This window comes from Oryctolagus cuniculus, chromosome 4, assembly GCF_964237555.1.
Source record: "Oryctolagus cuniculus chromosome 4, mOryCun1.1, whole genome shotgun sequence".
Taxonomy (NCBI): Eukaryota; Metazoa; Chordata; class Mammalia; order Lagomorpha; family Leporidae; genus Oryctolagus; species Oryctolagus cuniculus.
This window is the reverse complement of record NC_091435.1, coordinates 86,015,870-86,304,227: the sequence shown is the minus strand read 5'-3', so window position 1 is coordinate 86,304,227 and position 288,358 is coordinate 86,015,870. Positions and strand designations below refer to the sequence as shown.

Here is a 288,358-nt window from a genome sequence, read left to right as displayed (position 1 = left end):
TCTGTTCACACTATAATGGTTAATGGGCTGACTCAATAAAAAAGACCACAGATATTGGCATTTGGTGTTTGCAACAAAAATATCTAGATCTCTCTTTGTTACCCAGCTAGTGACTAGGCAATGCAGTCCTCTTAAGTTCATAATTTCCAATCTGTATTTTAGATTCTTATTATTATGTGTGTCACCAAGGATAAATAATCTATAATATGAAGAGCTCAAAGGATACAGAAAGAACTTAAAAAGGAGAAGCAAACCTTTAAAAAGCTGACTTCATATGCTCAAAGATATTTATTTTTTATTTGAAATATTTTTGAATCATAATGTCCTTATTAGAAACTAGATTTACACTATTTAACAAAATGCACAAGGATAATTTGCATGTGGAACTTACATAATGTACACTACAGTGTAGTATGATGTATTATACCATCTGTTAGAATCATATTACAATGTGATAGGAATAATGAAAAAATACAAGAAGTGGGGCTGGGGTTGTGGCACAGTGGGTTAAGCCACCATTGCAGTGTCGACATCCCATATTACAGCACTGGTTTAAGTTCCAGCTATTTTTCTATCACACCATCTCTCTGCTATTGTGCCTGAGAAGGCAGCAGATGATGGCTCAAGTAACTGGGCCTCTGCCACCCATGGGGGAACCTACATAGAGTTACTGTCTCTTGTCTTTGACCTGGTCAAGCTTTGGCTATTGTGGCCATTTGGGGAGTAAACCAGTGGATTGAATATCTCTTCCTCCATCTCTCTCTCTCTCTCTCTCTCTCTCTCTCTCTGTCATTCTGCCTTTCAAACACATTCATACATATACATGTAAGTCTTCTTTAAAAAGAAAATAAAGGAAGGGAAACGAATAGAGACTTATGGGGCAGATGGCAAACGGGAAAGGATGGCTATTTATATAGAGTGTAGTGAAAGGTGAAATCAGCAGCATAAAAATAGTATGTTAAGCTACAGAAGTAAATTAAACCACATAAGGAAGGAATGTGGACAGAAAAGAGATCTGATGGTTGAGTCCTGGCTACACTAACATTTAAGGTTGAACAGAGAAGCAGAGGAGATGAGAGGGGAGACTGCATCCAGGAATAGAAATGGAGACTCTATTTAAGGGATATAAAGAGTCTAAGAAAAGATTTTTAGGAATTAAAAATTGATATCAGAAATAAAAAATTCAGTAGAGAGTTGGGAGATAAAGTTAAGGAATCCTCTCAGAAAGAACAAAATGAAAGAAATACAGAATGGGGAGGATTCATGATCCAAATGACAGGAGTCCCAGAAAAAGAGAACCCAAAATGGAGGAGAGAAAATTAACCAACAAATATTACAAGGAAATAAGCCAGAGGGAAGGAGATTAATTTGCAGGTGGAAGGGATTTGATGAGTTCTCAGCATGAAATCTACATATCTATCATCTATCTATTATCTATCTATCTATCATCTATCTATCTATCTATCATCTATCTATCTCTCTATCCATCTATGTGTTCTTTATACATATCTTGGTATCTCCTTCTGGACACTTCCTATATGGCCAAGTGATTGACTGAGTTTCTTGTCAGAATACAGCTGCTCAGTAGTGTACCAGCTCTTATATTTGCTTCCTTTCTTCTTTCCCTACCTTTTGAGTTTTGGGATGAACCTCCAATAAAGCATGTACACATCATTGTTTTCCAGGAAACAGAGGCTAAGACACTGACTGAATCAAAAACGTTTTATGACAATTTTGGGGAACTGAAGACAGATGGGGGCTTCACGCAGAAGATAAAATTCTCATCTTGTAGGAAATTCACAGATAATAGTAAAGACAGAAAAATCATGAAATAACAATATAGCCACATGCTTATAATTTAGAAAAATAGAACTATGCACCAAAGGAAATCTCTAAAAATTTAAAAGTGGTTCCCTCTGGAGAGTAAGAATTGGTCCACAGGGAGATATTCAGGAAATCTATAGTTTTCATTATAAGCCTAGTAATATTAAACACTATGAATGTTAAAAACTTCTTAAGCATGAGAGAAAAATTCACAATATGTTGCAGTTTTATAATGTATTTTAAATGCAACATAATGTAAATGCAGGCCAGAAAACAGCATGCATTGAAATTCAATTGTATGTATATTTACATTTGTATAGAAAAATATGAACATTTATACCAAATTTTTAACAGTTATTGACTCTGCTTGATGAAATTTCCAATGCTGTTTGTTTCCTTCCTTAGAGAACTTTGAGTGTTTTCAGCAGTTTGCGTTATATTCATGGAGAAGTTGAGAAAAAGTTTTAGAAATCAATCAAATGGCTCAAATTTTTATTACAGCTCATAACGACAGAAATTTTTATTACATGTTTAAGATTATTTGTGAACTAAAATGTTCTCTAAAATGAAAGCATAATCTATAGCACTAACATGATATTGAATATGCTACATTGTATTAGTTATTTTTTTAGATGCGTGCATCTTGTCTCCCCAAAAATGATGTAAGTGGTATTGCAGACCATGACTCTGTGTTAGTCAACTTTCTTTCCCCTAAGTTCTTTCCAAAGTATTTGACAATAACAAGTGTCGCTCCCCCTCTTCATGGAGGAACGACACAGGACCCTGCGCTGTTCTTTCGTCTGCTCGGCCCTCCCCGGGTTTGCTGCTGGTTCTTCCCGGGTTGGCTACCATCCCTTCCACCTTCGTGGAAGGGCGGTTCCCCCTGCCACCTTCCCCACTTCCGCGGGGGAGCGGCACACCGCTGGCCGGCTCTCTCGGGGGCTGCACAGGTGTTCCTTCAGCTAGATGTTCCTCTTAGATGTTCCTGGTGCATGTTGTCTCTCTCCTCCTTTATAGTCCTCTTCCACCAATCCCAACTCTGCTACCCACACGCCGAGTACGCTGCTCTCCTCCAATCAGGAGCAGGTCCTGCTGTTTATTGGTTGAACTGGAGGCAGCTGTGTAGAAGCTGTTTCCTCCTCTCCCAGCGCCATATTGTGGGAGAGCAGATGCATAAAATAAGTCTTAATTCCAGTAACTTAGTCTAGTCCGAGTTGCTCCCCACAACAAGTATTCATATAGACACAGATATAGATATAGATGATACAGATATTGATATACACATATAGATAGATACACACATATATAAAGAAGAATGTGATCAAGATCATACTGAAAGTTAAATATATGCTTGTCGAGTTGAAGAACTATCAATGAAACAATGCCTTCTAAGAAAAAAAATGTGTAGGAGCTGGTGTTGTGGTGTAGCAGGTGAAGGATGGGGCATCAAATGCAGGCACTTGTTTGTGTCCCAGTTGCTCTACTTCCCACCCAGCACATTGCTAATGCACCTGGGAAGCACAGCAGAGGATGGCCCAAGTGTTTGGACATCTGTACCTACATAAGAGATCCGGATGAAGTTCCTGGCTCCTGGATTTGGCTTGGCACAGCCCTGGCTATTGTGGCCATGTGGGGTGTGAACCAGCAGATGAAAGAATCTATCTCTCCCTCTTGCTACACATGAATTATTTTCTCATAAGATGTATTATGCAAACTTTTTAGAGACATCTTTTATGCATGAATTGCAAATTATTTTGCAGCAAAATGAACGAGTTTTAATTCCATCTTCTATGAATTTTTGAAGTACACACACACACACACACACATACATGAGGAGTCTTCAGAGAATTCATGGGTAATATGTATTATGAAATATCCATGCATGGATTTCAAAATTTTTTTGTGCTAAAATAAACTTACCATTCAATTCCATTTTTCCAACAACATTTTGGAGTACCCTTGTAGGTACTTAATATATCCTGTCAATTCTCCCTCTCTCTCTGGAGGACCTTGACTAGTACAGTGTACATTAAATTAAGGTCAGTAGCTATTATCACTTTGTGACCCATGACCATTCACAGATCTTCAGCTGCAGCGTACTTGTCATTATCTTTGTAACTATATGAATTGCTCCAAATTTAACAAGCTCCAACTCCCTATAGTTTCAAGGATATCAGCACAGAAACAACTCTGCACAAACAAATGTTTTTCACAAGGAGATCCTGCTTTGATCCAGGTTTATATAGACAGCAGTATGGATGCTAGCAGAATGGAAAGTGCTGGCTTGTGGCCTCAACACACAAATGTTCATCAAGCATGTAATATATGAAAATATTACGTTAAATTTTGTGGGGAGAAATAAGATGAATAAGCACTTGTGTGTTTGTGAATCACCAAGACTAGGCATATAACACTCAATATTATGGTGAGTTATGCTGGGTTTATTTTTTTCAAGATAATTTCCTTAAAATCTCTTTCAGTGGAAATGATTGAGGCACAATTCGTGAGTGTAATTCTTATCTGTAAAGGAGAAAATTCTTTTTGTGAAAAGAGAAAAAAATGAGCACTAGTTTTGAGATTAATATTTACATATCATGGTCTTTTGATCACAATGGATTTTTATAATTATGAAAATGCTGTTCTAGTTTCTTCCATAGGCACATCACAATCATGAATAATCAAAGAAAAAAGGTATTTGTTTCACCAACAAAATATACTGACACATAAAAAATTTCAAACCTTTATTTTACCATTTAATGAGTTGATATCAATCATCTGAACTATCGGTAAATTCACACACTTATGTCTAATCAATTAAATTCCATTACAGACATATAGGCAATGGCTTCATTTTTCACGTCATGACATATTCTGCAGTCTGTGAGGTTCCTAGTCATAATAGACAATGTAGTCAAGTGGCGGCTAACGCTGTCATACTTAGTATTTTTCCTAGGAACTGAGTATTTGGTTCAAACAGATATAGACTAATAGAGAGTTGACTAAGTCTAATTAAAAGTAACAAGAAAAGAAACAACAAATGAGCAAATAAGATAGAAACCACATATAAAACAAAATGAAACAACATGAATATGTTATTTTGATTTTTCATTTGATTTCTTGTAGTTTTTCAATTAGAGTTGAAGTTTCTCTTTAACCCAAGGCTGAGTATGCAGTCAGAGCTCCAGTAAAGACATGTGATAGAATAAAAGGGAAAAATGAGCTAGGTTGGGCAAGTTCCATTTCCATGAGTAATGCTATTTCTATATCTGTTTTCCTTTTGCAATCAAATTATGGGCCATCACCACCCAAATGTAAACACGATGACAAATATTTAATTTGTTCTTCAAATTTTCAATTTTAATGCACATTTTATGTACAGAAAGGCAGTCAACAAAATAAAGTATCCCTGGCCAAAGTCATCTAGACATATTAAAGAAATGAATATCTTTTAACTACATTTTTAGCAAATGAAATTTTTCTTTAATAAGTAATATAACTCTTGACATTGCATGGTTCTCATTGAATCAAGCAATCTCATTAGCATTTATATTTCTATGAAATATATTGCTTGCACAAGGTATCTCAGTTTTCAATAGACTTGAACATGGACATAATTCATTTATATATAATTCTGTATACCGGTGTTTTCCATGCCTTTATACACACATGCACAAGTTTACATCTTTATATATCTATCATCTATCTGAATACATGCATAATATTTATATACATATACACATTTATGGAGAGAGAGATTACAAAAACAGGATCTCCATGATATTTAAAAATTCTTCAAAAGCTTTTTTGGGAAGTTATAATTAAAATAAGATTATTTTGGTGCAAAAAATTTTTGAAATCCACACAAAGGTTTTTCATACTATGCATTTTCCATGAACTTTTTGAAAACCTGTTAGAAAGAGCTAAAGATTCTTATTCACATTCTTTTGGAGGGTAAAGATTATTAGCAAAACACATCAATTACTGTATTCTTTCAACCCTGTTTTGTATTGGCTATTTCTTTTGTTTCTTTCCACTAATGTCACAAACCTGAAGTAATCTTCTCTCTTTTTCATTGTGAATGTCAAATTATCGCTACTATAGTGTTAGATTTGTATCCAAAAGTTATTGACCCTGGAAGAAACCCTTCATATTTCTATTTCTCCCAATACTTATGAACTGTAAACAATAGCTCATAACTTTCTGGGTTGTTATGAAGTTTGAATTAGTGCATGTAAGTGCTCTGTATTTCTCAAAAAAGTTCTGATGCAGTCAGAGATTTTACTATTAATCTTCACAGTAATAAATCAGCTTGACTAATTTGTAATCAGTAACAGTGTCTTGTAGGATATATATATAATATATATAGAGAGTGATATATATATAGTGATATATATAATATATAGAGTGATTATATGTATATATATGTATATATATAACCAACATTGTAAACAGTCTTGTGAGTACTTACCGTTCTTTGTTGTGTTGGATAATAAAGAATGTGTAGGCAAGTAGTGAAACCTTCTGATTTCTGATTTAGAATCCTAAATTTCTAGAATAGAATCTAGAAGATCATGTGTCTATGTATTGTACTAAGTGTATTTGGGTCTACAATGATAGGCAGAAGATTTTTAAAATTTTAATTCTACATATTTATGGTGTACAGTGTGGTAATTTGGTACATATATTCAATGAGTGATGCTCATATCAGGTTGTTTACCATTTCCATCTCCTTAAAGAATTAACATGTAATAATTATACTTACTTATAGGGTAGAGTGTGATACTTCAGTATATATGTACCATGTGTGCTACCCAAATCCAAATGATTAATATTTCTCTCTTTTCACTGCCCTGTGTTTGGAACCTTCCAGCTCTTCTATTGTATTTGTTCATAAAATATATAATAGGTTATTGTGAACTATAATCACTTCATGATACTGTAGAATCTGTAACTTACTTCTTCTATCTGGCTGTGTTTTGGTACTCAATATTTAACCTTTCTCTCTCCCCCTCCAACTTTTCTAAGTTGTAGTAATCACTCTTCTACACCCAGATCGACCTTGTTTATTTAATTTCCAAATCTGAGATAGAACATATGGTTTTTATCTTTCTGAGTCTGACTTATTTCACGTAATATGATATCCTTCAGTTGTATCTATTCTGCTGAAAATAATAGGATAAGATTCTTTATGGGTGAATAAGTATTCCATTATGTACGTACACCACATTTTCTTTTTTAAAAAAATTATTTATTTATTTGAAAGACAGAGTTACATAGAGAGGGAGACAGAGACAGAGACAGAGAGAGACAGAGAGAGATCTTCTATCCATTGGTTCACTCCCCAAATGGCTGCAATGACTGAAAATGAACAGATCTAGAGCCAAGGGCCAGAAGCTTCTTTTAGGTCTCCCGCATAGGTGCAGGGGCCCAAGGACCATCCTCCACTGCTTTCCCAGGCACATTAGCAGGGAGCTGGATTAGAAGCAGAGCTGCAGGGACATGAACTGGCGCCCAAAATGAGTGCTAGTGTAGCACGCGGTGATTTTACTGGCTGTGCCACAATATCAGCCCAGTATACCACATTTTCTTTAAAATTCTAGAGCAATACATTGACTTGTCAACTAACAAAAACAGATATTTAAAGGATTCAGGTAAGGAAAATGAGGGAGGTACTTTTAAAAGCTCATCAAAAGTAAAATTAAAAAGATAAGTTCACTTGGGTACAAAAAAATTTTGAACTCCATGCATAGTTTTACTATAACATGTACTTTTCATAAGCTTTTTGGAGACCCCTCATAGGAGCAAGGAATTGAAAATTGCAGTATCAGGCTAAGAAGTGAAAACAAGAAGCAAATTTCTTTTCTTACAGAAAGCCAACATTAGGAATCACAGACTATAATGTTAAAATCTAAGAAACTCTTGGTTTCCAGGACTGATTTCTGGGTCCTTAGATTTGGAGTCCAGCCTTGTGGTGCCATTAGGTTGGGTGCTCCTGGTTCTTCTGGACTCCTAGCTACTTAGGCTGGAGAAGTGTTCAGAGTTGTACTAGATCATAACTCTACCCCAAACTGCAAGATTTAGTCACAAAAGCACATCAAACATAGATTTCCATCTAGATGTTAAAGTCAATAGTAAGCTAATGCTAAGGCTAACTAGAGTAGCATATCTTAGGTGAGTAGCTTATTCCCATTTGGTCAGGACTCTCCTGAATTTAGCACACAAATTTCATGCTTGGGTGCTCCTGGTTCTTCTGGACTCCTAGCTACTTAGGCTGGAGAAGTGTTCAGAGTTGTACTAAATCATAACTCTACCCCAAACTGCAAGATTTAGTCACAAAAGCACATCAAACATAGATTTTCATCTAGATGTTAAAGTCAATAGTAAGCTAATGCTGAGGCTAACTAGAGTAGCATATCTTAGGTGAGTAGCTTATTCCCATTTGGTCAGGACTCTCCTGAATTTAGCACACAAATTTCATGCTTGGAAATCTCCTCAATTTAAGGAAAATGAACATAGCTGATCACTAATTGTCACTGAATGAATATCTGGATACAAGACAATCTGGAGAATTTTAAAATTTTTAGTTGTCAAATCTTTAGGAACTGAAATTTAGAAGTTTGACTTAGTGGAGAAACCATAATTTCTTAGTACTGTAAGGTTACAGATTGCATGTGTGATCATTCATCTGCACATTTGGGGTGGGAGCAGGTGTTTCCCTTCAGTGGAGGTCAGTGAGGAATCAAAACATTTTTGGCTAACAGTATAGATAACTGTACAGATAACTATAGATAACTATAAATAACCAGTGTAGATAACTGCTCAAAGTGGCATTGCAATCAAGATGTTAAGCGTTCTATATATTCTTATAGTGATGACTGAAGTAAAGACTCAGTTTTTGGGGCCGGCAGCATGACTCACTTGGTTAATCCTCCGCCTGTGGCACCGGCATCCCATATGGGCGCCGGGTTCTAGTCCTGGTTGCTCCTCTTCCAGTTCAGCTCTCTGCTGTGGCCTGGGAAGGCAGTGGAGGTTGGCCCAAGTGCTTGGGCTCCTGCACCCACATGGGAGACCAGGAGGAAGCACCTGGCTCCTAGCTTCGGATTGGCGCAGTGTGCCGGCCACAGTGGCCACTAGGGGAGTGAACCAATGGAAGACCTTTCTCTTCTGTCTCTCTCACTGTCTATAACTCTACCTGTCAAAAAAAAGACTTAGTTTTCTCCAATTTTTAGATTTCATAATTTAGACACTGAGGATGTTGTAGTCATTGAAGCAATCGCACCAATCAAGAACTTCAATAATTATTTTTGAAATATTTCATTATTTTTATGTGTAAAATTGACAGCTTTCTCAATCAACATCAATTATTGCATCTTACTCAAATTCATGAATACAAATATATACATCAACTGACAGAAACTAATGCACACAAGGAAATGTTAGTTTTATGCATATCTATGCTTATTCATATTTAAAAGAGAATATTAGATTGTATCTATACATATACCTATATGCCTATAGATTTTGTTTCTCTGGAGAACCATGACCAATACTGCATGTTGTATCAGTCTTTTAATTGATAGGACAACTATAGGTTATTTGTAAAATCCATTCACTTATTGTTGGTTCTGGGAGCCAAGATATATAAGGAATTGAACCCTACTCTCTTTCTTCTAACTATGTTTTGTTCCACCCTGCACAACTAGATTCAACCATAGTCTCCATCTATATGCCCAGGGGTGAACTTTTCCAAGGGAAACAGGATGTAGGCTGACATCTCCACTACTCAATCTTTGCATTCAAACTCATTTTTTCTTTTCTTTTTTTATTAAAGTACACATAACATGATGTTTACCATTTTAACCACTATTTGATATAATCATATTGTTGCACAACTACCACCACCATTAATTTCCAGAACCTTCTCTTCTTCCCCAACTTAAACTCTGTACCCATTAAACCATTGCTCCTTATTCTTCCCTCCCATCCATCCTTGGCAGCCACCAATGTTTTGTGTTTATTAATTTTTGTTATTATGAAGTTGACTACTCTAGGCACCTTAATATAAGTGGAACCATACTCTATTAGCCCTTTTATGACTGGTTTACTTAACTTACTATAATGTTTTTGCAATTCCTTCATGATGTGCTAGGTATCAGAATTTACTTTTTCAAGGCTGAATAATATTCCAATGCACATATATAACACATACAGCTAATCAATTCATCTAGTGATGGACATTAGAGTTGCTTCCAATTCTTCGCAATTGTGAATAATGTTACTATAAACAAGGGTACATGGATATTTATTTGATACTGTGCTTTCTTTCAATTTATTATGTGTATATTCAGAAATGTAATTTCTGGATTGGAGGGTCTCAATCATTTTTTATAAAAGTTAGAAATGGAAGCTTCATCAAACCTGGAATGTTGGAGCCTGCACAAGATGAGTGGTCTCCTGCTTTTCTCTGTCTCATTTATGACAGAATCTACTTTTCTTAGGAATGAGTAATGACCATCTTGTATACCACAATTTCAACTCTTCTCCTTCTTTATGTTCCTCAGCATTGATCCCATCTGCAGGCCCAGGCTCCTTTCAAGGACTATATTTTTACATTGAACTTTGTTGCATATTTATCTAAATTAGCAAAAGCAAATTGCAATCACTAGAAGAATCCAGAATTTAGAGCAAGAGCTGAAGAAACAAACATCCAGACAGAAAGTATGAAGCAAAATCAGCTTCAAGACATTTTTCAATGTATCAGAAGCTAATAAAATCGAAGGAAGATGAATTGGTGAAGTGAATAGACAAGTTGGTGGATGAAACAAGGTAAAGTTTGCAGGTAATCTAACCAGTTCACCAGCAGGAAAACTGTGTGTTTCAGGCTTGGTTCTGAGTAGATGCAAGTCTGCCCTTTGCATTGGTAATCAGGAATGTGCATGCTGTCTGGTTCAAGGTTATGCTACCTCTGTTGTCTTGACACATCCAAACCAATAAGTTAGAAAAAAATTTAGCCCAGGCTTATAATGCCTTGGGATTGTTTCCAGAAGCAAATGCCAAACCTCAACCCAGGCCACTTGAGATTCCTATTATCATGGATGTTGTTAAATAAAAAATGGCTGAGAGATTTAGAAATTAACAGAAGTATTTCAAGACTTGCAAAGAATGATGTTTTTTTTTTTTTACTGCATTGCTAAGTGGTTCGCATATGTTCCATACAAACAATTCTCTTAATTTAATGATGAACAAAATCATAACAAATTAATATAACAATTATATTATCTTTTTGTTCATGTTATGATGAAAATTAAACCAAAATTCGTGCTCAAAGCTACTAGCTAATTAGTTTATATATAAAATAACAGCAATAACTATTAGTACTGTTCTCAAATATACATCTATAATATACTATATATATAATATAGACACAGAATAATACTTTACAGAATTTATCATACTGTGAACTTTTGCAAAGGGGAAGTGAAGAAAGCATGCGAGAAGGGGAATGTTGGGACGGGATTGGTACTCTTAATGTTTCTGTGCCCTTTCATGCCTAAGGCCCTGATGTCTTCAACTAGGATTTGGGAGCAATGTCCTGGGCCTCTGCAAACTTCTCAATGTGTGGTCTCACTCTGGTATCCCTTATTAACCCTTTCTGCAATGCCAACTCTTCACTTAGGTTCTTCAATCAATTCTTCAGTTGGACTTTCTGTATGGACTTTGTTGTTGTTGTTGTTGTTGTTTTGGATATTCTTTTTCAGATGGCTCTGAGAGCTTTGATTTCGTCTCTGCAACCTCAGCTCCAAACACTAACTTCTAGGTATTGGTCAAGGACGAGAGGACAACATGAATAGGAGACTGATTACCTCCTTCTAACATTCTTAAAGTGATCTCACATATTTACAGAGTCATAGTAGTGTTTATCATGATCAATGGCTGCAAAAACAGTGAACTGAACTCACAACTTTATTACTACAGCTATAGCTGAGCAAAATAGATCACTCACGCACTTAAGAAACTGTACATAAGGAACTGAGATTTCTTTCTTACTTAAGTGCCATAGATGCTCACCCGAGTGAAAAGAATCTATGTTGTGGGGAGGGAAATAGCTAGGAACACCAGATGTTTGCTAATTATTTTCAAATAAAATTAACTAGATGGAGCTTTAAGCAAAGATAATCTTGGAGGGTAAAATAAATCTCATTCTTCCTTTGCCTTTATAATTATTGGTAATAAATCCATCTAAATACTCACCATTGCCTCTGTATCTGTTCCTACCTATAGAGTTCAAGCCTTACAGGACCCCTTCCTTTGGCCAAAGGATCATATTCAGCAACTCTGTAACTGGCTGTGGGTCAGCTGAAGAGTTATCCAGGCTTCATTTTCCCATCTCTCCTTCTTCTTTCCCTATGCAAGGGACTATTTCAAAACTTTGAGGAAAAATGGAATTATAAGAAATGTTTGGGGCTGGCATTTGGCCTGGCAGTTAAGACACCACATCCACTGTTGGAGTGCCTGACTTCAGTCCCCTCTGCTCTTCCGATTCCAGCTTCCTGTTAACACACATCCTGGGAGGCAGCACGTGATGGCTGGAGTAGGTAGACCCCTGACACCCAAACAAGAACATTGGAATGAGTTTCTGGCCCTGTCTTTTGGCCCAGCTGCAGTCATTTCAGGCATTTTGGGAGTGAACCAGCAGATGGAAGTTCTCTCTGCCTCTCTGTCTGAGAATTCATTCATTCTTTCATTTCAAAAGATTAATTTATTTTGGTGTAAAAAACTTTGAAATCTGTGCATAGTTTTTCACAATATACAATTTCCATGAGCTCTTTGAACCCCCACATGTACTGATTTCAAAAAAATTTGAAAATATGCTTATTTTAATTTCATTTCCAGAAACTTTTAAAAGTAGCCTTGTGTAACTGGTCCTCATCTTAGCCCACTCTTCCTGGCCTGCTATGTTTGACTTTGATGTAGGATGTGTTAGGACTCCCACCCCAAGCCTGGCAGTCACACCAGACAATGCATTCAGGAAGCTCAGGATTTTTAAAATCCAAGTACCCTCTATAAAAGAATTATGTAAGAACCAGCAATTTTGGTAAAAATGCACCTCTGCCTTTACTGGAATAGGACCTAATTTTGGAAAAGAATGGATCCTTTTCTTCACAGAGGAACTGATTCTAGAAAAGTAAAGAACCTGGACAAAACTAAAGCTGCAATTCAAATGACGCACATAGAAGAATGAGAGCTGCTCTGGACCTACAACAGATGGAGTGGAAGATGCAGACTTACTGGGAAATAATTTTATTCTTATTCTCAACAAAGTTAAGAAGAGTGTTATAAGTGAAAACAAGCAGCTGTAAAGAAGGATCCATTTGATATCAGGTAGAGTTTTATGGAAGACAAAATACTGTAACAGAATCAGTAATATGTAATGGGTACTTCTAAACATTTCATTTCTGTAATATTAAAGCAAATACAAGAATGTCTTCCATTTTTAAAAAATATTTTTTGAGAGGCAGAGTTACAGAGAGGGAGAGACAGAGAGAAAGGTCTTCCATCCATTGGTTCACTCCTCAAATGGCGGCAATGGCTGGAGTTGAACTGGTCCAAAGCCAGGAGCCAGGAGCTTCTTCCAGATCTCCCAAGTGGGTGTGAGAGCCCAAGATAGGACCATCTTCCACTGCTTTCCCATAAGCAGAGAGATGGATCAGAAGAAGAGCAGCCCAAATGGGATGCCAGCACTGCAGGCAGAAGCTTAGCCTACTCTGCCATAGTGCTAGCAGTTCACCTCTGACATAGCTTAGCTTGGCATAGAGTCCAAGGTATATAATATTTTCCAAGAGGACAAATACCATATGTTCTCCCTGATTTGTGATAACTAATAGAAAACCTGAAAGGTAATTTGTAGAAGTGAAACTAGCACTTCAAGATACAATGACTTTGAACAGACCTTGTCTTGACTACTGAGGAACAGTTTTGTTTTTTTTTTCCATATAATTTGTGGAATCTTTACTTAGTATACAGTTAATTTTATGTGTGTAAAGTTAATTGAAAATAGATCTGGGGGCCGGCGCTGCAGCTCACTAGGCTAATCCTCTGCCTTGAGGCGCCGGCACACCGGGTTCTAGTCCCAGTCGGGGTGCCGGATTCTGTCCCGGTTGCCCCTCTTCCAGGCCAGCTCTCTGCTGTGGCCAGGGAGTGCAGTGGAGGATGTCCCAAGTGCTTGGGCCCCACACCCCATGGGAGACCAGGAGAGGTACCTGGCTCCTGCCATCGGATCGGCGCGGTGCTCCAGTCGCAGCGTGCTGGCCGCGGCGGCCATTGGAGGGTGAACCAACGGCAAAGGAAGACCTTTCTCTCTATCTCTCTCTCTCTCTCACTGTCCACTCTGCCTGTCAAAAAAAAAAAAAAAAAGAAAAAAGAAAGAAAGAAAATAGATCTGGGGCAGTGGGTTAATGCCCTGGCCTGAAGCTCCGGCATCCCATATGGGCGCTGGTTCAAGTACTGGCTGCTCCACTTATGATTCAGCTCTCTACTATGGCCTGGGAAAGCAGTAGAGGGCCCCTGAACTCATGTGGGAGACCCAGATGAAGCTCCTGGCTCCTGGCTTAGGATCAGCCCATCTCCGGCTATTGCGACCAACTGGGGAGTGAACCATTGGATGGAAGACCTCTCTCTCTCGCTCTCCTCCCTCTCTCTCTGCCTCTCCTCTCTCTGTGTAACTCTGAATTTCAAATAAATCTTTTTTTTGGGGGGGGGGCAGGCAGAGCGGACAGTGAGAGAGAGACAGAGAGAAAGGTCTTCCTTTGCCGTTGGTTCACCCTCCAATGGCCGCCGCGGTCAGCACACCACACTGACCCGATGGCAGGAGCCAGGTACTTATCCTGGTCTCCCATGGGGTGCAGGGCCCAAGCACCTGGGCCATCCTCCACTGCACTCCCGGGCCACAGGAGAGCTGGCCTGGAAGAGGGGCAACCGGGACAGAATCCGAAGCCCCGACCGGGACTAGAACCCGGTGTGCCGGCGCCGCAAGGTGGAGGATGAGCCTAGTGAGCCGCGGCGCCAGCCCAAATAAATAAATAAATCTTAAAAAAAAAGAAAAAGAAAATAGATCTTAGTAACAAATGAGGATGGGAATAGGAGAGGGAGGGGGAGATACGGCGTGAGTATGGGTGTGAAGGCAGGTATGTTGGGAAGACTCACTATATTCCTGAAGTTGTATTTATGAAAAATAAATAAATAAATTGTTATACATTAAAAAAAATACTATTCCCACTGCTGCTTCCAGAGGTTTTGACATCTGTTAACTATTATTTAAATACATTTTTTGAGCTTTGCTGTTGTTTTATTCCTTTGTCACCAATGTTTTCTTTAAAAAAAAAAGATTTATTTTATTTATTCTAAGATAGAGTTACAGAGAGAGGTAGCGACACAGAGAGGGAAGGTCTTCCATCCGCTGGTTCACTCCCCGGATGGCTGCAATGACTGGAGCTGCACCAATCCGAAGCCAGGAGCCAGGAGCTTCATCTGGGTCTCCCACATAAGTGCAGGGTCCCAAGGACTTGGGCCATCTTCTACTGCTTTCCCAGGCCACAGCAGAGAGCTGGATCGGAGGAGGAGCAGCCGGGACTAGAACCAGCGCCCATATGGGATGCCAGCGCTTCAGGCCAGGGCTTTAACCCACGGCACCACAACGCTGGCCCCTCTGGTCATTTCTATTAGGAATTCTATGTGCTTGTTCTTTGTACTTGGTCATCCCTTTCTTTCTCCAAATTATGGAACTTTTCTGTGTTTATTCTCTACATCCTTACCAATACTTCTAAACTTTTGTTTTTTTGATAATAGCCAATAATACTGGAGTGAGGTGATATTTCATTGTGGTTTTGGTTTATATTTTTGTGATGATTAGTGATGTTGACCCTTCTTCCATGTACCTCTTGGCTGTATGCACATCTTTCTTCCAGAAATGTCAGTTTAGATCCTCTGCCCATTTTTAAATTGGAGTTTTATTATTATTTGCTGTTGAGTTGTTTGTGTTCCTTATATATTCTGATGATTATTTATTATTTATTATGTATGGCTGGTAAATATTTTCTACAGCTCTGCAGGCTGTCTCTTTGTTGATTGTTTCTTTCGCTGCACAAAAACTCTTTTGCTTGATGAAATTCTATTTGTTTATTTTTGTTTTTATTTTCTGCACTTCTTGAGTCTGATTCCAAACATCCTTGCCAATTCCAGTTTCCTGAATTGATTTCTTTATGCTTTATTCTATTAGTTTCAATACTTTTGGTTTCACATACAGGTCTTTATCTCATTTTGAGTTGTTTTTTGTTTATGGTTTTGTTGTTCTGCATGTGAATGTCCAGTTCAGCCAGTACAATTTGTTCCAATGCATGCCCTTTGCAACTTTGTCAAAGACATGTTGACTACAGATGCATGGATTTACTTCTAGGTTCTCCATTCTATTTCGTGGGTCTATGAATCTGTTTTTATGCCAATACCATGCTATTTTAATTACTGTGATTTGTAGATTATATTAATGCAACCCTGGAAAAGTAACAGAGTATTATGAATCTTCAGTAACATCACACACTGTGTCCACTACAGCTGGTTCCTCTCAATATCCCTTCCCCCTCCTTCCTGACCAATAAAATCCAAGGATTTTGTTTGTTTTAGTTTTTAGGGAGTACAGCAATCTACACAGCATTAAGCCATGGGTCATGAACGGCCTAAGCTAATTATGAAAATCCTATTCCTTGTTTTCCTAGAAGGATGGACCCTGTGACTGAGGTCTGGGCAGTGAGCCCCAAAGATAACATGAATGAAACTGCTGAGGAAGATTTTGCTTTCCTGGTGGAAGCAGATACTCATGAATGCAGGTGGTATGCACATGCTCACCCCTTTTTCTGCTTTGTGCCTCCCACAAATAGGCACAGATATGGTATTGTGCATATCTTCACAAAGCTGTGGCTTTAGAGCCTACTAGGATAGCAATTTAAGTGCACCTGAAGGTCTTCTGTCAAATAGTTTTAGCACATGCTGTGGGAATCGGACTCTCTGAGTTATACCAATGGTGAAGACCAGAGGGTTTTTTTTTTTTTTTTTTTTGTAGACCAGAGGGATGAAATACTCTGATTGGCTGGATCTGAACAATGTTCTGACCCGTAAAGTGTGTGGTTGATGTTAGACTTAATCAAACTTCATGAATTGAATGTGATGAGGAGGAGTGGTTGTCCAAAGTGAAATCAGAATATTGATGACAGAAGATGAATGAATTAATGCTAAACCAGCAAAATCAACAGCTAACACCACCCACACTCGCATACCTGCAGCTCCTCCTCCAGTTCTCAGCATGGCTATTTCCACTATGAAGTTTTCCTGGCCACCTCTACTGCCATCAGTTCTAGAACAATCGCCCCTATTGTTTTTTCCAATGCTGCCTCGTACTTTCCCTATAATGGCACTTTTATATTATGCTGTAATTGCTTGTTCTTCTTTTTATTCCTAATTAGACTACAAAGACTACTAAGGCAGGAATATTGATTATCTCATTTGCCATTGCATCTCTAGTGTCTAGCAGTCTGCCTAGCACATGAAAATTTATTTGATAAATATTTGACAAAGGAATGAAAATCCACTGCTAAATGCACATTTCTAAAGAGAATTGTAAATGAAAGTGCTTTTAAGCATGTGAACATGATAGGCACTAGAGAATGGACATGCTTGGTTGTCTTTACCATTCCCATACCCTTATTAATTTCTCCCCTTGAGGGAGGAAGTGTTGATACATCAGTCAGTATCTAGAACATTCCGTTCTGGCACTGTGGTGCAGTGGGTTAAGCTGTTGCTTATGACTGCAGCACCCTGTATTGGTACTGATTCTAGTTCCAGATGCTCTGCTTCCAATCCAGCTTCTTGATAATATGCCCGGGAAGGTGGCAGATAATGGCCCAAGTACTTGGGAGTTTGTCAGCCATGTGGGAGACCCACATGGAATTCCTGGCTTCTGGCTATGGTCTGGCCCAGCCCTGGCTGTTGTGGCCCGGCTGTTGGGAAGTGAACCAGCAGAGGGAAGATCTCTCTCTCTCCCTCTCTCTCTGTCACTCTTTCAAATAATAAATAAATAAATATTTTTTAAAAAGAATCTAGGATATTCATTGAGCTACCTGTTGTCAGTGTTCCTTAAAAAGTAGCAACTCTGACTATTGCACTCTCTCTTCTGTTTTCAGATATACACACAGTCTGCTTTTTTGATGTAGGCCTTGCCAGGTTTCTTTCTTCTTTCCCATCCCCTGGTATCTGAAATCAAATGGAGAGTTATGTCAGAGCTTGCCTTGCAGATCTCTATGCCTGAAAATGCACACTGATCCCAGAATGTAAAGTGAAGAAGGTAGGGACCTACAAGCCCTTTCTAAGCTCAAGTCTAGACTATGTGCTACAGCTTAGCTTATAAAATAGGTTTGACTGAGGAGTTATTGAGCACTCACATACCCACTAGGAAAGCAGCATTGTGTTTCTGACTTTCCAATGTTTTTTGTTTCTAGTGCGGTCTTCGGGGAAGCCCATAGGTACAAGTGGTCACAGAAGAATAGGATTTGGGCATTTTTCATTTGGGACCATAGGAGAATCACAAATCATACCCTAACCTCATATTATTTCTAAAAATCGCCAACTAACACAACACTTCTCACTGCCTCACACAACTCCTCAAACAGAATAAATGAGATCCTTCACTGAGCTTAAAACTCTAGAGAGGAGGGGCCTGGCCTGAAAAAGACATTGTCTAATTCTTATAGGGTGAATTCCTTAGTCTTGCTTTTATGCTGTTAGTGCCAAGTACAGTGTTCTGCATAAAAACCAGGAAATATAAAGAACATTGTTGAAATCATATGGCCTCTACAGAGATATAATGGATATGAGTAGAAGGATTCTACTATATTTTTAATTTATTGTATCCAAATTTTTGTACAAACTAAGTGAAACTTCATTAAGCAACCCCTGGGTACAGAAGCATTACAATTTCTAGCAGTCTAACAGCTGTCAATTGATTAGTTCAACAAATTCTCACTGAGAGCTTTCAGTGGACCAGGCCTTTGGTGGTTTCTGGGGATACAAAATGAATCAGCTAGGAGTCTAATCCTGGAGGAGCTAAGACTCCAGTGGAGGAGCAAGACAGTTCAATAGGGCATCACGTGATGTGAGGCTGGGGAGTAGACTCAGGTTTGCCTCTGCCAATGTTGCCTTGCTTCAGAAAATCTTACAAACCGTGTAAGGCCAATTCCCATGCAGCTTCGTCCAAGAATCTTTACCTGTTCTATTCAGACAAAACAAATCTGGTTCATGTCTCTGACCTTCCAGTTTATATGTTAACTAATATTTATGTTTCTCCCATCTGATTTTACATTCTTGAAGGAGAGTGTTGAATTTTCCCATTTGACCAGCACAATCTTTATTGTGTAGTAAAAACTGAAAGTTGACTGAATTGAAATAAACCTTATTCCATCAGATTAATTCTCATGGAATTTCTGAATACGTGGTTTCTCTGTAATGACACACAAAGGGCAGTACATACACTGTGTTTCTAACTGTATTAATTTTGAGTGAAAAATCATTTGCTTGTACTTTGAGAGTACACCAGGATTTTCTTTTTGATATCATTATAGTACCTGTAATTTTCATTGAAAATAAGGAAATAAAAAGACTTTTAGACATTATTTGTTAACCACTTAAAATTTAGAAAGAGAATGAAACTGCACAAAAGTGTTCAAATTGTCCTGTAACATTAATGCATGGAATTTTTTTTTTTACCTAGTATTGATTATCAATCGTACTTGGAGAAGTATACATGGTAGTTACAATACAGGAAAGCAAGGATGTGAGGAATAGGTATTGAGATCATATGAAATAAAGTTGGTGTCAAAGATAGGAACTGAGATTATGGAAGATAAAGCTGGAGATATGAGAGTAGGCGAGAATGTACAGACTTGAATGAGAGGAGGAAATTAGCACCAGATATAACAGAAGGACATTGCAAGTTCTGGGACAGAGACATAGGCGACTGTATTTATAGCATTTTCATCTCAACTGTCTGGGCATCAGTTTAAAGTGAGGGTTAGCATGAGACAATTCCATGAAGATTTCCAGAAGCTTTTATTTAAAAAAAATCCTGAATGTTCCAAAAAAAAAAAATGAGCAACTGATATTGTGGCACAGTGGGTTAAGTCACTGCCTGTGATGAGGGCATCCCATATGGGTACCAGCTGTTCCACTTCCAGTTCAGTTTCCCAGGGGCATTACCCTGGGAAAGCAGCAGAAAATGGCCCTAGTGCTTGGTCCCATGCCACCAATGTGGGAGAACTGGATGGAGTTCTAGGCTAGTGGCTTCAGCCTAGCCCAGTCCTGGCTACTACTGTGGCCATTTGGAGAGTGAACCAAAGAATGGAAGATTCTCTCTCTCTCTCTCTCTTTTGGCCTTTCAAGTAAATAAATAAATAAGTAAGTAAGTAAATAAAACTTTAAAAACAAATTAAATGGTAAAAATGGTTTAGGAAAACTCACAAAGAACAAACAGGAAGAGACCACAGAGACAGAAAATCCAATTAGGAGCAGCTGTGTTTGCTCCAGGAAGAGGAGATGAAAACAGAGACTAGGGTGGGAGGAGGAGAAGGGGCAGAAAGTGAGAATCAGCCAACTGAGGCTGCTTCATCTCCCAGGATGTTAGGTTGCCTCTGAATGTCTTCTCACTTACCAATGACTCATTTTGTTCTGAGTGTCCACTGCACTTCAGTTTTTATGTCTTATTACTGATTATGATAATAAGGGACTGATTTAGCAAGCTCACCATATGTTAGGGCCTTGAAAACAAACATAAATGACAAAGATGCTTCATCTTTGAAAAATTCTTTGTGATTTTAATTTTTCATACACTCATAAAATACACTGAAAGGGTTGGTGATTAAGATAATTTGGTGTTATTGTTTTTCACCAAACTCCTTTGGACTTCCAGCCTACACTGACTTGGAATATGCTATTCAGAGTGCTAAGGTAGGAAACACTTGTACTTTGCAGAAGTTTTTGCACAATGCCTGGAAACAATGTTCATATGTACCCCAGCCAAGGCTTTTAAAAAGTCTTTTGCAGAGAAAAGTGAGTTTGCAAAATAAAATATTACCTTAGGAAGTCAGCCTTACCTTCTAATGGAAGACAGGCAGTAGGAACTGGAATTTTCTTACAATATTTTGTAAACTTCACTTTTTAGTATTAGATCAAGCTAAGTCCTAGAAATGTCTAAAGGTTCATGTGAGGTAAAATTCTTTGGGTTTATTTTACTTTAGTCCATTCCTTGGTTTTCAGAAAACAAAAGAATGAAACACATAAATAAAAGAATATTCAAGACAACAATTAAAAACCCCAGCTGCATTCCATTTTGGAATGAAGATTTTAACAGAGACAAGCTATTAAAATCTGTTCTTCTAGTCTGTGTTGAGAAATAGAGTCTCTGGTTATTAAATCCAGAGCTGAAACTATTTTCAAATAATTATTGTTCTATTCTTCAAAGTCCACTGAAAACACACTTGAAGCATTAACACTTCTGTGGTAGCAGAAAGTGGAATTGATAATATTTAATGAAACATGACCCTGAACATATCTAAGCAGACAGTCTGTCTTTGCCATTGATGATTTCTGTATTACAACAATAATTTTCCCCCAGCAAATATCCTTTGTGTGGATTCGGAGGACATGTGTCCCACATTTTCCCTGAGTAGCTGGAGAGTCATTGGGAGCATATAGACTGGGGTATGGTGTAACTGTATCTATTGAATAATAGGTAAGTTCCCCCTTTCAAGGTACTCAGGGAGGCTGAGGGAGTTGATGGTCCCCATGTCATTTCACTGCCTACAGGATACATGATTGGTTACTCTTGGAGACAAACAGACCCCTTTCCTGGACCAGCTACATACAGGTTTTAGGGGCCAACACTCACCTGGGTTGACCTACAGCTCATTACATACTCAGTTTAAATCATACATCTACCAGTCACAGGACACAAAACATAAGATAACAGGAAAAAAGGGGGATACGGTAGCTAGATATTGGGAAACCGCCATCTATTTTCCAAGAAAACACTGAATATTCCTCTACTTTATGAGAATGTACATCCCCTTTCATTAATATAATACTATACCCAGTTTAGAGATGGGGCCACTCCCCTCCAAGTGAGATCACACTCTGTTGAGTATATACTTTAACTGTCTAAAAAGCATTTACTGCTTATTCCTGAATTCTTTCTCAAGAAAAAGTGAAGAACCTGATTACCAGGCATCACTCACTGTCCAGAGCAAATCCCACAATCCACTGCTAGGTCTTGTTTATTTCTTTTCCATTCCAAAGCTGGTACTTTCTTTTATTCCACTTTGCCTTATGTTTAATTTGGATTAAAAGTGTCCTAGGATCCATGAGAATTTGCTTTTCTGAAATCTGCTTATAAAAATCTTCAAGAACATAACTTTTCACTGATAAATAGTCCAGGTCTTGTTCCCTTTGACTTTATTGCCAGCTTTTCCTTTTCTTGAGTCTACTATATATATCTATAAAACTGGGAAACATTTAAGTAAACTTTCTTATAACTTCTTGCCAGCGCTCGTGGTCCCCCGTGTTGAATATTTGTATTTTCCTTTAAAGGACTATTTCACTGCACTTTGGTTTCGTATATTATCAGGCAGTTTTCTGTTGCTAATGCCACATTCCTACAGATTGGGTAAGTTATAAAGAACAACTTATTTATCTGGCTCACAGTGCTGGTTCAAGGTAAGGGCCTATGTCTAGTGATAGGCTCCCTGGCAGCATTCTGGGCAATCACATAGCACAAGACAGGGAGCAGGTGCAGCCCTTCCCTGGACTCTTTCCCACTTACAGAGCCACAAATTTTCCGTCACGCGGACATCAGCCCGATGTCCTTACCCAATCCTAGCTGCCTCCCCAAGGCCTCACCTCTAAGGTCCAAAGAGCTAATATGTTTCCGGCCTCCTTGACACCTCGTAATGAGGATTATACTTCAATGTGAGTTCCGGGAGGGAGCAAACCATATTCAAATCACAGCACCTACTCTATTTTTTTTTTAAATTTATTTAAGAGGTAGAGTTACAGACAGTGAGAGGGACAGAGAAAGCTCTTCCATGTGCTGCTTCACTCCCCAGAGGGCCACAATTGCCGAGCTGCTCCTATCTGAAGCCAGGAGTCAGGAGCTTCTTCCGGGTCTCCCACATGGGTGTGGGGTCCCAAGGACTTGAGCCATCTTCTACTGCTTTCCCAGGCCACAGCAGAGAGCTGGACTGGAAGAGGAGCAGTCGGGACTCAAACCGTCCCTCATATGGGATGCCAGCTCCGCAGGTGGAGGATTAACCTACTGCGCCACAGGCCGGCCCCAGCACCTACTCATTTTTTTTTAGAAAGCAAACGGGCATAAATTTTAGATTCTTAGATTTCAGTTACTGCATTCCACAGGTCTCAGGTGAACTTGACTTCTGTAATTCAATTTGATCTCATTGGGTGTTGCACAGTCTGCCTAAATAAAACAGGCACCCTATCCACACCGCTCCAGTTGGTTAAAATATTACCAACTCAGGTTTCTACTCTCCTCCTTCTTCAGGGGGTGGCTTTTGGAACCAGAGGAGATTTTTCTCTCCAGGAGAGGCAGAGGGAGTGAAGATGAGCTCATGGCCCCTGACAACATTTGTAGAGGATCTGCTTCTAACGCAGTCCATAGTCTGCCTTCTATGCCTGGGTTTGCATGCTGACTACTCTGGCAGGGAAAGAACATGGCTTCCTCCCTTGACTCCCTCATGCCCTGGGTTCTGGGTGATACTGAAAAGATTTCTGCTCCACCTTTCCCAGTGGTGAGCTCAATATCACACCCTTCTCCACTAAGTTTCTGCATTATGGTTTTTTGTTGTTGTTGTTGTGTGTTTTTTTTTTGTTTTTTTTTTGTTTTTTTTTTGTTTTTTTTTTTTTTTTTACAGGTGGAGTTAGACAGTGAGAGAGAGAGACAGAAAGAAAGATCTTCCTTTTCCGTTGGTTCACCTCCCAGTGGCCGCTGTGGCTGACGCACTGCGCCAATCTGAAGCCAGGAGCCAGGTGCTTCTCCTGGTCTCCCGTGCGGGTGCAGGGCCCAAGTACTTGGGCCATCCTCCACTGCACTCCCTGGCCACAGCAGAGAGCTGGACTGGAAGAGGAGCAACCAGGACAGAATCCAGCACCCAGACCAGGACTAGAACCCGGGGTGCTGGTGCTGCAGGTGGAGGATTAGCCTATTGAGCCATGGCGCTGGCCATGCTTTTTTTTTTCTTTCTTTTTTTTTTTAAAGATTGCTTTGGCGGGTACTGATTCTCACTGTCAGTAAATTCTCACATTTTATTTTTCGGCATGAAATTTTGGATCACTTTTTCTCAATTTGGGAATTGTCAGAAAAGTCAGAAGGGAACTGTCCTGGGGCCTCTTTTCTTTTCCTGTTCTTTATTTCTGTCGCCTAACTGCTCTCTCCCGGCCAGGTGATGCAAGCACCATAGCAAAAAGGAAAGCATTCTCAAACATTGTCAGCTGGAGGCTCTGAGAGAACCCAAATTTCGAAAGGGAATTTATTCTTGTGTCACCTGTTCACCGTTTCTAATTCCCAAATATTTAAGCACAGAATAATCTCAAATCTCTGCTACCAGAGGTAATATATATTTTAAATATATACAAGATAGGGAGTTCAACTTGATAATAACCTTTTATAAAATTCTCCGCCTCACAACAAAATCCTTGCCTGTTTAAAAGAAACCCCTCCCTCCCAAATTTGATGTCTGCTCTTGGAAACTTCTTTTTAATTCACTATAGGGGCCCAGATTCTCAAGGGTTCAAATGAGAGGGGTCATGGAGGAGACTCCTCTATGCTGAATAGGCTAATCAAAATGTATAATCCAGCTCCAATGGAAGTTATGCTGGGACAAAATCTGATTATTAACAGGTGCTGATGATGGAACAGGCATATCACAGGATTTAGTTAAGTGTCTTAAGAAGTCAAACACTTCTCTAGATGGAAATTGAGTTTTGGGTGCACTCTGGTTTAGTTAGGAGAAAACAAGTGCTGTTGTTTTGACGTTTAATTGTGTTCCACTTAAAAATGTCAACCCTGTGGAAGCATCTATCAAAAAACTATAACATCACTTTCATTGATCCAAAAACTAGATCATCACTTTGCATGGACGCCAGAGCAGACTTTACCTACAGAATGGTGAAAGGCTATTTGCACAAAAAGACACCGTAAATCCTCTTGGTGCTAATAGCATGCAATGAAAACTCTCTTCAGAAGAGAGATTTTGCACACAAAGAGCCCCAAGGGAAGAGATGGCAATAGAAACATCCATCAAGAAAGGAAAGGGTGTTTAGAAAATTGCTCTTCTGACTCCATCCATCATACTATCAGAGACTGCTGTGTTAATCCATTTACCACCACGGAGCATAAGCCCAAAGACAAAATGCAGAAATATTCCTTGGGGAAAGCTTTCAATGAAACTTCTGAGAGGCCAGTGTGGACAATGGGGATTTTTCCCCATGTCACATTCAGGGTACTGAGGGCAGGTCACACACCAATAAAACCGCTGCAGGTGGTTTTGCCACCGCGAATCATCTTTTAATTCTTTGGTCTAGGGAGCCTGTTTTTCTTCTCTCACTGTATAGGTTCTGAATTGTGAACACATGCTGTTGCTCACTCCCTGCCTTCTCAGTGGCATATGTGCTTGCTATTACCTTAAGGATTAGAAACAAAATAGAGACTTCTCCGTATGTTTCTACGGTTTATTAGCTCTCCATGTATGAAAGTAAGGGTGATAATTTGACATAGTGTAATAATTATAGAAAAATCCTTACAATATTACTTTTTAAAGTCCTTATAATTGCCCAAAGGATGAAAAACAAATTCCAAGTCCTTAATATGCTATTGAATGCTATCAGTTTCAATATTAATATCTTGATAACAGAAACAATTGCTTTTGTTTTTACAGGGCTTTTCTTGTTTTATAGTCCTTTTACACCTTTTATTGCATTTGATTCATTCATTTCAATGTTCTGAAAATTAAACTGAAAATTAAACTCTTCCCTGTTCTACCAATTAGTTGTTCTTTCCAATGATTGAAATTATAAGAAGGAAAGAGTGTTTAGGTACATTATCCTCTGGCTGTTCCAGTGGCGTCTTAGTCACATGTGAGACTGAGTGAGAGAGAAGGAAGCTATGCCTTAACGGGTGATCATGAGTGCAACAGCTGCTTGGAACACAAACTGCCTGGCCTATATTACACCATTAAAAAGGAGAGTATAGACAAGTGACTCATTTAAATATGAAATAGATTCCCAGAAAGGAACTTAGTCTTCAATCTCACCAAGAAATCTATATGCCACAAAAATCTATCTGTAACTATGCTCTGTTAACATAAAGGTTATCAAACTTTATGAATAGAAACTGAGTTTACTAGAAAATACAACACAGATATGAGAATGCCTAAAGTTTTATTATTTGGTGACTGCAAGAATTGTAAGGAACACACATTTTATGAGTTTGCAGTAACTACAAGGAGACTTTATAATGTTCATGTAAGTGAAATGAAAAGATAAAAATGCTTACTTTATTTTTCAACAAAAGCATCAACAAGTTCAAGACACATTAGTAGGTTATGACACCAGCCATTTAGTGTCTGTTCCTAGAAGATACTGGAAATTTAACCCTGTCAGTATTTTCTTTATTAATTTATGTTATTAAATATAGAAACATGAGTGCCCTTTAAAGTTTTTAAAATTAGGAAACAAAAGAAAGGCAGAAGAACCAAATTAGGACTGTGAGGAGGATGTATAAAGATTTCACATAAAAAATCCTCCAAAATGACCCTCGCTTGAGAAGAATGAACAGGAACATTGTGGTGGTGGAGAAGGATGGGACTCTGATGAAGATTTGCCGAGTGTTTTTCTGCTCACTTTGTATAGCTTTCTCAAAACATCCTTATGACAAGCAGTTAATGCTCTTCGACCCTGAACAAGTCAACAAGTAAAATGCCACCTTTAGCATCTCAAAAAAGCTGTTGCCATGACCTTAGCTCTTGACTACTGTTGCTTGGACTGAACCATTTGCACCTCTAGGTAGCCATTACTTTGATTGTGCCTTGTCTTCAGGAACATACTGGTAAAGCTGTGTCTCATTTCCTACTACAGTTTTTCAAAGAAATGCGTCAGAGCCTTGATCCTTCTTGTTTAAAATGTCCACTGAAAGCTCTTTTTTGCAGTTGATCTGGGTACAATCATTTTAACACCCATAAAGCTGAACCAACTGAGATGTCTATGGTATTGGCTACTGTTTCTGTTAATCTTTGGTGCTTTTTGATTAGGGAACAAACAAGATTAAATTTTTCCTCTCAGATGGATCTGGATGGCCTGCCACTGTGAGCTTTATCTTCAACTTTGTTCTTATCTCAACTTAAAACACATTATCCATTTATAAACTGCCAATTTCTTGGTGGGGAGGGGATTCTTCTCATGAACTTTTAATAAAGTGTTAATGATTTCACCATTCTTCTACCCACGTTTCATCATAAATCTGATTTTTCTGTATCAGTTTTAACAGAATCCATGTTGCTCAGATAGATGCTGTTTTTACAATTATGTAGTACCCATCTTAGTGCCTCAAATCGGATCCTGTTCAGACACATATAACAAGTTAGTATAACTTGTTTATTTTGATAAGGTAAATAAGTTTATTTTGATGCAAAAATTTTGAAATCCATGCAGTTTTCTTCATAATGCACATCTTCCATGAATCTTTTGAAGACCCCTTGTACATTTATAATAATTTACCTTTAAATGATCATAGCCTCATCTACCTATGTTGTGAGCAAAAGTGCCTACATCTTTGACTATGACTGGCTAACACACCAATTATTGTTGTTCCTGCAGACACTCAAGATCCTCAAACTCCACAGCTCAGAGCCTCTTATCATGTTTATATCCTCACATTAATTCATTCAGTTTTAAAGCATTTTTTCTAGGCACTATGTGGTACTGGGTGCTGTGGAAGAAAGAAATTGGAGCAGACTTTCTTAAAGTGGATTAAATATATAGTAGTTTAATTTATATAATACTAGGTAGAAAGTACTTTCAGGACTTTCATTTCCAGAAAACTGACCACTCAGATACCTGAATACCTTTCCTCAGCTGCCAAATCATACGAATAAAGTGGACCCAGATTTGTTGTGATTCTATTTTTCTGAAATGGAAAATAGAAAATCTCTTTATGAGAATGCATCTTTGATCTAAGATTCCCACAGACAAAATCCCAGGCCTGTAGTCAAGACTATCAAGCACTCACATAAAGCAAGGCAAGTCAAAGCCAGCAAAAAATAACAGACAATTGAATTAGAGTAATAGACATTTCAAATGTGTGATTAGTGGACTTAAACAGATTATATTATATTTACTATGCATAATACACAGGAATTTTAGGGGATTTGTTTATTTATTTATTTGAAAAGCAGAATGACAGAAAGAGGGGGAAGGAAAGAGGTCAATCTTCTATTTACTAATTCACTTCCCAAGTTCCCCCAACAGCTGGGGCTGGGCCAAACTGAAGCCAATATCCTGGAAATCCCATCCAGGACTTCAACAAGGATGCTAGGAATCCAAGTACTTGGGCCATCATCTGATGCCTTCCTAAATGCATTAGCAGAAAGCTTGTTCATAAGTAGAATAGGTAGGACTTAATAGGCCCTCCTATATTGGTTGTTGGTGTCTCCAATAGCAGCTGAAACTGCCATGCCAGGATGCTCACCCCCAGAAAGCAAAATTTGACTAAGGAAAAAGAGACTATAAAATTGATCTGGTGGACTTGGGAAAAAAAATGATCCTCTAGCAGTGAAAAAAAAAGCATATTTAAATTTAATCCATATATTACTAATAAGTATAAATCTTTGTGACTTAGGTAATGGTTTATTAGATATGACACCTAAAATTTAAGCAACCAAAGGAAAAATAAAGTAGATTTCATTAAGTTTGAAAGCCTGTTGTTCCTCTTCAACAGATGGTGCTGGCTCAGCTGGGTGGCCATATGCAGAAAAATGAAGTTTGTCTCCCACCCTATACCATTTACAAAAATTAATTAAAATGGATTAAATATCTAAATCTAAGAGCAAAAAACATAAAACTTTTGAAGAAAACATATGGATGCATTTCGTTATCTTTTGTTTGACAATGACCTCTCAGGTATGACAATGAAAATAGTGATAAAAAATTAAATAGACTTCATCAAAATGAAAAACTTTTGTGCTTTAAACAAACGCAATCAAGAAAGTAAAAAGACAACCTACATAATGTGAGCTAATATTTTCAAATAATATAAATAATAATTGTTTAGTAACTAGACTATATAAAGAAATCTTCCAATAAAAATGAACAAAACAATCTGATTTTAAAAGGGACAAAACATTTGAATTGATAGTTCTCCAAAGAAGACATGAAAAGATGCTCACATAATTAGTTGTTAGGAAAATGCAAATCAAACTCACAATGAAAACCACTTTATGACCAGTAGGATGGCAATAACAAATTTTTTAAAAGTAGAAAATTGAAAGTGTGTTGACAGGCTGTAGAGAAATTGGAATTCTCATATGCAGCTAATGGCGATGTACAATAATGCAACTGCTATGGAAAGCAAACTGATAGTTCCTCAAAAAGTTAAACATAGAGTTACCTTTTGACCCAGCAGTCCTGCTTCTAGGTATATACGCAAGACAATCAAAAACAAATGTCACACAAAAGCTTGCTCATAAGGGAGCCAGTGTTGTGGCATAGTGGGTTAGGTCACTAACTGTAGAGCCAGCATCCCCTAGGGCACTGGTTCAAGTTCCAGCTGCTCCACTTCCAATCCAGTTCTCTGCTATTGCACCTGGAAAATCAGCAAAGGATAGCCCAAATGCTTGAGCTTCTGCACCCAAATGGGAGATGAAGAAAAAGCTTCTGGCTCCTGGCTTTGGCCAGGCCCAACCTCAGCCATTTCTGCCATTTGGGGACCAAACCAACCGATAGAATACCTCTCTCTCTCTCTCTCTCTCTGTGTGTGTCCTCTCTCTCTCTCTCTTTGTAGCTCTGCCTTTCAAATAAATAAAAATATCTTGAAAAAAAAAACTTGCTCATGGATGTTCATGGCAATATTATTCATTATGGTTTGTACAGAGTAGAAACAACCGAAGTGTCTATCAACTGATGAGTGAAGAAGCCTAATGTGATCTATCCATGTAATTCAATATTATTCACCAATAAAAATGACTGGAATATTGATACAACATGGATGAATCTCAAATTCATTATGCTACATAAATAAGCCAGGCACAAAACATCCCGTGGTATGTGATATTGTGTATATGACATGCTCAGAGTAATCAAATAGAGAGACAGAAAGCAAACTAATGAGTAGCAGGATTTGGAGACTAGGAAAAGGAGATGGCTGCTGATGGGTAGTGGGCTTTTATGGGGGGTGATAAGAATGTTTTGGAATTAGTGATGATGGTTGTACAACTTTGTGAATATACTAAAAACACTTAGAAAGAGTGAATTTTATGATATGTTTTTTCACTTCTTAAAATCTTACATGTTTTTACTGCTTTAATATAAAGGAGAAAACAATCAGTAAAATGAAATATACAAAATGCTATTCAAAATTCTTCTCAGAGAGGAAAAGTACTTCATGACAGTGAGAATAAGCAATGTGGAAGAGAACAAGAAAGCTGATACCTTTCCAACTGGAGTTACAAAGCAAAGGCAGAGAGACAGTAGGAGGGAGTCACTATGGAAGGCATTAATGTTCAAAAACATTTCAAATGTGTTAAAACAGTTCTGGTTTCAGTGAACTGAACAAATCCTGAAGAGTTAAACTTAACAAAAATTCACAAATAGATACAATGTAGTGGTGCACAAAGACCAAAAGCAGAAATCAAAGCACATGTCCAGGGAAACCGGTTTTCTAAAGCCACTGAATGTGAACATGGCAGCTGGTTTCCCAAGAGAATACCAAAAATGGAGGCCAGAAGAGAGTGCAATAGTATCTTCAAGTTACAGGGAGAAAGTGACTCTCAATTCAGAACTATATACTTAGTAAAATATCTTCCAATAATAAAGGCAAAATAGAACACATTGAATATGTAAATAGCAGAATATATAAATAACAAATTCTCACTAAAAACCTTTCTAAAACATGAAAGTTTTGATATGCAAGAAGGAATAATGAGAAAATAAATAGCTAAATTGAATAAATCTAAATAAATCTCAACAGTGAAAAAAAGAGAATAGTAATGATGTCTAACTGTGGAGTTGCATAGATAGAACCGAAGTTCTATACAATAATAGCATAGGAGTTGGGAAGAGACTGATCAGTCTTAAATTCACCTGAGGTCCCTGCATTATTTATGGAGGAGAAAAAGATAATGATTAACTTTAGACTTTGCAAATGGAATTTTAAGAGTGAGCATAGCAATATAAAAATAGAAGGCAATAGATGGTATAAATTCCAATTGCTAGAGGGAAAAATGAAACAATGAAATAAGGCAGACCAAACCTCTGTATCAGCTGCAAAAAACTTAGTACCTTAAAGCCATGGTCATTGGTTATTTCTCATTACCTCATGAGTTAACCATGCAGTTCTGCTTATTTAGGTCAAAGTTTTGGTTTTGGATCAAATCTCTTATGCAATGTCACCAGGCACTTTGTCCCTCTGAGCTGGCTAGGCCAAGATGGCTTTATCCAGGACTTAACCCTGGTCCTTGTAGCCTCCCAGCTTTCAAAAATGGCAGCCTGATACTATTCACATGACAACTGGACAAGTTGAGTACAAAGGCTCCTGAGGCCTAGGTCTAGAGGCTGGCAAGCTTTTCCTAGAATGTTCCAGACTCTAAATATTTCAGACTTTGTAGGCCACACAGTTACAACCACTCAACTCTGCAGTTTCAGAAAGAAAAATTCATAGCCAATAGGAATGGATGATTATGCCCGTATTATAACAATTCTTGTTTACAGAAATAGACAGCAGGCTAGGTTTAGCCCATGGGCTATAGTTTGCTGACTCTTGGACTACCTAGATTTATTGGCCCGGTGGTGCAGGCATTTGGTACAGCAGTTAGGGCACGACTTTGGAAGCCCACACCCCATATGGGAGTGCCTGGTTTAAGTCCTGGCTACTTCATTCTAATCCAACTTCCTACACATCCTGGAAGTCAGCAGATAATGGCTCAAGTGCTTGGGTCTCTGCCTCAACATGGAAAACCCAGATGGAGCTCTGAGCTGCATTATATTAGGCCTGCTCCAGCCCTGGCACGTGGAAGGCAGCTACGTTCACCACTATACCACCAACGCGAGCCCTGGCATTTGGGGAGTGATCAGCAGATGGAATATATCTTTCTCTCTCTCTGATTTTCAGATAAATACATTTTTAAGAAAAAAAAGAAATGACACAGATTCTCTTTCACAGCTTATAGAGAAATGCAAAGTCTTCTTGTCAAAGGGATTCCAAACCAAGAATGGAAATAATTAAAACTCAATTTTGACAATCCACAATAATTTCAATTAATCAAAAATAAGTCAAGGGGGAAGAAATCTACAAACAACAAAAACAAGATAACATAAGGCAATATGAAGAAAATCAGACATTATTATTCATAAATTCACAATAAATGTGCAAGGATTCAGCTTTTAATATAAAGCTATAAAGCCAAAATTATTGGAAAGGTAATGATAAATTGTAAGATCAAGCATCATGGTTGGAGATTTCAACTCCTTATCCTCGGTAATTAATTAAGTAGATAGGAAGACATGGATCCCTCACAACTCTGCTATTCTACCCCTAGATACATATTCTTAAGCCATTCTTATGCACATATGGCAAAATTCTTGTACATAAAGTGAGTCATAGAAGTATTTTAATGATGTAAAAGATGAGAAATAACCAAAATTTTATTCTAAACGAGGATGGGCGCTGAAAATATTGATGCAGGCAGTAATAGCATCCTACCCAATAGAGAAGGAACCCAAGTACAGGGAGGAATCTCAGGAGCCAAGGGGCAGAATGCAAAACACATTGCAGAACAGCACATAATTTGATTCCATTGTTCAAAGCATGCAAAGTGACCCAATATATTTTTAGGAATAAATCCAGTTATGGTAAAACTATTAAGATAGTGTTACCTGTGCAAGTTAGGAATGGAAATGGATTGGGAAAGGTACAAAAAATACTGAAAATATGTCCTAAGGAAAGTGTCCATTTTGTGTTATCTCTTTCCACTATCAGTCAAGGAGGCTTCTCTGAGTTTTTTTTCTTCTCACCCATTACATCATCACATAACATATATTCATCTTAGTGGAGAGGATTGAGAGGTTAAGCAATCTGTTGGAGATGAAGCTGAATTCTCATGTGTTAAAATTTCTCTTCTACTTTGAAGTTGCAGTATACAAAGAGTAGAAATTGCATTTAATTTTATTAAGCAAAAAACTTCAAATAGCATTTTCAGTGATATTTAGTCAGAGTAGAATATAATGAGATTTTCTTCCTTTATTTGGATTTTATATCTGATTTCAATAAATGTGCATTTCAGATTTTTTTTATCAGTTAAAAGACTCTTCAAGCCAAATTCTGCAAACCATGTGTCATTATTTAGCCCACCAAGTAGCCTATGTTATTGCTAAATATATTCTTGTATGGGTGTTTTCCTTAACTTGATGTTACATCAGGTAGTCCACCTATGAAATCCTATTAATTCCAATGAAAAATTCTATGAACTCTTTCATAAATAGAAACAAGCCATGGGCAGTCCAGCTCTCTTTTCATTATTTATCTGGGAACCTATAATTCAGTGATCTTTATTGGGTGGGATGGGAAAAAGAGAAGGTTTTCCAATCTCTACTGAGATGTCTATGTGACCTCCAGGCCATCTATGTGATCACATATGTCTATGTGATCTCCAGATAGCCATCTCTGAAAATCAGAGGGGCAGGAAGCACTGTGCCTGGAGGTGACTGATTTCTTAGATGGCATGTAGCAAACCTGAGCTTCACTCCTCTCTTTGCTCTTTCTCTAGTTAAGCAGTGCTTACACAGCAGTAGACTCTGTGGCCTTGGCTCTTATCCTGATTTATTCTTGCCTATGGGACTTGATGACAGAGTTGAAATTCCATGGTTTGATTATCATCACCCTCTACCCAGGGCTTTCACCTTCCTACCACGTGATATTTCAGGCCACTCTTCTGCCTGACTCAGATCCCCTCACCAGATGGAGCAACTATGATGCCCTGCCAGGAAGGTTTACAAAGCATTGAGACAAAGTCTTTATTTTTTCACAGTTATTAAATTTCTGCTGGTGGTTAACAATGTTGTCTATGGAACAAGACTACTTGGGATCAAATCCCAGCTCTATCACTTATTAGCTGTGTGAACTGGGACAAGTTTCATTGTTTTTATTCCCTGGTTTTCTCATTGTAAAATGAAATAATAGAGTTGCTCACTTCAGAGGATTGTTGGAAAGGATTAAATTGATTAAAATATCCTAAGCATTTAGGACATGTCGAGAATATAGTAAATAATAAATGTTAACAATTCTTTCTATTGACTTATAAGGAGGGTTTGGAATGTTAAAGGGATTTTATATTGAGAGATCATGTACTAAATTTGTGAGAGCCTTACCATTAATACTAGAGAGGCAGTTCTCAAATTTGTGATCTCAAGACCCCTCAGAGTCTTAAAAATTATGGAACACCCAGGAACCTGTGCTTTTGTAACTTACACCTATTGACATTTAAATCAGTAGAGAGCAATTACCAAGTATCTTTAGTTTGTTTACAAGGACTATAACAACCCTCTCTCATGTGAATATAAATGACACCTTATGAAAAATTATTCTTTTACAAGATGAAAATAATTTTGCAAGGAGAGTGACATTACTGTATATTTTTGAACACCTCTTCTTGTCTGGCTTAACAGAAGGCAGCTGGATTCTCATATTTGCTTTGCATTGAATATGTTGCCATATCATGGTTTATAGCCTCTACGAAACACTGTATACTCATGACAGACTTCATATGAAAAATGAAAAGCAATGTGTTAATATTGGCCTGAAAAGAGTTTTGACCTTGTTGCAACCTTAAAAGGGTTTCAGGCAACTCTGTGGTCCACAGATCATGCTGTGAAATCCCTTGTGTTAGAACATGTTAAGAGTTGAAAAACAAACAGGTTTAAGAGTTGGGCTGATTGGTCTCCATCCTGGCTTTCGTCCTTTTCAGCGGAGACCTCAGGGGTGTTATGCTTGCCAGAGCCTTTCCTGGAACACTCGCCTTGCTGAAAGCAGGTGTTCCTTCTTATTGTGTAGCATTCTGTTGTCTCCTTTTCGTTACTTTCCTCAAAGTGTAACCATGGTTATTTTTCTATTGGTTTGTTAGCTGCCTATCTGACCAGTAGATCTCCCTGAGTCCCTGCCAGCTTTGCTTGCCTTCGTAATTCTTTGTAATTCTTTGACCCCTTTTAATACTTTGACCCCTTTTCTTCTATAGCTCATTTTCAGTCTATCAGCAAATCCTGTTAACTTTAACATCTAACTACAGCTATGCACCCCATAAAGACATGTTGCTCAGTGAAGGACTGCATATAAAATGAGGGTCCCATAAGATTAAGGAAGAGCTGAAAAATCCTGTTGCCTAGTGATGTTGCAGACATGCTGATGGCATTGCATAACACATTATTCATGTGGCACTGGTGACACTGGTGTAAACAAACCTACTGTGCTCCAGTTGAACGAAAGTATAGCAAATACAAGTATGTTCAACACACAATACTTGATTGTGACAGTAAGCAACTGTTTCTGTTTTATGTGCTTACTGTAGTATACTTCTTTCATTATTTTAGAGTGTAATTCTATTTCAGAAAAACTGTACTATAGAAAGTTATGCTGTGTTATGTCTCATACAACTTGCTTACCCATCTCTCTTGATTGCATCAAGAGGCCACATGGCGTGATAGACGTACACCATCAAGGTTTGAGTAAGTAGACTCTATGATGTTTGCAAGATGATAAAATGCCTAACAAGGCATTTCGTAGGACATATCCTCATGATTAAGTGACCTGTGACTGTATTCACAGAATCAGATCACCTCTTAACTCCTATGCCCTTCCACCCAGGTACAAGTGCCAGGGTCTTCAATAGACCTATCTGTTAAATGACCTTCTAAATGAACTACCCTTTCCCCCATTCCATCATTCAGAATCTATACTCAATAGTCAGAAAGATTATTTCAAAATATAAGTGAAAAATATTCACTCCTCTGCTTCCACCTTCCACTGGCTTTTACTTTGGTACTTTTGTGCTATTGAAATCTAGTCGGTGATTCCTTCTTTGCACCTGCCGTGATAAGCTCCATGTTGATCTTCAAACATGTCAAGCACAGTCAAGGGCTTTGTTTTCTTGTTTCAAACTTTATTTATTTAATTTTGTTGAATGGCAGAGAGCGAGAGACAGACAGACACACACACACACACACACACAGAGAGAGAGAGAGAGAGAGAGAGAGAGAGAGAAATAGGCTGAGACAGATTTTACATATGCTGATTCAGTCCCCAAATACCTGCGAAAGCCATCACCTGATGCCTCCCAGGTTGTGTATTAATAAGAAGCTAGAATTGGGGGTGGAGTCAAGACTCAAACCTCCACACTCTGATATGGAGTGTAGGTGTCTCACAATGTTTTAACTGCTACATCAAACATCCACTTACTAAAGTGCTTCACATCTGCTGTTCCCTCTAGCTGGAATGCCATTCCTCTGAAGGATTCGATTCCTCACTTCTTCCTTCTATCTTGAGTTTCAATGGTATCTCATTGGGAAGAGTTTATTCAGCTCATTTCTGTAAAATAGCAACTTACTGTCTGCCAAGCCTTTTCTCTACATTTCATAGGCTGACTGAGTTTTATCTCAAAAACTTAACAACATCCAACATGTTCTGTACGCTTTACCTCTCTCAAATGAATGTAAAGTTCCCAGCCACTGGGATTTTATTTTTCTTTTTTTTTGGTTCAATGCTGTATCCTCCATGAAAAAGGTTGTACCTAACACAGTTAGCAAGCCCTGTGTTGCATGAATGAATGTGTGTTGAAGAGCTGAATGAATGAAGAGGTCACTCAAATGAAGCTCTTTCTTCTTTAAAACAATGAGGGTAAAGCACAGCTATCTTGTGCTTGGGTTTTGGAATAGGAGTAAAAGGGGGCTGGCGCTGTGGTGCAGTGGGTTAACGCCCTGGCCTGAAGCGCCGGCGTCCCTTTTGCGTGCAGGTTCTAGTCCTGGCTGCTCCTCTTCCAATCCAGCTCTCTACTATGGCCTAGGATAGCACTAGAAGATGGCCCAAGTCCTTGGGACCCTGTACCTGCATGGGAGACCCGGAAGAAGTTCTGGCTTCTGGCTTCGGATCAGCACAGCTCTGGCCGTTGCAGCCATCTGGGGAGTGAACCAGCAGATGGAAGACCTCTCTCTGTCTTACCTCTCTCTGTAACTCCGTCTTTCAAATAAATAAAATAAATCTTTTAAAAAAAAAGGAGTAAAAGGCAAGTCACCTTCATGTCTGGATCAGAGGCTCCTCCTAATCTCTCCCCCAGCAACTTCCAGTGGTTTTTATTATCCAGGAATAGAAGAGCTTGTTCACTTATCTCTTCAACAGAGGATTATGTCTTGTTCACCTTCACATCACCACTGCAATGCAATGCCCTACCACATAGTAAATGCATGATCAGAGTTTGCAAAAAAAAGTCAAGAATGAACATTGAAACCAATGTTAAAACAATAGTGATTTGCAGTTCTGTGCAAATGTAGGATGGTATAAGTCTAGGGTGTTATTTTCTTTTCCCTCAAATCAGACCCAAACTGGGGAAATAGGAGATCCACCTTGAGCAAGAACAACAATAGCAGTGACATTTCTATTGATAGTGATACAGACAGGCATACAGGTTAAAACTGATTAGGTTTGTGACCTGGAAGACCACGCCTTCACCACGCCCCTGTGTGACCCCATGCCCCTACCTGGCCACACCTGTATGCCCACTGGCCAATCAGGCTAATTAACCACTCCCCTTTGAAAGTGGATTAAAAGCCTGGGACACAGTGTGCCTACCCCCTTTCCTTGGCCTCTTGCCAGTATGGGGCTGGCTGCAGCCCTGGCCTCCAGGGCTGGTGATCTTTGGGCCACCCCGCCTCATGCTTCGTGGCCTAGATTCTCCTCCATGTGGCTGGTTCCTGGCACTCGGTATGAACCCAGATTTACCTCTCCCCTTTAGACCGGGCCCTCACTCTCTTATGCATTTCTCTCATTGAATAAACGCTTAAAATGTACCATGCTGCCTCATTCATTTATGCCAGTATTAAGAATTCTTCTCTGAATATTTGGCAAGAACCCACATGGGCTTATTAATATTGGGAATTTATTAATAAGCACAAGGTGATATACAGCACCCTAAATTCCAGTTTCAATAGGGCCAAGGGTGATAAAAAATTTACTAATTTGAAATTATTTCATGATCCCAGGTGACATAGTAACACAGTAGCAATTGTCTCTTTTAGAAACAAATCATATTCTGCTTATTCTAATTTTTTTTTATAAATAAATCCTTGCAAATTAAACTCTACAGCAAAATGTATTGTTCTTAACAATATATATTCTTTCCTAATTGATTGAACTAGCTGTCTGACTTTCCTACTCTAGCCTGTGTAAACTGTCCATGAATACATTTTGGTGAATAAAATCTAATGGATCTAATGTAATATGATTTCATTGAGAAAAAACTAACACAAGCTCATGTAAGTTCCTTAGCCAACAGTTCCTAGCCTCTCAAATATAAGCCTATTTCAGGAAAGCCTTAGTCAGATTTGCTTTTATTCCTAAGAAAGGGACTTATTTTTTTTTTATTTTATTTTGTGATGAAAAACCTACTAATCGAGAAGAGAAAGTTCTTGTCTTAGTTATGTAACTTACCAGCCACATCACCATGGTTAAAGTACAGAGCCTTTCTGAGCTATCATTTCTTTTTTTTTTTTTTTTTTTTTTTTTTTTTGACTGGGAGAGTTAGACAGTAAGAGAGAGAGACAGAGAGAAAGGTCTTCCTTCCATTGGTTTACCCTCTAAATGGCCGCTACGGCCAGCACGCTGCGACGATCCGAAGCCAGGAGCCAGGTGCTCCCTCTAGGTTGCCCATGTGGGTGCAGGGGCCCAAGCACTTGGGCCATCTTCCACTGCCTTTCTGGGCCACAGCAGAGAGCTGGACTGGAAGAGGAGCAACCGGGACAGAATCCAGTGCCCCAACTGCGACTAGAACCCTGGGTGCCGGTGCTGCAGGCAGAGGATTAGCCAAGTGAGCCGCAGCACCGGCCTCTAAGCTATCATTTCTGCATCCAGAAATTGAAAAATTGAGACGGGACCTCTATAGCACTGTAGTTCACCTGTCTTTTTCCTCGGCACCTAGGAAAACGCCTGGTACAGAGAGGGTGCTGTTCAAAGAATGATACTCCATTCTGGAAACTATGGTCATCTCTTTTCTGCTTTTCCATGGAGTGTCCACTCTTAGCACAGAGGTGGAGATCAATACGTGTTCATTCAAAAAAAGATTTATTTTTAAAATGAAAATTTATACTGTTTGATAAAAAATGTCAAGGTAGTGCAGTTTAAATGGTGAGTAAAACATTTTTAAAAATATATTCTAAGATGAATGAATAGCTCAATGAAAATGGATCACTGTGACTTTCCTATTCCCAGTGTTCCTCCAAAATCCCAGTCCTGTGGGTCCTGATGTGCCACCTTCATAAAAGGATTTTTTTCACACAGAGAAAAAACAGGAGCATCCCCAAGAGATGTTGAATTAGAAAATCTCAGTGAAGTGAGGTCTTAGGCCACTCAGTGTTTCCCGATTCAATACCACAAATGCCAAATCAATAAGGAAGCACTCACACCAGCATTACAAGAAGACAATGTTTACGACAGGCCATTTCCCTCCAGGAGGAAATGCCACTTGTGCATTGGTGGAGCTCATTTGAGGTGCTCAGCCCAGCTAGAAATCTCCAGAGTCCTTTGGGTGGGCACAGCATAGCCCAGAGGGTTGTGACCAGAGATCCTCGTATACAGCAGCCCCGAGATTTTCACGAAGTGTGTTGAATTATTGATAGGACACAGGAGAGATCTGTGTATGTTAATCTTTCACTCAAACAGGTGCCTTAATGATCACCTGTCAACTTGCAGCTGTGAGGATAAATCAGGAGGAATTTGTGGGGACCGTAGCACAAAACCATTAATCTTGCTGGAAAAAGGATTCCTCTTGCAAGCTCTGTAGATAGAGCATGTCGTTTTCATAAAAGAGCACTTTGAAAATAAATAAATAAACTCTATTTCTGTGTATCCAATTATTCCTCATCATTCAAGGTCAACTATCCAGTTACTTTCCTCCTCAGAATCTCAGCTGATCCCTGCTAAAAATGAATTTTGTCCCCTTTTAGAAGTGTATCTTCCTCTTCTCACAGCATAGGACCATGTTTGCATCCTGATGTAGGCAGACAGATAGGATAAAATTGATTAGACTTGTGAGCTGGAAGACCACGCCTTCACCATGGCCCCATGTGACCTCATCCCCCTACCTGACCCCACTTTTGTGCCAGCCTGCCAATCATGCCACATAACCACACCCCTTTGGAAGTGGAACACGGTGGCCCAGCCCTTTTTTTCTTGCGGCCCTTTTCCCCCTTTTTTCTCTTTTGCCCTTTTCGATATTATGGACCTTGGTTGTCCTTGTTGCCCCGTGCTGTCAGGGCACGTGGCCATCGGGCCGCCTGCGAGTAATAGCTGCTCTTAACCAAAGGCTTGCTGCAGGTGGCTGTCAACCTGCTCTCTGCTCGGTGTGGCCCCAACTTAATTCCCGGACTTTCCTTTCTCCCTTGAAATCCTCACTCTCCTATGCATTTCTCTCACTGAATAAAAAGCTTAAGAACTTACCATGCTGCCTGGTTTATTTGAGCCACTATTCGGAATTCTTCTCTGAATTCATGGCAAGAACCCACAGGGCTTATTATATTTGGGAAATATTAATAAGGACATCAGTATCACTTCCACTATACTGAAAAGCAGGCACTGCTGTGACTATCAGTACCTCCTCAGTAGAATCCATGATGTTGGACAGGTAGCAAGTAATTGTAAAAAGTGTTGGTGGAATAAATGAATGAGGGAATGAAGCATTAATGAATAAAGAATTAAGTACCTCTTCCTCAGTTTAATAAACTTTATTTGATTCCATTTAGGAACTAACTTATATAGCAGTCCTGTGGTTCAGTATATGGAGTTAAACTTGGAAGTTGGGAAATAATTTTTCTTGCTCATTTACTAAAGGCTGGTAGAAGAAAACACCTCACTTCCCACATCTCTCTTAGAACTGTGAAACTGAAAGTGCCCATGAAGCTCTTTTGGTGCATTCCCTGAGACACACAGCGTAAGTTGTGAGTGGCGTTGTACCATCAAGGTCAAAGGAGAGCAGGCATCTGCTTCTTGACCATAACCTATGCAATACAAGTCAGAATAGCAGTTTTCTTGGTCAAGGATTGATTGGAAAGAGCTGCAAGGACACTGTCGTGTATAATAAATAGACACGCTCCATCTCCATCCACATGGTAGCAACTGGAATGTATACAGGTGTAAAACTCCCCCACTGTTATATACTGATTTGTTCATCGTACCGAGTATAATGTTTTACCTCAAACAAAAGGAAAAAAAGAAATGTAATATTTTAATCAAACTCACTAGTTCCTCATTCATCATCTTGTTACTTCTATTTCTTACATGTCTGTGATTTTCTAATTATGAAATAATGCATATTTAGTAAAAATTCCATCATGAACAGCAATGTAAAAAAACCTAGAAAATGAATATCTTTCAAAATATCATTCCTCTGAAAGAAAACATGGTTAAAAATTTATTATACCTAAGTGAAGTGTTTTACATGAAAAAGCAGCTCTTTTAAGAGCTTGGAAATGCTAAATGTTGTCACCTGGCTAATGATCTCAAGAAAACAAAGTGTGAAATGCTGTTATGTGAGATGGCACCAGCCCTGCTTTTTCTTTAAAAAAAAAAAAAAAAAAGATCCCCAAACAGACTCATGTTTATATCAACCAGCCTTATTAATAATTTTAGATATTAATAATATTAATAATCTATCAAGATAAGAAGTCTGAATATCAGCTCAAAATAGACCAAGTGACATGGTGTTTTTTTTTTTTTTTTTTTTGACAGGCAGAGTGGACAGTGAGAGAGAGAGACAGACAGAGAGAAAGGTCTTCCTTTGCCGTTGGTTCACCCTCCAATGGCCACCTCGGCAGGCGCGCTGTGGCCGGCGCACCGCGCTGATCCAATGGCAGGAGCCAGGTGCTTCTCCTGGTCTCCCATGGGGTGCAGGGCCCAAGCACTTGGGCCATCCTCCACTGCACTCCCGGGCCATAGCAGAGAGCTGGCCTGGAAGAGGGGCAACTGGGACAGAATCCGGCGCCCCAACTGGGACTAGAACTCTGTGTGCCAGCGCCGCAAGGCGGAAGATTAGCCTAGTGAGCCGTGGCGCCGGCCTTGATGTGTTTTGTGATGACCTTACAGTGCCAGCATCCCATATGGGTGTAGGTTTGAGTCCCAGCTGCTCTACTTCTGATCCATCTCTCTGATATGGCCTGGAAAAGCAGTAGAAGATGGCCCAAGTGCTTGGGCCCCTGTACCCGCATGGGAGACCCAGAAGAAGCTCTGGTCTCCTGGCTTCAGATCGGAGCAGCTCCAGCCATTGTGGCCAACTGGAGAGTGAACCAGTGGATGGAAGACCTCTCTCTCTCTCTCTCTGCCTCTCCTTCTCTCTATGTGTAACTCTGACTTTCAAATAAAAAAATAAGTCTTTTTTAAAAAAAGTAAGTAATGGAACGAGTTGAAAGTTGCATGCCACCTGGTTGGATGCAATGAGCAGCACAATTTCATATCCATGATCTTCTTGTGCAGGATGAACTACCACATGTCACTGTCAAGAAACATCAGAACAATCTAAACTGAGGGATATTCTGCTGTAAAATAACTAGTCTGTAAGCTTCAACAGATTCAAGGCCATGAAAGTGTTTCAAATAGAAATAAAGAGAAGTACATTGTATGACTCTGAACTGCTTCTTTTTTATATAAAGAATATTGTTGTAACTGGTGAGATTTGAATAGAGCCTGACAATGAAATTATAGCAATTTATGAATGTTAATTTTCTGAATTTCCATGAATACTGTACTGTCATCATGAAGGAGAGTTTTCTAATTTTTTTGGAACTATGATACATTAAATTCTTTAGGGGTTAAAAGGTGCCTTTATTTCAGCAAGTTATTCTCAAATAGTTCTGGGGAAGTTTGAGATTATTGCAAAAAGTTAAGAAGAAAAGTCCTACACCAATGCAATGATTTAAACAGTTCCTTCAGATACCATTTCTTCTTAAGGCAAATATATTCTACCTGAATCTGTTTTCTTTCTGTTCTTCTGCCTAAGATTATCTAGGAGTTTTTTTTTTGTGTGTGTATGTGTGTGTAAGAGAGCAATTTATATAACATCACAATTTTGAGGAAGGCTGGGGAATGATCAGATGATCCACTTACCTTCCTTGTAGCTTCTGATGGTTCCTTGGTCTCGGAGCCATTGTCTCATGTCTCCAGTTGCAGCTAATGTCTTTCTCTCTCTCGAGTTGGTCACAGAGTACTGATTCTCCCTAGTTGCTTCTTTGAAACTACTCTTGCCAGCATTGTAGACCTTCTTGTCTCTGCCATGCCTCTACCCAGCACTCTGCCATAGCAGTCTGGCCTTGCAATCCACTGTGGGATTCCCTTTCCCAATGCTATATGGCTCAGTGGCAAGCCACCTGTATCTCAAATGTATTATTTATGGGACCTCCCATTAGGAAGTCATGTATGTGCAAGTTGGGGCTGGTACTTTGGCACAGCAGGTTATACTGCAGCCTACAGTGCCAGCATTCCATATGGGTGCCAGTTAGGATCCCGGATGCTCCACTTCTGATCCAGCTTCCTGTTAATGCACCTGGGAATGCAGTGGAAGATGGCCCAAGTACTTGGGCCTTTCTATCCACATGGGAGACCTGGAAGAAGCTCCTGGCTCCTGGCTTTGGCTTGGCACAGTCCTGGTCATTGTGGCCATTTGGGGAGTTAACCAGCATATCGAGAATCTCTGTATCTTCTTTTCTCTCTCTCTCTGTAACTCTACCTTTCAAATAAATACTTAAATCTCTAAGAAAAAATGTGTGTTTACCTGAGCCTCGAGGGCCTAAGGACTGCTCCTGATCATCTACACGTGTTTAGCTTTTAGGTGGAAATAAAAATGTGTATTCTAAGTGAAGATTTTTTGATGCTAAGGAAAACTAAATGTCAAGGTCTATTTCTAACAAATTATGTTGCCCGAGTTATGTTGATATGCCTTGCACGGGGAGTTCAGACCCAAAGAACTGTTTCCAGAACCTTAAACAGGGGCTAGGGCGGAGTTTACTTTGCTCCTGAGCTGCTATAGCTCATCTAACGCAGCTTCCTCTCTGCAGTCTGATTGCTCTTCTGTCCTGTATACCTTCATTTCTCCTGCATCCCTCCGGGCTGGAAAGGGCAGTCTTTCCTCCAAATAACATCACTTGACATTCTCACTACTGCCAGAGGGCTAATCCTTCACAGTGGGCCAGAGTCTTCACCCATACAAGACAGATAGCCAAGTCTTGTTTTGGTGTAGAGTTCAGCTCCTGCCCCTGGGCAGTAAACTAGAGCTTGGTCTTTGATGTGGAAAGCAGCAAAGGGAGAGTATCAGTGAATCTACTGCCTTCCATATGTTTACTGTATGATTTTCTAATTCCTAGATGTGAAACTCTCCTTCGCTAGGACTTAGAGGAATCAATGACCTTAGTAGGGTCAGAGCCCAGATTGTATAAGATGTGTACTCTTGTCCCTGCACTATCAGGGACTTGTCCCTAGCAATGTCTGCAAGCTGGTCAACACTTCTGAGGTTTGGCTTTCCTATGGGTTGAATGGGAATTTTAAAGATAAAATTCAAAATTTGTAATAGTTTCCTACTTAAAAGGGTAACTAGTTTGAATAGACATATAAATGATACATGATAATTCAGTAAATATGAAACAGAGCCAGACAATGGGAGAATAGACTCTATTCCCTTCTCTGTCACCAACAAACTTTGTGACTTCAGATAACTCAGGTTCTAGGCCTTACTTTGATTGTGTGTCCAATGAAAATGATAATTTTCATCTGTATCTCCAAAGATACAACAGAACACAGAGATTTAAATGAAACTACAACTTAAAAAATTATTTAATTGCTATATAAGTTGAACCTTATTAAATTTACCAGATTTGTCTACATCATTCCCATGCTTAATGCATAACATTTTATTTGTTGATAAGAATTAAAAATAATCTAAACACCAATATTGAACTTACTGAGAAAAAAACCTATAAGAGCAACTCCATTCACAATAGCTTCCCCCAAAATACCTTCAAAAGACTACTATGAATAAAAATGTCAAAATTACTAGTGAAAGAAATTAAAGAGGATACAATAAAATGTAAAGGCCTCCTACATTCATAGATTGGAAGAATTACTAATTTAAAATATCTATATTACCTGAAGTGAATAACAGGTTGAATGCAATCAAAATACCAATGTCATTCTTCATAGAAATAGAAAAAAAAATCCTAAAATCTGTATGGAACAACAAAAGATCCCAGATAGCCAAATAATCTTGAACAAAAGAGCAAAGCTAGCTGCACTGTAATACCTGATTTCAAGACATAACGCAGAGTTATTGTAATCAAAACAGCATGAGTCTGGCATAAAAACAGAAATACAGAGCAGTGGAACAAAATAGAGAGCCCAGATATGAATTCACAAATTTACAGCCAACTCATTCTCAACAAACTTGCCAAAAACATACACTAAAGAAAAGACCATCCCTTCAATAAATGGTGCTGGGAAAATTTAATAGCCACATGCAAAAGACTGAAACTAAGTCCTCCTCCACTATCTCTTCTCCTATGCAAAAATCCACTCAAAATTGATCAGAGACCTAATAATAACATGTGAACGTATGAAATTACTATAGAAAATATAAAGGGGACACTAAAACATGCATATAGGCAATATTTTGGGGGACATAAGACCCAAAAACCCCAGGAAATAAAAGCAAAACTAGACACACAGGATTATACTAAACGAAGAAGATTCTGCACAGCAAAGGAAATGGTTAACTAGGTAAAGATACAACCAACAGAATGCTAGACAATGCTTGCCAACATTCATCTGACAAAGGATTGATTCTATAATATATAAGGAACTCAAGAAACTCAGCAACAACAAAAACCAAACATAAACAATTCTAGGGAAATGGACAAAGCATCTTTCTCAAAAAGTAGATATTTCTCAAAAGAAATACGGATGTTCAAAAAAAAAAAAAAAGAAAAAAAAAAGTGTTCAATATCACCAGCCATCAGGAAAATGCAAATCAAAACTACAATGAGACATCATCTTTACTCTAATTAGAATGACTATTATCAAAATGACAAAAAATGATAAATGTTGACAATTATGTGGAGAAAAGAGAATCTTTATACACTCTTGGTGGGAATGCAAATTAGTACAGCTATTATGGAGAACAATATGGAGATTCCATAAAAAACTAAAAATAGACCTACCATATGACCCAACTATCCCACTTCTGGGCATATATTCAAAGGAAATGAAATCAGCATGTGAAAGAGAGAGCTGCATTCCTGTGTTCATTGTAGCACTATTCACAATAGCCAAGATATAGAATCAACTTAGGTGTCCATCGATTGAGGAATGAAAGGAGACTACAGGATACAGACACACAACAGAATAGTATTATTCTGGCATTAAAGAAAGAGTACAGATTTAGCCTAGTAGGTAGGTAAGACGCCAATTGGAATTCCTTGGGTCCCCTATCTGAGTGCCTTTGTTCAGTACCCTGATCTGTTCTCAACTCCAGAACACAGTGCTGATGGCTCAAGGGGATTGGGTTCTTGCCACCCACATGGGAGACCTAGAATGAATTCTGGGGTCCTGGCTTTGACCCCCATGGGCATTTGGCAGGTGAACCAGTGGATGGGAGCACACTATCTCTGTCTGCTTTTCTGTCTTCAAATAATTTATAAAATGGGATGAATCCCTAATATCTTCAGCAAAGTAGATTGGATGGGAGATCACTGTTTTAAGTGAAATAAGTCAGACATAGAAAAAACAATTATAAAATCTCTATCACAATGTAAATATTAAAATGTTGATCTCCAGTATAATAGCAATTACTAGAGGCTGAGAAGAGGGACGGTAGTTAGCAGGAGGTTGAATAATGGGCATCAAAACCCAAAGAGGTAGGGAGTATAAGTTCTAATACTCCACGGATAGTAGGATAACTATAGATAAAAATAACATATCATATGCTATGTCAAGAACTGGAAGGGAGGAGCTGGCAGGCTCCAAGCATAAAGAAAAGAAAAGGAAATGGAAATGCTTATTGCCTGATTTGATCAGTTTACATTGTATGCATGTGTTGAAATACTGCATTGTACCCTACAAAAATATACAAGTATTATATGTTAATCCACATTTTTTAAAGGAAAGTTTTTTTTAATTAATTTATTTGACAGGTAGAGTTATAGACAGTGAGAGAGAAAGACAGAGAGAAAGGTCTTCCTTCCCTTCTGTTGGTTCACTCCCCAAATGGCCGCCAAGGTCAGTGCTGCGCCAATCTGAAGCCAGGAGCCAGGTGCTTCTTCCAGGTCTCCCATGCGGGTGCAGGGCCCAAGCACTTGGGCCATTCCTCCACTGCCTTCCCAGGCCACAGCAGAGAGCTGGACTGGAAAGAGGAGCAACTGGGACTAGAACCCGGCGCCCATATGGGATGCCGGCACTGCAGGCAGAGGATTAACCAAGTGAACCACAACGCTAGCCCCTTAATCCACATTTAAAAAAATTTGTTTTAAAGATTTTATTTATTAATTTGAGAGAGTTACAGAGAGAGGGAGAGACAGAGTCTTCCATCTGCCAGGAGCTTCCTCCAAGTCTCCACGTGGGTGAAGGAGCCCAAGCACCTGCGTCATCTTCTTCTGCTTTCCCATGTCATAGCAGAGAGATGGAATGGAAGAGGAGGAGCCGAGTCATGAACCAGCACCCATATGGGTTGCTGGCATGGCAGGCGGAGGTTTAGCTCACTACACCACAACACTGACTTCAAATCAACAATTTTAAAAGAAAGGTCCATTTGAGGAGTGAACCAACAGATGGCAGATCTCTCTGTCTCTGTCCCTCCTCTCTCTCTGTAACTCTGCTTTCAAATAAATAAATAAATCTTTAAAAAAGCAAAAGTAAAAGGTCCATATAATACATGATTAAAGACTCTGGGATAAAGTCAGTTCTTTAATGCAATCTTCAGTAGAGGTAAGAGTGGTATTCCAACTGAGTCTTTAATGCTGATTAAATAAAAGATGGCCTGTGAAGTAACAAGAAAAAATGATCAGACAGTAGTGTATGTTGGGAGAGGAAGGGGCAATGGAAGTAACTACTATAGAGAAATTTAAAGCAATATTGAACTAACCTGTCGTTAACGTGTGCTGGTGAGTGTTAACCATGTCAATGTTAGCGAATTACCTTCCCCTGCAGGGTGCACTGGAGCTGTGCCTCTCCCCTTGTTAGGTTGCTGGGCTCAGGAATAGAGGCAGAACTTCATTTCTGCAAGGAGAATCCTGGCTACAGGATGTTACTCTTCTTTACGCCCTCACATACCTCAACGAGCAAGACCTGACTGGCCTTCCCGAACAGGGCAGCTTCTAAGATTTCCATAGAAAAGAGCTGACAAAAGTAGGTGTGCTCTGCCACCCGGACCTGCAGTGTAACACAAAAAGATAAAACCAAGGGAGGCAAATATCTCCTGAAAATGTGAAAAACTGGCTTTGCTTGACTATGAAATAATATAAATCTCCTTCTATGTAGGTGACCATATTTTTTTATGACTTACTGTTGTTTCTATTTTTAGCTTTGATATATTTTCTTTATTGGCTTCTCACTAAGAAAACTATTCTTTTTGACTCCTCACAGTTAAACCAGCTAATGAATCATTTATAACTTGCATTAGCAGCCAAGTTCTAATGTTTATATCTAGATAGAATCTCTATGTCTTTTTTCAGTCACAGCTTATAGGAATTTTCACTGCTCTGGGATTTCTTTTAAAATCTCAGAATCTGAAAAATTCAAGTACAGAATCTAAACATGGAACTAAAAATTTTATTATAGGTAGTCATAACTACATTTTCAATAGTGTTTGTTGAAGGAAGAATATGTGTTTACAAGCTTATTGCCATTTCTTGTTTTTATTTCAGGCATTGTAGTTTTCATTTTGAGAGCTTGTTTACTCATTATATCCATCTTTCCTTTTAGTCTATAATAGCAGATTTTAGTATTTGTCTGCTATTTCCAACACCTTGGTTGTCTCAGGGTCTGTTTCTATCAACTCCCACCACTACCCACCACTTTCTGTGATAGGGTCATATCTTGGTTTAAAAAAAATAAACAGCAAGTAATTTTTTATTGTGTCCTTGATATTTAAAGACTTCATTTTGGAGAGTCTAGATTTTTTTTTTTTTCCTGGAAAGAGGGTTACATTTTGTTGGGGCATGCTGTAATTTACCTGCAGAGAGGCCATATCCCTTTGAGACTTTTTTTATTATTAACTCTGCTAGGCAGGGTCTCTGTGGTTCCTAGATTAGAGCCAGAGTCTGATCTGTCAAAAGAAAGTCTACCATGTTCAGCAATTCCTCTTCACTCAAGGGGTTTAGAACCCTGTGGCTCCTCATCTAATATGTGACTACCAGAAGCCTCCCTTGAGGAGTTTACTTTGGTTCTCGACAATGCAACAACTCTATTTTACCTGGTCTCACTCAACTTCCCACTTGTATTGATAGATTGTATTTAGCCAAGGACAAAAGGACCTCTTTGTAAATTTCCGAGCTCCTCCTCCTCTGTGCAACTCCTCCTTTCTGGGAGGACCTTGACTCCAAGTTCAGGTTGCACCTTCAGACTCTGAATCCTGCTTCTCAGCTGCATTGACTCAGTTGAGCTGACTCCCTGAACCCACCAGACAATGCCCCAGGCTAACAGCCACTCATCCTCAGACCACTTTAATGCGTTTTTTCTTCTCTTAGGGATCAGGCATGTTGTCCAGTGTCTAAACACAGTTATTTCATAGTTTACATCCTCTTTTGTATTTGTTAAAGTTGAATTTAGATCTGTCAGTAGCGGAAGTCCAACAATGATTTTTTTCCTTTTACTCTGTTTTCTGTGTACCCATAATTATAAAAACATATCTTATTGGTCTTTTAAAAAGTATTATCTGTAGCATTGTTTTCAAAAACTGTGTTCCATGAAACAGTGAAACGGCTCTGTGATAAAACAGCATGGGAAATGCATTTTTTCTTGATAGTAGGGCACTTCAGAGTGTTGAAAAGCTGATATGCATTGTAAATTTTCAAGGGACTATGTCGTCTCCATTTCAAATTCATCTGGCCACAGAATCTGTTTTTAACAGATTGTCTTGTAGAAGTAGTGAACAACTGATCACTTTTGGAAAATGGTGCTCTGTGATTACTATTATCAATGCTATTAAAAATGTTTATTTCTAATTAGAAAGCAAGCATGATTACAACTATTTAAAATTAATTTTTGGATGGAAATTATCATTAGCTTCTTCTTCTCTTTGATATACCTTTATCTCAAATTATGCTAAGAAATCCTCAAGAAATAGAGGTTTATGTGTAAATACGCATAGATTACCAATGCTAAGTTTGTAATTGGGCCTTATAAACATTCTATGCATAATAAAAAAAAAGATCTTTAAGGAGAGAAGAGCAACTTTACATTATGAAAACATGTATTTCACTTTTACTTTTTTCAAAAGAAAAAGGCATTTTTAGACATTATATAATAAAATCAGCATTTTATATTCTGTGAAGTTATCATCTGATCATGCTGTTTGATAAATGATGTGTCACTGAAGACATGAGAATGATGAGCCCCAGCAGCAGCAGCAGCTGAATCTCTCCTTTCCATTAATAATTAAATTATTTTAAGTGCTTCTTACAGAAAGAGCCTCCTCCTTCAAGCACTCACACAAGGCTCTGGGCCAGCTGGTTGATGGGTGTCGCCTTGCTGCCGCTTGTCTAGGATTGCCTAGAAACAGTAGTGAGGTGACAGATGTGAGGAGACTTGGCAGAGTCAGATTCAAGACCAAGGCACAACTTGGTTCTTCAATTAACCTCTGATGAGGTGATTTTGGAATTTCCTTTCAGCTCTGACATTCTACAAACCTTGCTGAATACAATGACATTGACTAAAAAGTGGTAAGCATGTCATTTTCATAAAGCATTACCTCCCTGGCTAGAAGTCACAATGAGGTTTTCTAAAAACAGTGGAAAATGTGGCTGTCAAGCCATCTAGTTTCATTTTAGCTATACACCTGTAAATAGAACAGTTTATACTCTCTGCCTTAAAGATTTAAAATTATTCCCCTAGTCATAATCAAAGGATCGTCTGTGAAAACTAACATTTTAATTTTTGTGAAGTGACAAAGGTGATGACTTTTCTCCTGAAACTTTATTCCAACTCAGTTTTCTGATAGGCAGGAGAGAGACTTTCTCCCCAGATACAATGAACTTTACAGAGAACCAGAATCTAAATCCCTAAATGAAACTAGGAAGAAAAAAACAGACATTGTGATTCCAGATGCTAACAAAGACACAGAGAGAAAAATCCAGTTGCTATGTTACTTCTCCTTAAACCAAGCTCAACACAAAGTGAGAAAGGATTTCCTGATATAGCTCAATGTTATTTTCAATAGCATTATCGGTTCAGATAAGAACAGAAAGGAAGAAACAAAGATCAAAGCCTTCATTTCCCTGGACCTCCAATGCTACTGTACTGTTTCTGTCTGTCTGAGCATTGTATTCAGACACCCAAAGGGATTCTCTGTGCCCTCGTCCTGCCCAGGGGCCAGGTGAATCTGGAGAGCTGCAAGTGTAGCTCCTGAGACTGAGCAACAGAGCTGTGCAGAGAAGGGCTGGAAGGTGGTCCAGACTGGAAGCTGGAGCTCACAGGTGGAACTGCAGCAGGAATTCTCAGAATGAGCAGAGACACTTCCGGTCTACAGCCAGGAAGATGAGGAACAGATTGGAAGGTGGAACATGAGGTAGATCAGTGCAAGTGGTTCAGAAAGGAAATAATAAGGAAGACCCTGGGACCCAATGCCCAATTTTATGTTACCCTGACTGGTTGTGAGGCTTAGGAGGAACCCACTAATCAAACTTTCCATTCCTTACACCTCAACTTTTAGTCTTGGAGGGGAGGTGGGAATGCAGTTATCTCTTGCTGGGTGATTGGCTTCAGCTTTCTGGTTTTGGTAACTTCAAGAGTGGAGTGCCAAGGGCACAGACTTCAGCAAAGACTGCCACTTATTAGTTTTGTGGTCTGAGGCATGTTGCCTAATGCCTCAGAATTTCAGTTTTCTCCTCTGTAAAATAAGGGTAATAAAAAGGAAAATAAATAAGGCAACCTTACCCTTAAGGTGATGATGATTATCAAGTGAATGAATATAAATAAAGCACTTAGTAGTTGGCACATCAAAGTTAAATACTGGAACGCCTACTATTTACATCCTACTTCCCCCTCAGCTTTGCCTGCCTCCAGTGCTAGCCAGTAGATACTAGCTACAGTACTAGACTGGAAGCTCCATAAGGGCATGGATCACAGCCCTCAGACATGGTTATGTCTCCACCCTAGAAGAGAGCCTGGCATACAGTAGGCACTCCATTAATATTTGTCAGATGCCTAAATTAAAAAAAAAAAAAAACTGAAAGAAGCTGATCAGAATTCTTGGACAGTGTGGCGGGGGAAGAGTGAGGGAAGGTTATGTAGCCACAAAACATTAGGGCGTTCCAAGGTGAAAGAGCTTAACCCTGCCTCATTTGGGCAGGGACTCTGACACATGCTTTAGACTCATGTGATTGCATAGGCATGATTATTAGCTTTCTGTGACTGTTTCTGTGCTTTGGTATAAGTCTCTTTTATGTGTGTGGGAGTGTAACATGTGTCCCTTTTTATTATTCTCACATCAACACTTTTAAACTCACGGTATTGGTAACCTCACTTCGCCATTTCTCCCACATGATTCCCTGAAGAAATCATTGCCTGAAGAAGCAGGCAAATCACTTCATCTGCTCTTCCACGATAGATAGGGTGTGTACTCAGACAATCGTTATCTCAACACCAACTTTCCACACAGAGTTCACGCACAGAGTTGAGTCCCTTTGGGGTAGAAGTAGGGGTTGCCTGAGGAGATACAGAGATCCCTAGAGGAACTATAGATGGAGGGAGGTGGGAAAGGGGTGGCTGGTCGCCATCACATTCCCATCCCATCTTGCATGTACTTATTATAATATATAGCAATTTTTATAAATTTTTTAAAGAGTTGTTCCCCACCATTATGTTGTAGACTCATTGATGACATGGACCTATTTTGTTCCAAGAGTCTAACATAGTCTTTGGCATACAGTAAAATCTTAAGCATTTTGCATGAATAGATGATACGAATACAAAAGGGAAGAGAGAAGAATATGTTTATTACATAGGCTCTACCAAAATGACTTATTTCTCCAACATGTCCCAAGGCTGACCCCAAATGTGGAGTCTGCTGTGGTTCTCTGACTGTCAGAGCCTCCTGATAGACTGGGGAGGGAGGTGGTGACATTCAGCCAGGGACTGAGGTCAGTGTAATAGAGACAGGCATCCAAACAGCTCACCAACTGGGAGCCAGAGTCAGTATCTAAATCTGGATTTGGAGAGAGTAGCTTGAAAAACAGTGGGCAGAAAACAAAGCTAGGTCTCTACATGAGCACATCTGTTCATGCTGTTGGGCTCTGTTTCTGGAGAACCTGGGTTAATGTTCTGGTGCAGCAGTGATTAGGTCAGCTACAGAGTGGTCTGCTGGATCAAGGAAGTGACTGGGATGTGGTCTCTACTTAGCTGGGTCGTGTTTTTGTTCGGAAGGCGGGTTCCTGGGCAGGTAGTTCACTATTTCCATGTATTGGCCAATGTTGAAAGCCATGGTCCATCTGCTTGTCAGCAAGGCCCCAGATGCTAAGCATCAAATATAGAATATAAAGAGACACAGTTAGTATGACTGAAAAAGGGAAAAGCTGGGGAGTCTGATGGAATAGATTGGGGCCATTCATGTCTCCAGGCAAAAATGCTTTAGTAGCTGTGACTGAGAAGTTTCCAAGATGTGCAAAGACAAATGGACTTCCTGCTCTCAAGGCTCTCGCATTAAAATAGAATGATTGCCTTGGGACAAGCACCCGATATTCTCAAGTCTACAAAGCCCACTGAAAAATTGGCAAAAAAAAAAAAAAATGTGGCTGACCACGTGCTGAGGCTGGTGACTGAAATGGAAGGATGCCTGGGTAGAGGAATCTCCCATCTAGGGAACCCAACAAAGACTCCTTTAAACAGGTGGAGTCAAAGCCAGCATCCAGATCATCCAGCCTGAGACTGACTTTGAAGCGGACAAGAGGAACCAGAACCAAAGGGGCTGTTACAATAGTGGACAGAAGGAATGAAGCAGGTGGGTTTGGAGGCTGCTTCACTACTGGAAGAGGATTTCTGGGGCTGCCTGGCACTGTGGCACAGCAGGTAAAGCTCTGCCTGCAGTTCTGGCATCCCTTATGGACACTGGTTCAAGTCCCTGCTGCTCCACTTTGATCCAGCTCCCTGACAAGAGCCTGGGAAAGCATTTGAAGATAGCCTAAGTGCTTGGTCCCTGTACCTGTGTGGGAGACCTGGAAGAAGTTCCTGGCTCCTGGCTTTGGATCAGCCCAGCTCTGTCCATTGTGACCATTTGGGGAGTGAACCAGCAGATGGATGATCTGTATGTGTATACACACACACACATACACACACACACATATATATATACACATACAGAGAGAGGTGAGTCTTTATGTGTGTGAAACAGTCTTCTTGATGGTATGATTGTTTTATTTCCATAACAATCAAACAGAGATTGACTCCAGAAGTATAACTCTGGGCCAAAATTTAAAATTTGTGGATTTGGTTTGATGTTCAAGCCCTGGCCAGGTTACAAAGAGATATGCTGAGGCTGGAAGAGTGACAATGCATGCTGTATGGTGGCAAACTTTTGTTAATCATCACTTGTCACCTGTGGTAACTTGGAAGGCAGAACCAATGTCTTCTAAATGTGTAGTTCCGGGGGAATAAGTAAGTGAAAGCCAGCACACCTGTGTATGCCTTGTATGCATTAGTGCGTTTAGGAAAGTATTCTAAATATAAAAGAAGCATCTATAAGGATTTGCTAGTTTGAAAGCAGAAGTAAAAGGTGATAGGCATCTACAAATCTGAGTCTGAAAAGCTAGGTGCTTCGGGACTCCAAGCATCTATACATGTAAACGTTTTCAGCAATAGATGTTCAATAAGGACTTATCAATTCAAAGAAAAACCAGTCCTGTACCACAGATCAGATTAATGACATTCCCTTCCTGCCCAAGTCTGTATTAGAGCTGATTCAGCATGCAGATAAATTCAGAGAGTTCAGCATAGGAGTAAGGCAGCAAGGAAATGCAGCAGATGTGAGCACTCTGTCTAGGAAATTACTTCAGGATGGTCATTGGCACATAGAGATGAGTGACAGCAAACAGATCTGAAGCCTACGGTGTTTTGGGAAATGCTTTCCCAAAAGAAACTACAGACTTGGAAAGTCTTCATTGACAAAACTTTTGAGCCTGCAACTTCACAGATGGCAGAACTAAGGTCAAGAGATTTAATAAACTAGGAAATTCCAAAACCAGTGCTGGAAGTTTTGGTCAGAGCAGTTAGGGAGGAGAAAGGAATAAAGGGCACCAAAACTGGAAAAGAGGAAGTAAATTATGCATGTTTGCAAATGACATGATGGTATACGTGGAAAAGCATACACGCTCCACCATATTGTGGGGAGCAAACCGGACTAGACTGTTACTGGAATTAAGACTTATTCTATGCATCTGCTCTCCCACAATATGGCGCTGGGAGAGAAGTAAACAGCTTCCGCACAGCTGCCTCCAGTTCAACCAATTAACTGTAGGACTTGCTCCTGATTGGAGAGCAGCGTACTCGGCGTGTGGGCAGCCGAGTTGGGATTGGCGGAGAAGGACTATAAAGGAGGAGAGAGACGGCATGCACCAGGAACATCTATGGGGAACATCTAAGGGAACCCGTGCAGCCCCCGAGAGAACCGGCCGGCGGTGTGCCGCTCCCCTGCGGAAGTGGGGAATGCGGCCAGGGGGAACTGCCCTTCCACGGAGGTGGAAGGGATAGTAGCCAACCCGGGAAGAACCAGCAGCAAACCCGGGGAGGGCCGAGCAGATGAAAGAACAGCGCAGGGTCCTGTGTCGTTCCTCCACGAAGAGGGGGAGCGACATAATGGTGCCGTGACTCGGATAGGAAACCTGACTCGGATTAGAAAACCTAGGACGGATAGGAAACTTAGGAGGGAAGAAACGGGAAGAACTGGGAAAATACCGGAGAGAGAGACTAGCAAACAGCCTAGGGAAAAGCCGGACGAAAAGGGTGCCGGAAGAAGCTATTGAAAGCCTAGGCATAGACTCGGATACGGACTACGGGGGGAAGCTGGGAGAAATCTCTAAGGGCGAAAGCGAAAGTGAAAGCTAGAACAAACAGACTCGGACGCGGACTGTGGGGAGAGGCCAGGAGAAATGAGGGAGGAGTATTGTTGGAAGAAAACTTAGGGAAACATACCGGGTAGAGAAAAATGTTAGGGAAATTGAAGCCGCGGGGGGCAGGCCGAGGCGGATACGAAAGCCACTTTGGGATTCTCAAGTTAGCCCGGGAATAGGGGGCGAAAAGTTGAAACTAGAAGCTGAGACGCAAGCCAGGTTGGGAGCCGTCTGATTAGCCCGGGGAGCAAAGGACGGGAAGCCAAACCGTGGGGCGGAGACGTACGCTGGGTTGAATTCGCCAGGCTAGCCCGGGGAACTTGGATTGAATGCTAGTGGTGGAGACGCAAGCTACGCTGTGTTACTCGCGGAAGCCGCCGCGTGCAGAGAGAGCACGGGGCGTGAATAGATAGGGAACGCTGGCGTAGGCCGTGGTTCAGACGCGAAAGGGTTAAGCGTGGAGACCGCGGAGCGCGCGAAGCCGAAGCCGAGCCGCGCAAAGCCGGGAAGCTGCGCAGATGAGAGAGGCGCGCGGGCTGAAGCGGCGCAGAGCCGGGAACCCGCCGGCGGGGCGAGGTGCCGGAAAGCCGCAGGGATAAGAGAAACAGAAGTTTGGAAGTGAAGTAAAAGAGAAATGGGAATGCTGGAAGATAGAAGTGAAATGGGAGAGGTAGGAATGCCCGGAGATAGAGAAATAGAGAAAAATAAGGCCTCCCCTCAACATGCCAATTAGAAGGCTTGGATTCGGTCTGCCTAATCAAGTGAGGCGATGAGCACCTGCGGGCAGCTAGCAGCTTATGCGCCGCAGGTCACCGAAGACAGGCACGAATTAACATCAGTAAGGCTTCCCCACAATACCGCAATTAGAAGGTTTGGATTCGGTCTGCCTGATTTAAGGCGGTAAGCGCCAGCAAAGCTCGACCAGAGTATGAGCCGCAGGTCACCGAAGACAGGCACGAATTAACATCAGTAAGGCCTCCCCACAAAAAGGCAATGAGAAGGCTTGGATTCGGTTTGCCTGATAGGTTTTGTAAACACCTGCAGGCAGTTCTAGCAGAGCAGAGCATGCGCTGCAGGGCACCGAACACAGGCACGCATCAGCGCCTAAAAACCTCCTCACAATGGCGAAGAGAGGACCCGGATTCGGTTTTCCTGATTGATAGGACTTGTAAGAGCCTGTGGCAACTCTAGCAAGTAGAGCAGAGTGTGTGCCGCGGGACACCGAAGACAGGCGCGTATCAACGCCAAAAATAAAAAGAAAGGGGGATCTGTGGGGAGCAAACCGGACTAGACTGTTACTGGAATTAAGACTTATTCTATGCATCTGCTCTCCCACAATATGGCGCTGGGAGAGAAGTAAACAGCTTCCGCACAGCTGCCTCCAGTTCAACCAATTAACTGTAGGACTTGCTCCTGATTGGAGAGCAGCGTACTCGGCGTGTGGGCAGCCGAGTTGGGATTGGCGGAGAAGGACTATAAAGGAGGAGAGAGACGGCATGCACCAGGAACATCTATGGGGAACATCTAAGGGAACCCGTGCAGCCCCCGAGAGAACCGGCCGGCGGTGTGCCGCTCCCCTGCGGAAGTGGGGAATGCGGCCAGGGGGAACTGCCCTTCCACGGAGGTGGAAGGGATAGTAGCCAACCCGGGAAGAACCAGCAGCAAACCCGGGGAGGGCCGAGCAGATGAAAGAACAGCGCAGGGTCCTGTGTCGTTCCTCCACGAAGAGGGGGAGCGACACCATATAGCTGTTAGAATTGAAAAACCAATTCAGTAAAGTTGCAATTTACAAAATAAGCATGCAAAAAACAGTAACTTTTTTATATGCTAACGATGAACTCACAGAAAGAGAAATCAAATAGCAAATCTCATTCACATTAGCCATAAAAATCAAATACTTAGAAATAAATTAAATCAAAGACATGAAAGATCTCTACAGTAAAAATGGTCAAATATTGTTGAAAGAAATCATCGATCAAGGGCATAAAAATGGAAAGATATTCCTTGCTTATGTATCAGAAGAACCAATATCATTAAAATGTCTGTACTACTTAAAGTAATCTATACAGTCATTTCAATCCCTGTCAAAATAACAATGACATTCTTTACAGAACTAGCAAAAAGCAATCCTAAAATTCATATGAGATCACAAAAGACCCAGAATAGTCAAAGCAATCCTGAAAAATCAAGCTGGCAGCATCACAACAACTGACTTCAAGGCGTACTACAATGATAAAGTTATTGAAATAGCGTGATACTGGCCTAAAAACTGATACATAGATCAATGAAGCAGAATAGAGAACCCAAAAATTAATCCTCATACATATATCCCACTGATTTTTGACAAAAATGTTCAGACCTTACAGTAGAGTAAGGATAGTCTCTTCAACAACGGTGCTGGCCAAGCTGCATCTATATATATAGAAGAATGAAATTAGATAGGGACTGGCACTTTGATGTAGTGGGTAACCTGTGGTGCCAGCATCCATATCGGCATAGGTTCAAGTTCTGGCTGCTCCACTTCCAATCCAGCTCCCTGTTAATGTACCTGGGCAAGCAGCGGAGGATGGCCCAAGTCCTTGGGACCCTGCGCTCACATGGGAGACCCAAAAGAAGCTCCTGACTCCTGACTTTGGACCAACCCAGCTCAGGTCATTGTAGCCATTTGGAAAGTGAACCAGTGGATGAAACATGTCTCTGACTCTCCTTCTATCTGTAACTCTGCCTTTCAAATAAATAAATTGTAAAAAAAAAAAAAAAAAAAAAGAATGTAATTAGATCCAAACCAAACCTCTTGCCATTTAGAAAAATGAACTCAAGAGAGGTTAAAGACCTAAATTTAAGATCTGAGACTGTGAAGTTGCTGATGTAAGGGAAACATTCTAAGACATTGGTGCAGGGTCTGACTTCTTGCATAAAATCCCCAAAGCACAGGCAACTAAAACAAGACTAAAGAAATGGGACTATATCAGAATCAAAAGCTTTTGTACGACCAAGGAAATACCCAATAGAAAGAAACATCCAACACAGTGGGAAAAAAATATTTGCAAGCCATCTATCTGACAAAGGATTAATACTTCAAGTATATCAGCAACTTAAAAAACTTAACAAGGGGTGTAAAAAATATTCAAATCTCAAACAGCCCTTGTCATTTCTTAAATACTTTTTGTTTAATTCATTACTTAGTGGAGGGTTAAGCTTATGATTATAAAATAAACTGAAAATATGTCATTGTAAATTATAAAAGAAAGCAAGGAGGAGGGAGGGTAGGAGCATGGGTGACTGGGAGGCTTGGGTGGGAAGTATCACTATGCTTCTAAATCTGTACATATGAAATATGTGAAATTTGTTCACCTTACATAACTTATTAAAAATGGGAAAAAAAAAACCTCAAAAACAAACAAACAAAAAGCCCAACCAATTCAACTGGGAAATGGGCAAAGGACTTTAATAGACAGTTCTCAAAAGAAGAAATACAAATGGCCAGCAAATGTATGAAAAAATGGTCAACTACACTACATTTCCCCAGGGAAATGCAAATCAAAATCACAATGAGATATCGTCTCACCCATGGCTGAAATCCGAAACACAAAGAATAACAAATACTGGTGAGGATGTGGGCAAAGGTGGACACTTACACACTGTTGGGAATGTAAGTTGGTGCAGCCATTGTGGAAAACAGTGTGAAGATTTGTTAAAAAACTAGAAATGCACTGGCCTATAATCCAGCAATCCCACTACCAGATTTATATCCAAAAGACTTGAACACAACGTGTCAAAGAGATACCTGCACCACATGTTCATAACAGCACTGTTCACGATAGCAGAAATTTGGAATAAACCAAGGTTTCCATCGTCAGATGAATAGATAAAGAAAATGTGGTGTATATACACAATGGAATATTTGCTTCAACCATGTTTTAAAGACTGGAAAACTAAGCCCACAGACGACTAAGTGATTTATCCAGCTTAAAATAGTCAAAGTGTGACAGATTCTGGACCAGAACAGCAGCCTCAATCTCCTGGTCCAGAGCTTTCTCTTACTTACTGATAATTTCCCACTTAATGTCTAGGTTGTGAATGTTGGCAAGCACTTTATCAAATGAAGCCAGGAGGTGTTGTGCTGCAATTCCAAATTCTAACACTGCAGAAAAGACTCAGAAGAGGTCACCTTAATGCTACGTTTGAAGACAGACAAATAGTGACCCTTAAATTCTTTAATGAATTGCCTCTTTTACACACATAGATCTTCTTCATGGTATTCTGAAGTGAAAAGTATTGTCTTGTCAAAATAAGGAATTCATCCTAGGAAGTGGGAAGTTAGCAATTGCAGAACCACACATAAGTAATAGTGTGTGAAGACTGCTGTCACTGATAATTATTCAATTAATTATATGGTTTGTTCATCACTCACTTTATATATATTTATTTAGTGGCTGTGAGGCCTCCAAAACATTATACTAAGATTGCTAGTAACACAAAGCAAAATATGGCCAGGTCTGCGCTCTGTGAGCTAGTTCTCAGTCTCTTAAGAACTAAGCGATGAATTCGGGACATGCTCAAGCTGACTTACCTCAAACAGTAGAGTTAGAAACATACCAGGGGATTCCAATTCAATCCCATCGAGGTGGCATGTACCAATGACATCTTACTAGTCCCAGTGATCAATTTCTGTTCACAATTGATCCTAATGATAGGACTAAGAACCAAAGGGATCACATAAACAAGAATAGTGTCTGCAAATACTAGCTGATAGAATCAAAAAGGGAGAGAATGGTCCAACATGGGAAGTGAGATACACAGCAGACCCATAGAATGGCAAATGTCCTAACAGCACTCTGGCCTCATAATTAGCCCTTAAGGCATGCGGATCCGGCTGAAATGCCCATGAGAGTATTTCAGGCATGGAAAGCCAAGACACTCTGGGGGAAAAAAAAAAACTAAATGAAAGATCTCCACGAGTGAGATCCCAGTGGAAAGAATGGGTCATCAAAGAAGGAGGTACCTTTCTCTGAAGGGAGGAGAGAACTTCCACTTTGACCATGGCCTTGTCTAAAAATGATCAGAGTCAGTGAACCCAGGGGGCTTCCACAGCCTTGGCAGCTCATGACAAGAGCCTAGGGTGATTATTGATGCCATAAACAAGAGTGTCAATTTGTTAAGTCAACAACAAGAGTCACTGTGCACTTACTACTCATGTAGGATCTTTGTCCTTAGTGTGCTGTACATTGAGATTTAATGCTATAACTAGTACTCAAACAGTATTTTTCACTTTATGTTTCTGTGCAGGAGCAAACTGTTGAAATCTTTACTTAATGTATGCTAAACTGATCTTCTGTATATAAAGAGAATCGAAAATGAATCTTGATGTGAATGGAAGGGGAGAGGGAGTGGGAAAGGGGAGGGTTGCAGGTTGGAGGGACGTTATGGGGGGAAGTTATTGTAATCCATATTCTGTACTTTGGAAATTTATATTCATTAAATAAAAGTTCAAAAAATCAAAAAAAAAAAGAACTAAGCAATGACATTAAGCAGTGTGTTTTGGTTTGGTAGAAGAAATCAGCACTCATACAGTTCTGGAGAAGAGGGTTGGATGGCACATTTTCTACCTGTGCCCATTTTCCCTCCCAGAAATATTTTATTTGAGGAATACAAAGCTCATACATTTCATAAGTACAACTTTAGGAACATGGTGATTCTTTCCATAGTACCCACCCTCCCAACCCTCCTCCTCCTCCTCCCTCTCCTACTCCCACTCCAGTCCTGGGATTTTCTTTGTTCTTTGTTGGGAGAGTCTTTATTAGTGATACGAGTTCTGTCTTGGTTATTGGTCTGTTTAGGTTTTCTCTGTCTTCATGGCTCAATTTAAATAGGTTGTATGTTTTCAGGAACCTATCCATTTCTTCTATGTTTCTCCATTTGTTGGCATAGAGCTCTTTGTATTAATTCCTGATGATTCTTTTATCACTGTGGTGTCTGTTTTACATTTCCATTTTCATATCTAACTTTATTGATTTGGATGTGCTCTCTCCTTTTTTTGGCTAGTTGACCAAATGATGTGTCAATTTTGCTTATTTATTCAAAAAACTAGATTTTCATTTTGCTGATCTTTTGTATTTTTTGTTTCCATTTTGTTGATTTATTCTCTGATTTTAATTATTTCTTTTCTCCTACTAGTTTTAGATTTGGTTTGCTGGTGTTTTTCTAGATTCTTTAGATGCATTGATAGCTCATTTTTTGGTGCCTTTCCAATTTCTTGATATAGGCACCAATTGTTGTAAACTTTCCTGTTAATACTGCTTTTCCTATATCCCATAAGTTTTCATGTGTTGTACTGGCATTTTCATTTGCTTATGGAAATTTTTTTATTTCTCTTTTGATTTCTTCTATGCACTGTTCATTCAGGAACATGTTATTCAGCCTCCATGTTTTTACATATGTTCTAAAGATTCCTGAGCTGTTGATTTCTAGCTTCATTCCATGTAGTCATAGAAGATGCATGGTTTGATTTTGATATTTTTGAATTTGCTGAGACTTGCTTTATAGCCTACGATGTGCTCAATCCTAGAGAAAGTTTCATGAACTTGTGAGTAGAATGTGTATTCTGCAATTGGAGGATGGAAAGTTCTGTATATATCTGTTAGGTCAATTTGGTCTGTCATGTCAATTAACTCTGTTATTTTCTTGCTGATTTTCTGTCTGATTGATCTATCCATTGCTGAAAGTGGGATATTGAAATCCTCCATTAGTATTGTTTTGGAGTCTATGTCCCCCTTGATATCAATTAACAGTTCTTTTAAATTGCCAGGTGCCCTGTAATTAGGTGCATATTCATTTATAATAGCTACAATTTCCTGATAAATTGATCTCTTAATCATTGCATAGTGCCCTTCTTAGTCTCTTTTAACAGTTTTTGTAATAAATTCTGATATTTTGTCTGATATTAGGAAGGTTTCTTTTTTGGTTTCCATTAGCATGGGATATCTTTTCCCATCCTTTCACTTACAGTCTGTGTGCATCCTTGTTGGTGAGATGCAGTTTTTTGTAGGCAGCAAATAGATGGGTTTTGTTTTTTAATCCATTCAGCCAGTCTGTCTTTTAACTGGAGAGTTGAGGCAATTTACATTCAAGGTGACTACTGATAGGTAACTACTTTGCCCTGCAATTGTCCCATAAATATTCCCATTGCTTACTTTGGATTTCCTCTGTACTTTTACTGGGAAATTTTCTGCCTTCACTTTCTTTCGCAGTGATGACCATTTCTGTGTTTCTGTGTGTAGCACGTCCTTAAGCATCTTTTTTAAGGCTAGATGGGTGGTGACAAATTCTTTCAATTTCTGTTTGTTATGGAAGGTCTCTATTTCACCTTCATTCATAAATGAGAAATTTCTTGGGTACTGTATTCTGATTTGACAGTTTTTTTCTCTTAAGGCTTGGAATATATCTCACCATTCTCTCCTAGCCTATAGGGTTTCTGATGAGAACTCAGCTATGAGTCTAATTGGAAATCCTCTGAAAGTAATCTGGCATTTCTCTCCTGCACATTTTAGACTCTTTTCTTTATGTTTTACTGTGGAGAGCTTGACTACAAAATGTAGTGGTGAAGATCTTTTCTGGTCTGTCTAGTAGGAGTTCCTGTACTTGGATGTTCCTTTCTTTCTCCAAATTAGAGAAGTTTTCTGTAATTATTTCACTAAAAATTCCTCTATTCCAGTCTCTCTTTCCATAACTTCAGCAACTCCTAAGACCTGGATGTTGGGTTGTTTGATAGTATCCCATAGATCTCCAACAGTATTTTTCAGTTTTCTAATTTCTTGTGTGTTTTTTTTTTTGGGGGGGGGGGTCTGGCTGTAAAATTTCCAAATATTTGTCTTCTAAGGAGGATATTCTTTCTTCTGCTTCTCCAAGTCTGTTGTTAAGGTTTTCCACTGCATTTTTTATTCGATCTATTGGATTCTTCATTTCTAAGATTTCATTTTGATTTCTCTTTAAGCTCTCAGTTTCATGAGAGAAATTTTCTTTCATGTCATGTACAGATTTCATTAGTTCATGGATTTGCTTCTGATTATTTCTAAGTAATCCTACGATCAATTTTTTGAATTTCATTTCTGGCATTTCTTTAATCTTTGGATCATCACATTCTAGTATTGAAGTGTTCTTTTGGGGGTGTCATGTTGTCTTCCTTATTCTTGTTTCTTGAATTGCTGTGTTTATTATTTGGTATTTATAGAAATACTTGTTGGTTTCTTTCTTTTTTTTGTTTTTGTTTTTTCCCTGAGATAGAGTTATCTTTGGACTATGCCTCAGTGGCTTAGTGTACTGTCCACACTTTCAGTGAATACCCAGAGTCATGTGCTATGTGTGGCCAAGGATCTCTGCCCATTGCTCCAGGGTGAAGGGAGTGTTGAAAATGACACCCAGGTTGGGCATGGAAAATATCTTTTTTTTCTTTTTTAATCAGAAGGGAGGAGGTTTGTTTTGCTCTGTTGGCATAGTCTCATGCTCACCTTCTCTCCTCAAAGGAGACTAGTCTTGTCCTTGTCCATTTTGTAACACAGCTTTATAGAGGTGTGATTGACATACAGTAAACCAGACATATTTAAAGTGAATGATTTACGTTTTGACATCCATAGATACACATGAAAGAACACTACAGTACAGATGATGAACTTATACATCACTGGCAAAATTTGCTGATGCCATTGGTAACCTTTTTCCTGTCCAATCTCCAGGAAAACACTGATCTAATTTCTGTCACTATGATCTAGGTAACATTTTATATGATTTTACGTAAATGAAATCAGGCTTCAATGTAAACAATTTTATTGTTGCTATTTGTTTTTTTGAAGATTTACTTTCTTTATTTGAAAGGCAGAGAGACAGAGAGAGAAAGAGATCTTCCATCTGCTGGTTTACTCCCCTAATTACTGCAACATCCAGGTCTGGGCCAAGGCAAAGCTAGGTGTTTGGAACTCCATCTGGGTCTCCCATATGGGTAGCAGGGACCCCATTACTTAGTCAATTTCCACTGATTTCTCAGGCACATTAGCAGGGAGCTGGATCAGATGCTGAGCAGTCAGGACTCAAATCCATGCTCTGATATGAGATGCCAGAATCTCAACAGCAGCTTATCATGTTGCACCCAAACTCCTGCCCCATATGTATAGTTTTTGTTTGGCTTTTTTTTCACCCAATAAAATCATTTTGAGATCCATCTATGACTGTTTTGTGTATCAATGGTTTGTTTCCTTTTATTGCCAAATAATGTTCCAAGAAATAAAATATACCATAATTTGTTTATCTGTCCATCTGTTGGAAATGTGAGTTCTTTCCAGGTTTTGACTACTGTATGCAATACTACAAACATTCATATACAAGTCTTCATTATATGATTGCAAACTTATACTTATCTTTAGTTAAATCTAGGGAGTAGAATGACAAGGTGATAGGATATGTGTGTGTTTAATTTTTTAAGACACCACCGCATTGTTTTTCAGGAAGGCAGAACCATTTTGGATCCTCACTTGATCTACATCTTGCCCATCACTGGATATGCTCATTCTCTTCTAATTCTGCCATCCTCAAAATGTCTGTATGAAGCCACTAATTTGCAGAGTAGCCATTTTTTGTAAAAACCTTGAACCACTACCCTCCCTCTTGTTCAGACATATATGCCTGAATGGACCATTGGAAAGAATTTGTCACTGGGGGCCAGCCCTAGCAAAACAGTCAGAGGAGAATGGCGGTCCTGAAACCACACAGTGCTGAGGCCTAAACTCATCTTGCTGCAGTTCTGTATAATGTACAGGGGATCCACCTGTTGCATTGTTGAAGCCTGAACTCCTCTGAGAACAGAAGAAACCTGGTTGAGGAGCTCTTCCCTCTAAGTGTCACACAGAAGGTGTTCTGCCCTGGTCACTTGGTAAGGATGATAGTGGAAATCTCTGTGGCTGAATTGTTCACATTCCACCAACACTGGTGGCAGTTTTCCAGCTCCACCGGGCCCTAGGTGCTGGCAGGGGTATTTGTGGGTGCTGAGGTACAGCTCCAAGTGATTCCACTTGAGAAATCTCAAGACTCACTCAGGCTGATTGAGTGGATGATTTCTAATCAGGACTTGATTGTGGAGACATTGAATATAGCCCTGAGATAACTGAGATGCAGTAAGGATTTGCTCTGCTTCTTGTTCTGATATTTCTAAATCAACACTCTAGTGGAAGGGGGTGGGAAGGCTAGCTCAAGACATGGGTGGAAATGCAGCTCCCTGTGGGTCACCTTCTGGCGGACCCGAAACTGGGAGGCCAGATCCAGGGCACCCATGGCACGCAGATCTGGGGCCACATAGTACCGCAAGTCTGGCCATCCTATCCCTGCCTTGCTGGGTGAGAGCAGACTTCCTGTGGCTTCTGACCCTATCTCTCTGTCTGTACCCTCTCTCTCCTCCATCTGGGTTGGTGCTTTCCCTGCGAGCCCAGCCATGGGAACGCAGGGCTCCAAAGCACCCACCCTGGTGTGTTGTTCTCACGAACTTCACTGGGGAAGGGCATGTCGTTTTCTTAGGCCCTGGTGCTGGAGTGTAAAGGCGGCAGCCACAACATGCTCAAAGCAAGCTGAGATCTCTGCCGGCAGAGGAGCCTAGTGTGGCAGTCGACCACGTGGAGTGAGGCTAGAGTCACCCTGTCCTGGGTAAGAAGAGCAGCTCACTCACACAAAAGACAAGCAAGCTTATTTTCTTTCTTTCTCTTTGCTTTTGTTTTGCTGGTAGCTTTCAAAAAGGAAGGCATGGGTTGTTTCTGGTTTTTGTTTTGTTTTGTTTTTTTTTTTTTTTTCACGGTTTCTGGCTTTAAGGACTTTGGTGTTGTTGCTAGTGCAATGTAATAAGAGAGATAAAACAGATTTACACGGAGGAAAACTCCTAAGGGTTCTAGATTGGTTGTAGTATGTTTCAAAGACAATTTATGTGCTTTTCTAAGGTTAAGTTTTTAACTAGTATCAGCAACTAAAAAAAAAAAAAAGTTCTAAAACATTTCTCCTTGTCCCTGGGCCTTATCATACAGGCTTTCAATTGCCAGTTTCAAGTTGGAAAACTGGTCTGCTTGCTTAGAAACATGTTAGTGTCAGGGAGGAGGAGCTTCAAACATGGAGGACATTCTACTTCCTGTCGTGGAGGGTGGGACTTCTGCCCCAAGATGGCGGCCCCCATGGCCCACCACATGCTACATGCCTGATTAATAGAGCAATGTATATTAAATCGTTTTTTTTCTTTATTTATTATTTCGCCTTTGGAGCAGATCCCACTTATTTGTTTGTTTTTTCATCTCTGGAGTGGCATTAAACCATATTTTTTAAATTTTCGTTTCCAGAGTGGATACCTCTCATCCCAGTTTGTTTTTTTTCATCTCTGGAGTGGCATTAAACCATATTTTTTATTTTCGTTTCCAGAGCGGATACCCCTCATTTCAGTTTGTTGTTTTTGCCTCCAGAGCAGGATTCTAACAGTATGAAATGGCATTTCTCAGACTGGGTGGTTTATATTTCCTTGCTATGATATATATGCAATAACTCTATAATAGACATAGTAGCACTGATGTCAGATTATTGGTTAAGGTAGATGATCAGAGATATAACTGGGCCAAAAGCTTAGCCCTATTTACCTCCTGTCTCCCCAGGTTACCAAGTAATTTAACTATGGGTAGTTCTACATCTGCTCCTTTGGAGACCCCTTGAAAGATCTACACTTAATAATTGGGAGACCCTTCAACTAGATGGGATTAAGGAATTATAGCTAATACAATGTATCCATGTAAAGTGCTTAAGGATAATCAAGCTCGTGAAGAGCTGTGTCTGTTTTTAATTTTCTCAGGTCCTACAGAGATACTGCAAAGCTCTATAGCTCTGCATGCATTCTTGTGGACTTACTTCTAAGGCTACAGTTTAAAATTTGCTATGGGACAAATCCCCTTGGGCTAGATGGTAATGGTAACATCTTAAGTTTGTTTTTTTTTTTTTGTTTTTGTTTTTTTTTTGTTTTTTTTTTTTTTTTTGACAGGCAGAGTGGACAGTGTGAGAGAGAGAGACAGAGAGAAAGGTCTTCCTTTGCTGTTGGTTCACCCCCCAATGGCCACCGTGGCCAGCGCGCGGCGGCCGGCGCACTACGCTGATCCGAAGCCAGGAGCCAGGTGCTTATCCTGGTCTCCCATGGGGTGCAGGGCCCAAGCACCTGGGCCATCCTCCACTGCACTCCCGGGCCACAGCAGAGAGGTGGCCTGGAAGAGGGGCAACTGGGACAGAATCTGGCACCCCGACCGGGACTAGAACCCGGTGTGCCGGTGCTGCAAGGCGGAGGATTAGCCTAGTGAGCCGCAGCTGGCCTAACATCTTAAGTTTTAAAGTGATCATATAAGTGGGATTAAGTGTTAAAGTGATTATGTCAATAGGATTAAGTGTTTATTACTACTAATAATAAAGTTAAAGAGGAGTAAATGCTCCAACATGGGAAGGAGTCCTTACAGCAGACTCATAGAGTGGCAATCACTTTAAATAGCACCCAGTGACCTCAGAATCAGCCCTAAAGGCATTCTGGTCTGGCTAGAAAGCCCACAAGAGCATTTGAGGCATGGAAAGCCAGGACACTCATGGATCACTGACATCACACGTAAGAGTGTTAACTGTCAAATTAACTTCCCATGTAGGATCTCTGTTCTTAAAAGAACTACAGTATTAACATTAATGGTAAAACATGATCCCAAAGATTTATTTTGTTCTATTGTGTGATATTATGCATCATAAGTTCTAGTTCTTTCTATGTGTCAAACTCCATTGCCTATATTCCTAGGTATTTCTTTAAAGTTTATTAAGTGCCTCACATGTGAACACTTGGAAACCATAAACAAGAGTGTCAATTTGTTAAGTCAACAACAGGAGTCACTGTGCACTTGTAGGATCTCTGTCCTCAATGTGTTGTACAATGTGAAGTAATGCTATAGCTAGTACTCAAACAGTACTTTACACTTTGTGTTTCTATGTGGGTTCAAACTGTTGAAATCTTTACTTAATATATACTAAATTGATCTCCTGTATATAAAGAGAATTGAAAATGAATCTTGATGTGAATGGAATGGGAGAGGGGGCGGGAGATGGAAGGGTTGTGGGTGGGAGGGAAGTTATGGGAGGGGAAAGGCCACTGTAATCCAAAAGCTGTACTTTGGAAATTTATATTTATTAAATAAAAGTTTAAAAAAACATTTTAAAAAACCTTGGAAACATGTCTCTCTGTAAAATTCTTATCTCATATGTTTTAACATAGGGTCAAATATTAAAGACAGCCGAGATTTCTGAGAATGGCAAAATTCTGTGGACTTTGGATTCCAAAATTTGGATTCCAAGCTTTTGCATGTAGCTTTAAAGATGCCCTGATGCAGTCTCCGTACTGAAAAGGGTAGCTGCAAAAGTTGTTCCGGAGAACTAAGGAGCTTCTAAATAAAGCTCCAGTATTGGGAACTGCTGATGACAGGATTCTATGGAATCTGGAGTCCAAGATTCGGATTCCAAGCTTTTGTCTATAGCTTTAAAGAGGCCCTGATGCAGACCCCATACTGAAAAGGGTAGCTGCAAAAGTTGCTATGGATTCCAGGATTTGGATTCTAAGTCTTGTGTTTGCTTAAAAGCTTCTGAAACAGACACTATGCTGGACAACGGAGCTGCAAAGGTGTTCCAAGGAATCAAGGAGTTTTTAACACAAAACTCAAATATTAGAAATTCCCGAGCAAGCCATTCAAAGAAGATCCTCTTCAGATCAGCTTCCGCGTAAATGAAAGGAACCTTACCAGGTGCTATTGAGCATGACTACCTTCATGAAATTAGGATTAAACTTCTACCTCTTAAGTCTTAACAGGTAAATGAGAAAGACATGCCTGACTGTTCCTATAAGCCAATCAGAAACCTTAAGTACTTCAAAGCAAAAAGGATAAGTAAAGCTTTCGCCTTTGTCTCCTTAAGGCAAACATGTTGTACCTGCCTTTCTTGATTATTTCTGGGAACTGTTATTGATGATAAAGCTACCTGATAATTTCTTCTATTTATAATTCTCTATCCTCGAGCTCATTGGGTTTATAATCTTCGTAAGGGTAGCCTATCACTACCCACTATCTGGGAATCTGTAAGATATGTTTTTTTCATCTAAAGGAGCACCCCACTTATAATCAGTTTTACTCCAGTTTTGCTTACAGTAATTAACAAACTTATATGTTTCCCGACTGGACTTCTGGGAGCAACTAACCATGCAGGGGACACAGACATTGGCAATGACCGAGACTGCTCCAGCTCACAAAGTAAATTTGTTAGGTAGGATAGGCAGAGACCTCCAGACCCTGGATAGGCAGGGCCTGCACCACGCCCCTCATAAGCAGGAAGCAGTTACAGAAGAGATGATTCGACGTCTATCAACTCCTCTTAGGATTAAGGGATGGCGTCTCTGAGGGGGGAATGAAGTAGGCAGGCATACAGGTTAAAATCGATTAGGTTTGTGAGCTGGAAGACCACACCTTCACCACACCCCTGTGTGACCTCACGCCCTACCTATACCTTCACCATGCCCCTGTGTGAGCTCATCCCCCTACCTGGCCACACCTGGGTGCCCACCAGGTTAATTAACCACTCCCCTTTGGAAGTGGGTTAAAAGCCTGGGACACGGTGTGTCCTGGCCCTTCTCTTTGGCCCTGGCCTCTTGCCAGGAGGGGGCTTGCTATAGCCCTGCACCTCCAGGGCATGTGGCCTTCAGGCCACCCACCCTAGGATTCCTGGCCTAGATGTTCCTCCACATGGCTGGTTCCTGGTGCTTGGTATGAACCTAGATTTACCTCTCTCTCTTAATAAAGCTCTCACTCTCCTATGCATCTTTCTCACTAAATAAAAGCTTAAAATGTACCATGCTGCCTCATTTATCCATGCCAATATTTAGAATTCTTCTCTAAATATTAGGCAAGAACCCTCTTGGGCATATTAATATTGGGGATTTATTAATAAACATATGGTGAAATCATATGCCACCCCAAATTCTAGTAGCCTATGTGGCACCCCAGATAGTACTTCTAGGGAACTTTAAGGGACCACATTTCTGTATAGATTTTAGGGGGTCATCTCTGATTTCAGTTCCATAGTCTGATGGGCAGGTGGGCATTCAGGTGAGATCAGTTAGAGACATGAGACCATAGAGGGAGCATGGTGAAGGCATAGTCTTCACAAATCTAATCAATTTTATTCTATCTGCCTGCCTACATACGTTGCCTTGAAATTTCTTCCACCAAACAGCGAACAACCTAGTCCATCATCTTTAAGTTCATCCTCCCATAAACTCTCTAGACAGGGATACAATGTAGACAGGTTTTTGCTATGAAATAATACGGGTGACCTTTAGGGAGAAAGTTAGAAATTAGCCTGTGTGTGTGAAGGGCCTAAGGAAAGCAAAGCTTCGGGGGTAATGGAACGGGAACATAACAATATCTAGCAGCCTGGGAATAACACCTGGGAATAACACTTGGAGGCAATACAGTACTTCATACTACAAATTCCTGCCCGTACACTTATAACTTTATGGGTGGTCCCTGCCTTCTCCTTGCCATGGAACTCTCCCTAGGAGAATCCTCTCTGCCCAGGCTGGATGGACCACTCTGCCTGATAAAGTTAGATAATAAAACCTTCACAGCCTTCCTCCAAGACAGACCCTGGAGTATTCTACCTTGCCTGGCAGAAGGAGGGCTACCCAATCTTCTAACACTGGGTAATAAAATCTTGGGAGGAATTTTATCTACTTGGCATCTAGCAAACTTTTTATTTTATCTAGGAGAAGTGGGAGGAGAAGGAAAAATGAAGACCTGTGTGGGGAGCAACTCGGACTAGACTAAGTTACTAGAATTAAGACTTATTCTATGCATCTGCTCTCCCACAATATGGCGCTGGGAGAGGAGTAAACAACTTCTACACAGCTGCCTCCAGTTCAACCAATAACTTGCAGGAGCTGATCCTGCTCCTGATTGGAGGAGAGCAGCGTACTCGGTGTGTGGGTAGCAGAGTTGGGGTTGGTGGAAGAGGACTATAAAGGAGGAGAGAGACAAAATGTACCAGGAACATCTAAGGGGAACATCCGGATAACATCTGAGCAGCCCCCGAGAGAGCCGGCCGGCGGTGTGCCACTCCCCCGCGGAAGTGGGGAAAGTGGCAGGGGGAGCTGCCCTTCCACGGAGGTGGAAGGGTCGGCAGCCAACCCGGGAAGAACCAGCAGCAAACCCGGGAAGGGCCGAGCAGACAAAAGAACAGCGCAGGGTCTAGTGTCGTTCCTCCACGAAGAGGGGGAGCGACAACCTGGACCCCATGCCCTTAGAAACTCCAGTATGAATGCAGACTGGGCTCTCAGTCCTTTACTGAGATCCCTACCTGGTCTGTCAGGTGTACTTCTCTTCATTAAGCTTTGCTACCTCACTTACCACTACTCTTTGTGTCATGTATGAATTCTTTCTTGCATGAAGACAAGAATACCTGAGCATTCAATAGCCAGTAACAAGCTTTAGTCCAATTCCCAATAGTGTTCTGGGTGAAACAGCAGTGAAGAAAGACAACCTTAGCTCTTTGTCTCATGTGAAAGAACTAACATGCAGAAAAGCAAGAGAGAAAAGCAAGGATTATTCAAGTCAGAAACCTCCTGCCAATGTGGCCCAGGGGTGGGGGACTCCAAGAGAAGTATATCCCCTGAACTGTGAGGGTCTCAGTCTTTTAAGCACACTTTAGGGGAAAATTAAAAGCAGAACAAGAGGTAACAATCAATAAGAAGGTGGGGACAAAGACCCATCAAAAGACCAGATTTGTAATCAGGTTTGCCACGTCTAGCTTGCTTAGGATAAAACAAAAGAGCAATGGGAAGAATGGGATAGGTGTCTTGTTCTTTCTTTTCTCATGATAAAACTAGAAACTCCCAAGGAATGGGATAGGTACTTTTGTCTTCTTTGGGGAGAAACATGCAGTAGATCCAGCACTTTGATCTTGAACTTTTTGGGGAAAGCAAGCATTTTACACCCTCTTAGAGGGACTCCCCTTTCTTCACTTCCACCAGGACCAATCTAATTGCCTATTGACTTCTCACAATAGGATTTTAATTTCCATATGAAACCTCATCAGCATGATATTTTCACTGGCATGCCGGTCTTCTGAGTTCTCAACAGAATTGCTCATAACTCTCAGTGGACAATATACTAAACTTTCTCTAGTCTGGTCTCACAAACTCCTCTAAACTTTCATAGTAAACCAACTCCAAAGTCTCCTCCACACCTCCAGGTGTAGTTAATAGAAATGACTTCACTTCTCAGTACCATTTTTCTACATTAGTCCACTATTTGTTATTTTAACTAAATTACTTGAGAAGAGCTTCTTGGGAAATAAAAGATTTATTTCAATGTATAGCTTGGTGGTAACAGTACAGGATTGGGTGGTCAATTATTCTGCTGGAATCTTGCCATGGCAAGTGTAGAAAAGCAATCACATAGCAAGCCAGGTAAAAGAGAGAAAGAAGTGTTAGGCAGAATTTGAACTAAAAAAACACCAATCCTTTTATGAGAACTGTAACAAAAGCATCTTTTCTTCCTTTCTTTTCACATTTTTGCCTTAACATAGAATTCTTCCCCTCCTTTCATATTTTAACTAACAAAAGTTAGCTACTAATCCTGTGCATTACCCATGACTATTCTTGTGAATAATATGTTCTCATAAGAATTTCAGGAGCATGGCAGAAATGGCAGAAATGGCAGAACCTTACACCCACCTAAGGAAGAAATCCGCAACCATCAACTGCAAACAGATAATCTCCATATCAAAGAAGCCTATATCTGAGTGATACCCCAGACATTTGCCTAATTATTGATTGAATGGACTCATTGCTTTTCTAATGTTCACTCTCCCTTGAAAAAGCTTTTGGAGGAGATACAAGATGGCTGAGTAGAGAGAAGACACACTGATTTTAGCCATGGGAAAATGCCAGAAAAACAAAGAAATGGCCATTTTCTGAGGGACAGTTGGAGAGGAGCCTTCAGTGGATTGGCTACAGAACACAATGGAGACTCCATGGACCAGTGAGGAAAGTGTACACAGCAGCCAGCAGCACGCTAACAGTGACTCCTGCAGTCAGTGGTTGGCAAGGCAACAGGATCTTTCCAGATCAACGCAAGAGGAGGCTGCTACAACTCCTTTGAAGGGCAATTTTGTCTGAGGGAGAACCCTGAAGCCCCCACTGTCTTTGAGTCAAGCCTGGGGAGCTGGCAGAAGGCAGAGCATCCACTTAACTCATGGTTACACCCCTCCCCTACCTCCATCAAAGCACCAGGGTCAGTTTGCTGAGGCAGAACTTCAAAGAACCTCTGTCCTTGAATTGCAGAAGGCTCACTCCAGGGAAAGGGCAGCTCCCAGGGCAGAGAATGGATCCTCTGCACCCTGTGAATTAGGAGACCTGAGACCTGTGACTGAGGGAGTCTTGCGACTGTGGGAGTTCTACAGAGGCTTTGGAACTGAGAAGGGCCTGGAGTGTGGCTGGTTTCTGTGTACTCGCTCAGTCCAAATCTGGAAGCTCAGAACTTCATGACTGGAGAGCCCTCATGAGGGCTCAGTGCTAACACTATGGAATGCATAGATGCTCTGAGTGGTTTGTACACCTGAGTGGGTAAGACTCTTGGGCATTGTGAGCTCAATCTAGGCAGTGAATCAACTGCTTCACCTTGGCACAAAGAATGGCTGAGGCTGTGAATCCATGAACCCTGGCTAGAATGCCATTGCCCCATCAAGCACATATCAATGGATATCTTTTGAAAGCCACAGGCATGACCGCAATCACAGAGGTACATTTCCAAGGACAGACAATTGATCAATAACCAAGGCTGAAATTGAAGCTATGTTAAAGAGTTCTATAGCAAAGAAAAATCCTGGAATAAATGGTGTCACTGCTGAATTCTATCAAGCTTTTAAAGTAGAATCAACCCAAATTCTCAAATTATGCAAATCAATTGAAATGGAAGGAATTCTCCCAAGGTCTTTCATTAACTTAATAGAAACTCTATTCATTAACTTAATTCCAAAACCGGAAAAAGACACAGCAAAAAAGAGAACTATAAATCAATATTCTTAATGAATATAGATGCAAAAATCCCCCCAAAATATTAGCTAATTGAATCCAACAGCACATCAAAAAGATCATCTAAATGGATTAAATTGGATTTATCCCAGGAATGCAGGGATGGTTTAACATATGCAAGTCAATAAATATGACACATCACATTAACAAAATGAAGAATAAAAATCATATTATCATCTCAATGGATGCATAAAAATAATTTGATAAAAGATAACAATTTTTTATAATATATATCTTTTAAAAATTGGGTATAAAAGGAACATACATCAACACAATCACGGTAATATATGAGAAACCCACAACCAGCATCATACTAAATGTGGAAAAACTGGAAGCACTTCCACTAAGATCTGGAACCAGAAAAAGAAGCCCATTCTCATCGTTACTATTCAATACAGTTCTGAAAGTTTTAGCCAGAGCATTTAAGAAAGAAGTGTAAGGGGTGCACTTGGAAAGTAGGAAGTCAAATTATCACTGTTTATAGGTGACATGATCCTTTACACAGGGAAAACAAAAGAATCCACTAAGAGATGATTGGAACTCAAAAGAGAATGCAACAAAGTTGCACTATATAAAATTAACACACAAAAATCAATAGCATTCATATAAACTAACAATGTCATGGCTGAGAAAGAACTCATAAGATCAGTCACACAACAATAGCTATAAAGAATTTAAATACCTTGGGATAAACTTAACCAAGGATGTGCAAGATTTCTACAATGAAAACTACCAAACATTAAAAAATGAAACAGAAAACACACACATAAAAAGGTGGAAAGATCTTTCATGTTTTTTGATTAGAAGAATATCATCAAAACGTCATTACTACCCAAAGCAATTTACAGATTCAATGTAATCCCAATCAAAATATCAAGGACATTCTTCTCAGATCTAGAAGAAATGATCTTAAGATTCATAAGGAAACACAAAAAACCTCAAATAGTCAAAGCAATTTTAAATAATAAAAACAAATCTGGAGGCATCACAGTATAATATTTCAAGAAACACTACAGGGTGGTTATAATCAATACATTCTGGTACTGGCACAGAAATAGACATGTGGACCAAAAGAACAGAATAGAAACCCCAGAAATTAATCCATCTACAATCAACTGATCACTGATACACAGCAAAAAAATCACTCCTTAGAGAAAGGGCAGTCTCTTCAATAAACAGTATTGGGAAAATTGTATCTCCACATTCAGAGGTATGAATCAAGACCCCTACATTATGCCTTATTTTAAAAAATCAACTTATGTTAGGTCAAAAATCTAAACCTAATGTCTTTTTTTTTTTTTTACTTTTTAGACTTTATTTCTCCTAGAATTGGAAGCCAGGGTCAGTCAAACAGTCCAGTCCGGAAGAGAGTTGTTCTCACCATGAAGGAGTGATGGCTGGGGCACCATGTCCCCAGGATAGAGGGCACTGGAGGGATGGATGGTTCTGGAACCCTTGGCCCCATGGAAAACATAGAGCAAAAATGTTCTCAGTAGGCTGGCGCTGCGGCTCACTAGGCTAATCCTCCGCCTGCAGCACCAGCATACCAGGTTCTAGTCCCGGTCGGGGTGCCGGATTCTGTCCCGGTTGCCCCTCTTCCAGGCCATCTCTCTGCTGTGGCCTGAGAAGGCAGTGGAGGATGGCCCAAGTGCTTGGGCTCTGCACCTGCATGGGAGACCAGGAGAAGCACCTGGCTCCTGGCTTCTGATCAGCGCAGTGTGCTGGCCGCAGCGGCTATTGGAGGGTGAACCAATGGTAAAGGAAGACCTTTCTCTCTGTCTCTCTCTCTCACTGTCCACTCTGCCTGTCAAAAAAAAATGTTCTCATTGGACAGCAGGGCACGGGGGAGTGAGCAGATGAGCCCTGTTCGGTGGATGACGGGCTTCCTTTATTACTCTAAACTTTGGACAGCTCTATCCTCAGAGTCCAAATCCCTTATCCTGGCCCCCGTCTCTCTCATCCTCGCTCCAGCCTGCTTCACCCCCTTTGTCACCTCAGAAACTGCTCATTCCTCAAAGCACCTCGAAGCATTGCCTCCCCATGCCTCCCAGCATCCTGTGTGGCAGCCCTCCCGTGGGCTCCCCCACTGTTCCTGTTTATTTGCATCTGAGTGCTGGGACTCTCCTCAACCGCTCTGTCTCCCTGGAACCCCTCTGAATCCCATCCCACCCCTTCCATCAGCCTGGGACAGACTGGAAGGTGGATCCATGAGCAGGAGGATGATGGGGACTGACGGGGTGGGTTATTTGTCCTGCAAATCAACAGCAAGGAAAGAAAATAAATATGCAGAGAAAAATGAAAGAGCGACAGGGGGCCACTGAGGTGGTGACTGTGAAGTGGCATTTAGTTGCCTGCAAGTCTAAAACAACTAAGACACTTATTTAAAAAAAAAAAAAAAAGATTGAACATAGTGCAACCCAAGAGCTTTGGGGAAAAAATGCACTTGTAGGGTTGGCTCCCATTAGCGAGAACCAACTCGGGCACCCAGGAGGCGTCTCAAATTCACTGTGACCCACAAATAACCGAGGTGGCCTCGCACCTGGCTGCTCCCCAGACGCCGTGGGCACCATGCCAGCTCTCGGGGAAGGCAGAGGCTCAGGAGCAGCAGCCCCTGCCCAGGGAGGCTCCAGCCCACGTTCAGCCTCTGTTCACGCCATTGCCCGCCACTCGGTCCCCAGCCCACAACCACAGAGCTGCCCTCTGCTGTCCCCTTCTGCTCCATCTCTCACGCCCTTCGCTGCCAGGCAGCCAGCAGCGCACACATGCAGGCCACGTGGGATCTCCTCTCTCCAGCTTGAAACCCTCCAGGGACTTCTGACACATGAGGAGTGGCCTCCAGCCTGGGCCTGGTGCACTCAGCTGGCCAGCCAGGATGGGGCAGGAGGCCGTGACTCACACCTGCCTGCCAGGCCAGGGCTCTGTAGACGCTCGAAGGACCAGGCGACAGAGCTGCGATGCAGGAAGTCTCTGTGGGGCAGCTCTGCTTGGCCAAGGCGACCATGCAGCTCCGGGCTTCCGTGTTTCCCTAAACCTAATGTCTTAAACCATCAAATTAATAGAGAAATACATAGGGGAAATGCTGCAAGACATTGGCATAGGCAAAGACTTCTTGGATAACACTCCAGAAGTACAGAAAATGAAAGCTAAAATAGATAAATGGGATTATTTCAAGCCAAGAAGCTTCTGCACAAGAAAGGAAATATTCAGCAAAGCTAGATGCACCTGAGAGAATGGGAGAAAATATTTGCTAATTATGCATCTGATTAAGGATTAATATCTGGACTATATAAGGAACTCAAGAAACTTAACATCCACTAAGCAAACAATCCAGTTAAGATATGGGTAAAGGAGATGAACAGACATTTTTCAAAGGAGGAAATACAATGGCTAATAAAACACAAGAGAAAATGCTCAGGCTCACTAGCCATCAGGGAAATGCAGATAAAAACCACAAGGAGGTATCCCTTTACCCCAGTTAGAATGGCTATCATCAAAAAATCAAAAAATAACTAGTATTTCTGAAGATGTGGGAAAAAGTACCCTAATACACTACTGGTGAGAATGTAAACTGGTACAACCATTATGGAAGACAGTATGGAGATTCCTCAGAAACCTAAAAATAGATCTACAATATGATCCAACCATCCCACTTCTGGGAATACATCTAAAGAAACTGAAATCAGCATATGAAAGAGTTACCTGTACCCCCAAATTTTTAGAAGCTGAACTCACAATAGCTAAGATATAGAATCAACCTAAATATCCATCAACTGATTACGGGATAAAGACAATCTGACATTTATGTACAATAGAGCACTACTCAGCCATAGCAAAGAATAAAATCCCGTCCTTTGTAACAAAATGGTTGCAGCTGGAGACAGTGAAGCTTAGTGAAATAAGCCAGACACAAAAAGATAAACATCATATGTTTTCTCTCAATTGTTGTAGCTAATAAATAGAATATAAAAATTTATTGTATATGAGTGATATTGATATCTTGGGGTTTTATTACTGTTTCTGGCCTTTGTTTATATTCCTGTGAGCAGTGGTCTTTCTACGTTTTACTTGTTGAACTCTTTACTTAGTGCAGCATTAAGCCTTTGACTAGAATACAAATTAAAAATGTTATTACAAAAATTTAAAAAGAAAGAAAGGAAAGTATCACTATATAGTTAGTATTGTATTTATGAACTACATGAAATCTGTCCTCTTTGTGTTAATAAATTAACAAAATAAAATTTAAAAAACTTTTGATGACTTTTTTTTGCAGAAATAGCACATTTATGATAGAGAGATCACTCTTTGCCCAAGACCACTACTCAAAATTAAACCTTTTCCCCTTATCAACTCTTTTTTTTTTTTTAATTTTTGACAGGCAGAGTGGACAGTGAGAGAGAGAGACAGAGAGAGAAAGGTCTTCCTTTGCCGTTGGTTCACCCTCCAATGGCTGCCGCTGCAGCCGGCGCACCGCGCTGATCCGATGGCAGGAGCCAGGATCCAGGTGCTTTTCCTGGTCTCCCATGGGGTGCAGGGCCCAAGCACCTGGGCCATCCTCCACTGCACTCCCTGGCCATAGCAGAGAGCTGGCCTGGAAGAGGGGCAACCGGGACAGAATCCGGCGCCCCGACCGGGACTAGAACCCGGTGTGCCGGCGCCGCAAGGTGGAGGATTAGCCTATTGAGCCATGGCGCCGGCTTATCCCCTTATCAACTCTTATCTCTGGTGAGTTGGCTGTCCAGTGGTGAGCAGGTAGAGCCTGATTTTTGTCTGGTAACAGAACCACCCTCCAAGGGTATACTCGTAAGTTCCTCAGGACCCCACTGGTCTTACCTCCTAAACACCATGACTAGGCCATGTTTCCATTCTTAGTCAATCAACCATTAATACTACCACATAGCTGCATGTGTTTTTGTGAGATGAATCTGACTTAACCCATAATATTCACATTGCTGAAGAGTCATCATCACCACCCATCCACAGAATTTATCATCTTGTAAAGCTGAAGTATCTGTATCCATTAAACAATAACTCCTTTTTCCCCTTCCCCCACCCTGTTCACCCCATTCTACTTTCTTTGTGAATTTTATTACTCTAAGTACCCATATAAGTGGAATCATACCATTTTTTCTTTGTTACTAACTTACTATATTTTCTTTGTCACTGACTTAGCATGAACCTCAAGTTTTAACAATACTGTAGTAGATGTCAGAATTTCCTTCCTTTTATGGCTGAATAATATTCCATTGTGCATTGCTGTGGGTTAAGCATCTTCCCTAGTGTTTGTGTATTGGAACTTTAATTGCTCAATATGGTGGTGTTGGGAAATAGTGGCTCTAGTGGAAGATCATGGAGACAGAATCCTCACGGATGGATAAGTGCCTTTCTCACGTGAGTTCTTGTTCCATGGAACTGTATCATTCATCACAAGAGTGAGTGTCGCTCCCCCTCTTCGTGGAGGAACGACACAGGACCCTGCGCTGTTCTTTCGTCTGCTCGGCCCTCCCCGGGTTTGCTGCTGGTTCTTCCCGGGTTGGCTACTATCCCTTCCACCTCCATGGAAGGGCGGTTCCCCCTGGCCGCATTCCCCACTTCCGCAGGGGAGCGGCACACCGCCGGCCGGTTCTCTCGGGGGCTGCACGGGTTCCCTTAGATGTTCCCCATAGATGTTCCTGGTGCATGCCGTCTCTCTCCTCCTTTATAGTCCTCCTCCGCCAATCCTAACTCGGCTGCCCACACGCCGAGTACGCTGCTCTCCTCCAATCAGGAGCAAGTCCTACAGTTTATTAGTTGAACTGGAGGCAGCTGTGCGGAAGCTGTTTACTTCTCTCCCAGCGCCATATTGTGGGAGAGCAGATGCATAGAATAAGTCTTAATTCGAGTAACAGTCTAGTCCGGATTGCTCCCCACAAGTGAGTATTATGAAGCAAGGCTATCTAACATCTGTGCCTCCTTCACCCACCCACTTTTGTTTCCCCAAGATTTATTTATTTATTTGAAAGTCAGAATTACACAGAGAGAGGAGAGGCAGAGAGAGAGAGAGAGGTCTTCCATCTGATGGTTCTCTCCCCAAATGGCCACGATGGCCGGAGCTGCGCCGATCCGAAGCCAGGAGCTAGGAGCTTCTTCCAGGTCTCCCATGTGGGTGTCAGGGGCCCAAGCACTTGGGCCATCTTCTACTGCTTTCCCAAGCCATAGCAGCTAGCTGGATTGGAAGCGGAGCAGCCAGGTCTTGAATCGGCACCCATATGGGATGCCAGTGCTCCAGGCCAGGGTGTTAACACACTGTGTCACAGTGCCAACCTCACCCACCCACTTTCTGTCCACTTTCTGCCATGAGCTGAAGCAGCAAGAGGCCTGGCCAGAAGCTGAGCAGCTCTTGGACTTCATCACCTCCTCAGCCATGGGCCAAATAAACCTGTTTTTCCCATAAATGTTTTGGTCATAGGTATTCTGTTATACCAACAATAAATACACTAAGACCTATGTGTTTACTCTGTTTTGTTTATCCATTAATTTGTGAATGGATACTATTTTGGCTATTGTGAATAATGCTACTATGAGCATAGATATACAAACAATCATCTGACTCCTTGTTTTAATTTTAATAGAGACAGAAAACAGATTCTACCAGCACGTAGAGAGGGACAAGGGCTCCAAGGAAGAATAATGCAATCACTGGGATCACCAGACAAGGTACCATCAGCCAAATGTCTGCACCACAGTGCACCTGCCTGAGCACTCTATCAACTTCCATAGGTAAAACACGGCACTCTGGCTCTGACATCTGAGCAGCTCCTTGGTATTTCTATGCAAAAATGATGATTCTGGAAATCACTCCTGGAATGACTCGTAGATTTTCACCTTATTTGCATATTTATCCACCTGGCAACTCCTTCTGGGACCCCTCCAGGCACTGCCTGGAGCTTTCTCTTTCACCTTTGTTTTTTTAAAAATTTATTTTATTTATTTGAAAGGCCTAGTTATGGTGACAGAGGGGGAGACAGTGAGAGAGTTCGTCCATCACTGGTTCACTCCCCAAATGGCTGCAACGGCTGGGGCTGGACCAGACTGAAGCCAGGAGACAGGAGCTTCTTCTGGGTCTGCCACTTGGGTGCAGGGCCCAAGCACTTGAGTCATCTTCTGCTGCTTTTCCAGGCGCCTTAGCAAGGAACTGGATAGAAAGTGGCATAGCTGAAACTTGAACCGGCGCCCATATGGGATGATGGCGGCACTGCAGGCAGTGGCTTAACCCACTGTGCCATAGCTCTGGACACCTCTCTTTCACTTTTGATTTTTCTTTTGCTTAACAGACATTTCACATTTGTCACAATTCCTCATCTGTCTGCCTAAATCTTCATGGATACGAGACAAAGAACCTAGTGGAGAGAAAAGAGTTGCAACATAAAAAAGCTGTAACATTTATAAAAATTTGACAGCACAGAAAAATCTACAAAAATTTCTTCTGGATGTATTTTCCAACTTGGAATTGTAGAATCATATGATGATTTTATTTCTGACTTTTTAAGGAACTGCCAAAAGAGTTATAGTTCGTTTTTATTTATTTATTTATTTATTTGACAGATAGAGTTAGACAGTGAAGGAGAGAGACAGAGAGAAAGGCCTTCCTTCTGTTGGTTTACCCCCCAAATGGCTGCTACAGCCGGCGCTGCACCTATCCGAAGCCAGGAGCCAGGGGCTTCCTCCTGGTCTCCCACATGAGTGCAGGGCCCAAGCACCTGGGCCATCCTCCACTGCCTTCCCAGGGCACAGCAGAGAGCTGGACTGGAAGAGGAGCAACAGGGACTAGAAACCGGCCCCCATATGGGATGCTGGTGCCGCAGGCAGAGTATTAACCAAGTGAGCCACGGCGCCGGCTCCAAGAGTTATAGTTCTTATTGTTACCATTTATAATTATTATTATTATTGTCATCCTCTAGCTATCACCCCCCCCCCCAAAAAAAAAAAAAAAGAAAAGAAGAAAGCTGGAGCACAATTACATTTCATTGTAGGAATTTTGCAAAAAATTCTCATGGCTCCAAACTGCAGTTCATAATTCAGCTCTGCATTACTTTGGTGTTTCCTTTCAGATTCTAGACCTGTCTGGTTTCCTTTTGTCCTAAAATGGGATGCCTTTGCTTCCCAAAGAACAACAAGTAACCAGTTGTGACTAATTCCCACGGGGGTTTGGCTAAAATGATTCCAGCTGAAACTTCACGTTGGTCTTTGTCCTAAAGAGTTTCAGCTGGTGTCCTGCAACAGGGACCTCTTTTCCCCTAAGGCCACCCCTACTGCCACTACCACTGAGAAACTACTGTCTTTTGCTCTATTATGCAGAATAATTCAATGCCAATTATCCCAGAACTAGCCTGAGGCCTTCCTACTTGTAACTAAAGGCTAACTAATATTTTTCATAAATGAAAAAGCAATATTTCTCTTAATATGAACTCTGCAGCTTCCCTAGAATAAAGAAGCATTTGAGGTCAGATTAAGAAACATTATGTTGCCTCCTTCTAACTGCAAAATAAACTATTTGATTGTTTTGGTGATCTTTAAAATAATTTGGAGAAATGATTCAATATTTTATTCTGTCTTTTAGAAATAAATTCAGAGTATAGAATATATAATTGATCTGTTCCAGAAAATGCAGCAAATCTACCACCAAATCAGAGTAAGGTAATACTTACATGGTCCATAGGCTAACATTTATTTGAATTTTCAGATTAAAAAATATTTAAGTTCTGTTTCTCTATTTCAGTAAAAAAAATATAAATAAAGCACAATAATGCAATCTGTTTTTCTTCTTGTATGTAATTCAGGGTAAAATTACAAGTAAAATATCTGAGGAAGTAAAAATGATTCCTTATACACAGAGTACTTCATTGCTATTACTATTCAATTACAACTAATGGAATAATAATATTTAATTAATACTCTTTAGTACATTATTTATACTTGGTAAAATACAGTATCCACCACTTTAATAAAAGAATGCTTTCCCTTTCACTTTTTTGCAAAAGATGACAGTATTTATAATGTACTGGTATTCATTTGGACACATTATGATCAACTGACTTTCTTCACACGTATTTTCATATGACCTTCTCTTGAGTATTTAGATGAATAATTTTAATTTTTGGTACTGCTCAAAAGCAATCAAAACACAATGTATTTTAAATACGCATTTTAATGAGATTTGCTTTAATAACTTATTCAATGTGAAATGAGTCTACATTTAATTCAGTTAGATAAATAGAAAATGTTTCAAAAAGATGTATTTATTCATTTGAAAGAAATACACAGAGAAAAGAGAGAAGAGGAGAAAGAGAGAGGGAGAGACGGAGAGATCTTCCATCCGCTCCCCTACTTCCCAGATGGTAGCAATGGCCAGGGTTGGGCCAGGCCAAAGCCAGGATCCAGAAGCCTCATCCCATGTGGGTAGTAGGGGACCAAGCATTTGAGTCATCCTCCACTGCTTTTCCCAGGCCAGTACTAGGGAGCTGGAACTTGAACTAGGACCCATATGGGATGCTGGTATTGCAAATTGCACCTTTATCCACAGTACCACAATGCCGCCGACCTCAATAGAAAGTAATTACTTGGATATCTGCACTAGAGAGGATAGTCAAGTACAGAAAAATCATTCTGGGTCTGGCATTGTGGCACAGCGGATTAAAGACATAGCTTGTGATGCCAGCATCTCATATGGGTGCCAGTTCTAGCCCCAGCTGCTTCTCTTCAGATTCAGCTCTCTCCTATGGCCTGGGAAAGCAAAAGATGGCCCAAGTCCTTGGGCCCTGCACCTGCATGGGAGAACTGGAAGAAACTCCTGGCTCCTGGCTTCAAATCAGCGCAGCTCTGGCCATTGTGGCCATCTGGGGAGTGAACCACTGGATGCAAGACCTCTCTCTATGTCTCTACCTCTCTCTGTAACTATCTTTCAAATAAATAAAACAAATCTTTAAAAAAATCATACCTAACCTAACTTACCTAAATGGAAATTTCATGTTGTTCTTTGAAGAATCAGACTGGATGAGACAGGGCTTATGAGGGGGCTTTACAATGCTGTAGAAAATGCATGTTATCTTTTTATTTCATTACTTCACAAAGTTTTTCAACCTGCCAGTATTATGAGGTGAGATGAAACAAACCAGTTCAAATCTTTGCCTTTTGTCCTGAGAAATTCTTGGCCTTCCCTAACCAATGGCTCTTATTGAATTGTTGATATTTGCAGTAGACTGTAAGTAGTCTCATTGGTGTCATATTCAAAACTGCATAAGTAAGCCTATGCAAGTAAGATATAGCTTACTTCAAAGTTACATATCTAATGGGAAAAATAATGCATTCCTTATTTTTTCTCCTAGCAGGGAGCTGCAACTCCCTGCAGGGCCTAAAAGAGAGATCTAACATGATTATTCAGGTTTAAATGTAGCAGAAACCTGCACATTCAACTATACCACTTGACAGCTAAAAGAGGTAAGAACACAACTGAACTTCTTAGTGTGTTAGACCCTCTGAGTGAGGATGCTAACACATCGAGAGGCACACCCCAGACTCAGAGTCCAGACCGGCTGATGCAAAAGCAAGAGGATTTATTCAGCGTCTGGGCAGATGGGCCTCCTGAACTCGGGAGTCCAGAGAGCGCGCCCAGCACAGAGCCACACGGTTTATATACCTGCAGCGACCAATCTGTGAGCTGATCATGTGAAAGGCATGCATCCTCTATCCAATCAGTGAGCTGATCATGTGAAAGGCATGCATCCTCTATCCAATCAGTGAGCTGATCATGTGAAAGGCATGTGTCCTCTATCCAATCAGTGAGCTGATCATGTGAAAGGCATGTGTCCTCTATCCAATCAGTGAGCTGATCATGTGAAAGGCATGTGTCCTCTATCCAATCAGTGAGCTGATCATGTGAAAGGCATGTGTCCTCTATCCAATCAGTGAGCTGATCATGTGAAAGGCATGCGTCCTCTATCCAATCAGCTACGGGATCACATGGGAGGCATGCCCCTCATCGCCATTTTGTTGTTTACTTCTTCAGCAGTTCCTTTCCCTGCCAGAGCCATCTTGTTCACCCTGAGGGGGACGACATCTCTCTCCCTTCGTTACCCTGGAGGGAGAGCAGCGTCTCGCTTCCCACACCGTTATCTGAGTATTAGGAGGCATACAAAATGGGTTAGGTCTTAGCACAGCCAGGCGCAAGTGTCTCAGCTAGCTAAGCATAGGGTCCCTTATTTTTATAGCTGCACCTAATTTTAGCTCTGGGGAAAAAGTTTAGGGCTATAATTTTAAAACTTTAATTTTATTTGGGGCAAAGGTGACTTCTTGTTTTTAATAGCGTTAGCTTAAGTCACTCCATCTCGGTTTGATTTTAAGGTTCTTCAAGTGGAGTTCTCAACTCTTTCTGCTCTGTAATAGATTTCTGCAGTAATACTGAATCAGATGATTTGATTGTGATTTAACTACTTCCTTGAAGAAGCTGGAAAGTTTTCAGCACACACACATGCACACACACACACAAAGGAATAAGAACATGCATACATCATGGAGCAACTAAACGTAAATTCAGGGGCCGGCGCCTTGGTGCAGTAGGTTCAAGTCCCGGCTGCTCCTCTTCTGATCCAGCTCTCTGCTATGGTCTGGGAAAGCAGTGGAAGATGGCCAAGTTCTTGGGCCCCTGCACCCACATGGGAGACTGGAAAGAAGCACCTGGCTCCTGGTTTCAGATCAGCATAGCTCTGGCCAACTGGGGAGTGAACCAACAGAAGGAAGAACTTTCTCTCTGTCTCTTCCTCTCACTGTCTATAACTCTACCTCTCAAATAAATAAATAAGTAAAATCTTTAAAAAATTTAAATTCAGGGGCCAGTGCCGTGGTGCAGTAGGTTAATCCTCCACCTGCGGTGCCGGCATCCCATATGGGTGCCAGATTCTGTCCTGGTTGTCCCTCTTCCAGTCCAGCTCTCTGCTGTGGCCTGGGAAGGCAGTGGAGGATGGCCCAAGTGCGTGGGCCCTGCACCCCATGGGAGACCAGGAGGAAGCACCTGGCTCCTGGCTTCGGATTGGCACAGCGCACCGGCTGTGGTGGCCGTTTGGGGGGTGTACCAATGGAAGGAAGACCTTTCTCTCTGTATCTCTCTCTCTCACTGTCTAACTCTGCCTGTCAAATAAAAAAAAATAAATTAAAAATAAATAAATAAATTTAAAAAATTAAATTCAGACTACAGTACTGGTGTAGATTTTTCTTTCCATCTAATTTTCAGAAATGTTGCAGCTCTTTTGAGTTACAATTTTTTCTCTCTACTGGTTCTTTGTCTCGTGTCTATGAAGATTTAGGGTCATGGACAAAGAAATGTGAGTAATGCTAAGAAAATTTATTAAGTGAAAGAGAAAGCGAAAATGAAAAGAAAGTTCCTGGCAGTGCCAGAGGGGTCCTAGAAGGGGTGGCTGAAAAAGAGAGGTCGCTTCTAGGAGTTTTTATGTTTTTAAATGGGGAACTTTATTTTTGTAGCTACAATGAGGAAAGACTCCAACATCAATCTTTTGCATGTGCTATCTAGTTGTGCCAGTATTATGTGTTGAAAAGATCCTGCCCCCATTGTACACTCTAGGGAGCTTTGTTAAAGATCAGTTGACTGTAGATGTGTGGGTTCATTTCTGAGTTCATAATACTGTGCCAGTGATCTATGTGTCCATCTTTGTGCTGGTACAGCAATATCTTCATTGCTGTTGTTTTGGTAGTACGTTTTGAGCTGAAGAAATGTAAATCCTCCTTTTTGGATTCTTTACAAATTCTATATTAATTTTAGAATGAGTTCATTAATATATCTATAAAGAAGTCAGATGGAATTGTGGTAGAGATTGCTTGAATTGTTAATCAGTTTGAGAGAGTACTGCCTTCTTAACAATGTTAAGTATTCCACGACCATGAGCTAGTTTTCCAGTTGTTTAGATTTTCTTTAATTACTTTTAACAAAGTTTTATTCAACAATGAAAATTAGAAATGTAATTTCCAGAGTGCTAACTTTACATTTCTTTTGCTAAGTATATTCTTAAGTATTTTATTCTTTTTATGCTATTATGAATTAAATGTTCATAATTTCATTTTCCAATTGTTCATTACATGCATATAAAATATAATTTATAGATAGATAGATAGATAGATAGATAGATAGATAGATTTTGTATCCGGAAAGTTTGTTAGACAGTTTCTTAGTTATAAAGTGTTAGTGAATTCTCCAGGATTTTTCTTTCTTTCTTTCTTTCTTTTTTTTTTTTTTTTTTTTTTGACAGGCAGAGTGGACAGTGAGAGAGAGAAACAGAGAGAAAGGTCTTCCTTTGCCGTTGGTTCACCCTCCAATGGCTGCCGCGGCCGGTGCACCGCGCTGATCCAATGGCAGGAGCCAGGTACTTCTCCTGGTCTCCCATGGGGTGCAGGGCCCAAGCACTTGGGCCATCCTCCACTGCACTCCCGGGCCACAGCAGAGAGCTGGCCTGGAAGAGGGGCAACCGGGACAGAATCCGGCGCCCCGACCGGGCCTAGAACCCCGGTGTGCCGGCACCGCAAGGCGGAGGATTAGCCCAGTGAGCCACGGCGCCGGCCTGAATTCTCCAGGATTTTTCATACACAAAATTATTTCACCTGTTAGAAGGGTCATTTCCTATTTTTGAATCAGGCTGCTGTTTATACTTTTCTTTCACAGCTGTCATAGTTACTAGAATCTTCAGCATAACACTGAATAGAAGCAGCAAGGAGTTACATTCTTGACTTATTCCTCATTTGTAAAGAAAGCATTTAGTCTGTCATCATTGTACATGATGTGAATTCCTCACACATGATATTTATCCAGTTGTGAAAGTTTGTAGTTTTATGCATTTTTTTAATCATGAAGGCAGTGTTGCATTTTATTAAACACTTTTACAGTGTCTATACAGATCATCATGTGTTTTTTCATGTGTTTGCTTTGGTTTGTTTTTAATGCTATTATTTCTAGATATTAAACCAACTTTGAATTTCTGGAATAAGTCTCACTTAGTAATGGCATGCAATTCTTTTTAAATGTTGCTGGATTTGGTATGTTAGTATTTTCTTGAGAACTTTTTCCTCTATATTCGCATGAGATACTGTTGTGTAGCTTTCCTTTTGTGTGGCCTTTTTAAAATTTGGGTATCAGAGTAATAATGGTCACATAAAATAAGTTAGAAAGTGTCCCTTCTCACTCTAATTTGTGAGGAATTGGTATTAATTCTTTGAATGTTTGGGTAGAATTCAGCAGTGGCTCCATTGGGCCTAAGCTTTTTCTGGTTTGTTTGGCCAACTAATCCAAACTCTTCAGGATGAATGTTTCTGTTGAGTCTATTTTAGTCATTGGTGTTGTTCTAGGTACACATATTTTTTGTCTAGCTATTTAATTTTTTATTGTACAATTACTCAGTATTCTTTCATAATCTATTTTGGGGGAGTAATGTCAGTTGATATATCCTCTCTTTCACTTCTGATTCTGGCAATTTGAGCTTTCTTTTTTTGTTCATCAGACTTGGTAAAAGTTTGTCGATTTTGTTCATCTTTTTAAAGGACTTTTGGTTTAATTTCTTTTATCTAGTATGTTCTCATTTTATGTTATCACTCTCCACTCTAATCCTTGTTATTTCATCTCTGCTTGTTTTATGTTTAATTAGCTCTTCCTTTACCTGTGTCTTAAGATGGAAGGCTAGGTTATTGATTTACAATAATAAATTTCATGGGAGTACTGCTTTAGTTACATACTATAAGCTTTAGTGTGTTATATCTTCATTTCCATCTTGATTTCTCTTTGGAATTTCTTTATTAACTCATTGGCTATTTAGGAATATGTTTAATCTTCATATTTGTGAGTTTCTTCCAATTTTCCTTTAGTGACTTAGTAAATTCGTTTCATTGTTTCATTGTTACAAAAGAATATGCTTTATTATTTATATTTTTTTAGGTTTATTGAGACTTTATTTCATAGTTTGACATGTGACTGGTCTTAGAGAAAGTTCCATGTGTACTTGAGATGAATAGATATTCTGTTGTTGAGTGAAAAAATTTGTAAATGGCTATTAGGAATAGTTTTGTTATAGTTTTTTTCTTTTTTATTTATTTATTTTTTTGACAGGCAGAGTGGACAGTGAGAGAGAGACAGAGAGGAAGGTCTTCCTTTTTTTTCCATTGGTTCACCCCCAATGGCCGCTGCAGCCGGCGCACCGCGCTGATCCAAAGCAAGGAGCCAGGTGCTTCCCCTGGTCTCCCATGTGGGTGCAGAGCCCAAGGACTTGGGTCATCCTCCACTGCACTCCCGGGCCAGAGCAGAGAGCTGGACAGGAAGAGGAGCGACGGGGACAGAATCCGGCGCCTCGACTGGGACCAGAACCCGGTGTGCCAGCGCCTATTGAGCCATGGCGCCAGCCTATAGTTCTTTTCAATGCTAATCTCTTGTCTAGGTTTATCTGTCATCTGTTATTAAAAATTGAGAATTGAAGTCTCCAACTCAGTTTTGAATTTTCTCTTTTTCCCTTCATTTCTGTTAGATTTTTTTAACTGGCATGCTCTGTTATAAGCTACATATATACTTGTTATAACTTCCTCTCAACTGATCCCTTTATTATTACCAAATATCTGTGTTTATCTTTAATAAACAGTACTTTGATGTGGGATGTGGATAACGACCACTAAGCCAAATGATCTCCCCTAAAATTGCTTTTTAAATCTACAGTAGAAGAAAACAGGAAAATATACATTATACTATATTTTGTAATTACACAATCACCTTTAGCAGCACTCATAGTTTTGTGTGTCTGTGTATATGTGTGTAGAATTGAATAAAGAATATCTGGAGGCATTTACTTTCATTGTATAAACTTCCTTAAGCAATTCTTGTGAGGAAGGAAGGTTTGATGGTAACAAGTTCAGTGCTGTTTTTCTAGGAAACTCTTTATATTGCTTTCACACTTTGAATGACAGCTTTGCCAGGTACAGGATTCCTGATTTACCATTTTTTCCTTAAGTAGTTTTATTAGCTGGGATGGGTGGGATTGTAAGGAGAAGAGGCACAGATTGGTGCCTCCTCACACGGGCCACCAAATGTACAGAAAAGCTGTGCAGAACAGAGAGGAGACAGAATACGGACTCGCAGTCAGACCAAGTTTATTCTGAGAAAATAAACTTGCAGAGGTTGATCAACTGCCAGCGTGTACACAGAATGAAAGAACACTTGGTAAAGGGCCCTTGGCAGGCTGGGCCTTTTTATAGCTTGGGTAGGCGGAGGTGAGCATCTCTATACGGGTTCTTCAGGTTTGGCCCTGTGGCTTCCAAACCTGGGGGAGGGGGGCAACACAAGAGGAGAATCTGAGCTGATCTCTTGAAGGAAGGCAGGGGAACCAGAACCTAAAATGACTGAGGCTTACGTCCTTGTTCCATCAGGGATAGGTTCTTGTCTAAACACAAGAAAGAATTCAGAAGTGCGACAGAGAGCAGTGGTAAGCAAGGTAGCAAGGTTTATTGGGGGTAGGGCATCCTTCACAGCAGATGGGACAGAATCCAAGAAAGAGCGTCCAGTCACTCAGTCTGCGGACAGCAAAGTTACAGGGTTTAATGGAGAGAATACACCTGGCAGGTCAGGCAGGCAGCTGAGAAAGTGATTGAGTTCTTCCCGCCATTTCTCTTTCTCCTCCTCCTCCTCCAGGACTAAGGGTTTGCTGAGTGTGAATTAGGTGAAATTTCTCCCAAGGGATTACTACTCAGTGCTCTCAGACTGGGCAGCCCATCCAGCAGTACCAGCCGCAGGAGCTTGATACCTCATTTGGTACAGAGGAGAGAGAATTCTCCTGGAGAGCTTGCCCTGGGGGAGGGCTGAGACCTGTGACGTTCTCAGGGTCTGGGCGGGACTTTGCAGTGTAAACTACTGGTTACCTCTGAGGCTGTTGCCTTCCTCTCCGAAGAAACTTCTGTTTTCCTCAGGCCCCTGTCATGCACATAGGCTGATTTCTAACTTCCTACCTAACATTTTCAGTATGTTATCCCACCACTGACCTCCGGGCTCCATTGTGGGTGCTGGGAACTTGGTTGCTAATCTTACTGGAGTCCACGTTCTAAGTGTCATGTCATTTTATTTTCTCTTGCTACTTTTAATATTTTTTCCTTGTCTGGCTTCCAGCACGTTTACAATGATGTTCTCCTTTGCCAATTGCTTTGCGCTTTGTACTACTTAGAATTATTTGAGCTTCCTAGATATATAGATTTAAAAAAAAAAAAATTTGGAAAGTTTTCAGTCATTTCTTGAAATTTTTTTCTTCTTATTCGTCTTTTCTTCTAGTATTCTCAGTATGTATATGTCGGTGTGTTTAATAGCACCCCACACCCCTCTAAGGCCCTGCTTACTTTTACTCATTCTTGTTTCTTCAGATTTTCATGTTTTTAAATCAATCTATCTTGAAATTCACAAATTCTTTCTTCCACCAGGTAGAATCTACTATTGAGCCTGAACCATGAACAACAAAGGATTTCCTTCCCCTTGTTTAACAACAACTTCTCATGACTTGTACATACCTGTTGCATAGTAACTTACAATCCCATAATTGTTGTTTTCGCAAATGAATCAGAAGAATTCTCTTTCAAGGACCCCTGATATAATTGGACAGAGCCCACTTCACCCAGCCTTGTAACTGGAGCCTGGGCAGATCAACTCAGATTGGTGGACAGAGTTACCTTATGATTGATTATCATGTTCAATAATACATTTCAGATGATATTTCAGGAGCCATCTTTGAACGTCCAATGCACATAAAGACAAGATTTGCCAAGGACCCTGCTCAGAGGACCCTCCCCGTCCCTTTACTCTGCACCTATCATGTTCTGTTGCTTTGTTTCACCGAGTTCTGCAACCTACCGCACTCAATAAATTCCCAAATGTTGTATGGAAAGATTGACATAGACCTCAAAGTGAGTTGCCCATTTCTCCTACTGGCCTGTAGTTAAAAAATAACTGTCCCCTTTCTCAGAAGGTAAATTCAGTGGTTTTATAACTAAGAGGGGTGCGTGAGCAGGGAGCCCTGGCCAGTAATGAGCCCCTCTGGTGAGTTTTTTATTTCTAATAATTTCTATGTCTTATTAACATAATCTTTTATAAAAAAAAAATCTGAAAGATAGAGTGACAGTGAGAGAGGGATTGATTTTCCATTCAATGGTTCATTCCCCAAATGCCCTCAACAGCTGTGGCTGAGCCAAGTCAAAGCCAAAGCCAGGAATTCCATTTAGGTCACCAGTAAGTTGCCTATCTGCTGCCTTCCTAGTTGCCTTTTCAGGAAGCTGGATCAGAAGCAGAGTAGCTGGAACTTGAACTGCCACTCCATTATTGGATGTGGGTGTCCCAGCAAAGGCTTAACCCACTGTACCACAACACCTGCCCCTAATGATGTATTCTATTTGATATGCTGTCATCACACCTTTCTTTACTCCTTTAATCTTGCTTCCCATTAGTACTGTGAACATATTTATGATGGCTACTTTGAAATTATTTTCTGTTAATCTAACATCCAGTTACTTTGATGGAAATTTCTGTTGCCTATTTTTGTTTTTCTCAGATATATGCATAGTATTTTCCTGTTTCTTTGTATGCCTTATACTTTTTCATGGAAATTGCACATTTTAGGTAATATACTGTAATTCTGAGCACTGTCCCATCATCTGAGGCTTGTTATGGTTATCTATTTACTTGTTTAGTGACTGCCTATATTAGTAAAATCTCAGGGGTGTAGGTTTGAACATGCCTGCAGTCATCTTGGAACGATAGTGATACTTTTAGGGGTGCTTCCGCTCTTCCCATGCTCACACTTAGCTGTCACTCTCCACTGACCACACCCAGCAGTCATTTGCCTACTGAGTGTTCTATTGTTTCCAGCAATGCTCTAGGCATAAATTCCTCTACAAATCACTAAAATCAAATTATGGTTCATTTGACAGAAGAGTTCCTAATATGTTCAATGTGTGTCCTTACCCCAGGAAGGTTCCTCACAGAGTTCTTGTTTCATGGTTCTCTCCTGCAAATGTCTGGCCTACAGTATAGCCTAGATCTTCAGCTATCTCCTTCCTGTGGTCTTTCACTCCAACATTTACTGTTCCTCAAAGTGCCTTTATGTTGAAACTTCTTTACATATGATTGCAAATGAAGTCAGTTATGGGGAAGAGACTAACAATCGTTTCTTGCTTGGTTTGTTTCCCCTGCCCCAGGCAAAAAAAAAAAAAAAAAATGAAAGGAAAAGAATATCTCAGAGCCAGGGCTCTGAACGTGCAGATGGGGCAATGACAGCTCTTCCTTGGCTGACATTTTTACTCACGGAGCCGAATACTGAGTGGAAGGGAAATTAGGTCAGCAGCTGGGGGTCCCCAGGCTTGCCATTCTTGGCATGAAACCAACACCTCCAACAGAAGGAAGGGCTTTCAGGGCTCCAGTCACTACAGATGCAGCACTCAAGCTGGAGTCTCACTTCCACTCCTGGAGTCAGGTGGAGCGAGGAAGGCCCCACTTTTGACCACATTTATTTGTGATTTCTCCTCAATAGCTGGTAGCTGGAGGCAGGATGACAACTAAAGCCCTGCTCCTCCCAAAAAGAAAGCCTTCCAGCTGGGAGTCGGGAAGAGAAGGAGCCGTGTCTTCCTAGGTGCAGCGGTCTAGAGTGGAGTCTCTACCTGGTTCTATGGGAAGGGTAGAAGAAAGGGATGGTTTTGTTCCAATACCACACACTCCGACTTTCTTACCTCTGGTTCATAGATTTCCTAAAGCGGATACTTCTTAGTTTGCTGTTGGCTTTTCTGATTGTTTCCCAGATGCATTAAAATTTTGTTTGAGCAAAATAACTCACACAGGCTTCACCAGCAAATAGGTCACCGGAGTGCCTGCCACTCTCACCAGAAGTCCATGTCCTCAAAACACTCTGCAGCAGAGGTATGTCAGGATGTCCTGAAACACACGACAATGACAAAGACCTCAGGAATGTGCTGGGGTTTAAATCTGATGATTTGCTTTAGACCCAAACAAGTGCCCGCTGAGGTTTATGGCCAGCAGCAGTCAATTTACAAGTCAAGTGCAATGTGGATGACTTGTGTGATTCATTATCATAGTACAGAAAGTAGTAGATTAGTACAGAAAATAACTTTGGCAGGCATTTAAGGAAGAACAAACCTCCTACAACGTACCTATCTTGGAGTGTACTGAAAACAAACAGTTTCTATCTTTCTCTTTGTTGGATTCCAATTCAGTTAACTTTGGAGTTTTTATTATGAATTTGTTTATTATTTAAATTCTATAAGATTTTTTATTCTTAGATTTTAAGCAATGATGAATTTGTTTATTATTTAAATTCTATAAGATTTTTTATTCTTAGATTTTAAGCAATGAAGAATATTATGATAAAATGGTCCTTTTCTCAAGCGATTGAGAGAACAATCCTAAATGTAAATGCATACAATAATAGAAATTTAAGTTGGTTAATTTTGGACTAATCATCTTAATTAGGGCTAGGAAAAGAATTGAATCTCCAACTTTGATTTTAACTGGTAACTTTGATTCTTTTTTTCGGCGCCGCGGCTCACTAGGCTAATCCTCCGCCTCGCGGCGCCGGCACACCGGGTTCTAGTCCCGGTCGGGGCGCCGGATTCTGTCCCGGTTGCCCTCTTCCAGGCCAGCTCTCTGCTGTGGCCAGGGAGTGCAGTGGAGGATGGCCCAAGTGCTTGGGCCCTGCACCCCATGGGAGACCAGGAGAAGTACCTGGCTCCTGCCATCGGATCAGTGCGGTGCTCTGGCCGCAGCGCACTGGCCACGGCAGCCATTGGAGGGTGAACCAATGGCAAAAAAAAGAAAACCTTTCTCTCTGTCTCTCTCTCTCACTGTCCACTCTGCCTGTCAAAAAAAAAAAAAAAGTGGGATAAAACTTCTTTTCTCTATTTCATTGAGAAGCTAAAAATGGGAATTGAATTAATTATGGAATTTCTCTGTAGTTGAGCTCCTAATCTACAGTGAAATGTCCACAAAACAGAGATGAATACAGAAAATTTCCAGGTGATCTTTGTATCAAATAGGATTTGTTCTGGTTGGACATAAAAGGAAAACTGAAACATCTACTTACATATTCAGGACTTACTCTTCTAATGTAAAAAGATAGAGTAGGCTGTTCAGCAGTGATATGAATACTCCAAAAATTATTAGGACCTCAGGCTCCATCCTTCCTTTTTGATATGACTGATTTCTCCCCTTGAGGTTACCTCATGGTCCATATAACCACTAGAGCTCCAGCCATTATGCCTGTATCTCACACGACAGAGATGAAAAAGCAGGAACAAAGGATTTGCCTCACAGTTGTATGAAATTCTTTTCTAGGGAATACCACAAAATTATTCTATGGTAATCTTTCCATTTTTACCTCATTACTTAAAACATTCCTATTTGGCCTTATAGAGCATTAAGGGAAGCAGGCAATTATAAGTTTTTGATGTATATATTGTCAGCTCAAATAAAGGCAGGAGCTTTTTTCTAAGAAATGGAGAAATAATTTTTGATGGACAGTGAGTCACTATATAATTTAATGAAATGGGGCCGGCGCCGCAGCTCACTAGGCTAATCCTCCACCTTGGGGCACTGGCACACCGGGTTCTAGTCCCGGTCGGGGCAACGGATTCTGTCCCAGGTGCCCTCTTCCAGGCCAGCTCTCTGTTGTGGCCAGGGAGTGCAGTGGAGGATGGCCCAAGTGCTTGGGCCCTGCACCCCATGGGAGACCAGGATAAGCACCTGGCTCCTGCCATCAGATCAGCGCAGTGCGCCGGCCGCAGCGCGCCGGCTGCAGCGGCCATTGGAGGGTGAACCAACGGCAAAGGAAGACCTTTCTATCTCTCTCTCTCACTGTCCACTCTGCCTGTCAAAAAAAAAATTAATGAAATGTGGCATAGTAGGTTAAGCCACTGCCTGTAGCACTAGCAACCCATAGAGGCTCTGATTCGAGTCCTGGCTGCTCCACTTCCAATACAGCTCCCTACTAATATGCCTGAAAAAGCAGTGGAAAATTACCTAAATGACTGGACCCTTGCACCCATGTGGGAGACCCAGAATAAGGTTCTGGCTCCTGGCTTCAGTCTGGAATAGCCCCTGCTGTTGCAACCATTATGGGAGTGAACCAGCAGAAGGATTTCTCTCTCTCTTTCTCCCCCTCTTTATATGTATAACTCTGTCTTTCAAATAAATAAAATAAATAATTTTTAAAAACATGATGGAAAACAGGTTATCATTCATATCTTTCTTTCTATCAACCTCAATTTATTGAAGTTGATTATAGAAAGAAATCATATAGATTAAATACATACATACATTTTTCATTTTTTAAAAAAATTTATTCATTTTATTTGAAAGTCAGAGTTTCACACAGAGGAGAGGCAGAGAGAGAGACAGAGAGAAAGGTCTTCCATCCATTGGTTCACTCCCCAATTGGCCACAATGGCCGGAGCTGCACTAATCTGAAGCCAGGAGCCAGGGGCTTCCTCCAGGTCTCCCACATGGGTTCAGGGCCCCAAGGACTTGGGCCGTCTTACACTGATTTCCCAGGCCATAGCAAGGAGCAGGATCATAAGTGGAGCAGCTGGGTCGAAAGCTGGTGCCCATATGGGATGCCAGCACTGCAGGCAATGGCCCTACCAGCTATGCCACAACACTGGCCCCTACATACATTTTTTAAACCTGAATAACTCTCTCAATTATAATGGAAATTTTAGCTGTTATTCAAATTGTGTGACTTAATTTTCCTCAACTGTAAAATGTGCTTGCTATGGGGAATAGATAGAAATAAATGAGGCAGAGATTTTTTTCCATAATTTCTTTCTGTAGCCCTGCACTTTAACTGTATACCTTTAAATGCCACCCCATACAGCCACTTTCCCATGATGCACCTGCATCTCTTCCAGAACTGGGAAGGAGAAGATGCCATGATGGACAGGTAGGTGTGAGCTGAGCTCCACCTGGAGATGCCATGAAGCACTCAGGAAATCTCCTGCACATTAAACCCTGCCCAGACTCTACCTCATGTTTATGTCCAGTTAGAGTACCACATCTTATCCCATAAAGGGGACTGCTGGACTATGGAGAGCCCTTCCTCTTGTCTTCTCTCATGTTCTCGCCTCATGGACCACTCTCTGCCCTTTTAAGGGAAGTATCTCTCTGTGATAGAATGAGAAGGCCATGCCAAGATGGCTGCTGGCAACAGAAACTGCCTGGCAACAGGCTGTGATTGGATGGCTTTGGAAACCATATGACAATGGAGCCTGACTGGCAACAGGCTGTGATTGGATGGCTTCAGAAACTGCCTGGCAACAGTTTGGTTGGTGATTGGTTAGGGCATAGACCACCCCATGACCAGATTGGCTACTTTGGCTATATAAGCTGCTTTAGCAACTGAAATAAATGAGTTTGAGGGCTTCTCACCTCTGGCCTGCTTTCACCCGACTCTCGGGGTCTGTGTGATGACTCCACACCTCTTGCCCCCACCACACTCCTCCTCTCACAACGAATCGACAGCAACATCTGGCATGCCAACATGACTGAGAGAGAGACAACATGTTGGACTGGTGTGGTCCCCTCCTTGATTTCGGCTACTTGGCCCTTGGTGTTTTGTGTGCTGTTTGGTTCTGTGAGGGTGAACACAGAACCCCCTCCTAAGCCCCTTTCCTTGTCCTTGTCCTTGGTCTGAGTGACTCCAGGTTAGGCACACACTGCCCAGAAGCATAACGCTGCTTCTCGGCTCCTCCTTTTACTTTCAGTTCGCCCAGCAAATTCACATAAGGGACTGATCATCCCAGAATTTGGAACCAAGTCATCTTCCCTCTCGAGAGAGGTGATGCTCCAGAGACACCGTGTGGGCATATAGCCTTGACCTAAAGAATCAAGGAAGTCGCCACTAAGCACAGGACATACGTCTGATCTGCTACACCACTGTCTGTTCGTCTAACATAGGGAACCCCCTGCATAATGCCATCAGCCGCTGAGGAGCTAGGAATTTGTTTTGTTATGGCAGCAGTGCTGTGCATGTCTTTCCTTTGGCTAGAGTTGGCATGGCACACCACTCTTAAACACTTACACATGGGAAAGATACTCCCCTCTCAGAAGCGCACACAGATTACCAAACATAATGAATCTGTGAGTGTTAAGAGCCTGTCACTCCAGGAGTCTGCCTCACACAACAGTTGATGACTTAGGGAGAAAGAACTCTGACAGTGAAAATGACATGACAGCAAACAATGTAGCAAACGATGTAGGAAACAATGCAGCAAGTGATGCAGAAAACAAGGTAGCAAACAATGTAGCAATGCCTAGTCAGCCACCCCCCAAATACTTGTGGGGTAAACACAGACCACCTCCAGGCAATAACCCACAAGAGGTCATCCCATCTACACCCTGTGAGGATCCCCACATTTGTGGCAGTTCTCAGGCACCCCAGCCTCTCAGGGCAGCTGCTAGACTCCATCCCACCCGCATGTTTGCCGTTAATGTTGAAGTGAACACAGAATTCAGGCCCTGGATTCCAACACCCGTAGAAAGGCTTCTGCTAACCAAGGGTCAAGGATATGCTTATGTCTTTCCAGAGAATGCAGGACAGCCCATTTGGGTATCAGCCAGAAACATCAAGCCTGCAACTGACAGTCAACCAGAACCAGCTGAACAAGACTGAGAGTCCGCCTTGTTAGCATATGCACCTGCCCTATCATCCTACCCTGAGAGACTGCCCATAGCCACATCCGCTACTGTTTTATACCCTACTAGCTCTGGTCAGCCACTCAAATGGCCCACAGCCTGTGTGCAGTCATGTCATTCCTGATTACCATTGTTTCTCATTCCTACCCCTATCTGAGCAAGCACTCCTGTGGTGTCCCATTTTGAGCGCTGGTTAGTCAATGATGGGTAAGATCCCCTGGGGGACAACCTAAGACAGGCACAGCTGCATATGAGATCACATGGAAACAGGGTCAACAATGGTATTGCCAAGAATTATGCCTCCCATTGCTCAAAAATAAATGAAAAGGGGGAAATGTAATGGAATGAGAAGGCCATGCCAAGATGGCCACTGGCAACAGAAACTGCCTGGCAGCAAGCTGTGATTGGATGGCTTCAGAAACTTCCTGGCAACAGGCTGTGATTGGTTAGTGCATAGACCACCCCTTGACCAGATTGGCTGCCTTGGCTATATAAGCTGCTATAGCAACTGAAATATATGAGTCTGAGGGCTGCTCACCTCTGGCCTGCTTTCACCTGACTCCCGGGGTCTGTGTGGTGACTCCGTGCCTCTTGCCCCCACCACGCTCCTCCTCTCAGAATGAATCCACAGCAACATCTCTCCTTGTGGGGTTATCAGCATTCATGCCTGAATGAATACTTACTCCATATGTTAAATAAATCCTGCTCTCATTTATGCAGTTATGCCTCTGCTTTGAATTCTGATCTTACATGGGGGTAAGGATTTGGAATAAAAATTGGAATGAAAACACATTCCTACAGCAGAACCTCCATCAAAGGACTGCCACTGGTTAACAGAATGTAGGAGAATTCCTGAGGATTGTGTAGCATGCTGTGACCACCTCATAAGAGTTAGCTGTTACTATGCTTCTCTAAACAGTTTTCTTTATCATTTACCCAGCAAAATTTTAGTGTCTTTAACCAAAATAATCTTATCATCCTACTCTAAGCAGATTAAGACTACATATTCTGTTACATGCCCAATGACATAACCACCTTATTGCATAAATTCTGTAACCAAGAATGTCTACAGGTTAATCATATCTCTAATAGGTACACAGATATTTCTAGGACATGAATTTTATTTACCTATAGGCAAATAAAATGCCCAACAGATCCTATGTGACTAAACTGAATGCTATTGTTTGGATGTGGTGTATCCTCTCCAAAACCCATGTGGAAATTGAATGCCCAAGGTAAGTGTGTTGTGAGGTGGTGCAACCCTGAAGAGGTGTTTGGGCCTCATGATCATCTTGCTCATCAGGGATTCGTGTACTATAACAGGGTTAGTACACCAATGGGACTGAGTGAGCTCTGGTTCTCAAGGACATACTGGCTTAGTTACTGCAAGAGTGTTTTGTTGGAAAGTGAGGCCACCCCTCATGTTTTCACTCTTTCACACTTGCTTTCTCTTCACTTTTCTCCCTTGACAGGAAGCACCAGAAGCCCTCACAAGAAGGCAGTGCTGTGCTCTTGGACTTCCCGGCTTTCAGAACTGTGAGCCAGAGGCTCAGGTATTCTGTGGCAGCAACATAAAGCATGCAATGATGCTGAGTATAGACATGTGATCTGACAAATGGATCATGTGAGGATCCAGCAGGCTAACCCCAAGACCTGGTGGAATTTTTATTTCCCTGGCAAATAGTTAAATCCAACCCTGCCAGTATTCTGCTACCCCAGTATTCAGCATTCATTTTTATGAGTGACCAACTTGGAATATTCCAACCTATCAAAATAACACATTGTGGATGAGCAGTTTCTGTCAACAATTTCCAACTGGGCTTTCTACATGTCCAATTCTTCCCTTCCTCATCATGGTCAACTATTGCCACTGTGGCTTTCTGCACCTCCAACACCACCGCCTCCCAGCAAGTACCTTCAAAGTGTCCTTGCCTGCTTCCCAAGTGGACTGAAATCCTACTTCAGAACCCACAATGCTGTCCTCCTGAAATAAAAGTCTTTTCTGCCTTGACTGTTCATCTCCATGCCTTCTTTGGACCAGGATCCTAACCTTAACAAATGGCACAGTGGTGACAAGTTGTCAATGTGCTTTGAAAGGGAACTAAGCAGGGAAGGTCCCAGGCTATCCGTGTTAGAGGCTGGTCTTTCACCTGGATAATATATGTCTCTGGTATTGGACTTGGTCTTCCTAAAGAAATTCCTGTATTTTTGCCTTTGTAATTAATTTGTTCTTCCTGAAGAGAACAACTGTGGGAAAGGCCAAGGGGCAGGGCAAGATGGCGTTATAGCAGCAGGATATTCTGATGCCCACTCAACATTGCTATTCAATAGAGTCCTAGAAGTTTTAGCCAGAGCCATTAGGCAAGAAAGAAATCAAAGGGATACAAATTGGGAAGGAGGAAGTCGAATTATCCCTATTTGCAGATGACATGATTCTATCTATCAGGGATCCAAAAGACTCCACTATAGAGACTACTGGAACTCATAGAAAAGTTTGGTAAAATAACAGGATACAAAGTCAATACACAGAAATCAACACCCTTTGTATACAGACTGAGAAAGAACTTCTGAGATCAATCCCATTCACAATAGCCACAAAAACAATCAAGTACCTTGAAATAAATTTAACCAAGGATGTCAAAGATCTCTACAATGAGAATTACAAAATGTTAAAGAAAGAAACAGAAGATACAAAAAATGTGGAAAAATCTGCCATGTTCATGGATTTGAAGAACGAATATCATCAAAATGTCCATTCTTTCTAAAGCAATGTACAGATTCAATGATATACCAATCAAAATACCAGACATTCTTCCCAGATCTAGAAAAATTGATGCTGAAATTCATATGGAGGAACAGGAGACCTCAAATAGCTAAAGCAATCTTATATAACCAAAACAAAGCTGGATGCATCACAATACTAGACTTCAGGACATACTACAGGAGAGTTATAATCAAAACAGCCTGGTACTGGTACAAAAATAGATGGATAGACCAATCGAATGGAGTAGAAACCCTGGAAATCAATCCAAACAACCAACTTATATTTGAAAAAGGAGCTAAAACTAATCCCTGGAGCAGGGACAGTCTCTTCAACAAATGGTGCTGGGAAGACTGGATTTCCACATGTAGAAGTAGGAAGCAAGACCCCTACCTTATACCCTACACAAAAATACACTCAACATGGATTAAAGATCTAAATCTACACCATGACATCATCAAATTAATTAAGAATGTTGGGGAAACCTGCAAGACATTGGCACAGGTGAAGAATTCCTGGAAAAGACCCCAGAGGCACAGGTAGTCAAAGCCAAAATGAACAAATAGGATTACCTCAAATTGAGAAGTTTCTGTACAGCAAAATAAACAGTCAGGAAAATGAATTGGTAACCGACAGAATGGGAAAAATTATTTGCAAACTACATAACCAATAAAGGATAATAGCCAGAATCTACAAAGAGATAAAGAAATTCCACAATATCAAAACAAACAACCCAGTTAAGAGATGGGCCAAGGACTTAAACAGACAGTTTTCAAAAGAGGAAATCCAAATGACCAACAGACACAAGAAAAAGTGTTCAGGATCTCTAGCCATCATGGATATGCAAATCAAAACCACAATGAGGTTTCATCTCACCCATTTGAGTGGCCCTAATACAGAAATCAACAAATAACAGATGCTGTAGAGGATGTGGGGAAAGGGTACCTTAACCCACTGTTGGTGGGAATGTAAACTGGTAAAGCCGCTATGGAAGACAATATGGAGATACCTCTAAAATCTGAATATAGAGCTACCATATGACCCAGTCATCCCACTCCTGAAAATTTACCCAAGGGAAATGAAATCAGTAAACAAAGAGCTATCTGAACCTCCATGTTTATTGCAGCTCAATTCACAATAGCTAAGACATGGAATCAGCTTAAATGCCCATCAACTGAAGACCAGATAAAGAAATTGTGGGATATGTGCACTATGGAATATTATACAGCAGTAAAAAGGGATGAAATCCAGTCATTTGCAACAAAATGGAGTATGCTGGAAAACTTCATACTTAGTGAAATAACCCAATCCCAAAGAGATAAATACCGTATGTTCTCCCTGATTGGTGAGAATTAATAGTGCTCCTAAAATGAAACTTATAGAACTGAAATTGACACTTTTAGAATCAATGACTTGAATAGTCCTTAACCTGACTGTTGAGGGACAGTTTATTATTGTTACTTTTATTTTGTATTTCCTTTTTTTCTCTGTTTTCTTTCTTTCTCTTTTCTCTTCTTCATACTATATGTTGAACTCTTTATGTAACAGAGTTAATTATATGTATATTAAGTCAATTGGAAAAAGATCCCAGTAAAAAATTAGAGGGAGAATAAGAGAAGGAGGAAATAGTCTATAGCTGTAAAGCAGTGTAGTTCTGCATACAGTGCTACAGACTTACTTCTAAGGGTACAGCCTGAAAACTTGTCATGGGACTCCAAACCCATTAAAATTGGTGTTATAAATACCATCTTAACTGTTAAAATGATTGTATTAAATATTAAAGTCAATATATAGACAGGTATAATTGTAAAAGTGATTACATAAATAACATAAAATGCCTGATAATAATAATAGACAGAATTAAAAAGGAAGGAAAGTCCAATATGGGAAGCAGTACACAACAGACTCCTAGAATGACATTCAGTGTAAATAACACTCTGACCTTAGAATCAACCCTTAAGGCTTCCTGGTCTGGCTGAAAGGCCTGTGAGAGCATTTCAGGCATGGAAAGCCATGACTCTGTGATAAAAAATATCCTACATGGAGGATCTCTGTGAGATCTCAGTGGAGAGAAAGGATCATCAAAGAAGGATATACTCTTCACTGAAGGGAGGAAGGAACGTCCACTTTGCTTATGGCCATGTCCAAATACCTATGCTGTCTATGGTCACAGAAGGCTTCCGTAGCTATTGGCATGGCAAGAGCCTTGGGTGACCACTGATGTCATAAGTAAGAGTGTTAATTGTTAAAATGACAACAGAAGTCATTGTGCACTTATTCCCTATGTAGGACCTTCATCCTTAATGAGTTGTTTTATGAGAATCTACTGCAAATCTTATTCTCAAACTGTACTCTATATGTTGTGTGTGTGCATGAGTGCAAACTGTTGAAATCTGTGTCTAACATGGAGTTAGTCCTCTGTATATAAAATCAAACTGGCCGGCGCTGCAGCTCAATAGGCCAATCCTCCGCCTGTGGCGCAGGCATCCCAGGTTCTAGTCCCGGTCGGGGTGCCAGATTCTGTCCCAGCTGCTCCTCTTCCAGTCCAGCTGTCTGCTGTGGCCCGGGAGTGCAGTGGAGGATGGCCCAAGTGCTTGGGCCCTGCACCCACATGGGAAACTAGGAGAAGCATTTGGCTCCTGGCTTCGGATCAGCATGGTGCGCCGGCCTTAGCACACCAGCCGCAGTGGTGATTGGGGGGTGAACCAATGGCAAAGGAAGACCTTTCTCTCTCTCTCTCTCTCTCTCTCTCTCTCTCACTGTCCACTCTGCCTGTCAAAAAAAAATCAAACTAAAAATGAACCATGATGAAGAAGGAGATGGGAGAGGGAAAGGGAGGTAGGATGGAAGTCAGGGTGGTGGGAGGGTGGATATGGGGCAAAGAACAACTATATTCGTAAATTTTTCTATGAAAAGCTGCATTTGTTAAATAAAAACTTAAAAATGAAATATATTTTGAAGAAAAAAAACAATTGTGGAAAGCCTAGGATATCCTTCAATAAGAGATAAACAACGTATTATACCCTTTCATCCTTCTGGTACTTTTCCTTTGGTAAAGTAATTTCAGATTCTCTGTAACTTCCGAATTTTATAAGAATCTAGTGAAGTTGGCAGGGCAGGGGTATGGACTGTTTCCTCTCCTTTGCACACAAAGAAATAGACTCAGTTCCTCCATGCATGGAGTCATATAGATTTCAAGCTGCCAAGCCAAGACCAGAATTCAGGACTTCTGACTACAAGCCGGTGCCTTTTCAGCTATGCCAGAGAGCAAATCAGCAGGGAGGCAGCTGAATAGCTTCTGAGTTGTTAGAGAGCTGAATTTGCCAGCAGCTTCTGGAACGGCCCTGATGACAGCAGGTGAGGTAGGGCAGCTGTTTTTATCAACTTACAATTTTTTGTTAGGAGCTTCCATAGATCATTCTTCATTTACTCTTGAGGACTAAGTGAAATGCCCCTCACTTTCACTCATATCTGAGGTCTCACAGGGATGAAGTCTCAGAGCAGGGAGAGCTAGCACTTGTGATTAGCAAAATTGCTCCCTGGTGAGAATGATAGGAAAGAGAGACAGAAAATAAAAGAAGGCAGGCTTGTTCATTTTTTTCCCATTTCTTTATGGTATACTGAACTATCTATCATACACCTGCAATCCTATACTAGGTATTAGGGACAAAAAAGTGACTAACAACCAGCTTTAACAGTGAGGTATTCACAATCTGTTGGCGGAGAGTGAAAAAGCATGTAGGATAAGCATTATTTTAGAAGTTACGAAGGCAGCTCAGTGAATAAAAGGAAGCAAATTCTGCTTCATTGTTGGAATGGTTTTAACTGGACCTTGCAATACAAGGAGGTTTTGCCATTGAAACAGGAGGCATAGAAGGCATTTGGACATGGAGACAAGATGCCATCTGTCATGGCCAGGAAATTTTAAATAGCCCAGTGTGGTCAGAACATATGGTGTAGGAATGACTGGAAGGAGAAGTGGGAGATGAAGTCTGAACACTGTAATGGGATCAGATGTCTGGGGCAGAGTGAAGGGCTGAGGAATTTACTCCAGGTGATAGAGAAGAGTTTAATCAAGGGAGTGACAGGATCGAATTTGTGTTAGGGCTGGCATGTGGCACGGCAGATAAAGACTCTGCCTGTGATGGCAACATCCCAGTGGGTGCCGGTTTGAAACCTGACTGTTCCACTTCTGATCCAGCTGCCCGCTGATGCACCTGGGAAAGCAGCTGAGGATGGCCCAAGTACTCGGGCCCTTGCACTCATGTGGGAGGCCCAGAAGCAGCTCCCAGCTCCTGGCTTCAGCTTGGCCCAGCCCTGGCTGTTGCAGCCATTTGGGGAGTGAACCAGTAGATGGAAGATCTTTGTCTCTTTTTCTTCCTTTCTCTGTGTAACTCTGTCTTTCAAATAAATAAGTAAATCTTAAAAACAAACAAACAACAACAACAACAAAACCTCTATGGAGGTCAAACTGGGATGGGTGGTGCTAAATGATGGGTAGAAGAAACTAATTCAGCAAAATAACGAATGCTTTGTGGGTAAGATTTTTTTTCTTGTATTTCCTTTTGCATAATGCTGTTTCTATTTTTATGTGTTTCTTCTTTCAGTAGTTTCCAAGCATTCAGGGATATTTGTGCTATTTCCAACCAGATCAGGAGTTACATCACGTGGTCACATGGATATGCCATAAGAGACTATGGGGGCTGGCGCCGCAGCTCAATAGGCTAATCCTCTGCCTGCGGCGCCAGCACACCGGGTTCTAGTCCCGGTCGGGGCGCCGGATTCTGTCCTGGTTGCTCCTCTTCCAGTCCAGCTCTCTGCTGTGGCCCGGGAGTGCAGTGGAGGATGGCCCAAGTGCTTGGGCCCTACACCTGCATGGGAGACCAGGAGAAGCACCTGGCTCCTGGCTTCAGATCAGCGTGGTGCGCCGGCGGCAGCGGCCATTGGGGGGTGAACCAATGGCAAAGGAAGACCTTTCTCTCTGTTTCTCTCTCTCCCTGTACAAGCTGCCTGTAAAAAATAAATAAATAAATAAATAAATAAATAAATAAAACAAAACAATAAAAAAGAGACTTTGTGAATGAGGTTGTGAACTGTGAGGAGAGTTCTGGGCACACAGCACTAAGTCCCTCACACAAGCACGGAGAAGCTGTCACAGGGCAGCCATGGGGCAGAGATGTGGCACTCTCAGGGTGTGAGACTCAGGGTGTGGACTCCCTCCCAGGCCACATTGTGTCAGATAACCTCTCTGTGCTTTGTACAAAGGAGCCTGGGCTGCTAAGCTGACTGCATTAGCTGGGTAAGAAGGCTACCGAAAACCCAAGGATTCTTGATGCTTCTTCTAACAATAAGCCACAAAGAATCACTATTCAAAGTTCAGCCTCAAGAAACTGGCTCCAGGCAGCCATGGAGAGAGCAAAGATTAGTTGTCTGCTTAAAAAAAAAAATTGGAGTGAGAGGCTGTTCCAGACAGGCCAGGAGTCACCCATTTAACTGGCTTTCAGGCTAAAATCTTGGTTTCCTGGATCTAGTTTCCTGGATTGAACGACTATTTTATAACTAAATTTTCCAGGCAGTTCAGTGAAGAGTCTAGTTGTACATTTTACATATAGACTAAGGCAGGGAGAAATGAGCAATTTTTTTCTATCTTTTGAAATAAATGTCATGCTACAATTTCTTGTTGATGGGTTTTGCAATTCTTTTTTTTTTTTTTTTTTACTTAGAAACAAAATATTTCTTTCCCCTATGCCCTTCAATCTATTTTGTTGAAGATTTGTTTTTCACATTTTCTTTCAAGTGTCTACTTACTGACAACATATCAGCTTTGGGTAGCAAAAGAAACAAACAAACAAAAACAAAACTAGCTAATGCAAAGTAGTCACTAGCATTCCTCTAAGTATTTATTTTTCATTAGTTTGTTTAATGATCATATCAGCCTAAAGAGCTAGGTCTTCATAGGAGAAGGTGGAAATGAAGAATGGGGTTGAGTAGCCTACCCATTGTCACATTGCTCCGCATGGAGTCAGACAACTGCTCCTTCCTACCTAGCAGGGAACGGGCTGCTCAAGAGTTCATCGTGACAAGTACATGAATTTGAGAACCATGTTATCTCAAGGGCAATGTGTTCACTTCTCATGAGCAAACTACCCTTTCTTTCTTGACTGTTTAGAAGAACTGAAAGCAGTTTTCTGCTAGATTGAAAAATTTGCCAATTTAATATTAAGATGAGCTCTATGTGACCTGGGGGTGAGAGACCTGTGCCCTTATCCCAGGCACAACGTATGTCAAAAGGTTTCACGATGGGGCTGGCGCTGTGGCGCAGTGGGTTAAAGCCCTGGCCTGAAGTGCCAGCATCCCATATGGGCACCGGCTGTAGTCCTGGCTGCTCCTCTTCCAATCCAGCTCTCTGCTGTGGCCTGGGAAAGCAGTAGAAGATGGCCTAGGTCCTTGGGCCCCTGCACCCACATGGGAGACATGGAGGAAGCTCCTGGCTCCTGGCTTAGGATCGGTGCAGCTCCGACCGTTGCGACTATCTAGGGAGTGAATGAGCAGATGGAAGACCTCTCTCTGTGTCTTAACCTCTCTCTGTAACTCTCTTTGAAATAAATAAATCTTTAAAAAAATTTCATGAGTTGTATTTCATGTTCCTCATCACAGAAGATCTGAATGCCTGGGCGTTCAAATGTCATTCATTTTAGAATGCACGCTTCACATGCCACCATCCATGCCGTTATAGATGTGAAAAGCTCTTCTTTCACTTCAAGTGGATATAGGAGAAAACAGTGCAGTGACATGACAACTGTATAATTACATAATGAAGGGCTCACCTGACAGTCTGGTAGTACAGGTGCCCTGTGTCAAAGCCAGGGCTCTCGCATTCTGATTCTGAGCCATTATTGCTGTTGGGTCAGAGAACTGGGGCCACAGATACCCAAGGCTTCAGATGGAAATGTAAGGAGGATTTCTATACTTCTCTCCTTACTCTGGAGTCCAACTCAGGTTACTCACCTCCTGGCCCACATGCCAACCATGGCATGCATGTCCTCACTCAGGGGTTAGTATGGTAAGCCATTGGAAGCATGGGGAAGACATGAAGATGGGAGTCTACTTGGGTCGTCTAAATCCTAATGTCCCTTCTAGATTCCTTTAAGAGAGGAGTCTTTTAGAGGAGAGGGGCTGGTGCTGTGTTTAAGCCTCTACCTGTGGCACCAGTATCCCATATGGGCACCGATTTGTATCCCAGCTGTTCCTCTTCTCATGCAGCTCTCTACTGTGGCCTGGAAAAGCGGTGGCTGATGGCCTGTGTGTTTGAGCCCTTGCACCAATGTGGGAGACCTGGAAGAAGCTACTGGCTTCTGTCTTCAGATCAGCCCAGCCCCAGCTATTGTGGCCATTTGAGGAGTGAACCAGCAATGGAAGATCGATCTCTCTCTGTCTTTCTCCCTCTCTGTCTATAAGTCTGACTCTTATATAAATTAATCTTTAAAAAAAGAAGTTAAAGGGCACTGCCACGGGCTATGACACCAATCCACCAAAAATCCTAAGCTTTAGGAAGTTGTTAAAAGGGGAAATAAATTCCTAACTAACATTCTGAGTGTCTCAATTCCAAATGTTATATAAAAATGTGGCCTTGGTTCTTTTGTAAAGCATAAATAAGGTTGTCAAACAAATAGGAAGGCAAGACCTATGGCGCCGCCCCTGCCCCTGGTGCCCACCAGGCCTTTGCTGCTCTCTTCGTGGAACCTTTCCTTTTCTCCTTCCATGCCACACTGGGGGATACAGGCCTTGGGTCATTTTTCTTCATCTGCCCACCTAGTTCTTCCTCTTGAGAGTCCCTTCCATTAATCGCCCGTAACTACAGAGTCACATAAGTAATATTTTCTACCTAATTATTTGAAAATGTTTTTGTTTAATATAATAGCTGTTAAATGGGAAAGAGGAGTCACATAGATGGCCATGTTTTCAATACATGAAGTGTGGTTTAAAAAAAAAAAAAAAAAAAAAAAAAAAAAAAAAAAAAACAAGGCACTGTGAAAGCTCTCTGGTGAGTGCCCTGGACCTCACAGGTTACTGAGCCTCTAATACACCAGATGATAGTGGGGTGGACACACTGTGGTACTGGATTGGCATGGTGGTTTTATCTATCATACTACCCCCAGCCTCCCATCTCCCTCTCCAAAGCCTAGAGAAAACAAACACTTTGCCAGTCTCTCTTGCAGATATGGATAGCCCTTGACCCAGTTCTAGTCAATCAAATATATAGGAAAATCTGCTGGAGGATTCTGGAAGAGGCATATGTCTGTCTGTTAAGAGAGAAGTATAGGAGGGAAAATGCTTTTTCCCTATGACTTCCTATTTTTGAAAGCATATGTGTGAAGGTATGTTGGTGGGAGCTGTAGCAACCACCTTGCTTCAAGGAGGAGAAGGACCAGGGAATTGGTCGAGACAGTGAAAGAGGGGCTTGATATCATTCACTCACTGGAGTATTCACTTAACAACTATTAATTGGTGCTTATTACACATCAGCCATTGTACTAATGTGGGATTATCTATGCACATAATAAACAATACCTCTGCATACAAGGAAGTTAACAATAAGCAATAATAATAAATGTAAGAAAGAACTTAGAGATCTAATTAAAAAGAATAGGCAGGGTAAGGGAGCTGGAGAGTGATGGTGTGATATTTTATATGGGTTGATAAGGGAAGGTCTAGCTGATAAAGTGACTTTTGACAGACCTAAAGGAAATGAGGGAGCAAGTCATGTGGATATTTGGGGGTGGGGGGAGAAGTAGGGACAGGAGCACTCTGGGAAGAGGGAAGGGCATTTGTAAAGGTCCAAAGGGAAAACATACTCAGCACATTCAATGGGGCAAGTGGAGGGAATCAGATGAGAAGGGTGACTGAGTCCAGATGTCTTAGAGAGCAAGAAGCTATGGTTAAGGTTTTTGTATTTTATTCTGAAGAATATAGCAACGCTTTAGAGGATTTATTTTAAATGTTCATTTTCATTTATTTGAAAGAACAACAGAGAGAGAGAGAGAGAGAGAGAGAGAGAGAGAGAGAGAGAGAGACCTTTTCATCCCCTAGCTTACTCTATAAATGTCTGCAACAGCCAGGGCTGGGCCAGGATGAAACCAGGAAACTGGAACTCCATCTTTGTCTCCTATGTGGGTGGCAAGAGCCCAAGCACTTGAGCCATCACCTCCTGCCTCCAAGGACTCATTAATAGGAAACTGGGTGAGCAGCAGAGGTGCTGGTCCAGGCACTCTGATACAGGATGCGGGCATCCCAAGAGGCAACTTAACCCACCACGCCACAATGCCAACCCCATCTTTACAAGATCTTGAGCAGTTGAGCAACATGGCACTTAATTTTAACAGAACTTTTCTGGATTCTGGATATGCAAAACGTTAAAGGACAGAAAGAGAGGAAACAGGGTGATAGGTTAGAACAATGTGACAAGAAATAACAGTGGCATGATAAAGTTACAAGTAATTGACATGGGGGAAAGGTTAGCTTCTAGGTGTATTTTGAAGGTCAGACCAGCAGGTCTGGGGTGGATTTCATCAGACTGTTCTAGCAAGGACAAAGCTTCAGATTTCTCAATCTATGAGAAAAATTAATCCCAACTGTTTAAGCCATTGTTGATATGGTGTTTTCCTACTTGCAACTGAAAGTATTATGAATATAACCAGAAGAAAAACCATTATTTCTTAATGTGTTTTTTCTGTTTTAGCAGTTTACCCAAATCATTAGAGTTTGGGATCATTATAAACCCTTGGACAGGGATATGTCTATATATGTCTACATAATTATGTCTGTAAAATTTACTAAAGCGTTAAACTCCATTAAAAATATTAGAGGGGCCGGCGCCGTGGCTCATTTGGCTAATCCTCCACCTGTGGCGCTGGCATCCCATATGGGTGCTGGCTTCTAATCCCAGCTGCTCCTCTTCCAGTCCAGCTCTCTGCTGTGGCCTGGGAAGGCAGTGGAGGATGGCCCAAGTGCTTGGGCCCCTGCACCCTCACGGGAGACCAGGAGGAAGCACCTGGCTCCTGGCTGCGGATTGGCGCAGCGCGCCGACCGTAGCAGCCTTTTGGGGGTGAACCAATGGAAGGAAGACCTTTCTTTCTGTCCCTCTCTCTCACTGTCTAACTTGACCTGTCAAATAAGTAGATTAGGATTCAGCCTATAATCTGAGTTCAGATTATAAAAATAATACAAAATAATCTACAATGAAGCCCTGGCTAATTTCCAATTATAGTTAGAAGTAGCCCAGTATTTTCACACGGGGTGGTACATCTTTCCTTGGTGCTTATCTGTCCTTGCCTACCATCTGGCATCCTTTTCCTGGAAAACCCAGTGTCCTGAGTGGAGGGGGCTGACTGGACTTTTCAGGGGTAAAAGCTCTGCCTCATTGGCTCTCAGAAATCAAAATGAAAGAGACGAGGATTGATGGGATTTTTCTATGGAGAACTGTATGAGAGAAAATTTGGGAAACCTGGCCCACAAAGAGACAGATAACCTAAAGCATTTCTTTTATGCAAAAGCAATCACAGTGACTAATCTGTTTATTCTGGAGAAAAGTATGGTGTGCCAGGTGCAAGAGTGAGTGAGCCTGGTATTAAACAAACGGTTTAAAAAAAACCAGATCCCTCTGAAAGCTCGCAATAGTTTCTTTAGAGCAATGCTATCCAACAAAGATATAATGATTGGCACATGTATATTTTATTTTTTTAAAGATTTATTTATTTGAAAGCAGAGTTACACAGAGAGAGGAGAGGCAGAGAGAGAGAGAGAGAGAGGTTTCTATCCACTGGTTCATTCCTCAATTGGCTGCAGGAGCTTCTTCTGCGTCTCCCACGCGGGTGCAGGGGCCCAAGGAGTTGGGTCCTCTTCTACTGCTTTCCCAGGCCATAGCAGAGAGCTGGGTCAGAAGTGGATTAGCCGGGACTAGAACTGGCACCCCTATGGGATGCCGGTGCTTCAGACCAGGGCGTTAACCCACTGTGCCACAGCACCAGCCCCACCACATTTATATTTTAAAATAATTTAGTGGGGCTGGCGCTCTGGGGTACTGGGTGAGGCCACCGCCTGTAATGCCAGCATCCCATATGAGTGCCAGTGCGAGACCCAGCTATCCACTTCTGATCCAGCTCTTTTATGGCCTGGCAAAGCAGTAGAAGATGGCTCAAGTCCTTGGGCCTGGGAACCTGCATGGGAGACCTGGGAGAATGGCTCCTGGGTTCAGATCAGCACAGCTCTGGTTGTTGGCAGCCAATTGGAGAGTGAACCAGTAGATGGAAGACCTCTCTTTCTCTCTCTGCCTCTCCTTTTCTCTCTGTATAACTCTGATTTTCATATAAACAAATAAATCTTTTTAAAAAGTAAAATGATTTAGCAGACATTGGCTCAAGTGCTTGTGTGGAATTCCTGGCTCTTGGCCTTTGCAGCCATTTGGGAACTGAAACATCAGATTTCTCTCTCTCTGTCTCTCTCTCTCTCTCTCTCTCTCTTCCCCTAACCACCCCATCCCCCAACATATCCAACCTCCTGTCACTCTGCCTTTTGAATAAATACATTTTTAAGTTCATTTTATGTAACTTAATATAATGAAATATTTCACCTGTGTCAGTAGCCATAATTCAAATGGCTATCATAGTGAACAGGGCATCTTTTTAAAAAATGAAAAGGATTTAAAGAGAAAACTTCTGTGAAGATAAAACACAAGTATTTTTAAGAATTCCTTAGTAATTTCCTTCCTTTTCAATGTGTTTCAACCAAAATGTACACCATTTCCATTTTGGAGTTTTTATTGCTATGTAGCATAGTTTTTACTTACAATTTGAGAATCAGTAACGAGCTCTAAGCATCTTGATGGTGTTGGACTGCTGCAGGTCTGACCTTTCCAAGTCAGACACATAACAATGGACACAGAAAGCCAGATGCCACTGCCATAGGCAACCTGGTGCAATGGCACCTGGGTTCTTTGCTCCCTGCTGTGGCGTAGGTTGCCTGTTTACCAGACAACCTGGTGCCCTCCACCTCAGATGCTTGGTTAGAGAATTGCAATTGTTTTGCTTATACCTTGCTTCCTTCCCAAAGGTTTAATGAGTTTCGAACTATTTGCTGAGTTTCAGTGCTATTGTATCCATTTATGTATGACATTAATGATTGAATAATTGGAACTCAATCAAAATGAAAAACAAGACAGTCAAGGCTCTTGCACTATTATGAGAAAAGCCCCCTGATCCCTGCTTTGCTTTGCTTTACTTTGTGTTCCTTGTAGTTCTTTCAGCGTCGGTTGCTCTGCCCTTCGGCTTCCTCATAGTCAATGGCTGGTCCACGACATTTCTAAGTAACTAAAATCTAGAAAAGCATATGAGAAAGAATCCAGGACTTGGCAATGAAGGGAAAATGAGCATAATGATAACTATCAAGACTGGTGAAAGGACAAAATGAAATTTTATGTGTGTGTGTTTAAAAAATTGAGCACTGCCTGAATACAGCTTTATTAATAGCATTGCTTACTAATTTTATTAGAATATCAGTCCTTTTAAAAGCTTTTTTATTTATTTGGAAAGCAGAATGACAGAGACAGAGAGGAGAGACACACAGAGAAAGAGAGAGAGAGAGAGAGAATAAGACAGAGATTTTCCATACACTGATTTACTCCCCAGAATGGCTGCATCAGCCAGGTCTGGGCCAGGCTGAAGCCTAGAGCCAGGAATCTATCATGGTCTCCTACATGGGTAGCAGGCTGCCAAATAGTTGCTCCATTTCTATTGCATTTCCAGGAAGTGCACTAGCAGGAAGCTGGATTGAAAGCAGAATAGCCAGGATTCAAACCAGCACTCTGAAATGATATGCTGGCATTGCAAGGGGTGGCTTAAAATGTTGTGCCACAATGCCAGTCCTAAATATCAGTCTTTGGTTGTATAAATACTTCAGAGGTGTAGGTAATTTTTCCCTCTAAAAACTATGGATATAGGCAAGGAGACAGCAAGGAGGAGCTGAGTTGCAGCACCTTCCTGCAGCCCTGCCAGTATTGCAGCCCCACCAGGACCCCACACACAGCCCCTCACACCACTTCTGTGCACTGGAAAACTATAGCTGCCAGTGTTACAACACCTAGGACTGGCACGGGCTTGAAGTGTCCAATATGGCTCTACCAGCAACGACATTGAGCTCATTATAATGTCATCATACTAAAATTATCATGGCCAACCTTCCTACTCCCATCATGCACCTGATGCCATGACACTTCCGAGATTTCAAAACAAGGAGCAAGGAAATGGGTCATACCCAGGCCCTTTCCCAAACTCCACCCTCTGAATTTTCAGTTGAGCTCCAGCCCACTCACCACTCCTCATGCCTCCAAATCATATAAAGGGATGGCCCTGAACCTTGTTGAACATAGATCTTTCTTGAGTGTGGGCTTTCACTTCGCATGTAAATAAATCCTGTCTCTCTGCCACCCACAACACTACTATGCTCTTTAATTTGCAGCCATTTACATCAGGAAACTCAAACATGAACACATTGAAATTCCCAGGAGTAATCACTTCAATAAAACTTGTGACATTCTCTCCGGACTCAAGAAATTTTGAAAATCTGAAGAGTTTTTAAAATGTAACTATGAATGAATGCAGACAAAGAAACACTGATGGCTATTCAAGTCTTTTGTAATTAGAAATGTAATTTAAGGACATTGTACTCTGAAACATACAAATATAATTAATAAATATTTTTTTCTCAGTAATGACACAGATTTCTGAAGTTTTCCATGATTCCTTTTAGCAGAGGGAAAGTAGCCCCATCTTTGCCTGTGTTGAGGAGCTGCCAGCAATCTGCAGCTTTTCACAGTATAGTAACCTCTGGTCGCTGCCTCAGCCCTACGATAAATACTGTAGACTGTGTGCGTGCACTTACAGAACTTCACAGGTTTCCATGGATACGTGAATTTCAGAGCTAAAGCACATTTACTATCGCTTTTCTTGTCACCAAGAGTCCTGTAAACACTTGAGCTTGAAGATTTTGTGCAGAAATTTAGCATTTTATACAGAACAAGTCAGAATTATATTTTTCCAAATGCATTGTATGATTTTCCCTTTGGGCAAAGTCCCTGAAATATTTTATATCTGTGGCCTCTTCTTAGGGATGTGCTTTTATTTATTAGACTCATAAAAGACAATCAAGGCTAAACTACACTGTCAGTATCACTTTTAAATGATAGATAGTTAGACTATGTAAATGTTACAATTAATAAATAAGGTGACTTGCTTGGAATTTAAAATGCAGAGAAGCAAACAGGGACAGCAGAAATAGGAATAGTAGGTTTCCATTCAGATCTTTTTCTTCCTAAATATAGTGAAATTTAAATGTCATTTCCAAGAATGTCCTTGTGTTATGTCTACTGACCAATCATAGTTTGAATTTATTCTTTGTTACTCGTATTAAGCTTTTGATTTTTCATTGTGTCTCTGACTGGTGCCATTAAAATCATTTTTTTCCTCCATCCAGCCCCTTAGATTGCCCCAAAGACTTGGCTCAGCCTAATTTATTTTGTGTTTGACAGATCATAATTGTCCATAGTTACGGGGCACAGTAGGATGTTTTCCTACATATATATATTCTGTAATAATCAAAACAAGATATTTAGCATATTTATCATCTTGCCTATTTATTATTTCTTTGTGGTGGAAACACTCAAAATCCTTTCTTCTGGCTACTTTGAAATACTCAATGCAATATTGCCAACCTACATTTCCTTTTTTCATCTGAAAGTAAGGCTCTGCTTTTGCTGTTTAAATCCTAGAAGAGGGAGTCTGGGTAGAGGAAAGAGCTCCCGACCAACAGGTCCGCCCTGGCTTCTTGCCCACGGGATGCAGAGCACCAGGCTCTCCTCTTCAGGCCTCACAGCAGCTCCCAGGACCTCCCAGCGGCTCACAGGTGTACTGCAAGAATTTAACCACAGCAAGGCATGAAAGTGCTCTGCTAATTATAAAACAGCCACAACAGTACTGTCTCTGCCTCTTGTCTACTAACATTCAGTGCCAATCGGGTTTGTCTGCATTTGTTAAAGAGACGAATAATGGCTTTCAGCCCCTAACAAGGTTGACGGTGGAGCCTGGCCTTCATTCCCTTGCCCATTTAACAACGAACATGACTAAACTCTGTCCCTGACGGTGATTTCAATATGCTTCAGCCCTCACAGCCCAGCGAGGCAGCCCCTGAGAGTGTGTCTCAATGGTGCCGCACGGTGCCGCACTTAACATGATCTCCAAAAGAACGGTTATTTGTGTGTCATCTGACATCCGCTCCCATCATGTACCCTCATGATCCTTGGGATTCAAAATTACTGATTCCTCACTCTGTCTCAAGGGCAACATTCATTCTCCGCTGGTCCCCCTGAGAATCCCATCCACCGCAGGATCCACTCTCTCTCTCCAATCTACAGAAATGAATGGCGGACTCGGGCTGCCCCAACGACAAAGCACTCTGTGTTTCTCCACTAAATTTCATTCCAGCATCCCGCTGAATTTACTCTGAACTGAATTTGCTCTGAACCACCTGGCAGGGATCTAGAAGTAAAATTACAAGATTTATTTCATTTTAATTCTATTACGAAGCATTTAATCATAAATACCCCCCCAATGAAAAGATCATTTATCATCCTGCCCTGACTGAATGACTCCTCAGTTCACATCCATGAATCCATAATGCAGGGATGATTAAGTGTCCGATTAGAAAAAACAGATTAACCTGGCAAACATAATAAATTCAGCTCATCAGCAGGATGACTTTATAAATGCTCACAGTAAGTCTGCTGTAGAAGACCATGAACAACTTCCTCCAGTGACGACTCCATTGAAGCAGCCAAGGAACACACAGCAAAGGCACGTTTAGAGTGTTCTCTAAACATGAAAAGAGTAGAGGGGCAGTAGGTTAATCCTCTGCCTGCGGCTCCGGCCAGCATCCCATCTGGGCGCCGGTTCTAGTCCCAGCTGCTCCTCTTCCAATCCAGCTTTCTGCTGAGGCCTAGGAAAGCAGCAGAGGATGGCCCAAGCCCCTGGGCCCCTGCACCCACAAGGGAGACCCGGAAGAAGCTCCTGACTCCTGGCTTCGGATCAGTGCAGCTCCAGCCGTTGCAGCCATTTGGGGAGTGAAGCAATGGAAGGAAGACCTTTCTCTCTGTCTCTCTCTCTCACTGTAACTCTACCTCTTAAGTAAATAAAATCAAGAAAGACAGCAAACAAGCAAGCAAGCAAGCAGAAAAAGCATGTGCTAGGGCCAGTATTGTGGCACAGAGGGTTAACCCACTGCCTGTGATGCCAGCACTCCCACATGAACCCTGGTTCCAGTCCTGGCTGCTCCAGCTCCCTGATAATGCACCTGAGAAAGCAGCACAAGATGACCCAGGTTCTTGGGTCCCTGCTACTCATATAGGAGATCCACATGAAGGTCCTGGCTCCTTACAGCCACCTGGGGAGTGAACTAGAGGATGAATGGAAGCTATCTCTCCACCTCTCCCTGTTTTTCCTCTCTGTAACTCCGCCTTTCAAATAAAGAGATAAATCTCAAAAGAAGGCAGAACAGCACTCTGAAGACGCTTTAAGTATTTAAGCATTCACTCGTTAGAAACAAAGCTGCAAGCTCTCAGATATTCTGATTTCCACTTTGCCAGAGGTTGTATCTATACCCCATATGCTTTCAGTGTCTTTGTACACCCTGTGTGTTTCCAAAGGTGCAAGGCGAGACCCAGTGCTTCAGAGCCTACAGATTCACCCTTAACCTTCACAATCCTACTTGATCCCTTTATAAAACCAGCTGCATATTTTCTTAAGTTTTCTTTTCTTAAATTCCACTGTGATAAAAACAAGTAAAATTAACGAGTGGTTTTCACCTTCAAACCAGTAGGAACAAATTCTTTTTGCTGAGCTTCTGTTTTCATCAGAGACAAAATCTAAGGGCTGACTACTTTGAAGGACAGTTCTATGCAGTGCTCCAAAAAGTTCAGGCCACAGTCTGCCAGGCCTTCCTTACTTAGCGGGGTAGTATTCCGGGCCTCTCTTTTTTAGCAGTGAGAAAAAGGATACTGTCCCTGCCCAGCTTATTTTTAAACTCCCATGGCTGTGTTCCTGGAGGCCTGAAAGAGACAGCCAGGCTATGATCTGTCACATGTACCCAAGTCCCGCTGAGTAAGGGACCTGCTCTGCTTGTCTGCTTGCAACCAGAACCGTTCCCAGGAGCAGGGCAGGGCAGGGCAGGGCAGGCGGGGAGGGCGATGGGCTGCCACAGTTGCGTCTTTCATGACTGCCCCATCCCATCCTGAGGCAGGTAAATTCCTCGCCAGCCTTGATGCTGGGAGGGCGCTTTCCGTTTGTGTGTTCTGTCTCCCTTCTCCTGGCTCTCAACTTGATCTTGAGCTGGGGGTGGTGGTGACAGGGAGGGGTCCACAGTCACTGTGTGTTTTCGCTGTCGGGGCGCTGGATCAGGCAGGCTCAGGAGCTCATAGAACAGCAGGGAGGTTTTAAAGCCACTCTGCTTAGGGCACTGGATCCCTTGGGGACTAAAGGCATTGGTGTAGGGCTGGAAGGTGCATGTTTCCAGCGCATGGGGACTGTGCATGCCTGATGAGTGGCTTTCCAAATTTCTGGGCCCAGCAAGATCGGTCATCTTAGTAACAACAGCCCCAGGTACCATAGGAGCTGGCTGCAGGCACGCCCCAGCGCCTGGAAGGGGGGTGGCCATGGAAATTTACCCTGGGGCTGCGCTCACTTCGACCGTTGGGTCAGTGCGCAGCTTCTTCCGTGGGCGTGCAGAGGGCTCGCGCAGCGCGATGCTCGCGGGTGTGCTGAGGCGAAGCTGGAGGTGAACGCCCTGGGCAGGCAGGCGAGCCAGAAGCCTGGGGCGTGCGCCGCAGCGTCCTGGCTCCTGGCCCGGCGCGTTGGCGCCGCGGCGCGCGACAGGGCTGGCGTTGCCTCTGAAGGAGGGCCCTGAACTGGGGTCAGCTCCTACTCCGGGCTGCGGATGGAGGAATCCCGCGGCCGCTAGCAGGAGGCTCCCCAGCTGCGAGGCCGGGGAGCCCCTAGAGGGATGCCCTGGCTGAGGAGTGAGGTGTGTGGGGCACTGGGAGGGAGGCCGGGCCGCTGTGTCTCAACTCGGTGCCCAAGGACAGAAGTTGGGAGGGTCAGAGGTCCTGAACGAATCTGCGCTCCTGTTGGGGCCTCAGTCAGCAGGGGGAGGAGAGTGACTGCCCCAAGGCACACAGCTGGGAAGTGGCGGAACTGGGACCCGGGACAACTGCTCCCAACGCAGCGACCATGAATAATAATACAAGCAATTATGATTAGATTAGCCTTTAGAACTAGGAATGATGATATTACTTTGGCATTCAGGACTTTAATATGACTCCTGGGCTGGAGAAACACAGCCACTTGTATCCTCAATAGGCTTAAGTTACTCATTTTTCATACATTATTAACTATTTGCTCAGTTACTTGTGCCAGGCACTCTACTGGAAACTCAAGTCCTGGAGAGAAACACGAACCAGCCATCCTCACCAGGCGGAACACCAGTCACTGGGGCCGGTGGAGACAGTGGGACGCACTGTGGCGTGGAACGTGCTCCGGATATGCTGGGGACCTGGGGGAGGAGGGGCACCTGACCCGGATCTACGAGTGGGTCGTTTTGGGGCTCTTGGAAATGAATTTCAGGTGGAATATCCAGTGTTAGAGCTCCAGGTGAGTGTGAAAAACAATGAATAGTTTGGTGTCCCTGGGCAGTAGGGGTGAATAAGAAGGCCAGGTCTATGGAGGGGGCGAGGTGCGGACACTTACCAGGATTCCAAGCCCAGCTAGACAGTGCTGTGGCTGATGGCGGTTGTTTTGATGGAAAAGGAAACCCTTAGATGGAGAATGAGAATGAGGGACCAAGGATCTGTGCAGCCCCGTAGGTCTGTGAATTAGCCAAGCTCTGGTGTTTTCTGGAAGCATCCCACTGCAGCAGAATTCTCCGTGGAAAGTGCAGCTGGAATGGGAAGAGTCCCATTCAAACTGGGAGACTTGCACCAGGGGTAGCCTGGGTGACCTGGGACCCTGTTTCCAGTGGCATTCTGGGGAGTAGTTGGTAAAAGCCTGCTGTTAGTATTTCTGGAGCACAGATGGCCTCTAGGACCTGAGCAGCAGTAAATCAACCTGTCCCTCTCTATTTATTTCTTCTGATGCACCCCTAGGGACTGATGTGGAACTATAGACACAGTATACCAAGATTACAGGCTTACCTTCCTCCCATTCTTTACTATAAACTATTCATACAAATCTATGCAAATAACTGTTACCATTTTCCCTTAAACACAACACATACAGTTTGTGATAGAGGACTTTATAAGTGCACTTTAATTGTTCTGTCATTTTTGGTAAATATAGTTGAAGTAAAACAAATCACATATGCAGATAGAATACAGTCATCAGCCTAGGGTATGAGTTTAGGCACCTTGCTTCTGTTTCTAACCCTACCTAACATGTCCTGGCAAGAGAGGGGCGGGACTTCCCCAGCAAGACTCCACTTCCCATGACTGTCTGGTTCTGCATATGCAGGTTGGAAGCTTCCTGTGTTGTTTGAAATATATGTCTGCCTGGTTTTGCAACTTCTCTTGTCTCATGGGTCTTTGAGAAGAAGGAAAGGAGGAAATGTCTTGTAGCAATTCCTTTGGTGAGTGATGTTAAGCAGTGTTATAAAGAAGGAACAGGAAGTCGGAGTAAAAACATAAACATGAAATGGAATTCTAGTTTTCTCAGCACCTTTGTGACTTAGGTCTGACCCTTAACTCATCTGTGGGTTTCCTCAGCTGTGACCCTAGTTCCCAGTGTTGACCAGTCTGAAGATATCCCTTCACCCCCAGAGCCCCTCCTGTGGCCCTTTGATGGTCACACCCACTCCCTCACAGCTAGGTGCTTCACCTCAGGCAACCACTGTTCCTAGATTTATAATTTGGTTATTTCAAGAGTGTTTTACAAATGGTATTTCTTTTCTTTCTTCATTCAGCCCAATGCCATGAAGATTCATTCTGGCTTTCGTATGGTTCAACAGCCTGTTCCTGTTTGTTCTTTAGTAATACTGCGTGATAGGCCTGCAACATCATGTACCCATGGAAGGTCATCCAGGTTTATTCCATTATGGACAATTATGAATAAAGCTGCTGTAAACATTTCCGTGAGGTGTTTTTGGGTGGACATAGCCTTTGTTTTTGTCATTCTCTGTGATCTATGCTTAGGAGTGCAATTACTGGATTGTATAGTGGTTACAGGATATATTTTTTAAGAAATTGCCAAACTGCTCTGAGAGTGTACCACAGTACAGTCCCACCACTAGTGAATGACTGATTCAGTTCCTGCATATGGTTGTCAGCATTTGGCGTTGTTGCTGTTTTTTTCTTTTAGGTGTTCTGATAGGTGTGTTGTGATGTTTCCTTATTGTCATTTGCATTTCCCTAGTGGCTAATGATGTTGACCATGGCTTCCTTGACATCTGTGTATCTTTGGTAAAATGTATCTTTGTATTCTTTGCCCATGTTCCATTTGTGCTCTTTGGGTTTTGTTTCTTTTTTGTTTTTAGTGTTGCATTTAGAGAATTCTTTATAGGTTAAAATGTTCTCTCTCAGCTCTGCAGCTTGTATGTATTCTCTTCTACTATGGAACTTGTCTTTTCATCTGCTTAACAGGACCATCAGCAGTACAAAAGTGTTTAATTGTCTTAATTTTATTTGAATTACACAAGTTCCATGTATTTCATATATACATATTTAGGAACAAAGTGACACTTCCCCCCCACCCTCCCTCCTGCTCAAGCTGCAACCCTTCTTCCTCCTCCTTCTCACATTCCCACTCTTAATTTTTACAAAGATCTGTTTTCAGTTTACCTAGTGATAGTATATCTAGCCCTACACTAAGTAAAATAGTTCAATAAATAGTATGAAGAGGAAAAAAAAAAACCAGAAAACAAAAAACAAAACAAAACAAAAAAACGCTGTTTCTCAACAGGACAGGGCTATAAACAATCATTGAATCTCAAAATGTCTATTTCACTCTAATACATTACATTTCAAGCTACTCTATAGTTACCTTGCATTAGAGAAAATGAATGATAGATGTCTTTTTTGGGACTGGCTTATTTAACTAAGTATAATGATTTCCAGTTGTGTTTATCTTGTTGCAAAAGACAGGATTGCATTTTTTTTTACAGCTGAGTAGTACTCCATAGTGTTTATATACCATAACTTCTTTATCCAGTCAACAGATGATGGACATCTGGATTGATTCCATATCTTAACTATTGTGAATTGTGCTGCAATGAACATGGGGATACAGATAACATTTCCATATATTGATTTCTTTTAATTTGGGTACATTCTCAAGAGTGAGATGGCTGGATTATATGGTAGATCTATATTCATATTTCTCAGGCATCCCCATACTGTCTTCACAGTGGCCGCACAAGTTTACATTCCCATCAACAGTGGATTAGGGTACCTTTTCCCCCACATCCTTGCCAGCAATTGCTGTTTGTTTATTTCTGTATGAGAGGCATTCTAACTGGAGTGAGGTGAAACCCCACTGTGGTTTTGATTTGCATTTCCCTGATGGCTAGTGATCCTGAGTATCTTCTCAAGTGTCTGTTGGCCATAAGAATTTCCTCTCTTGAAAAATGTCTGTTAAAGTCCTTTGCTCATTTTTTAGCTGGATTGTTCGTTTTGTTGTTGTTGAATTTCCTGAGCTCTTTGTAGATTCTGGATGTTAAGCCTTTATCAGTTGTGTAGTTTGCAAATATTTTCTCCCATTCTGTCAATTGCCTCTTAACTTTGCTGAGTGTTTCATTTGCAGTACAGAAGCTTTTCAGCTTGATGTAATCCCATTTGTGAATTTTGGCTTGGATTGCCTGTGCTTCTGGGGTCTTTTATAAGAAGTCTTTGCCTATGCCAATGTCTTGCTGAGATTCTCCAATGTTCTCTAGTAATTTTGTGGTATCAGGTCATAGGTTTAGATCTTTGGTCCATTTTGAGTGGATTTTTGTGTAAGGTATACGGTAGGGGTCTTGTTTCATACTTCTGTATGTGGAGAACCAGTTTCCCCAGCACCATTTTTTAAAAGATTTGTTTATTTATTTGACAGGCAGAGTTACACAGAGAGAGGAAAAGTAGAGAGAGAGAAAGGTCTTCCATTAGATGACTCACTCCCCAATTGGCTGCAGTGGTCGTAGCTATGCTGATTTGAAGCCAGAATCCAGGAGCTTCTTCCAGGTTTCCCAAGGACTTGGGTCATCTTCCACCACTTTCCCAGGCCACAGCAGAAAGCTGGATGGGAAGTGGAGCAGCCAGGACTCGAACCAGCGCCCATATGGGATGCCTGTGCTTCAGGCCAGGGCATTAACCCACTGCACCACAGCGCTGGCCCCTATTTTTTTTTTTTTTAATATTTATTTATTTATTTGAAAGAGTTAAAGAGAGAGAGAGAAAAGTGGTGGGGGGGTCTTCCATCCACTGGTTCACTCTCCAGTTGTCTGCAATGGTCAGAGCTGTGCTGATCTGAAGCCAGGAGCCAGGAGCTTCTTCTGGGTCTCCCATGCGGGTGCAGGGGCCCAAGAACTTGGGCCATCTTCTACTGCTTTCCCAGGCACAGCAGAGAGCTGGATCAGAAGTGGAGCAGCTGGGACATGAACTGGCGCCCATATGGGATGCTGGCACTGCAAGCAGCGGCTTTACCTGCTCAGTGTCGGCCCCAGCACCATTTGTTAAGGAGACTGTCCTTACTCTAATGATTGATTTTAGCTCCTTTGTCACAGATAAGTTGATTATAGATGTGTGGTCTGATTTCTAGAGTTTCTATTATGTTCCATTGGTCTACAAGTCTGTTTTTGTGCCAGTACCAGGTTGTTTTGATTATAATTGCCATGTAGTATGTTGTGAAATGAGGTATTGTGATGCCACCAGATTTACTTTTGTTGTATAAGATTGCTTTAGCTATTCAGGGTTCTTGTGTTTCCATATTAATTTTAGCATCAATTTTTCTAGATATCGGAAGAATGTCATTGGTATTTTCATTGTGATCACATTGAATCTGTAAACTTCTTTTGGTGGTGTGGACATTCTGATGATGTTGCTTTTTCCAATCCATGAAATATGGAAGATTTTTTCATTTTTTAATATCTTCTACTATTTCTTTCTTTAGTGTTTTGTGATTTTCAGCATAGAGATCTTTCATAGAGATCTTTGACATTCTGGGTTAAATTTATTCCAAACTATTTAATTCTTCTTGGAGGTATTGTGAATGGGATTGATTTTTTTTTTTTTTTGACAGGCAGAGTGGACAGTGAGAGAGAGAGAGACAGAGAGAAAGGTCTTCCTTTGCCGTTGGTTCACCCTCCAATGGCCGCCGCGGCCGGCGCGCTGCGGCCGGCGCACCGCGCTGATCCGATGGCAGGAGCCAGGAGCCAGGTGCTTTTCCTGGTCTCCCATGGGGTGCAGGGCCCAAGCACTTGGGCCATCCTCCACTGCACTCCCTGGCCACAGCAGAGGGCTGGCCTGGAAGAGGGGCAACTGGGACAGAATCTGGCGCCCCGACCGGGACTAGAACTCCGTGTGCCGGCGCTGCAAGGCGGAGGATTAACCTAATGAGCCATGGCGCCAGCCGGGATTGATCTTAAAAGTTCATTCTCAGCCATGACATTGTCTGAATACAATGGCCATTGATTTTTCTATGTTGATTTTATATCCTGCCACTTTACCAAACTCTTCTGTGAGTTACAGTAGTCTCTCAGTGAAGTATTTTGGATCCATTATATATAGAATCATGTCATCTGAAAATTGGGATTATTTAATTTCCTCCCATCCAATTTTTATCCCTTTAATTTTTATTTTCTTGCCTAATAGCTCTGGCTAAAACTTTCAGGACTATATTGAATAACAATGCTGAGAGTGGGCATTCTTGTTTGGTTCTGGATCTCAGCGCGAGTGCTTTCAACTTTTCTCCAGTCAATAGGATGCTGGCCGTGGGTTTGTCATAAATCGTCTTCATTGTATTCAGGAGTGTTCCTTCTGTACCAAACTTACTCAAGGTTTTCATCATGAAAGGATGTTGTATTTTATCAAATGCTTTTTCTGCATCTGTTGAGATAACCATATGGTTTTTATTCTTCAGTTTTTGTTATTGTGTTGTATCATATTGGTTGATTTTCAAATGTTAAAATATCCCTGCATTTCAGGGATAAATCCCACTTGATCTGGGTGAATGATATTTCTGATGTGTTGTTGGATTCAATTAGCTAATATTTCATTGAGGATTTTTGCATCTGTGTTCATCAGGGAAATTGGTATGTAGTTCTCTTTCTCTGTCGTTTTTTTCTTCTGGCTTAGGATTTAAGGTGATGCAGGCTTCATAGAAGGAATTTTGGAGGATTTCCTCTCTTTCAGTTGTTTTTTGTTTTGTTTTGTTTTTGTTTTTGGCAGGCAGAGTTAGACAGTGGAGAGAAAAAGAGAGAGAAAGGTCTTCCTTCCGTTGGTTTACCCCCCAAATGACCACCATGGCCGGCACACTCTGCTGATCTGAAGCCAGGAGCCAGGTGCTTCCTCCTGGTCTCCCATGCTGGTGCTGGGCCCACTGCCCTCCCGGGCCACAGCAGAGAGCTGAACTGAAAGAGGAGAAACCGGGACAGAATCCGGTGCCCCAACCAGGACTAAAACCCGGGGTGCTGGCGTTGCAGGCAGAGGATTAGCCTAGTGAGCCACTGCGCTGGCCACTTTCAGTTGTTTTAAATAGCTTGAGAAGAATTGGAATTAGTTCTTCCTAAATGTCTGGTAGAGTTCAGCAATGAAGCTGTCTGTTCTTGGGCTTTTCTTTGTTGGGAGGTCCTTTATTACTGATTCAATTTCCTTTTGGTTATTGATCTGTTTAGGTTTCCTGTGTTGTCATGACTCAATTTTGGTTGGTAGGTTATATGTGTCTAGGAATCTATCCATTTCTTCTAGGTTTCCCATTTTGTTGGCATACAGCTCTTTGTGGTAATTCCTGATGGTTCTTTTTGTTTCTGTGGTATCTGTTGTTGCATTTCTTTTTTCATCTCTTTTTATTGAGTTGGATCTTCTGTCTGCAGTACAAAAGTGTTTAATTTTGAGGTCCATTTATCAGCTTTTTCCTGTTATGGTTCTTACTTTTGGCACCAATCTATAAACTCTTTGTCTATCCTAGATCTTGTGAAGTTTCTCCTATGTTTTCCCTCTGTGTTTTACAGTTTCCATTTAGGTCTGTGATCTCTTCTGAAATAATTTTTGTGTAAAGCAGAAGATATACAGGAGATTTAGATAGAAGATTTGCATTTGTTATTTCAGCACCAATTGCTGAAAACCTTTTGTATAATAGGTAATTGGAACCCATCAAAACAAATTCCCTAATTCCATTTCCTTTATCTTGACAACACTGCAGGCCGAGAGGTAGGGTGGTGAACTAGAACTGGTTGGGTTTCATTCAAGCCATCTTCCTGGAAGTGCTGGGATTCCTGGGAGCATCAGTAGCAGCAGCAGAAGCAGCAGGCTGAGGGGCAGGTGGAGCTCTCACACTCTCCCTGATGCCACCCAGGGCAGTGTTGCTTTTTGTTATTGTGTCAGTCTGTTTTGTGGTTTGATACAAGGTCTCCCCAGCTAAAAGAAGCTGGGGGACCATTGGATTGGATAACATCTGAAAGGCCTTTTTGTACAAAACTGCCATGATTCTCAGTGTTTGGTGTCAGAACTCAGACAGCTATATGCCTGTAGGCTCCTCACTTAGCTTATTTTTTCTTTGAAGATTTATTTTTTACTTAATTGAAAAGCAGAGTGACAATGAGAGAGAAATAGAAAAACAGAGACAGTTCTTCCATCCACTGGTTTACTTCTCCTTCCATCCACTGGTTTACTTCTCCTTCCATCCTCTGATTCACTCCTCAAGTGGCCCAGGATAAGCCAAGCCAAAGCCAAGAGCCTGGAACTCCATCCAGGATACCAGCATCAGTGGCAAGGCACCAAGCACATGGGCCATCATCTTCTGCTTTCCCAGGCACATTAGCAGAGAGCTGGATCAGGAATGGAGCAGCTGGGACTCAAACTAGCCTCCAATATGAGATGCTGGCGTTGCTAGACCTGGCTTAATTTGCTGCCCCACAACTCTTAGCCCCCTCCCTTAGATTCTTGAGGGCTTACTCATATGAAATTCTTTTTCTCTTATCCTTTCAGCTGTTTTCATGAATATAATAATCTTGGTGAAATCAGTTAACTTACACTTCATAAATCAATTTGCAAACTGTGTGTCAGAAATTGAAAATGTGTTAACTATCATAAGACTTTGCAGCAGAATCACCCATCTCAGAATTATCCTGATTGGAAGCGAGGGTGAGGAACTGAAATCTACATGGACTGTGACCCAAATGTACCTTTCACAAAGAGCCACCTCATTCTTACCATCCACCTGTGTGGCTCTTGCCTGCCACAAAGTACTTACAACAGCTTTTCATTCACAAAGGGTTTCTTATAAAAGCTTTTTGAGATAAACAAGTCAGTCTTATATTCTTATGCTTGTTTTCCTAATGAGGAAACAGACTGTCTGAGTTACCAGCCCAAATTGAAAAGAACTAGCAAGTAGTAAGTAGAAGTCTGAGAGAAGGGCTTGCATCATTAACACTTTGCACTGCTATTCTTCATCTATATTTTTCTAATATAATGGTTTTGGTGGGTATTTTCCAAAAGCTGGTATGCTACTGTAGCATTTTATCTATAAAATGAGATAATAATATGATAGTCTCAGATCATTGTGAGGGTGTTTTTCAGTGAAATGGGGTTAAATGAGATAGTGCATTGGAAAAAAAAGTTACACCATGTGCTCCCTGTAAATGATGGTTCTCATTATAAACTTGGCTGAATTTGGGAATTCCAGTCAACAGCAGTGTATGTTTGCTGCTTCCTCTTCTTGGTCAATGTGTTTTTTTTTATATTATAGTGAATTATCTATTTTTCCTTTTAGTACCCATGGGGTTCAATTGTGAACTGCCGTATTGATGAGGCTCAGGCATATTTGAGAGAGTGGTTAGACTTGATTGTTTCCATAAAGTTGTTTTAGTAGTTATTTTTCAACAGATGGACAGCTCACATTTGGCCACATTTCTGTGGCAGTATGATGATTGAAGTTTCAACAGATGGTATACAAATACTTGGGAAAACACCCTTCCATTATTGAATGCTGCAAAAAAGATCTTTAGAGTGCCAGAAAAACCATAGTCTACATTCCAAGTCCTTAGCCTGAGCTATTATAATTATAACTTAAATGATTTGGAAGTTTATATTTCTGGCACTCAGAATTATTTTGTAATTGAGTGTTCAAATCTGTAGTAGAGTGAGATGAGAAGGAACACTGTTGTCAATTAGAGATTCAATGTCGACAAAGCATTAGATCTTGATTCCACTCATGACTAGATCTTGAGTCCACTCATGACAGACATACTTAACTCCCTCTTGCTGAGTCATTCTACTTTTAGGTCATACACAGAAAATGTAACTCTTCATATAAATCAACCCTCAGAGACTTAAATGTTCTTTCTGATAAGTATTGACTTAGCAGGGGAAAACAAAAAACTCACCAAACTTAGAACTTTCAGACATATTCATCAATGTGATGAACTCCCCAGCCTTTCTGTGCTCATGTCCCACTCCTGCTGTGGACCGCCTTGCACTGCTTCTGAAGTCAGGAAATGAGCAGTCAGACAGTAAGTGGGGCAGTAAAGGGAGTGATGGGACTCAGTGGTGGCATCTGTGGTGTGTAATATAACAAAGGGCATTTATCATTTGGTAGTGAATGGAAGCCAGAATCCCTACACTTACACAATCCACAACAAAGTTCTTAACAAGGAAGAAATATCCTATAACCTACATTACACCTGAATTTCTGGCCGGGCACCATCTGAGCCTGGAATATATCTTTTTATTTTCAGAGTTCTAATATCACAGAAAACCAGCATCCACATATGCCTCTGCTCCTTGATTTTTATGCTGCTAAATGAAAGGCTGAAAGGCTTCTAATCTTATCCTTTTGTTTCCTGACTTTCTCTTGCTCAGTACAAGCATAAACACTTTATCCTGTCTTTTCCTATAGTCATGGACCGAGTATTTACCTAGTAAAACAGATACCTGTTAAGTTCACATTTTTTCCCTTTCTAGTCCAAACAGGGCATATATTATATTTAACACTTTAGAAATTTTGTATAAGGTAAGTTAAATTTACCAAGAGAGAATGATAAAATGTTTGTGCCACTGGATTGTTGGGCATTGCCTAAAATCTCCATTACAATATGGCGCCTGGCAGATGTTCGAGGGGCGTGTCTACAGCTGCCATGGTTAAGCTATGTAAGATCAGACCACCTGCAGGGATAGGTCTGCTTTAGTTCTGGACATGTGGACAGTGCATGATCCCTATACTTTGCTTAAGATGCCCCTGTGCGTGGTCCACCCATGCCTGCATGACCTTTTCTCTGATTGGCTCCCCTACTGTGCATGTCCTTCTAAGCTTTATAAGCCTGTACACTTCTTCAATAAAGCGGTTCCTGCTTCGACAGAACTCACGGATGCTTGTTGTGTGTTCATCACCCATCGACCTTACCTTGTTGGGGAGTGCTTGCACTGCCCCTGCTGGTTAGGGGCTAGCACTGGGCTTGAGACCCCAACACTGGATTTCATCAGAATGAGAAGCAATGGCAGACAACTTCTTTCTCCATTTGTTACATGTGCTCACATGCTTCAGTGTTGGACTCAATTCAGCTAAAAAGACAGTGGTATGGGTCTGTATGCCTTTGCCTCTGGGGGATCCTTAAGCTGATTCTCTCTGGGCAAGTTCTATCAGCTAGAACTTCTTTGTGTCTGTCGTTGCAGATGGAGTTCAATGATTGCTTCAGTTTGACCTACCCTGGCAATCCCTACCCAGGGGACTTGATTGAAGTATTCCGTCCTGGCTATCAGCATTGGGCACTGTACTTAGGTGATGGTTATGTTATTAACATAGCACCTACAGGTAAGGATTGTTTCCAGTGGTTTCTGGAAACTTTTTAGTTTTCTTGGAATGAGGAGTCATGAATGAAATCATCAAACAAAAAGAAACAAAATGTTGCAGGTAGATAAACCCAGCATATCTAGGTTTAGGAAGGATATTTGAAGACCAAAGGCTAATAACACCAATTCTTGCTATGAAAAATACCACTGCAAATTACAGAAATAGATGTCAGAGTGCAGATGAGTGATGTGGAAAAAAGAAGTCAATGAAATGGGATGACAACAGCTGAGGATAGTGTGGTGGAGTTTGGAGGTACCGCAGTTGTAAATGAAGTGGTGAGGAAAATTTTATAAGAAGGCATTTGAAGAAAAGCAAGAAAGAGGTGAGGAAAGCACTCAGATGAGATCTGGGGAGAGTGCCCTGCAGCAAAGGGACAGCAAACACCAAAATCCCCACAAATAAGTGAGGATTATGAATTATGAACAGTTTGCATAAGAAGAAAAGAATCTCTATCTCTCTCTCATACACACACACACACACACACACAAACACAGATTTAATTCCAATATTCTAGTCATCTAGGAATTGTAAAATAAAACAGTTTTTGTCTTATTAGCAAAAGCTAAAATGTGATGTCAGTCAGGGTTATTGAGGATATAGTGAAAGGAATACAAAGATCTTATTGATGGAACTGTTGATGGATAAAGGTGTTCACAAAAATTATTTGACAGTGTATGCTAAGAGCCTTAAAAAGAGTTCATATGCTCTTATCCTGTATTTGTACTTCTAGCCTTCCATTCTGGGGATATATTTAAAGATGTAGATGGATACTTCTCTCTAAGGTATTCACATCTGTTCCATTTATAATGGTTTAAAAATAGACAATGGCTAATGCTGAATAAAGAATAATTAACTTATGATTTCACCACAGAATATTAGGAGTCTGTATTTAGATGAATTCTTTGGTTTCTTGTAACATAAAGCTGGACTTGGCTTAAACAAAAAGGCAAATTCATTGCTGTACTGATGGAAACTACATAAAGAGCAGAGGTGGTGCTGCCCTACAGATAACCTGTACTAGGGGTTTGAACACTATCTAGAAGCTCCATCACGTACCTGCATAAGATGTAACTTTACATTTTAAAATCCATATGAATGGTTTCAAGCATTGGGCTTTTATCCTAGAGATAGAAATTCAGTTTGGTTCTATTAACTATTGTGGTGTGCTTTCCAAGCAACTTTACTTCTCCAAACTTCCATTTCCTAATTTTGTCATTGGGCTAGTTAAAAAAAAAAAAAGTAATTCTAAATAGGATATATAAAGTTACTTCAAAAACATCCGTGGAAAATGTGTATTCTTGAAAAGCTATGCATAGATCCCAAAATTATTTTGCATTAAAGTAAACTTATCTTTTAATTCCATTTTCTGTGCACTTTTTGAAGTGTCCTCATACAAGCCCTAAGGACTTGCAACTTGCAAGAACCTTTAATGTGAGATATTAACTGGAAATATTACACCACTGAGAAGGAAAATAGGCAAAAGAGTAGTAGAAATGAAAGTTCACTTTTAGTCCCTAGAAAAGGAACCATTTCTCAACACTGTTTATGGAGATGCCTTTCCTCTTGTTGCTCACCTGGACATGCAGAGTTTAGCAGCTGCAGTGCAGGCCACGGGGAGGGCCCACGGTCTGGCATTAGACCTTTAAACTGAGTAATTACCTGTCTAGCCTCCAGTACTGGCAGTGGCAGACCAGTCTACACAGGTTTCTGGCAATGTAGGCAAATGCTTTCCAATAAAGGTAGCTGAGGTTGAGTGGCAGTGCACCAGGAATGGTTAACAGGTCATTGGGACATGGCATGGAGCTACATCTAGTGGACAGTGCTTAGCAGGTGAGCTTTGGTTTAGGACTTACTTTCTTAGCCAAAGGAGCTGGCTAAAGAAAAGCAGAACCTTACTCTATTAAGAATGTACTCTCTAGAATGCTATACACCAGTCAAAAACAATGAAATCTGGTCATTTGCAACAAAATGGAGGAATCTGGAACACATTATGCTGAGTGAAATAAGCCAGTCCCAAAGGGACAAATATCATATGTTCTCCCTGATCGGTGACAACTAACAGAGCACCAAAAAGGAAACCTGTTGAAGTGAAATGGACACTATGAGAAACGGTGACTTGATCACCCATAGCCCTGACTGTTGATGAACAAATTAATACTTTATCCCTTTTAGTATTGTTTTTGTTTGTTCTACTTAATACTATTGGTTGAATTCTGTAATTAATACACAATTATTCTTAAGTGTGGAAACTTAACTGAAAGTGATCTCTGTTAAATATAAGAGTGGGAATAAAAGAGGGAAGAGATGTACAATTTGGGACATGCTTAAGCTGACTTGCCCCAAATGATAGAGTTAGAAACGTGCTAGGGGATTCCAATTCAATCCCATCAAGGTGGCATGTACCAATGCCATCTTTTTTTTTTTTTTTTTTTTTTTTTTTTTTTTTTTTGCTATAAAATGGTCCTTTATTACAAGATAGCCTCCCAACATTGCCCTTGAGAGCAACACAGAATGGTTATTTTATTCAATAAGTATTTATTGATCATATGATTCTAGAAAGGCATTAAACAAGAGTCTAGTCTATGGACTTAGCAAATCACGGATAACTTTTCTTTTCTTTTTTTTTTTTTTTTTTTTTTTATCTTTTATTTAATGAATATAAATTTCCAAAGTACGTCTCATGGGTTACAATGGCTTTCCCCCCAACACCGTCCCTCCCACCCACAACCCTCCCCTTTCCCACTCCCTCTCCCCTTCCATTCACATCAAGATTCATTTTCGATTATCTTAGTATACAGAAGATCAGCTTAGTATACCTTAAGTAAGGATTTCAACAGTTTGTTCCCACACAGAAACATAAAGTGAAAAATAATAGATGATTTTTTTTTAAATGATGATGAAATCAGATCAGACCTATTGTCATGTTTAATCCCAGTGAGAGTCAAGTTGGGAATTGATAGTTTCTTTTTTTTTTTTTTTTTTTTAACAGAAGATCAGTTTAGTGTACATTAAGTAAAGATTTCAATCGTTTGCACCCCCATAGAAACACAAAGTGAAATATACTGTTTGAGTACTCGTTATAGCATTAAGCCTCAGTGTACAGCACGTTAAGGACAGAGATCCTACATGAGGAGTAAGTGCACAGTGACTCCTGTTGTTGACTTTACCAATTGACACTCCTGTTTATGGCATCAGTAATCTCCCTATGCACCAGTCATGAGTTTCCAAGGCTATGGAAGCCCCTTGAGTTCTCCGACTCTTATCTTGTTTACCAATGCCATCTTACTAGTCCAAGTGATCAATTTCTGTTCTCAATTGATCATAATGATAGGACCAAGAGTCAAAGGGAACACATAAACAAGACTAGTGTCTGCAAATACTAACTGATACAATAAAAAAGGGAGAACACTCCAACATGGGAAGCAGGATACACAGCAGACTCATAGAATGGCAGATGTCCTAAATAGCACTCTTGCCTCAGAATCAGCCCTTAAGGCATTTGAATCCAGCAGAAAAGCCCATGAGAGTATTTCAGGCATGGAAAGCCAAGACACTCTGGCAAAAAAACAAAACAAAACAAAACCTATATGAAAGATCTCTGCAAGTGAGAGCCCAGTGGAAAGAACAGGTCATCAAAGAAGGAGGTACCTTTCTCTGAAGGGAGGAAAGAACTTCCACTTTGACTATAGTCTTGTCTAAATATGATCAGAGTCGGTGAACTCAAAAGGCTTCCATAGCCTAGGCAAATCATGACTAGAGCCTAGGGTGATTACTGAAGCCATAAACAAGAGTGTCAGTTTGTTAAGTCAACAACAGGAGTCACTGTACACTTACTCCTCATGTAGGATCTCTGTTCTTAATGTGCTGTACATTGTGATTTAATACTATAACTAGTACTGAAACAGTATTTTTTCACTTTGTGTTTCTGTGTGGATGCAAACTGTTGAAATCTTTACTTAATATATACTAAACTAATCTTCTGTATATAAAGAGAATTGAAAATGAATCTTGATGTGAATGGAAGGGGAGAGGGAGTGGGAGAATGGAGGGTTGCAGGTGGGAAGGAGGCTATGGGTGGGGGAAGCCATTGTAATCTTTTTTTTTTTTTTTTTTTATTTTTGACAGGCAGAGTGGACAGTGAGAGAGAGAGAGACAGAGAGAAAGGTCTTCCTTTGCCGTTGGATCACCCTCCAATGGCCGCCGCTGCAGCCGGCGCACCGCACTGATCCGATGGCAGGAGCCAGGATCCAGGTGCTTTTCCTGGTCTCCCATGGGGTGCAGGGCCCAAGCACCTGGGCCATCCTCCACTGCACTCCCTGGCCATAGCAGAGAGCTGGCCTGGAAGAGGGGCAACCGGGACAGAATCCGGCGCCCCAACCGGGACTAGAACCCGGTGTGCCGGCGCCGCAAGGTGGAGGATTAGCCTATTGAGCCACGGCGCCGGCGCCATTGTAATCTATAAGCTGTACTTTGGAAATTTATATTCATTAAATAAAAGTTTAAAAAAATTTAAAAAGTGCCTGGAAAGTGAACACTGTGGGGGACAAAAAACACTTCAGCTCTTGGTTTGGCTGCTGTGACCTATTTCAATAAAATTACTATTTCTTTAAAAAAAAAAAAAGCAGAACTTTAGCATGACCTCAGCTGACTGATACCTTGAAGGTTGCAGAATATGTTCTTCTCACCAGTGCATGGAACTGTGTCTAGGATTGACCATATTCTAGGCCATAAAGCAAGTCTCAACAAATTCAAAAACATCAAAATCATACCATGCAAATTCTCAGACCATAATGGAATAAAGCTGGAAGTCAACACTCAGGAATCTCTAAAACACATGTAAAACATGGAGACTGAACAACATGCACCTGAACGAACAGTGGGTCATTGCAAAAAATCAGAAGAGAAATCAAAAAATTTCTGGGAACTAATGAAAACAAAAGTATAACATATCAAATTTATGGGATACAATAAAAGCAGTGTTAAGAGGAGAGTTTATAGCAATTGGTGCCTACATCAAGAAATTGGAAAGGCACCAAATAAATGAGATATCATTGCATCTGAAGGACTTATTAAAACAATAGCAAACCAAACTGAAAACTAATAGGAGAAAAGAAATAATTAAAATTAAATAAGAAATAAACAAAATTGAAACAAAAATAATACAAATTCTCAATGAAATGAAAAAATTAAAAAAAATTCAGACAACATAGGCCTGATACAAATTTTTGAAAAAATAAAATTGACACACCATAGGTCCAACTAACCAAAAAAAAGGAGACCCAAATCACTAAAATTAGAGATGAAAAAGAAATGGAACAACAGACATAACAGAAATGAAGAGAGTCATCAGAAATTATTACAAAGAGCTGTATGCCAACAAATTAGGAAACCTAGAGGAAATGGATACATCCCTGGACACATACAGCCTACCTATATTGAGCCTTGAAGATATAGAAAACCTAAAAAGACCAATAATCAAGACAGAAATTGAATCAGTATTAAAGACCTTCCTAACAATGAAAAGCCCAGGACTGGATAGCTCCACTGCTTAATTCTACCAGACATTTAAAGAAGAACTAACTCCAATTCTTCTCAAGCTATTCAAAACAATTGAAAGAGAGGGAATCCTCCAAATCTCCTTCTATGAAGCCAACATCACCTTAATCGCTAAACCTAAAAAAGATATAAAAGTGAAATAGAACTATAGACCAATTTCCCTGATGAACATAGAGGCAAAAATCCTCAACAAAATACTATCCAATCAAATCCAACAACACATCAGAATGATCATTCACCCAGACCAAGTGGAATTTATTCCTGGTATGTACGGAATTTTTAGCATTCCCAAATCAATCATTGTGATAGATCACATTAACAAACTGCAGAATAAAAACCATATAATTATCTCAGTAGATGCAGAGAAAGCATTTGATAAAATACAACAGCCATTCATGATGAAGACTTTAAACAAATTAGGTATAGAAGGAGCAGTCTTCAACATAATCAAGGCAATTTATGATAAACCCATGACCAGAATCCTACAGAATGGGGAAAAGTTGGAAGCATTCCCACTGAGATCTGGTAATAGACAAGGTTGCCCACTCTTAATATTGTCCTGAAAGTTTTAGCTAGAACCATTAGGCAAGAAAAAGAAATCAAATGGATACAAATTGGGAAGGACAACTTAAAACTATCCGTATTTGTAAATGACATTATACTATATATAGGGGATACAAAAAAAGACTCCGCTAAGAGACTATTGGAACTCATAGAAGAGTTTGGTAAAGTGGCATGGTATAAAATCAAAACACAATAATCTACAGCAATTTTATACACAGACAATTGCACAGTTGAGAAAGAACTTCTAAGATCAATCTTAGAAGTGCTAACAAAAAATGAAATACCTTGGAATAAATTTTACCAGAATGTCAAAGTTATCTTTGAGGAGAATTACAAAACATTAAAGAAATAAATAGGAGAAGACACAAAAAAATGGAAAAATCTTTAATGTTCATGGATTGGATAATCAATATCATTAAATGTTCATATTACTGAAAGTGATTTACAGATTGAAAATGATCCTAATTAAAATATTAAGGACATTTTTCTCAGATATAGAAAAAATGATGCTGAAATTCATATAGAGGCACAGGAGACCTCAAATAGCTAAAGCAAACTTATACCACAAAAATAAAGCCAGAGCCATCACAATACCAGATTTCAAGACATACTACAGGGAAGTTATAATCAAAATAGCCTGGTACTGGTACAGAAACAGATGGATAGACCAATGGAACAGAATAGAAACACCAGAAATCAACCCATGCATCTACAACCAACTTATCTTTGACAAAGTAGCTAAAACCAATTAAGGACAATCTCTTCAAGAAATGGTGCTGGGAGAACTGGATTTCTACATGCAGAAGTATGAAGCAAGGCTCCTACTTTACACATTACACAAAAATCCACTCAAAATGGATTAAAGACCTAAATCTATGAGCTGATACCATCAAATTATTAGAGACATTGGGGAAACCCTAAAAGACATTGGCATAGGTAAAGACTTCTCAAAAATGACCCCAGATACACAGGCACTCTAAGCCAAATTAACAAATGGGATTACTTCAAATTGAGAAGCTTTTGCACTGCAAAAGAAACACTCAGCAAAGTGAAGGGGCAACCAACAGAATGGGAGAAAATATTTGTAAGCTATGCAACTGAGAAAGAATTAATAACCAGAATATATAAAGAATCAAGAAACCCAACAACAACAAAACAAACAACCAACTTAAGAAATGGGCAGAGGACTTAAACAGGTTTTTTTCGAAAGAGGAAATACAAATGGCCAACAGACTAATGAAAATATGCTCAGAATCACTAGCTGTCAGGGAAATGCAAATCAAAATCACAGTCAAGTTTCACCTTGACCCTGTTAGATTGGCTTTCATACAGAAATCAATGAACAACAAATACTGGCAAGGATGTGGGGGAAAAGGTATCCTAATTCACTGTAGGTGGGAATGTAAACTGGTAAAGCCAATATGGAAGACAGAATGGAGATACCTCAGAAATCTGAATATAGACCTACCACATGACCCAGCCATCCCACTCCTGGGAATTTATCCAAGGGAAATGAAATTAGTATTTGATAGACTTTTCTGTACCCTCATGTTTATTGCAGCGCAGTTCACAATAGATAAGATATAGAATCAACCCAAATGCCCATCAACTGAAGACTGGATAAATACATTATGGGATATGTACACCGTGGGATACTACACAGTGGTAAAAAAAAATCCTGTCTTTGCAATAAGATGGATCAAACTGAACAACATTATACTTAGCGAAATAATCCAGTCCCCAAAGGACTAATACTATATGTTCTCCCTGACCTATGATAACTAAAAGGTAATCTATAGGTGTGAAATTAACACTTCAAGATGCAATGACTTTGAATAGTCTTTGTCTCAACTATTGAGGGACAATTATTTTTTTCATATGATCTGTTGAACTCTACTTAGTATAGAGTTAATTGTATGTGTATAAATTAATTGAAGATAGATCTTAGTAAAAAAATAAAATAGGAATAGGAGAAGGAGGAGGAAGAGGGGTGGGAGTCTGGGTGAGAGGGCAGCCACAGTGGGAAAATCACTATATTCCTAAAGTTGTATTTATGAAATGCATGAAGTTAAAGTTTTCTGAAAAAAAAAAAATTGAATGTGTGTATAGAGGTGTAAGTGGGGACTGTGGCTTAGGTGCTACAAGAATCCTACAAATAATAATGCACTATTTTTTTTTTACAGGCATAGTTAGACAGTGAGAGAGAGAGAGAGAGAGAGAGAGACAGACAGACAGACAGAGAGAAAGGTCTTCCTTTTTCCTTTGTTTCACTCCGCAAGTGGCCGCTATGGCTGGTGCATTGCGGCTGGCGCACTGCGCTGATCTGAAGCCAGGAGCCAGGTGCTTCCTCCTGGTCTCCCATGCGGGTGCAGGGCCCAAGGACCTGGGCCATCCTCCACTGCACTCCTGGGACACAGCAGAGAGCTGGACTGGAAGAGGAGCAACTGGGACAGAATCTGGCGCCCTGACCGGGACTAGAACCTGGGGTGCTGGCGCCGCAGGCAGAGGATTAACCTAGTAAGCCACGCCTCCAGCCCCATAATGCACTATTGCTAAGCACCAAGCTGTTACTTTGGAAGTGTTCAAAAGCTGAGAGAGAGCTTTGTAGAAAAATGGGCAATGATCTTATCTGTGGTATGTTAGGAACCTCCATTAAGATCCTAGTAATAGTGCCGACTAATCGGGAACGTGTTTCCTAAGAATAGGTGGAATATTCTCACCCAGTTTGTTCTAGGGGAAATCATGAACTTTCAAAAAGTTTTTCTTATATTCTCACTCATAATAAATATTGCAGCTAACTTGTGGGATGAGTGCTTAAGGCTGATAAGATGAAGTGCCTATTGGTTTGATGCTGCATTAGACAGAGCTAGGTCTAAATATCCAGGAATTTCCAAAACCTTTGAGTGGTATTGGCATTCACAGGTTTGGGTCATTGCTCCTTGCAAACCTGGGTTCTTCTTACAGATGGAGTTCCTGCATCCTTCGCAAGTGCCAAGTCCATGTTCAGCACAAAGGCTGTGGTGAAGATGCAGCTCTTGAAGGATGTGGTGGGAAATGACACCTATAGAATAAACAATAAGTATGATGAGATGTACTCCCCCCTCCCTGTGGATGAAGTCATGAAACGGTCAGAGTTTATTATCGGACAGGAAGTTGCTTATGATTTACTTGTCAACAACTGCGAACACTTTGTAACTTTGCTTCGCTATGGAGAAGGAATTTCTGAGCAGGTGAGTTTTCTTTAGGAGATACATAAAGCTTACTTCAGATCATGCAGCAAATTGATGATCAACAGAGACTTAAATTTGGATATTGTGAATTTTGAGCCAAAAGGATCTTGAAGTGGAATCAGTGCCATGGGGCTTTTTTTCAGTATTACTGCCTTTCACCCTTCCATTATTTTCCCACAATAAAACAATCTCAAATCAGTAACTTCATACAAGTTACTTCAAAAGTTCATGGAAAATTAAATTAAAGGAAAGAATAAGTTTATTTTGGTGTAAAAATATTTATGACATATTGCATAGAAGGGGTCTTCAAAAGGCTCATGGAAAATATATCACAGGAAACACTATGCATGCGTTTCAATATTTTTGTACCAAAATAAACTTATCTTTTAATCCATTATCCATAAACTTTTTTGAAGACCTTCGTATATTGCAAAACATGTTGACTTTTTCAAGTGGGAGTTCATTTGCCAGAAACATAAATGATTATTTTGAGACTCTTTTCCATTAGTGGACAGAAGCCAACTGATAATGTGTCTTGGTGGATTTGCAAATGCTTTCTATTTCCTTCTAATATTAATTTCAGTGAAATTTAGTACTTTTATATAGGTCCTATCATTCTTTAAACTCTCAGGTGACTTTCAATGGATTAACTGACTTAATTTTTAAAGTACCTGGTAATTTTGTCAATTACTACCATTATTAAGTAGTATAGCAAATTCCTGAATAATAGCATTCTTAATTCAGTTGCCCGTTCTCTACTTCTCAGCCCTGCCAAACAATTCCATCATTGGTATTTCAACCCAAAGTTGTATTAAAGTGGAGTGATATAAAAGGACAAATATATGAAACTATTATCAAGAGGAAGTCCTCTTCACCCAAAATACATATGGAAAGTTATTTAATAGATTTTAAACTACAGGGAGTTGTTACATATGAAAACTTAAAAAGCAAGAGTAAAACTTTGAAGAATAAGACTAGGAAAATTTTTTTAAGATTTATTTATTGATTTGAGAGGTAGAATTACAGACAATGAGAGGGAGAAACAGAGAGAGAGGTCTTCCATCTGATGGTTCACTCCCCAAATGGCCACAAGGGCCGGAGCTGCACCGATCCAAAGCCAGGAACCAGGAGCTTCTTCCCGGTCTCCCATGTGGATGCAGGGGCCCAAGGACTTGGGCCATCTTCCACTACTTTCCCAGGCCACAGCAGAGAGCTGGATGGGAAGAGGAGCAGCCGGGACTAGAACCAGTGCCCATATGGGATGCCGGCACTGCACGCAGAGGATTAACCTACTGCGCCATGGCACTGGCCCCGAGACTAGGAAATTTTAATAATACTTTAAACTCAAATTTATTCTACCTCCTAGTAAATTGTAATGGTGATTCTGTTATATAAACTTCTAAGAAATGAGGATACAGTTCTTTTTATGAAGACTTGGACAAATGGAAGATAAAACATAATGAAAGGATACATTTGTTTTCATTAGGAAATAATTTAATTGGAAATTTATGCTCATTAAGAAACACATTATCATAACAAATGATCTGTTCGTATGTAGCAATAAATTGCTTTTGAGCCAGAACACAGAGGACACATATAAATTCCTGTTCACCTCTGCATTGAAAACTAATGGTACAATCAGGAAATAGGTTTCATGCCTAGTCTTTTTTGTTAGAAATAAGGTTGTCTATTGCACTCAACAATTTTTATTTCTCTACTTATTAGAGTTTTGGAAATGGGCAACAGTTGGTCAAAAGGTGCATACTTCAGTTTTTCAAGATGACTAAGTTCTGGAGACCTGCTCTACATCACAGGTCTTATGACTGACAGTATTGTACTGCATACTTATAAACTTGCTAAGAAGGTAGATTTTTGAGTTTGGTGCTCTTGCCTCAAAAGAGGAAAAAACTATCTAACAAAACAAAACAACAAAAATCAACAAAGGACTGAATAAGCTTTTGGAGATGATGGATGACTTATGGCATTGATTGTGATAATTTCATATGTACTTACCTCCAAACACATTAAGTTGTACATATTAAATATCTGCAACTGCTTGTCAACCACGCCTCGATAAAGTCACTAAAAAACTTTCTTTTTTGAAAACCAGTTGCTAAAAGAAGGGGGGATGGATATTAGAAGCATTTTTTTTTTGGTTTGACTCTGAACTTTCAATTCATATCTTTTCATGTTTCATACTCAGACTCAAGACCCTCAAAAATAGTGACTCCACAACAAACAGCAGAACTTGTCTCCAGCAAGAGCTGATGAAGGTGATGCAGCAGCAGCCTTAAGAACCTGCTGCTGGGCTGAGCTGGAACCTCATCTTCACCATTTATTAGCTGTATTCTGTAGCTAATATAGAAGTTGCTAATATAGCAGTTGCTTCATCTAACTCTAAGGTTATTTTAAAGATTAAAAGAGAGGGCCAGCGCCACAGCTCAGGCTCAATAGGCTAATCCTCCGCCTGTTCTAGTCCTGGTCGGGTCGCCGGTTCTGTCCCGGTTGCCCCTCTACCAGTCCAGCTCTCTGCTGTGGCCCAGGAAGGCAGTGGAGGATGGCCCAAGTGCTTGGACCCTGCACCAGCATGGGAGACCAGGAGGAAGCACCTGGCTCCTGGCTTCAGATCTGCGCAGTGCGCCGGCCGCAGCAGCCATTGGAGGGTGAACCATCGGCAAAGGAAGACCTTTCTCTCTGTCTCTCTCTCTCACTGTCCACTCTGCCTGTCAAAAAAAAAAAAAAAAAAAAAAAGATTAAAAGAGAATCAAGATCTCTTAACACACAGTGTTGCATATATCTATCCCAATAAACAGCAGGCCTAGGATGGATATTATATTATGTTATTTTAGGAATTTTATAGATCTTTGTTGGCATAAAATCTCAATCTGACAGAAACTGTGTTACCTGAATTATTATCAACAATAACAATATCACTCCAAATTATAACTAGGATTAGATTAGTTTTTCTGGTACCCTTAATTTTACAGGACTTGAGCTTGCAAAAGTTTTCTCAGGGGGAGTGGCAGTGGGATAAAATTTATTTACATGATTAAAAATTATATATACATAGAAAGTATTAGAAGGATGGAAAGATTATGGCCCCATTCTTTCTTGTGCTTTTCTGTATTTTTAAAAAAGTTATCTCTTAGTGTTGTCTTTAGGTTTACAGAAAACTTGAGCTGAAAGTACAAAGAATTTTCTCTCTCTCTATGCACGTATAGCCTTCTCAGTGATCAATACCTCGTATTAGCGTGGCACGTTTGTTAAAACTGATGAACAAACACTGACACATCATCATCTGCCAGAGGTCATGGTTTGTGATGTTAGGGTTCACTCTGAGTTGTGTATTCTGTGAGTTTGCACGTTTATAATGGCATATATTCAACATTGAAGTATCCTAAGAGTTTCCTTGCCCTTTGTACCAACCACTCCTCCTTCTCTCTCCCCAGGCCTCTGAGAAACACTTGCTTTTTTTGTACTGTCTCCATAGTTTTGCCTTTTTCAGAATGTCCTGTAGTTGGAATCATAAATTATATATCATTAACAGAATACGGCCTTTTCACATTGGCTTCTTTCAGTTCATAATTTGCATCTGAGGTTTCTCTCTGTACGTCCATGGCTTGACAGTCAACCTTTCATCAACATGGGATAATAGTCCCTTGTGTTGAGCTACCACCGTTTGTCTGTGTACTCATTGAAGAGCATTTTATTTGCTTCTGATTCTTGGCCATTATGAATAAAGCTGTCATAAACATTTTTGGGAACATAAATTTTCAACTCCTTTGGGTAAACTGTGTGCAAGGAGTACGATTGCTGAATCATATGGTTAGATTATGTATAATTATGTGAGAAACTGAGAAACTGTCTTCCAACGTGGCTGCCACATTTTGCATTCCCACCAGCAGTGATTCCTGTTGCTCCACATCCTCACCGGTATTTGATGTGGTCAACAGTAGGACTTTAGTTGTCCTAACAGGCATGGTAATATCTATCTCTTAGATAGATCTCTTTGTTTTAATTTGCAGTTGCCCAACTATATATGATGTTGGCATCTTTCATGTGCCTATTTTTCATTTGCATATCATCTTTGGTGAAGTGTCTTGATATCTTTTGTCTATTTTTTAACTTTGTTGTTCATTCTTCTATTGTTTGTATATTTTGGATAATGGTACCTTATCAGATTTATCTCTTACAAAAGTTTTCTCCCAGTCTATGGCTTATCTTTTCTGTACTTTAATTTCTAAAAGCAGGTTTTAATGGTATAGTCCAAGCAAATTATTAACTTGTGTACTTTTTCCTAAGATGGACATACTCTTGAACAGGCCTAGATGAGCCAATCCTGAGTATGCCTGACTGCTTTGATGACTATGACCAAAGCCCTAGCATCCTAGGAAGGAGTGTTTGATAAACCCTGCAGTCATCTACGACCACACGACACTGATGTCTAGACACGGCTGCTTCAGAGTCAGCTGCTGCTTCATGGGGCATCCTCAGAAAGAGGCCTTTATTTTGACCCATGGACCAAAAGCCCTGTAAAGAATAATGTGTGTAGAGTTGGATTTGGTGATCTTATAATCCTGAATAAGTCTTAAAGTAGAAGATGCTGTGCACACTGCTTCAGCAGAAACATCATGAAATTTTACAATCTAACAGGTCAGATCCATTGTTTGTAACTTTTAATGATTGTTCCAATTACATGGGATTTTCACATCAAAAATGAGACTTGAAATAAATGGATGTTTGAGATTTGGGAATCATGCATGCATTGCCTGAAGTAGCTTTATTTTAATAGTATTTGCCCTGTAATCTCAAGGGATTCTGATTTGGAATGAGGCTGCCCATTCTCTGCCCAAGCCTCCTGGATTTCTGAGGTTTCTCTAACGTCGTTTGTTTCTAGAGGCTTACATCTAGCCAAGGCACACTTTCCACTGGATCCTGCAGATTTCCCAGAGCTGCAGCTTCCTGTCATTTGACACTTCTGCTTAAGGACACCAATTGCACCTCTGCGTTTTCATTGACCAGCCCCAGTTCTCTGCACCGTGTAATCTCCTAGCTCTCCATGCTGGTGACTCTGTACTGCAGTGCATCTGGATTCTTTCCTGGAAAACTGATTTCTAGGCAGTGATTAATTGAAAGTTATAAATAAAAGACAAGAAAGAATCAAATAAATAAAATTAAAAGCATTAGCAAGACTAAGAGTTGTTAGTTTTAGGGCTAGTCGTTTGCCAGGGCCATATTACCAGCACCTGGGACCTGCAGCAGAGGCGAGTCACTGTTACAGGCCTCACGCCTCAGGACTGCAGAGTGGTGGAGTGTAGGAGATACCTGCTGCAAGTACACGGAGCACTGAATACTCCAGATGCGTACCTTTTCCTGGCCCTGGCCCTGGCCCTGGCCTTACCTGCCTGTTCCCCATAGGGAACCTGCTGATAGGGAGGTGGCGTTTGCTGCATTAATGTGTGGGTAGCAGGCTCACTGGGAGCAAAAGATGAGCTGGGTCCGGCCTCCCAGCTCCTGGCCTGATGCCCAGAATCATTTGGGGAAAATCTTTTACTTTACTTGGAAGCTATGATTCTTAAGCCCCACAGCATAAATGTTGTTTTCTTAATGTCTAATGATTCCGAAGTGTCTGAACGTGGCCTCTGGGTCATAAAACTGCACTCAGACCCATGTGGATGGAAGTCAGTATTAGCTGAGTGCCATGAAACCATGAATATTCATGAGATCCTCTCATCAGGATGATGATTAATACCCTTAAAGCTATAAATGTCTGCACTCGTTTATGGACAATTGAGCTTGAGAGTAGTTGATTTTATTTTGTCTACATGAGAGATTAATTTTTGACATAATAGTTAACAGCAGTATTGACTTTTCTTAAAGTTTGTTTGTCAGCATAGAAATTATATCTAGCAAACAAGAGCTGACGAGTGTTTAGCTCGGGTCACACCCCAGAATTATCTCACTAACAGATATTGTTCAGACACACACGCACACACACAGAGTCACATACACACTACTTACCCTGGTATATACCCAACCAAAGTGTATGTTTAGGATGTAGGAGCTATGCAGTGGGAGAAAATGGATTGCAGAAGACTCAACCTATCTCTAAACATCTTGGTAGTATGACCTCTGGCAAATCTCTTATACTTCCCTAATTTTTGCAAAACAGGTATGGTACTGCCTCTCTTACCCATGTATCTTGATAATTAATGGGAGCCATATTCCTAGTGAGTAAATAAACTGTCAGATGCTTTAAGAGTATGATGAATATATAGCTTTGTGTACTATCTGGTATAATTATAAATTGATATCTTCATCTGTGTATTGAATTTTAATCTCGCATGGAACTTTAATTCATCCATTGTGCATTCAAATAGGTCTTCTGTTTAGGAAACAAGTTGAAGCTTCATTGAGGACACTGAGATGTCTTTAGAGTAAGATGTGTTTGTTTCTTGTTTCCTTACAGGCCAACCGAGCAATAAGTACCATTGGGTTTGTGACAGCTGCTGTTGGTGCCTTCTCCCTCCTGGGCTTGTTTTCAAAACGACAAAGACAAAAGTACTATTAACAATTGACTGAAGAGATATTGGAACCGAAGGAATTTATAAGAAAGAAAAAAAAAGACCCAGGGTGAATACTTATTTTCAATGCATCATTATTGTCCCAAATTCCAATGATGGATGGCAGGCTCTTTAATAAATCTCTTACTGACACTATCTTATCTTTGAGTCAAGGACATTTTTCCCCTACTAGCATAGATTCGCTATGGCAGCTGAACAAGAAGCAGTAGTCTTTTGAGTGAGCAGCAAAAGATCTTAACAAAATCACATCACATTTAATCTTCTACTGTAAATACTGTTTTCCTTCTCCCCGAGGGTGGCTACTTTGCCAGAGGGAGGGAGAACTGTTTATGTGTGGTTTTGAAAGCAATGTTAAGAGCCCTGAATTGTTAGGATTGACATCTAAATTCATATCCCTCTCTTTCTGTTGGAAAAGAAACTGGAAAATTCAGCGTTTTGTGAGGCAGTTTGAGGAATTCCGTTTTACATGCCCTTCAAGGGTGCAGCCCTGTCTCTCTGCACCTGTGGAGATGTGCGTAGGTGAGAAGTGGAGAGGCTATGTTGCAGCTTCAGATCCGAATCTGAAACTTACCTGGACACTACTTGCTTGTCAGGAGTATGGGAAAAGCAGGAGTAGGCTGTTATTTCTATAGAATCAAAATCTATAGAAAGAGAACTCTTATTCTTCTCTTTGGATTTTAAAGCATTTGCATCAGTTCTGACTCAAAATCGATGTTAATAACATTTCATAGGTTTGACCTTTTAACCTTGCAAAAAGATCATTAAATGTTGGCTCAGAGTCTGGCATCTAGGAAACAATATCCTATATTTTAAAAAGTTGACCACAAATCAGAAGCATCAGGATTTTATTTGTGCTTCTTTATTATGTGTTGAATTAAGCAAACACCTTCTTAATACTATTACAGTAGAAGTTTTGTAGGTGAGGAAGATTGGACTGCAGGTCTCAAAAGCATAGGATTACATCAAACATTATAACATGACTCCACAAACCACAGTACCAACCAATGGCATCTCTTTTGTAACATCATCAAAGCTGGGCATAAAATAAAAGGACCAGTAAATACTTACTGGGGAGGGTACAACGAAAGAACTAGAAATATGGTAGATAAAGTAGCTAAACAGAAGACTCAATAAAATTCTTGGGTCTATTAACTGGGTTTAGAGTTTATCCCAGGGCCAGAAATAGTCTAAAAGCAAACTGCAGAGCTAAGAATGTGAGTGTATTAGTCCCTCGGTACATATGGAATTGGTTTCAGTACCTCCTAAGGATTCTGCAAGCTGCATGTGTTCAAGTCCCTTATATAAAATGGCCTGGAATTTGCATGTAAACTACACACATCCCCCCATATAGTTTAAATCACTTTTAGATTACTTACGATCCCTCATGCAATGTAAATACCACGAAGCAGTCATTATAGTGTATTGTTTAGGAAATAAAGGCAAGGAAAAAAATTGTTCTCATTCTGTTACACACAGACAATTTACCCCCCAACATTGTGATGTGTAGCTGGGTGAATCCACTGAGGAGGACCCTGCAGGTGCACAGGGCTGGCTGGCAGACAGTAGGCGGAGCTGTGCGCTGGGGACAGGGCCGGAGGAGAGCCCCCCACCTGCCATCCTCCCCCCCCCCCCCATCAACACTGCCCCATTCTTAGGGCATCAACTCTATCCAGATAGTCCCTACGCTCAAAGTTGCTCCGCTCACCTTTCGGGAGGTGTGAGCGACTTTACCAGGGACCAAGATCCAAACACTACCCCTTTATATTTATTCCAAATCTGGATCTTTCTGCCTCTCCTGCTTTGCTTCCAAGTAATAGAAAAAAATGAGCCATTCTCTGAGTTGTCTAAGCGAGATGAGACTGGCAGCAGCATAATATGTTCTTTTCTCTCGAAGTGTGCTGAATTTTCAAAAAAGAAGAACTAAAGAGTGGAATGTGGGAGTGGCAGAATCACAATGCTGGCCAGTGGGAGAGGACTGGAATGAGGGGCCTGAATTCAGTCCTTTCTGGAGAACTCAGGGTGTTCTTGACCCTGAAGACAGCCCTGGCTTTGCTGGATGATGTCACAAATTCACCACGAAATTAAATTCTGGGTTCACTGGCACAGCACTTGTGCTGGAGGCCACAGCAGTTCTCGGGATGTCCGGCCACTGTGGCCACTCTGCAGCCGGGCAGCCTGTGTGTGTCATACTCATTGGGCTTTTCTCAGATTTGTTTTCCCCCAGAATTTTTAACGTTTCTCTGAACAGATTTTTAGCAATCAGGCATGGAGTTCAACATGATCTTATTAAAAAAAAGAAATAAAGATCATCACCTACCGCATACCTGAGAGATTGTTAGCAAAACTGGAGGAGAAAAGGTTGTACATTTATTGAAGATTTTTTTTTTTTGACAGGCAGAGTGGACAGTGAGAGAGAGAGAGACAGAGAGAAAAGTCTTCCTTTGCTGTTGGTTCACCCTCCAATGGCCGCTGCAGCCAGCGCGCTGTGGCTGGCGCACTGTGCTGATCCGAAGCCAGGAGCCAGGTACTTATCCTGGTCTCCCATGGGGTGCAGGGCCCAAGGACTTGGGCCATCCTCCACTGCACTCCCGGGCCACAGCAGAGAGCTGGCCTGGAAGAGGGGCAACCGGGACAGAATCCGGAACTAGAACCCGGTGTGCCGGCGCCGCAAGGCAGATTAGCCTATAGAGCCGCGGCGCCGGCCTATCGAAGATTTTTTTTAAAAAATTGTTTTATGCTATCTAAATACCATAGAGTATCCATTGAACCTTTTCATTCTAAAAGCCAAATTACTAAATACAGTAATGTCAGCTCAAGGAACCCGAGCTACCATATGTTTTCAGTTGACATATATTTCTTAATCATAAGCTGAAAATCTCACCTTATTTTTATCTTTAACATAGCTACTATGTTGGAAATCATCACTCAAAGACATGTGAACACAAGAAAAATGTAAACACAGAGTGTTTGTTTTTATAAGAATTTATATTTGTACTGTTGGCTTGTATAACAGTCTAAAATGCAATTTATAACTACATATTGCTAAAATGTTAAAAATGTTGTCAATCCTAAAGACCAGAATTTTAAACTCAAGAGCATCCTATATTGAAACCATATATTGCAGGCTTAGACACATAATTGGCACCCAGGGAAAGTGACTGGTTAAGTAATTGTCTTTGATCTGTTAAAGATTTGGTAAATTAGCAAAATTAGATTTATTATTACAAGGAAAGCCTAGGAGACAATTTTAAATATTCACAAGGAATAAATTTCCTCTCACAGTGAGTATGACATAGGCATTAAAGGTAAATGTGTGCAGAATGTCTTTGTAAATGCTATACCCATTTAAAATATATCTAATATTTAAAATATATCTAATACAATGGCTTGGATAATTAAAAGATCAAATAGAACTTCAGATTGCTTAGGAACCTGTGAATTGTCATGTAATGGATACTCACATAACAAGTACTTTCCTTAGTGAGCTTACTCTAATAGTCAAAGGTGAACAGTCTGAAGTTGATGTTAATTCCCATTTCTCCCTTAAAAGCTTATAAAAGAAGCAAAAAAGGGAGCTTTGTGACATTAGGTAAGTTGGGTACATAGATATCCTTCACACATCAATACAGAATGTAAGTAAGCTTGGGCCAACCTATTGGTAAAAGTTTCAAAGATCAGACATTTCACCTATTTTCTTTTCTTCTGCTGATATTCATACTATTAATTTCACTACCTTGAAATCTGTGCAGTTTAGATAGGATAATGCTATTCAATATGAATCAAGTTTATTAAAAATGATAATTTGAGAAATGCATTTTTCTCTCTTTCAATGGCAAATGATGCAGTCAAAATAAGTATATTGAGGGTCCTTTCTTGTAAGGCTGAATACATTGAAAAATGTACTTTAAATGCCCCAGTGGAGAAAGAAGAGAAATCACCAGCTGTCCACAATGTCTTAGATTTGGTGAAAAGAATTGATCCTGTTAAACATGTACGACGATAATTCTGACTACAATCTAGTCCAAAAGTGCTGCTCTGTGGTTGGGTCTCCCAAGCCGAGTTGTTTTTTTGGAACCTGTTCAGGGCTTGCATAGCCTCTGTTGATGTAGAATCCATTTTTGCCATCGCCTGAATAATCTGTCCTGTTTGTGGGAGGCCATGTAGAGTCTTCTGCCAGCTTTTTTTGCCAGGCTCTGTACTGACTTTTAGAGTGGAACCCAAATTCTTTCTTGATCAACAGCCAGAGCTCACGGTTTTGAAGAATAGCATCCTGCAAGATCAGTTGAGAAAAGCAATCAAAGCATCAGGCACGTCCCCCTGTGGGCAGGCCACCCCCTCCGCACCCTGCCTCCCCAAGCCTCGTGCTGGGACATGGTCTTTGCAGCCATCTTCTTCACTTCCTTGAAGTCTCTTCCTTCTTTCCCTTAAGAAGCAAAGGGGCACTGAGTTCGTGGAAATCTGCTGAAAGCTTACAGCCTTTTATTTCCACAGACTTCCAGCTAACTCCCGCCTTAATCATTCACTAGGAATTATTTCACTGCCTGACCAAAATTATAGCAATAATAAAATACCTAAAATCGAGAAGAAAACAAAAAGTGATTAGTTCTGCTACTTGCCACCTGTTACATAGAAGGTGTCAACTAAAGGTTTGTTGAGGGGCCGGCACTGTGGCACAGTGGGTTAACGCCCTGGCCTGAAGCGCCGGCATTCCGTATGGGTGCCAGTTCGAGTCCCGGCTGCTCCACTTCCTGTCCAGCTCTCTGCTATGGCCTGGGAAAGCAGTAGAGGATGGCCCAAGTCCTTAGGCCCCTGCACCTGCGTGGGAGACTGGCCTGGCTCCCGGCTTCAGATCGGCAAAGCTCCAGCCGTTGCGGCCATCTTGGGAGTGAACCAGCGGATGGAAGACCTCTCTCTCTCTGCCTCTCCTCTCTCTGTGTAACTCTGACTTTCAAATAAATACACAAATAAATCTTAAAAAAAAAAAGTTTGTTGAATGACTGGATGAACCCTAGCAACCAAGTGGTTTTCATTTGAAGTTTTCTGAGTTCTCTTTCCTTTGGCCACATGTTGAGTCCAGTTCCTGCACGTTAATAATACTAGCATTTTGCATTTGGCTTTGTTTACACTAGACTTTCTGTCAGTGACAATTTTGTATAATGATAGCCTTTCTAAAATATTTTATTTTCTGGTGGTGAGAACACTGCTGTGGTTTTTTTGATCATCGGTATCACTGTAGAGTGTTTCTTCTAAATACAAAGATCTGTAGAAAAGTTAGTCATATTTAGCCAGTGTAGTTAATTCTATAACGAAAATCTTCATGTGTGTTTTCTTTCTCCTTTTAGGTTATTTTTAAAAATGTATTCTCAAAAATGGAATTTCTGATTTAAAGAGTAAAGAAAGTTTAGCACTTACTTATATGTGATTTTTAAAAACTTGATAGCTTATTTTTTGAGATAATATAAATTTAATTTAAGTGAAAGGCTTAATGACTACTGAAGAGTTCAACAAATAAAAAGACCATAGTGTGAATGGAAAATAAGTAAAGATTATAAACAATAATCAAATGATAAGACATTCAACTTCACTCATATAAGGTAAATTTTAAAATAGTCCCCTAATCATTAATACTATTATAGTATATTAGATATTTTTATACATGCAAATATATGTATATACATATATACAACATATTTTTAAAAATGTGGTTGGTCCCTTTTTCCAAGGGACTTACTTCTATTATATGAATCTTTTTTTTTTTTTTTCAGCTATCCCCTTTAAAACCAGCAACTGGGAGTTTTCCTAGGTGTGTGAAGTCCTGTGGTGATACTGAGCAGATGAGAAATGCTCCAGGGGAAGACCTTAAAGGGCAGAAATTGATGAGAATAAGCAGTGGCTTCCCTTCTCTCTTAATTAGGGAAGCCTCCCAAAGGCAGTTTTTCATTCTAAAAGGTGTCATTGAATTTTAGAGTTGGAGATCACCTGGTCTCACCTCCCCTAGATTACTTAGAATATTAGAAAAGTACAACACAAAGTTTTCATGTGATGCAAGATTAGAGTTTAATTTCTCGTTTTGTATTTATGCAGAAGATACAAGTAGCATTCTATTCAAGTTTCAAAGAATTGTAAATCATTCTCCAAAAAATACCAACCAAAGGGAACACGTGCACTTTTTATAAACCCTGTCTAACTATCATTTGCGGGACCAAAGTGATTGCTCTAAAAACAAAACGAGCACTGTTGAGAATGCAAAGCTTTCTTTATCTTCCCAGAACAATTATCAGAATCGTACAGAAATTGCTTTACCTCCACAAAGAAGGCCACACAGAATTGGGTAAGGGCTGCCACCAAAATCAAAACCCTCCAAGAAGTTATGGTCGGAATGAACTGTTGAGAAGCAAGACCCGCATTATACTTTATCATCTGCTTTGATAAAAACATACAAAGCAAAATATACTTGGAATTCATTTTCTTTTCAAAAAAACTGATAGATAGATAGATAGATAGATAGATAGATAGATAGATATAATCTCCCAGGGAACAGAGGTGCAAGTGATTGAGATTAGGTTCATTATTTATTTTAACAAATGTACTTAAGCTCCAACTCTTAAGACTTTCTGAAAATCTCACCCACTCACCCTACTGCTTTTTAGAGGTTGAGGGCCACTAGTTGACCACAAATACACTCACTTAATAAGTATGAGAACCACAACTTCACGTGACTGCATCCGTAGCAAAAGGGTGGTCACAGAGCCCTTTTTCTGACCTTGCAGAATAGAATTTGGCTGGACAGTGAGGTGTGGGACTGAGCTCCTATAGGGACCAAAACCATAGGCCCTCCGCAGGGTCTAAGGCCCCCTCTAAATTCCCATCCATGTCTTGATATGGGTTGTTTCCAAGTTTGCCTCCCAAGGGGGAGGCTGCCTTAATCAGGGTTGTGCAATATAGCACATTGGATAGAGGTGGTGTTGGGAGAAGTGGGGTCGGGTCCTAGAGGAGGGCTTGCACTTCACCCTGTTCTGGGAGGGCTCTTCTCCAGCTCTTGGCCTGGAAGGCACCTGACTTGGAATTGCTTCCCTCTCGGTCTCTGATCTGCTTGAGAGCAGTGGCTGCGTCTTACTCATCTTTGTAATCCTAGTGCCAAGCACACTCTGGAGCTCCATAATATTCAGCAAAGGAATGGATGGTTTGGATTTTATTTACCAAGAGCTTCTCTCTCCATGTCCTTGTGCTCCCTCAGACAGTTTTCCTGCCATCACTTAATCAGTCTCAAATATCTTGCAGATAAACCCTCAGTAATTCCCTGTTGCTCTTGGCATCATATGTTACTGGCTGTCTTGTTCCATCCATGCTTTCGTTTGGTCTGCATCCTTGCCCCTCATTCCCTCATAGTCCACAGGACACTGCTTCAGTTTTTGCCCATCTTCTGGACCCCCTTGCTTTTGCTCTTTATCTCCAATATCCTATGTATTTTTTTGCATTTGCAAGACAAGAGCAGTGCTTTCAACCCTCTCAGCACTCAGGCAGTCCTCCCACTTTGGAAATCCTTGTCGCTTCCTTAGCAACATGTGGTCTATCTGTCTGGTTCCAGATCAGGTTGCATCTCTTCTCTGAAGCTGTCCATGACAGCCACAACCCACAGTGAGAAGTCCTCCTTCCTGTGTCCTTCCCAATTACACCTGTACACACTCTATTAAGCATGAATGCCTCAGGTGGCCACGTCATCGATACTGAAGTGGGGACACATCTTCACAGCAAAACGATAGCTGGCAGGTCAGGAGCCAATCTTCCGTTTTTCTTTATTTGCTTCACAACATTGAGTCCAGGAAAGAGTCTGATAAACTCTTTGTGAATTTACTGTTAACTCAGTATACCCTGGATCAAATGGCGTCCACTAATGTAAAGCTCCATACATCCGGGGCTGGCGCTGTGGAGTAGCAGGTTAAGCCTTCGCCTGAAATGCAGATATCCCATATGGATATTGTTTGAAACCTGGCTGCTCCACTTCTGATTCAGCTCCCTGCTAATGTACCTTGGAAAACAGAAGATGGCCCAAGTGCTTGGGCCCCTGCACCTGTGTGGGAGACCCAGAAGAAGCTATTGACTCTGGCCGTTGTGACCATTTGAGGAGTGAACCAGCAGATGGTAGACCTCTCTCTCTCTCTCTCTCTCTCTCTCTCTCTCTCTCTCCTTCTGCCTCTTGGTAACTCTGCCTTTCAAATAAATATTTCTCTAAAAAAACCTCCATACACTCAATGTCTGATAGAACATAATTGGCCTAAAAATCTACATTTTCTCTCCCTTCACAACTATGTTATAAAGGATTCCTACTGTATGTTAAAAATAAATAAACTAGGATAGTTAGAGTTATTATATCAGTGCATTAGTTTTATTGGATTTGTAAAATACAGTGGAATAAAAATATCCAAACATAACACTTCAGGTGTGAAAGAGATAGACACAATTGATAACACTAATACTTGTAATACAAAATATATGTGAGATACCTAATGTTATTTGCTTTTCTAATAAGGAGAAATAGCCTCACAATATTTAATATCCATAGAGAATATGGTAATAATTGGCTAGCAAATTACAATGCAAATATGGTCCAGGGAGCATATGAATCATGCCACATGTGCAAATAAGTAGCACTTACTTCCATTCCATGGTATATATCTTGAAAATTGGAAAACATGATGAAGATTGTGAGGCCCAATGCAGATATCAGCAGAAATGAAAATATATCTGAAGAAATACCAAACATTTTTAGATGTTAAAAGAATGTTTCATATAATTTGACACATACTGCAGAACCAATTATCTCTGTTGTACAAATACCAGATATATCTTCAGATGTTTGGATATATCCTCATGTGTTTTAAAATATGTTCTAATGCTTATAAGATAAAGATAATATCTTAAAATATTTCCTGTTATCTGTGTGTAGAAGACTGTTCATCAACTACAGTAACTACCTTAAAGGATTTATCTGAGGATTCCTGGGGCTGGGGACATGCTTCAGTGACCTGCTCATCTAAGCAGTCCTCAGAGAGGTCCTGGTACATCATCACCACATGGCTGGGGAGCCATGTGTATGTGGGGGTTGGAGAGTCAGCTCTCCTGGCGGCAGCTCTCTTCTCTATGAAGTCCAAGGATCTTCAGGTGACCTTCAAGGCCTTTCACAATCTGGCCCGTCAGCCGTGTTACACAGATCTCTGCCTTATGTGGAATTGACAAGTTAAACCTCCATGCCTTCCGCCTTCCACCAAGGCCTGACACCTCCCAACTGCTATTCTTGTATTCACAAAATGCCTATGTAGATGCTGCTCTTCCTGTCAAATCATACCGCAGACTTTCTCAACATCAAGAGCCCAGTCCAAGTCTCATTTTCTTTTCAAAAACCCTTTCATCACCCCTTAGGAGCTTAAATTTCACATGGTTTGTGGGATTACTTAAGAAAGGTCATCGATGGAGTGGGCGCTGTGGTGCAGTAGGTTAATCTTCCGCCTGTGACGCCAGCATCCCATATGGGCACTAGTTCTAGTCCGAGATGCTCCTCTTCCAATCCAGCTCTCTGCTGTGGCCTGGGAAAGCAGTGGAGGATGGCCCAAGTGCTTGGGCCCCTGCATCAACGTGGGAGACAGGGAAGAAACTCCTGTCTCCTAGCTTCGGATCAGCACAGCTCCGGCCATTGCGGCCATTTGGGGAGTAAACCAGCAGAAGGAAGACCTTTCTTTCTGTCTCTCTCAATGTCTGTAACTCTACCTCTCAAATAAATAAGTAAAATCTTTAAAAAACACAGAAAGAAAGCTCATGGGAAAAAATGGAATTAAAATATGTTTATTTTGCAAAACTATTTTGAAGTTCTTGCGTAGTTTCTTTATGATATGTATTTTCTTTGAACTTTTTAAAGATGCCTCTGCTTTGTATGGTCTCAATGTGTCTATCTGGGTCCAGCGTTGTGGTATAGCAGATTAAGCTTAAGCAAGTTGAACAGGTTGAGATAGAGATAGTGATAGAGATAGAGACATGGATGATGGAGATAGAGAGACAGAGAGCAAGAGAGAGAGAGAGAGAGAGAGAGAGCACTCCATCTACTGCTCCATTCCCCAGATGCCTGCAATAGGCAGGACTCAACCCAGGTTTCCCATGTGGTTGGCAGGAAGCCAATTACTTTAATTCCATAAATTTGTCATTTCTTCTAGAGTATAAAATTTGTTGGACACATATACCTTGTTAAGATTAAATCGTGATAGGGCTGGGTTGTGGCGCTTTAGGTTATGCAGCCACTTAACTATGTCAACATCCTAGAGTCCTGCCTCCTCCACTTCAGATCTGTCTCCCTACTAATGTTCTTGGGAAAGCAGCAGGAGATGGCCCGAGTGCTTGGACCCCTGTCACCAATGTGGACCTAGATAAGGTTCAAGACTCTTGGCTTTTGTCAAGCATGGATCAGGCCATTGCTGTCATTTGGAGAGTGAACCAGCAGATGAAAGATGTCTCTCCCTCTCTCCCTCACTCCCTCTCTCCCTCTCTCTCCTCTGCCTCTGTAATTCTGCCTTTCACCTAAATAAATGAATTTTTTTTAAAAAAAAGATTAAACCATGAAGAAATAGAATACTTAAACACACCAAAAATGAGTAACAGTATTAACCAGGAATAAAAAGTCTCCCATCAAAGAAAAGCCTAGGAACAGCTGGTTTCACTGATGAATTCTAACAAACATTTAAAGAATGTCTTCTTAAATAATTCCAAAAAAATGCAAGAGGAGAGAATTCTTCCCAATTCATTCTTTTTTAAAAAAAATATTTATTTATTTGAAAGGCAGAATTATGGAGAGGCATAGGCAGAAAGAGAGAGAGAGAAAGAGAGAGATAGGTCGGTCTTCCATCTGCTAGTTCATTCAAAAAATGGCCAAAACAGCCAGAGCTGAGCCAATCTGAAGCCAGGAGCCAGGAGTTTTTTCTGGGTCTCCCATGTGGGTGCAGGGGCCCAAGGACTTGTTCTACTGCTTTCCCAGGCCATAGCAGAGAGCTAGATCAGAAGTGGAGCAGGACTTGAACCAGCGCCCATAGGGGTTGCCTGCTCAGCAGATGGTGGCTTTACCAGATACGCCACAGCTCCAGCCCCCCGAATCATTCTATGAAACTAGTATTACCCTAATACCAGACAAGAACACATACACAAAGGAAAGTTACAGACTAGTGTCCTTGATGAACTTAGATGCAAGAATCTCAACAAAATACTAGCAAACCAAATCCAATAACATTAAAAATATCACCATGATCAAATGATCATGGGACACAAAGTCAGTTCAGCATATGCAAGTCAGTAAATGTGATTCACAGGAGGATAGAGGATTTCTCTGTCTCTGTCTCTGCCTTTCAAATAAATAAATCAATGCTCCTGATTAATAGGTATTTTCTTTGCATGATACAGCATACTTTGCACCAATACTCAATATCATATTTTTGAGTAAAATATATCAGAAATACTGTTATTAAGGAATAGAGCACTTTGTGCCACCACATTATCATTTAACTTTGTCCTAGAAACTGAATTATACGCTAAAATAGAAAATATGAAAAAGCATTTTAGCTATGACAAAGGAAAAGCATTATTACTTGCAGATGATAACAGTTATCTTTCTAAAACACTCAAGACTCAAGGGCTAATCACAAAGTTCAGAAAGGGTTCAGAATAGGGAATAAATGTAAAAATGTTCATGTATTATTGATAACTAATTAGAAAAAATAATAGGAAAAAGTAATTTGCAATAGAAGCAAAAATTATAAAATACATAGGATTAATTTCTTAAATATTTGTGAAGGTTCCATAATGGAGAAAACTGCAAATATTTACTAGGAGGCAAAAAAGAAGCATGACATTCTTCTAAAGGCAGACTATAAAATCTTCCCCAAATATCAAAGCCCCAAAGGAGAGTTTTTAAAATTCAACTTATTCTGAAAAAAAAAAAAAACAGAAAAGTGAGAAAATTTGAAAAATGAAGAGTAATGAGGATGCAATACTCTTGTCACTTATTAAATGAAATTTATTTAAAAGCTATAATTTTAAAATTATAATGATAGCTCATAAGTGGGCTGGTATATCAATGAAACATAAAAATAATCAGGAATCAAATAAATATATAACGTGTATACACATAACATATAAACTTATAATAAATGATAAAAATGATGTATGTAAGAAAATAATAAAAATGTGAATATAAGTATGATAAATTTTGCAGTATGTTCACTTGGGGAATGAATGAATGAAAGCAATATTAAAAATAAAAAAATGGGAAAGCTGGCTGACTAGATGTATATCCCTTACCACAAAATTACATTAGATTTTAAAAGATTTAAAAGAAACTTAAATAGTAAGTAATATTATATATTTATATATATAAGTATTATATATATACAAGTATTATATATATTTATTTATAATTTATAATACTTGTATATATAATATATATTATATATAAATATACATATTTATATATAATACTTGTATATATGAATATATATTATTTTATATATTTATAGTATATAATATATTTATATGTGTGTTTATATATTTATATATAATATATAATGTATATATAATATATATATAAAGGCAATGAGAAATAATATATAATATATATAAAGGCAATGAGAAAGAATCAAAAAGGAATAAATCACTCACACAAATAAATACATAAAAATAGTAATCCATTAGAAATATTAGATTTATAAGTGTAAATAGACAATTCACAGAAGAAATGGCGAAGAATATGAAAATATGTTTACCCTCCCTGGTGGTCAGAGAAATGTAAATTTAAACCAAATGAGGTACTATTTTTAAAAGATCTCACTAGATGCAATATTTTTACTTTTTTTTTTGCTTGATACCCCACGTAGGATATGCTGTTATGAAGTAAACCCTCTCCAAACAACTGATAGTAATAAAAGGCTGCATAAACCTTCTAGAAAATAATTGAAATTGTGTATCCAAAGCTTCAGTATTTTTTTTTCTGATTCTTTGCCTAACGGTGTTGATTGTTGTTATGGAGGTTTTGTGTTGTTTTGTTTTTTGTTTAGGTTTTGTCTTTACCCTACTTAAAGAATATAATGTGGAAGTAAATAAGAAGTTTTGAGCATCTGTTTTAAGTACTAGGCCTTTTCTGTACATTGTGCTAGGCCTTTTATATAAATTGTTTCAATTAGTTCTCCCCACAGCACTGGGAGGTATGCAGCACTCCCAGAGACAGAAAAAAATATATGGAAAAAAATAACATTTATATACTCACAGTTTGTATAGATGGGTTTTCGAAACGGCTTTCCCTTTGAAAAGATGAAAGCTACAGTGATGCAGTTGAGCGTGGTGATGGGCCACAATGTGGTACTCTCAAAACTCAGAATGGAGCCGGGAGTCAGGGTTGCATTTCCAGGCCAGTTTCTTTCCGAACTCCCATTTATTGAGAAATTACTTTGGTTAGCCAGAAAGCACTCACTACAAAAGAATCACCAGTATTTAGGAGACGAATTACTCCAAAGGACTTCAGCTTTCAACCCATCTGAGCCAATAACGAACAAGACACATTTTGGCCACTGTTGCAATGACAAAGCAGAAATAAAATTCAAAGTTCAAATTGTTCTTTGCCTAGCGGTTGGTCCATTTAGAGCAAGCAATCTGTCCTGACAGGGTTTGGGTGACAATTTCTCTAGAATTCCTTTCGATGTGAAATATGGAGGCACCATGTGAAATGAATGCACATGTCTGTGTGGTTTTCTCTGGCCGGGGTTAATGTACCTTCCACACTTGTATTCCGAGTTTGAATCTCCCCATTTCAATCTGCTATCCTCATACAGCCAAAGAATCTCCCTAAAGATCTGCCCACGACACTCCTTTTTATGGGGTGTTCATGACCTCACTTCACTGATAAATGAAGCGCAAGGTTTTCAGACTGGCCTACAACACCTTCGCTTTCTAGTCTTAGCTTACCTCTCTGGCCTTAGCTTTCACCAGTCCACCCATGCTCCCTATGCTGATAACATACAGGATTACACCCTGTCGCCCAAATGCCACAGCTTGAACACTTGCTGCTTTGGACATGGTATTCCCTGTGTCTGAGATAATATTCACTCTTCACTTATCATTGTATCTGAAATATCTGTACTTTCACTGGGAAATGAAACTGGTACACCATTGTTCCCTCTTGTGCAGCATTTAGCTCACTGTTCTTGCAATTATTTATTGATGCTTTTTTTTTGGTTTTGTCTTTTTGTTTTACTCAAATTTACAACACATCATTGACATCTAGCATAGTGAGGTCATATAACATTTTCTCAGAAAAGTAGTTGTTTAATATCTTAGCTTTTCCAATTCCACGTTTTTCTCATTTCTTTTTCAATAATCAAACCCACCAATTAGTTTCCATCAGCTTTCTTGTTCAGCATGGAACTTTTAAATAACTGATAACTGTTTGAATTCATTAATTCTTATTATCTTGAGCTTCCTGATTGCAAGATAAGTACTTTCCATATAGTATATGTGCAGTCAATGTTTGCTGAATGAGGCAATCAGTTTATCGCAAAGCCTTATCACACAAAGAGGGATGAACAGACTAAACAGTTTGAATTACAGAGTTTAAATTGCAAAGTATGTAGGCCAGGACAATTCTATTACAGGAAAGACAGTGGAGACCTAAGATAGAGCAGCTAGTTAGTGACACAGGCAAGCTACACAGAGCCCCTCATTTCCTGTCCACTTCTTTCTGGCTACACCATGCTGTCCTCTAGATTCATAGTGTACAGTATATGCACTCCAATTTTTGGGGAAAAATCTAGTTTTGAAACTAAATTGGGCGGGGCAAGATGGCGGAATAGGGAGGGAGCACATTGATAGTCCGGGAAAAGATAGTTCAATAAAAGTTGAGATTCTGTAGTTTCGGGGAAAAGTTAGTGAATAAATACTGCAGAGGAAACTCTTCCAGAACTAGTGAGACAAGGTGGACCTGTGAAGAGGGTGCGGACATCCACAGTGCCTGCACCAGCCAATGAGTCTATGCACCAGTGCTGGAAGCCGAGGTGAGACAGGGCGCAAGCCCAGCTCCGCTGCAACAGCCGGCGCCTCCCCTCCCCCAACCCACTCTGGGACAGACACTGAGACACGCAAGACTGAGTGGGGGTGGAAATAGAAAATGGAACAGAGTGTGTAGTGCCTGTGGAAAGAGTACGCAATTCAGGGGGACTAATTGAGGGTCTAAACAAGCGAGGATCCTTTGCTGCCTCCCCCTTTTCCCGAATCAGAGCTGCAGTGGGCGGGAAGCAGCCATTTTGTTTGTTTACATTCGGGCTTAAAGGAGAACTGCCTTTGCCTCCCCACTAATCTTCAGAGGCAGAGCCCAAAGGTGGAGTGGAGCGACACTACATTCCTCACGCAGGGGCGGACAGCAAGGGAGGGCAGCTCAAAGCCCTGACACCAGTCTACTCAAGTTACTAGAAAAAAAAAAAAAAAAAAAAAAAAAAAAAACTACCCAGACGGAATGCCAAAAAACAAAACAAGAACCCACAATAAGAATATGGAAGAACATATAAACTCACCAATGGAGCAGGCTAAACCAACCATAACAGAAGCTGAAGAAGAAGAATAATTTGAAGCCATGCCAGAAAAAGAATTCCGAAAATTAATAATCAGATTACTTAGAAATAATGAGAAACAGTGTCGAGAGCTGAACGAAAAACAAGCCCAAGGATTAGAGATCCTAAAGAGAAACCAGAACGAAATACTGGAAATGAAAAACTCAATTGACCACATAAAAAACACCGTGGAATCCCTTGGAAATCGAACAGATGAAATAGAAGACCGAATATCAGAATTCGAAGACAAACTTCCAGAAATAATACAGTCAGTTCAAACACAGGAAGAAGAAATTTAAAAATTAAAAAATATGGTCGGAGACCTACAAGATTCAATCAAACAGTGTAATGTTCGGATAATAGGAGTCCCTGAGGGGGTGGAAAGACAGATTGGATTGGAAGGTGTTCTCAATGAAATAATATCAGAAAACTTTAAACAAAGGCAGCTGGATAACAACAGACAAATGCAACAGATAGCCAGGACTCTGAACAGAGTAGACCAGAAGAGAAATTCACCACGACACATTGTGGCAACACTGAGCTCAGTGACACACAAAGAACAAATCCTAAAATGTTCCAGAGAAAAACGACAAATCACATTCAGGGGTAAGTTAATCAGACACACCCCAGACTTCTCATTGAAAATACTACAGGTAAGGAGAGAATGGCATGATATATTTCAAGTATTAAAAGACAAACAATGCCAACCTAGAATACTATACCCTGCAAAGCTATCATTTATGAATGAAGGGGAAATAAAGATCTTCCAAGACAAACAGAAACTGAAAGAATTTGTATCCACAAGTCCAACACTACAACACTTGCTCAAAGACGTGCTACACATAGAAATACAAAAACAAGAACTTCACTACAAAAAAAAAAAAAAAAGCGAATGTAGCCAGTTAGATTGGCTTACATACAGAAATCAACCAACAACAGATGCTGGCGAGGCTGTGGGGAAAAAGGGACACTGATCCACTGTTGGTGGGAATACAAACTGGTAAAGCCACTATGGAAGACAGTTTGGAGAGTCCTCAGAAACCTGAATATAGCATTACCATAGGACCCAGCCACCCCACTCCTTGGAATATACCCAAGTGAAATTAAAGGGGAGAAAAAAAGAGCCATTTGCACCTCAATATTTGTTGCAGCTCAATTCACAATAGCTAGGACATGGAATCAACCTAAACGTTCATCAACAGATGATTGGATAAAGAAACTATGGGATATGTACTCTATGGAACACTATACAGCAGTGAAAAACAATGAAATCCAGGCATTTACAACAAAATGGAAGAAGCTGGAAAACATCATGCTGAGTGAAATAAACCAGTCCAAAAGGGACAAATATCATATGTCCTCTCTGATCGATGGCAACTAAATGAGCATCTAAAATGATACCCATTGAAGTGAAATCGACACTATGAGAGACAATGACATGATCAGCCCTTATCTAGACTGTTGAGGAACAACTTACTATTTTATTCCTTTTAGTATTTGTTGTTGTTGTTGTTGTTGCTCTGTTTGTTCTACATAAGCCTACTGGTTGAACTCTGTAATCAATGTACAATCATTCTTAGGTGTTTAAAATTAACAGAAAAGTGATCTCTGTTAAACATAGGAGTGGGAATAAGAGAGGGAGGAGATATATAAATCGGCACATGCTCATTCGGACTTACCTCCAATGGTGGAACTAGAAATGTGCCAGGAGATTTCAGCTCAATCTTACCAAGGAGGCAGGTACCAATGCCAGTGCACTTGGTAAAGTGATAAGTATAAATACACAACCGATCAAAAAGATAGGGTAAATGTTGAAGAGATTTCACAAATAAGACCAGTGTAAGCAAACAATGAAGGATGGAATTAAAAGGGAGAGTATGATCCTGCGGGGGAAGCAGGTCACACAGCAGACTCATAGAATGGCAAATGCCCAAAGCGGCACTCCTGCCTCAGAATCAACCCTTAGGGCATTTGGATCTGGCTAAAAGGTCCATGAGAGTCTCACAGGCATGGGAAGCCATGACATGATGGCAAAAACAACCTAAATGAAAGATCCTGGTGAACAAGACCCCAGCAGAAGGAATAGCCCATCAAGGAGGAGGCGCCTTTCTCTGAAGGAAGGAACCTCCACTGTGATATGGCCTTGACTAAACAAGTTCAGAGTTGGTGAACTCCAGGGGCTTCCATAGCCTAGACAGCTCATAGCAAGAGTCTCGGGTGATTGCTGATGTCATAAATAAGAGTGCCAATTGTTAAATCAACAACAGGAGTCACTGAGTACAGGCTCCCCACGTAGGATCTCTGTCCTTAATGTGTTTTACTATGAAATTTAAAAACAGCACTACTAGTCGAACAGTGCCCTATACCTTGTGTGGTTGTGTGAGTGCAGCCTGTTGAAATCCTTGCTTAATATATACTAAGTTGATCTTCAGTATATGAAGGTAATTGAAAATGAAACTCGATGAAGGACAGGATGGGAGAGGGGATGGGAGAGGGGAGGGCCACGAGAGGGAGGGAGGTGGGGGGGGAACCACAATAATACAAAAGTTGCACTTTGTAAATTCACATTTATTAAATTAAAAAAACTATATAACAAACAAACAAAAAAAGAAAAAAAGAACTTAATACTTTACCCTTTTAGTATATTTTATGTTCTACTTAAAACTATTGGTTGAACTCTGTAATTAATACACAATTACTCTTAGGTGTTTAATTAATGCTATAACTAGTACTCAAATAGTATTTTACACTTTGTGTTTCTGTGTGGGTGCAAACTGTGGAAATCTTTACTTAATATATGCTAAATTGATCTTCTGTATATAAAGATAATTGAAAATTAATCTTGATGTAAATGGAAGGGGAGAGGGAGTGGGAGAGGGGAGCATTGTGGGTGGGAGGGAAGTTATGAGGGGGGAAGCTATTGTAATCCATAAGCTGTACTTTGGAAATTTATGTTCATAAAATAAAAATAAATAAATAAATAAAAGAAACTAAATTGGATTGCATATCCCAAGTAATACTTGCATTGGTGGATTTTGGATGAAACTGGCAATCTTAGACATCATTAGATAATTTTCAATCTGTGTCTCACTGATATCAGGGGTTCTGATACCTTCAGGATCAGAGTGGAGTGAGTGGGAGTTTGTACTTGACCTGTTTCAAAAGTAGCAGTTTTATTCCTGTCTTGTCTTTTATAGGGAGAGAGGATTCATCAGAAAAGGTAAAACGGAGGATCTATCATCCTCCTCATCTTTCCCTTAATTTATAGCTAAAGAAATTAAACCCCAGGGAAGTAAAGTTTTATCCTGAGTCTAGTGCTCTGATTCAATCAGAACAAAGATACCATCAACTTTTTAATTTTAACATTCATTTGCAAAACCCAAAATAATTTAAGCAAATCCCTCTTGACAATCTATATCAGGGACCAGAAAACTACAGCCTGTAGACCAAATCCCACTCATCCCCTGTTTTTATAAATAACATTTTGTGGGAGCACAGCCACATCACTTATTTACATAATGTCTGTGGTGGATTTTGCACTAAAACAGCAGAGTTGATTAGTTGCAAAAAGATAATCCAGCTCACATAGCCTAAAATATCTGCTATCTGGCCCTCTACATGAAATGTTTACAGATCCCAGGTCTCCATGCTATCCAGAGCACCAGGGAATACATTTATGCAATCACCAGCTGTTAGAGCTATATATCAGCAACAAATGTGACAGATCTTTTCCCGCCCACTCCACATGGCTCATACCAGCAGTCTACCCATTGACTGTGTTCTGTCCTATCATTTGTGTTCTGCAGTTTGGAGACAAAATATTTGTCAAAGTTTTAGGATGTATCTGCAAGCCAAGTTAGACAATGTCATTGAATACTCATTATATCACCTTCTGGAAAGAAAGTTAAGCAAGTGGACTCACCTGTATCGGTAGGCCTCACAATACCAGGGTTGCTGCTTCACACACAGAAATGCCGATATCTGCACTACGCAGCTGAAACAGGAATTCAAAAAGACAGAGAGCAGCAAAGGCGGGGAGAGGAGCTGTCCTGCTGGTCTATATGGAGCCAGCTTTGGGTAGGCATGAGTTGAACTCACTGAAAGATAAATGTAATGTTTCCTGTTAGTTTTACTATTGAGAATCAGAGGCTAGAATGCACATTATTTTGAGTCTTTCATTAGGATTCAGGTCTAGCAAACACAAACTGGAGGTTTACATCCATGCAAGCACATTGCCCAGTGTGTATTCAATTCTACTAGGCTTTATCTCTTCTGTGGTTTGATTTTACCTTCAGAAATGAGAAGTAATAGGATAAGTTTCTGTAGTTGAGACAGGTAATGTGGCACAGTGGATTAAGCATCTGATTGGGATGGGTGAATCCCGTACCAGAGTGCTGGTTCAAGTCCTGAGTGCTCAGCTTCTGATCCATCTTCCTGCCATTGCTGATGAGGGCCCAAATGCTTGGGCCCCTGCTACCCACACAGGAGATCTGGATGAAGCTCCTGGCTTTGGTCTGATCCAGTTCCAGCCATTGAAGCCATTTGAGGAGTAAACCAGCAAACGGAAAATTCTCTCTCTTTCTCTCTCTCTCTCTCTCTCTCTCTCTCTATTTATATATATACATACACACACACATATATACATATACGTGTACATATACATATTCATAGATGTATATATAGAGAGCTCCCCAATGCGGGAGATTCAGTTGGAGTTCTGGGCTTGGCTTCAGCCTGCCCCAGCTCTGCCTGGCTGTAGCAAGCATTTGGGAAGTGAACCAGAAGATGGAGAATATCTGTCTGTCTATCCCTCCCTATGTCTTTCAAGAAGATGAAAATAAATAAATGAACTTTTAAAAAATTTTCCATAGTTAATTTATTTACCATATAATATAGTGTAAATGTTTTCTCCACAACCATAAGAATCAAAAATCATGTGTAAAAGGGGAAGAGAATAAGTACTAATGCTCTCTCATAGCAATGATGGGGAAGTAGAGTGTTAGGAGAGAACAAGCAGGTAACTGGCCAGAAACATCTTCCCATACTAAATAATTTAAAAGGTATTCACTCTATTATTCATTCAACTTCAACGTGTCAGGCATGGATAGATGCTAGAGCTATGGCCTGTTGCTTCCCGGATGCATGAGTGAATGAGGGACTGTTGGTACCCCTTATATTTGTTTAGGAAAAGTAACTTACAAAAAAATCTTGCTGAAAATTAAGAGTGTCAATAAATATTTGTAGTTTTGATCCTAGGAATTTTTTTTTCATTTAAAGGTATTGGCAATGGGAATTGATAGAAAAGAATAAGTATTTTTCAAAAAAGACGACCTTATCCTGCTTAGAAGCAGCAAATTGATGAAACTGAAATGTGTTTTACATTTTAGAGCTGAGGAGGAAAAAGTGTGGAGAGTTCAGGAAGAATAAAATCACATTTAAGGGTTTATATCATAGCTGTTTGGGTTCTTGTCTTCATATCTGTTGCTGGTTCCCTCTTTCTACTTATCACTGATTTCTTGATATGAGGAATAAAGCACTTACATTTGTGTTCATGCGTGTAGAGGCTGGCTGGTGGGGAACAGATGTGCAGTTTGTGATCATGATAAAGGAGGCCTCTCATTTGTTTAAGGTGTGTTCTGGGGTTGTCAAGTGAATTCTCTATACCTGCATTTTCTCCTGAACACATGAGTGTGTGAGGACGTCTCAGTGACATCCAAAGACTTTTCAACTCGTTCTAAAGCTCTCTGACTTTCTAAGGCTTTTACTTTACCTGTTCAATCAATATTCCCCAGCAGGTGCTTGGCTAGAGCCTGAGGGGTGAGAAGGACTCCCAGCTGTCCTCAAACAGTTTGAAGTCCAGGAGAAGGTGCAGGATTAATCGTGCAATTAGGAATTTGGCCGTTTTTCCCCCAGGTCCTGAGATGTGTCCTCCAAATATTTGTGATTTCCTCAGTGATAGATGTGTCTTATCTCTGGAGGGCCTTGAGAGTTTATGCTGATGACTGATGCTGGGTCTAAAGAGAGTTGCTGTTCCCGTGATCACTCAGAAAGGGGGCCCGGCTGTGCTCCAAAGACCATCTGTGTGATGAGATGGCTGGGCCTTTGAGCCACCCAAACACCTGACCTCCAGAGAGGGGAAGGAGCTGGAACTGGAGCTCAACCTTGTGGCCAATGACTCAATCAATCACAGCTACAGCTAAAACCTCAATAAAAACTCCCAACACTGATGCTCAGTTAAACTTTCCTCACCTCTGTTAGGGTGAGAGTCCAGACTCCATAGAAGAAGGACAAAGGAAGTGTGATGTTTGGAACCCTGCCAGATCTTCTCCTGTGTGTCTCCCCCTTTGGCTGCTTCTGATTGTATCCCCTTGCTGTACTAAAACATTAGTAATACATGGAGCACCTTTCCAAGTTCTGTCATTGTGGCAGGAAATTGTTGATCCTGAATAGGTAATGGGAACGTCAAGACATTTCTCCAGCAGGTCAGAGACATAGGTGGGAAGACAACGCCCAAGTGTGTGGTTGGTGTCTAAGCCATGGGCAGTCTTGTGGATCCTGTGAAGTGTGACCTCACTGGAGACAGTTGCTGTCAGAAGTCACTGTTTGGGTACACAAAGAAGAGGCACACGATGTGGCCCATGACCAGGGACAACAAAAACGCAAAGAGACCATGCTCTGAGACCTCAGGGGACAGAGGCTGCCGTGCCCAGTGTTCTTCCTGCATGCCAGCATGTAAGACAGAATGTGGCCGTGTGGTTCACAAGGAAGCAGTAGGCAGGGGCGAGCCATGTAATAACTGCGTCTCCTCACATCTGGCTCTTACCTCGCTGGTCTTCTCTCTCACACATGCTCATTGCAGCCCTTGCCTTTCTTTTACACAGGAACTGTAGCTGATTGAACTATTGGCCTCAGCATGGTGGCCTATACTTTACTACCCTTTAATTTGAGGCTTCTCTGCATGACTTTGTCTGGCCAAAGAGATGTCAACAGAGAGTTCAAGTACACTTACATGGCCAAGCCTGCTCTCTGGCTCCAATCCCTCTGAGCCACAAAGAGAATATACTCAGTCTCTCCATTCAGTCTGCCCCAGAATGACAAAGCTGGAGCAGATGTGCATCAAATCGAGGCCACACCAAGATCAACTGCCCTACATTCTAAAGCCCAGTGGCTCTGCTGAGTTTACCTTGATGGGCTGAATAACAGTCAACCTAAAGACCCATGACTGGGGTGTATCATAGCTTGGTGTTTTGGAGGTGGGTGATTCTGCAGCATTACTGTGGCAATAACTTGATGATAGAGGGTTCTTTCTCAGAATACTTTGGCCATTTGCACATTAGAGACTGCTAAAATTTCTAACAGAGAATCCATAGAGCTAACTCATATAAAAATTTTTTAAAATGACTACCATTTAAGTCCCTTCGTTTATGCTAAGTGTTTTATAAATATTATCTATTTTCTTAAAAAGCAATACCAAACAGGTAAATTTGATATCTAAGAAACTGAAGTTCTGAGCAATAAAGTCCCTTGGTTGAAGACATACAGCTAACGAGTAACTCAATGATAACGTGAACTCCAAGTCTGTCTGTATAGCCTCATGTTCTCTACTTTACAGAATATTGTATGAGGATGAACCTTATAAATTAGAAGAATCAGATTAGGAACTCTGAAAGGCAAGCTTGGACTGTAGTACTTTTGATCAGCAGCCAAAAGAACTTTTCTGAATTGTCTAGGGTTTCCTTAAAAGTGATGATGATATATGCCATCGGATTGCAGACAGAGGAATGCACACTTGTGCTGTGCTGTACTTTATGCAGAATTAATCATTCTCTCCTCAGGGTTCCCATAGCACATTACTCATCATGCTGCTATTGTGCAAGGTGTCTCCTAGTAAATCTAGTTATTTACATAGACATTCAGCAGACTGTGAGCTCCCTGAGGAAGAAACCTTGTATCATTCCACTTTTTGTTCCTTAATAAACTTAGCCCAGGACATGCTATGTGAGAGGATGTGACAGTTCCAAACTCTATTCTCAAAGTATAGTTTTTAATTGTTTACCTTCATTTGGGTATCATCTAATTGTGTTTCACCTAAGTAGTAGTTACTTTTATTTCTTTTTAACCATCTGGTGCTTTCTTTTTCATGCTAATGTGATATTAATACAAACAGAATGGAAGGCAGGTGCTGTAAGTAATAATCAAATGGAAAGATGACCGTTTCACCCATATATGGTAAATTTTAAAGTAAACACATATCATTAAAATAACAGTAGTAAAACATTCTTAAGAATTGACAAAATTTGAGGCTGGCACTGTGGTGTAATAGGCTAAGGCTCTGCCTGTGGCGCCGGCATCCCATATGAGTGCTGGCTCATGTCCCAGCTGCCCTCCTCCATTCCAGCTCTCTATTTAAGGCCTGAGAAAGCAGTGGAAGAGGACCCAAGTGCTTGGGTCCCTGCACCTGTGGAGGAGACCTGGAAGAAGCTCCTGGCTCCTGGCTTTGGATTGGTCTGACTCCAGCCATTGTGGCCATTTCGGGAGTGAACCAGCAGATGGAAGACCTTTCTCTCTGTCTCTCCCTCTCTCGGTCTGTAGCTCTACCTCTCAAATAAATAAATAAATAAAATCTAAAGAAAAAAATGAATTGACAAAGTTTGACAAACTATGTTTATAGCAATACTGATACACACAGGCATGTCATTTATTTCTTGGTTTATTTCTTGATTTTTTATAAATTTTAGCTCTTACATATAAGGAAGAACAAATAGTATTTGTTTTTCTGTGTCTGGCTTATTTAACTCAACATATGTTCTCCAGTTGCATCCATTTTGCTGCATGTGGTATAATTTCATTCAGTTTTAATAGCTAAAATACACACACACACACACACACACACCCCACATTTTCTTCATCTATTCATCTAATGATTGCCACCTTGGTTGAGTCCATAGTTTGGCTATTGTGAAGAGTGTTGCTATGAACATGGGGGTGCAGGTATCTCTTTGATACAACATGTTCATCTTTTGGGTATATGCCCAGTAGTGGGATTGTTGGATCATATGGCAAGTGTTTTTCTAGGTTTTTATTTATTTTTATCTTTTTAGAAATCTCCATACTATTTTCCATATTGACTTCACTAGTTTACATGCCCAAGTAGTAGTTAATTTTATATTATGAACATTTTAAGACTTGTAAGTCAAACACTGGGAGTCTCGTGAATGCATATAATATACACACAAAATGATGAGTATTTATCATGAGACGTCTAAAGCATCTTCCATCTGATTCTCCAAGGGTACCAACACTTAAGCAAGGTTGGGAGCCACTGAAGCACTGATGGGGTTAATATATATATGCAATGAATGCATCCTACCCATACCTCTTTCTTGGGATACTGTAGCCTCCATATGATGAGGTGCTTGGCTTCATGGCACTGAATCATGTGACCAACCTTCATCACCAGGAATGATTGGCCTAGAGGTGTACATCTTGCCTAAGTCAAGTAAGTAAATTTCCTCTCCAAAAGATTGGCAAGCAGAACAATGAGAGGTTGAGAACATTAGGTGTGCAAGACAAGTAAAAAGGCTATGGAGACTCAGTACTAATGTCATCTTTTGGGATCATTTGCAAGGTAAGGGAGTAGAAGTTGTCAGATGAACACACTAAATAAAAAGAGACAAAGTGATAACTTGGAAATAAAAAGAGTAGCTTCCATTTTTGACCCTTAATATACCAACTCTCTTCAGGGCCAGAGCTTTGTTCACAGATTTTTTGTGGAATTATATTCCTTATTTTTAAAAACTCGATTCTTTCTTATCTGAAAGGCAGAGAGATACAGAGAGAGAGAGATCAACAGAGATCTCATTTATTGGTTCATTCCACAAATGCTTGCAATGGCTGAGATTGGACCAGGCTGAAGCACAGCCAGGAACTCAACCCAGTCTCCCACATGGTGGTAGTGACCCAATATCTGGAACCACTACTGACTGTTTCCTGAGGTATGTGTTATCAGGAATCTAGAGTTAGTAGCCAGAATCTAGAATAAAATCCTGGGACTCCCATGTGGGATGTGGGTATCAACTGCAGGTCAAACATCTGACCCCAAAATAATGTTCTTGAATACCTCCCTCCTAATTTCCTTGCTCTAGTTTGAGTGTACTTTGTTGAAGAGGACAGAGAAGTGACTGGAACAAACTTGCTTCAAAATGACTGATACACAGATTAGGGTCAAATTGGACTTCGATACAGTAATTTTCCTAATTTACTTCCTTATGAATTAATCTTTTATTTTTCTCCTTTAATTTCTCTTTGATACAGTACATCTTGTCTTATCAGCTGCCTTTGTATGTTGCCTTAAAATATTGTGGGAACAAGGAAAGCTATATATATATATATATATACACACACACACACACATATACACACTTACATACATACAGATATGTAAATTAGTTATATATATATATGTGAACAAGTTTATTAAATATGTGATGCTATTGTCTTTTCCAAGTACTAATTCAGGGTTAAGGCTTAAAGCTTTAAGCAGAGAACTTGGAGATATAAGGAGCCTTGCAAAGAGTAATTTTACATTGGTCATCCAATTGTTGATGACTCCTAGAATGCGGATCAATGGCCACAGTTCTCAGCCTGGCAGTCAAGTTTCTCTGTGATCTGGCCCAAGTCACCTTTTCTAATCATGGCTCCTGCTGTTTCTTTTCACATAGCCTACAGTGTGGTCAAATTGAAAACCTCATACCCTGTGTTTATCAGTGCTCTCTCTTTCTCATGCTGTTTCCTTCTACTGGAAAGGCTCTTCTCTTAGCAAAACATATTTGAAATGTTTCCATCTTCCTATTTCAACATGAATTCTACTTCTTCCACGGTATCATCCCCATTGTCTATCTCCTTTCTCTGCTGCTTTCTCTTCCTTGACCTCAGATTGTCAGAAACTATCACTCTTTTTTTCTGAACTGTGTTAGCATTTGCTATTTTCTGCCTCTCGCTTGCATCTTATTTATTCATGTTCATAAATCTCCCACTAAGCTCTAAACATAACTGATCAGACTGTTTAATGCCCCTAGATACCTGAATGCCTAACACACAGTAAGAGAAGAACACTGTGTAAGAGAATGATGATTGGAGCTTTTCCCATCCTCTGGGGAATTTGGGGGCCTCATGTCTGCATGCGAAGAATGGTAAATGCCAATTTTGTGTCAAGAGAAATGATTGTCATATCTCCACAGTATCTAGTAAGAGAGATCCACATTGGTCCTTCAACTATAACCATGCTCCCACTATGCCTATTATCTATGTCTAGACTCTTTAAGAGAAACATGCAGAAATCACCAAGAAATTCTGTTCAAGAATTGTTAGGGACAGCATGAACTGTGGTTTTCTTCTCAGCATCACCACAATCCAATGAGAGAGTCACAAGAACCACTCTAGGAGAGACTGGAAATGATTTTGAGAAGACACCGTGACCTTGCTCATCCCACCTCTATTGCAACAGCAGAATGAAGAAAGAGGGCAGCAGTGAGAGCAAGCTACACATCTACAGCCTGGCAGGTCAAGTGTGAAAACAATGGAAATTAACCAGACTAGGGCTATCCTCAAGGGAATCTGCCCAGTGGGGCAGTCTGTAGGCTTTATGGTAAGTACCATCAAGAGGAAGCTGCGGAAAGAAATCCTGAGGTTTGGGGTCGGTAGGGAAAGAGAAAGGAAGAGAAAACTGTTCATGTCAGGAGTGATCTAGAACAGACCAGTCCACAGAGAAATCTGAAGGACTCATCAATGAGTATCATGCAAATTTCCTGAATGTAGATGCCTGTTAGAGAACACCTGACAGGAGAGAGCTACAATACTTTCACTTAATTAAAAGCTCCTTTGCTCTTCATTCCCCAGAGCAAGTATGGAAAGCAGATCACACAAAGGAAGTAAAGACAAATTCATGACCTTCTCTCCCAGTGCTTGCTCCAAGCCATGGGTCGATCTTGATCCAGGAGAAGAAAAGCTTTGAATTGGCTGGGAATGTGAAATGGCTGTTTATAATATCTGGACTTTTCATATCTAAAAATGAGGTCATTTTAATGCCTGGAATTGAGCAGGAAATAATCTGCCCCTAGGATGCCCGAACTTACAGAGATGGAAAAGCAATAGAATGTTTGAAGGCAGAGGGTACAAAGCAAACAGAAATATCTGCTTCCTGCCTCTACTCTCATCTTCACCATTCTCCCCTGACTATAGCCCCTTTACAGAACTAGCTGCGTGACTGGTGAATAATAATTGGCTAACGTGCTGTCATTCTGATAGAACATTAAGCTTCTGATCAACCATGCATCTGAGACTGTTTTTTCTCCTAATGGCACTAATGGCCCTGCCATGTGTCATCCCAACCCTCCCACTGAGCCCACTGCAGGAGAAGGTGATGGCTTTCTCAGGGTGGCCAATCAGCATCGGGATAAACTGGCTATGGCTGCGGGAAAGAGTAAAGTACCCCATCACCTGGGACTCAAATCCATAACTAATATATGAAATTAAGTATGTAAAACCTCAAAACAACATGCTCAAGGTCATATAACAATTCTGACACACAACCAGCGCTATCACCCATGGTTATGGACATATAATAATACTTTATTGGAACACTTCCCAGTGCTCCCTTTCAAGTGCTCACCCACTTAGCCAGTCTCCTCAGAGGAGAAAGAGGAGAGGTACAGAGTGAGATCCTTCGTGTTGAAATGGGTGCCCTGCGCTCTGCTGTACACTTTACAAGCATTTTTATCTGATCTTGGCAACCCTAAAAGGACACTGCACATGAGGAACTTATTTTTAATTAGTGATAAATAATTTTCTAAAGGTCACAGAGTTCTGCAGTAGTGGAAGAGGTACATGATTTTTATCTCCATGTGGCTGTTCTTAAAACAGTTGACTATTCTTGGAACCTCCTAATGTTCCTTTTTCCTTAAGGCATCCTTCACGAGTAAATAATGCAAATTACTTGAAAACAGCCAACATTGTAGAAGAAATATCATTGATTCAAAATTATCCACTTATATCAATATAAACAACATGTAGAAAAACATTTAATGAGCTATAAATTCACATTTCAACCCTAAGAATCAAAATTGATATCATATCTCTGATACTGGTACATTTTGTCATTTGGTTGATATAATACATGATTCCAATACTTATTTCATGTTTTAAGATGATACATGAAATTCTCAAGGTTATTAATACCCTGCATTGCCTGATGTCTTATCTGTTATTTTTCACAGCACTTCCACTATTGAACAAAGAAAAAAAGAGATGACAATGCCATTCTTTTTCTTTGCTCTCTTTTGAGGCCATTGCCTTTCTCACTTATTAAGAGTTAGTATCAAGCACTGAGCTCCTTGATAGGAAATGCTTTATCAGTGTCATCTCAGAGGAAGGGAATGAGCAATAGCTGCTGTAAGCCACACCTTGCTTTCGTGAGAATTCTACTAGAATAAAATGCTGGCATTTGTTTTCACACGTCAAAAACCTGGCAAAAACCTGGTTTTGTGTCAATGTGAAGCATAGCTGAATAATGGAAAGTGACCTTTTAGTTTTTAAAAAAAAACTACCTTTCTAGATTTCTCATTCATTTATCTATGTACAAGACACAAACCTACAAAGAATTCAGAATACATATTTTGGGGCAAAGGGATAATTGTTATTAGGAAGACTTCAAGGATCTGCTCACCCTTGATACTACTTTCAAAAAGTTCAAAATAATGACATTTTAGTAATAAAGGTGACTCTTTCTCAGAGTACTTGTTCACATATTTCTAGAAGTCAATAGGTAAATACAAATAATACCATGCTCTGCTGAAGGGCTTACTTGTTAAGCAGACCATCAGAGTAATGGCTACATCTTGCATGAGATACTGATAATTCCCAAAGAGTTGCAGTTGCTGAAAAAGAAAAAAAAAAGTGAACATTTAGCATAGACTTTTTATCAAGCCCATGACTTTTTTAAGTAGTTAGAAGGCAACTGTTAATTTTCTTGCCCCTTCAGGAGAAAATAACTTACTGAAAATCATTTGCATCTTACTGAATAGAATATCATATAATGCCTTTCCAAATGTTCATTTAATTCCTTATTACCCGCAAGTGTCAGTATGTATGGAACCACCTCCATTTGGTGACGTTAATTTTGGCAGTGGTAGTCTCAACCTGGGCAGTTCTCAAAAGAGATATTAAAGCCTGAAAATTTCTTGGAGGTCTTCAAATAAAATTTGAAATCAAGGCCTTAATTAGCTCATCAGGTGTTGCTCTCCATCCTTACCCATGGATTGAAATCATACCATGTAACTGTACCTCAAAAGGTTCATAAAGAGATGGAATTAAAATTAAATTTAGGAGGTCAGCATTGTGGCACAGTGGGTTAGGATGACACCTATAATGCCGGCATCCCATATGGCTGCCAGTTCAAGTCCTGGCTATTCCACTTCCAATCCAGTTCCCTGATAATGTACCTGGAAAGGCAGCAGATATGCTTAGGCCCCTGCCACCCGCATGGGAGATCTGGATGAAGTTCCTGACTTTGGCCTGCTATGTCCCTGGTCACTGCAATCATTTGGGGAGTGAAACAGCAGATTGAAGATCTCTCTCTCTCTCTCTCTGTCTTTGAAGTAAATAAATCTTTTTTTCAAGATTGATTTTCAATTCTCTTTATATACAGAAAATCAGTTTAGTATATATTAAGTAAAGATTTCAACAGTTTGCACCCACACAGAAACACAAAGTGAAAAATACTGTTTGAGTACTAATTATAGCATTAAATCACAATGTACAGCACATTAAGGACAGGAGGAGTAAGTGCACAGTGACTCCTGTTGTTGACTTAACAAATTGACACTCTTGTTTATGGTGTCAGTAGTTTCCCTAGGATCTTGTCATGAGTTGCCAAGGCTATGGAAGCCTTTTGAGTTCACCGACTTCGATCTTATTCCGACAGGGTCATAGTCAAAGTGGAAGTTCTCTCCTCCCTTCAGAGAAAGGTACCTCCTTCTTTGATGACCTGTTCTTTCCACTTGGATCTCACTTGCAGAGATCTTTCATTTAAGCTATTTTTTTTTTTTTTGGTCAGAGTTTCTAGGCTTTCCATGCCTGAAATACTCCCATGGGCTTTTCAGCCAGATCCGAATGCCTTAAGGGCTGATTCTGAGGTCAGAGTGCTATTTAGGACATCTGCCATTCTATGAGTCTGCTGTATATCCCACTTCCCATGTTGGATCATTCTCTCCCTTTTTTATTCTATCAGTTAGTATTTGTAGACACTAGTCTTGTTTATGTGTTCCCTTTGACTCTTGGTCCTATCATTATGATCAATTGTGAACAGAAATTGATCACTTGGACTATTGAGATGGCATTGGTACATGCCACCTGGATGGGATTGAATTGGAATCCCCTGGTATGTTTCTAACTCTACCGTTTGGGGCAAGTCCGATTGAGCATGTCCCAAATTGTACATCTCTTCCTTCTCTTATTCCCACTCTTATATTTAACAGGGATCACTTTTCAGTTAAGTTTCAACACTTAAGAATAATTGCTTATTAATTATAGAATTCAACCAATAGTATTAAGTAGAACAAACAAAAACAATACTAAAAGGGATAAAGTATTAAGTTGTTCATCAACAGTCAGGGCAAGGGCTGATCAAGTCACCGTTTCTCATAGTGTCCATTTCACTTCAACAGGTTTCCTTTTTGGTGCTCATTCAGTTGTCACCAATCAGGGAGAACATATGATATTTGTCCCTTTGGGACTGGCTTATTTCACTCAGCATGATGTTTTCCAGATTCCTCCATTTTGTTGCAAATGACCAGATTTCATTATTTTTGACTGCTGTATAGTATTCTGTAGAGTACATGTCCCATAATTTCTTTATCCAGTCTACTGTTGATGGGCATTTGGGTTTATTCCAGGTCTTAGCTATTGTGAATTGAGCTGCAATAAACATTAAGGTGCAGACAGCTTTTTGTTTGCCAATTTAATTTTCTTTGGGTAAATTCCAAGGAGTGGTATGGCTGGGTTGTATGGTAGCGTTATATTCAGGTTTCTGAGGAATCTCCAGACTGATTTCCATAGTGGCTTGACCAGTTTGCATTCCCACCAACAGTGGGTTAGTGTCCCTTTTTCCCCACATCCTCGCCAGCATCTGTTGTTGGTAGATTTCTGTATGTGAGTCATTCTAACCGGGATGAGGTGAAACCTCATTGTGGTTTGATTTGCATTTCCCTGATTGCTAGTGATCTTGAACATTTTTTCATATGTCTGTTGGCCATTTGGATTTCCTCTTTTGAAAAGTGTCTATTGAGGTCCTTGGCCCATCTCTTAAGTGGGTTGTTTGAAGTAAATAAATCTTTACATACATATACATATACTCTATATATACATATACATATATACTATATATATATATATATATATATATAAAGAGAGAGAGATTTTGTTTCTTTTGGTGCAGAAAAATTTTGAAATCCATCATAGCTTTTTCATAATATACATATTCCAAGAACATTTTGAAGATCTCCTGTTTTGCATGGATTTCAGTGTGGGTTTTTTTTTTTTTTTTTGCACCAAATAAGCTTATCTTTTAATTCCATTTCCTTTAAACTTTTGGAGCATCCTCCTGATTCTCTTGGAGTTCATTCACTTTCACAAACTGAACAAGGGCTCTCTTTAGGTATGCCCATTGCAGCCTTTAGTCCGGTACCCCTGCCTTTCTAAGGCTTATGAAGACATAAAATTTCTTTTAAGTTACAGTTAAGAAATTGAAGCATTTAATTATAAAAGTCAAATCACTATTCTCTAAGAACTTGCCTTACAACACCTTTAGCAGCCAAGCCTGTGTATTTGCTTTGTATATTTTGATGGAATGCCAAACTGTAATTTTGTTCTGAGCACGTCACAGACCAGATTTATGCATGTGAAAAATATTCATATTGCTGGCCTCTTAGAGGATGAATCTAATGCCCAGAGGTAGTGGGCTCCGGCCTTTGGGGGACACACTTGTTTTGGTCTAAAGCATCAGAATGAATGACTCCCAAGTGGATTATGGTTCTAACTCCATCTGTGGAGACTTGGGAATTGGAGTTTTGCTTTGAAAGGCTGCAATCAATTCCTCCATGAACTCTCAATCTCCAATTCTTTCGCTGTCTTCTTTCCTTTCTTTCTCATATTCTTTCCCTTTCTTTCCCCCAGGTGCTGGAAGAGATGGAACAGTGAGAACTCCAGCAGCAGCCTTAATTTCCTTTTCACTCTGCAAGGAGTGTGCATGGAGCTATAGAAGGCTTTGAAAATAATTGACCAGCCCAATTTCTCATAGGCACATTTTGGCCAAGGGCAAGATCTAATTTGTTTTGTAGTTAGAGGAAGAACTTGAATCCAGGTTTCCTGTGACCAATCTGGTTTCCGCTTCTCCCCACTAGACTGCCCTTCAGCCCTCTGTGTGTAATCTTTCAAGCAGTAATCCACCAGCCCTCTCAAATATACCAGGGTAAAAGCCAAATAGCTCCCTTTCTGAAGTGTGCTTCTAGCCTGTTGAATAATTTTACTGAAGAGCAAGCTATAATTTTGGGATAATGGAGATGACTTTCTTTTTTTTTTTTCTTTCTTTCTTTCTTTTTTTTTTTTTTTTTTTGGACAGAGTGGATAGTGAGAGAGAGAGACAGAGAGAAAGGTCTTCCTTTTGCTGTTGGTTCACCTCACTGCGCTGATCCAAAGGCAGGAGCCAGGTACTTCTCCTGGTCTCCCATGGGGTGCAGGGCCCAAGTACTTGGGCCATTCTCTACTGCCTTCCCTGGCCACAGCAGAGAGCTGGCCTGGAAGAGAGGCAACCGGGAAAGAATCCGGCGCCCCGACTGGGACTAGAACCCGGTGTGCCGGCGCGGCTAGGTGGAGGATTAGCCTATTGAGCCGCGGTGCCGGCCTGGAGATGACGTTCAACCTATACATAATTCTTTTGTATAGCCATTCAATTTTTAAAAACTTACTAGTATTTCATTTAAAGAGTACTTTTTTTAGTTCAGAGAATTGCTAATCCCTTATTAATGACATGTCCAACTGTATAAATTCTGGGTAGGTTCAGAAGTACAACTTCTTATGGGAGATTTTTAGAATTCCAGTCTTTCAAAGCCAAATACAACAACTTCTCCTCCTTTTAATCTCTTCTCAGTCTTTTGCCAAAAGTATTCCACAGTTGGACACTGATCCATTTCTTGCTGATTATATTTAGATTTCTCTGAAGCCCTCTTCATACTACAACTGGGACTTAGAGAGGTCAGGAGCCTCAGGTTGTCTGGAGAAAAACAACACCCTAGAGAACAGATCCACATCTACTTATTTGTAACCCCATGTTTCATGCACCGTTAAATCAGTTTGCAGATAGCTATTTTGAGAAATGCCATTTATTTATAAAACATTAAATCTGATTTAGGAGCCATATCCTCAGAGAATAAACTAGGGATGTAAATGCCATAACTGTGAACATATGATTTTGGTTCTTACCCAATAGAGCAATGATGTACCAATGAATTGAATTATGCCATACATGGTCAGGTATTTAAATACCCCAAAGGATGAAACCAGAGCAGCTCGGCCTTCTCTGTTGAGAAATAATAGTAATAATTGGTTAAGTGTCATACACAGCTCCCAGTTTCTATGTTTCACAAGGAGTTTGATTTTTAATAATTTGTTGATACACATGAACTTAATCACTGATTCAGCCTCTCAATTACTTAACCACATTCATCCATCCTCTTTCTCTTTCAGTCATTACCTCACTCAGTTATTTACTTTTTCATTTCTGGCTTATAAGGTACCAATATTATGCTAAGGGCTATGGTGGATATGAAAGGAACCAGGCACAGTCCTTATTCCCAATAAGCTGTCAGTGAAGTGAAAAGATAACCATGTATATTATAGACACAACACAACATTATAAGGTGTAAAATGTCAAGTATGGACTTGATTGTGATCATTACATCTTAAAAATACATGCTTCCTAGGAATGGTACTGTGTGTGTTTCAGGGGCCCTTAGAGACATAAAGATAATGGATGGGTGCCCTCACTTTTCAGGGAATGTGGATATGACTCTAATATTTGAGATGTAATAGGTTTTGCTGGCTTCAACATCTCAAGAACCCAGGGTAATAATCTGAGCTGGTATAGAGATGAAGTGATCAGGACCACATTAAAAACTTCACTTTAACAAGTGGACATTATCTCCTTTTAAAAATCCACTCAGATCTGTTGGATGTCAGATTATGCTGGCCAAGGGAAGACGATGAGTTAGTAGCATGCAATGGGAGCGGGGACTTGGGAAACCACCACGCCTCATGTCCAAGCAGAAGCTAATTCACATGGGAGATGACCACATCTTTATTTCTAGTCCTCAGTGATATGGGTGCTTGCTCTACTCAAGACTTTGTTGACCCAACAGGGACATAAAAAGGAAAAGCTAAAAGTCCAACTACTAGCCAACCACTCTTCCTTATGCAACATGATGGGGTGCTCACATACTGGAAGCTTGATCCCTAGTGTCCAACATTCTAAATAGTATTTGAAGGTGATAGACATTGAAGAGCTACTCAACCTTAGGTATCTCATTACAGCAGCAGAAAATGGGCAAATGCATTGGGGCTGGCATTGTGGCTCTGCAGCAATTTGAACACAAGTGTTCCACTTTCAATCCAGCTTCCTGCTAATGGGCCTGGGAGGCAGCCGATGATGGCCCAAGTACTTGGGTTCTTGTCACCCATGTGGGAGACCTGGATGGAGTTCCTGGATCCAGGCTTTGTTTGGCCTGGCCTACCCTTGGCTGTTATGGGCACTTGGGAAGTGAACCAGTGAGCCTAACATCCATCTCTCTCTCTCTCTCTCTCTCTCTCTCCCTCTGCCTTTCAAATAAATGAATAAATAAGTAAATAAATAAATCTTTTTAAAAATGGCAAACCTATGGATCTATGCTTTCAAAACTATATTTCATTCCTCCTCAGGGGAGCTTTCCCAGGAATAAGCATTCATCAAAAATAGCAGGGGTAGAATGAGTCCAACAGAGATGAACCATATTTGGTTTTTATGGATCTATGAAATACAGAAGAAAAGAACCTCTGCCTTGTCTCCCTAAGTAGGCTATCTGCCACTGGAGAGATTTGGCATCACAATTTGTGTTATAAACAGTATACTGCATTCATAAATGCTGGACCACATTAGTGTGAGAGAGTCTATGAAGTTCAATGCCACAACATTTTGAATGGATCTTGGCAATTTGTATAACTCCTCATGGAAGCTACTTTACCTGGCTTAACCTCCACAATTTCCATATGAAAAGTCTTTCAGTCCAAGTGGGTTACCAGTAACAACCTCAATTATAAATGTGACTATCCCATTTTGTCCATTTGTAATCCCTCCAACCTCCTTTCTGTTACAAACTTTCATCCAACGGTCAAGTCCCAACTCCCCTGTTGAAGCCTTCTTTCCTGGCTTGAGTTCATTTACTCAAACTGCCAGAATGTTTATTGTTTGGATGTTAATATATTTTAAGTATACTTATTGAGCAGCTTTTATGCATCAGGCATCAGATTCTCTGTATTGTGAGATATCCACATATCCCAGGGGGCTGGTGCTGTGGCATAGCAGACAAAGCCACCACTTGCAGTGCCAGCATCCCATATGAGTGCTGGTTCGAGTCCCAGCTGCTCCACTTCTGATCCAGCTCTCTGCTATGTCCTGGGAAAGCAGTAGAAGATGGCCCAAGTCCTTGGGCCCCTGCACCAGCGTGGGAGACCTGGAAGAAGCTTCTGGCTCCTGACTTCAGATCAGCCCAGCTTCAGCTGTTGCGGCCATCTGAGGAGTGGACTAGTGGATGGAAGATCTCTCTCTCTGTGTTTCTGCCTCTGTGTGGCTCTGTCTTCAAATAAATAAATAAATAAATAAAGATATCTGCATATCCCTATCTGCTTTACTGTGATGTGAGTCCTCCAGGACAAGGCTTTGTCCCATCTCTTTTTTTTTCCTAAGATTTATTTATTTATTTGAAACTCAGAGTTACACATAGAGAGGTCTTCCATCGATGGTTCACTCTCCAATTGGCTGCAACGGCCAGAGCTGCACTGATCTGAAGCCAGGAGCTAGGAGCCAGGAGCCAGGAGCTTCTTCCGGGTCTCCCACACAGGTGCAGGGGCCCAAAGACTTGGCCATCTTCTGCTTTCCTATAGCAGAGAGTTAGATTGGAAGTGGAGCATCTGGGACTAGAACCAGAGCCCATATTGGATGCCGGTGCTTCAGGCCAGGGCGCTAACCCACTGTGCCTCAGTGCCAGCACCCCCCATTCCTTTTTTAATTTTACTGATTTGAAAGGCAGAGTTATAGAAAGAAGGAGAGTCAGAGAGACCTCCCCATCCTCTGGTTCACTCCCCAAATGGCCAGAATGGCTGGAGCTGGGCCAGACTGAAGCCAGGAGCCAGGAGCTTCTTCTAGGTTTCCAATATGGGTGCAGATGCCCAAGCTCTTGGGCCATCCTCTGCTGCTTCCTCAGGTTATTAGCAGGGAGCTGAATAGGAAATTGAGAAGCCAGGATGAAAACCGATGCCCATATGGGATATTGGCCTTACAGGTGGCAGCTTAACCTTCAGCACCACAATGCTGGACCCCTTGTCTCAATCTTTTATCTACCACATTTTCAAGCACAACATTTAACAAATTCTGTGAGCTGTGATGATGATGGAAATCATGAAATACGGCGAGGTATCTGAGCACTATCTTTATATAGTCACCCTGACATCAACATTAAGGCAATAGAGACAGTGAGCAAAGGGCTTAGAGACACTTCGCAAAGACAAATCAATAAAACACAGTGGCCTTTTGGTTATGGAGGAAGAAGAAGAGAGAGTTCAATGTACTCTGAGATTCTGAACTTCACTGATGGACACTAAGGAACTGATCATTCTTAGAAACAGGTAACATGGGACTTGGAAAGATGGGCTGTTTGTTGGTAGAAGAGGTGATGGTGTTTGTGGGCCCAGAAGGACACAGGTGTCCACAGATACTCAATGTTCAGGGAGAGGTGTCAAACTGTCGCTGAAGGTGTAGACTTTCAGGCCAGGCACCTTTAGGCCAGTGATTCCTGACCTTTAGTTCTGATGCACCAGGGGACATGCTGAACTTCATGGTTGTCTTTTCTACATACACCTCAAATTTTGGTGGTGTCTTCCACACTACCCAAAATTATCTCAAAATGTTATAGAAAACAACAAGGGAACAAAATTCATGAGCAGAAAATAAAATATAATGTTGTATTTTTAATTACATTTAAGATAGAGATATGATCAGAAATTCAAGAGAGGTAGGTGTGAGGGAGATACTAGCAGGGTAAATAGCTCTTAATTCCTTCCATTTTTCTAAGCAATGCCAGTCAATCACTTGTAATATCTTCCATATAAACATTTTGACTATTTGCTAGTTTTCATTCTGGAGACTTATAATACTATTTGGGAAATCTCTCTAATGCAGTGTGCCCTTTCTGCTTCCAAACCATCCTGAACTCCTGAGGAAATATCCCAAGAAGCAAGCAACACAAAAAACCAAGGAGGAGAGAAGTGTGAAATGCAATCAGTTAATCAATATCAAGTCAGGCTTTCAGCTGTCCACATAACACACCCACCTATCTTTGAAGGCTCTGCAAAGTTCACTTTGTTGTGGCTTCTACCAGTATTCTCAAGCAGTACTAATGGCCTCTTTAATCGGTGTACTAATAGCACTTTACCCACATCTGTTATAGTTAATTCTGTCTCTCCAGAGCCAGACAACAAGCCCGTCCTCTACCAGAGCAGAAGGGGAAGAAATGACTCACCTGATGAGATGAGGCACACACTCAATGTTGGCTATTTTCGAGGTAAAAGGTGATGCCACAGATGCTTCCTGTTCTGACAGTGAGATTCCTGCGTGAGCCATTTTCAAGGCCTGGAAAGATCAATCCATTGTACAGCCTTGACTCCTGAGAAAGGCTCTAACACTTCACATCGTAGAATTATAACACTGTACCTTTCCGTCCCTGGGTCTCTGTTTACACTATCCCTCCACCTGAAATACCCTCCCTCCTTTGATCCACAAACCCACAAATGAAAAAGGGAGCAATGAAACAGTGCTCCACAAGTAGAAGTGCTGTATGTGTGTGCATGACTGTGTGTGTTGGCTGTGGGTGTGTAGATGTGATAAGGAAACGGAAGTGCTAACTCAAAAGATCCATTAAGGGGTGAGCATTTGGTGTACTGAGACACTGTTTGGGATGCCTGCATCTCATATCTTAGTGCCTGGGTTTGAGTCTCTGCACTACTTGTGATTCCAGCTTCCTGCTGACACACACCCTGGAAACAGTAGGTGATGGCTCAAGTACATAGATTCCTGCCATTCACATGGGAGACCTGGATTGAAATGGGCTCCTGGCTTTAGCCATTTGGAGAGTGAACCAGTGGATAGGATGTCTCTCTCTCTCTCTCTCTCTCTCTCTCTCTCTCCCTCTCCATTTAATATAAATATACTTTTTACAGAGATCACAGAAGTTGATGGACATTGGTTGGGTCCTTGATAATCTTAGTTGTTACACACCACAGGACATCTTTATGAACCGGAAAAGATTTGATCCCTACCTTTCCCTAGTCTGCCTGATCTAGCCAATCAACTAACCACTGGGATGGAGTGGGGGACCAGATTGCATTCATCACGCTCATTCAAGCCCATGTGTTGTTCCTCTGAAATAAGGACTATTTTGTTTTTTTTATTGTTCTGAAAACAGTCCAGAGAGTGCAAAGGTTGATTAACAGGCAGGTCAGCAAGCCTCTAGCCCTACAAGAATTGTATGGGTCTCGAATGAGATGTTTGACTTCTGTAGTTTCACGGAACCATAAACTACCTGGCGATCTGGCTGATACTTGCAAGATTCAAGTTCAATAAATATCGCAACATTTCTTCCTTCCTCTTTTCTCCTTAGCATTTTCTGTCTCAACTATATGACATAAGAACATCTACATTATATCCAGGTTAGTTTTATTCATGATTTTCCCCCATCAGACAATGAGCTCTTTGTGGAGCGGATCTTATATGAATTTTTAGCATTTGGTATCTTTATTTTGTGCTAAATTCCATATAATCATAATAAGACTGAGCATTCATTCTAGATTTTAAAAAATTGTTTAATTATTTGAAAGATAGAGAAAGATCTCCCATTTGCTGGTTCACTCTTCAAATCCTCCAATATTCAGGACTGGACTAGGTCAAATTCAGGAGCTGGGAATTCAATTTAAGCTTTCCATTTGGGCAGGCACCCAAGTCCCAGGATGCACATTAGTAGAAAGCTGGAATTGGGAGTAGAGCTGTACTTGAATCCAGGCACTGCAGTGTAGGGTATGGGCATCCCAAGGGGGTGTCTATACCAAATGTCCACTTTGGAAAATTTTTTTTTTAATTTTGGGTGAGAGAGGGAGAGGGTGAGAGAGAAGAAGAAGAAAAAGAAGAAGGAGGAGGAGGGGGGAGGGAAGGTGGGAAGGGGAGAAGAAAGGGGAGGAGAGAGAAAAAGAAACAGAAACAGACATAGATAGGGAGAGCTCTCCTGCACTGGTTCACTCCCTAAATGTTTGCAGTGGCTTCCAGCAGGAACTTGAAGCTGGAAACCAGGAATTCATTACAGGTTTCTCAGATGGGTGGCAGGAAACCAACTGCTTGAAACCATTACTGCTGCCTCCCAGAGTCTGCATTATAAAGACTCTGGAATCAGTAACCAGAGCCAGGTATTAAATCCAGACACTCTGATATGTCATCTTAACCTCAGTGCCAAGTGGTTGCACTCATCTAGATTTTTAAAGAAGAGATTAACAACTAGCTCTTTCTCATGAAGCAGAAATTTATAATAATTTTCTGTATGAGCATGGTTTTCTTCACAGAACTTTGGAGGAATATTAAAGAGGAATATTAGAGCTTAAATATCTAATGAACTTTGGAAATAAAAAGCAATTTTCTTCTGGGCCTATAAATTGTCTAATATAATCCTCAATATAAACTGTTATTTGAATCGTATCTTTACAACTCCAAATACAAAGCACGCACCGTCCTTCTGTGTGTGAGAAATAATCTCAGAATCATTTGATTTAGGTTTTGCAATATCTAAATATTTTGTTTTAGGATTTCACTAAGTGTGAAAGTTTTTGAATAAAGCTAACTGATTTTTTTAAGATTTATTTATTTGAAAGAGTTATAGAGAGAAAAAAAAAAGCTAACTTATAAACTAAACCCAGAATGTAAGTTTCCACAGGAATAAATAAATTTACCATAAGTTAATACATAAATCATCAGTTTCAAACTTTATCATCACTAAGAATTTATCAGCTTTGTGACCGTGGGCAGAATTACTTCACCTGAGACGTTATTTCCCTACAGATAACGTGAGGATTTAAACCAGGTGGTCTTGTAAAGTCTCCTCTGGGTGTGACATAGGGAGAGAGTTCAAGTTGTCTTCCCTCATCTCTGTTACTCTAAGAGTTGCCAGAGAACAGCTGACGTGACTCATCTTACTTTACTCCTCTCCACCTGCAGCCCACACTCCGGTGGAGGAAATTATAAACACCCAAACAAGCCAGCGGATTCTGGAGGAAGGATGAAGAGGTCGACACCTAAGGACCATGAGCTCCTCAATAGGGGCTTCGGCGAGCTGCTTGTGGGAGCAGAAGTCCTTTCTACTCACCCCACAGTCATTAGCTCCATCGCCACACATGCCCACATAATAACTGCAGGGAAAAGGATAAGAAAAGTTAATATCTTGACTCTTGAGTAATTTCCATCATAACTACTTCACATGCAGGATGTGTGTATGTGTGTGTGTGTGTGTCTGTGTGTCCCCAACATGTGTGAAATCAGCCTGAACAAAAATGACTTCGAGGATCATATCCCCAACAGAAAAGGGCCATTGCATTATTTAAATAGTTTCAATCAATTACTTTGAGATGGTAGGGATACCACCAAGGACATCAGCAAAAACAGTGATCACACACTTCAAAAGAAGTCCTCTTTCAGTATCGCCACCAAAGCCAAGCTGAAGAGTATACAGTCATAGTTATAACACTTCACACACAATCTAACTCAGATGTCACGACATAATCTGCCCGTGTTTCTGTTGTTGACTGCTGCTGAGAGTTTATAGAGTTCAGAGACCAGGAAGAGAAACAGCTGGAAAATAGTTTAACATATATAACTAGCGACATATGTGCTTGCAAGCATCCGTTATGCACCTCAGAGTGAAAATCAGATACTATGCTCCCCACTTGTATCAGTTTGACATGCAGACATGATACAAATAGAAGAGTAAAAATTAAAGTTGCTGTCAAAGGAATTCTATGCATTATGCAGACTGTCTTGTATTATAAGTAAACATACCTTCTAGAAATTGAATAATAGCAACACCACAAGATATTCAGTTGCACTGTTCAAAAACCAGATTAAATTTAAATATTAATAAGGTGAAAAAGTAAAGTTCTCTTAGAATGGGCTTATTATTAGCCAGCACTTAGGAAATGACCACTTTTGGGCCAGGACTTTGGTGTAACCATTAAGATCCTTCTTGGGAAGCCCGTATTCCATATCAGAGTGCCTGGGTTCCAGCGCTAGCTCCATTTCCAATTCCAGCTAGTGCACACTCTCAGAGGTGGCAAGTGGTGGTTCAAGTACTTCGGTCTTTGCCATCCATGTGGGAGACCTGGATGGAATTCCAGGCTCCTGGCTTTGGCATGGCCCAACTGTTGTGGGCATTTGGAGGAATGAACGATGGAAAATCTTTGTCTGTCTCTCTGCCTGCCTTTCAAATAAAATGAGAAAAAATAAATAAGCATTTTAAAAGACCACTCTTACTGGCCAAATGGTCAAATATAGCCAAATTCATATTCCTATGGTTCAACCTACTATTGAGCTCGTATATATGAAAACCCCCCATAATTTCAGATGCACGTCAGCACTCCTGATAGCTGTTAGAACAACGGCTTGCTTTCTTCAGGCTTAAAGCACATATCTAATGCTTATATCACATCGAGAATCAGATCTCCTAGTGTTCTCTGAAGTTAGGAAGGGAACGCAATCTTCTGCACATCTCTGATGATGAAGACATGAATAAGAAGATTGGGAAATTGGGAAGGCAGCTCATTCTGAAACAGCATGTGTTTTCCTGAACTGATTTTTCTTTAAGGGAATAGAACTTCTCAAAATTAAGCATTTAAGCTGGGAAAAATCCTCAGATATTTGAGAAAGTTGAAATTACTTTCTTCAGTCAATATCATGTAATGACCATGTGAGGGAAATAGTCGTTTTAGGTGCTGATTACCTACCCAGCCTCAAAGAATTATGGGAGTTAATAGGCAGTTTTGAGGCATTCCTGTGAGTGCTTGTGCAATGAAATGTGATGGTAAAAGGCAGTCTCCTGATTTCACCCATGACTTAGCAGCAATTATCAGAAGTTTCACTCATCTCTGTTCCTGTTTACTTTCTGGAATGCGTGGGCTGGAAACTCTAACATTCTCAGCAAGTAACAAGTCGACCTGCCCTCAAGAAGAACTGGTTAGTTCTGATGTGACTTGGTCATCTGTATTTTTGAAAGAAAAGTAAAGACCTTTCCTTTGATGTAATCCCTATTGCGTGATATTTCACCTCTTGCCTAGAACACCAGAAATAGTCCATATGTCTTCTTTTTCCTTTTTTAACAGATTTATTTATTTACTTTAAAGTCAGAGTTACAGAGAGTTGGGAAGACAGAGAGATTTTCCATCCACTGGTTCACTCCTCAGATTAGCTGCAATGGGTCAAGAGCCAGGAGCTGCTTCTAGGTCTCCCAGGCGGGTAGCAGGAACCCAAGCACTTGGGCCATTGTCCACTGCTTTTCCCAGGCCATTAGCATGGAGTTGGATCAGAAGTGGAGCATCCAGAATATAACCCAGCACCCATATGGGATGCTGGCAACTCAAGCAGGGCTCTACTCACTATGCCACAGCACCGGCTCCAGTCCATTCTTTTTCCTAATGGACTGACATGAAATGATGTCAGATAACTCACACACTTTCCCATTTTCCTCATTCCAAGTGATACAAACACTCAACCATCTTTTCTCTATATGTAAGCCGATCTTTGCAAATTCTTTCTGGAGTAGAAAACTCATAAAATGGCTCCCCATGCTACCCACTTCCTGGCAATCACTCCCTTGAGTGTGAGCTGGACCTGGTGAGTTGTTCCTCACAAGGAAGAGATGTCACTGCTGATGTTTGGATATAAACAACAGTGACACTGATGTCTCTCTCTCTCTCTCTCTCTCACCCCTCTCACCCCCCCACCTCCAGGGTGCTCCTCACTTGGCGGTTCTTATGGAAGCCATCTACCAAATTGTGAGCTTCCTTATGAAATGGGCCATGTGGCAAAGGACTGAGGATGGTGTCTGTTCAACAGCCAGTAGGATATTGAGGCTCTTAGTTTAACCACCCACAAGGAAGTGAATTCGTCAACAGGTGAGTGGGTCTGGTGGCAGATCATCTCCACTCAGGCAGAGATGATTATAGTTCTGATCAACACCTGATCACATCCTTGTGCGAAGCCCTGAGCCAAGGACTCAGCCGAGCTCCTCTTGCATGTCTAACCCACAGAACTGTGAAACAATAAGTAAGTAGTGTTATGCTAAGCCACCAAGGATTGGAGACACATGTTACACAGCATGCTTTCCCTTCATGCAATAACACTTACTTTAATTTCTGAAATTCTTCAACAAGGCTTGACTTCTGCCCAGGAGACATTCTTGCAAAGATGGTTCCATTCACCAGAATCTAAAAAGGAAAAATGGTCACTGCAATAAGATTAGGAAGAAGAATGCTTTTCAAATACAAGGCCTGAAAACTTACTCATGGCCACTAATTTGATACAGCATCGCTGGATCATCAGAGTAAATTCCAAGAAAGGGATTTAAGGCTTTGATTTTGAACTTTCATGTTAACCCTCCATCATAACTTGATTACTTTTTCCCAGACCATTTTTCCAAGATGGGATGACCTCTGGTTAATAATAATAAAAACTAAAAGCAGCAGAGCAAATGGGGTAAAACTGCTGAAGGAAATACAGTTGTTTTTTACCAAACACTTTCTCTGTAATTGCAGCACAAGCAGAGGGATGAGCAATGAACCGGAAGTTGAGAAACAGTGTTCCATGCTCAGCAGTATCACAACTAGCTGTGCAAATCCAAGGTAAGTGGCTTAACCTCTCTGAGTTCAGCTCTCCATCTCTACAGGGGGAAGCTGGGCTAAAGCCTTTCTGGGAACCTTTGGGGTCTAGAAGCTAGGGTCCTTGGGGCAAGGCAAAGAAATTTTAAGACTGCTTGCAGATGGTCACTGCCCTCAGCTCAGGCTCCATTGATCTCCACCACATTGACTGCACAGCCCCACAGCGCTGTTTTAAAATAGGACACACACAGCACAAGATAACAGATGAGTTTGAAACGAAAACACAGGGCCTTTGTTTCCTTCTGCTGTGATTTAAGAATCCAGACAGGAAGGGGAATAGAACTCAGCTGGACATGAGTTGGTGGCTTTCAGGTGGCATGTTTGGGATTGTCTGGATGTTCTCCAGGTAGAGAGGAAGGGAAACAGGGAGGCTGAGGTTGGACTGCACACACCAGGACTCAGACTCTGAAGGAACCAGGGACCACGTGGGTACAGGTAGGCCCAGGGAACTCTTCCAGGAGCAGTGCTTCTCCAACTCTGAGACCATCCCTTTCAGAACTGTCTCCCTTTGTGCTCACAGGTTTTCTCATTTTATTTTGCTTTTGCTTTCTCTTTTTTACACACTATGAATTTATTTTCAAGATATAATTAAGAAACACATTATTAGGTTGAAAATTAGTAAATTATATAATATGCAGGATTTAAGTTGTGATGCATAAAATTTATAAATATTAAAAATACTGGAAAAGTGGTTAGCTGGGAAGGAAAATTATTGTCATATCTTAGGTGAAAACAGGATAAAACTATTTCAATTCCTCTTTGATAAATAATCATACACATGATCAATGTATCAATCAATCCAGGTGGGTTAGGCTATGTTACAATGACTCCAAAACCTTATTTAGTTTTATAAGAAAATTTATTGCTTGTTCATGAAAAGTCCACTCGGGCTCTGGGAGATTCTCCTGTTTTCCTCAGTCATTTGAAGGGCAAGACAAAACCCTCCATTTATCCAGTACTTACTTTTGGAAGCAAGCTGTTGAAATGCTGAAATATCACCTGGTATGATTTCCCACTCATTGCAAAATGGTAGCAGCTCCGTCTTTCCCCATCAGGGCCTGAGGCCTTTCCAATGTTAATGGAGATTTCCTAAAATCAAAAGGGCATCATCACTCCACAGTGGCTCTTAAGGTATGTCTCTGCTTTCTTAGGTTTGTGTGGAAGGAACTGAATTCACGCAGCATAACAATGTGAGGATTGGCAGATGAATAATGAGTAATTCCCACAGAACTTTGACCTATAGGAAAAAGAAGCTCAGAATGTCCCCCCTCCAAAGTATGTGAACACCTGACCTCTGACAATGAGGTGCTGTGGTTCCTGTCCTGGGAGGTACCACATGTGCTGTCAGTCTGCTGAGGCAATCACACTGAGGCACCAGTCAATCATCACAAAGATGAACAGGAAACATTCTTCCTTCTTCTCCTCACTCAGCCTCACATTCCCTAAGGTCTCTTAACCATTCCTTTGTTCAAAAATTTTGCATTGGGGCAGTCATCTGGTGTGGCTGTTAAAATTATGCCTACTCCCATATCTGAGTGCCTGGTTCAAATTCCCGACTCTGCTTCAGAGCCCATCTTTCTGCTAGTAGTCACCTTGGGAATGATGGCTCAAATGACGGAGTCCCTGTCTCCTACACTGGAGACCTGGATTAAACTCTTGGCTCCTGGTTTAGACCTGGCCCTGTCCTGGCTATTGGGTGGGGGGCATATGAAGAATAATACAGAAGATGGGAGATTTATGTTTCTCTCTCTCCCTCCCTCCCTGCCTCCCTCCCTCTCTAAGTTGAGTTGATTTTTTAATGCCTAATCTTTTAGCACCTGATCTCTGACCTCTGTTGTGACCCTACCCCAATAGGTAACCCCTTTTTCCCATAGTGTTTATATCCCCTTGCACACCCTACCTTCTGGTGAACCACCATTAATCCTTTTCTAAAACCCTTTCCCTCTTGTCTTTTCCCCTGTCACTGTATCCCCTGGCTGCCTTCTATCCCAGCTGTAAATGACTATGGATTCATTCCTCATGACAATAGCTGGTAATGGTTTTTTCATGCAGCATTTTCCAGAAGGCTTTACATTTGTGTAGCATGAGAGAAAATTTTATTCGTTAGAGAAATTCATATCAAGAAAAGCATTGCATGCATATCCGGAAGATTTTCTATGCTGAATTGGGAAACGAAGTAAGACACCCCTATATTGAGACCTCCAATTACCAAACAACACATGAAAGACATGCTGTTAAGCATTTTTCATGAGACAAGGACAGAAACTCTTTTTGCTTGTGCTGGGAATGTGGGAAGATACAGTGTTGTGGAGGAAGGCAGAGCAAAGGAAGCTTTCTCCCAGTAACAACCTAAACTTGAATAAAGCCATTAAATTCATGAATGAGTAGTATTAGTGGACTGTTCATTAAAACAGTGTGGGAGCTGAGTTCTATCACATGGTGAATCTGGCAATGTGTACTGATGTGGAAGCAAGGAGACTCCCAAGGAAACAAGCACCAGGAATCTGCTAAAAGCAGAGAGAGTGCTGTCATCTTTCACAGCCCATTCAACTGGGGTTTGAGCCAAGTTAATGCACCTCTTCCAGGACAGGCAGAGCCACTCTGTACAATTGTGCCATTTGAGTACTGTACAAAGGGTCCTGATTACACAATGGTCCACTCTGCACTTAATATGAAAGGCTTGCCAGCCTGGAGGAAGGGAACATTTTTGTAATCCATCACCTGGAGGGCCATGTCTTTGAATTCACCTGCAGTGATGAAATGTCAGGCTACAGCCCATTCTCATCATTTGAAACAGCTACTCTTGTCCAAGTGCACAGGTATCTTGCTATCTAGAGAAGTCCAAGACCTGTTAACTTCATGTCACAGGCACAGTGCAATCTAAATGTCCATGGATTTGTGAGGAATACAACAGATGAGTCTGAGTTGTTTCTCTGCAACTCATCAGTTTGTGTCTTGTGTGAGCTTACATTTCTTTCTTTAAAAAAACACTTAATAGATTTATTTGAGAGGAGGAGACACAGATAGAGAGCTTCCACCCACTGGTTTGCTCCCCAAATGTTCACCGTGGCTAAGACTGAGCCAGGCTGAAACCAGGAGCTGAGAACTCAAGCCAAGTTTCATCGTGAGTGGCTGTTACTCAATCATTTGAGCCTTCCAAGGCCTGCATTAGCAGGAAACCAGAGTCATGAGCTAGAGCTGGGAATGGAACTCAGATACTAAGGGCAGCTTAACCACTAGGCTAAATGCACACTCCCCACTAACTTTTCTGAGTCTCGATTTTCTCATTGGTAAAATGACTCATTTGCCCAACTCATAAGGTTATTGTGAGGATCAAATGGCAAAAAAAAGGAGAGTATAAATTAATTAGTAGTTCCCAGCCATGATGGCACATTGGAATCACTGGACAAAGAGCTGATGCCAGTTCCCACCGCAGGGATTCTGATTAATTGTTTCAGCCTGAATCAGGAAGCCTAAAAACTCCTCCAAGTGATGCTAGTGGGCAACTGAGCTGAGAAGCCTGAAGGAAAAATCTGCAAACTGAAAAACTCCAGACAGATGTGAGGAGCCACGATTGTGATGACTCTGAAGACGAGAAGGCTGTGCAGTGCCAACGTTTGCTCACATTCTTCCCTGGTCCCATCTCCTGGTTCTCCACCAGCTGCCAGGTCACAGAGGCAGGCACAAACTCATCTGGTTCATTGGCTTCCACGATAATCACTTGGCTGCATGGAGGAATCATTTCAGAATTCTTTGCAACAGTAATGGCTGTTTGAAGGTTGTCACCTAGAAGACAAAGGAATTCTGCTTGCTTTTGACAAACCTCTTCCCCACAACCAGAATCAAGCTCTCCCTCCTCCAATTTGCTTGTTTTTTTTTTTCCAACATTTTGAAAGTCAGAGTTACAGAGAGAGAGGGAGAAAGAGAGATAGATCTTCCACATGTTGGTTCACTCCCCAGATGGCCACAATGGCCAGGGCTAGGCCAGACCAAAGCCAGGAGCCAGGAGTTTCTTCCAGGTCTCCCATGTGTGTAGCAGCAGCCCAAAGACATGAAGCATCCTGTGCTGATTTTCCCAGGCCATTAGCAGGGAGTTGGATTGGAAGTGGCTCAGCCAGGACTCTAACTGGTGCCCATATGGAACGCTGGCATCACTGGTGGCAGCCTCACAGGCTATGCCACAGTGCCAGCCCCATGCTTCATGCTCCTTAAGTCACTTATTTCATAACCAATTTTATCTGCCTGTCTACCCAAGGCTGCCCCAATGGACACTGTGCTTGTATCTCCCTCTCAAAATATTTAGCATCAGCCCACTGTGTATTTCCAAAATACGCAGATGAAAAAAAGGAATGTTTAAGCACTTTCAAAATTTATGTATCTTCAAGAGATAGACAGCTCCTAGCAATGCACATAACATGACCACAGTTTAGTAGTATAAAATCATCCAAATGTAAGTAGGGGAAACAGCAATTAGGGCTAGGCCATGCTTGGGCTTGATGATCATACACCATTCCTAGCCCTGCTATCTTGGGGAAACATAGTCTCACATCCTCCACACAGAACTCTCGTTCTTGATTCTCAATGAGAGCACATCCATTCTACTGCTTAGCCATTTACTGTGAGCCCATCAGCACTGCCCAGATCCTGGAGAAGAGGAGCAAGCATTAGATAGAGAGAATGAGCTATGGTCCCTGCCTCCAGAGCTTCTGGTCCTGCTGAGGGAGCAACACAGGTGCACCACAGGGGAACAAAGTCTATGCAGAATAGTTTTCTCTCTTTCTCAGCCACAGGAACTCACTGAGCTCCACATCTTTTTCTGATGCCTGGGGTTCGGTCACCCTATTGGGCCTCTACATACATACCTGTGATCATCACCGTCCTGATGTGGGCCTCCCTCAGCTCCTTCAGCACTGGTTTGGTTTCCTTTTTCAAGCGATTCTCCATTATGAGAAGTCCCAGAAATGTTAACTCTGACTCCACTTTCTCTCTGTGATTCAGGAGAAAATCAATATTGAGTGTAGCTGTGGAATCTCAGCAGTTGGATTTACTTCTTTTTAAAATTTCTAAGGCTTGGTAATGCAATACTTGCATATGTTAGAAAACAAAGTGGGGCAGCATTGTGGCATAATGGATAAAGCCACTGCCTATGATGCCCACATCCCCTATGGGTGCTGGCTTGAGTCCCAACTGCTCCATTTCTAATCCTGCTTCCTGCTAATGGCGTGGGAAAGCAGCAGAAGATGACCCACCCCTGTGGGAGACCTGGATGGAGTTCCTGGCTCCTGGCTTTTGCTTTGCCCAGCCCCAGCTGTTGAAGCCATTTGGGGAGTAAACATGCAGATGGAAGATTCTCTCTCTCTGACTCCCTCTTTCTCTGTAACTCTGACTTTCAAATAAATAAATAGTTTTTAAAAAGTAAAGAAGAATCAAGAGCTTATAGGGAAAACCGATAGTCCCTGTGTCCATGCCACCTCATCCCTCTTCTTCTTCTCAGGGGAAACTTCTTTTAAGTATTTTAAAAGTTGCTTTTTCTCATTATCAACCCATTTTTTGGATAAAGAACAATGTACTTGTCTTTGACTCTTTCTGTTGGTTCTTAGGTTAATGATATATGATGGTACCTTATAAAGTTCATTAGAAACTCAATTAAAGTCTAATATACACTTTCCACGAATCTTTTAAGTACTCTTATATTTTTGTTTTTAATTTCTAAGAGGTTTCCCCCAAGTCTCCCACTTCCCCTCCCTTTGAACTTGCAATCACAAGTTATTTGACACTTATCGGTGCATGATGCATACAAGACACCATTTGAATAGATATCAGGTCATTTATTTTAGTCTGTATTTGTCACCTCCAGGAAATATATGCAATCGGCCAGGGCTCTGAAGAGCTTTCACAGTTTGAAGCTGGAGGCTGGGCATCTAATTTGGTTACATTAGCTACAGAGAACCTCTTCTCTGAAATGGAATGACTCTCAGGTGGCTTTTTAAGAGGGAAATGTGGGGACTGAGCGTTCTCTCTTGATTTTTCATTGTTCATTTTTCTATAAAGTGCAGTCAGGATTGTAGGGAGAGGGAGACCTAAGATCCAGCTTCTCTATACCATTAGTCAGTCCTCCATTCTCAGCCTGAATCTTACCCTCATCTTCCAGGGTACAGAGTTTATCTGAGTCTGGACCTCTTTGGGGCTATGAAGGGTGAACCAGTTTTCTCTTACCATTTCTCTTTCTGGCTATGGTGTACATAATTTCTTCTACCCTGCTGACTCAATTAGCAACTCTAGCTCTCTTTTCTGCACTTAGCACTTCTATAGTTTCTTTACTGTCATTTTAGTAGTTCTTGGGAAGTAAAAGAAAGAAACTCAGGATCAGTAAGCCTTCTTCAAGAAAAGGATCAGAGTTGGATGTCTTGATGAGAAATAGGCAAACTTGCTTGGGAACACAATGAAGTACCTTCTCTCTGGAGCAGACTATAAATTTCTACACCATTCATTCAACAGTCATTGCTCAGTATCCATGGGGATGTGGGGAATTTGTTGTAATACACCCCCAGCCCCCATGTATACCCAAATCTGCAGATGTTCAAATCTGCACATAAAATGGTGTAGTATTTGCATATAACCTACACACACCCTCCCAGATACTTTAAATTACCCCTAGATTACCAATAATGAAATGTAAATGTCATGTAATTGTTTTATTCTCTACTTGGGGGAGGGGAATAATGGCAGCAAAAAATCTGCACATATTCAGTACAGATGCAGGGATTTTTTTTCCTGAATATTTTAAATCCTCAGTTGATTGAATCCATAAATTTGGACCTTACAGAATGGTGGCTGTACATTGTTTTAGATCTTGTATTAAGAACTTTGATGAATACTCAAATAATCAGATATTAATCTTTTCTTACTGATCTCAGAGAATAATAGAAAAGAAAATCCACCTTAATATAGGATTTGTTAAAGATTTTTACCATCATTTAGCTTCATTACTTTCTATTATAAATTGGACTAATCTTTTCTCATTAACTAGAACCAAAAAGAAGATCTAAAACTCTCCTTACCAATTTATTCTGAATAAAGCATTTTATTTTATTTTAACACCTTTATTGATGTATAATTCTTATACAAAACTGCATAGATTGAATGCATTTAATTTTATGGGTCAGAGCAGTATGCATATACCTGCAAACCATCACCATGCTCAAGAAATAAACATGTCCATCACAGCCCAAAGTTTCCTTCTACCCCTGTGTTTTTGTTTTTGTTTTCTTGTGGTAAGAGCACTTGAGATCTACCCCCTTAATGAAAGTGTATAATGCAGTACTGTTATTAGGAACACTATTACATTGCACAGCACAGCTCTAGAACTTAATCATCTTGCATAGCTGAAGTTTTATATCCATTAAACACAAATATCTTAATTCCTTCTATCCCAGTTCTTGAGAGTCACCATTCTACTTTCTAGTTCCATAGGTTTGACTATTTCACGGTATGTCATATAAACCTGATCATGCTGTACTTGACCTTCTGTGGCGTATCCTCCAGGTTTGTCCATGTTACCTCTTATGACAGGATCTCCTCAATTCTTAAAGCTCAATGACATTCTTGAGTGTGTGTGTGTGTGTATTTGTATAATATTTGTATAAATATATATATATATATATATAGTATTTTCTTTATCCATTCACCCACTGAACATATAGATTGTCCCATGTCTTGGCTATTGTGAGCGATGCTACAGGGGACCCAGGAGTGCAGGTACCTCTTCAAGATCCTGATTTCATTTGTTTGAGGTATCTATGCAGAAGTAATTGTAGGAATTATTCACATGGTTCTTCTCTTTTCACTGCTTTAAAGAACCTTCATACTGGTTTCCATAGCAGTTCCACCATCCTACATCCCCACCAATAGTGTACAAGGGTCCTAGTTGCTCTATATCCTTGTGGACACTTGTCTTTCTTTTTAATAGGCATGAGGTGATCTCACTCTGGTTTTGATTTTCATTTCCTTCATACTTAATGAAATTGAGAACCTTTTCATATACCTGTTAGCCATTGGTATGCCTTCGTTGGAGAAATGTCTATCCAAGCCCAATGCTTATTTTTCAATTATGGTTTTTTGTTTGTTTAACTATTGAGCTGTATCCTTTGTACATTTTGGATATTAACTACTTATAATATATATGTTTTTCAAATATTTTCTCCTATCCCAGAAGTTGCGATTCCACTCTGTTGACTCTTTCCGTTGCTGTGCAGAAGTTTTAGCTTAATATGCACAGGCAAAAGACTGGAACTTGACTCTCACCTTGCACAAAAATCTATTCAAAATGTGTTAAAAATTTGAGCATGAGACCTGAAACTGTGAAGTTCCTGAAGAAAAATATAGGGTGAAATCTTCCTGACATTGAGCTTGGCAATGATTTCTTGGCTATGACTCCAAAAGGATAGGCAGTAAAATAAAAAATAGACAAATGTGCTTTGCTTCCATTTTACAATTCTTTCCTATGCCTCCTACTTCAGGCAATTGGTCCTCTTGCCAGCCTACAACATTCTCAGCCACACCTGTGTCAGGGCCTATGTACCTCCTATTTCTGTTCTTTGCAATGTTCTTCTGGATATCTGCACACCTTATTCTTTTGCCTTACCCAGATCTCTGTTCAAATGTCCTTCCTTGGAGGACCTCCCTGATAATCCCATGCAAAACATTGATCTCTGTCTTTTCAAAAATTCTCAAACCTGATTTACTTTTATGTTCTTAAGGGCATTTAAGAAACAGCAATGAGATGATATTTTGCAAATTTATTTTATTGTCCCTTTCCTCCAATTGGGACATAAGATTCATGAGGGTAAGGAATTTATTTAATTCACTTCTGAATGAATTCTCAGTGCCAAGGGCAACTAACACATAGTAAAATTCAACAGAACTTTACCAATCCAATGAAGAAGTAAATCTTGATGAAGTATTTCTCCTGATTTTTAGGTTGAGATTATTTTTTCCCCAGCCATCTCAAGAAACTCCTCTGTTGTCCATTTTTAACTTCAGTTTTTTTAGAAGTTCTTGAGTTTTGTAAATGGAAAATCTTACTGGATATAAATGGAGACTAAAAAATAATCAAGACCCTCTCCCTTTATCCTGTTTAAAAGTAGTAGCAAATTTCTTAGAAGCATTAAAAAGCTGCTGATAGTCCCTGGGTAAACCTGGGATGATTCGACATCCAGCACATTTTATCCTTATTTTTGCATTTCTTGTACTCATAACATTGCCAGTCTCACTAGTGACTTTTAAATGACAACACAGCTGTGTTTGCATGTGCTGCTCTCCATCACTAGATCCATAAATCTCTTCTTCTCACAGGAGTTTAACATTCACCATTCCAACTTGTGTTTGAAAAATTGCAAAATCCTGTTTGTTATGAGCCTTCATGCTTACCCAAGAATAGCCAACACCTGGAACATTAAATCTCAGAATTTCATTTGTATATTTAAAGATAAGCTTTCTGATTCCATTTTGAAGACTAAAATATTGTGGCTGAAAAAGCTCTGTAGAGATCACTCAGACCTTAGAGATTTTATTGATGGGAAAGTGGAAAGAGCCTAAGGTGGGGACACTGTTTACTGATTATCTCAGAGCTGATGGACTTGTGTTGCAAATAATAGTGTTGAACCAAGAAGTGGAGGTTAATGTAATAAATCAAGATCTCTACCAACAATACAAATCAAAAATAAACAATATCCATTTTAACTGCTACAGTTTGCCATAGTATTTCTGTACTCTTTTGTCATAGATAATTTAGTGACAACTTTCAAAAACTGAAGAAAGATACAAGACAGCTGAATAGGGAAAAGATGTGCTGTTTCTGACTACAGGAAGATAGTAGAAGAAAAAGAGAGGAATCGCATTCCCAGAGGACAGCTGGAGAAAAGTTTGCAGTGGAAATTCTACAAAAAGAAGAGAGACACTGTAGAGCAGTGTGGACAGTACAATCTCACAGCAGCAAGTAGGACACCACCAGCAAATCCCACAGCCAGTGGCTGGACAGGATATTCCCTTGGAACAAGGCACCTGGCAGTCAGCAAAGAGGAAATGCCATCTTAATAAGGCAAGTAGAGGCGGCTGTGGTATGTATGTGTGCTACTAGAGGACTCTCAGGGAGATAAATCTGTGTTCTCACTGACTTTGTGTCTGACCGGGAGGGTTGGCAGGGGGTAGGGCACCCACTTAGGCCCACGAAGCACTCCCTCCTCTCACTATATTAAGGTGCCCAGACTCAACTTGCCAAGGTGAAACACCAACCAACCTCTATTGGTTAGGCAACTGACTCTGGGAATGCCACAACTCTTTCTGTGAACAGAGGAGGCTTGTGTAGGCTGAGAGTGGATCCCTTTCTCCCTATCACTGTGTAAGACTTGTGCCTATGACTGTGAGAATTCTGTGACTGCACAATAGGGCCTGTGATAGGGCATGGCTAGGTCTTTCGGCAATCACTGTATATGGCTCCAGAGGTTCAGGGTTCTGTGCTCACATTGAGGAGCCCAAAGATCCTTTTGCAGTTCATGCACCTGCTTGAGTAAGATGCTTAGGCACTGTGGGCTCACCCAGTGATTGGTTCACCTTGGAAGAGAGGAGCTGACACTGTGACCCACCAGCTGATGCCATCATACTCTCCCTTCTGCTGGTGGTAGAGGAGACCCTCCATGCCCAACTTAGTTGTTGTCCTGGACCCTTAACCCACACTTAAGCACTGGCAATAGCTCCTTGGTCCCACCCAGCATACACCTTTGGATAGCCACTGAAGGAGAAGACACTCCACTAAGCCACAGAGGCATATTTCAAAGATAAGAACTACCAAAAGAAAAAACCAACAAGTGTTTCCAAAAGTGCCTAAAAGTAAATGTAAAAATATAAGAAACATGAACAAGGAAGACAATATGACTCCCCAGAAGGAACACAACAGAATTTCAATATTAGAATGTGAAGATGAAGATATTAATGAAGTGCCCAAAAAGGAATTCAAAAGCATGCTCATAAGATTGCTCAAAAACACAGAGAAGCAAACACATTTGTTAAGGAAATCCATACATGACATGGATGAGAAAATTCTGGTGAGACAGACATTGAAGAGAAATCAAACAAATATTAGAAATGAAGAATTGGATATGGCAAATAAAAATACAGTGGAAAATCTTAACAACACAATTGGTGAAGCAGAAGAAAGAATATCCAAGCTAGAAGACAAATCTTTGGAATTCTCTCATTTAGATAGGAAAAGAAGAAGGAGGACAAGGAGGAGGAGGAAGATGAGGAGGAGGAGGAGCAGGAAGAAGAAGAAGAAGAAGCAGGAGGAGGAGGAGGAAGAGTAAGAGGAGGAAGAAGAAGGGGAAGGAGATGAGGAGGAGAGGAGAAGGAGGAGGAGAAGAAGAGGAGACGAAATAATAATAATAATTAGAAAAATAAAAATAGTGTTAGAGATTTATTAGATACTATCAAATGAACAAAAATACTCATCTTAAGAGTTCCTGAAGGTGTGGAGGGAGAATGGGTTAGGTAATATAGTCAGTGAATAATAGCATAAAATTTTTCTAATTTGGAGAAAGATAAGGACATCCAAGTACAGATAGCACATAGAACTCTTAATAGACATGATCAGAAATTTCTCCACCATGTCACATTTTAGGCAGTCTTTAAAAGTAAAATATAAAGAAAAGATTCTAAAATGTGTACCAAAGAAGCACCAGATTACCTTCAAAATATCTCCAATTAGACTGACAACTGAGTTCTCATCAGAAATCTTACAAGCTAGAAAAGAATGGAGACACACAGTCCAAGAGCTAAAAGAAAAAAAAAAAAAAACTGTGAGCCCAGAATACTGCACCCAGTAAAGCTCTTATTTGTAAGTGAAGTTGAAATAAATACCCTCCAAACGAGCAGAAATTGAAAGAATTTTTCACCACTCATCCAGTAATACAAATAATACTTAAAGAGGTTCTACACAGACAAATAAGATAGCCATCATTATGAAAGGATATGAATACACAAATCTCCTACTAAACATACAAAGGAAATAAAAAATAAGAATGTTTATGCAAAAATGTCAAGACCAAATCATTACTTATCAATAATAACTTTGAATATAAATGACCTAAATTCTCCAATTAAAAGATACAGACTGGATGGATGACTTAGAAAACAAGGCCCATCTATTCCCTGCCTGCAAGAAACATATCTCACCAACAAAGATATAGACTGAAAATGGAAGAATGAAAAAAAGACATTCCATACTAATGGAAAGCAAAAATAAGCAGCAATAGCCTTTGTAATACCAGACAAAATAGATTTTAACACAAAAAATATTAAAAGAGACAAAGAAGGGCATTATGTAATGATTAAGGGATCAATTCAACAGGAAGATGTGACTATGGTAAGTGTAAATACACTCAAAGCCAGGGCACTGGTTATTTAAAAGAAATGTTAATGGATCTAAAGGGAAACACAGGTTTCAATACAATAATAATGGGGGACTTTAGCATCCCACTTTCATCAGTGGACAGATGAACTAGACAAAAAAGAAAAACAATGAAGAAGCAACAGAGCTAATCTACATTACCAACAAATGGGCTTAATTGCTACTTATAGAACATTTCAATTCATAACTGCAGAACACACACTCTTCGTGAGTGCATGGAACTTTCTCTAGGATACCCATATGCTAGGCCATAAAGCAAGTCTCAACAAATTCAAAAACATTGAAATCATTCTGGAAATGCAATCATCTTGGGTTCCAAGATGGCAGAATAAGGAGGGAGCTTAGTGATCTAGTCCAGGAGAAGATAGATTAATAACAGTGGAGATAGTGTAGTCTCAGGGAAGTGTTAGGGAAAAACTGGCAGAGAAAACTCTTCGGTAATTAGAGGGACGTGGCGGACCTATGTGGAGGGCGTGGGCACCCACGGCTCATAACTCTACCTGCTGAGAGCCTCTGCACCAGCGCTGGAAAGTAAGGTGAGATGAGACTGCAGTAGCCAAGACACCAGTGGAAAAGTGACAGGAAAAGCCTAGAGGGAACGAGGCTTGAAGCCCCATGGGGGAAACTACACCAGCCTAACTAGAGGGGAGAAAAAATAAAAAGGACAGTATGGACATGATTGTCTCTCTCCATTCACCTTACAAAGGCATACAAGCAGATAGAGCAAGTACCATTTTGAAGATACATGACATCTACACCAGCTCAGGGCTGCACCCAGCAGTCAGCCAAGCAGTGAAACCTGACTCTGGTGGCGAGTAATAACAGGAGACTAAGACCTAGAGATGTGTGGAGCTTCTGAACTGGCACTGTGGAAAAAAAATACTGAGGGTGTGTAGGAGAACTCATGTTGTGGCTGAGACTTTGAGTGGTTTCGTTGGGAGACACCACAAGCTCGGGTGGCCCTGGCTACCTGGTGAGAGACATTGCAGGGGAATCTGAGTTTACACTGAGAACTGCAATGATCCTTTGTGTGGTCCTTGGGACAGAGCAGACAAACATTATACCCACTGGGGCTAGCACTCAGGCACTGATCACCATCAAGAAGAAGAGTTCAGTTAAGTGGAATTACTTCTCTTCTGATTAAAAAAGGAGAGAGAGACAAACAGAGAGAGAGAGAGAAGATTTACCATGCCAAACCTGGATGTGTCACCTTAGGCACACCCTTAACCCTGAAGAACTGAACAGAGCTCTCTGGCCACACCCACCACGAGCCTCTAAAGATTCACTGAAAGCAGACAGTCCACGTATCTACAGAGTAATAGTACAATGATAAAAGTCACGACAGCAGAAAAGAAAAAGAACCCATCAATATCTCCACAAATCTGAACAACAAATGCGACAACTCAAGAAACAAGAATAAGGAATACAACATGATGCTCCCAAAAGAACATGACACTTCAATACAAGATTATGAAGATGATGAGATAGAAGAAATGAAAGAAATGGAACTCAGAAAATTGATGATAAGAATACTTAGAAGTAATAAAAAACACATGAAAAACTGAAATCCATGCAGGACATGAAAGAAAATCTCTCTCATGAAAATGAAATCTTAAAGAAGAATCAAAATGAAATGAAGAATTCAATAGAACAAATAAAAAACATATTTGAGAGCCTTAAAAATAGAATCAGTGAGGCAGAAGAGAGAATATCAGTCTTAGAAGACAGAGCACAGGAAAGTACAGTCAAACCAATGACAAGAAGAGGAAATTTACTCCTCATGTAGGATCTTTGTCCTTAGTGTGCTGTACATTGAGATTTAATGCTATAACTAGTACTCAAACAGTATTTTTCACTTTATGTTTCTGTGTGGGAGCAAACTGTTGAAATCTTTACTTAATGTATGCTAAACTAATCTTCTGTATATAAAGAGAATCGAAAATGAATCTTGATGTGAATGGAAGGGGAGAGGGAGTGGGAAAGGGGAGGGTAGCGGGTGGGAGGGACATTATGGGGGGGGAAGCCATTGTAATGCATAAGCTGTACTTTGGAAATTTATATTCATTAAATAAAAGTTAAAAAAAAGAAATCTAAAAAATATTATTGGGAGTCTACAGGATACTATTAAAAAAATGAACATTCGGGTTCTAGGAGTTCCTGAAGGCATGAGAGAAAGAGAAAAGATTAGAAGGCCTTTTTAGTGAGATACTAGCAGAAACTTCCCATGTTTGGAGAAAGAAAGAGACATCCAAGTACAGGAAGCACACGGAACTCCCAATAAACATGACCAGAAAAGATCCTTGCCATGACATTTTGTAATCAAACTCACCACAGTGAAACATAAAGAAAAGATTCTAAAATGTGCAATAGAGAAATGCCAGATTGCTCTCAGAGGATCTCCAATTAGACTCACAGCAGACTTCTCATCAGAAACCCTACGGGCTAGGAGGGAATGGCGAGATATAGCCCAAGTTCTAAGAGAAAAAACTGCCAGCCCAGAATATTATATCCTGCAAAGCTCCCTTTGGGAATGAAAGTGAAAAAAGACCTTTCATAGCGAACAGAAATTGAAAAAATTTGTCATCACTCATCGAGCCCTGCAAAAGATGCTTGATTTAATGCTATAACCGGTACTCAAACAGTATTTTACCCTTTGTGTTTCTGTGTGGGTGCAAACTGTTGAAAGCTTTACTTAATATATGCTAAATTGATCTTCTGTATATAAAGATAATTGAAAATGAACCTTGATGTGAATGGAAGGGGAGAGGGAGCGGGAAAGGGGAGGGTTGCAGGTAGGAGGGAAGTTATGGGGGTGAGGAAAGCCATTGTAATCCATAAGCTATACTTTGGAAATTTATATTCATTAAATAAAAGTTAAAAAAAAAGATGTGTTACACACAGAAACACAGAAACACAGTCATCAATATGAAAGAAAGTAAAGGAAGAAAATCCCACAGTAAAAGATCACAGGAAGTTCAAAGCGTATATTAGAAATATCTTTGGAAAAATGACAGGGCATAATCACTACTTATCCATAGTCACACTGAATGTAAATGGCCTCGACTCTCTAGTTAAAAGACACAGATTGGCTGAATGGATTAAAGAACAAAACCCATCTATTTCCTGCTTACAAGAAACACATCTTTCCAACAAATGTGCATGCAGACTGAAAGTAAAAGGTTGGAAAAAGATATTCCATGCCAACAGAAACCAAAAAAGATCTGGAATAGGTATCTTAATATCAGACAAAATAGACTTTAACACAAAAACTGTTAAAAAAGACAATGAGGGGCCCTATATAATGATTAAAGGATCAATTCAACAGGAAGATGTAACTATTATAAACGTATATGCACATAATTACAAGGCACTGGGCTATTTAAAAGATATGTTAAGGGACTTAAAGGGAGACTTATGACTCTAATACAATAGTATTGGGGAACATCAATACTCCGCTTTCAGGAATGGACATATCAATCACACAGAAAATCAACAAGTAAACAGTAGATTTAATTAACACTATAGACCAAATGGATCTAACAGATATCTACAGAACTTTTCATCCTACACTTAAAGAATACACATAATTCTCAGCAGTACATGGAACATTCTCTAGGGTTGACCACATACTGGGCCATAAAGCAAGTCTCAGCAAATTCAAAGGAATCAAAATCATACTATGCATCTTCTCAGACGGCCGTGGAATGAAGCTGGAAATTAGCAACTCAGGAATCTCTAGAGCATATGCAAATACATGGAGACTAAGCAACATGCTCCTGAATGAATAGTGGGTCATAGAAGAAATAAAAAAGGGAAATCAAAAATTTTCTGGAAGCAAATGAAGGTAACAAAACAGCATATCAAAACTTATGGGATGCAGCAAGCAGTGTTAAGAGGAAAGTTTATAGCAATAGGTGCCTACATCAACAAATTAGAAAGGCACCAAATAAATGAGCTATAAATGCATATCAAAGATCTAGAAAAACTACAGCAAACCAAACTCAAAACTAGTAGGAGAAGAGAAATAATTAAAATTAGAAAAGAAATCAAAAGAATTGAATAAAAAATTACAAAAGATCAGCAAAATGAAGAGCTGGTTTTTTGAAAAAATAAATAAAATTGACACACCATTGGCCCAACTAACCAAAAAAAGGAGAGTGAAGACCCAAATCAATAAAATCAGAGATAAAAAAGGGAATGTAACAACAGGCACCACAGAAATAAAAGGGTCATCAGAAATTACTACAAAGAGTTGTATGCCAATAAACTGGAAAATTTATCAGAAATGTTTAGATTCTGGGACACATACAACCTACATAAATTGAACCACGAAGACATAGAAAACCTAAGCAGACCCATAACCGAGCCAGAAATTGAATCAGTAATAAAGGCCCTCCCAACAAAGAAAAGCCCAGGACTGGATGGATTCACTGCTGAATTCTACCAGACACTTAAAGAACTAACTGGAATTCTTCTCAAGCTATGCAAAATAATTGAAAGAGAGGGAATTCTCCCAAATTCTTTCTACAAAGCTAGCATCACTTTGATTCCTAAACCTGAAACAGATGCAGCAGAGAAAGAGAATTAAAGACCAATTTCCCTGATGAATATAGAACCAAAAATCCTCAATAAAATTCTAGCCAATAGAATTCAACAACACATCAGTAAAATCATCCACCCAGACCGCGTAGGATTTATCCCTGCTATGCAGGGATGGTTCAACACTTGCAAATCAATCAATATGAAACACCACATTAACAAACTGCAGAAGAAAACCCATATGATTACCTCAATAGATGCAGAGAAAGCATTTGATAAAATACAACACCATTCATGATGAAAACTCTAAGCAAATTGGGTATAGCAGGAACATTCCTCAACACAATTAAGGCAATTTATGAAAAAACCATGGCCAGCATCCTATTGAATAGAGAAAAGTTGGAAGCATTTCCACTGAGATCTGATACCAGACAGGGATGTCCACTCTCTCCATTGCTATTCAATATAGTACTGGAACTTTTAGCCAGAGCCATTAGGCAAGAAAAAGAAATTAAAGGGATACAAATGCTGGCGAGGATATGGGGGAAAAGCACACTAATGCACTGTTGGTGGGAATGCAAACTGGTAAAGCCATTATGGAAGACAGTTTGGAGATTCCTCAGAAACATGAATATAGCCCTACCACTTTATCCAGCCACCCCACTCCTCGAATTTACCCAAGGGAAATTAAATTGGCAAATAAAACAGCTATCTGCACCTCAATGTTTATTGCAGCTCAATTCACAATAGATAAGACATGGAATGCCCATCAACAGAAGACTGGATAAAGAAATTATGGGATATGTAGTTTATAGAATACTATACAGTGGTACAAAAAAAATGAAGTCAATTCATTTGCAAAAAAATGGAGGAATCTGAGTGAAATAAGCCAGTCCCAAATGTTCCCCCTGATTTGTGACAATTAACTGAGCACCTAAAAGGAAACCTGTAGAAGTGAAACTGACACTATGAGAAACAATGACTTGATCAGCCCTTGTCCTGACTGTCAAAGAACAGCTTATTATTTTATCCTTTTGATATTTTCTTGTTTTACTTGATACCATTGGTTGAACTTGTTAATAGCACACAATTATTTTTAGGTTTTTAAATTTAACTGAAAAGTGATCCCTGATAAAAATAAGAGCGGGAATAAGAAAGGGAGGAGACGTACAGTTCAGCACATGCTCACTCAGACTTACCCCTAATGGTAAAACAAGAAATGTACCATAGGATTCCAAATCCCATTAAGTTGGCATGTGCCAATGCCATCTTACTAGTCAAAGTGATCAGGTTAAGTTCATAATTGATCATAAAGATAGGATTAAGTGTCAAATGGATCTCATAAACAAGAACAGTGTCTGCTAAAAATAACTGATATAATTAAAAAGGAGAGAACGATTCAACATGGGAAATGGGATACACAACAGACTCATAGAATGGCAGATGCCCTAAACAGCACTCTGGCCTCAGAATCAGCCCTTAAGGCATATGGATTTGGCTAAAAATCCCATGACATTGTGGCAAAAAAAAAAAGTATTACCTAAATGAAAGATCTCTGTGAGTGAGATCCCAGCAGAAAGAATGAGCCATCAAAGAAGGAGGTACCTTTCTCTGAAGAGAAGAGACAGAACTTCTACTTTGACTATAGCCTTATCTAAATAAGATCAGAGTTGGCGAACTCAAAAGGCTTCCATAGCCTTGGCAACTCATGACAAGAGCCTAGGGTGATTACTGAAGCCATAAATAAGAGTGTCAATTGTTAAATCAACAACAGGAGTCACTGTGAACTTACTCCCCATGTAGGATCTCTGTCCTTAATGTGTTGTTCAATGTGAATTAATGGTAAAACTAGTATTCAAACAGTACTTTATATTTTGTATGTCTGTGTGGGTGCAAACTATTGAAATCTCTACTTAGTATATACTAAGTTGATCTTCTGTATATAAATATAATTAAAAATGAATCTTAATGAAGAATGGGATGGGAGAGTGAGTAGGAGATGGGATGGTTTGTGGGTGGGTATGGTTATGGGGGGGAAAATCACTCTAATCCAAAAGTTGTACTGTCAAAATTTATATTTATTAAATAAAAGTTTTTAAAAAAACAAACAAAAAACCAAAATGCAAGCATCTTGTTTCTCAAGCTTTGTCATACTACTGCTCTTTCTTCTTCTTTTATTAAAATAATTGCTTAAAAAAAGAAATCATACCATGTATCTTTTTGGACCACAATGAAAAGAATCTGGAAATTAACAATAAAAGTAATGCTAGAAAATACGCACAAACATGGAGACTGAACAATATGCTCTTGAATGAACAGTGGGCCAGAGAAGTAATCAAAATGAAAATTAAAATATTTCTAGAAATGAATAAAGATGACAACACAGCTCATAAAAACTTATGGGACACAGCAAAAGCAGTACAGTGTTAAGAAAATTGTAGCAATAAGTGCCTACATCAAGAAATTGGAAAAGCATCAAATAAATGATCTAAAAATGGATCTCAAGCACTTAGAAGAACAATAAAAAACAAACCCAAAATTGGTCAGAAGACAGGAATCATTAAAATTACAAAAGAATTAAACAAAATTGTGTTTCAAAAAGATAAAACACATTAAGTGAAATGAAGACTCGATTGTTTAAAAAGATAAAGAAAACTGATACATCTTTGGCCCAACTAATGAAAAAAAAGGGATAAGACCCAGATTAATGTAATCAGAGATGAAAAAGGAGGTATTATAGTGGTTACCAAAGAAATAAAAAGAATCATCAGAAATTACTACAAGAAGCTATTTGTCACCAAATCATGAAACCTAGAAGAATTGAATAGATTCCTGGACACACACAATCTACCAACCTTGAGTCAGGAAGGCATAGAAAACTAAAACTGACCAATAACTAAGACAGAGATTAAGTCAATAACAAAGATTCTAACAATAAATAAAAGCCAAGAACCAGATGGCTTTATTGATAACTCTATAAAACCATTAAAGAAAAGCTAACTCCAATTCTTCTCAGTATATTCAAATAGTTTTAATGGAGGGAATTCTCCCAATATCCTTCTAGAGGCCAACATCATCTTAACTCCAAAACCAGAAAAAATACAAGAGAGAAAGAGAATTATGCTCAATATCCCTGATGAGCATTGATACAAAAATCATAAACAAATTACTAGCTAATCAAATCCAACAAAACAGCAGAAAGATTCACTTGGATCAAGAGGGATGATTAAACATATGCAAATAAATATATTTGATATATAACATTAACAAATTGAAGAATAAAAATCATATAATCATCTCAATAGATGAAAAGAAAGCATTTGATAAAATACAACACCCTTTCATGATAAAAACCTTACACAAATTGGATATAGAAAGAACATTCCTCAACACAATCAAGGCAATCTATGACAAACCCACAGCCTGCATCATATTGAATGGAGAAAATTTTGGAAGCCCTTTCACGAAGATCCAGAACCATAAAAGATGCCCAATATCACAACTGCTGTTCAATATAGTTCTGGAAGTTTTAATAAGAGCAATTTAGCAAGAAAAAGAAATCAAAGGGATACAAATTGGAAAGAGCAAGTCAAATTATCTCTGCTTTCATATGACATGATTGTACATACAGGGTCACAAAAGACTACAGCAAGAGATTATTGGAACTCATAATATAGCTTAGGGGTCGAGCACTGTAGTGCAGTGGGTTAAAGCCCCAGCCTGCAGTTTCAGCATCCCATAAGGGCACCAGTTCAAATTCCAGCCTCTCCACTTCTGACCCAGCTCCCTGCTAATGTACATCAGAAAGCAACAGATGCTGACCCAAATCCTTGGACCCCTGCCCCCATTTGGGAGACCTGGAAGAATCTCCTGCCTCCTGGCTTTGGATTGGCTCTGCTCCTGATATTGCTGCTTTTTGGGGAGTGAAACAATGGATGGAAGATCCCTCTCTCAGTCTCTCTCTCTCTCTCTCTAATTCTCTCTGTAACTCTGTCTTTCAAATAAATATAATAAATCTTTAAAAATGGATGGGCTGGCGCTATGGCATAGCAGGTGGGGCCACCACCTGAAGTGCCAGCATCCCATATGGGCGCCATTTCGATTCCCAGCTGCCCCACTTCTGATTCAGCTCTCTGTTATGGCCTGGGAAAGCAGTGGAGGATGGCTCAAGTCTTTGGGCCCCTGCACCCACATGGGAGACCCGGAAGAAGCTCCTGACTCCTAACTTTGGATCAGCACAGATCCAGCCATTGCAGCCAATTAGGGAGTGAACCAGAAGATGGAAGACCTCTCTCTCTCTGTCTTTCCTTCTTTCTCTGTGCAACTCTGCCTTTCAAATAAATAAATAAATCTAAAAAAAAAAAAAACAAAAAACAGAAAGGCCGCATAGAAGAAGCAGATGTGGCAGAAAAAAAATTAATGGCTATGGAAATATCTGATGTGAGGTTCATTTTGTTTGTACTTTTGTGTACATTTGGTAACTTTTATAATAAAATGTTAAAGATTTTTTTTAAAAAGCTGAGGAATACTGAGTGAAAAAATAATCTACACATTATCCTCTCATGAGGACAATTTATCCTCTTAGTGTAATTAAGGATACCACATTTTATTTCTTCCATTTGCACTCAGTACTGCCCCAGCTCTTAAGAAGGTATAGTATTGATACCTGATAGAAGCCAAGTCTCAGGATTCTGAAAATCTTTCAAAGTGCTGTCTCCTCTCAATGTCTCTATAGATGGAACACCAAGTAAGTCAGTCACAGAATGCTCTAATGTTAAAGGATTGAGTGGTTTTTGGTGGGATTAGAGCTGAGATCATGGTGGACATGATGTAGAGCAGGACAGAGATACCACGTTGGCATATATGAGTCAGAAATTTCAACCAGCATCATGACCCAGCCTCACCTATAATTGATCAGCTCTGATTCAGAGTCTGAATGTGATTGCTTCTCTATCTTCAAGAGACCTCCCAGTGACTTGAGCTGTTCCTCTGTCCCCCTACAGAGTACACACTCATTCACTTCATGTGCACAGCATCTGACCTTGTGCCAATTTCCAAGGCCCTTACCTGGATAAATGCTCCACTTCTGAAAGCTTCTTCATCTTCAAGGTTTTATGGGCAAGGGCGATAACACGGAAGCCTTGCACTGTGTAATTCCTCAGCTCCTGTGGGAAATTCCTGGGCACTGTCAGAAGAGAGGAAGGGGCAAGTGTGAAGTCAAGTTGAAGGTTTCCCACTCCTAAGACAGATTCTAGGATGCAAGGAAGTAATTAATTTGTGAGGGTGGAACCCTCATGAATGGGGTTAGTGCCCTGAGAACACACACATGATCTTTCTCTCTTCCTCTCTCTCTCTTTCTCTCTTCTCTATGTGAGGACACAGCAAGAAGCAGACATATGCAAACCTGAAAAATTTGGCTCCCCTCAGCAGGATCCGAATTGATCAGCACCTTGATATTGGACTTCCAAGCCTCTAGAACTATGAGAAATAAATTTCTATTGTTTACACCAGCCCATCTATTGTATTTTATTACAGTACACATATAGTGTTACACAAATCAGGTTTCAAATACAGCTGGGTTCAGTGAGAATAGACCATTGGACTATGTCTACGTGGATGAAATGAGAGAAACACAATTTTCTAGATCATGGGTCAGTAAACTGTGAAGCACAGGCCAAATCTGACCACCATTTGCTTTTGTAAATAAAGTTTAATTGTAATCCAGTCATGCCCATTTGTTTGCTTATTGTCTATGATAGCTTTGGATCTACAAAGGCATAGTTGAGTAGCTGAGATAGATACTATGTAGCTGGCCAAACCTAAAATATCTGTGCTCTGGCTCTGTACAGAAAAGTTGTCCAACCCTGGTTTTGGATAATGACATTATGCAAATGTTTATGTTTTGCCACAGAAATTGCAACTATTTTCATATATTTATAAATCTTATAAAGCTATTGAACAAAGCACAGCACAGTTGGTGTGAGGATGGGTAAGTGTTTTAGATAATCAAACAAGTTCTAATCTCCATTCCATCCCAACTGGCTTTCTGTCCCTGATCAGATCACGTCTTTTCTGCACCTCAACTTTTCATCTACTAAATAAAAGGGCTGCAGATCTCTATGTCCCCACTTATTTCAGTCTTTCTATAATTCTAACATACTCCCTGAAGTAGGGATCTAGCTTCAGTGATGCCACTAATTCTCTATTTCTTAAGTCACTGAAGATGGCATTAGCATATGTCAAAGATCAAATGTTGGGACCACAGGATGATTTGGAAGGACAACCCAAGGAGAAGCGGTGGCAAGTAGTGGTCCAAATTCTTACTGACAGAGCAAGTGCAGCAGATATCAGTTTAAATGTCCACATGATGCTCACTTTTGTCCATGTGGTTGCAAACAAAACAAAACATAAAGCAAAACAAAACAAAGCTTAGTCTATGATCTGTGAAAGCTAGAAGTAGTGGGAGTTATGAGGATGATCAAAGAGAAAAAGGAGGTATCTCTAAGGTTAAAAACAGACTCCAAATAAAGAAATTCAAGCAACCATTTGCCAAATCGGGAATTCTGTACACAAGTTGATGGCTATCAACTATCATAAGGAGAATATAGATGAAAGATGGGATGAAAAAAGGCCAATTTTATCCAAATGAACTCATTTGAATGCAAGAATATTATAAATTTGGCTGCTGCTTAGAGAATGCATATGCTTGTAAAACTAAGAGACAATACAAAACAGCTCGAAACCTGGCCCAGAAAGATGAAATTGCTGTGAAAATGATCAATTAGCCTGCTCTAATATGATCTAATTTCCTCTAATCACTTTTTTTCTAAAAGATTTATTTTCTCTCTATTCTCCTTCCATCAATCTGTCTGAGTCCCTTGTCTGTGAAACCAGTCTAGGATGCAGAACTTCCCCTTTGATTCCTTCTAATTGCTGCTCATTCTCACCCTACCTGGTTCTCTGACCCCTGGATCGACCCCTTTTCTGGGTCCTGATGCTCCCTGGTACCTCATGGGGATTGTACTTTTCTGCCTGAACGATGGCCAGAAATTACTCTCTGTCTCTGTGCCTTGAAATCGTCACTCTTACTTTACAGGATCAACTGGGCCCCCTTTCTACCTACCTAGAAAACAACCACCGTGCCATTCATGGACCATGCAGCTTTGTGTGTGTAGGGTGTGTGTGTGTGTGTGTGTGTGTGTTTGCTTTAGGTGCTTGGTCTTCTAAAACATTTCACCTCTGGAGAGAGAAACATGCCAGTACCTGTATCAGATCTGCAGAACTTGGCCACCATCTCCGGGGCTCCTTTCATGTACACATGGCAGTGATCTTCCCCGGCCAGCCGAGCAATCACAGACATCCTCTGCAGACTCGAGGAAAAGGGAAACTGACGCAAAATGGTGATGGCTTCCACAGGACTCTACATGGGCATCAAAGAAAGTGAGCTTTTAGAGCTTTAGACGATGTCTAGCAGATGCGCAAGAACCAAAGGGGTTTGCCTTGGAATGAGCCCAGCAACACCATGAAGTGGTGCATTTGTCACAATATTCAGGTTTGTCTGGTTGCTTCTTAGGTAATTCCCTCCATGAGCTGTCTGGCCTGCAAGACCCTATCCCTTGACTGTCTGTTGAAACCCTGATCACCTTCCAGGCCAAGCTCTCAGGTCTCCTCTCCAGGTCACTCCCACCTCTGTCTCCCACAGTTCTTTCTTCAGCCTTTGTTACAGCACTTGGCATACCTACAACACTAATTTGGGCCTAAATTGAGTTTTCTCCCAGTCTCTCTGTGTTCCTCCAGCACAGGGCCCATCACATTTTATTTTTAAAACCTGGAAAAGTGCCTCAGCATGCATAACTATTCAGTATTTGTTCAATAAATTCATGGATGAGTTCAGAAGTGACCAAACCAATGAAAATTGTTAGGATAAGGCCAAGTAATAGGAATATAAAAGTATGCAAAAGTCAGAGAAGTTTCACCAGGTCTAAGGGGTAAGAATCACATGATATGAAGAAGCACATAATACCTGACTGGCTTTGGGTCCCGGTTTTATTGTTATGTTGGAAGCTGACAACCCAAATTTGCAGGAGTCTACATTGTGCTCTTCCATTTTCTGTTATAAAATGAAAACATGCATAAGATTCCTTGGAGAAAAATAATAAGAAAGAAATATTTCTTATTTGCATAACACTTCAATCTCTTCAAAGCCCTTTTCACATATTTTCTTTCAGGCCAATTATCTTAATGCACTCATTGTCAAATGGCTGTTGTGCTGATTCATATTAAGGAACTTATTGTAGAATGTCAAAAAGCCAGAAATATTATGAATACATTTTAAGTATCACTGGTAAAGAAGTGTTAGCTACAGCTCAGTGACTTCTCCTAAGTGGTTGTGCTGAGTAACAGGAGGATGGATGCAGGCAGATCTACCCTCCAACACTGCTTAGCATGGTATATTTCAGATGACACAGAAGCGGGCCTGGTTACAATGGAATCACTTCTTTATGCTGTATCTATGCTACTCTCCTAATTTAGTTAACTAGAGAGTTAACAAGTCAGCTGCTAGCAAATTAGAGTCACATATGAAAATTTATAATCTTTGGATGTTACAATAGAAGATAATAGCATTGAAAAGACACTATAACTAACATTACAATATGGGAAAGACAGTCATACATTAAAGATTAAAGGTCAGAAAATAGAAGATATTATCCAGTTGCCACTACGTCAATTAACTTGCTTAACTTTGAGCATATCCCTTCATTTCTCCAGACATCAATTTCTTCTGAAAAGTATCCTGACACCCCTTCTAGCACTGAAATTCTCAGGAGTTTGTAAGAACATGTTCCTTTCCCCTTATGTTTAGTGGAATGTTCCTAACTGCCAAAGGATATTTAACTTGAAACTGCTTCTGACCCAGCTTTAAACTTCTTTTAAGTGAACAATCCTGAATTTTTGTTCTTTGTTTGAGGTAGGTACAATTGTTCTTACAGAGCTAGCACTAAAGATATATGCTTCTAAAGATCCCAGCTTCTTTAGATCAACCATCTTCTGATGGAGAAGGGACACTACCTAGGACCAGGATCAAGCTCACATACAACATCAAGGACTCTGCAACACAGCCCCATGTCAATTTCAGGGACATTGTTAAGGACATGGCTTTATAATGAGGACACTGGATCTTGTCTATCAAGATCCAGGAGACTTATTACTGTTTTGCTTTGTGTCCGCAATCTCTTCACAGCAAGTATTCTCACTTTAACTTTCTGATATCAACAAATTCCCCTATTACTGTACTTGTCCTTTTATTAATTTGGCCTTTAAAAAGCTAAAAATTTCCCCCTAGCAAACATTCTCTCAGCTTCTTTTTTTTTATTTGACAGTAGAGTTATAGACAGTGAGAGAGAGAGAGATAGAGAGAAAGATCTTCCTTCCGTTGGTTCACTCCCCAAATGGCCTCTACAGCCGGTGCTATGCCGATCCGAAGTCAGGAGCCAGGTGCTTCTTCTGGTCTCCCAACCAGGTGCAGGGGCCCAACACCTGGGCCATCCTCCACTGCCCTCGTGGGCCACAGCAGAGAGCTGGACTGGAAGAGGAGCAACCTGGACTAGAACACGGAGCCCATATGGGATGCTGACACCGCAGGCAGAGGATTAACCAACTGAAAAGCCACAGTGCCAGCCCCTCTATCAGCTTCTTTCGAGGTGTCCATCATGATCCTACAATTGCTTCCATTCTTTTTCAGCTATATAGATTGGCCACATATATTTAGTTTTGTTTTATTTTGCTTTGCTTTTTGTGGAGGGCAGCAAATGTAATTAACAAACTAAGGGACAAATGAAAGAATATCTTCTATTTGTTTGTCATTTAATAGTCTTCAAAGCCCCTTGATGTTCATCTTCTCAAAGCTCACCACACGTCCACAAATGAGGCATTGCTATACCCAACGCACAGATGAGGGAAGACACTCAATCTTGGTTTTGGATTCGGGATCCTGCAGCCAGAGTGTGGCAGAGGGCAGAGCTCTTCACACTGTGTCTTCAGAACCCATGATGAGTTTCTACCCTCTAATTGCCATTCATATCCAGCTCAGGAAATTGAGCCAGTTGGCACAACGGTCCCCCTGTTCCGTGTCTAGGCCTGTGGTGTACAAAACAGAGCTCACAGCCACTTGTGGCTATTTAAACGTAAACAAAATAAAATCAACCACTGAGTTCCTCAGTTGCAGAGCTGCATTTTCTGGGCTCAATGGCACTGCTTCAACGGACTATTTCTCTGAGGATTGTTTGGAGAACATTTGTACGATATTATGGCCTATCAGTAAGGCTTAATTGTCAGAAAGTTTTGGTAAATGCTGCATATTATACTCCCTCTTGAGTATTCACATGACATCACCATATATTAAAAAAAATCCTACAGTCAAGATATCTGCCTAACTTTGTTTAAACAACTGTGTCTACGCTCATTTGATCATGGATCCCTCTTTCATGTTGCATTCATTAGCAGAGTTCTTTGGAGCAGTGCTTGGGAAATGCTGGTGGGATCAAACCCACATTCATGCATTACTGTGAATCTTCTCTGGTTTTTAACCTTATGATTATAAAGTAACTTGAAAATATGTCATTGTAAAGATTAAAAGAAAAAGAAGAAAAAGAGGAGGAGTTAGGGTGGGAGTGAGAAAGGCAGAGAGGGTAGGATGGGAAGCATCATTAGGCTCTTAAAGCTGTATGTATATATGAAATACATGAAATTTGTTCCCTTTATGTAAGTGAAAGAGAGAAGGGAAAATGCCGCCATAGCCCTAGTAAGGATTTGTTCAAGTTCTGCTCACTCAGTGGAACGAACTCCCATCTTACCCAAGCAGTGCCCTCAAACATTTTGAGGTCCAGAGGGTCTCCCTGGATGGTCCCATCAAGGAGGATCAGAGAGTGGCAGCTGGCCATGGCGGCACACAGTTGCCCCCATGGCAAAGCCTTGCCTGAGACAAAGCTGTGGATTCTTTGGAAACTGGTGGAGAAAATATTTAAAAGTTAAAATTTTCAATAAAATATTTTTCACATACTTCCCTTAATCTTACTAAGATTAGAGCTATGATCACCTAACTTTTATGCTCCAATCCCTTCAAAAGCTCCCCACACTCCATCTGATAAAGTCCAAACTCTAACTTGGTATGCAATGTCCTCTTGTGGGGAGCAACTTGGACTAGACTAAGTTACTGGAATTAAGACTTATTCTATGCATCTGCTCTCCCACAATATGGTGCTGGGAGAGGAGAAAACAGCTTCTACACAGCTGCCTCCAGTTCAGCCAATAAACTGTAGGACTTGCTCCTGATTGGAGAGCAGCGTACTCGGCGTGTGGGCAGCCGAGTTAGGATTGGTGGAGGAGGACTATAAAGGAGGAGAGAGACACCATGCACGAGGAACATCTAAGAGGAACATCTAAGGGGAACACCTGTGCAGCCCCCGAGAGAGCCGGCCGGCGGTATGCCGCTCCCCTGCGGAAGTGGGGAGTGTGGCGGGGGGAACCGCCCTTCCACGGAGGTGGAAGGGTCGGTAGCCAACCCGGGAAGAACCAGCAGCAAACCTGGGGAGGGCCGAGCAGACGAAAGAACAGCGCAGGGTCCTGTGTCGTTCCTCCAAGAAGAGGGGGAGCGACATAATGGTGCCGTGACTCGGATATGAAGCCTAGGCAGGGTTTGGTGTCATTCCTCCATGAAGAGGGGGAGCGACACCTCTCTGCTCCAGTTCTACCTACATCTATATCTTCCACTCTTCCTTATGTCCTTCGTGCCTTGGATTCTAGAGCCAACTTAAACTTCTTGCTATTTCTCTCCTAGACCAGAGATTTCACTACCCTCAAACCCTTGCTCACTCAATTTCTTTACAGTTTTAACCAGACCATTCTGCCTGCAGAGTGATATTTATAAAAACCCTTCTTTGAGTTAGACATGAATTTTCTTCTCAACAGTTTGCCACTGGTCAATCAATACTGTAACTGCAGAGGGTTTAGATGTCATCACAGGGAATTTGTTGAGTTACTTGTAATCAGCCCACACAATGGCGGCGTTTCTAGAAGGCAGAACAGGCAGCTCAGAGCTGCCGCTGCACATCCTATAGAGCCACCTCTAAAACACCATGTGCCCTAGGCCAGAAGTCTCTGGATAAATAGGGCGGTAGGATTAGGAAGAAGCCTGCCTGGCGGTTTCAGGTAAGCAAGAGCATGCTTGAGCTCCAAGGGTGCTCACTGGTCACCCCTGTATGTAGTATGGTCCATTTCCTGAAACTCCCAGCCTGGACCTCGCACCTGCTGTCTTCCTGGGCAGGACGGACTGGTAATGTTCACCTTCCTCTCCCCCCACCTTAGAACTGAATAGTGGTTGGGTTGTATCTCGCTGTTTCCATATCCCCCAAAGCTTCAGAGTGCTAGGGCAAGGGAGGGAGTTGAGGGACGGAAGCTGCAAGCAGCCTTTTCTCCTTGCACTGCTTTAGTCAACAGAGGCCCGGCCTGGCTGGACGAAGATCTGGCTGGGACAGAGCAGAGACACTTGTGTAGGGTGAGCTTGCAGGTAGTTCACCGAGCCCCAACCCAGAGTATCTTCTGCAACGGCACACTGGCTGCCTTTTTATCTGGTGTCCACGTTGCAGCTGGCTTCATCACTTTCTAGAGGAGTCCCTGTGTGCTTAGATGGAGCTACAGTCTCATAACCCTTATGATCAAAACCATCAAAGGCTCCCTATGCTCTGGCTGATGAAGTCCAAACTTCTTAGTGTGGAATTCAGTGTCCTGTCTGCTCTGGTTCTACTTTGATGCACTGCTTCTATTCATATTCATGTCCTTCGTGTCCTGGATTCTAGAGCATAAAGGACATTTGCTGACTTCAGCAGCATCAGCCACTGTTTGGAGCCAAAATAGGGTATCTCAAGGCTAACAGCAGTGGTGACCATCACTCATATTGGCCTCAGTCCAGCAGAGTGGAGATAGAGCTTGGGGATACTGTCTGTGGAGGGGCCCGGTTCCCCCTCCAGCCCTTTCTGGGGTAGACATCTATGTGATTGTACTTGCCTCTACCCACTGCCAGCTTTTAGCCACTCTAAAATTTCTAACTGCACATCCATCAAAATTGGTCCCAAGGGGCATACCAATCAAGTGACTTTCTTTGATCCACTGAATGTCACAACTAATTTCTTTTTTCTTTTTTTCTTTTTTTTTTTTTTTTTTTTTTTTTTTTGACAGGCAGTGAGAGAGAGACAGAGAGAAAGGTCTTCCTTTTTTGGACAGTGAGAGAGAGAGAGAGAGACAGAGAGAAAGGTCTTCCTTTTGCCGTTGGTTCACCCTCCAATGGTCGCCGTGGCCAGCGTGCTGCGGCCGGCGCACCGTGCTGATCCGATGGCAGGAGCCAGGTGCTTCTCCTGGTTTCCCATGGGGTGCAGGGCCCAAGCACTTGGGCCATCCTCCACTGCACTCCTGGGCCACAGCAGAGAGCTGGCCTGGAAGAGGGGCAACCAGGACAGAATCCGGCACCCCGACCGGGACTAGAACCCGGTGTGCTGGTGCCGCAAGGTGGAGGATTAGGCTAGTGAGCCGTGGCGCCGGCTGAATGTCACAATAAATTTCTACCTCTACCCATGATGTTATAAAAGTCAGGACTGTGCCACTTGAATAAATCCTTATTGCTGCTTCTCTTCATTCTGCTATATCTGTCTCAATAGCAAAATTCCCATAGTCAGTGTTGTACATTCAAAGAGGGTGCATTTGTAATTTGTAATTTTTTATCCCACCTTCAGGGAAGAGATGGAGCCATTCCTTCCTGGAAATACTCCCACCCCCAATACCTGCCCCACTAAACCATCCAGAAAGAAGCTTTTGTAGTTTTTAATTAAGCCTGGTCTCAATTCCACTTATTTCTCTGTTATATTCATTTAGCCCCTTAATTACCCACCTTATTCTATTTCATTTTTCATGTGGACTTTGAAGATCTACTCTCCTTATCTGATTCTGAACTTAGAACTCATTTAATTAAACAAGTTAGAATAACTGGGAGTGGGTTCCAGCCAATTATTTTATATATACATCCCTCAAGAAGGGAGGGATTATTTGAATACCACCAAAGCAGCCTCACCAATCACACACCCCATCTCCACTTGAGGGACCTACCAGTTGTCAGCAGTAGGGACAGTCCCCCAGAGGTCCAACCCATCTTCTGTTAGAGTGCCAGTCTGCATAAAAATTAAATTGGGATTAGCATAAGATTTCAAGTTTTTAATTATATGATGATTAAAAAAAAATAAAACAAACAATCCCAAGCTTCCAAAAAAATAACGGTAGATCCAGGTGTCAAAATCCCATGTTTGTAAACATCCAGTTTTAAATCAGGTGATAAATGATCCCTGGAATCTCATGTTCATAATTAGTGATTCTAGTTTCTAACTTTGACAACAAAATGCAAGTGTTTTTCTTTGGTTCTGTTTGTTTATTGTTGTGAATGCTGTGTTGTTAAACGGAGGAGGTTTAGTACATGACAACTCAACAAAACCAGCCCAAGTTAGACGCTTTAATTGGCAACTCTTGTTTTTCCAAAGCAGAGCTCAAAATTTTTTCTTTCTTTCCAAGACGGTTTAGTTCACAGTTTGCCATCTGGCTTGCAGTAATTTTTCTAAAAATGATGACTGTCTAGATTGATAATGAAATGTTGATAAAGGACTTTGAGACTGTAGAGAGAAACTGAGTGCTAATAACAAATATTAATTAATGTCCATGAATGAGTTTTATTGTTCAATAAAGAAGAAAATGGTCAGGAGATGTGATTTGCTGTATTATGTGAGAGTATTTGTCAGATATTATAGCAGACGGAGCAAAACAGAACTCAGCACTATCACTTCTATTTCCTCATTGGCTCATAGTCACCCATTAACTCAACCATGTGCCTTGGTGTGGAATCCCACCACACTGGGCCTGTTGAATGCCCAAGGTGAGGAGGGTAAGTGGAGCGGCCACCACTGCCTCAGCACTACCCAAGCAGGGCAATGTTCCCAAGCACCATGGAACACCATGTTTCAACACTGACACTCCAACCTCTCACATGACTTTTTAAGATCATCGCTGTTATAAGACACTGAATTTTTTAGTTTTCCATCAAATGACGTCATCTTTACCCATAGCATTTCACATTAGCATAATGTTTTAAGGTGCAGTGCTGACAGTCCATCTCATGACAGTAGTACAAGCAAACACAGGTTAGATGTGAAGTAAGCAGCCCCAAGAACACAGTGGACTATAGATTTTAGATGCAGGACCAGAATGCAGTCCTTCTGGAATCTTCCATCACTAGATTTGTTAGGTGGATTATGCAAGGCATGTGGAAAGACAAATGCCTGTTCTGGGGTTCTAGATTAAAAAAAGGAAGGAGTCTTTGTTTCATTAATTCATTCGGACGTCACAAAGAAAGAGCTAACATGTTGGCATGAGTTATCCCTTGAGCAACTTTTTTTTAAAGCTATTTGCTTCATTTATCTCCCTCATGTTATAGGGCCCCAAAGTGTGTGTTTAGTTTCCAAATCCTCTTGAGTTGTTCCATTTCAAAAACAGCAAGTTAATTCAAACGGAAATAGTTTCCTGATGACAAGATTATGTTTTTAAACATCAATATTTCAAACATGAAAACAGAGATGTTTCTGAAGCAGAACAGAAATGGAAGTACATAATTTCTCTATGTGAAAATGATCCTTATTCAATAAAACTAACAAAAACTAGAAGGAAAATTAAATTATAGTTGAGGTTCTAAAGGGAATGAGATAGAAAAAGAAAACCTCTTAGCATAAATACAAGCCCAGGCTTGAACAAAAAGAGCTTGTCATAGAGAATATATAACAGTCCAACATAAAATAGAAATACACGTGGGAACAAATACAAGAGGATATCAAAAAGTTCATGAGAATGGAATTCAAAGAGAAGTTTATTTTGATGTAAAAACTTTTGAAATTCATGTACAGTTTTTTTTAATAATAGATGTTTTCCATGAACTTTCTGATGTTTCCTCGAGTGCCTGGATTTTAAAATATTTTGAACCAAAATAAACTTATCTTTGAATTTCACTTTTTATGGACTTTTTGGAGTAATCTTGTGTACTCAGAAGCCCACGAATAGACCTGGATTGAAACAATACTAGATGGAAATTCTATTAATTGTGAAGTGCTTTATTGCAACATCATGGTGATAGAGTTTTCTAATGTGAACACTTGAAAGAAACTCAAAGAAAACTGAGGTCTAGCCTTCTTGGACTAAAAATCCACCCAGAAGCTAAGGGTCGGATTCAGCACTGGACTTCTTTTACTGATTCCCAAGCCAGAGGTCTTGGCACTGTCATGTGCCATCGAGCCATATGGTATTTGACCAAGAAAGTCCAGGAGAAAGTCCAAGAAAGTCCACCAACATAGCAGAGAAGCTCCTGATAACACAGTTTGAGACAGGAAGTAAAAGGAACAGCTGCTGGAACAAATTAGTTCTGAAACAAATATGTAATGAATATGTTTTATCCATCTCCCTCCTATACTCTAGACTGCTGGGTAAGGTAGAAGAATCCCCATTAGAAAACTTCCAGGCCGGCGCCGCGGCTCACTAGGCTAATCCTCCACCTAGCAGCGCCGGCACATAGGGTTCTAGTCCCGATCGGGGCGCTGGATTCTGTCCCGGTTGCCCCTCTTCCAGGCCAGCTCTCTGCTGTGGCCAGGGAGTGCAATGGAGGATGGCCCAGGTGCTTGGGCCCTGCACCCCATGGGAGACCAGGAGAAGCACCTGGCTCCTGGCTCCTGCCATCGGATCAGCGCGGTGCGCTGGCCGCAGCGCACCGGCTGTGCCGGCCATTGGAGGGTGAACCAACGGCAAAAGGAAGACCTTTCTCTCTGTCTCTCTCTCTCACTGTCCACTCTGCCTGTCAAAAAAAAAAAAAAAAAAAAAAAAAAAAAAAAAAAAGAAAAAAAGAAAAAGAAAACTTCCAGGGAGTTGTTATCTGATCCTGAATCTAACATGAAGCTGTTTTGACATTAGCCATTCTGGCCCCTGACTGGTGATAACTGAGGACTTTCTTTTACAAATGAAACAGGAAGAGAAGGACTGATGTTGTCTAAGATATAGACCACTTCCAAGTAGGACCAAGACTCCCCACACTTGTCAAATCTACTCCTGGTGTCTCTCCATCCTTGTCCTCATTGTCTAAGACCATGAGTGATCTCCTCAGTTGTCCTCAGATGGTCTCCTCCCTCTAACCCCTTCCCTCCCATCCCATCTTGCCAATTCCTCCATATAGAATGTGGAGGTTGGCCCCCAGGGCAGTATCCCCTATGCTGGCCTCCATCAGTAGCTTCCCTTGACATTTTGACGACCCATATGGGGACTTTTCTGATCACAGGAGCCAGCCTCCAAAGTGTGGCCCAACAGGCAGCAGCAGCTCATCTGTGAGAACCCACACATGCCATTGTCCCCCTGATCACGCTCAGAGCTTCCTTTTCTGTCTGGTCTTCAGCAACCAGTTTGCCAGTGCAGGAGCAACTGAAAGTTTCTGGCAAGGGCCACTCTCTGGAAGAAATGAAAGACTCCTGTTCTCACACACCTCGTACCCATTGCAATCACGGGTGAGGACCTGGCTTCTCCATGCTCTGTCTCAGAGAACAGCTTGCCTGTGCAGGGGCAACTGAGGATTGTTAGCCAGGGTGAATCTCTGTTGGATTCGGAAGGTCTCCATTCTTGGGTGCTTGGTACCAATCGCCCTTAGGAGTGAGGACCCCTTCTATTCCACTATAGGCTCCCTTTGTCCTTCACCGAGGTTGAAAGCCCAGCATTTGCCTTCCTTTTTGGGCTGACACTCTGGTAAACCATCATGGACTGGCTCTCTTTGTTGGTCCCTTTCCGACCTGGATTTGCTCACCAGCATCAGAGTCTTTCCTTCTTGAGGAAGTATCCAAGCTTCTTTCCACCAAAGCAGCATCAGTAGCTCCCCTTCCGTAGAGGGGTGCCCCACTAACACAGTCACCCTGCGCCCTGCTCCCTAGTTAAATGGGTTTTGAAGAATGCCACAGTCGCCTTAATTTGGATTAGTTTAACACCAGACCCAAAAAATAAATATTTCTAGTTTTATTTTGTTTAGCCCCAATAAAAACTTCCAAAATGGAAACATGGGCCCTTCAACTCCATCTCTGCTGTAAGCTTTAAGGTAATCTCTTGCGTTCTCTGCACTCTGTTAAATTCAGACTTCTCAGGTAAAATCTCTTGCGCTCTCTGGTGTTTTCAAGTTCCTCTTGGGAAAGCTGAGTCTTAAAGCGTTAACAAATGTTCTTGACTGCAGGTTTCTGACTGCTTTAAAATGGATGGAAAGATTGTTTGCTCTGTATTTGAATGCCTCAGCTTCTAGGTTCAAGAAAACTTTCCTGTGATTTCTTTTGTTTGCTGTGCTTTGGTAAAGAGATAAAAGGGTTTACCTTTTCTACTCTACTTAATTCCTCCGGAATTCAAAACTTATGAGGCTATTTGGTTTTTCATGGCAATGTGATTGTTTCATAAGTTCAGTAAGAATCTATTCTACTCAAAACAAGATATAGTTGAAAACACTGGCAAATCTAAAAATCATGCATAGGATGTCTGGCCTCATGGGCCCTCAGCATTGCAGTGAGTAAATGGAGTTGTCACTTCTTAGTAACCCCTAAAATTTCAAAAGATTAGGAACTATAGTTTAAAAATCTAAATCTGCCTTGGAATAACATTTCAGTTTGCGAATTTTTCAAATCTGAGATTATTATATGATAAAGCAACTTTTGTTACTAGCTTAATGCAGATCAACAAACTATACTACACATGCTTTTAAAGTTTAACTCATTGTTTGTAATCTTGCTAATCTTGATACTTTTTTTGGTTTCATAATATATTTTCCTTTTTGAGCTCAGGGCTACAGAACTGCAATTCTCAACAAGATAATGCTGCCCTGGCATTCTGAGATGATGACTTGTGCCTATAGAACAGATAAAGCTAAGTCTAACAGTGGACTCCAGGTAAAGTTAACCTAAGCGCCACTCCTTCTAAATTCTCTTTGCTGCTCAAATGTGGCTGAAATGGTTTCTGACACTGACTGCTGGTGGTCAAATAGTCTCTGTCAATGTTGGACCAGATCAGCAGCCAGGTCTAATTCAGTCTGCAATGAGGGAAACACAGAACCCAGCTCCAGGGTGACAGATCATACATGTGCTCAGAAAATGCTATTGATCTCAAGAAGGGAATGAAAATCAAGACGGTGTCACTGGTGTCAACCTTAAACAAAATTAGGTAACACCAAGAGGTTATAAAGGAAGGGTTCTTCTGCATGATTTCCTGATAGTAACTCACACAGCAAGTCTATTAGAATTACACCCTCTACAGAGGGCCCCATTTCAAAAGAGATACCAATGGGACATGATACTTCCTATTCTCACACATTGTCACCCAAGGCTGGCTGATGTGTCTGAGAATAACAGCCACCTGTGACAACCTGATAATTCTTCATGAACATTTATGCCTACATTTGCTGATCAAGAAATGTGACACCTAGGAACAAACAATTCAGATTTCAACTGTAAGTTCTATTTTCTCTCCTGCCCCTAATGATTCTGCTAATATTTCTCCTCTTTGCTCTAACCCTTGGGCCTCCCCTTCTGAACAGACTAATTCAGTTCACCTCTAGAAAATCCATTCTCAGTGAGGAACTATTGAAGTTACAAATATACTCCTTTGATTGTAGTCCACTTTGTAATAGACACTGACTGTCCTGCCTACTGTCCCCTTGCAAGCATATGGCAACAGTCACCCTAAGAAGGGACTGACACTACAGGTGCACCCCTCTGTGTTACAGCAGTAACCAATCCCTACCTCACCTGTATGCTCACTGCTCCCTTGCAGTGTGTTCAACAAACCTAACTGCTGCTCTCTACATGCTCTGGTGAATTCTTAGCCTGTCTGTGACACCGGCCTCGGTTGATTGCTTCCAGCAACATAGAATAAACAAAACACCTATACAAATGTCACTGTATTTATCTTACACAATGAGAAGGGCTTCCATTCTCCTCCAAGACAAGGTCCCACTGCCTCCCTTGGCATATCAGGCCCTTAACTTGGGATCCCTCTCTTCCACTTCATTCTCTAGCAAACAACCTCCTTTTTAGCTACAGCTCAGTAGCTTCTGTTCCCCACAAGCCGCAGGCCCGTCACAGCCCTGCCTTCATTTTGCTCACCTCTGAGCTTGCGGCCTACTCTGATGATCAAAGCTTGCCTCCCACCTGGGGAGGGGCTGTAACCACTGTGCCTGATGTGTTCCTCACGTGTCTATGAAGCGCGCGTCTTGTGACATGATCACGTCTACACTCCTGTCTCCCTGCTTCTTCCTTCTGCTGCTCAAGAGTCGGGAGCTACTCATGAATGGGTCTCTCCACCAGCACTGTACAGAGCAGTGGCCCTCTGACAAGGGGGGTTAACTAGAACCTGGCAAAACATAGATGCTTCAAATGCAAATGAATTGAAGAGAAAGAGGGAGCAAGGAGGCAAGGTGACCTGTCCAAGCTGAGGGCAGGGTTTGGACAGCATGCAGCTAACCCTGACATTTCCCCAGGTGCCCCATAGGACCTGCTTTTTTGGGACCTGCCCCCTTAGCAGCAGTGCACCTCCCTGCTCCCACCCCCATGACCCAGCATCTGCTCCTCCACTGCCACCTTTCCAGGTCCCTATGCAGAGTCAATTCCCTTAGTCCAGAGCAAAGAGGAAAGCAATGGCAGGAGGATGCGAACCCAGGCCACTGGGCGCCCTCCTTTTTCCTTTCCAGAAGCAGACAGGAAGAAAGTGCTGTGTTCACTTCAGCTACAGAAAAGTGCTTCAGGGAACAGAAAGCTTCCTCACACTTTTTGCCAGAAAAAATCAATCAGCCACAGAAGCCATTATAGTAACAGATTATTTTAAAGTGCGGAACAGGAGCAAAATACTAAATTTCACAAGAAAAGGATCATGATGTGACCGCTAAGCCACTATCTGAAGAGTCCATGAAGCAGGCTTCTAGAACATCATCTCCCATTAACTCAGTCACTTCCTCTGGCATCAGCGTTCCCCTCCAAGGCCCTCCCCAACCCTGGGGCACCTTGAAACCATTAACCTCCAACCCAGAATTTCAGATCATACTTTGTCAAAGCACACAAGGTTGATTTGCCCACACATGTTGATTCTCTGGGGCGAGATGCAGAAGATTTCCTTCTTCTTCAGCCTCTTCTGGGCATACACGATCCCCATGGTCAGGGCAGCTGGCAGCACAGGGGGCACAGTGACAGTGAGGAGGATCAGGGCCATGGTTGCAGTGTCCTTTGGAGGCACCTGGGGAGGGGAGGAGTAGGCATGCAGGTTAACTTACTTCTGGGCACCTTCCCCTGCAGCCCACGAGGAACTCTAGAGCCCTCAGGCAGCATGAGCGGGCTCTCCAGCTCTGCTGCAGGGCTTAGCCTCCTCCTGGCTGAGACTAAGGAAAGGTGCATTACCTCCCAGTGCAGAAGCAAGGAGACCCCTCCTCTATTCCAAGTCCACTCCGCCCTTTCCTGACTCTCTCTCCTCCTGGCATCCCCTCTGCTTAAACACCATGCCTTCTCTGCTCTTCCTACTTTCAAGCACAATGGAGGCTCCCAGGACGCTGGAGCTAAACTTGGGCTGTGATATTTAACTCAGTGCCTTGGCCATCGGTGTCTAAATCTCTTGGCTCAGTGGCCAAATTTCTTGGGTGCGGCAGCTGTGGCTCATTCAGCTTTGAATTCATCTGCGAATTCATTGTAGAATTCATTCTAGAAAGAAGGCCTAGCACAGACTCGGACACAGAGAAGGTGCTGTGCTCAAAACACAGATTGATCGAATGCCAACCCACCAGATCTAGAACAAGATTCTGCTTAGCTCTCGCCATAGCTGTAGGGAAGACAATCATCAAATGAGCTTTCCCTCACTTGACTGTAACACTGGAGCAGGTGATGTGTTGGGATAGATATCTTATTTAATTATTCTTCCCAACCAGCTGAGAATATAAATACTTGTTATTTTCTCCACTTAACAGATGAGGGAACCTGGGCATGAAATATTAAACAACTTCCTCGGCCAGCACTGTGGCTCACTAGGCTAATCCTCCGCCTGCGGCGCCAGCACTCTGGGTTCTAGTCACGGTTGGGGCTCCAGATTCTGTCCCGGTTGCTTCTCTTCCAGTCCAGTTCTCTGCTGTGGCCCGGGAAGGCAGTGGAGGATGGCCCAAGTGCTTGGGCCCTGCACCCGCATGGGAGACCAGGAGGGGGCGCCTGGCTCCTGGCTTCGGATCAGCGCAGCACGCGGGCAGTAGCGGCCATTTGGGGGGTGAACCAACAGAGGGAAGACCTTTCACTCTGTCTCTCTCACTGTCTAACTCTGCCGCCTGTCCAAAAAAAAAAAAAAAAAAAAAAAAAAAAAACTTCCTCAAGGCTACATGCTACTAAGAATGAGGATCTGAACCTTTGTTTGTCAGGCACCAGGCACCAGGGCACAAATACGTGAGCCCTGTATGATAGCATCAGGCCGATTCTTATGTGTCAGGGTCCCTGCCAGGTCTGCAGAGGCAGTCCACAAAGCTGTGCTCAGAGATTTCTCACATGCTCTCAATATTAAGGCTTCTACCCTCTACAACCTTGCCTACACTTTTTTAAAACTAACCATCATTTTAGCCATACACTTATTTTTTTTGAGTATTGGAAACACAGATCCAAGTTCAGTAACAATGACAATCGGACATGCCCTTTGCCCAATGGAATCAAGAGGTAGCTTTGCCTAATCCTCTTGAGACAGGACAAGCTTTTTGAAAAAGCTGTACTATTAAAAAACTTTGATACTTACTTCATGGTACATGTATACCCCTAGGGCATAGAAAAAGCCCAGGACACCAAGGCAGGCCAGGAATACCATGAACTTGAAGGCATCACTGTATAGTTTGAAGTTCAGAGGCCGGGGGTAGAGGATGGATCTCACCAAGTCCCCTTTGGCTGTGTTATAACCTACATGAAGATAATCACATTAATTTAGTTTCTCCTAATCTGAAAGTGGTTTGAATGATTAAGAATTGTTAAGTGACTCATTGGAGTACGGAATGGAAACAGCATGCCGGGATTTCGCAGTGTGCTTGCATTCCTTGCTGTTACAGGCCAGCAGGAGCAAGCCTCGGCATTCACGTTGCTCTGTTTGATTTCTCTTGCTCAAAGCATCAGTGCCTCAGTGGCTCACAAGGGGCAGCTCCTCGCTCACTCACAAGGTGGAGGAAAAGAGGACTAAGGAGCTGAAGAATCAAAGAAAGTGAGATGCTGAGAAAAGACTTTAAAACAGATATATGTTGAAAATAGATGCATGTGTTGAAAAAGAGCAAAAATAAAAAGGAATGCACAAGGCAAGTCTGATCATGTCATTCTCATGCTCAAACACCTGCTGCAACCCCCATTTTCTTAGAGTGAAGTTCAAATTTCCAGGCATGGCTCTCAAGGTCCCCTTCCCTCTGATCTGCTCCTAGCTTGCGGGACTGATCTCTTAGCTGCTCACTGGCCCTGGGAGACCCCTGGGCACTCCTTCTTTTGTGCTCTGGAAGCAACCACTAGCAAGTCTTTCCAGCTCTGATATGATTGGCTAAACCCTCCGCACTCCATCAGGCATGGCTCAAAATGCCTCCTCGACAAATCAACGTTTCCAGAACTCTACTCCTGCGCCATGCACCAAAAGCAGTACTTCTCACTCTCTGGAGTCTCCATGACTCTTAGTCTTATGGCTTTTTTCTCTCCATGTTGCAGTTAGCTGTATGTCCAGCTGTCTCCTGCAGCAGACCATGACTTTCTTCAGGGTTATCTCAAAGTTCTTCTGTCGTCTTAAGTGCATAGCACATAGTGCACACTCGTTAGCATCTAAATTACTGGTTAAAATCTTTTCCTGTTCTGTTCTAGAGATGAGGCAGTCCTGTAACTGTAAATCATGCCTTATCCCCATTGTTGATGGATGCTTGGTATCCTCAAACATGGCTTTGCTGCTTGTGGAGGAGAAGAATGGTTTCCTCTAACCCTCTCTGCCTGAGCATTTTATGAGTAATCATGGGATTTCCAGCATGTGTTACTGTTAGCCTCTGTTTAGGTAGTAGACCGGGGGATGCTCTAATGCCCACTAAAGAGGTTTAACATTTAAAAAACTTTGCATTTTAATTTAAAAAATGTTCAGTGAGGATGGGTTTGTGGTATAGCCAGTAAAGCCACCGTCTACGATGCCAGCATCCCATATGGGTGCCCATTTACGTTCCAGCTGCTCCACTTCTCATCCAGGTCCATACTATTGTCCTGGGAAACGCAGCAGAAGATGGCCCAAGTGTTCGGGCCCTGCCACCCATGTGGTAGGTCCAGACAAAGCTCCTGGCTCCAGGCTTTGACCTCGCCCAGCCCTGGCCATTGCGGCCATCTGGGGGAGTGAACCAGTGGATGGAAGATCTCTGTGTTTCCCCCTTTCTCTGTCTTTCCCTCTTTCCCTCTGTAACTCTAACTTTCAAATAAATAAATGCATATTTAAAAAAATGTTCAGTTATTGAATCACAGACCAAACCAAACCCAGCAATACCAAGGTTCAAAGTATATCTTGTACCTGTGACTATGTGACTCTGTGGGGTGGCAGAAATGATAAACCAGGACCAGGCACAGAAGGCCTTGGTGGAGAAAAGCGTGAAAGACTGGGACTCTCATGGCTAGCTGTAACACAAGCTTCAGGCATGATAGGTCCCAGCTGGTCCAAACTGTGTCTTGGAAATGTGCCTAGGTGACAGATTGAAGGTCACGTTAGATAAAAGTTGGGGCCAATAAAAAGGAAACAGTCAAAAGACTGTTTCTATTCTAATAGTTTAGACGTGAGATGATGAAATCCAGCACAAAACACCAACCATGGAGATGAAACACAGGAGCCAGGATTCAGGGAGAATTTGTAGAATCTTTGTGATCTGGTACCCCATTTGGTATGGGAGGAAATGAGGTGTTACCACTAGCTAGATGGTGATGCTGTTAGCAGAAAGAAGCAATGGAGGAGCAAGGTCTCACGCTTGTTTGCTTAACTCGATGTCTCTATAGGGCATGCAGGTGGAGGTATCCAGTAGAGAGTTGGAAATTCAGCCCAGAAAGCAAGTCTTGGAAAGGAGCAAATCCTCACAGTCACTGCGGTTGACACCGCTTTCTTGGTAATCCTCAGGGGAAATGCAGAGGGAAAAGAGGAGAGGGCTATGTACACAACCAAAGACAGGAGCATGGCTTTGTCTTTAAAGAAATTTGCTTCATCCCTCTTTATCCTTCATGACGTACAAGGGTTTCAACAATGAGTTATGTGGTTACAAATGGGGACAACTTAGAATACAATTGATTGGAAGGATGTGACGGCCATTACCAGATGTGGCAGACTCTGTAATCCTCTACAAGATTTCGCAACTCCAACTCTTCCCCACTTCAAAACAAGGAATGAGCTTACAAAAGTGGGATCCACTAACCTGTTTGCAAAACGACTGCCCTTACAGGCCCCTGCCCAGAGGGCTTGACCAGGATAACTTCCGTCCCACAGAAAAGGACGTGTTTCCGGTAATCCTCCAAGCTGTGTGATTTCCAGGGCATGGTGTTCTCCATCTGGGGCAGTGGTGTCTTGGTGACAGGGATACTTTCTCCTAAAGAAGACGGTATTTGGTTTATTCTAAGTAAATTCAAGTAGTTACTGAAAACCAGAACTTGCCAATTTCAAGAGTTACAAACCGCTACAAATGCTGTCTTAATACCCGTATTCCATGATTCTGATGATTGTTCTTAGGGATGTTGGTGGACTTGATTCTGTTCAGATATTTATTGAAGACAGACTCATCTTTCCTACAGCTAGCCTGTGTGACTTCTTGCCATAATCTACAAAGCAGACTACGAGAGCTGAGTTGTCAGTAACTATTCTACCAAGTATGTGTCAAGCCCAGCACCATTTTAGGCAATGAAGGAGCTATAAAGTACACAGATGGTCATTGCTCTCCTGTCACTAACTTACTCACGCACCCACTCATTTACCTGCTCACTCACCAAATATTTTTCAGCACTTATCCTGTGCTGCGTTCTGGGAATATAATGACACACAGAGCGACCTCCTAAGCTCAGTGAGTTGAGCTAGGTGTGGTCGTCCACATCATTTCCAGGTGACTCCTATTAAAGCCCCCTTCTATCATCCCATTATTTTGCTCAAAATTCCTTTGGTATTCCCACTGCTCTTGCTAAATAAAGGCCAACCCTCTTGCTAGATTGTCCAAGTCCACCATAATCCAGACATCATTGCCTCTTATCCCACCACACAAGCTCCAGCCGAAGTAGCACACATGTATTTCCTTTTGTTGACTCCCATTCTTTGCTGGCCCCAGCCCTCTGCCTTTCCCTGGTGGCTGCAAAGCAGGATATTTAAGGTACAAGGAAAATTAGCTCTGAGTTCAAAAAAGATTAATTTCAGAGACAAAATAAAAATGTTAATGACATCTCTTGGCTCTTAGATTTAAAGAGCACTAGAATGAATTTAAAATTTCATCAATCTTTTGCTAACTGTTCAATTAGCATGGTAACACATCATTCTAATTTGGAAATAGTATTATGCTGATTATATTTATACAAATTTAGGTCTTATCTCTATTTCTAGGCAATAGCTAAAGGCAAGGACTATGTCATATATAATATTTTCTGCACCTCATTTTCCATAGTTGTATATAATAGGTTTGAAATACAAATTTCTTCTGAATGATTGGATAAATTAAATAAAAGCAATTACAGGGTTTTCTATTATTGGTTTTAATAAACTAATTTTTTACCATGATGCTTATTTTACATCCTAAGGTGTAAGAAGCTATAAAATTTTTATTAGTGATTGCATATTGATCAGGAAATTCTTTATCCAAGTAATTGTGCCTGTACCATTTTCTCTAAGACAATTATGATATTCGCCCATTGTGTGGATTTATTGAATGGCTTTGTAAAAGAAATAGGACCTCTAGACAAATCTCGAATCACCATGCCACATTGCTTTTTGAAAATCGGCCTTTGTAAATGGCCAATACTAGTAAATAACTTCAAATGTTTTTCTTCCTTTGGATCACAGACCATTAATCCACAATATAAGCTTACATTGAGCCAATATTAGTGCACAGTTTTACACACACACACAATGAATTTGGATTGGCAGATATTAATCAAAGATGAAAATCATTTAAAGCTAATATTCTAGAGAATACGTTCCAATAAGATGATTTTATACAGGGATGGTTCCCGTGTTTTTTAAACACTGTTCACATATAAATAATAAATCTCATGCCTTTGTCTGTCTTGGGATTCCAAGAAAGGATGAATTCTCTTACAAAAGATGGGGGGGTCCTAGGATGGCTGGAGACAGGTTAGGGATGCACTTCTGGTTCCTTCTCAACTGTGGAGCTGCCTCCTGGCACCTGGAGAACACTGTGCTACGAAGTGGAGATCCCTTCCTCATCTACCAGGGGCCAGGTGCCGCCACACAGCGCCAGTGTTTGAAATACTCAGTCCTTCAACTTAATACATTATCCCTCTTAGTATTTTTTTGTCTGTTCTACTTAATATGACTGGTTTAATTCTGTAATTATCACACAGTTATTCTTAAGTGTTGAAAATTAACTGAAATGTGATCCCTGTTAAACATAAGAGTGGGAATAAGAGAGGGAAGAGATGTATAATTTGGGGCATGCTCGGGCTGACTTGCCCCAATTGGTAGAGTTGGAAACATACCAGGGGATTCCAGTTCAATCCCATCAAGGTGGCATGTGCCAATGCCATCTCACTATTCCAAGTGATCAATTTCAGTTCACAATTGATCATAATGAAAGGACTAAGAGTCAAAGGGAGCACATAAACAAGTCTAGTATCTGCTAACACTAACCGATAGAATAAATAAAGGGGAGAGTGATCCAACATGGGAAGTGAGATACTCAGCAGACTCATAGAATGGCGGATGTCCAAAATAGCACTCTGGCCTCAGAATCAGCCCTAAAGGCACTCGGATCTGGCTGAAAAGCCCATGAGAGTATTTCAGGCATGGAAAGCCAAGACACTCTGGCAAAAAGATCTCAGTGAGTGAGATCCCAGTGGAAAGAACAGGTCTTCAAAGAGGGAGGTGCCTTTCTCTGAAGGGAGGAGAGAACCTCCACTTTGACTATGACCGTGTCTAAACAAGATAAGAGTTGGAGAACTCAAGGGGCTTCCATAGCCTTGGAAACTCATGACTGGTGCATAGGGAGATTATTGATGCCATAAACAGGAGTGTCAATTTGTAAAGTGAACAACAGGAGTCACTGTGCACTTACTCCTCATGTAGGATCTCTGTCCTTAATGTGCTGTACACTGAGGCTTAATGCTATAACGAGTACTCAAACAGTATATTTCACTTTGTGTTTCTATGGGGGTGCAAACGATTGAAATCTTTACTTAATGTACACTAAACTGATCTTCTGTAAAAAAAAAAAAAAAGAAAGAAAGAAATTATCAATTCCCAACTTGACTCTCACTGGGATTAAACATGACAATAGGTCTGATCTGATTTCATCATCATTTTAAAAAAATCATTTATTATTTTTCACTTTATGTTTCTGTGTGGGAGCAAACTGTTGAAATCCTTACTTAAGGTATACTAAGCTGATCTTCTGTATATTAAGATAATCGAAAATGAATCTTGATGTGAATGGAAGGGGAGAGGGAGTGGGAAAGGGGAGGGTTGTGGGTGGGAGGGACGGTATGGGGGGGGAAGCCATTGTAACCCATGAGTCGTACTTTGGAAATTTATATTCATTAAATAAAAGATAAAAAAAAAAAAGAAATACTCAGTCCTTGTTTATTTCCATTCTGGTACCTGTGGGCTGCACAGGATTTGAGAGCAGCGGCCGTTTCTCTGTGATTTTGGTGACCCCTGCGGGGAACACGGTGCCTGGCACATAGTAGGCATTTCTGGACTTTTATGAAATGAATGATCCAAAGAAAGGGAGAAAGCACGTGAAAAAGAGGAAGAAAGGGGAAAATGAAAAGAAGAAAATGTTTGGTCTCTCAGCTATACCTGTCTGACCTGATATTGATGTGAAAGAACTGTTTATGGAAAGCCCTGAATACCCAGTGCAGGTTCCTGCATGGTTTATGAATGTGTGTCTCAAATAAGTCAGTAACTTGATGAGTAGACAGGGAGGAAGGGAACTGCGGCAGAGTGGGTGCCACCGCTCTGCCCCATAATTATCCCTAAGAAGAAGTAGGTTCACAAATAGGCTCGAGATGAAAATGCCTGGATTTGTGCATTTTCTTCATAGAAGTCAGAATTGTTGACATGTGTGCCATGTATATACTCTCATGTCTTCTGTCTCATCTTGTAGAGTGTCAGCTAGAATGAGGGCAGAAATTGTATCTTCTCCGGCATGGCTGTATCTCCAGGAGCGTGACTGCTAATAAACACCCATGGGATGAATGAATGAACAAATGCACCCACATTCCAGCTTCATCACTTTTAAGCTGTGTGATCTTGGGCAAATCACTTACCCTCTCTGGGCCTCAGATGCACCCAGTTTGATAGAATTGCAGATTACATGAAAAAATACATGTAAAATGTTAGCAGGATGCTTCATACATGTGAGGACTAAGAAAAATGAGCTACTACTCTAAGAGAAAGTTTCAAAATATTAGATTTACATCCTCCCTACCTCACAATGATTATTTTTTGCCTCTTAATTCCTCTTGTTTGGGAGGAACTAGATCCTGAATGGGTTCGAGGCCTTGGGAAAAGAGGCAGAAAAAAATGACAGGAGCATTGGTATCTGACTTTGGAGTTTCAAACGTCGTTCATCATTTGATCACATAGTCTAGGGACTTTCTGAGAGGGAAGACAAAGCTTTCTGCTTGCCATTCCTTCCCTCTACTGCACCGCTAGCTGCAGGAACGTCCCTGGACTGCGAGAAGGAAGAGAGGCCCTGAGAGGAGGCACCTGCCTCACAGCAGTAAATGAGAACACGCACTATCCGGGCTGAAGGCTTCAGGTTGCCAGGCCCAGAGGGGAGTGGGAGCGACAGGTATAAGGGCTTCCCTCGCCACACCCGTCTCGCCAACGTCTTGCAGAACTCAGGGTACCCAGGTAGGAGCTGGGAGGATGCTGACGATGGGGAGAACTGGCTTGCGCCAGACTCTGTGTTCAGGAATGGCGAACTTTGTAGCCAAAATAAAAAGCAGGTGCACAGAGGAGCTTGTGGCACCGGGAGGAGGTGCAGGAGGCGGAGCGGCTGCCGGGGATGGGAATGCCAGCTTGGGAGCCACAGCCACCGGCACCGAAAACAAGTCAGCGGCTTTGCCCCCTGGAGCCTTGCCGTCCTCACCCCCAAAGTCCTCGATGTCTGGGAGCAGGTGCCACCCCCAGTTCTGATTCTTTTGCTTTCTAACTCCGCAGCCCTGGTCTCGTGGCACCTCAGTTCTCTCATTTGTAAGCTGATATTATAATAACTTCTACTCTAATTTGTTTTATGGCAAGACGAAGTGAGATGTAAAATTTATTTATTAAATGTAAGTTGCTATAGAGATGCTAGGAGTGCAGTCGTTGCTATTTTCATTCTTACATAAAGAAAGACTCCTGTATGCTAAGAACCATTTTTGCACACAGGGAGAAAATACTCAAGTTACACTTACAAACAAATGTCCCAAGAAGACGTCTGCTGGTTCAGGAATCTAATCCCAGTGCTCAATGTTTCCACCAGAAGCCTTTCCACAAACAAGCACAGGAGTGGGAGGATTTATATAGGCTATGCAATAAAGTATTTAGATCATTCTGGGAAGTAGAGTTTCTTGAAGCAGTTAATGAAAAGGAAGTGTGTGTGTGTGTGTGTGTGCGTCTCCAAATATATTTTTATAAGTACTCAGGTTGCACAGATATTAATGCTACTGACTGTTTTTCTGGAAACAGTCACCAGGAAAAGCCACTTGGCCTTTTAAGGTCATTTTAGGTCAGTTCTGTACATTTCAAACGCAGTAGTGTGCACCATTTCTACTGCTGTGGAACACTCTGTTTTCCTGAGAATCTACCAAGTACTGTATACCACAATCAGTGAGAGAGAAAGAGCAGAGCCAGGGCAGTGAGCCTTCCCAGCTTCTCCCCCCCGCCTCCCCCGGTGTGTGCTGCCATGCTGGAGAGAAGCCATTCCTGTGCGAAGCATGGGCTGCCTCGGCGTGAGCAGGGCGGGTCTCGCCCATGAGGCTGGCCCACTCGGTACTATGGCAACATTGTGGATAAGAGATATGATCTGCATGCAAATCCTCATCACCATTATTAGAAGGCAGCTAGATTTCAATGCATTACAGAAATATTTGGTAATTATACGTTCATCTTCATGTTTACGACATTTTCTTGTCTCAATTTTAAATTAAGCAGACCCATTTTTAAAGTGAAATCTGCTGGTAGTGGACAATTCAGGAAACTGTAAGGGATGACCACTGAATTTTGGAGATGTTAAAGAGTTTTGTGTGTGCTTTTTTGCCTCCCATCCTTATACCACTTGGAAACAGAAAAATTCAACAATTTGTAAGTGCAAAAGACCAATAGCTTTTATTTTTCTGTATGGCTATATGGTCTCTCATTAGAATGTTCTGTGCTTTGTAGGGTTGTTTTTGCCTGAAGAGTATTTTACAAATCATACCTTGCTAATTACACACATACAAGCAGACTTTCCAAGCAGCAAATGAAAACTAGGGCTGCATGAATGAATTGTAACTAGAGGACAAGTCTCCTGCTCTGAGAGATTGGTCAGAAAGATAAGCACGAAGGACCCTAGCACTGGTCCAATGTCTCTGCCCTAAGGTGCAGCTCTGACTCCTAGCCCAGGAAACCTGGGTCTCAGTAGCTTCCCATCCATGGAGGACAGGGTTGGGCAGAATCTCCACACCCTCCCGATCATGGGAGGTTTGGTGTTTTGGCCTGTGTTTTGTTTGGATAATGTAGAAACCCGTCTCACATCTATAAGGAAATTGTGCTTCAGACTGTGTTGGGTCTCACCCTCCTCTGAACTCTAAGCCTCACCCATAGGGCAATTAATCACCTTTGGTATGAAACAATTCTAGTTTTATATCTATTGTGGCTTAGCTTAGAAATTGTTAAATGTTTCCTGCTTGTGTGAATCATGTCTCCATTGGAAGGACAGAGATGACTGTGTCTGTCTCATCTATTACTTTATATATATATATATATATATATATACACACACACACACATACATATTTGAAAGGCAGAGCAACATGGATGGGGAGAGAGAGAGAGAGAGAGAGAGAGATCTGCCAAACATTGGTTCACCTGCCAAGTGGCCATAATGCCAGGTCTAGACCATGTTGAAGCCAAGAGCCACGGTTCCATCCTGATCTCCCATCTGGGTGGCAGGGGACCAAGCATTTGGGCTATCATCCACTGCTTTCTCAAGTGTATTAGGAGGGAGTTGGCTCAGAAGAGCAGCCAGGACTTAAACCGCTGCCCCTATGGGATGCCTGTGTTTCAAGCTGCGGCTTAACCTGCCGTGCCACAAGGCTGGTTCCCCTCATCTATTTACGAGCATCTTGGAAGGCAGGTAAGTCTAAGTGGAGCTAATTCGCTAACACCTGGCCTAGATGCTGGACAGGGAAGCAGAGGCTCCAGAACACCTGCTTACCTGTGAGCATGCCTTCGTTCACCACACAACTCCCTTCAATCAGAACAGCATCACACGGCAACGAAAACTTCCCTGGAAGAATAAGAATATCTCCGGGGACCAGGAGACGTGATTCCAGCTCCTGTAAACCTGCACAACAGCAAAGTGTCCATGAGGACCTGGCTTTTCTTTTGTCCTGTTTTCACTTAAGAATGAATAAAGGTGGCCAAGAATACTCATTAACCGGTTTGCCAAGAGCAAACAGTTTGCCTGTCCACCTATTCAAGCCTCTTACTCTCAACTGGAAATTCCAGGAGAACCAGGATTAGGAAACTGGCTCTTAGGACATGGCAAAAGATTAGCTCAGTAAGAGAATCCCATCTGGATCTTAGTACGCAGCCAGTGCTCTGCCCACAGGGAGTATTCAGGGGCTTTAGTCAAAGGAAAAGTGCTCATTGGCTCCCGTGTGCTTTTGTTGGCAGGGATCTTGATCCCCCATGGCACCCTCTGTCTCCTTGGATTGGAGCCTTAGGTAAGTTGTTCAAAAAGCACCTACTGCCATGGGGTACAACTCCTCACTCCCTGCAGAGAGCCAAGGCCACCCCACCTCAGGCTAGCTCAGAGCAAATGGCAAGTGCACATTCAGCATCCAGAAGTCCCATCCAGTCCCAGGTTCCAGATGGCAGTTCAAAACACATGATAGAGGGTCCTTCCAGATGGTCCGTCGGGGAAATAAAAGGTCCTTAAAAAAGGTTTATCCATTCGTATTCAAATGAATGAAATGTGAAGGGCAGTGGTAACTTGAAGTGACCCAGGCACTGGGCAGGAATCGTTCAGAGCTGGGATGAGAGGCAGGCAAGCTAGGGGCCTAGGACATAAAACCTAACAAGGCACTCACTGTCAGGCACTGCAGATGCCGGCTCAGGATTTGCATGGCCTTGCCTCCTTAAATTTTACATCTTTGATGCCTCCTTTGTCTCACTGACTCCCAGTCCTGTGTTCTATCAGAAAAGCCCTTCTTCCTTGGCTAATTAATAATCAAGGAAAAACGAGACCGATCTACCCTGAAAGAGTAGGTTGGTGAAGGTAGCAGAACATATCACTTACCTATGTCTTTGACCATGATTGTAACCTGGACTTTGTTGTGTTCCTCCACAAGGTTGTGCAGCTTGACTGATTGCTGCCAATTTAAAGTCAAGTTTAAGGATTAGAGAGTGCATATCCTGAAAACCCCATGATCTCAGTACAGAACATGAGCAGCTTGCTGTCACAGCCAAACCAACTCTGGGCAAAGGACTCAGGTTCTACTTTTGGTGCTGTGGCTTCCTTGCTCTAACCACTGCCTCCACTAGACCCCTTACTGGCAGCATCCAATGTTTTGTGAGTTTAATGCTACTTTACTCCCATGCAAAACCAGGTTAGCAATTGCCCCAAGGATCAATACCAAGGACCAAGGCTTCACTTCTCCAAGATACACAATCAACAGAAGGAAGAACAATGAGATTGTGGACAGCTTACTTCCCTCTCTGTGCCTCTGTCCCCCTGTCTGTGGAACAGCAGGGGATCTGTACCAGGCTGTACTTGCAAGAGCCTGGGACTATCAGGGTTTTGCTTTGATGGCGTATGGAGCAGCCATTCTTTCCTTTATGAAGCCGATTTTCCTGCTGGATAAATCGGCATACTGGACTCCCACTGCTCTGTTTTAAATCCCGGTGATGCTGCTTCGGTGCTATTTAGCCATTTTAACCCACTTTTTTTTCTTATCTGAAGAGGGAGATGGGCTAAGTTTTAAGTCAGTTCATTCTTATAAGGCCTTTTATGTAAAAAAAAGAGTTAACAGCTCCTAAGTGTTAGTGATTAATAATAATAATATATAAAAGACAGTTGCTGCTGGAGAAGCAGTTGTGAGACTATAACAACCAGAAAACTTTGCCTGATATTGAGACATTAGCTATGATTGAGCTAGGACTCCATGGAAAGTGGAGGAAATAGAAGGAGACCAGATAATTGGAGGCAGAGTCTCCCAGGATAATGCATGGGATGGGAAGGCAGCGGTCAGAGGGGATTTCATCCATCCAGCTCCCCAAACTGAGCAACAGGACACCAGTAGCCTGAAAGAGCTTAGTACCAGGCCAACTGGAGCAGGACTGTGCTGCCCGGGAAGCACTTCCCCTTTGAGTATGGATGCCAGCTACTTAGATCCTCTAACTAGAAGAGGCTTTGAGTTATCAACAGTACTTAAATGCGGCTTCCTCGAATTCAAACATATGACTTTTTTAAGTGTCAAAGTATTTTGATCGATTCTGCTGATAATTTGTAATGTTATAGATGTCACTAAGCTAAAACAAACATTACACACACAATTAGGTAAGTTTCACCTTAAGAGAACATAAGGAATGCAATGTTAACATTCAAAAGGAAAAAATATATTTTTACTTCCACATGGCACAAAAAGCTAAATGTCACTAATTTGGACCAGTTGAAAAGAAGAGGTGCTGAAGCTGTGGGTTACATATTTGCCCTCACATGGCTCCTTGAGGCTGGACTGCTGGGCTGCACATTTCCATGATGGAAGCAGCTAGGAAGTTGGTGCAGTTCTGTAGTTAGAACCCTGGAGTCAGGCAGGATTTTGAAACGCCCACCAGGCCTGTGCATGAACCAGTCACACACATGGGTCTCTCTAAGGAGATGAACATCCTTCCTCCTAAATGTCTCTGAGGTTATCTTCTTGCTTAGCAAACTCCTTCAGTCACTGCCATTTTAACTTCTGCCTAGCTTACAAGGAAATCTAGAAAGTACATACATGATTGAAATTATTATTATTATTATTATTATTAAAAGACTTATTTATTTATTTGAAAGGCAGAGTTACAGAGAGGGAGAAACAGAGATGAGAGGGAGAGGCAGAGGGAGAGGTCTTCTATGCACTGCTTCACTCCCCAAAATGGCCACTACAGCCAGAGAAGGGCCAGGTTGAAGCCAGGAGCTGGGAGCTTCTTCCGGGTCTCTCACATGAGTGCAGAGGCCCAATTCCTTGAGCCACCTTCCACTTCTTTCCCAGGTATGTTAGCAGGGAGCTGGATTGGAAGTTGAGAGCATCCGAGACTTAAACCAGTACCCATGTGAGATGCCAGCACTGAAGGTAGTGGCTTTACCTGCTAGGCCACAGTGCCCATCCCTCAAATTATTATTATTTTTAAAGATTTATTTTATTTATTTGAAAGACAGAGTTACAGAGAGGCAGAGACAGAGAGAAAGGTCTTCCATCGTTGGTTCACTCCCCAGATGGCTGCAACAGCTGGAGCTGCGCTGATCTGAAGCTAGGAGCCAGAGGCTTCCTCTGGGTCTCCCATGGGGTGCAGGGGCCCAAGGCCATCTTTTACTACTTTCCCAGGCCATAGCAGAGAGCTGGCTAGGAAGAGGAGCAGCTGGGACTAGAACCAGCGCACATATGGGATGCTGGTGCTTCAGGCCAGGGCTTTAACCCTCTGTGCCACAATGCCAGCCCCATCAAATTATTATTATTGTTTAAGTAGTTTAAAATATCAAGTACCTATTATGTTCCAAGTGCTTCAACTATATTGTCTGATTTCTTTTTAATACTCAAAACAATCCTATGATCGCCAGTGAACATATAAGAAACAAAAACAAAAACAATGGAGTTAGAAATGTTAAAGTAGCTTTCTCACCATCCTTTATGAAATATTAAGACTGATCATCAAACTTAGGTCCATCTGATGCTAAAGCCTTTTCTGATGATGAATAAGTTCATTTGGGGTTTGAAAACAGCACCTCTTCCTGTGAGGAGATAAATCTCTTTCCTTTCAAGTGTATCTGAAGTTATTGTTTTGCTTAGTGAATCTTCTCAGTCAATGCCATGACAACTTCAGCATAACTCAAGAGGGGGAAAACCAACATACTTGTAAGTGGGAAAGTAGGAGTTAATAATACTTGACTGCAACTCTCCAAACTCACTACACTGTAAGGCTGGGTTACAGACTTAGCATTCTGTGTAACCTGCCATGCTCCGTGCACCTGCTTGTGCTCTTCCCTGGAGTGTCCAACCCACTTTGCTTCTAGCAGATGCTTTCTAAACCTCCATAGAAAGCCCTGATCCAATGCCACCTCCACTCCTAACATCCCCACCATCCCCAGGAACATGCATCATTCTACTGTCTGTGTCTCCACCTGTGTTGGGGCACCGATGGCCAGGCGAAGCAGCTCCTTGCTGTCAGGGCAGTTCTATGGTTCTACCAGGGTCTCTCACATAGGAGATCCTCAGCAAATAGGTGTTTTATGGAAGTGAATTATTCTGCTTCTGCCAACAGTGCTGGAGCGGGATAATACAAGCATCCTCTCTGAGCTAATGCACACTCAGAAACTCTACAAACAGGTTTCTATGACAACTAACCAGCCGGGAGAAGGCAAGCGCTGCGATGCTTGCTATGATTGTGAAGCTCGTTGCCTGATTTTCATCAGGCCCCCTCTGGTTTCTGCAGTTCCTGTTCAGTGGGACCAGGATCAGTTTCCAAGGCTAATCTGCATATTGTTATTATTCAGCATCTGTTGCTACTCTTCCTTGTGTTTGCTGTGGCTGATTTCCTCCACCATCGAGTAATGAGGGCTTTAACTCAGGGGCCTCTTGAGCCTGCTCAGTTATGACTGAAGGCAAAGCCCTCAGAGCTGTTTCCAGCAGCCACCCATGGCAGAGCCCAGCAATGCAGCATGCAAGCACAGTGCACTGTAGGTGCTTGAGTGCCAAGGTTGGCGCACACACCTGCTCTAAACTAGTCTGCAGGAGTGTTTGTAGCTTAGACTGTAAGGGTAGATGCAGGAAAATAGCTTATTGGACTTCGGCAAATGCCTCTCCTCTTAAATTTTCAAAAGCTTATGTTTGTTTAGCTAAGTCTTTAATTACTTCGCAGTGGCTTAGTAGCATGATGTGGAGCTGGCAATAGAGGCTCCTCTTTCATTCTTGGCAACCCTGTCCCCAAATCTCCCTGTTGCTGCACAGTTCACAGGTCACTTTGAGATTGTGCTCCTGGGAGAGTGGAGTATGTGACTTGGAGTCAGGACGCCCAGGGCCACTGTTTCTGAGTGAGTGTGAGCAAGGCACCTGGCCGCCCTGACCGCCCGGTGCTTCCCTCTCTTGGGCAGGAGTACAGAACAATAGTGTCTTTTTCATTTTACAGTTTGCCATTTCCCCCAACCCGCACACATAATCATGAATGTGGGGACCCATTGTGAACTGTATAGTTCTGAAAGGTAGTGATTGTTAAGGACTTGAGATCTAAAGTGAAAGACAGTTTCAGGAACCTGGCCCCTTGAGTACAGTATTATTACAAGATGCCTTCCAGGTTGCGTCAGATAAGCTTTGATTAACAAATACCAGCTGTTAATGGATTTAGTGTTTGTCCTCTAATTCCTTTTTATTTTTTCAAAGAAAGACTTTGCAATGCTGCCACCAAGTCTGCAATTCCCTTGTCAGCCCCTGTTTTCAGCAAAGGAAATTAAGGATCTGTTAAAGATGCAGAACCCGAATGTCTAAATTCCAATGAGGATTTAAAAATAAATAATAAACAAATTATAAATGGAAAAAGCAGGGATTACCTAACTCGGGAATGGGAGAAGTTCATAAACAAAACAGGAAACTCAGAAGTCATTAAAAAGAAAGAGGGGGAAAAAACCATATTCGACACTACATAATTCACTGGACTTTGACTTTTGCCATACTTTAAAAATTATGTAAATTAAAAAATCAATTTGTAAAAGCACACAAAGCTGAACATTTTTAAGTATTAGTATATAATAGCCAATACTGGTCAGGATCTGGGAAAATTGATGCTTTGTATGTTGCTGAGAGAAGGAATTATTTCACTTCAAGAAAATAATATAATAATATAATAATCTCTAAGAGAAGTTTATTTTGGTGCAAACATTTTGAAATTCATGAAATTTTTTTCATAATATACATCTTCCATGAACTTTTTGAAGACTCCTCTTACAGCAACATCTATTAAAACTCAATTTACACATATCCTTTAATTCAGTATCCGGGCTTTTTATTGCTATGCTAAATGCAGGGGCTGGGGTTGTGGTGCAGCATGTTAAGCTGTTGCTTGCAACATGGGCATCACATACTAGGGTGCTGGTTCAAGGCCTGGCTGCTCTGCTTCCAAACCAGCTCCTTGCTAATATGCTTGGGAAAGCAGGGGAAGATGACCCAAGTACCTGAGTCTCTGCCACCCATGTGGGACATCTGGATAGATTCCTGGCTCCTGGCTTCAGCCTGGCCCAGTTGCTGTCATATAGGGAGTGAACCAGTGCATGGAAGCTCTCTCTCTCTCTCTCTTCAACACTCTGTCTTTCAAACAAATAAATAAAACTTTTAAAAAAACACTCATATGTAAGAATATACCTATACTGTAGTAAAGTTTAATTCAATATTTGTGTTGGCAAAAATTTTGAGAAATAACCTTATTTCTCACAAATAACAGAATGGTTGAATAAATTATGATATAACATGGATGATCGTAGCTTTATTTTTAAGCATGATTTGGAATTGTTCATTTACTTGCTAGATTGCCATTACCTATATATAGTAATGTGGAAAATGGAAGTGCCAGGTTAATGTGCATGGTAAGACCTCATTTTAATTTAAAAAGTAATCAAATCTCTATAGAAATTTGTATATGTATGTGCACTTAACAGAGTAAAAAGGATGAGAAAATATATTCAGCTGATGATGAAATTAATAAATACACACATGTATTTGGGTGGTGGTGTTTGGACTTCTTTGGTGGTTTCCCTTATGACAGTAACTTTTAGGTATTTGGAATGCAATGATCACCTGCTATAAAATTTCTCAAAATGGCAGATTCTTACTATCACTAAGGAGAGTTTGATTCCATAGGCTGGAAGCTCAGGAATGTCAGATAATTTTCCCCCTGAAACATTGTCCTACAGAGTATGTAGAATCAAACCTGTTTTTCCCCTACAATGCTTCTCCTACATTCCAAGCAAGAATTCCTGTTTCTTTTGGGTTCCCTTAAAGAAAGGAATATATACCTGATCAGCGTCAGATAGATGGAATTAGTTCTTAGTGTTATACAGCACAGTGGGGTAATTATAGTCCACAATAATCTATTATATATTTTCTTAGCCAGAAAAAAAGAGATGAACTCCAAGGTCCAGTAGTAAAGTAATGACAAAGAGGTAGAAATGTTAATTCCCATGATCTGGTCAACACACAGGATGTATGTGTATTGAAATATTGCACTGTACTCCATAAACTTATACAGTGGTTATTATTCAAAAAACATTTTAATGTTTCTTAAAGGCTAATAAATTGTAAAAAGAAAGATATGGGGCCGGCGCCGTGGCTCACTAGGCTAATCCTCCGCCTTGCGGCGCCGGCACACCAGGTTCTAGTCCCGGTCGGGGCGCCGGATTCTGTCCCGGTTGCCCCTCTTCCAGGCCAGCTCTCTGCTGTGGCCAGGGAGTGCAGTGGAGGATGGCCCAGGTGCTTGGGCCCTGCACCCCATGGGAGACCAGGAAAAGCACCTGGCTCCTGGCTCCTGCCATCAGATCAGCGCAGCGCGCCGGCCGCGGCGGCCATTGGAGGGTGAACCAATGGCAAAGGAAGACCTTTCTCTCTGTCTCTCTCTCTCACTGTCCACTCTGCCTGTCAAAAAAAAAAAAAAAAAAAAAAAAAAAAAGAAAAAAAGAAAGATATGCTAGAATTCCAATTGTGTAAATGGACATTATGAAGGAATTTTAAGAGAGAGACTGAAATTTGTCACAAGCATTGTATGCGAAATGTGGAGAATAAATGCAGTATTTAAGTCAAGGGCACCGTTGTCCTTGACTCTCAGAGTCCGTCTGAAGACAGCATTCATGAAGACTTCCATTGATAATCAGAGTTGGCCTTTCTAATGCCCTTCTCCCAAGATGCCATGTTTGGTAAGCCCTTGCATTTCGTTTTTTGATGACTTACGTTTGACAAAGCAACTCCTTGCTCTCAATGGAAATTCCATAGGCTTTCCTTCCTTAGCAAGATGCTAAATAGAATCCAACTTAAAAAATCCAAATGAGATATCAACTCTTACCTGTCGCAAATCATATACACTCAAGACAATGGACATAACAGTCAAGATGATGATGGCCACAGAGTATTCTATGTAACCTTGAGATAGCCACAACGTGAGTGTGAAAGCTTGAAACACATAGAATGGATTTAAAACCTGCAGGTACAAAAACATTCAAGAAAAGGTCATCTTTTTATAGAATTTGTTTCCATTTTCCACAACATAAGGTAACGTCATTATTTAAGAATTCACATAGAACTCCATTAATCTGGGTAGGGATAATGTTAAGCACATAGATACTGATACAGTGGAAGCAAAATTATTTTAATTATAAAGAGCCATGCTCACAATTCAATAATTCAATTATTTATTTGGGATTTTCAAATATATTTTACCCGATACAAAATCCAAAATTTACCAACTTAAACAAATATATAATGGAAGACAAACATGCTTCAGTCTTTTTTAAAAAATGAACTTCCATTTGGAACATTTTTATTGCAGGTTTATTTTTCATATAATCACATGGGGCAGGTTTAATAAAGTTGTCCAGTGAAGATGAGAGATTTTACTTTCACTTGGGCCATTTAAAATAACATATTCTTTAGGTCACAGGTCATAGCAACACCTTCTAAGGGTTGGTTGACTTAGCATAGCCTTTCCCTTCAGGAGGGATCCTGAAGAGAAGGTCTTACCCAAGGCTTCCGGGACAAGTCATGGACAGACGGTGTCACCAGGTCCAAAACCAGTCATCCATGCATGCACATTTTTGATCTCATACTAAATACCAGAGGTTTTGGGTAACTCCACATTTTTTTTTTAATTCCCACAATTTTCCTATTTTGGTTAGGTTGACATTTCTATTAATGATTAAAGTACAGAGGACAGATTTGAGGAGCTGGAGAGATGTCGGATGATACACACACAGTGAGCAGAACAAAGCAAGATTTCTCTTCTTGAGGAACAGCTCTTGGTGGTTACTATAATTTAGATGAAATAATGACCCAACCAGTGGTACTCTTTCTTACCTCAACTGTCTATAATTAATTTCTCTCTTAATCCTAAAAATGAACCAGCATCTGTTAATGAGTTAATTGGTTGTATCTCAAGGGTTTCTTAAACCCTTAGATATATTTTGTTCACTAAAAAGCTTTTGTTCCTTAATGTTTCTTATTATCTCCATCCCAAGTGTTTTACTTACAAATTATAGCTATTATGTTTGCTTGGTACATAGTGCTCTAATTGTAGATTATGCACTAATGATAATATGATTTTGAGTTTATACAAATCCAGCAGAAAATTGGTTAAATAGTTCTTGGAGATGAAGCACCATCATAATTAATTTGTCCCTTATTCAGTATTCTTTTGAAACCAGATGTGAAGAAAGTCTTACTTGCGTATTTTCTAATAAAGGTCTAATAAATACGTGCCAGAAAATACTAACTGCTTTCCTAAGAGACCAAACTGACACTGGGGAGAGTCTTTGGCTATTAGAAAATGTACTTGATTAAGAAGTTTAAAAGGGCCGGCGCCGCAGCTCACTAGGCTAATCTTCTGCCTGCGGCACCGGCACCCCAGGTTTTAGTCCCTGTTGGGGTGCCAGATTCTGTCCCAGTTGCTCCTCTTCCAGTCCAGCTCTCTGCTATGGCCCGGGAAGGCAGTGGAGGATGGCCCAACTGCTTGGGTCCTGCACCCGCATGGGAGGCCAGGAGGAAGCACCTGGCTCCTGGCTTTGGATCGGCGTAGCTCTGGCCATAGTGGCCATTTGTGGGGGTGAACCAATGGAAAAGGAAGACTTTTGTCTCTCTCTCTCTTACTGTCTAACTCTGCCTGTCAAAAAAAAATAAGTTTAAAAAATAACTTGCTTTTTGATACTTCTGGAGGCTATATGCATGTGGGGACACCAAGTATACGGGACATCTTTGTACCTCCTGCTCAATTTTACCATGAACCAAAAACTACACCAAAAAGTAAAATTTAAAACAGCAAAGGCAAGCACAGAGGAGAAGGAAAATGGTGGGGAAAAGATACCTCACAGTGAAATAATAATGAATTCAAAGCACAAAAGAAAAATAAGGTAATAGCAAACAAAGCCACTAACAAATGGAGACGTCATTCTCAAGAAATGGAAGTAATAGAGCAATTCGAAAAAGACCAAAAGCAGTATGCTGCAAATCCTCAGAAATTACAGAAGGCACACCTTGCCCACATGCTACGGACTCAATGTATACATTCCCCAAAATCCCTATAACAAAGCCCTGTCCCATCTTGGGATGCTCTTAGAGGTGGGGCTTTTGGAAGGTAATTAAGTTGAGATTCGACCCTAAGAGTAGGGCCTCCACTATGGGGTTAGCATCCCTGTAGGAGGACAAAGGCCAGCACAAGTTCTCTCTGTTCCTCATGTGAAGACACAGTGAGAAGCTGGTGATCTGCAAGCGAGCAGGAGGACCGTCCATGGGAACTGAGCACGCAGACACCTTGAGCATGGATGTCTCCAAAACCATGAGAAAGATGTTGATCAAAGAAACCAGTCTGTAATACTTATAGCAGTCCGAGCTAAGACACCACAGCACCACCACCACTACAACCACCATGAAAAACTTGAAAAACCTAACCAATCAAATAAACAGATTTTAGAAACAGAAATCTGTCCCTCATACTGGGAAGGAACTTTTAAAATGGATTTCAACTGAAAATAATTAATTGTTGAAAAGGACCAGTTATAAATCCTAGAAGAAACGTGTATATAAATATTTTTTTCAATTTATTTACCCTCAATAGATAGGATAAGTATAGATAAAATTTGCAACACAAATTTTTTTTACATCAAAACATTCTTGTTCTCCTTAAAATTCTCCTGAGTGCCTAAAGGAAAAAGTAATGGACACATAATAACTCTTCAAAAAAAACGAGTTAGTTACCTGTTTAACAAGCAGTTTCCATATGGGTTGGATTTCCACTTCAATGGTGTTGGGTCCACACACTAATCTCCTGCAGGAGATTGAATATCCGTTAGTGTCTCCCCTAAAAGCTCACTGATAGTGAGTTCAGACCTGACTAACCACCACTCACTTCTATGCTCTTTAGAGATTTTTGTGGCTTAAAATAAAAAATAATGTGTAAGTACATATTCCTAAAATACTCACATACTTTTATAATGAAAGTCAGAGCATGATGGATAAAGTTGTTTTTCTGGTATAAAAAAATTGCCTTTGTTACTACCCAAGGAATCAAAATGAAGTTATACCAATATTGTGAGTTATTTGTTGAAAAATAATCTGACTGACTGAGGCCTAGCAGGCTAAGCCTCCACCTGTGGCACTGGCATCCCATATGGGTGCTGTTTCAAGTCCTGGAGGCTTCACTTCCAGTTCAGCTTCCTGTTACCGGCCTGGGAAAACAGTGGAAGATGGCCCAAGTGTTGGGCCCCTGAACCCATGTAGGAGACCCGGAAGAAGCTTCTGGCTTGTGGCTTCTGATTGGCCCAGATCCAGCCACTGCGACCATTTGGGGAGTAAACCAGATAGAAGACCTCTCTTTGTTTCTCCCTCAATCTCTCTGTAACTCTGCTTCTCAAATAAAGAAATAAATCATGAAAAAAATCTGATTATATCTTAAGAGCACTAAAAACACATAAATGAATATTTTCTTCATATTGTCAGGTATTCTTCATTGCCCTTGATGTTGAAATCACGTTGATTTACCTTGGTATCTCCAGCACCCAGGACAGGCTCTCAGCACTGAACTGAATGAATGTATAAATGAATGACTCCAAATGAAGTGAAAAATAATATATGACCTTCATCACCTTGTAAATGTAACAGCACACTTCAAAAAGTCTGTGGAAAATAGAAGTAAGGGCCAGCGCTGTGATGTACTGGGTATAGCCAACGCCTGCAGTGCCAGCCTCCCATATGGGCACCGGTTCAAGTCCTGGCTGCTCCACTCCCAATCCAGCTCTCTGCCATGACCTGGGAAAGCAGTAGAAGGTGGCCGAAGTCCTTGGGCCCCTGCACCCGTATAGGTAACCCAGGAGAAGCTCCTGGCTCCTGGCTTCAGATCTGAGGCCATCTGGGGAGTGAACCAGCAGATGGAAGACCTCTCTCTCTCTCTATCTCTCTCTCTCTCTCTGACTCTGACTCTCTGTCACTCTGCCTTTCAAAAAATAAATAAATCTTTAAAAAAAATAGAATTAAAAGATAAGTTTTTTTGATGATCCTAAATTTCAAAATTCATACATATCTTTAAACAAAACATATTTCCATGAGCTTTTTGGAGATCTCTTGCATACATTACTCACAAGGGGTAATGCACATAAACAATACAATCAGAAGCTCTCATATCTGTGTAACATATTACAATTCACAAAGTTCTTACAAAAATTCATTTGATTCTCACAATAATCCAAAAGACAGGGTTGATAGCCTGTTTTGCCAATGGAAACAAATGCTCCGTATTCTACTTACTCTCTTTTACTTTCCAAATAGACATAGCTATAGAATAAAATATGCCTGTTTATAAATATTAGAAATACTCCCCTATTCCTCACATTTGGGAAAGGATACTCTTTCTCTTGCTTATTAGATTGTCGTGTTCTTCACTGTGTGGACCAGATTTAAATTTAATTATGTATGGTGTTTATTAAAGCTTGACAATTGATAAATAAGGACAAACATGAAGTAGCTACACGGATGGGAAATCTTCGCTGCAGAAATGGTTTCCTAGCACAATATATCTACATCTATCAACAAGAATTCTTAAATGTATCAAATCAATCATTTAAACATTTTGTGCTATTAAACCAGTGTGTTTTTAATGACTTTGAAAACTTTGTATTTCCATGTATTAAGCATTGCATCTGAAATCTTGTATAGTTATACAATTTCTATGGCCTTTTGCAATATTTTCCAAGCATAAGTGTCTTTTTGGAAGAGAGAAATTTTAAAAACAACAAATCAGGAATTCTTATATTCAGTGTGTGTAAGAATTATAGGGTTGCTAGCTAACAATGCAGAATTCCTCCATTCTCTCACCCCAATAAAAAACCTTTGCTCCTACCGAATTATCAGGACTAAAAGAAAGGAGCCCAAAACCTGTATATTAAGTACCAGATTTCTTCTTAAGAGTTGGTGTTTCTGGCTGACAGCCAAAAAGGTTAGGCAGGTAATGTCTCTAAAAAAAAATGTGAGAGGAGAGGGCATTGTGGTGTAGAGGGTAAAGCCACCTCTAGTTCATGTTCTCTGTTCCACTTCTGATCCTGCTCAGAATCCCCACTAATGCACCTGGGAAAACAGTGGAAGGTGGCCCAAATGTTTGGGTCCCTCCTGCATGGGAGACCTGGAAGATGCTTCTGCCTCCTGGCTTCAGCCTGGCCCAGCCCCTGCCTTTGTAGCCATCTGGGGAGTAAACTGTCAAATGGGACATCTCTCTCTGTCTCTGTCCCTCTCTCCTCTCTCTCTCTCTCTCTAACTCTGACTTTCAAACAAATAAATAAATATTTTTTAAAAAAAATGTGAGAAAATAGAGGTGACTGTTAAGATTCTGAGGAAGACTTGTAATGCTTCCCTTTCAGATGCACCAGCATCTGCCATTTCTAAAAGCCATTGAAGGAAGCAAGGACCATGTATCACTGTGAATTACTAAGCTGCGTAAGCATTTCCCAATCTGTACGCGTCTATAGGTACGGTCTCCTGCATGACACTAGTTTTGCCTCTCTCACTATTCAGTTTAAGTCTCCTAGACAATAATTAAATCTTTATTTTTGGATCCCTACTTCCTTGCAAAGTACCTGGCACATTACAGGTATTTAGTTAATAAATCAATGAATGCATTTTATTTATTCTGCAACTATCTTTGTAGATCCATTAATCAGGATCTCCTCTTGGTGTTGCAGACACAAAAATAAATAACACAACTAGCTGAACAAACAACCTCATCCTCCGTTCACAATATAATGCAATCACACTATTGTTTCTCTGGCTCTCTGAAGATCTGGAGTATTAAGAAGCTGATGTTTACGGAGTTATTTGAAAGTATCTGAGGAAAGAATGAAAATGATAACACAAAGAAGACTGTTCTCCAAGCCAAGGAGAAAAGATCAAGTTTTACTGAATTACTTTACTCTTTTGGTCTTTTTTAATGAGTTTGCCTAAGAGGAGAATAATTTAGACTATCTTTCTGCTGCCAATAAATGAACTGGGATTATGTCAAGTTGATGAAGCGTTATGCCAACAACGCCCTGATGATGACCCATTGGAGACTTCATTTTCTGCTGGCAGAGCTGGCTCTCGGGGGTTATTATAAATCCTACCTGACCTCTTGCTCTTCACTGGTCAGGCCCAATCCAAATGTATGATGGATGTCATAGCAGGAGTTGCTGTCTTCTAACAATCTAGGGTGTGGTCAGGACAGAAACCACATTTCAGCTCACGGCAGGGTTCTTCCCCCACGTCTTGATGTAGTGCTAAGAAGAAGTCATACTCACCCAACTTTCTGAAATTTCTTCTCCAAGTTGACCCAAACATACCTGAGTTTCTGCACTTGAATGCATCGCAGCTGCAATCACAAATGTTATAGAACAGGTGTCATTCACAAGGTAAAGCCCATCAAGAGAAGAGAATGCGGTTGAATGCCGGTTGTCACAGGTCTTACTTTCTTCAGTTTATAACTGTCATTATTCCCAGCCCAACAATGTCACGTTGAGACCTTTCATTCAGTAACATTTATTTTATTCTTTCCCTGAAAATACGCCATAGTGTCACTCTTAGAATTACTTACTTTTAATTCTGGCTTCATTACAGCTTGGTTTATGACAGAGTGGCGATCAGCCACTAGGGGTTCTTCTGGGTTCTTGCTTATAGGAAACTTCAGTGTGGATAAGTAGAGGCAGAAAACCTTCTTCCTCATATACCTTTGAAATTCATCCTGGGAAAGGCAAACAAGTTCATGAAATTCTAAATTGTTAGTCAATAAGGTGCCAGGTCAACCAACTACCTACCAAGCACTAGACCAGTGATTCTCAAAGTTTGGGACAAAACTTCATTCCAAACAAGAGAATCAGCATTATCTCAGAACTTACAAAAAGATAAATTCTTAGTCCTATCTCAGATCTACTGAATCAGAAACTTGGGGTAGGGTGTAGGGGGAGGAGAATTGATGATCCTCATATTTTGGGTCCTAACACTGTCACTAACCATGTAATAGCTAAGAGCTCAGCTCATTAGCTTGATATGACAGGAATTTCTGCTGCTGGATTGGAGAAAGTGCCCTTCATTCCTGGGTCAAAAGGAAAGACTGCACAGTGGAGAAATAGTTTGGCCATCTCCTGTCTCGGCCTAGGGAAGCTCTTTAGCTAAGGAAGATCCACTCCCTGGAAAGCTGGTCAATCACTGGCTGTTTAACAGAAGCGGTGCAAAGAGCAGGATCATGACAATTGACAAAGGTAAGCATGGTACATACGGTTGTTCTCAGCAAAACAGTGTCTGCTTCTTGCAAGGGGCACTGGAGGCAGCTGGCCCATACTCCCCACTGTGGCCTCCAGTAGAACACCAGCTGAAGGAGCCCACAGGTCAGCACAGATGTGAGGAGGCAGAGTGCTCGCCGTAGACGCTGGGTACGGTAACCAAACACCTCCTGGGGAGTAAGTCAAAGATCACTCGAGTTTTCTTTCTCCTATATCATTTTGTTTCAAGAAACACAAACTGAAGCTGGTGCTGTGGCATAGCAGGTCAACCTGTCACCTTTAGTGCCAGCATCCCATATAGGCACCTGTTCAAGTCCTGGCTGCTCCACTTCCAACCCAGCTCTCTGCTATGGCCTGGGAAAGCAGTAGAAGATGGCCCAAGTGCGTGGGCCCCTGCACCCACGTGGGAGACCCAAAGAAACTCCTGGCTCCTGGCTTTGGATCCACCCAGCTCCAGCTGCCACGACCATTTTGGGAGTGAACCAGCCCATGGAAGATCTTTCTCTCTCTGCCTCTGTCTCTCTGTTAACTCTCCCTTTCAAATAAATAAATCTTAAAGAAAAGAAAAAGAAACACAAACTCTCAGATGCAGAGATGTTAGAGAAATCTACCTTCAGCTGGTTTAATCAGGTTGACTGCTTCAGCTGATAAGATAGAAAAAGATTCTTCTTACTATACCGGCATAAGGAACTGAAACATTACACAGGAGGCACAAGGAAGAGATGGCCTTATTTGCTTCTGTGTGGTCATAGAGTCACCTCAAGGTGCTGGCATTGATGGCTAAGCTGCAGTTTACGCTGGCATTGGATGCCAGTTCAAGTCCTGGCTGCTCCACTTTCAAGCCAGCTCCCTGTCAATGCTCCTGAGAAAGCAGTGGAAGATGGCCCAAGTGCTTGGGTCCTTGCCACCCATGTGGGAGACTCATATTAGTTACAGGCTCCTGGCCTGCCCCAGACCCCTGGCCATTACAGCCATTTGGGAAGTAAAGAAGGGGATGGAAGATACCTCTCTCCCTCTCTTTCTGTCTGTGTACATGTGTGAGTGTGTCTCCCTCTCTCTCTGTAACACTGTCTTTCAGATAAACAAACCTTCTACAAAGAAAAAGAGTCATCTCAGGTCTTTACAAAATATCTCATGTTTTGGACCAGATTTTAATTAATTAATTAATTTATTTATAATATATTTAAAATGTTTTAACATCATTTTTGGAAGAAAATGATAACATTATAATGGATATGACTCACACTCTTGTTTCTAGCTTTATCCACATTCAGGCTTATTTTACAATAGCATAGAGAATGACTGCAAGTATGAATAAGTGTACAGCTTCTCAAAACAATATGATGGGGGGCCGGCGCTGTGGCCTGAAGCGCTGGCATCCCATATGGGCGCCGGTTCTAGTCCTGGCTGCTCCTCTTCTAATCCCGCTCTCTGCTGTGGCCTGGGGAAGCAGTAGAAGATGGCCCAAGTCCCTGGGCCCCTGCACCCACGTGGGAGACCTGGAGGAAGATTCTGGCTCCTGGCTTCCGATCAGCGCAGCTCTGGCCATTGCAGCCAACTGGAGAGTGAACCATCAGATGGAAGATTCTCTCTCTCTCTCTCTCTCTCTCTCTCTCTCTCTCTCTCTTCCTCTCTCTCTTCTCTCTGTGCAACTCTGACTTTCAAATAAATAAATAAATCTTTAAAAAATATGATGATATAAATTTAGAGATCATGTCTGGGCACAACATGCCTCAAAACACAGTTTATATTTATTTAACTGAAGGATAGCATGCTAAAAATTTTGTACTTTTAGTAGCATTTTGGTTAATAGTTTTCCTAAATTGAATAAAGACTTTAGATATGGTTTTAGGGAAAAAAATAGCCCTCCTCCCAAAGGAAGGTTTGTTTACTTGAAGCTGATTCCTTGTTCTTAACTTTTATAAGGAAATTTCATAACATCACTTTTTTATCTAAAAGACTGAATTGTAGTGTATTTTGAAGACCCTGAGGGATGCTGGTGATGAATGACATCTTTACTATTATCCCGGATTCTGCTTTTTTTTTTTTTTTCTGTGACTCTGGACTCCCATATCCAGATCATAAAACTACAGTGTCAAGAAAACAGGTTGTGGGGTGTACAGATTCAGCCCGGCAGTTAAGACCCCAGTGGAGATGCCTGCACCCTAGACCAGAGCACCTGGGCTCAGTACCAGCTCCATTCCCAGTTCCAGCGTCTTGCCAATTGAAGCTCTGGGAGACGGCCATAGTGGCTCAAGTAGTGGGGCCCCTGTTACCCACATGGGAGAGCTATATTGAACTCTCAAGTCTCCAGCTTTGTTCCAGCCCAGGCCCAGTAGTTGTGGGTATTTGGGGGAGTCAACCAGCAGATAGGAGCTCTCTGTCTCTGTCTGTCTCTCTTCCCTCTGTCTCTCAAATAAATTAATGAATTACATTTTACTAAGTTTTTATAGCACTTTTGATCATGCAATTATGACATTTTAGAGCATGCCGTTGTAATACAATTCTCTTGGCCTAACTCTTTGGAAGTTTTCATCTTCAAAGTAGTCATTTTCATTAGCTTTTGTCATACCTCCGTAAGAGATCAGGATTATAACATAAATATAATATAATAATAATATTATTGTTGTATATTTATATTCTAATTTTATTAATTTAATAAAATTTAATTTTAATTTAATAAAATTAACAATTTAACTATTTTAATTTCATATTTGAGCTGTTGAAAGTAAGTCTTAAATGTGGGGGACAGGTCCTGGGTAAATAGCAAAAGAGTTAAGTTTCAGTCACTGCTCTGCTCTATGTCAACCATGTGACCTTAAGTAAATCATTTCTCTGCAGCAGCCTGATTTTCCCCTCCACAAAACGAGAAGCAGTATAAGAATTCCTTCCTCTGCGCCTCAAGACTATCACCCTCCAGGGGAAACTTCCTCCTCATTCAGTGATGCCGCCACTCTTGAGATTACTTATAAAAAGCTCCAAATGTACCAAAGAAATATGCCTTCACTCTGTTTTTTAGGCATATTTTCAATTGGACCTCTTTTCCTCATGTTCCCTCTGATTCTATAAACCTGTTTTGATTGTATCAGTGAGTTACAGCTTTATTAAATTGAAATAAAATGTATATGTTACTTCACATATTATGTCATAGATATATTCTTTCCTAAGAGTCATTTATGAGGAATTATTGCTAGAGCCCAAGTATGTGCAAAATAGAAGCAAAGCAATTTGGAATTTTAGTTCAGCTTGTATGTGAAATGAGCTTATTCGTAAACAGCCTTCTCTTTGTTGTGTGTGTACGCACAGCAGTGGCACTGGTGATCATAATGCTGGTAGACTTTCAGTTCTCTTTTATACACAGTTTTTGATGGTGTTAAAAATGGCAGTCACGATGCAGGCAAGACTGCCGTGAAATCTCTACAGGTAGGGATTGCTATTAATCTTGTGAATTGAAATAATTCTTTGGGGAAATGCAATGTAACAAATTGTATCAAGAATTTGAAAGATGTTTTTACCCCTTAAATCAGTCATTTCTTACTTGGAAATACACTCTAATGAAATAATACATGAGGAGAAAGTGATGAATATAAGATGTTCAGTGCAGCATTATCTGGAATAGTAAAATCACCGAGAGAACCAAACAATAGCTAATAGGGCAGTACGCTGTGAAACATCAGAACAATGGGCTCTGGAGGAGCCATTAAAGGCAAAAATACCTGGCCAACATAGAAACCTGGGGCAGCCTATGGTAGAAGGTTAATTGAAGAAAAGTACAAAAAAAAAAAAAAAACAGAAAGAATAAACAAAAACAAATACCAATGTTATTGTTTAGCCCCATAATATGGGTAATCACATAATGTAAATGGCCTTAATACTTTTTTTTTATTTGACAGGTAGAGTTATAGACAGTGAGAGAGACTGAGAGAAAGGTCTTCTTCTGTTGGTTCACCCACCAAATGGCTGCTACAACTGGTGCTGCGCTGATCCAAAGCCAGGAGCCAGGTGCTTCTTCCTGCTCACCCATGAGGGTGAAGGGGCCCAAGAACTTGGGCCATCCTCCACTGCCCTCCCAGGCCTCAGCAGAGAGCTGGACTGGAAGAGGAGCAACCAGGACTAGAACCTGGCACCCATATGGGATGCCGGTGCCGCAGGTGGAGGATTAGCCAAGTGAGCCATGGCGCCAGCCCCACTTTAATACTTTTGAAAGCAAAGATTGGGGGCTGGCGCTGTGGTACAGTGGGTTAGAGTCCTGGCCTGAAGTTCCAGCATCCCATGTGGGTGCCAGGTCTAGTCCCGGTTGCTCCTCTTCTGATCCAGCTCTCTGCTATGGCCTGGGAAAGCAGTGGAAGTGGCCCAAGCCCTTGGGCCCCTCTGTACCCATATGGGAGACCCAAAAGAGGCTCCTGGCTCCTGGCTTTGGATCAGCACAGCTCTGGCCGTTGTGGCCATCTGGGGAGTGAACCAGCGGATGGAAGACCTCCCCCCCCCCCACCTCTGCTTCTCTGTAACTCTGCCTTTCAAATAAATAAGTAAATAAATAAATAAATATATAAAAAAGAAAGCAAAGATTGTTAGACTCGATGATGATAAAGCATATGCTGTCTGCAGCAAAAACACTTTATAAAGAAGCAAATAGATTAAGGGGGATATGCTGCACACAAACATTAAAACAGAAAGCTGCTGGGCTGGCATTGTAGCATAGCAGGTAAAGCCTCCTCCTGCCATGATGAAACCCGACATGGGCACCATTTCATGTCCCAGTTAATAGCCCAAGAAAAGCAATAGAAAGATAGCCCATGTGTCTCTTACTTGGGAGACCAGATGAAACTCCAGTCTCCCAGCTTTGGCCGCCCATTGGGGCCATCTGGGGAGTGAACCAGAGGACGGAAGATGTCTCTCTTTCCCTGTCTCTCCCTCTTTCTCTAACTCTGACTTTCAAATAAATAAATAAACCTTTAAAAAAAGAGGCAATAGCTACATTAGTATCATACAAAATATGCTTTTAACAATCAGATGGTCAACCAAATGCTGCTACAGGGATAAACTCAGCTCCCCATCCAGGGGACAGCGGCTTGAGATATCGCCCCATGTCAACAGGAAGTAGCTCTAAAGACAGATCATTGTTCCTCTACCCCTCCTGGACTTTTGGGACTAATGTAATCCCATGCAACTCCTGCTTTATAAAAAACAAAAGGGGGGAATGTTAGTAACATGGCACAGTCTTATTTATGACGAGATCTACACCCTGACGCCATCCCAGGCTCTAGCCCCCACTGCCATTGCTGAAAGCCAAGTGGCCACATGGCCCAACCACCCGTGTCAAGCTCCACCCCCATCCTAATGGGATTCACTGCCCCTGCGTCCCTACCCGCCCTCCCGCAAAGTTTTAAAAGGACCTGCTTCTGAACACCTCTCTCTCTCTCTCTCTCTCTTCCTCTCTGTCTCCTGACCTCTGTCTCTCTTACATTCTCCTTCTCCTTCTTTTTCTTCTTTGCCCCTTCCTCCGATCTGTCAGGTTTCCCCCAATAAAATCTTTCCCTTAAAAAATATACTTTTAAGTATATTTAAGGAAAGACATACAATGAGAGGAAAAAGGAGGACATTTCTACACTAAAAATGTTAATTAAACAGGAAGACATAACAATTGTAAATTTGTATGACCCTAAAAGCATAGTTTCAAATTTTAAGCAAAGTTGATAGAATTTTTATCTGTTCTTGTCATTGGAGATTTTAACACACCCCTCTCATGAAATGATGAAAAAAACAAACAAGTAGGAATATCAAAAGTTTAAATGAATCCATTGGTTAAATCAGATAACTGAAAAATACAGTAACATAGCAGGTCACCTGTAATGCCAGCATCCCATATAGATGCTTGTTCATGTCCCAGATGCTCCCAGATGCTCCACTTCCAATACAATGCCCTGATAATGCACCTGGGAAAGCAGCAAAAGATGGTCCAAGTGCATGGGTTCCTGCATCTATGTGGGAGACCTGGAAGCAGTTTCTGGCTCCTGGCTTTGGCCTGGTGCTTTCCTGGCCATAGGAGCCACTTGAGGTGTGAATCAGCAGATGAAAGGTCGATCTCTCTCTCTATCTTTGTGTGTGTGTGTGTGTGTGTGTGTCTTCCTCCCTCCCTCTCTAACTGTGGCTTTCAAATAAATAAATGAATCTTTAAAAAAAAAAAAAAGAAAATTGCTGTCAACAATTACAGAGTTCAAGTTTTTTACAAGTACACACAAAATGATTTGTCTAAATATTCTCAAACACAAAATATGATGACATTCTAATCAAAGTAGAAAGAAATTAAGAACAACTAGAGAGGCCGGCACTGTGGCATAGTGGGTAAAGCCATCGCGTGCAGTGCCAACATCCCATATATACACCGGTTCAAGTCCTGGCTGCTCCACTTCCAATCCAGCTCTCTGTTATGGCCTGGGAAATCAGTGGAAGATGGCCCAAGTCCTTGGGCCCTAGCACCCACATGGGAAACCCAGAAGAAGCTCCTGGCTCCTGGCTTCAGATTGGCACAGCTCTGGCCATTGTGGCCAATTGGGGAGTGAACCAAGGGATAGAAGAAGTCTCTCCCTCTGCTTCTCCTTCTCTCTGTGTGTAACTCTGACTTTCAAGTAAATAAATAAATCTTTAAAAAAACCAAATATTTGGCCGGCGCCGCGGCTCACTAGGCTAATCCTCCGCCTAGCGGCGCCGGCACACTGGGTTCTAGTCCCGGTCGGGGTGCCGGATTCTGTCCCGGTTGCCCCTCTTCCAGGCCAGCCCTCTGCTGTGGCCAGGGAGTGCAGTGGAGGATGGCCCAGGTGCTTGGGCCCTGCACCCCATGGGAGACCAGGAAAAGCACCTGGCTCCTGGCTCCTGCCATCGGATCAGCGCGGTGCGCCGGCCGCAGCGCGCCGGCCGCGGCGGCCATTGGAGGGTGAACCAATGGCAAAGGAAGACCTTTCTCTCTGTCTCTCTCTCTCACTGTCCACTCTGCCTGTCAAAAAAAAAAATATTTGTAAGTTAAAGAATATATTTCTAAATAACACATGTAAATTGAATGGGAAATTACAATGGACATTACCAAGTACTTTTAACTGAATAGAAATGAAAATTCAGGAGCCAAAATTTGTGGAAAATTAGAGGAAAATTTATAGCTTCAGATGTATATTCTAGAAAAAAAAAGGTTTAAAATCAATAAAGTGAGTTTCTAGTGCAAAAATTTACAGAAAGAAAATAAAATTAAACCCAACAAAAAGTCTAAGGATGAGAATTATAAAATTGAGTGCAGAAATGAATAAAATAGAATGTTAAATAAAATGAACAAAGTCAAATCGGCACTCTGAAAAGATTAAGTTGATGAACTCATAAATATATATAAGTATTTTACAGTTATTAAAGAAAATATTCAATAGAAAACTTCCCTGCAAATCAACTTTTAAGCCCACATGGCTTGTGAATTCTTCAAATATTATTTAAGGTAGAAAGAACACCACAGTTTTTCACAAGCAGAGGAAGTGGAAATGCTCCCCACTTGTTTGTGATCTGGTAAGAAAAATGCAAGAAAGGAAGATTACAGCCTAAGATGTCATGAACACAGATGGAATAATCCTAAAATATAGTGTTGAAACAAATCAATGATATATTAAATGTGTCGCTCCCCCTCTTCGTGGAGGAACGACACAGGACCCTGCGCTGTTCTCTTGTCTGCTCGGCCCTCCCCGGGTTTGCTGCTGGTTCTTCCCGGGTTGGCTACCGACCCTTCCACCTCCGTGGAAGGGCGGTTCCCCCTGCCACATTCCCCACTTCCGCGGGGGAGCGGCACACCGCCGGCCGGCTCTCTCGGGGGCTGCACAGGTGTTCCTCAGGTGTTCCCCTTAGATGTTCCTGGTGCATGCCGTCTCTCTCCTCCTTTATAGTCCTCCTCCGCCAATCCCAACTCGGCTGCCCACACGCCGAGTACGCTGCTCTCCTCCAATCAGGAGCAGGATCAGCTCCTGGAAGTCAGCACTCAAGTTGGCAAGAGGCAGCTGCGCAGAAGCTGCCCTCTCCTCTCCCAGCGCCATACTGTGGGAGAGCAGATGCATAGAATAAGTCTTAATTCCAGTAACTCAGTCCAGTCCGGGTTGCTCCCCACAAAATGGGCAACACATCATTGCAAATAGTCTTAGATTGCAAGGATTGGAAAATAAATTAATGTATTTTGCCATCTTAATATTCAGGGGAAAATCAGAAGGTCATCTTAATAGTTAAAGAAAAGGAATGATAGAATTAAAACTAATACATGATTTTAGAAATCTCAGAAAACTGGGAATAGATGGTGCATCCTTCAGCTCACATCATGGTTAATGATGAAATATTTACCATTTTCTCCCTGAAGTCACAGCAAAACAAGATCATCAATAATCACAATAAAAAGCATCGATACTGTACTGGAAGTCCTCACCAGACAATGAGGCAATGAGGCAAAAGAAGGAAATAGTGGGCAGCTGTTGGGTGCAGGAGGTAACTCGCAGCTTGGGACCCCCATATCCTATAGCAAAGTGCCTGATTGAAGTTCCAGCTCCTCTGTTGTGGGTTCAGCTTCCTGCTAATGTGCACCCTGGGAGGTAGCAAGTAATGGCTCAAGTACTTAAATCCATGCCACCCATGTAGGAGTCATGGATGAAGTTCTGTGTTCTGGCTTTGACCTGGCCCAGCACTGGTTGTTGCAGGCATTTGGGTAATGAGCCTGTGGATGGAGGATCTCTCTTTGTCTCTGCCTTTCAAACAAAGTGAAAATAAATAAAAGAATGAATTTTGGTGGAAAGTACTTTAATTACTTAAATGGAGTAGCAAACATGTGAGTACATGAAAGATCAGAGTCAACAAAGAGGTTTCCAGGAGAACTGAGAGGTTTACTGCCCCGGGAAGGCTCTGGCTGCTCCCCTGAGATGGCTGATTGGTGAGAGCTGACTTCCTTTAAAGTACAGGTGAAATCATAGCCCTGATACAGAACCTACCAAGGGCAGCCTGCGCCACGGCTCACTAGACTAATCCTCTGCTTGTGGCGCCGGCACTCCAGGTTCTAATCCAAGTTGGGGTGCTGGATTCTGTCCCGGTTGCTCCTCTTCCAGTCCAGCTCTCTGCTGTGGCCTGGGAAGGCAGTGGAGGATGGCCCAAGTGCTTGAGTCCTGCACCCCATGGGAGACCAGGAGAAGCACCTGGCTCCTGGCTTCAGCCATTTGGGGGGTGAACCAACAGAAAAAGGAAGACATTTCTCTCTGGCTCTCTCTTTCACTGTCTAACTCTGCCTGTCAAAAAAAAAAAAAAAAAAAAAAACTACCAAGGGAAGAAAATTCTGAGAGACATGGATTATGGTAGAGAAAACTTCATTATCAAAGTGTTAACAGATATCCCCCCCCCACCTAGAATGAGTCATCCCACCTAGAATGAAAGAGTCATAGATGACAGAGAAAAGGAAGGGAAGGAAACAAACGTAAATGTCAGAGAAATTCAGAAATGTGTGGTTCTTTGAGCAACAATGAATAGCAGCAATGTTTTCGCTTCTTTGATAAATGGGTCTCCTAAACCTTGGTAAAATTCTCTTATAGATTATTTCTCAGGTTTTTTTTTTTTTTAAATATCATTTCTCAGAAGCATGTGGGCTGGGAATTTGATTTGAGAATCTGATTAAGAAACCATTGTTTTATCCTGCATTCTGTACATCAAATACTCTCAATCAGGTTGTCAATATTTATGTGACTAAAGTTTGCCATAGCAGGTATTTCCATCTTGACCAGTTAATTTCACATATAACTTGATTTTTCTAAATGCTTCTTATTCTGAGGCAGGCAGAGATACCCAGATTTCTCCCAAACATTTCTACATCCCAGTAAAATCCACTAAGAAATGCAGAGTAGATGGGGGAGCTAGGAGCCATATTTGTTCCATAGAAGAAAATAAATGTAGAAAATAAAAATAATCCAGAGGTGCTGTGAATGTAAAGACAAAACGAAATAGGATCAGGGTGTCAGACTCAAACCAGTTATGCAGGGTCCCTTGTGACAATGTGAGTTTGCAATCTGTTCCTTAAGTGACCTCAGTATTTGACTTTTCTCAGTTTCCATAGCTGTACTAAGAGGAATTTTAACATAAAACTGTGAAGATTAAATGAGAAGTGTAAGGTTGAGCAAAAAGGAAGCTCAGTCAGTGTTAGCAGGTGATTTGTAACAGGAGAAAGGAGGTGCCTTTTTCAGTTTTGAGTTGCATTACACTGAGGCAAAGTTGGTAATGGAAGCAAGCTGTGTTCCAGGAGACCAGAAACCCAGATCTGCCATCTATTTGCTGAGTTGAATAGCAGAGGATATGCTCACCTTCATGGAATTTAATTTGTTTTCTCTCCACATAGTTCCTTTGCTTTTTTATTTCAAACTAAAATTCTCTATTCCACATGCCAAGAGAGAGACCATGGCCCTCATGTGTGTTTGTTTTCCTAGGCCCAGAATACCAAGGAAGAGGCCTGGAAAAGGAACTTTGTGACACAGGTTACTACTAAATTCACAACCTAGATCCAGGTTCTTGATCTATGTGTCAGATGGCACCAGACCATCTGTTATTTTAGACCTCACTCATTGCCTTCCAGAGATACCCACTTTTGTTCCTTGCTTATCACTTATCAGCTATCACTTAAATTTACTGAAGTTTAGACTTCTCATATGAAAAATATGGCTTGTTACTTCTAATATGTATGTGACTGTGTAGAATTCAGACTTACCACATTATTTCTAGAAGTGAAAAAAAAATCACTCATTTAGTACCTTAATGCTTCAAGTTAGAAGGAGCAGGTCTTTCGTTTGGATTGGTTTGGTTCTAGAGTTACGTAATGCTAGACTTGATTGTCGAGAAAGAGTAGTCTCTTTATAACACAACCTCAGTTAGTTGGGATGCTCAGGGAATAGTTTTCTGATAAACCAGGAAACCCCTTTTTTCTATTTCAATGCTGGTTGAGAACCGTTCTGAGTTATAACAACACACTCTGCTGTCCTAACACAGCATAGCAGGTCTAATTCACTATTGACTTGGGATCATCGGGCATCTCGGGGTTATGCCTATCGATGGTCTGAGCGGCTGGGCTGGGTGCAGCTCCTCAGAGGAGGCAGGCACGTGCCCTGGAACTCCTTTTTCAATAAATCTTTCCATTTCAAAAAAAAAATATGGCTTGTTGCAATGAACAGTAGTTTAGGCAGCAGGTAAAAGCATCAGGAAACCAAGTTCAAATCAAACCTCCACTGTTTAACCAGACACATGACTTTGGGCAATCCCCTTCCTCTAATGCTCCATTTCTTCCTCCATAAGTCAGTGTAATAATAACTATCTACTAGGGTCTTTGTGAGAAACTAAGAAGAGAATGCATATAAAACATTTAGCACAGTTCCTGAAATACTTTAAGCACTCAAGTTATGTTGAGTTGATACTATCTTGGGTAATATGTGATTCAACAGCATTTCCATGGATTAAAAGTGGCTAATCCCATTGGATTCACTGTAAAATGATTTGACCACAGGCAATATGCAGAACTAAGTGTTACTTGCCAACACCACAGTTGTATTTCTCAAAGTGATTGATCCAATGGCTTAAGTGGAGCTTTTGCTTTTCCAAAAGAGCACATGTTGTCAAAAGGGAAGTCGAATAGAGGCCAAAAGGAAAACTGCTCAGCCTTGTAGTATGTGAACCTGCAGAGAAGGCGTTAGGATAAGCACCAAATTGATTCAAAGATCAGGTAGCTGTGGTAGCTCAGAACGTGAGCACACACAAATGCACACAACCAGCATGCTCATTCGTCACTCCTCCGGAAGGGAAACGCTGTAATATAAAACTGTTGATTGTGTACTGTGATCTTGGAAATGTGTCTTATCTGAGCCTCGATTTCCTCACTTAACAATGGATAGCCGAGTGGAACATGCCTGGAGTGCCAGCTCCTAAAAGGAACTTTTTAAATTATTTTCCCTTATTTTCTTTTTAGGGAGCACTAACACATTCCATCAGAGATGGAAGGTGAATTGTTCAAATTCCCCAGGAAAGAAGATGGAGAGTGGCCACCTCCTCTAAACATGGCTTCTTCCCCAAGTTCTCCTTGGGTGGGATCTTCTCCGTCTCATGGAACCATCCCCTGTGTTCTCTTCCAAATTTTAATCCTGAATTTTCATTGCATCTGGAGTGCTCCCATGCCTGTAAGATGGTCTTGTGAGCAAATTGGTTTTCCATGTCTGTAAATTGTTGATTCTTACACTTACTGTGAGTTCAGCCACCTAGGCTGGCTATTGAGTATCTACCATATTCAGACATAGGAATGTGCCATTCAAATCCTTTGGAATGGATACTTTCGGTTACAGTTCATAACACTGTAACTTACTCCAAACAGGATTCATACAACACAGTTACAAATGCATTTATTCCACCAAGGTATAGCAAAAATAACTCCCATTCTTTGCAACAATTGCCTGCTATAATGGTAAGCTCAGTTCTTTCTTTTTATAATTATTATTTTGTTCATTTATTTGAGAAGTAGAGCTACACAGAGAGGGAGAGAGAAAGAGAAAAACATATGCTGTCTGCTGAATAACTCCCCAAATGGCTGCAATGGCCAGAGTTGGGCCAATCTGAAACCAGGAGCCAGGAGCTTCTTCTGGGTCTCCCACATAGGTCAGGGGCCCAAGCAGCACTTGAGCCATCTTCCACTGCTTTCCCAGGCCAAAGCAGAGAGTTGGATCAAAAGTGAAGCTGCTGGGACACAAACCAGCATCCATATGGGAGGTTTAGCCTACTATGCCATAGTGCTGGCCCCAGTTTCTGTTTTTTCAACTGTGATGTGTTAGATATTCATGGGCAAGAATGTTCCAAAAGCCTTTGAGCAGGATAGCTTTTTCTGTGTAGGCCTCAAACATTTAGTCACTTGAATCATGGCCCAGGAGATCATATCTGTGTCCTTTTATAAGGCTAGAATTCACTGTGTTTTATCTGCCTTTTTTTAAAAGCAACAAGCATAGCACCAAGCATTTCCTCATTATTAACAGTCAATCCTTTGTTGTCTCTATCTGGACATGCCAAATGTTGTTCTTTTACATGCAGTTGGGGGGACATTCTTAATCCTCTACTCTCTTATCTCTACCTCCCTCAATGTGTCAAGGTTATTGTCTTTAATACTAGGATAATGTGGTCCCTAGTTAATGAATCATTTATTATGGTCTTTATTCCTCAACCCCTCTAATACCAGTTTGGTTTGACCACAAGCAGTGATTTGCATAAGTTATCATTAATTGCCAAGCATTGTTAATCATAATTCTACACTTTATGCTCCACATCCATGCCATGGACTACCCCCTTGTGCAGGAATTAGATATTTTAAATCACTTTCTCATCTGTCTATGACTGACAATGAGAACTAACCTTTCTCAAACACTTAATTGTCATTTATTTCTCACCCCAGCCCCATGAAATAAACATTATTTATTAAAATAAATATTATTATTAATATGTATTAATTATTATTTGAAGATAAAAGAAACCGAGTCTTGGATATGTTCATAATAATCATTGAGTAGGTCAAATTCCTTCTGTAAGAAGCTGATATTTGGACACAGCAGTTAAAGCTACTTCCTGCAGTACCAGCATCCCAGATGAGCACCAGTTTGAGTCTCGGCTGCTCCACTTCTGATCCAGCTCTCTGCTAATGGGCCTGGAAAAGCATCAAGTCCTTGGGCCCCTGCACCTACATGGGAGACCTAGACGAATTTTCTGGCTCCTGGCCTCAGACTGGAACAGCCCTTGCCATTGTGGTAATTTGGGAACTGAACCAACCTCTCTCTCTCTCCCTCTCTTTCTCTCTCTTTGACTCTGCCTCTCTCCCTCTTCCTCTCTGTAACTCTGACTTAAAAAAAGAGTACTCCTTTTTTTTTTTTTTTTGAAAAAAGAAGCAGGTGTTTTTAGGGAGCAGGTGTTTAGTCAGAGAGCAGGTAGTTAAGTGGTTAAGAAACCTGTTTCCCACACTGGACTACTTGTGTTTAATTCCCTTCTCAAATAAACAAGTTATTTTAAAAAAATTGAAAAAGAGAGGTAGGCACTGTGGCACACAGAATAAGCCCCCACATCTCTTATTGGAGTGCATGGTGGAATGTCATCAGGTTCCAACTAACCTGCTTCCAATCCTGTTTCCTGTCTATGCATCTTAGAAGGCAGTAGACAAAAGCTCAAGAGTTTGGGAACCTGCCACCCATCACCCATGTAGGGGACACAGACTGAGTTCCTGCCTTGGCCCAGCCCTGGCTGTTTTAAGCATTTGGGGAGTCAATCGGCAGATGGAAATCTCTCCCTTCTCAATCTCTCTCTCTCTGTGTCTCTGCCCACCCTCCCCACATTGTTTTCCCTTTCAAGTAGATGAAAACATTTGGAAATAAATACTAAAATTAATAGACAGCAAGAAATTTCCTTCACTCCCTAACAATGGAAATCAAAACATAACACTAAAGAGATAAACATACTCATAGTTCATGCTCAGCTACAGCTGTTCCCATAATGTGTACTGCTGCTACGACAAAAGTGTCATACGTGATCTTCCTGCAAGCGCAAGTGTGACTACAGGCCTTGTTTGGCGCTGCATCAAAAGGTTGAGAGATGATTCCTGGACTGTTTAGCAGGAAAAATGTCCGGAGCCAGAATTTTCTATAAATTAAGGGACACCATGGAATGTTCTGTGAAAGGTCATTTGTGGAATAAGAGCATTGCTAATCAGGAGGGATTTTTCAGAAAACATTTGGTTCACATTCCTCTTTAGGAAAAATTAGCTGTACATCATTCTTTGCACAGAAGCATCTACTCTCTGCTTAACACAGGCTTTTCATGACCCCACAGGTTGACATTTTCTTGCCTGTCAGAGTGGATGCATTTGGTATTGCTACCCAACACACTGAGTGGCTTAAAGCAACACACATTCTTCATCTTGCTGTTTCCATGGTTGGGAGTCCAGTAGGCTGTGATCCCAGCTCAGCAACTCACAGCTGAAACCCAAGTGTCTTGTGAGCTGTTCCTTCTGGAGTCTGGGGACCCCTCTCAGGCCCACATGTTGTCAGCAGGATTCAGTTCCTTACAGTTGTAAAACTGAGGCCCCCATTCTCTTGCTGGTTGTTGGCTGGAAGCTTCTCGCAGTTTTTAGAGACCATTCAGAGTTCCTTGCCACACGGCACCTTTCGTCTTCTAAAGTGCTACAGAGAACTTCCTCAAGCTCTAAAATTTTACAGCTTCACGAAAGGATCAATCTCTTTCAAGAACTTGTCTGGGGCCAGCTCTGTGATACTGTGGGTTAAGCCACCAGCTGCAATGCTGCATATGGGCACTGGTTCAAGTCCCAGCTGTTCCACTTCCAATCCACTCCCTGCTGGTGGCCTGGGAAAGCAGTGAAGTATGGCCCAAGTGCTTGGAGACTCATATGGGAGATCAAGATGAAACTCCTGACTTTGGCCTTGCCGAGACTTGGTCCAGCCCTGGCAGTTGTGATCATTTTGGGAGTGAACTGGCAGATGAAAAAAAAATCTGCCTATCTCTTTCTGCTATTTTACCTTTCAAGTAAATAAATATTTACAAAAGAAAGAAAGAAAGAGAGAGAGAGGGAGGAAAGAAGGAAGGAAGGAAGGAAGGAGGGAAGGAAGGAAGGAAGGAAGGAAGGAAGGAAGGAAGGAAGGTCATCGGCTTAGGTCAGGTCCACCCAGTTTCCCTTTTGATGGACTCAGCTGAAAACACGTTGACTACTCTGCTAAAGTCTCTGTTGCCACACGACATAATGTAATCATAGGAGTTGTAGTTACCTTGTTTATAGACTCTGTCTACACCCAACTGGAGGGGACTATACACAGGCAAGGTCCTTGGTGGGGTTCTGTATTAGGTACCCCTCATATTAGATAGTTAGACAGTCCTTCTACAGGGAGAACAAACCAAGCTGGAGCCTACAAGGTTCTGTTTTTCCTTCACATCAGTTACTCAGCTATTGGAAGACATAGCCACCACTAGTGTTCTTTTGGAAACTGTCCCAGTTTATTTTAAACAATCTGATTTGCGATATACAGATATCCTTCCAAATACACTCTACTTCTTGAACTTTTCCTGCAAGTTTAAGTCTTAGAATTAAATAGAATTCCCTAGGAGTTTTCTAAGACATACAGACTAAGCACAGCTATTGTTATTTTGTCCATTCTGCAGAATAGAAGACAAACTTCTATTAAAGCATCCGAGGACTCATTCTTTTTTTTTTTTTCAGATGTATTTATTTTTTTGAGAGCCACAATGGCTGGAGCTGAGCTGGTCCAAAGCCAGGAGCCAGGAGCTTCCTCCAGGTCTCCCACGTGAATACACGGGCCCAAGTGCTTGGGCCACCTTCTACTGCTTTCCCAGGCCATAGCAGAGAGCTGGATTGGAAGAGGTGCAGCCAAGACTAGAACCAGCACTGCAAGCAGAAGATTAACCTACTGTGTCATAGCACTAGCCCCCAAGACTAACTCTTTATAGCTACATCACACTGACAATCACAGCTCAGCTATAATCAAATCAAGTACTTCAATTGTTTTTTTCATGCGCAGCCACCGAGCCCATGTCCCCTTGTGTTTTGACAGTTTGAAACAAAAACTCAGTGATGAGGTCTGTCTCACTGCAACTTGCCAATTTCTCCCCTACAAGCTAGTCTAGAGAAAATTTTGAATCTTGATTCTGTCACCCATATAATGTTATCTCTCCCTCCCAGCAAGTATTAGTTGAAGATTGATAAGCTTGCCCTCATGCAAGCTGTTCATATAAAGATCGACTGGAGAGTTTTAATTTAAATTTCAAGTTTCACTTTTCAATTTATTCCTTTGAGTGTGTTTTTTTTTTTTTTGTGGGGGTGGGTGTAATTCTTTCAAAGAGAGTAATGAGTATATGACATTGTGTAAAATAACCTAAATGCTCAAAATTCCTGATTTCTCTTACTGACTCTTCATATATTATTGATTTTAATCATGGGCCTCAAGCGATCATCATTCCTGAAGTTTAAATGAAGCCAGGAGAAATACACTCAGCATCAGTTTCGCCCATTACACTTTGTGCATGTTCCTGAACTTTTCAATTGACATTAAGAACAAAGCAGATGAACCTAGTAGTTTTCATAGCATTTCCCACTCTTCATCTGTGACCCTCACAGAAATCTGTGACTCCGAGTAAGCGGTTTGTGCTTGGCAACCAGCAAAGTCCAGAAAGCTCTTCTGGTTAGCAGCAGAACTTCCACTGAAGTCCAACTCTGCTGGAATGACATGCTGTCCACCAAGCACCTAGCTGAGCACCCAGCACAGTAAGCACTAGGAGGTAAGCCCAACCCTGGGGCTGAGGACGTCACTTGAGTCCAGTTCTCCAAGCTAATGCAGTGCTTTATAGAGGTGCCAACCCTGGGCAAGATAACACTGACTTGAGTAATTCACAGTCCTTTCCCACCAGCTTAGGTTCTTTCTGGATGTTCGATTGAAGTTATTTTTTATTTGTCCCAACAGTGTCTCACTTACACCTTATCCTCTAGCCCAGTCACAACAGATTGTTCACTTGAAGTGATGAATGCAAGCGAAGTCAGGTTGGGCTGTGGGGAAGCTTCAGGAATGGAAGAGTAAGTGGGAGAGGCCTGGCAGTCCTGGAGGCTGGACTCAGCCCTGTACAAATTTCACCCCACTGATGCTTCTTAAAAAAAAAAAAAAAGGTTTTTTTTCCAAAATTTATTGTTAGGCTACTTCACATAAAAATCCAGATTTCTTATTTCTCTAAAAACTCTAAAGATCTTTTTTATTGTTATAATTGGGTGAAATTCTTTATTTATTTAAGAAACAGAGCTCTCATCTATTGGCTTACGGCCAAAATGCCCAAGGTAGCTAAAGTTGAATCCAAGCCAGGACAGGAATGCAATCCAGGTCTCTCATGTGGGTGGCAGGAACACAGGCTCTGAGCTTTACAGATACAATACCTCATTAGAGAAGAATATATATCCACGTAAGTTTTTCATGAACACTCACCTATGTATTGGAAAACATGAGAACTGGCACAGATGTGGACAGCAGTGAATGCAAGAGAGTAAATAGGCTTTCATTCTCTGAGTCTCTTCAGTCCGAAGATGTTAAAGCACTGCACCGTCACTGAGGTTAGTAGGGTGCATTAAAGCAGGCCACAAATGTGAACCATGTTTGTAATTTTAAATTCCCATGCAGTTATTTTAAAGAAGTAAAAAGTAACACTGAATCTTCATCAAAGCTTTTATTCAACCCAAGACAAATAGAAAATACTGTCATCTCAATGTGTAACCAACATGAACACTATTAATTTTTCCATGTTTTAAATTAAGGTATTTTACCCAGATAGCAAATCTTGATTTGGATACAGCTACTTCTCAAAACTACATGTGACCTGTGGCTGCTTTATTGGACGGGTCAGGTATAAATAAAAATCACTTCCTTTCCTATAGATTAATTAAGTGAGAGCAGGTGGAGAGTGCATATGAATTTCCCGCAGCTCTCACAAGGAGCTGGGGAGGCCTGACAGGAAATTGATACCCTGCTGATACAGGAGACACATCCTCTGGGTTCTTCCCCTCTCCTACCATGGGACCCTCCCTCTGGTCTTCCATGTTTGTCTCCTTCTCTCTTCGCCTAACCAGACAGTGTTGTCCTGTGGACAGCAGCTAAGGAGTGGGCTGGATTCCCAGCTTGTCCCTGGCAGGCTAATAACCTTGGGCTAGTTACTTAACCACCCTGGTCTCAAATTCCTTTTCTATGAAATAGGATTAGTTTCTCCATGACTGAGTCGTGAGGATTAAATAAAATCATAAATGTAAACTTGCTGGCACCAATCAGACATTGCAGACTTTTCAAATTTTTAATGATTACTTTTCAACATGTGTACGCACTTGGTAGAAGGGGTGATGGGAAGAAAGAATTGGAGATGAATTACTTTTTTAATATATGGTAAAATTCCAGGCTGTCCTCTCCTCCTTCCTCTTCAATACCTGGTGCTTACAATCTGTCGGGTGTTAGTAAAAAGCAGCCAGAGCACAGGTTATGCAGTCATCCCAGGATCGTGGGCATCAGCAAAGAGTCTGTTGTCCCCAGAGCTTGCCCCATCAACGGCAAGACCACTGATAAGAGGGAGATGCTTCAGTGTGCATCATGCGTGCCGGCGTCCACCTCCTGCCTCTGCACACTGTCTGAGGAAGCTTCGCATGCAACCCACTATGTATGACAATGGCACGAACTCTACCACTCAAGGACACCGTTTTCTCAGCCCCCACAGGGACCCCCACCGTGAAATTGTGCCCTGTGGCTCTCAAGGAGCCTAACCAGACTTAAATTTTCCAGGTCCTACAGCCAGCACCATCCATGCTAGTCTGTCTTCCACAATGTAGCTGAAAACAGTGGCCTCTGCCCGCACCCTGGACGCGCTGAGAAGACTAATGAAAAGAGGGCAAGACTCACCAGTTCATTCTCCTCTCCTTGGTTGAGCAAAGCCCGATGGTCTTCCCTATCACTCTCCTCCATCTAACGAAGAGCCGAAGATCCGGGAGGCTCCCTCCTGGCTATTTGGAGGAATGTCAAAACCACCTGGGCTTCTGTGAGCCCAGATACTATTTGTCATTGCTTTTCTCAGGTGCTTTTAAAATCTGTTTGGCACACACCTTACCTAATAGACTAACAAAGGAAAAAGAGGAAATCCTTCCCCAAGCTGCAGGATTGGGCTGTTAATCCACCTGCCTGTTGCTATTTTTCTTTTATTCTTCCTGGTATTTATTTACTGAGCTAGATGTGAGTGCTGCCCTACTTAAGGAATGATGGAGGAGGGAGAGTTGTTGAACCTGAAAGGTAAATATTGTCATAGGCTGTACATAAGTGTCACAGCCGAAGAGTGGGTATGGACACTTTGCTAATAATCTTGGATGAAAGGTGGATAAAGTCCTGTGATCTTTGGGAAATTGTTGAGCATGTTCAGGGTGGCAATGAAAATTGAAGGGGAAGAGGTAGGCTCAAAAAATGCAGGAATCATTTGGAATCAGAAAAATTTGAATTCTAATCCCTGCACTATGGATGACTTTGGAAACACCACTTAAAATCTGAATTTTGGATTTTTAGTATGTAAAATGTCAACAGTAATTACAGGGTTGATTTGAGAGTTTAAGATGGTATTTGAAAAAGGCCAACTATAGCACCCACCACACTCAATAATGTGTAAGTAATCATCATCATCATAATCATAACACTAATCAAGAAGAGAGTCTTTTAAAAAGCAAACTGCAACAGTGATTTGATTACTTTCATTTTTCCTCTAAAGGTGATAAAATTTTTTCAAAAAATTGAAGTGGTTGGAGGAAGGAGGAGCTAGAAAGGTTAAATATTAAAGACAAAATGCAAATTCCTACACCTGTATAATCACCAGCAAATTTGATGTTTCAGCAAAACATAGACTGTGATCCATTCAGGGGTTAATTTGTTTGTGACTGAAAACAAAACAAAACAAAAAATGTGTCCATTAATTCCATGCTTTACATTGAATGAAATACTTGCCGCTTTGACAACAGAGGAGAATGCTCCACGTGTGAAAATGACTAGTGAATGACCCTGGACTCTTCTCTCACCAAGGGAGGTCAAAGTGCTCTCTGGCCCAGGCAGAAGTCACAGCTTGTCATGTCAGAATTAAAGAAAGGAATTCTGGATTTTGGCAAAGCCTAATTTCAGAAATGAGTGGCAGTCACTATCTCTCAGCTCTTTTCCTTCCTGCTAACACAGCACCAAATTTGAGTAGCAAAAATACCAAGGATAAGCTACGATTTGTATCAAAATGGATCCATTATCCAGTTTTAAACAATGACACAGAAGGGAATGATATCTGGGGACAGATGGCTTCCTGGGAAGAATTTGTTTTCCTAACCTATCCTTTATTCCTCCATCTGAAAGCAGCGTGTGAGGATGCAATGCTTGGGGCATGGCAGCCATCTTTAGATCATGAGGAGGATGAGGGATGCCGTGATAATGAAGACAGAAAAAGGATAGCAAACCTTACCACTGATCCACTGCCCAAGCCTAGAAATACCTAGCTGCAGGTACCATGCTGCATTCATAATTAAGTGGTCTTTTTCAAAGTCACATTGTTTAGGTTTCCTGTTACTTAAAAGCCAAAAGTAGAATGGAAACACTCATATCCACTCCATTCAGGTTTTACTCTGCATAAGCATATTGAACACAAGATTTCCAGGCTTGTGCAGGCCCTCGAATACAACAGTGGAAAGGAGACGATCACTACCTGAGAAAGTTTACAGTTGCTTGGGAGAGACAACAGGTAAACAGCCTCTTCAATAGGACAGATACCAAAATCAAACTCACTGGGGTAAGAACACCTTGTCAGAAGCGCACAATGTCTATTCTGACATTTCAAAGATATGCAAAAGTCAAACAAAGGAGGAGTGTGGGGATAGTGGCAGACAGTGAGCACATTCTAAGCCATGGAACAGCATGAGTGTAAAGAGTCAAGAGAGATAGGAAGTATATCTATTTTGGATACTAAGAGAAATCAAAGCAAGGCTTGAGAATAGAGGCAAAGACGGGGTAACGAATGATACAGCTGATGGCGATATAAACAGGTGTGTTTGGCAAGCCAGCACTTGTAAACCATGACAAGCAGGTTGGTCCATTCTTTGGATGGTCAAGTTTGTATTCAATAATACTGATGTTCTTATGAGTCTTGAGTTCTTATGTGAGACATCAGAGGACATGGTGGGTGGAGAAAAGAATCACATCTGCTTTAAACTCTACCTCCTAGAAGATCTGCAACAGACATTAAAGCATAAGGGCTCTAATGCCAGATGCTTACAAACAATCTGGAGATGCACCCACATCTCAGTGGTTTAGCCAGCTCCCTGAAGCCTTGTGGGCAGCAAAGTCACCTATTTTGTAGGTGTGTTGAAGGACTGAGGCTTCTTGTATGATAAGCAGCTTTGGCATTGGTAGGAGTGGCTTCCTCCAGGTCACTCTACGGTATTTCTACTATCAAACTCAGGAGATTGAAACTGAAGCTGAGACCCTCCAAATCTTTTCCATCTGAAGAGACCAGATTCCCAATTACCTGTGGCTGGAAGCGGAACACAGGGCACTTTGATGAACTCCAAAGACAAACTCTTTACTAACGAGGAGGAAGTTATCAAGATGATATGGAATAAGGCAGGGGCCTCCAGAGACAAGAGGGGAGGAAAGACCCAGAGGAGAGGACACAAAAAGGAGTGAAATGTTCTCCCTGCAGCTCTCTAAAGAGCTTTCCTACCCAGTGTGAAGCCACAGGAAGTAACTGAGAGAGTATCTGAACTCCCTCCATGATCCCGGATCCAAATACGATCTCCAGAAAAAAAAAAAGGAAGCGATATGGAGCAAGAAAAGGAAATGGAGAAAGGTTTGCTCACACTTTAAAGTGAGGAGCTCTGAGTAGACTCTGGGCTCACAGCCAGAGTTCCTACATCTTAGTCCAGTTGATTTCCACCAGGAAATTCTGCCTCCTCTCTTGCTATATTTTCTCTAGAACACTGCTCTGAATACTGCAGAAATTGAAGAACTTGGGATTACATGAATTTTGGGGGCATGGTGTGCCTTCACCTCTGTTCTGTGAGGTTTGTTCAATAAAGATGCGATGGGCATGGTGGAATAGATCAGAAGCACATTTTACCCTCCTATTTGCAGGAACACAGTTCTCAGACCCCACTTCCCATGACCTAAAGGGGAAACCAGTAGGGATTCAATCCCAATTGAATGTCTCATCTGGATTTCAGCACTCTCTTGCTGTTTTCTCTTCTAAACACTGGAATCTTACTGGAGCACTCAGTTTCACTAACTCTCATGAATACCTACATGAGCAAGATGATTTAATTAAGACAGGCTGATGGCTATAACAGCAACAATTTTCAGTGTTTTAACAAAGCAGCAGTGCAGAGCTAAGCTTGCAATGGCTGGAGGGCATTGGTGGAGCAGTAGAGGCAGGGTGTCCTCCAAGCAGTGATTTGGAGACCCAGGCTCCTTCCATCTGTGACTCTACCACCATCAGCATGTGGTTTCCAAGGCAGCTGTGCTTATATGATGGGGGGAAATGCATGAAAGGTAACAAATGAAGGTTGCCATGGAATCATCCTGGAAGAGGTGCACTGTAAGTACATTAGAAGATTAGCTAAAACTCAGTCAGGCGACCACTCCTGCCTGCCAGGTCAGCTAGGAATTGGTCTATCTGTATGCCAGGAAGAAGAGGAAGTGGGTTTGGTGGTCACCTAGCAGACTCTGCCATGCAAATCCTACAATAATCCCAGGCATGGGTAAAGGAGTAGATCAGACTCCATCTCAAAGGACTCAGAGTTTGGAGAAAGAAAAAAACTATGTAGAGGTGACTGTTATGCAAGTAGAAGTGAGGAAAGCTGTGTTATTGCAGAAATAAGAAGGGGCTACAGAAACCGGAGAGGTTCTGTATCAGGAGACAAGCGAGGAAGTGACCTATGATATCTGATGGAGTGGACTTGTGCGCACTTTGCAGCACCACAAATGTTCAGAAGATATTTGAATTTCATGCATCACTAATCCTCTATCTGAAATATGGTATCAAATGTTCTTTTTTCTTTAATTGCACTCAATCTGTTCATGGCTGGAGCCAATTAGCCCCAGCCTCTTCCATTCCTAACCACCCCAAACCAAGCAATTCACACATTCCCTAAAGACTGGAACAGAAACGAGGGAGATTCCCCTTAAGAAACACAAATATGGGCTCTTTGAGTCACAAGTGCAATCGTGGCCTTTCCTACTCTTTTTCTCAAATTTTGGAGATCAACCAATTGAGAATTCAGTGGAATATATCAAATCTTACATGCACAGAAATAAAATTTTATCTTAGCTGGACACACACAGCTTAAAAGAGCTTTCCCTTTCTATTCTTCAGCATTTTCCCATCCCATTAACTCAGCAAACAACTTCTGAGCTCTCGGAGCAGCATTAGGACTGAAGACGGAGCAGAAATGCACGAGACAATAGTACTGCCCTTTGTGAGTTCAGACTCAAGTTAGGAAATGAGACCAGACCACAGCTCCACTCTAGGAGAAATGACAGAACGGGACAGAGAGGACAGAGAAAAGGCAAGAAAACGGAGACCGGAGATCCAGAACTTAGAGGACTAGCAAAAGTGTCTAGTCCAGTGGTTTAGCCATGTTTGGGGGCCACAGGAAGCTTCGAGAATATGGTGAAATGTATAGTTCTCCTTTCCCAAGAATAATGCATATGTGCACATGTGTATAAAATTTTACTTATATCAGATTTTACTTACCTTTTATCTGGTCCAATGCCTTCATTTGATGGTTCTTTATTAATTTCTCAAACACATATTTATTGAATACTCACTTTATAGCAGGCTCAAAGTGTCAGGGGGATAGCAGGGATCAAACCAGATAAAAGCCACTGCCCACAGGACACTGACATTTTGGTGGGGAGAGACTGACAAAACAAGTCAGTAGGTAGAATCCATAGTTTGATAGAGTGAGATTTCTACAAAGGAAAATAAAGTTAAAAATGTGAATAGACGGTGCCAGTGAGGCTGGTGAGGAGGGTGGGGCTATGGGACAGGTTGAGTTGCATTTTAAAGGCAATGGTCAAGGAAGGCACTCTTGGCGAGGTCACATTTGAGCAAAGCAGCAGAAGCTAAGGACATGTGGCTACATAGGCAAGGAGAACGCTAAGTAAAGAAAAAAATCAAGTGCTACAATCTTGCAGTCAGGGGCCAAGAGGAAAACCAATGTGCCTAGGGTATTGTGGCCAAAAGGCAAAATCACAGGAGTTGAGGTAGCCAGACAATGGTGTGAACCTGGCCTGATCCCACCCAGAGACGACCATCTGTTCCCCTCCCTCACCCACAGGACAAGCGCTCTCAGCTGTAAACTGAAAGGAATAACAGCAATGGCCAGAAAATAAACCTAGACAGTAAAATGGTCATTTATTGGATTTTATATTTATAATTATAGCAACAAACATGCTTTAAAAATAAAAAAATAAACATCATATAAAGAAGTCACTAATACTTTTTAATGGTATTTAGGTTATTTTACAAAAAAAAAAAAACAAGAAAAATGCATTGTAATTATATATAAAACAATGTAATTCTGATAGTAATTAGCACATAAGTTTTAGTAAAAACAAAAACACTTACTAAAGGTCATATTTTGGCAATTCTTAGATCATTCTATCACTATAACATTCTATAGTTTTGGCTAAGTCTTTAGTTTTAAGATGAATAAAATTTGAAAAGAAAAATAAATTTCTTTTTAAAAATACACAAATTCAGTCATGTTTCAAGTACGAACTAAAATATGCATTGACACACAGAAATGTTACAACTCTCAGTGTGCACGCTGTTCTACTCTGTGAGGATGCTTTCAAAGATTCATTAATAATTGAATTAAATCCTGGGAATTTACCCAAGGGAAATGAAATCAGCATATTAAATAGTATCTGTACCCTCATGTTTGTTGCAGGTCAATTTACAATAGCTAAGATGTGGAATCAACCCAGATGTCCATCAACTGATGGCTGGATAAAAAAATTATGATGTATGTACACCATGGAATACTACTTCGTGGTAAAAAAAAAAAAAGAAATCCTGTCTTTTGCAACAAAGTGGATGCAATTAGAAACCATTATACTTTATGAAATTAGCCAGTCCCCAAAAAGACAAATACCATATATTTTCCCTGATACGTGTTAACTAATGGTGTATATAAAATGTAATGTGTAGGAGTGAAATGGACATTTTGAGATTCGATGTTTGTTTACAACCTTTGTCTCTACTGTCGAGGAACAGTGTTTTTTTTTTTTTTTCTCATACTATTTGTTGAACTCTTTGTTTAGTGTAGGGTTAATCCTGTGTGTTTAAAGTTCATTGAATTTAGATCTTTGTAAAAATTAAGAGTAGGAATAAGAGAGAGGAGGAAGAATGTTGGGAGAGAGCAGAAGGGAGGGAGAGTAAGATGGGATGAATCACTATGTTCCTAAATTTGTATGCATGAAATGCATGACATTTGTATACCCTAAATAAAATTTTTAAATATACAAAAATACATAATCTCAAATTAAAAATTGAATTGAAGAATAATGTGAATTCTCCATGAATTTTTTAAAGGTAGTTGGAAGTAAAATTTAGACAACTAAATTGGAGTCAGGGGTTAGAAGTCTAAACTGGTTGGCCAATGAATTAGATTTTTTTATATGGTTGACAAAAGGCGACCTTCAGAGGTACAGTAGTAGCTCACCAACCTCTGTTGCTCTCAGATCAATTCTTCCCACACCTGTGAAAAAGTATCCTGCACAAGGTACTGCTCTAGTTCCTAAAATGTGAATTGAGAGATAACCAAGGCACAGGCCAGCCTTTGAACTCAGTCTGCTGGAGCTATGCCTCTGAATCCAAGTCTTATATGGTCTCTTTTTCTCCTCCAGCTGCTCCTGTGAGCTGTATCACAAAAGAACTTTCACAAACTCCTTTCTGGCTGCTGGGTTGTCATTTTGATTGTCACTGATATGTACTTGTACCATTGATATATGAGGGAACCTCAGAAAGTTCATGGAAAATGAAATGTAAAGGTGTCTTCTTTGAAGACCCCACGTATGTTTCTACCAATACATACTACCCCTCACTGAGCTGGGACCTTGGAAGTATCTCCTTACAGAAGTAGAGACATTTGAAAGTGATTATTGAAATAGCTGCAGCTTAAAAAAAAAAAAAAAGCAAGGGAGCCCAGGGGCTTCTAATTAAAACATGCGATGCTAAGGGAAGAAGACATTCCACCTCATCCACTCACAGCTGACTCCTGATCAATGAGGAAAAGATTCACCCTTTTCTGCTGGTGGGTTTTCTCTGGGGCTCTCATTTCTGCTCCTATTCTAGGCATGACTGCCCCTCAGCAGCCCTGCCCAGGTGCCGAGAGACAAGCCTAGGGAGCTGAGCCTGCTCTTCCAAGCTGCTCATGGGAGGCTTTATGCACTGCAGAGATTGTTGGCTTGATGTAGATCATGGAAGCAATTATTCTTTTCTTTCAATTGCTTTTGTTTTGGATTTTAAAAACTTTGCCTCTTCAGTCATCCAATAAGTATTAATTGATTTGCTCTCTTATGGACTCAATTCTATTTTCAAAATTATACATATCAGGTTTAGTGACTCTCACAGTCCTTGGGCCTACCAACTTTGCTTTCAGGACTGTGTGTGTGTGTGTGTGTGTTTAATATTGATTTATGTATTTGAAATGCAGTGAGAGAGAGAGAGAGAGAGAGAACTTCTATCCATTGGTTCATTCCCCAAATTACCACAAAGTCAGGGCTGGGCCAGTCCAAAGTCAGGAGTTTGGAACTCCATCCAGGTCTCCCACATGGTGATCCAAACATGGAAGGCAGCAGCTTAACCCACTATACCACAATGCCAGCTCCTCCCCATAGTTTTGATACACATCAATAATGACTCATCAAATTCAAGGGAAAGATACTTTTTTCTTCAAATATAAGCACTTAGCCCAGAAAGAGGCATATATGGTATGTGCTCAGTGAATACTGCATGGTAAATAAATCCCTCTTAGCAGCCTAGGGACTCTGCTTTTCCTTTGGGCTCATCAACATGAAAGTGGAAAACAGAACTGTGGCACCCACCACCTAAGGTTTGCTCTTTGAAGCTTTTCCAGGTGCCTGTGTGTTTTTCTTCTAGTGACCCCCTCCTATGGCTCTGTTCCTAGAATTGCCCTGAGTCTCTGATTATCCTAGAAAAGACCCAAAAGTGCATGAAGTTTACTCCCACTCATCCACCCTGTCCAAGCAGCCCTGAGCCAATGGCTGGTGAAGGCTGAAGTCTGAAGCCCCGCCACCCTGTCAGTTGTTGGGACACACTGAAATGAGATTTACCTTCAAGGCTCCTTGGCAGCATCAGGATGAGGTTAAACCTTTCCTAAACTGTAATGATACATTCTTACCTGTATCATCTTTCCAATCCACGACTAAAAGCATTTTAATATAATGCAATATTTCCTCATCAATCCCTATCTCAGTGTCTAGTCCAGGGACCCAAATGTTAGAAAAGAACTGAGGGTTCCTGATATTTGTCCCCCTGTATCTACACAAGCCTCATCAACCAAGTCTTCCTTTGAGGAAGACCTGCTCCATAACTGGTTTAAATCTTTCCAATCTCTCATTTGGCTCTTGCTCAGTTCCTTCACTTCAAACCCTCTAATTCCTTCTCTCCTTAATTTAAAATTTTCCATGCAACCTCACTGAGTTTGATCCGACCATTCTTTCTGCCTAGGGTATTACAATTGTTCCAGGAGAAGTCAATAGCTCATTTTATGCTGCTGGAAATGTATTGACTATTGTCAAGGACTTCAGGCTTACCAAAGCATATGCCACACTGCCCCTGTGCACTGTGTATTCAGCTGCAGAGGAACAGAATGTCTGTTTAATTTCATATTCTGGAGGGCTTTCCAGCTGACTGGCCACAAGAACACATCTACACAGACTTCCAATTGTGGTTTGTCTGATGATAACAGAAAGTGCCAAGGAGAATGACTGTCAAGTGTTAACTGTGTTTGTTAAGTAAGTCATCAACCCAAGTCTGATTAGTGGCCAGAAAGATGTCCCCGTGCTGTCAGGTCAGTATCTTGGTGAACATTAAACTCCATCTCCTCTTCCTTCACTACTACTGAAAATGCTGACAATCACTGAGACCAGTGAATGGTGCTGAACAGAAGGGTAATGGCATTTGTGAGACTGATATTGTCACTGAAAAAAAAAGAGAGAGAGAGAGGGATTCAATTGCATCTGTGAATTCAAAACACTTCTCCAGGAAGAAAATTGTTGGGAAGAAGAGTAGGTATAAAGATAGAAAAAGGCCATGGACATTTTAGGATGACCCAGATTCCAAATTGAGCTAGCTCCCCAGATCTGTCTTAAAGATAATATAAACCTCTAAAGGGGCTTCAGAAAGCAAATTGATTTCTTACAGGTCAATTGTAGATGATCTGACCTGGTTAGAAAGACAAAGATTCCTTTAGAATGTTCAAACCTGAGGATGGTCTGGGAACAGCTATTCTTCTCTCTTCTCTGAAGGGTGGATTGGTTTGAATATTTTAAGGATACGAATTTTTGCATAATTTTTCCACTAACTTCAAAATGTGAGTTATTAAACTCCGTTCTGTGTTTCTCCAATTGGCTTATGGACAATATTTCTCCCACTGAACTTAGCTACCAGGTGATCAATTTACCAAAAAATGCAGCACCTAGAGCTCCAACAAGGATAAGTAGGTCTTCTCAAGGGAGACAAGGCTAGTGGCAGGATTTGTCCCCCAGGGACTCCTCTTATAATCTAGAGAATGCTCAGTGACAAATATTGCATTTCCAAAGGAAATATATCCCGAAAATTCTCTCAACACGGGATAAGTTGGCAGGAAAAATCGTAGATGAATGTCCATGGGGACATGTGCAAGGTAGGACCTTTAAGAGAAAATAATCTTATTCTTTCAAGATTATGATTCCTAAGCCTGCTTTAGCATCAGATTTCCCTGTAGAACCTAATGAAAATATA

The 288,358-nt window shown here is 41.1% G+C and overlaps 2 protein-coding genes and 2 long non-coding RNA genes across 15 annotated transcripts; 2 read left to right on the top strand and 2 right to left on the bottom strand.

The window, feature by feature from the left end:
- Window positions 1-82,054: 82,054 nt before the first annotated feature.
- Window positions 82,055-121,163, bottom strand: LOC127482924 (uncharacterized). The gene is made up of 3 exons (XR_007908850.2): window positions 119,239-121,163; window positions 95,684-95,885; window positions 82,055-83,286 (listed from the first exon to the last, which is right to left on the bottom strand). It is a non-coding gene; the product is annotated as an uncharacterized lncRNA (long non-coding RNA).
- Window positions 120,572-148,611, top strand: PLAAT1 (phospholipase A and acyltransferase 1). 7 transcript variants are annotated; one of them, XM_051818916.2, is made up of 5 exons: window positions 120,599-120,759; window positions 121,919-122,165; window positions 132,365-132,503; window positions 141,627-141,892; window positions 148,362-148,611. In XM_051818916.2, the coding sequence occupies exons 3-5, from the start codon at window positions 132,365-132,367 to the stop codon at window positions 148,461-148,463; spliced, it is 507 nt and encodes a 168-aa protein (XP_051674876.1). In that variant the 5' UTR covers window positions 120,599-120,759; window positions 121,919-122,165; the 3' UTR covers window positions 148,464-148,611. The 7 variants fall into 7 exon arrangements, with proteins under 7 accessions (XP_051674873.1, XP_051674874.1, XP_051674876.1 ...); XM_051818915.2 differs by lacking the exon at window positions 120,599-120,759 and adding an exon at window positions 121,352-121,539; XM_051818913.2 differs by lacking the exon at window positions 121,919-122,165 and having other exon boundaries at window positions 120,572-120,755.
- Window positions 148,612-151,442: 2,831 nt separating this feature from the next.
- On the bottom strand, window positions 151,443-278,513 carry ATP13A5 (ATPase 13A5). Of its 6 annotated transcripts, none has more exons than XM_051818912.2 (30): window positions 278,218-278,512; window positions 258,709-258,882; window positions 258,028-258,174; window positions 257,735-257,805; window positions 257,561-257,641; window positions 254,172-254,241; window positions 251,272-251,406; window positions 244,271-244,343; window positions 243,185-243,313; window positions 235,982-236,152; window positions 233,326-233,483; window positions 231,613-231,801; window positions 224,584-224,645; window positions 221,283-221,433; window positions 218,453-218,539; window positions 217,693-217,849; window positions 215,497-215,614; window positions 198,290-198,414; window positions 197,053-197,213; window positions 194,391-194,516; window positions 192,898-192,977; window positions 189,869-189,911; window positions 186,986-187,095; window positions 182,640-182,736; window positions 177,967-178,039; window positions 168,028-168,202; window positions 161,774-161,976; window positions 157,133-157,221; window positions 154,780-154,860; window positions 151,443-152,746 (listed from the first exon to the last, which is right to left on the bottom strand). In XM_051818912.2, the coding sequence occupies exons 1-30, from the start codon at window positions 278,278-278,280 to the stop codon at window positions 152,486-152,488; spliced, it is 3,660 nt and encodes a 1,219-aa protein (XP_051674872.2). In that variant the 5' UTR covers window positions 278,281-278,512; the 3' UTR covers window positions 151,443-152,485. The 6 variants fall into 6 exon arrangements, with proteins under 6 accessions (XP_051674872.2, XP_069928457.1, XP_069928458.1 ...); XM_070072356.1 differs by lacking the exon at window positions 278,218-278,512 and adding an exon at window positions 270,725-270,748; XM_070072357.1 differs by lacking the exon at window positions 154,780-154,860 and having other exon boundaries at window positions 278,218-278,513.
- Window positions 192,311-204,641, top strand: LOC127482925 (uncharacterized). Its single transcript, XR_007908851.2, has 3 exons — window positions 192,311-192,665; window positions 193,305-193,391; window positions 203,212-204,641. It is a non-coding gene; the product is annotated as an uncharacterized lncRNA (long non-coding RNA).
- Window positions 278,514-288,358: the final 9,845 nt, after the last annotated feature.

Bases quoted from the DNA above. Each gene is read 5' to 3' on its own strand.
- PLAAT1 (XM_051818913.2), top strand. From the start codon at position 120,732: ATGACTGCCCCATCCCATCCTGAG. The intron at 120,756-132,364 runs GCAGGTAAATTC...CTGTCGTTGCAG, and splicing joins CTGCCCCATCCCATCCTGAG to ATGGAGTTCAATGATTGCTT. The intron at 141,893-148,361 runs GTGAGTTTTCTT...GTTTCCTTACAG, and splicing joins GAGAAGGAATTTCTGAGCAG to GCCAACCGAGCAATAAGTAC.
- ATP13A5 (XM_051818912.2), bottom strand. From the start codon at position 278,280: ATGGAGGAGAGTGATAGGGAAGACCATCGGGCTTTGCTCAACCAAGGA. The intron at 257,642-257,734 runs GTGAGTATGACT...ACCACACCCTAG, and splicing joins AAGAAATTTCAGAAAGTTGG to ATTGTTAGAAGACAGCAACT. The intron at 218,540-221,282 runs GTAAGATGGGAG...ATTTTATAACAG, and splicing joins TGTTTGAGGGCACTGCTTGG to AAAATGGAAGAGCACAATGT.